Genomic DNA, 288,358 nt, shown 5'->3' with positions numbered 1-288,358 from the left:
CTGGATAACCCCTTTAATTACAACATTCAAATAAACGTGATGCAGCACAGCAAACAGTGACGTTTCAGCCATCTCACACAGTCATTTTAGAGTGGCTATTTTTTCGAGCTTGAAAATTACCACGTGAGGTGGTTGAAACGTGCGGCATCAAATGTTTATTTGAATGTTGGAATAAACTTCACTTTTTTTTATTTTTATTACCCCTGGGATTGCTGTTGAAATCATTGTAACTATTCAGTGTTCTCTTCCAGCTGGCACCTACACTCTAATTAAGCTCCAGTTTGAGCTGCCTACAATCTTGTTGTCCGTCTGTCTATCTATCTATCTATCTATCTATCAATCAGAAATGAGATATAGATTATTGGTGTATCCATAATTTCCTTGACTCCCTGGGGCTTCATCCAACCTTAGCCACCAGCATTGAAATGCTGAATGATCATACTCGAGTTGCACTGCTGCACATACCAAGTGTTTGATGTGTACGGTGCCGCTGCAGTGAGATAGGTCCCACACACATCAGGGTCCCGGTAGCTGGGGGTAAAGGAGTCAGCTGCATCTCATTAACCCCTTAAACATAGCGATCGCGGCGTTTAAGGTACTCAGTCACACAACAAGCATCTGTCACTAAGTGACCAGGACCCCCGGGGGTCCCGATCGCATGTACCGACGGGCGGGGGTAAGCCTCTTACCCCTGTCCTGTCGGTTCGGCGATCTATGCATAGAGTCTGCTCTCAGGCAGGCTCTATGCATAGATTGCTGATAACACTGATCAATGCTATGCTATGGCATAGCACAGATCAGTAAATAAAATCTAATGATTGCATGGTTTACTGTAAGAAAAAAGTGTAAAAAAAAGTATTAAAAAATCCCTTATACTCCCCCCAATAAAAGTTTAATATACCCCCTTGGCCATTATAAAAATAAAATATTTTTAAAAAATAAAATATAAATATTATATATCGTTGCGTGCGAAATTGTCCTATCTATTAAGATATTACATTAATGTTCCCGCACGTTGAACGGCATAAACAACAACAAAAAAAAAGTAAAACCCCACCAGGATTGCTGATTTTTTAAAAATTATATATCGGCAAAAAAAAGCGATTAAAATTTTTCTGTTACATCAATGTCATATTAACCCCTTAAAGACAGAGCGATTTTTGAGTTTTCATTTTTTCCTCCTTGTGCTTAAAAGGCCATAGCAGTTACATTTTTCCACCTAGAAACCCACATGAGCCCTTATTTTTTGCGCCACTAATTGTACTTTGCAATGACAAGCTGAATTTTTTCATAAAAGACACTGTGAAACCAGAAAAAAAACAAATGTGTGGTGAAATTGAAAAAAAAAAACACATTTTGTTTATTTGGGGGGTATTTGTTTTTACGCCATTCGCCCTGGGGTAAAAATGACATGTTATATATGTTCCTTAAGTCGTTACAATTAAAACTATATATAAAGTGTATAACTTTTCTTGTATCTGTTGGCCTGTAAAAAATTCAAACCATTGTTAACAAATATATGTTCCTTAAAATTGCTCCATTCCCATGCTTATAGCGCTTTTATCCTTTGGTCTATGGGGCTGTGTGAGGTGTCATTTTTTGCGCCATGATGTTTACTTTCTATCGGTACCTTGATTGTGCATATACGACTTTTTGATCGCTTTTTATTACTATTTTTCTGGATTTGATGCGACCAAAAATGCGCAATTTCGCATTTTGGGATTTCTTTGCGCTTACGCCGTTTACCGTGCAAGGTCATGAATGTGATTAATTAATAGATTGGTCGAATACGCACGCGGCAATACCAAACATGTTTATTTTTTTTATTTTTATTTATAACCTGGGAAAAGGGGGGTGATTCAGACTTTTATTAGGGGAGGGGGCTTTTTATTGACAACAACACTTTACTTTATTTTTTTACACATATACTAGAAGCCCCCCTGGGGGACTTCTAGTATATACACTCTGATTTCTCATTGAGATCTTTGCTGTATAAATATACAGCAAAGATCAACAAGATCGGCACTCGTTTGCTTTCGGCTGCTGCAGCCGAAAACAAACGAGTGCCGAGCCGGGGACGGCGCCATCTTGGAGAGGTCCCCGGCCGGCATCAGGTACAGAGATTGCTCCTCCGGGACAACGTCCCGGAGGAGCGGTCTCACCCACTAGACACCAGGGAAGTGCTGCAGCCGGTAATTGGAGGCAGCTGTCAACTTTAACAGCTGCCTCCGATTACCTGATTCGCAGGCACTGCATTCGCACCGTGCCCGCTAATAGCTGCGGTCCCGGGCTACATGTGGCACCTGGGATCACGGCGGTTCAGAGCGGGGTCGCCGCGCGGCCCCTGTCTGAAGCCCCTTGTCGTTATGGGGTTAATAAAAATAGAGATCATGGTGCAAAAAATGACACCCCAAGCAGCCCTGTAAGTGGACAAAGGCGGGGAGGAACATTGCATTAATTTGACCCGGACTTTTGTGTATCAAAGGGCTCGGTCTTGAAGAGGTTAATATCTATTCATCCATCTCAAATTCTGTTTGTGTATCTGAGAACCGAAATTTTGCATCACATTTTGGTGTATACTGTTGGATTTCATCAGAATTTTTGAGGTGTTGCAGGTTCAGAATTTTATCTGTCTGCCTATTTATTCCAGGAATGTCATTACTTGTATATATAATAATATAAAATTTAAAATGAGTATGCAAAAGAGGAGTCCGTGGAGCCTCATTGAAGAGTCTCAAAACACAGGACTAGCCAGATATCCCTCCGGGAAGGACCCAGCCAAGTGGCAGCTCCTGTTAGGAAACCACCAAATCCACCATATTAAGTGGCCCTATAAGTCAGTGTAATGACAAGGGATAAACCAAGGCTAGGTAACCATCCACAGACAGCTGTTTCGGGGTGTTGCCCCTCATCAGTGTGGAGCAGGATTCTGGCTAGGTGGGAGCAATGCCTAGTAGAGCCATAAGAGAAACAGATTGCTGAACTCAGGGAGAACAGCCAAATGACAACACTGCCGGCTGCTAATGAAAGCGCTCAATGCAGTGAAGTCCTAGGTGCATTGCCCCCTGGGAAACATGAGTATGCAAAAGAGGAGTCGGTGGAGCCTCATTGAAGAGTCTCAAAACACAGGACTAGCCAGATATCCCTCCGGGAAGGACCCAGCCAAGTGGCAGCTCCTGTTAGGAAACCACCAAATCCACCATATTAAGTGGCCCTATAAGTCAGTGTAATGACAAGGGATAAACCAAGGCTAGGTAACCATCCACAGACAGCTGTTTCGGGGTGTTGCCCCTCATCAGTGTGGAGCAGGATTCTGGCTAGGTGGGAGCAATGCCTAGTAGAGCCATAAGAGAAACAGATTGCTGAACTCAGGGAGAACAGCCAAATGACAACACTGCCGGCTGCTAATGAAAGCGCTCAATGCAGTGAAGTCCTAGGTGCATTGCCCCCTGGGAAACATGAGTATGCAAAAGAGGAGTCCGTGGAGCCTCATTGAAGACACGGATTGCGTAGCATACACGTGATCCCAATGTCGGTCACGTGTAGAGAGAGAATTTCATTCATAAAAAGCTGCTGTAGTACAGACTGGAGGAGAATAGTAAGAATGTAGGCAAATTGACTGTACCGGCTCAGGGGAAGTTAAGGCATCACCGACTTGGATCCTCGCCTTCACTATTGCTGTATATCGCACAACCATAGCACCCCACGAGTACCACAGTCTACGCACCGTACAGGAACCCCTTCAGTGCCAGATGGCCCCTCCAGGCCGTATTCACACAGAGTAACTGATATAAATTCTCCTGGTCATGGTCCATACTCGCAGAAAACATATTACCGTGTCAATGAATGGGGTGAGTTCAGTTGTCCGTACGATCTACAAAAAATAAATAGAAGAGTAAATATAAATTAATATATAAACAATAGGTATAAATACTAGAATTCACATATTTTTTCTCCGACATGGGGGAATCCTCAGGAGCAGAAAACAGGGCAAACCATCATCTGTACATACCCCTACTGACCTTATATTCGACATTTAGGCCACTAGGGGCCAGTGTTTTTAATTCATAAATCCATTGAAGTTCCTTGCGTTTAAGTAATGTAAGTCTGTCCCCCCACGCTTCGGGGGCAGAATCCTATCTATAAGCATGAACTTGAGGTCTCTCTCGGTATGCCCAGATTCAGTAAAATGTTTGGATACAGGAAGGTCTAATCTCTTTTTTCTAATTGTATATCGGTGGTGGTTAATCCGTGTCTTGAAGTCATGTGTGGTTTCACCCACGTATAGCCTATTGCACGGACACCACAAAGTATAGATTACCCAATCTGACTCGCATGTAAGAAAATGTTTGATTTCATATTTTTTGTTAGACAATGGGTGGATGCATCTCACACATGGGTAAGAGCCTTTCTTAGGTGGTGCCAAGTATCGTTGTGTTGTGGCAGTAGGACCAGTGATGTCAGCTTTGACCAATGTATCCCTGAGATTGGATCCACGTCTGTAAGAAAGCAGTGGGGGAACCTGGAATTCAGCAATATTAGGATGTGTGTTCTTAATTACATTCCAATGTTTATTAATAATATTACCGATCTTGGAGGAAAAGTGTGTAAAGGTGGAGATAAAGGGGATACGTTCTACTCCTGTGTCTCTGTTGACCCTTTGTAAGAGTGTTTTTCTCTCCATCAATTTAGTTTTATTACAACACTCCTGTAGTAACCCTGTGGGGTAACCCCTCTCCCTGAATTCATCCACCATAGTGTTCAAAGTGTTGTCCAAGTGCTCATCACACTGTACAATCCTGCGTGCCCTCATCATCTGGCTAGTAGGCAATGCCCTAACCATTTTAGATGGATGGCAGCTGGAAAAATGCAACGTATTGTTACAGTCTGTGGGTTTTTTGTAAAGACTGGTAACTAGCTTATTGTCCCGTACTTCAACATTCACATCCAGGTAATGGATGCGAGTCCGCTCTACATTAGCTGTAAACTTAATCGTGGAGTCTGTGGTATTCAAATAAGAAATGAAAGTGTTAAGCTGTTCCACACTCCCTGTCCATATCATGAAGGCATTGTCTATGTACCTCCACCAGACAAGTGCGTGTCTGAATAGTGGAGATACATAGACGTGCCTTTCTTCCAAGTAAGTCATTACAATATTGGCATAAGTGGGCGCGACATTCGCGCCCATTGTCACGCCCTTCTTCTGCAAGTAGATGTTACCATTGAAAGAAAAATAATTATTCGACAATACCAGTTCAAGTAATCTCATAATGAAATCAGTTTCTTTGGCGGACAACTGTATTAGCGGTAATGAGTCATGCACAGCCCGTAGCCCCATATTTTGCTCAATCGATGTATATAGGCTCACTATATCCAGTGTAACTAGAAATGCATTCTCTGGGATGCTAAGTTCCTGTATTTGGTTGAGAAACTGTGTTGTGTCCTGTAAATAAGATTTAGCACCTACTGCAAGAGGCCTAAGTACTCTATCTAAAAAAATTGATATGTTACTCAGAATTGATCCCCTGCCAGATACAATCGGGCGACCTGGGGGCTGAATCAGTGATTTATGTATCTTCGGCAAAAAATAGAGCATAGGCATCCTGGGGTGTTTAATGGTCATGAATTCAACCAGTTTGTCATCAATGATTTTATGTGTGATAGCCTCCTCAAGTACCGTGTGGATCATACGTGCAATATTATATTTGGGGTCACTGGCCAATAATCTATATACACCCCCATCACCAAGTTGTCTTTCAGCCTCAGTAAGATAGAGTGCCTTGTCCATAACCACGACCGCACCCCCCTTATCGGCGAGTTTGATAACCAGGTCGTGGTCATGGACAAGGGACTGAACAGCCTGTATATCGGCGGTTGTCATATTGGGTCGAATAACATCACATTCATCATATTCGGCTTTAAGAACCTCCAAGTCTCTCCTTACAAGCTGAAAAAAAGTGTCTACGGATGACGTAACAGCAGGAGGATTGAATTCACTTTCCAATCTCAAACCCAATGCATTTAGATTAAATGAGGTACTAGGTGGTGACATAGGTATACGGGGGGCAGAATGGAACCAGGTTTTGAGATTGAGTCTGCGTATGAACCGGATCAAGTCCAGGTCAATCTCAAACCAATCTGGCTTAACACTGGGACAAAAGTTCAGTCCTTTACTCAAGACACGTAATTGAACATCAGATAAAGAAGTAGATGAAATATTTACCACGTTGGTACTTGTCTGTTGCGTGTCCCCATCTTTGGATTGGTTGACTTGTTGCTGGAAATTCTCACAGTTTTGCCTTTTTTGGCTCCTCTTCCTTTTGCGTCCTCCCCTCCTGGATTTCCGCTTTCCACAGTTGTTTGATCTAAAAAAACTTCATCATTTTTGTCCTTGCTGTCACCTGGTGTCTTGGTTGAGTCTCTCCTTCTGTTTTTCCTATGTGCATAGTCCGATTTTTTTTGTCCCCGTTTTTTCTATTAAATTCAATGGACTTTACAATTAAGACACACCCAAAGGCCAATTAGTAACCCCAAACTAGAATAATGTACCAACAGCTGTCATTGCACTAAGGAGAGGCTAGGCTGCTAAATGACATCTGTTATTTTATACTCAAAATAACGGACATCATTTAAAACAGAGCTAAAAAAAACGTTGTGTGAACATAGCCTAAGACATCTGTGATGATATTTTGTGTATAGAATCTATCTATCTATCTATCTATCTATCTATCTATCTATCTATAGGTTGCATGTACATTATAGAATCCTTAGTCTCTGTAAATTATTAATTTGAGTCTCTGTTCCTCCTCATTAGCATGGGAAGCTCATATTAATTACTAATTCAGCATGTGTACTGCCATTCTATATAGTGGCATGGTGATCTTGAGTACTGACAGAAAAGATGGTATTCTTTCCAGTCTGTGGAGCAGCAGTGTGTTTCTATGGGGATTTGCTGCGGTTTCAGACAGTTTCTGACATGGACAGAGGTGTCAGCAAAGAGCACTGTGTCAGACTAGAGAGAATATACCACTTCCTGCAGGACATACTACAGCTGATAAGTATTGGAAGACTTTTTAATAGCAGAAAATTACAAACCTATGGCACTTTCTTGCACTAGTTGATTTGAAGGGAAAAAAGTGAACTACTCCTTTAATTCCAGCTGTGGTTTTACAACAGCTGTTGTTTGCATTCATATATACCTAGTGGGAACAAAGCCTAAAACTAAATGTTTTAGGCTAGGTTTAAATATAGTAACATAAAAGCAAATCATGGCTGTAAAACAAGAGTAAATACATCCATTTATTTTAAATCTAATAATGTGCTTCATTTATGTCCGTAGAAAAACCTAGCCTTACAAAGACATGTTAATAATTGTAAATGATTAATAACCCATTTGTGCTGCAGCTAGTTGTGGCCTTAACCCCTTAAGTACATGTATGCCCTCAGCGTTTGGGCTTTCCCAACGCACGGCTCTGTTACCCCGCTCCCAGCATGATATTGATACATCATGTCTGGCAGGGAAACATTGCATTATGGCCTGTTCACACTTAGCAAATTTGGCGGAATTCCGCAGCAGAGAATCCCTCCTGCCTGTGTCAAACAGTTGGAGGGCTCGTCTGCCTCCGCTTCCTCTGCTCAAAGAATTGAAATGTCAATTCTTTGAGCGGAGAGCCATGGAGAGTGGAGGTACACATGCCCTCCCATAGACACACTGTTTGACAGTGAGGCAGGCAGGATTCTCCGCTGCAGACCTCTCCACCTCAGAAATCCGCCAAATTTGCTCCATGTGAAGAGACCCAGACAGATTTTTGAAGCAAAAGCCAGGAATGGATTTGAAAAAAAAAAAAAAGAAATCTCAGTCTTACCTTTATGACCTGTCCTCTGTTTATAGTCTGTTCCTGGCTTTCAAAGATCTGTCAGATAAATCTCTCTGTGTAAACACACCATAAGCCCTTGTTTTTGTTTTGCTAATTGATTCACCTGACATGCTCTTGTTTTCACTACTTGGTTCCTTCTGGTCACTTCAGAGTTAACTTTGTTTTGCTTTGCTGATTCTGTGACTTGCAGGTCTCCCTGCCAGTCAGTATGTTTTGTTATCAGGTGTCTGTGGTTGGAGATCAGGAGAATGGTCTGATCACGTTCTGGACCAGACTCCTGACCTCCTATATACATCTGCATCGTCTTAACCCTTTGCTGGGTATTTAGTCTAGATACCCCCTCAGCAAGCTAGTTCTCCCTGTGTGTTTTCTGTAGATATCATTTGGCTTTTATGACCTCTGCTTCATTGCTTTGACCATTCTGGTTTTCCGCCAGCGCTGACCTTTTGGCTTGTGACCTGACCATTCTCTGGATTTCATTTTTGTACTTCTGCTTCCCACTTTTTGTGACCTTGGCCAGTTTGACTATCCCTACTTGTTTGTCTGTGTTGACACTTATCTAAGTTAGGGACTGCCACCGCGGTTTTCCACAGCCATCTAGGGCTGATAGTGATGAGAAGGCAGGGACAGTGGGTGGGGACTGTCTGTGTCTTCCCCATGTCTTCCTTGACCGAGTGATACCACTATTCCTTACAGGGTCTCTATGATTAGAGCAATACCAAATTTGTTGACAAATTTGATAAATATGACTTTTTGATCTATTTTATGATTTTTTTTTTAAGGCAATTTTTTAAAATTTATTTATTTTTTTACAGCATGCACCACAAAGGATGTGGCGATAGCAATTGTGTAGAATTTTTTTTTCTTTTTTTTTATGTTTTAAATAACATTTTACATAACTTGGATATGAGAAATGGTTTGATATTTTCAGCCAAAACTAGGAGTGGGACCAACAGTATAAAACTACTATGGAAAGATTTGCACATTTTGGTTATGTTCTCACAACTGAAATGGACTATCATTTAATATCAATAGGTGGCCATCTATTGATAATTAAGGCCCCAAACAATGTTCATGATCATTATTACTCATCATGAATGGATGCCCGTTATTTGGCTCTAAGATCCCATAGTGGAAACATAGGGAGAGATTTATCAAACTGGTGTAAAGTAGAATTGTCTTAGTTGCCCCTAACAACCGATCAGATTGAACCTTTCATTCCTCACAGATTATTTGAAAAATGAGGTGTGGAATCTGATTCTACGTTTCACCAGTTTGAAAATTCTCCTCTATAGCCTTTCTCTGTTTTTGACCCACTCCTTATTTATGTAGAGGTGAGCTGCCTCTACATGAATTCTATGCGCACCAGAGCCTGTCCGTGCACACAAAGTGAAAACTACGCTATCCCATAGCTGGTGGAGGTTTCACTGAAAATTTTCCATCGGAAAAATGTTAAATGCACATGTGCTGCCGAACCCTCCGTTACGCACCCTTCCCGTCCCTTTGGTGCAAGCAGCGTAGAGAGCCCACCTGCGAATAAACTATTAGCAAATTAAATATTTGCGAAAAAATCTATGTGCATATGGAGGGCTTCTGCGCCAGAAAATGCCCTGTGTGCCACACGATAAATGTCCCCCTATGGGTGCACATATCCCCAAAGTGTTCAAATCTTTCATAGAACAATGTAAAATAAAAATATATTTGGTATGTAGATTTAAACAATAACTTGCCAGAGATGCAGGTAAAAGAAAAATGTATAAGCAGCTCACAGTCATATTAAAATGGAGCTAATCTTGTGGTAAGCATTTTTTCCTTTCAGACCCTATTGTAGTCTTAATCGTAAATAACAGTTGGAAAGTTTACAATGAGTACAAACCAATATGTCAACTGCAAACAGTGTATTAAGTTAATTAAGTCAGAGAGCCCTACCAGGGGCGAGATTCATCATCTGACTTTCTGGCTGGCTTTTACAAATAACTAGACTTTTGTTGCTTACTATCCATCTTGGGCATTTTAGACATCTTAAAAGCCTTATTGAGTTTCGAAATAAAACTATGCAGGAGGTGTAAGTAAGCTGCATCTTCTTCCAGTTTAAGGGCCCATGTGATCGTTTTTCTACTGAAAAAATGGTTGAATTTACATTTCCTGACTCCAAGCTACAAAGCAGAATGTCAAGCAATCCATTTGCTCTTTACTAAAACTTGTCATAATGTCCAATTGCTTGATTTATGGACAGTTCTCCTGTCACCTCCTCCGCCTGATTTCTTTCATTTACTGCTGGAGTGCCAAGGCAGGTCATGACATGTACACTAGGTCAGAATAATAATGTTCCTTAAATCACATTGTCTGACAGTAACTTATTTGTCTAATTTAAATAATTAACATGATATGTGGAAACTGCAGGCTATAACCTCAGTGCATTAAGAAGTAGTTGGGAATATTGGTCTGAATAATAAGCACTGGATTTTACTCTAGAGTACACTTATCTATCTTATGGACAGTGCTTATTTTATTTACAGGCTGAGATAAGACTGCATATTATTTCAGCTTGCCATGCAAAATAAAACTGACATCTATTACACACATTGAGCATTTTTCTATAATGCTGTTTTTTACTTTGTATAATACTATAACCAGTTAATAGGTCAGTGTAAATTGGTACTTTCAACCCTGAAAACCACCCTCTCCAACAAAACAAATAATAACACACACCAAAAAATCATGATTAGAGATGAAGGAATAGAGAAATATTCAATAATTCGAAATTTGATTCTAAAAGCTCCCGATATTGGTATATTCAAACGAATATCGAATCCCATTATAGTCTATTGGAGAAAAATACTTGGGACCTAGAAATCAATATTCAACCCTTAGAAGGTCACCAAGTGCACAATGAAACCTCAGCAAATGATGCCAACCCCTCTGGAATGCATGTGGCACAGCAGGGGAAGCATGCCTGGGTGCATCTAACACTTGTGATGAGCGAACATCCCAATTTTCGGTTTGGATCCGAAAAAAAAAACAATCGTGATCAGTTCGAGTACTTTTCGGTCTAGCTGTATGCACTTGCATACGTTTCAGGTGCAGTGTAAAATATGTAATAATGAAAACTAATGATAACTATAAATCAGTAGTAGCAAGATAACAGGTATTATCCCACAACCACAGTATACAGGCGTATACTGGATATATAATTGTTTTTACAATAATAAAATGAAAGAGCCGTTCAACTCCTTTACAGGATGCAGACTGCGCAAATCAGTAGTAGCAAGATAACAGGTATAATCCCGCAATCACAGTATACATCCGTATACTGGATATATAATTGTTTTTTTGCAATAATAAAATGAAAGAGCCGTTCAACTCTTTTACAGGACGCAGGCGGCAAAAATCAGTAGTAGCAAGTTAACAGGTATTATCTCGCAATCACAGTACTCATCAGTAGATGTCTGAACACACTGCCTGTCTCACAACAGCTTCTAAATATATGGCTTTTATACTTTTAGCCCTAACAAGGGCTTTTGGGGGTCCCTTCCTACCTAACTGGAGTACAGTCTGTCCCTCTCTAGCTCCAACCAGCAAGTGACACGAATCTAAAATCCCCTTTCGTATACTCAGGAGGTGACATAGTTTAGCCAGCCAATTACAGTTTTTTTTTTCAAGTCCTGCCTATTCCTAGTGCCTGTCCCTGCCCTCCTGCAAATCGAATTTTTACTGCGTTATCATTTGATATTCGAATAGCGTGAATAGTGTACTTTTCGATCTAATACTCTTCGCTCATCCTTAATTATTATTAACGTCCATCATTATCAAAAGACAGACGCTTTCCATGTAAAAAAAAATGTACTAGGAACATAGCCTAAAAAGCACATGGAGTTTGCTGTGTGGTTTTGATACCAATTCTGATGTGTTTTTTCATGTAGTGTTTTTTCAAGCTTCTATTGGTTTTAATGTGAGCATCCAAGTGGAACTGATCTAAAAAGTGACATATTAGACAGCATACCCTTTCTTTCTGGGAAGAGGATATTTTGCCATAGATCTCCACTTCTCAATATGTTAAAGAAAATTACAATTTTGAAAAATAGGATATAAAGTTGCAAAAAAAAAGTAACTCTTTGAAACTATCTGGATGACTCTTTGAAACTATCTGGATGTTGTCTGCATTAAGTACTTATTAAAGCTATTTTCACACAACACCTTTTTTTGCTGTTTCACAGTTGTATTTATGGATTACTGTCAGTTTGGCTCCAAAATGCAGCTGTTTTATATATTTTTATATCTTTATCTTATATTTTTGGATCAGATTGCACTGTTGTTATATCAAGCACCCCACGGTTTCACATCAGTGGTCTAGCAAGTCAAACCCACCTTATCTCCATCAAGTCCAGTAGTGGCAGAATGTGAATAAGAGGTAATGTATTTTGAAAGAGTTTTAAAGTTAGACTTTGGGACCAGTTTTAGAACCGTCTGAAATAAGTAGAGTAGGTGGAGGGTAATAAAAGACATTGCCACAAATCAAGATAGGATCAGGATGTCCACTTCAAATAACTGCAAATTGTTTTGACTGCATTTTAGTGTTTATTTTTTTTCCCCTTGGCAATTGTGCATTAGCAAAGTATTTTTTTCTTTAGCATTCTATCTCAGCCATTTCTTTTCTTTTTTTTTAATTACCGTATTTTCCAGTGTATAAGGCGACTGGGCGTATAAGACGACCCCTGACTTTTAAGCAGACTGTCAGGGGTTCACCTTATACGCCAGCCCTGTTGCGGTCAGGCAGGGGTTACCTGCAGCTAAAGTAAAAAAAAACTAAACATTTAACTCACCTAGGGCCCGTTCCCAGCCTCTGCAGTGTGACGTACACTACCTGCGCCGGAGACGGAGATCGCCAAACCTCTCCCGGGCAGCCAAGCATCTCATCAGAGAGGCTTGGAGATGCTCAGCTGCTGGGAGAGCTTCGGGAGAATTTGAGAGGCTTCAGGAACTTCTGACGACTCTCTCATTCTCGCGGCAGCTGAGCATCTCCGAACGAAGGTTCGTCTATCTCCGTCTGCGGCGCAGGTAGTGTAAGCCACACTGCCTGCGCCGGGAATGGTACGGGAATAACCAACCAAAATATAATTTATACGCTATGAAGACCCCAAAATATACTAAAACTTAACTTTTATTAGATACTTATAAAACAGAAGGTGTGATTAAACAAAAAGTGATTTAAAATAGCCCGGGGTGTAGGAAGAGGTATTATACAAATAATATTAAATATATATGTCCATATAAACTCAGGATAATTCCAGTATTTTAATAACACCTTCCAACAGATTATTGTAATGGGGGTGGTCTACTGGAGCGAGAAGTCCCCGATCAAGTTAAATGCTCAGCATCGATCGGACACAAATGACCCCGCGCTAAACACACCACTCTTGGAGACCAGCCACATACAAAATAAATTTGTCGTATCCCAAAACAATCTAGATTGAAAGTAAATTAGAAGTGTTGTTACTGACAGCTAGCAGAGCGGATGAATATACAATTAGTGGCGGTGTAAATATATAGCAAAGTGATATGGATATATAGTATTGTACTCACAAATGCGAGTTACAATGTAGCCAAAACATCCAATCACAAAAAGAAACCACCGCCATGCTGTCACTAATACTAATACAGAGTTACAATTAGACCAACAAACGTATATGTCTTTTGTTAGTACAATATAAGTCAGTGGTTAGCCCGGCATAGCCGGCAGAGCTGGGCTGCCACTAACAAATTCACATGGTACGGTAAATATATATATGGTAAATATATATATATCTTACATCCCACCACCACCATCCCACATCCCATATCTTACATCCCACCACCCACCCGACGTTTCACCTCTAAACTGCGGCTTTATCAAGGGAGACTATAATGGGAATGGTACGGGAGGCGCGTGGAGGCCGGGAACGGCGTATAAGACGACCCTCGACTTCTAAGAAGATTTTTCGGGGTTCAAAAATTGTCATATACGCCGGAAAATATGAAATGTGATTTTTTTTGCCATGTTAGTCAATCTTTTCCATTGAAGGATTTTTTGGGGAAATTTATTAGAAAAAAAAAAAAAAATATATATATATATATATATATATATATATATATATATATATATACTAGGGATGAGCGAACCGAACCATTACGAACCAGATTCGTTACGAACTTTGCAAAAAGTTCGGTTCGGTACCGAACTTTCAAAAAGTTTGTGATGAAGTTCGTTAAAATCGCAACGACGTCGCAAAACTGTACTTTAATCAGAGAATAGAACAGGCTACAAGGGATTATTGCTCCTATAATGCTTTGTATCCTGTTATTATGTGAATATCAAGGTGTGTGACGTCACTCCAGGAACAGGAAGTACCTGAGCGTCCATGCTCTTTCTCATTGTGTGTCTAGACTGCAGAGAGAGAGGAGGTGTACGTTAGGCAGAGAGGGAAAACACATAGATTACATATCAAAACAACTGGATAAGTACAGGGAGAGATAGAGAAGAAGTATATATTGTTTGTCAGAGAAGCCGGAGAGAGGAAGATTAAAAAAAAAAATTGCAAGATACAGGGAAAGCTTGATAAGCTCATACATAGTAAAAGAGGCTGAGAGTTAGGTAGAGAGAGGGAGAGATAGCCATCTAATTCAAAAATTGTGATATCTAGAGAGAGATAGGGAGATAGAAAAAAGAAATAGGGAGAGAAAAATGAGAAGAGTCACTCAGGAGTCAGGACACATAGCATTGAACCAGCTACTGTTCCGTGACAGAGAGGAGACGCTAGACGTTTGTTTGTGATCAGCTGTTGTAGGTGACGCTAAGTCAGCGCCTCACAAAAGCTGTCCGTTTGTGCTCTGCTGGTTGCTGTTAACCCCGGCTAGCTGCCCGCAACCAAAAAAGTTTAAAAAAAACGTAAAAAAATAAAATAAAAAATGGTTTGTTTGTTATCAGCTGTTCTAGGTGACGCTAAGTTAGCACCCCACAAAAGCTGTCCGTTTGTGCTCTGCTGGTTGCCGTCAAACCCCTCTAGCCACCCGCAACCAAAAAAGTTAAAAAAAAACCTTAAAAAAAAAAAGAAAAGTTTGTTTGTTTGTTTTTTTGTGATCAGCTGTTCTATTTGAGGCGAAGTCAGCGCCCCACAAAAGCTGTCCGTTTGTGCTCTGCTGTTTGCCATCAAACCCCTCTTGCCACCCGCAACAAAAAAAGTAAAAAATAAAACCTTAAAAAAAATACAAAAAAGTTTGTTTGTTTCTTTGTGATCATCTGTTCTATTTGAGGCAAAGTCAGCGCCCCACAAAAGCTGTTAGTTTGTACTCTGCTGGTTGCCGTCAAACCCCTCCAGCCACCCGCAACCAAAAAAGTTAAAAATAAAAAAAAAAATGTTTTTTTTTGGGATAACCTGTAAATTTCTGCTTTGCTGGATGCCTCCAACCCACAAAGCAATAGTCACTGAAAATTTGTGCCTTCTGCCCAATAGATTATTTCTTTTTCAAAATTTACACCAACCAAAGAACTATGTCCAAGCGTCCTACTTCCAGCACTTCCCAGGCAAGGACTGCAAAGGCAGGCAGTGAGGGTAGGAGAAGTGGCAGCACCAGGCCCGGCGGCAGCCGGGGCAACAGGCGTGGCAGCAGGGTGCAGCTACCCCAGACACCCAGTGGTTCTGTAAGAACCACACAGCCAGCGGTTCTAGATTGGCTTACCCAATCCTCCACCGCCCAAAGCTTCCAAACGAGGTCGGCTGGATCATCCGACACCACCCTTACATGGGAGGGTCAGCGACAGTCCTCTGCCCCGTCCCCTGTTATTACTATGCCACCTTCTGCCAGGGAACTGTTGGCACATCTTGATTTGCCTTTGGATTCTCTACCACTTTTTAGTGATGATGATGATGATGAGGAGGTAGTCCACCAAAGGCAGCAGGTGGAACGTGCAGAGACTGCAGAGGAGGTGGTGGCTGTAAGCCAGGGAGGGGCATCCAGTGCCACACCTGAGATCCTGTCCCAGCCACTGGAAGACAGTAGCAGTGGTGGTGATGATGATGTCGCAGATTGGACGTGGCGCCCCCAAGCACCATTATCCTCAGTGTCATCAGGGGAGAAAAGTGAGGTGCTACCGAAGCAGCAACATCCCACTGCTGCTAGGAATCGAGGCACAAGAGGGAGGGGTAGAAGACAACCTACCAGGCAGAGTCACTTACCTCCAAGCCTTGATCCTGAGAGGGGAATTGATCAACTGCTGCCTCCTCCAGCTGCTCAAGTAGTCTTTTTTTAATTATACTGGGCTGGAATAGATCACCTGCTGCCTCCTCGTCCTCAATTAGCCTCTCCTCTATAATCCTGGCCTGGAATAGATAAACTGCTGCTGCCTCCTCCTCAAGTAGCCTCTCCTCGATAATACTGGCCTGGAAGCAACCAACCGCTGCCTCCTCCTGCTGCGCAAGTAGTCTGTTTTTAATTATACTGGCCTGTAATCGATCAACTGCAGCCTCATCCTCCTCAAGTAGCCTCTCCTCGATTAAACTGGCCTGTAATCAATCAACTGTTGCCTCATTCTCCTCAAGTAGCCTCTCCTCAATAATACTGGCCTGTAATGGATAAACTGCTGCCTCATCCTCCTCAAGTAGCCTCTCCTCGATTATACTGGCCTGGAATTAATCAACTGCTACCTCCTCCTGCTCTTCTAGTAGTCTCTTTTTAATTATACTGGCCTGTAATCGATCACCTGCTGCCTCATCCTCCTCAATTAGCCTCTCCTCGATAATACTGGCCTGGAATCAATCAACTGCTACCTCCTCCTGCTCTTCTAGTAGTCTCTTTTTAATTATACTGGCCTGTAATTGATCAACTGCTGCCTCATCCTCCTCAAGTAGCCTCTCATCGATAATACTGGCCTGGAATCAATCAACTGCTGCCTCCTCCTCCTATAGCCTCTCCTCAATAATACTGGCCTGGAATCGATCAACTGCTGCCTGCTCCTCATCAAGTAGCCTCTCCTTGATAATCCTGGCCTGGAATCGATCAACTGCTGCCTCCTGCTCCTGAAGTAGTCTGGTTTTAATAATACTGGCCTGGAATCGATCAACTGCTGCCTCCTCCTCATATAGCCTCTCCTCGATAATACTGGCCTGGAATCAATCAACTGCTGCCTCCTCCTCCTTAATTAGCCTCTCCTCCATAATACTGGCCTGGAATCAATCAACTGCTGCCTCATCTTCCTCAAGTAGCCTCTCCTCCATAATACTGGCCTGGAATCGATCAACTGCTGCCTCATCCTCCTCAAGTAGCCTCTCCTCAATAATACTGGCCTGGAATCGATCAACTGCTGCCTCATCCTCCTCAAGTAGCCTCTCCTCGATAAGACTGGCCTGGACTCAATCAACTGCTGCCTCCTTCTCCTCAATTAGCCTCTCCTCCATAATACTGGCCTGGAATCAATCAACTGCTGCCTCATCTTCCTCAAGTAGCCTCTCCTCCAAAATACTGGCCTGGAATCGATCAACTGCTGCCTCCTCCTCAAGTAGCCTCTCCTCAATAATACTGGACTGGAATCAATCAACTGCTGCCTCCTCCTGCAGCTCAACTTGTCTCTTCTCAACAATACTGGACTGAGAGGCAAGCAATCTACTGCTGCCTCCTCCTGGTTCTCGACTTGTCTCTTCTCAACAATACTGGCCTGGGTGCAATCAGGTGCTGCAGCATCCTCCTTGTAAACTTTTTTTTCCAATATTTTTTTTCACTATTTTGGCACTTTGATTCACTATATTTTATTAATTTTATTCCTATTATTATTATTATTATTTTTTTTTTTTTTTCTCATTATTTTTGGAAAAAATGTTTTCCACTTTTTTTCATTGTAATATAAACTGCAACAAAACGAAACTATACCCTATCACACTCCCACTATTGTAGCTGCAATTATTTAGCCGTTAGAGCAAGGTTCGTTTTCGGTTCGGACCGATCAGAAATTCACGAAAGTTCGCCGGATCGAACCGAACCGAACTTTTCAAAAGTTCGCTCATTCCTAATATATACCATACCCTTACCACGCTGCAATTTTTAAACTGCCAACGGGCCTTAAAATGCGCTGTCTGTGCCCAGAGTATGCTGCATTTTAAATAAAAATACAAAAAAAAAAAAGAAGGCAAAAAAATAAACTAAACACATTGGCTTAGATGTACTGATGTGTCTGCATCAGAATTTAGTCAAAAATTTGATGCATGGGACTTTTCTCCACATTTATTATACGTTTACATACTTTAAAGACACTTTTCTGCAAAATTTAGTTTTCAGATGCATCAAGTTTTTACTGCATTAATAAATATGGCACATTTGAAGTTTGCCCCTGGATACATTTAGTAAATCTGTGTCAATGTATGTAGTGCACAAAAAAAATGCTTTGGTGCAAAAAAAAAAACCTTGCTTGTGCACAGTGCTGCTCCACATCTTTCGCTTAAAAAACACCAATATTGTACCTGCATGGAGCATAAAGAGCGTCTAGTGGCAGCCCAAGGGGGCTTCTAGTATAAGTGTAAAAGTAAAAAAAAAAGTGTCATTATTAGTAAAAAAGACCCCTCCCCAAATAAAAGTGTGAATCCCCCCCTTTTCCCATGTTATAAAAAAATAAAAATAAATAAACATGTTTGCTATCGCCGCGTGTGTAATCGCCCGAACTATTAATTAATCACATTCCTGATCTCGTACAGTAAGCGGCATAAGCGCAATAAAAACCCAAAGTGCAAAATTGCGCATTTTTGGTAGCATCAAATCTAGAAAAATTGTAATAAAAAGCGATCAAAAAGTCAGATATGCGCAATCAAGGTACCGATAGAAAGAACAGATCATGGCGCAAAAAATTACACCTCACACAGCCCCATAGACCAAAGGATAAAAGCGTTATAAGCCTGGGAATGGAGCAATATATTTGTTTACAATGGTTTGAATTTTTTACAAGCCATCACATAATATAAAAGTTATACATGTAACATATTGTTGTAATCGTAACGACTTGAGGAAAATATATAACATGTAATTTTTACCCCAGGCCGAATGGCGTAAAAAAATACCCTCCAAATAAAAGAAATGCGTTTTTTTTTTTTTTTTTCACCACACATTGAATTTTTTCTGGCTTTGCAGTGTACGTTATCAAAAAATTCAGCATGTCATTGCAAAGTACAATTAGTGGCGCAAAAAATAAGGGCTCATGTGGGTTTCTAGGTGAAAAAATGCAAGTGCTATGGCCTTTTAAGCACAAGGAGAAAAAAAACAAAACGCAAAAAGTGAAATTGGCCCGGTCCTCTAAGGGTTAATGACGGAGCCAATTTTAGTTTTTGCACCTTCATTTTTTTCTCCTCGTGTTTAAAAGGCCATAGTACTTGTATTTTTTCCCCTACAGACCAACATGAGCCCTTAATTTTACTTTGCAATGGCAGACTTAATTTTTGCAGCAAATATTTTATATGCAGCAAAACCAGAAAAAAAATAATATACGTGGTGAAATTGAAAAAAAAATGCAATTCTTTTTATTTCGGGTGCTTAGTTTTTACGCTGTTTGTCCTATGATAAAATTGACATGTTATAAATGTTCCTCAAGTCGGTCCGATTAAAACAATATGTAACTTGCATAACTGTTATATTATTTGAGGGATTTTTTAAAAAATAAAACCTTTTACAGAAAATAAACGTTCCTTTATATTGCTCTATAACCATGCTTATAACACTTTTATCCTTTGGTCTATGCGGCTATAAGAGGTATCATTTTTTGCACCATGATCTGTATGCCATGATTGGTACCTTGATTGTATACACGTGACTTTTTGATTGCTGTTTATTTAAATTTTTCTGGATTTGATGTGACCAAATTTTGCACTTTGGTGGGTTTTTGCACCTACGCAGTTTACCGTGCGAGACCAGGAATTCAATAATTTAATAATTTGGCAATACCAAATATGTTTATTTATTTATTTATATATTTATTTTTTATTATAAAATGGGAAGGGGGGAGTGATTCAGACTTTTTTTTATTAATAAAAAACCCTTTTTTTTTTACTTATACAGTAATCAGAAGTTCCCCTGGGGGACTTCTATTTTAACTACACTGATCTCTCATAGAGATCAGTGTAGTATGCTTTATAAAGCACAGACCAATGAGATCAGTGTTCTATTGGTCTGGTTTGCTGCAGACCAGATCAATAGAATATCGACACTGAGGCCTGGTAAGTTGAAGGGATCCCTCCTCCCCGATCGCATCCCCCACTAGACACCAGGGAAAGGGAGTGCACTACTAGTCATTGCTATTGCCCACATAAACCCCTTTAAAAAATGCACTCTGTCTCCCCACACAATATAATTCTCTACACACAGTATAATGCCCTCAAAGTGCCCCCATACAGTATCAAGTGCCTCAATACATAATTAGTTATCTTATAACAATATTACCACCATACATTACCACCACACGTTACCAATGTTGCCACCACATAATAAATAAAACTGCCACACCATGACCAATATCACTACCACTACAGACCGTATAATAGAGTGCAGTTACATTCAGTGACTCCCAGGTGGGGGTGGGGGGGAGTCTTTTATGATCAGAGTCATTCACTTTTCTGTTTTCTCTCCATCCAGCCCAGGCCATGTTTAAGTCTTCCCTTCGCTACTAATTCTCTCTCCAGATTCTGCCAGATAAACAGGCTCCTTATAGTAGATTGTCCCCTGTGTAAGTCTTGTTTCTTAAGATTTAGTTTGCTCATCTGTAAGCAAACACATCAAAAAGGTTTTTTGTCACTACTTGATGTCAATTCTGCAGTAGCCTTGTGTGAATTACGCTTACTGAGTGGTTTACATTTGGATCCAAGATGGTACAGTGTGGGAATTAAAAATCAACAGAAGATAATCTGAAGTTATGCTTCGTATGCCATTGATCGGTAAAATACTTTTTGACAACAAAATCTGCTGTGTGTAAATCAACTCTTAATGTGCAGTTGCACACTTTTCAGTACAGTTAATATGCTCGAGTCCAGTCATGTGGCATTTTAATACCAATGGCTAAAGAAGTTTGATACAGCCCTAGGGAATCTGAGAAAACATGGATACAGCTTATGGCCAGGTTCAGACTATGTAACTGTGCGGCTGTATTTGCGGCTGTAATTGTGCAGCGGTATTTTTGGTGGTTCATGCGTACGCTGGAAAGTATAGGATATACGGCTGCACAGTGCACACTATGTAAGAATCTACGGCCCGATCGTAAACGGACCCGTAAAAAATGAACAAGACCATTGTTTGCGGCTGGACATGCGGCCGAGGATTGACAGGCGGTCCGTACGGAGTACTTCAAAAATAGCCGGCAATGATGCCGAATGCCGATGCCTCTAATAGTTAATATATTAAATTAATAAAACACATTTTCTTTGTAATTAAGTCCCTTTCGTTGGTCAATAATTTAATTCTAACGAATCCATCATTTTGCAATTAAATATACTGTTAAAATAAATAGATATATAAATAAATGTATATTTATATATATATATTTATTTTTTGACAGTATATTTAATTGCACAATGATAGATTCGTTAGAATTAAATTATTGAACAACGAAACTGAATTTATTTAATCGAAAATGTGTTTTATTAATTAAATATTAATTAGTACAGGAAGCTCCATAAGCCGTTAATTCATATGCCGGCAATAGAGCTTTCTGTACTAATCATCACTTTACTTTAATGAAAACATCAAATGTTTCTTCTAATTATGTTATCACAATAGCATTATTAGAAGAAACATTTAGAATTATATGTGCGCTCAGCTGATTGGCTGATCGGCTCAGCGCACATATAATGAGCCGGTCCGCAGTACAGTCACTTCATTGTGCTGCGGACCAGCGAAGAGGACACATCGGGGTGAGTATAGAGCTCTCCCCACCCCCTCCCCAGCACTGCACCCCTCCCAGCAAGGAAGGGGGGGTCAGTTAACCCCTTCCTTGCTGGGATGGGTGCAGTCTGACATCAGTCTGGCCCCCAAGGGGTTAAGGGGGATGCAATACATCCTCCCTTAACCCCTTGGGGGCCAGACTGTAAGCAGCGATCTGTAAAGATGCTGCATACTGTAAGGAGCACAACACCGCTCACAATGATGGGTGTTGTGCTCCTGTTTGTGTGTTTTTTGTGTGTTTCTCCCTTTTTGTTTTTCAGATATCGGTATCCTGTGGATTACGTCGGATTCCGTGGACTACGTCGATGACCAGCGTTTTTTTAATGTTTTTTTTTTAATAAAATGGTCAATGAGGGGTGTGGGGGTGTTTTTATTTGAATAAAAAAATTTTTTTAACTTGTGTCTTGTCTTTATTTCTTTACTTTATAGACTTAGTAGTGGAAGCCGTCTAATAGATGTTACCAGGCTGCTGTCGTTTGGTTTTTAACCCGGCTTGTCATAAAAATAGGGGGGACCCTATGCGGTTTTTTTTTTAAATAAATAAATAATTAAAAAAAACGCATAGGGTCCCCCCTATTTTTATAACCAGCCGGGTTAAAAACCAAACGACAGCAGCCTGGTAACACCAGGGTCGGAAGAGCCATTGGTTTAGGCCCTCCCCAGCCTAAATCTTACCAGCCTGCTGCCGCCCGGTCCGGGAGCGCCAATTTTGACGCTCCGGGACCACTGGCACCCGGCTCTTCCCAGTACCCCTGGTGGCATTGGGTACTGGGGTTATAATAGGGGGTTAGTGTTAGCCATTTTATACCGGCTAACACTAGGCCCCAACTTAGTAATGGATTCCGTCTATTAGACGGCTTCCACTACTAAGTCTATAAAGTAAAGAAATAAAGACAAGACACAAGTTAAAAAATTTTTTTATTCAAATAAAAACACCCCCACACCCCTCATTGACCATTTTATAAAAAAAAAAAAAACATTTAAAAAAACGCTGGTCATCGACGTAGTCCACGTAATCCGACGTAATCCACAGGATACCGATATCTGAAAAACAAAAAGGGAGAAACACACAAAAAACACACAAACAGGAGCACAACACCCATCATTATGAGCGGTGTTGTGCACCTTACAGTATGCAGCATCTTTACAGATCGCTGCTTACAGTCTGGCCCCCAAGGGGTTAAGGGAGGATGTATTGCATCCCCCTTAACCCCTTGGGGCCAGACTGATGTCAGACTGCACCCATCCCAGCAAGGAAGGGGTTAACTGACCCCCCCTTCCTTGCTGGGAGGGGTGCAGTGCTGGGGAGGGGGTGGGGAGAGCTCTATACTCACCCCGATGTGTCCTCTTCGCTGGTCCGCAGTACAATGAAGTGACTGTACTGCGGACTGGCTCATTATATGTGCGCTGAGCCGATCAGCCAATCAGCTGAGCGCACATATAATTCTAAATGTTTCTTCTAATAATGCTATTGTGATAACATAATTAGAAGAAACATTTGATGTTTTCATTAAAGTAAAGTGATGATTAGTACAGAAAGCTCTATTGCCGGCATATGAATTAACGGCTTATGGAGCTTCCTGTACTAATTAATATTTAATTAATAAAACACATTTTCGATTAAATAAATTCAGTTTCGTTGTTCAATAATTTAATTCTAACGAATCCATCATTGTGCAATTAAATATACTGTCAAAAAATAAATATATATATAAATATACATTTATTTATATATATATTTATTTTAACAGTATATTTAATTGCAAAATGATGGATTAGTTTAAATTTAATTATTGAACAACGAAAGGCACTTTATTACAACGAAAATGTGTTTTATTATTTTAATAGATTAACCATGAGAGACATCGCCATTAGTGCAGAGGATCGCAAACCCCGGTAATAGCAATTCATGTAAACTGTGTTCCCTGCTTTCCCAGATGCATCCAGAGGTGTTTGCATCACTTTCTTAAGATTTTATTTGTTATTTTTAGTTGAACCAGATTTCAAAGTAAATGACCGTATGTTTTGAGCTGCATGTCTATTTTTTCCCACGGCCGTAATTTTGTCCGCACATTTACAGCCGCATAAAAAATACAGCCGCCCAGCTACATAGTGTCAACCTAGCCTATGGTTGTATCCATGTTTTCCCAGTTTCCTTAGGGTTGCATCCAACTTCTATAGCCACCAGTATTCAAATGCTGAATGATCAGACTCAAACATGCTTCAGTTGTGTTTATCTGTTGTAGTGACAAGCAAACTAGAGGGACATATGCCTCTTATGCTAACTTTACATGACTTTCACAAAACATGTTTCACGTATTTTTCAGACAAGCTGTGATATTCTCTCATACTCTGTTCAATCCCCACCCATAATCAAAACTTCTTTATTATCGGTTTTTTTTTACATAAATTGGGCATTTCTCTGGAGCACATCCTAACTCACACCATGAAGTTGCTGAAAATCCTCACTTCCTGGTCCACTCTGTCTCAGCTCCTCAGTCCTCCCACTTCCTTCTGAGACAGAGGTCATATGATCTCTGTCTCTTCTGTGGCCATGCAAGCTTTAACACCTTATCTGTAATCCCGCCCACCACTGACATCACACAGTGATCACCTGGCCAAGAGCGGAGAAACAATAGCCTTCCCTGAGCAGTATAGGAAGAAGGAAACACAGTTTTTTTTAATCTCTCTCTTTCTCTAATCTATTTAGATTAGACTGGGATCATTTGTAAAAGTTTGGGGCTAGCAGCATTGTAGACAAGTGGGAAAGGTATCAAACAATCTGTGGGGGATCGATGAGCAGGGCCGGCCTTAGGGGTGTGCAAGCTGTGCAGCCGCACAGGATGCTGTGCCCTCCCAGCAGGAAGAGGGCGCCACCTGGCAGATCCTGCCATTATTTTAATAATTAGAAACTAATTAGAAACTATTTTCAATGCATAGACAATACTTGCAGCTCCTGTTCACACATGGAGGGAACAAGTGCCAGTCCTCCAATACTGTCAATAATGTGTAATCCTGTGGATGGTTATTTCACTTTATTTATGTACTGATATGTACTTTTTATTCATTGCTTTATTTCATTTTTTATGCTCCCTGCACTTTAGTACTGGTTGTTGTCCAGGTATGTAGCACTTTTTTGCCCCATGTCCCTAATCTTTGTATGTTTTCTTTGTGGGGATTGGTTTATTTGGCATTTGTTATATTATAAATTAAAAATAGTATGATTTTATTCTGATTTGGTTGTGGTCATGATTACATACTTGCAGTTTGTAGGTTATAATGTGTGTATATGTGACTTTATGTATGTGTATATGTGCCTGAATATATGAGTGCTTGTGTGTATGTATGTGTGTCTCTATAGTGTATATGCACTAAAAGAAAATTCTGCACAGGGCCCCAACCACCCTAAGGCTAGCCTTGTCGGTGAGTGCACTTATATGCTTTTTGTGCATTTGTTTTATGGGATCGCTGGAGTTCCTTTAACAAACTATTACATAGTTATTTGTAATGCAAATGGTTAGGAAATAGTTAAACACTGGAGATGTGTAAATTACAGTTTACTATCAACTCAGGAAGCATTATATATATACCGAAATGAAATGCCTGGAAAATATTGAAGTTTACTTGAAGATGTATTGCGTGTGAAGCTTATTGCTTTATTAGATTTATGCACAGCTTAAGGAGACAAACAAAAGCTGGCACTGAATATGATGAATAGGAGAATGTCTGAGAGTAACCTGAAGCCATGCAAAGTTGATGGAGACCTAAAAATGCTAGAGACACTGTCAGAAGGACACTTGACAATTAGCTTAAGAAAGTATCCCTTGTGGTTTTCAAAAGTTCTTTTTGATGGTTACTGATTTACTTTCTCTCAGAATGCCAATTCATCTAAAGATTTATAAGCTTCCAGGTGAACCAAGAATTTTTGCTGCTTTAAAATATGGAAGGAATGGATTTATATAGAAGGAATATATTTATACAACACTTAATAATAACTGCCATTAATGTACAGTCATCTGGAGAATAATTTAACTCACAAATACCTATACTCAGTACGCATCTATGGAAAAGCCCAATACCCAGTAATATAAAACACTGAGATTTTATTTTGCTAGATTACTAAAAAAAAAGTCAATAAAAATAAATACAGCAAAATCATACCAATGAAAAATTTCTAATATAAACAAATAAAATGTGTTATAATAGGTTATAGGCAATATACTCTTGTTGCTGGTTATAGTCAACAAACCCCAAGCACACATGTACAGTATGTACATACATATGTTCCTATTTCTGGACTATATCAAGCAAAGGCGTCCGTCTTGTTATATAGATGGATTAATTATAAAATAATTACCATGATCATTATTAGCGACCGTCTATTAAATGTGACAGACACTTTTGCTTGATGTTTTCCTGAAGTGGGAACATAGCCTAAAATGGTACTGTCATTTACATAAACTTTTGACCTGTTGTCCAGACCTAATATGAAAGCTAAAACAAATAGAGAAACAGATCGCTCATCTCAGGGAGATCAGCCAAACGTTAACCCTGCCGGCTGCTAGTGAAGGTGCTCAATGCAGTGAAATCCTAGGTGCATTGTCCCTAACATTTAAGAGTCTCGAAACACAGGACTAGCCAGATATCCATCCGGGAAAGAACCAGCCAAGGGGTGGCTCTTGTAAGGAAACCACCAAAAGCACCATATCAAGTGACCCTATAAGTTAATGTAATGACAAGGGAAAAACCAAGGCCAAGTATCCAACCACATACACCTATTTTGGGGTGTAACCCCTTTTCAGTGTGGAGCAGAATTCTGGCTAGGTTGGAGCAATGCCTAGTAGAGCCATGAGAGAAAAAGATCGCTGATCTCAGGGAGACCAGCCAAACGATAACAATGCCAGCTACAAGTGAAAGCGCTCAATCTAGTGAAATCCTAGGTGCATTGCCCCCTGGGAAACATGAATATGCAAAAGAAGAGCCCGTGGAGCCTCATCAAAGAGTCTCGAAACACAGGACTAGCCAAATGTCCCTCCGGGAAAGACCCAGCCAAGGGGTGACTCCTGTAAGGAAACCACCAAAACCACCTTATTAAGTGGCCCTATAAGTCAATGTAATGACAAGGGAAAAACCAAGGCCACGTATCCATCTACATACAGCTATTTCGGGGTGTTACCCCTCATCAGTGTGGAGCAGGATTCTGGCTAGGTGGGAGCAATGCCTAGTAGAGCCATAAGAGAAACAGATTGCTGATCTCAGGGAGACCAGCCAAACGATAACAATGCCAGCTGCTAGTGAAAGCGCTCAATGCAGTGAAATCCTAGATGCATTGTCCCCTGGGAAACATGAATATGCAAAAGCTAGAACAAATAGGGCTAATGTAGCTCACACACTTGGGAATGCAATAACATTTTGAAGGATTTCCTACTACCATGGATGCTGTTGTACTTTTTCATTACACACAGGGCTGCTTCTGCCATAAAGCAGAGTGAGGCTTCCGCCTCAGGCGGCAGCTCCTGTAATCCTGCAGGGGGCGGCAGAATCTTCCTTGCCACTGTCATTTTAGGCTGGGTTTACATATATAAGTTGGCATCAGTTGCCTAAAAACTGACCACAACTGATGTCACAACTGATGCCAAAAATGCATCAGTTGTAATCAGTTTTTCTATCCTTCTTTTCATTAAAAACCATCAGTTTCCATCAGTTGTCATCAGTTCCCATCAGTTGTCACAAGTTGCGCTCATCAGTTAACATTGTTTTTTCCCAGTATGTTTTCCTGTCATTTTCAATGGGATTTGCGGGGGAGTGCACGGGGGCTATATACTAATTGCGGGAGCTCACAGGGGGGCTATATACTACAAGGGGAGAGTGCACAGGAGGGCTATATGGGAGGGGGAGAGCGCACAGGGGGGCTATATGGGAGGGGGAGAGCGCACATGGGGGGCTATATACTATTGGGGGAGAGCGCACAGCAGGGCTGTATACTAATTGGGGGAGAGCACACAGGGAAGCTAATATTACTGGGGGGGCAACAGGGGGGCTATATACTACTGGAGGAGAAACAGGGGGGGCAATATACTTCTGGGGGACTATAGGGGAGGGGGAGAGCACACAGGGGGAGAGATGTGTTTATTTTGTGCTACTATTTGCCTGACGGCATGCGTCCTGCCCGGTGAGGCATCCGGCGCTCTATTCGATTGAATTGGTGCGGCGCCGCATCACCGGAGCAGAGGTCCGCCAGGACGCTGCAAGATGCGTCCTAACGAACTGACGGTCCGGCGATGCGGCGGCCACTAGTTCACCGCCGCACATTTTGAACGATCCCATTGAAAACAATGGGATCAGTTCAAAGATGCGTTTCCCTCCGGCGCTTTTCTCCTGCGCCGGAGGGAAACGCCGCTGCACCGCCGGACATATGTAAACCCGGCCTTAGTGAAGTTTAACTTCACTAAAATGACAGTAGCCCCGATCTCCTAACAGTGCTCATTCCCTATCCGGCCCCCTGCCGCCCTCCCCAGGAACTGCTGGGCTACATCTCTGTGATGTGTGACGTCTCCCAGCAGTCTTCCTGAGGATTGGGTACATACCTGGACGGATGGCCACAGCGGCTCTGCACTTGGCCCCTCCTCTTCCCCACTTCTATTAAGTATTATAACTAGGGCAAGGGGGGAGGCTGGTGGCTGAAGGTGCTGATTTTCTGGTGGTTAGGGCTGGGGGGGTGGGTTGACTTCGGGAGGGAGGGGAATCAGGTCAGGGAGTCAGTCAGGTGTAAGCAAAAGTTGTGCTTCGTGTGGGTGAGGGAGCTCAGTCAGAGCCTGTACAGACAGGGCAGTGTACAGATAGGAGTGTGTGCACACTGGAAAGAGAACATCATCCGTCTTTGTGACAGCTCCTCATTCCGGCTGATGTGCAGACTGATAACAGCACTAGAAGCTCATCCAGCACCAGAGCAGCCCTGTATCCTGTCAGTCTGTGCTCCTCCTCCCCTGCCTGTGCTGGACTCCATCCCCTCCTCCACTACTATGCTCAGTGTATATCCCAGTCTGGGGAATAGTGGTGGGAGTGTTATACATGGCAGCACATGTGGATATATATGTACACTGGGGCATAGTGGTGGAGGTGGTATATAGCAGCAAATGTGGATATATATGTACTCTGGGGCCCCCAGTGTACATAAATATCCACATGTGCTACTATATACCACCCCCTCCACTAATATACTACAGTGTACATACAGCATGCATTCACATGTGCTGCCATATGTACCCTATACACTATACTGCCATATACCACACTATACTGTTAAATAGTGTGGAGCAGCAGGCTGCCATGTTGTGCAGACTAGTTAGTAATGAAGCACACAACTTGTCTGGATCCAGCCCTCAGCCTCTCTGCGCTGGAACTTGTACAACAATTTCAGCTTAAATATTATGCCTGGTTCTTTATAAATTAAGAGTCTTATGAGGTATTGCAGCAGCTGAGGTGTAGGATGAGGTTCTGCAGCAGCTGAGATGTAGGATGAGGTTCTGCAGCAGCTGAGGTGTAGTGTGAGGTTCTGTAGCAGCTGAGGTGTATGATGAAGTTCTGCAGCAGCTGAGGTTTATGATGAGGTTCTGCAGCAGCTGAGGTGTGTTATGATGTTCTGCAGCAGCTGAGGTGTATTATGATGTTCTGCAGCAGCTGAGGTGCATTATGAGGTTCTGCAGCAGTTGAGGTGTGTTATGAGGTTCTACATAACATCATAATACACATTGAAAAAATAATAAGTTTACTGATAGCTGCGGTATTCACATGGGGATAGTTTATTGGGGGGGGGGACTTTAATTTTCACCTCAGGCAGCACAAAAGCTTTAATAGGCCCTGATTACACATGCTTAGAAGCCTTCATTTGGGACTGTTGGTTTACTGGCATGCTTCCACCCTTCACTTTGCCATGTAGATCTTGTTCTATGGTTCTCTTGGACCTTGTATGATTTAGGTACTGTATGTTATTATGCCATGTCAAAAGTTCAGATCACACTAGGTCATAGCCTTGTTTAGCTGGGAAAAGCAGTGCATGTCACTCCACAGCCATCCGTCCAATCTGACTACAAAAGTTGGGCTCTATTACAGTCTATGAAATTTTAATCCTGTAACTCAGTGTTCCCCAACTTCAGTCCTCAAGGTCCTCAAGTCATGTTTCAAAGATTTCCTTAGCATTTTAAAGGTGATATAATTATACTCAGTGCATCAGGTATTGCCACAAGTGTTTTTTATATGGGATAGCCTTAAAACATTACCTGCTGGTTGGCCTTAAGGATCAGGGTTGAGGAACAATTTTGTAACCTATTGGATTGGGTGCCCGGCTAGGAAGTGAAGTATGCTGCCTGCTTGTTTCTCTTGGTTATAACTCATGACTACAACTTTTGACAACTTTTGTCAAAAGTTCATTTAAATGGCAGTCAAAATTTGGTAAACATTTGGTAATCTTCTGAATTTATAGCACATTTTGCTGGCTGCTACTTATGGGCTCGTCAGCTATGCCTTATGACTGAACTTGTGTCAGTCATGCTATTAAACAGCATTGAAATAATATAGATGGCAGATGTTTATTCAGTATAAATGCTCTATAGTTGAAGTCAAGCTGCATTAACTTTCCTTTCCACATTTATTTTTCATATCACTACCATCTATAAAAATGGTAGTTCATAAAGCCATAATTAAATGTATGCAATTAAATTAAGACAATTTATATATCTATATAAATAATATACATATAATTCATATATTAAATCTAAACACATGATGAATATTAGTTCATAAATAAAGACATGTGTTAAAAATAAAAGCAACTAATGAAAGTCTGTAGTCTAAATGCATCCATTACTTGGGCCACAGACTAGCATTTATCAAGGAAGAGTACACATGGAAGCTGTAGAGAGCTTGCACGCATTACATTGCTCTGGCAGCTCAGAAGCAATTTTGTTTTAAGCAATTGCCTAATAGTTTTCATATACCACTAGTTTCTTACGCTGATGAAAGAATCCTTTTTTTTTTTTTTTAAATAGAGGTTATCTAAGTTGCAGACATATAATTCTGTAGATATTTCCGACTATTTAATGGACAGTTTCTAAGCCAAACTTAAATATTACATATATTTTTTTTACTTCTGTTACCAACAGCTCCAACTAGAGCCAGATATTTGTCAGGTTGTCAGTTCTGACAAATGGCAGTCTAGCCAGTGTCTTTAGTCCCCAGAGTGTCAGTATAATAATAGGAACTGTACTCACTTACCACTGATTCCCCAACAATGGTTAGAAGGGTAACTGCTGTGGGTTTCCTTTTTAACCTGTTTGGGATTGTGCAAATTTTTTTTTTTTGCACTTTTGTTTTTTTTCCTCCTCGCGTTTAAAAGGCCGTAGCATTTCCTTTTTTTTACCTACAGGCCCACACAAACCCTTATTTTTTGCGCCACTAATTGTACTTTGCAATGTCAGACTTAGGCTATGTTCACACAACGTTTTTTCAGCTCCATTTAAAACGACGTCCGTTATTTTAAGTCTAAAATAACGGACGTCATTTAGCTGTCTGGCCTCCCCTTAGTGCAATGACTGGTCTTTGCACATTATTTTAGTTTGTAATTACTAATTGGCCTTTGGATGTGGCTTAATTGAAAAGTTATTGAATTTAAAAGTAAAAACGAAGAGAGAACATAGAAACATAGAATATTGTCAGCAGAAAAAGACCACTGGGTCCATCTAGTCTGCCCTCTTAGTATTTTCTTTCTTATCATCTTAGGATAGATATATGTTTATCCCAGGCGTGTTTAAATTCTGTTATTGTAGATTTACCAACCACCTCTGCTGGAAGTTTGTTCCCGGTATCTACTACTCTTTCAGTAAAATAATATTTTTTCATGTTGCTTCTGATCTTTCCCCCAATTAATCTCTCACTGTGTCCTCTTGAAAGAAAAACTGTGTGTGAACAACTAATTATAAACATCTGCTGTTTGCAAAAGACGTCTGAAAATAATGATCATGTTCACTATTATGACGTCCGCGGTAAAAACGTCCATTATTCAATGCATTGTGTGCATTAGACGTCCGTCTTCCCATTGACTTCAATGCATTGCCATTGCAGTAAGTAGAGATGAGCGAACCTCGAGCATGCTAGAGTCCATCTGAAACCGATTGTTCGGCATTTGATTAGCGGTGGCTGCTGAAGTTGGATAAAGCTCTAAGGTTGTCTGGAAAACATGGATACAGCCAATGACTATATCCATGTTTTCCACATAGCCTTAGGGCTTTATCCAACTTCAGCAGCCACTGCTGATCAAATGCTGAACGATCGGGTTCGGATGGACTCGAGCATGCTCGAGGTTCGCTCATTAGTCAGTTAAGTCGGACGTTTCTTTAAATATCAGAATTGGCCACCTTTACTCTATTTTTGATGTTGTGTGAACAAAGCCTTATGCTGTGGATCCGGAAAAAAATATTTGTGCAGTGAAATTTAAAGTAAAACGCATTTCTATTAATTGGGGGGTTTGTCCTATGATAAAACTGACTTGTTATGCATGTTCCTCAAGTCAGTACGATTACAATGATATGTAATTTGTGTAACCTTTATTTTATTTGATGGCTTTTGAAAAATTAAAACCTTTTTAAAAGTCTAAATGCTCCTTAAAATCGCTCTATTACCATGCTTATAACGCTTTTATCCTTTGGTCTGTGGGGCTGTTTGAGGTGTCATTTTTTGCGCCATGATCTGTACTTTCTATTGTTAACACACAAAAACACAGAAAAATACAACAGCTCACCGTCACAGCAAGATACAGACCCACCATAGACATGAAAACAATTAAAAGCAGCCCCCCCCCAACTGCCCAAAAAATTCCCACAAAAATAATGAGTCTCTTGGTTACTATTTGCAAACAGCGTAAACTGCCTCACCACGATAAGGTGGACTCATATCGAGGCAGACCCTACACTGTATGTACACTATGGCCTCTCCATGGCGTATAATACGCCTATGCTCTGGGCATGCAAGATCCGTCTAATACCTGCAAAATAATTGCATCACCTGGGTGAGACAGGTGGAGTGCACGACCAAATAGAGGCAGCCACTCCCCCAACTGGAACACAGAAAAAAAAAAGGAAAAAATTGGTCAGCTCTCCTAGAACACTGTTCCCACTAGGCAGGAGCATGTTGCCATGGCTGAAATTGCAAACACACAAAAACACAGAAAAATGCAACAGCTCACCGCAACAGCAAGATACAGACCCACCATAGACATGAAAACAATTAAAAGCAGCCCCCCAACTGCCCAAAAAATTCCCACAAAAATAATGAGTCTCTTGGTTACTATGAGCTGTTGCATTTTTCTGTGTTTTTGTGTGTTTGCAATTTCAGCCATGGCAGCTGGCCAATTTTTTCCTTTTTTTTTTCCTTTTTATTGTTACCTTGCGTCAGGATGGTATTTTTACGGAGCGTTATGCGTCCCTCTGCTCGTGCTGTGCGGCCGAGAAGGCGCTGATATTCTCTTATTCTGTTCTGTGTTTTGTTTCGCTGTGTCTGAACACTGGTTTATTTGCTCTCTTTGGGAGACACACCCTACTTCACCTGCTGAGTTTTGTCTGGCCATGTCAGGGTTAATCTGTGTTCTGGTTCTGCTGTGACTGACAGGTCATCCTGCCAGTGGATCTGTTTTGTTCTCAGGTGTCTGTGCTTGGAGATCAGGGGGATGGTCCAATTACATTCTAGACCAGAATTCTGGCCTCCTATATAACTAACCCAGTCTGTGCACTCATTGCTGGTTATTGACTTAGTCTCTGCCCGCTTGTATCTTCTGTGCATTTGCTATCCCTGATTTTTGCCTTATTCCTTGACCTCCCTTGCTTGCCCCCTGCCCTTGACCATATTGTCTGGACTTTGACTATGTTTATTGGATTGTGATTTTGTACTTTGCTGCCCGATTGTTGTGACCCGGACTGTTGACTATTCTTCATTATGTTTGTCTGTCTGTCTGTCTTGTATTTGTGTTCCACCTAGTCAGTGCAGGGACCGTCGGCAAGTTGCTCGCCGCCATCTGAGGGCGGATTGTGGCAAGTAGGTAGAGGACAGTGGGCGGGGCTGAGCTTAGGGCTCACTGTCTTGTCTTGTCCTGCTGTCCGATTCCCGACACCTTGATTGCGTATAGGCGACTTTTTGATCGCTTTTTATTACAATTTTTCTGGATTTGATGTGACCAATTTAGCACTTTGGCAGATTTTTGCGCCTACATTATTCACCGTGCAAGATCAGGAATGTGATAATTTAATAGTTTGGGCGATTCCAAATATGTTTATTATTATTATTATTATTATTATTATTTTTTTTATAATGGGAAAAGGGGGGTGATTTAAATTTTTATAAGGGGAGGGTTTTTTTTAATTAATGGAAAAACTTTATGATTTTTTTTTCACAGTAATTAGAAGTCTCCTGGGGGAATTCTCTATACATAGCATTGATCTCCCATTGAGATCAATGCTGTGTATATAATAGAACACTGATCCATTAGATTGGTGCTCTGTTAGTCTGATCTGCTGCAGACCAGATCAGCAGAATACTAAGCTGGGATGAGCGTCCTTCCGACGCTGAGGCCCAGTTAAACGGATCGCCCCTCCTCGATCGCATCGACAGATGTGGGTTTTGGTGTGACCATTGAGGGAATCTTTAGATGGGCATGAACCTAATTTAATAAAGGCAGTGAATATCAGGCAATGGGTGTGATTATACAGTAAGGGTATGTTCACACTGAGTAAATGTGCCAGAATTCCTACCTCAGTGTGCCATAGCCTGTCTATGAGAGGGCTTGAGTGCATCTGCCGCTCTTGGCGCAAAGAGTTGACATTGTCTAAGTGAGTCTTGTAATTGCATGCTGTCTGTCTGAGGGCTTAGTACTAGGAAGTTGTAGGACAGCATTGCTTACTTCATACAGGCAGGAATGATCCCAGCTGATGCACATGCTCATAGATGTGTCTGCATGTTCTATTTGAAAGCAACTTTGTGGCTAGGCTGGAATCGCTGCAAAACAGGGAATATTGAGATTAAACTACATATGCATATCTACTGCAATAAGCACCACTGGTGTTTATTTCTATAGGCAACACAAATAAGAAACCATTGAAGAGGTATTTACTGTGTATATTTTGCTGTTTGCAATACAATTAAACATTATGTTTGTCATTAGACAACACCAATAATGCTGTAAGATTGCAATAAAAATATTCTCCATGTTTGCTGTAACTAGAGATGAACAGATTTTTCAGAAGTTCGGTTCGGCAGGTTCCACAAACTTTATGGCAAAGTTTGGGATAATCCGCACAGAACTTTAAATGAACTGCACTAAAACAGCTAATGATTGCAGCTATAATAGTCAGATTATAGAGGATCTTTTGTAAAAACTGTATAAAAAAAATATACAGTACGTTTACTTTGTGGCAAAAGCAAGCTATTGATCACCTTTGTGAACTGACACACAAGGGGACAGGACATGAGCAATTTCAAAGCTATACAGCTCGCACTACTACCCTCACAGTATCCTCTATCTGTCCCTGATACCAAATCAACCTTCTATATAAGGGGTGTCAAAGTCAAATACACAGTGGGCCAAAATTAAAAGATTGGACAAAGTCACGTGCCAACCTTGATAATTATTGAAGCGAAATTCGGCGGTCCTGGCACTGTCAAGAGTAGCTTGCAGTGTTCCTGGCACTGTCAGTGGTGTGCGTCTCCCAGTGCTGTGCACTATGATAATGTACATGATAAATTGCTATGATATGATTAAACCCAAACCCATGTAATAGCTAACCCCCCAATATTGACCCCTGTTGTAGCCAACCCAACCAAAATTGCCCTACATATTAGCCAGCCCTCCCAATACTGCCTTTATTGTAGCCAGCCCCCCAAGTGTCCCATATTGTAGCCAGCCCTCCCCAATAATATCATATAGTAGCCAGCCCTCCCAGTAGTATCATAGTAACCAGCCCTCCCCAATAGTCTCTTTTATAGTAGCCAGACCCACCAATAGTCTCTTATATAGTAGCCAGCCCTCCCAGTAGTCTCATAGTAACCAGCCCTCCCCTGTAGTCTCATATAGTAGCCAGCCCTCCCCTGTAGTCTCATATAGTAGCCAGCCCTCCCAGTAGTATCATAGTAACCAGCCCTCCCCAATAGTCTCTTTTATAGTAGCCAGCCCCACCAATAGTCTTTTATATAGTAGCCAGCCCTCCCAGTAGTCTCATAGTAACCAGCCCTCCCCTGTAGTCTCATATAGTAGCCAGCCCTCCCCTTGTAGTCTCATATAGTAGCCAGCCCTCCCCCATAGTCTCATAGTAACCATCTCTCCCTTGTAGTCTCATATAGTAGCCTGCCCTCCCCCATAGTCTCATATAGTAGCCAGCCCTCCCTGTAGTCTCATAGTAACCAGCCCTCCCCAATAGTCTCTTTTATAGTAGCCAGCCCACCCTGTGGTCTCATATAGTAGCCAGCCCTTCCAGTAGTCTCATAGTAACCAGCTCTCCCCTGTAGTCTCTTTTATAGTAGCCAGCCCCCCCTGTGGTCTCATATAGTAGCCAGCCCTTCCAGTAGTCTCATAGTAGCCAGCCTTCCCCTGTAGTCTCATATAGTAGCCAGCCATCCCCTGTAGTCTCATATAGTAGCCAGCCCTCCCCCATAGTCTCATAGTAACCAGCCCTCCCCTGTAGTCTCATATAGTAGCTAGCCTTTCCCTGTAGTCTCATATAGTAGCCAGCCCTCCCCAGTAGTCCCATATAGTAGCCAGTCCTCCCCATATTCTCTTATAAAGTAGCCAGCCCCCCCATAGTCTCTTATATAGTAGCCAGCCCTCCCTCATAGTCTCTTATATAGTAGCCAGCCCTCCACAAAAGTCTCTTTTATAGTAGCCAGTCCACCCTGTAGTCTCATATAGGAGCCAGCCTTCCCAACAGTGCCCAAATAGTAGCCAGCTCCCCAAGTGTTCCATATAGTAGCCAGCCCTCCCCATAGTCTCTTTTATAGTAGCCAGCCTACCCTGTATTCTTATATAGTAGCCAGCCCTCCCCCATAGTCTCTTTTATAGTAGCAAACCTACCCTGTAGTCTCATATAGTAGCCAGCCCTCCCCCATAGTCTCTTATATAGTAGCCAGCCCTCCCCAGTAATCTCATATAGTAGCCAGCCCTCCCCCATAGTCTCAAATAGTAGCCAGCCCTCCCCCATAGTCTCTTATATAGTAGCCAACCCTCCCCAGTAGTCTCATATAGTAGCTAGGCCTCCCCATAGTCTCATATAGTAGCCAGCCCTCTCCCATAGTCTCTCTTATAGAAGCCATGGTGGGCCAGATGTAATTCAAACTCTGAATTGCCTGGCGGGCCAAAAATAATGGCACCGTGTTTGACATAACTGTTCTATATTATAGACATGGCCGCACATCCAGATTGCTTATGACTGACCATCTGCTTCTCAGCACCATTTACTACTAACATCAGGAGTTAGTTACATTTTGATCAAAAGGCATAAGCCCATACACCACATCAAGGTTACTGATAAATTTTGGGTCCCTAACTTAAAAATGGTGCAGCCCCAAGCGGCCACCACCACCACGACAACAGCTGCACCATGGCAGGGAGCAGCCGAGTTGCCAGCAGCCCCAGTGCTGCCAGACAAAGCCCCCCTGGGTTGTGGGCCACATCACTCATAGACACAGTGCCGCCACAGCAATGGCCGCCATGATGGAGACTGGCTCCATAAAAAAAAGAAGAAGCAGATGGAACATAAAAAACCTCATGCCTTGTACTTTTAACTAGTGACACAGAGTAAGCTGACTGTGACCCTATGTATATTAGGGAATTAAAATCACCTGGATGGGGGAGGAGGGGACAGAACCTACAATATAATTTATATAATTTATGGTCAGACATAAGTATCTATATTTTCTCTCCATTGAGTATATCAACTGTTTAGAATACTCTTTAACCCTTCCTCTCCCTTTCTTTACCTATCTCTCGCTAGCTTCTATAAATATATGTGTTTAGTTCACTGTACAGGAGCTGACTGTCCAGGCCAGCGCCCCAATATATATAGTGAAGGAGAAAGTGTGATGGTACAAGGGGGTGACTTGCAGCTAATGGGTCAGCTGCAAGGATTTATGATTAATCTCTTGCACTCTGGCTTTTTTCTGTATTGTAAAATAATGTGCAGGCACCAGCTTCAACCAGGTTTTAACAAACTTTTTCTAATGTTTGTAACAAATCTAGCTTCAGTAGGTTCTGTTTGTGCACTTCTGGACAGACCATCAGAACCCACCCTACCCCTGGATACAGCCCCCATACTTATCCCACTCTGCCAGACCCGCTCCTTATGCCAGTCCTGCAGCGGAAATCCGGCCAACCGCTCATCTACACAGTCATCTTTAGCGTTGATTTTCTATGGGCATTGGACTCATCTCGGCTTCCTCTGCTTTCTACACACTGAAAGTACAGCTTTATATATAAAAAGTACGATTTGTCCACATAACCTAACAGCTATTTGACAGTGTCAACAGTTTGGAAAGTGAATTAGAGCTGACAGAATCTCTTTAATCCCTTAACGATGGATGACGTAAATGGATGCCGTGCCTGTCCAACACTTAACGATGGATGGCATACATTTACGCCATTGTCTTTAGGGGCTCTATGGAGTGAGCTCAGCTTAAAGAACAGCAATTCATTTTGGTAAATCCTTATAGTGCCGTAGTGTTGTACAAAATGGGCAGGACGAAGTTCAAAGACTAGTTATCACATGACTGTGAAGAAGCCAATCACTGTTGAGGGTGTGTAGAGATTCATCCAATTGAGAAACAGAGAGTCTGTCCCATCAGTAAATGCTGTTAGTGAGGCAAAGTGTGCAAGGGAAGAAACAAGTAGACAAAATGCTGTTGGGATTGGAGTAAATACCTGAATAAAGAATCTGCTTTTTAGACACATAACAATGCTAATGCATATACAATATGAAAAGGATAGTGAATGGACAATGAATACATACATATTAGACGAATATTATTGGTAGAGGAAGAGGAACACATACAGTATATAATGATATATGGCAAAAAGATGTGACATCTTTATATATAATAGGCGACAGGTCACCACCAAACCTTAACTTACAAATAACTTGGATACAGAAGTGTACATATGTGGGCCATGAATATGAATTAGTGCAACCAAGTAAAGAGGATATATTCAGCAGAATAATAGAACATTCTCAATGTATTCATTGAGCTCCTGTGGATTTAAAGTCTTGCCTTCGTAAATCTAATAATCTTCTCTCTTGCAAAGAGTCTGAAACCTCTGCCCACCACTGGGTATTTGTTCAATGAGTGTTATCCTGAAGGGTGCAAAGCAGGAGTTGGTGCACTCAATAGCATGGCGTGACACACTTCGCAAAAGGAAGCCTTTCTCTACATTAGCCCTATGTTTACCTCTAGGATCAGTGATATTAAGATCCTAGCAAAAAAATTCATGTCCAAAAAATATCCTGCATCTTTAATCAAGACCGCACGCAACAAAGCATCAAAACTGAGTCAAAAACATCCAACCTGGCCCAGTCACAAAATTTCTACCTTAACTAAACGGATGTCATAAATGTGGTACCAAGGTCTACAAATGCAGTCTGGGGAACAGTTCAGCATCAAAATCTTCTTGAACTATAGCTTTTCATTTATTTATCTCTTACAGAGTTCATGTGCAGTTCAATATGTGGCCGTACCACTTAGGCCTAAATTAAAATTTGCCCGCTATTTAGGCAATTTTGGGCTTAACCCCTTCAAGACTAAGCCTATTTGGGCCTTAATGACCAGGCTCATTTTTCAAAATCTGACCTGTCTCACTTTATGCACTCATAGCTCAGTGATGCTTTAACGTATGCTAGCGATTCTGAGACTGTTTTTTCGTCACATATGGCACTTTATATTAGTGGCAAAATTTGGTCACTACTTTGTGTGTTTTTTGTGAAAAACATCAAAATATCATGAATAATTTTAAAAAAATAGCATTTTATGAACTTTGAAATTCTCTGCTTCTAAAAAAAGAAAGTTGTATTACATAAATTAGTTACTAAGTCACATTACCAATATGTCCTCTTTATTCTGGCTTCATTTCATAAACATATTTTACTTTTTTAGGGTGTTTCGGGGCTTAGAAATGTATCAGCAAATTACCACATTTTCGTGAAAGTTTCCAAAACTGATTTTTTTAAGGACCAGTTCTTTTTTTAAGTTGATTTAGGAGGCTTGTATACTGGAAACCCTATAAGTGGCCCCATTTTGGAAACTACACACCTTAAAGAATTAATCTAGGGGTATAATGAGCATTTTAACCCTACAGGGGCTGGAGCAAAGTATTCACAATTAGGCCGTAAAAAAATGGAAAATTAAAATTTTCCAATAATATGTACGTTTAGATTAAAGTTTCTCATTTTAAAAAGGAACATGAGAGAAAAAGCACCCCAAAATTTGTAACGCAGGTTCTCATGAGTACAACGGTACCCCATATGTGGGCGTCAACCACTGTATGGGCACACAGCGGGGCTCAGAAGGAAGGGAGCGCCAATTAGCCTTTTCAATGCAGATTTTGCTAAAGAAGTTTCTGAGCGCCAGGTGCGTTTGCAGAGCCCCTGTAGTGCCAGCGGAGTAAAATCTCCCCATAAGTCACCCCATTTTGGAAAGTGCACCCCTCAGAGAATTTATCTTGGGGTGTAATGACCATTTTGACCCCATAGGTATTAGAGGAAAGTATTCAAAAGTAGACAGTAAAAATGAAAAACTCGAATTTTTCCAATAATATGTTCGTTTAGTTTGAAATTTCTCAATTTCACGAGAAACAAGAGAAAAAAATTACCCCAAAATGTATAACGCAGGTTCTCCTAAGTAGAAAGGTACCTCATATGTGGGTGTAAACCACTGTATGGGCACACAGGAGGGCTCAGAAGGGAAGGAGCGCCAATTAGCTTTTTCAATGCAGATTTTGCTGCAGAAGTTTCTGAGCGCCAGGTGCGTTTGCAGAATCCCTGTAGTGCCAGTGGAGTAAAATCTCCCCATAAGTCACCTCATTTTGGAAAGTGCACCCCTCAAAGAATTCATTTTGGGGTGTGGTGACCATTTTGACCCCACAGCTATTAGAGGAAAGTATTCAAAAGTAGACAGTAAAAATAAAAAACACGAATGTCAAAATTTCACAAGGAACAGGAGAAAAAATGTACCCCGAAATCTGTAACGCAGGTTTTCCTGAGTAGAACAGTACCCCATATGTGGGCATAAACCACTGTATGGGCACACAGGAGGGCTCAGAAGGGAAGGAGCGCCAATTTGCTGGAGCAAAACCGCAGCTAGTAACAGTTATTAGAATAGCGCAGTTACTAAAATACAATAAAGAAAATGAGATTACAGGTAACGTGGGGTGGTTCCGGACAGTCTGGGGTGGTTCCGGGTAATCTGTAGGTGGTTAAGGGCAACCTGGGGTGGTTACGGGTAATCTGGGGTGGATACGGACAACCTGGGGTGGTTACGGGTAATCTGGGGTGGATACGGACAACCTGGGGTGGTTACGGTGAACATGGGGTGGTCACAGGGAACCTGGGGTGGTTACGGGCAACGTGGCGTGCATACGGACAACCTGCTGTGGTTACAGACAACCTGGGGTGGTTACAGGCAACCTGGGGTGGTTACAGGCAACCTGGGGTGGTTACAGGCAACCTGGGGTGGTTACAGGCAACCTGACGTGGATACGGACAACCTGGGGTGGTTACAGGCAACCTGACAAGGATACGGACAACCGGCTGTTGTTACAGACAACCTGGGGTGGTCACAGGCAACCTGACGTGGATACGGACAACCGGCTGTGGTCACAGACAACCTGGGGTGGTCACAGGCAACCTGACGTGGATACGGACAACCTTGGGTGGTTACAGGCAACCTGGGGTGGTTACAGGCAACCTGACAAGGATACAGACAACCGGCTGTGGTTAGAGACAACCTGGGGTGGTTACAGGCAACCTGACGTGGATACGGACAACCTGCTGTGGTTACAGACAACCTGGGGTGGTTACAGGCAACCTGGGGTGGTTACAGGCAACGTGGCGTGGATAAGGACAACCTGCTGTGGTTACAGGCAACCTGGGGTGGTTACAGGCAACCTGACAAGGATACGGACAACCGGCTGTGGTTACAGACAACCTGCTGTGGTTACAGGCAATCTAGGGTGGTTACAGGCAACCTGCTGTGGTTACGGTAAACATGAGGTGGTTACGGGCAACGTGGGGTGGTTACAGACAATCTGGGGTGGTTACGGGCAATCTGGGGTGGTTACGGATAAACTGAAGTGCTCATAGGTAATCTGAGGTGGGTACCTGTAATCTGGCGTGGTTACGGGCAATCTGGAGGGGGTCATTGGCAATTTGGGGTGGTCAGTGGCAAGGTGCGGTGGTCAGAGGCAAGGTGCGGTGGTCAGAGGCGACCTGCGGTGGTTGCGTGCAATCTGGGGGGGTTACATGTAATCTGGCATGATTACGGCAACCTGCGGTGGTTAGGGCAACCTGGGGGGGTTACAGACAATCTAGATTTGTTACGGATAAACTGAAGTGCTTATAGGTAATCTGGGGTGGGTACATGTAATTTGGGGTGATTACGGACAATCTAGAGGGGGTCACGGGCAACGTGCGGTGGTTACGGGCAACGTGCGGTGGTTACGGGCAACGTGCGGTGTTTATGGGCAACGTGCAGTGGTTATGTGTAATCTAGGGGGTTACGTGCAATCTGACGTGATTACGGACAACCTGGGGGGGTTACTGGCAACCTGCGGTAGTTACGGGTAATCTGGGGGGGGTTAGGGGTAATTTAGGAGTAAACTGCAATTATTACTATAATAAAAAGTGTGTGTTTTATTATTTTGTATGTTTGTTACTTTTTGTACTTTACACATTCATTTTCACGGTATTACTATGATTACTGTGATATTTTCTATCACAGTAATCATAGTTCAGTGACAGAGACCAAATTGGTCTCTGTCACTTTAAATTTTCAGAGTTTGCTGGTTATGTAGCGCATGCGCACTTCATAACCAGCCAGGACGTCGAGGAGGAAGGAGCTCCAGGATCAGGTAACGTATAAGGGGTAGGGGAGGTGACTGGGGGATGGGGGGTGACTGGGGGGGTGGGGGGCGACTTGGGGGACGGACCCTGACACTTTTTATCCCCTGTCACCAATCATTGATGGTGACAGGGGATAAAAAGTGCATCCCTGCACTGTGAACAGGCGATCGGCGGTATATAGTATATACCGCCGATCGCCTGTTCCGGGACCCCACAGGGGGGTCCCCGATCACTGCCCCATGCTCTCCGCTACCTCCGGTGGCGGAGAGCATAGGGTTTTAATTCATTTTTACATTTCCATCGCTGTGAACAGATATACTCTGTTCACATCGATGGCGGCGGCCATCTTGGATCCGATGGCCGCCAGGGGAAGGGGGGTTAGTGACTGGCTACTAGGAGGGGGGGGGGCTGATCTGGGGTCTGATTCACTTATTTCATCTCCCCCCACCGTGGATTCACGGTGGGGGGAGATGAAAAGCACTGCAGCGCCGGCCCATTAGTGACCGCCGTATCGGCGGTCACTAAGGGGTTAACTGCCGGGATCCGGGCACGGCGCGGATCTCGGCAGTTGCGGCGGGTGCCTGGCTATCACTGACAGCCGGGCCCCGCCGGGGATGACAGGAGTGCAGCTCCTGCGCCCCTGTCATCCCGTGGACGTACCGGCACGTCCATCTGCAGGAACTGTATGCAGATTTGGACGTGCCGGTACGTCCATATGCGGCAAGGGGTTAAAGTGACTCTGTACCCACAATCTGCCCCCCCCCCCAAACCTCTTCGGATGGCTGCTTTTAATCCAAGATCTGTCCTGTGGTCCATTTGGCAGGCAATGCAGTTATAGCACTTTTAAACTGGCAGCCCCGTGCCCTACGGGAGTGGCCTAGATTGTGTATGCATTAGGCTGGCACAACCTCTCTGTCCTTCCTCCCCGCCCTACTCATCTTTAGGAATGCTCCAGGCAGATTGCCTACTATTCTTCAGCTGTGTCAGTCCGGCACATGGGCTGGATCGTTAAGACACCTGTGCAAATGTTCAGCATGGAGAAAATGTTCCAGAGGGTGGGGAGGAGGGACGGAGGGGTGGTGAAAAGTTAGGGCACAGATATTCTAAGCCACGCCTGTAGGGCACGGGTCTGTAAGTTTAAAAGTAGTTTTTTAGGACAATAACTGCATCACCTGACAAATGGACTGCAGGCCAGATCTTGGATTAAAAGCAGCTATCCAAAGGTACAAGTGGTTTGCGGTTCAGATTGTGGTTACAGAGTCACTTTAATAACTAAAGGGTTAAGTAAAGTATAGTGGTACCTTTGGTTAAGAGTAACTTGGTTTAAGAGAGTTTTGCAAGAAGAGCTTACACTTTTTCAAAATTGTAACTTGGTTTAAAAGCTCCCTATACTGGGTGGGAGGGAAAGTCGGGGAGGGGCAAGGTCTGCATAGCATGATCTACAGCACTGTACTCTGACCCAGGAAGTTTTCTTCAACTTCTAAATCATAGCAGATCCACTTCAGGCTGGGGCTTACATCAAGGAACAGGACTGTGGAGGTAATCTCTTCATAGCTGTAACCCCTCTTTATCCCGGACAGAGAGTTCTGCTATACTGTGCCCACATATGATCTGCTCATTCCTCCCTACAGTCTTTGTCAGCCCTTGTGTATTCCATCCTCTCCATTCCTACTATAATGTGCCTTACACTCAGCTATACGCACTGCTGCTATAATGTGCCTGCACTCACACTCAGCTATACACACTACTATATTGTGCCTGCACTTACAATCAGCCATTCACACTGCTGTATAGAAAAGTTCCTGTGATTCTCACTTCCTGATTGGTCCATGCTGAACACATATCCCTTCCCCATTGTGGTCATGTGACCACACAGACCTCTGACAGCAGCCCTGCTTCTCTATTCTAGCCTGTTGTACTACACTACTGCATTATGGGAATCTGCCGCTCCATCCTGTATCTGCAAACTGCTGCTGTTTTTTCATTCTTATGCTCTTACTATACAATATACATGCTGATTTCTATACTGTACAGTAACTTATAATATGACATATGCAGCTTTCTAAATTTTTTATTTTATTTTTTTCATTTGTTTCACCTGTTATTCTGAATATAAAGTCATTATTTTTGGGGTGTGGAACCATTTGTCTGCATTTCAGTAATTTCTTATAGAAAAATTTGCTTTGGTTTTAGTGATTTGGATTACATCATCCCGGAATAAATTATGCTCCTAATCCAAGGCACCACTGTACATATTTTCTTATACACTGAGCTCGAACCTGTTTTCTTTGCTATACCTTTTGATACATACCACTGTACTTTCTATAGTAAGAGACACAATTTTTTCAAGCAGCGTATTATAAAGTATACACTTGTGAAGGGCTGTCACATGTTGTCATGTTGCACTTCTCATACTTTTTCATAGCCCAAAAGTGCACAAACATTTCCCATTCACCACACAGGAATTGGGCCTGTGTCCTTGCAAATAGCAGGGCTGAATTTCAGTGCCTTGCTCCAACATTAAGAATATCCTGTTTTTTCTGTGTATAGCTCCTATAAAGAGCTGTGTGTATCATTCTGCAGTCATATGTTACTTTACACTTTCTGCCCTCTATTTATTATAAACTAACTTTTTGTGTTTAACCGGACATAACTCAAAATTTTGCCCTAAATTCCTAGTTTGCTTACATATATTAATAGTCAATGAATATTCTCCAGCATACTTAAGTTATGTTTCTATATTTACTATCAGTATTGGATTGCACTAACTGTTGTTGCTGTTGTTGTTATTATTATTATTATTATTATTATTATTATTATTTTGTTGTTGCATAGTGTAAACAGACTGTTTAGCATGTAGTTGTAATGCAGCCTACAAGCCACTTTAATAACTTTCACTTCTTGACAAGCCATATTCATTAATCTTACATTTCAGCTACCCATGAATTATAAGCCTTTCCATCTTAGTGAATCGACCACTTGACAGGGTCATGCTAACAATTCAAAATGTGTTCTTTGCTGGTATTTGAAAGCAAAGGTACTGACCTCTCAATCCTTAATTCTAAAGACAAAGGAGATCCAATCATGATTTATCAATGCAGGTGCAAAACACGGGTACAAACAATGTTGCCTCCAGCTCTGACTTAATTGCTGGTGATGTAATTGAAACTTCACGACAGTAAAGCCTTAAGGCTCATGGTAAACAAATACAAGAATGAAATAATTGGATCAATGGCCTAATATAACAGTATAACATAAAAGGATGGCTAGGTAAAGCCCCCATGAGCTAAATATGACAGCAGAAACTCCACAGCAATATTTTTTCTAATTACTAGGGAGTTAGAACTTTATTACATTTATGTTGACATGACTGTAAGGCCTGTCTTTTTATAGGACAATATTTTAAGTGCCTGTTTGAGGTATAATTACATTTGTTATTAATTTATATTATGGGGAATTATGCAAAAAATAGTTATTCTGCCTTTTTTATGTTAACCAGTAACAAGAACAAATATTACATTTATTGTGCAGGTGGTTACTGTCTTTATTGTTCAGGCAAAAGAGCGAGTCTTTAATTTTCTACCTAAAAATAGCACAACCTGGGAGTCTCTGTAAGGTCTGCAATAGAGTTGAGAAGGTTTTTTTTTTTTTCTTTTGCAGTGTTTGATTAGCAGTGCCTGCTAAAGTTGGTTGCAGCCCTAGGTAGTTCTGTAAAACATGGGTACAGCCATAGGCCATGTTTGCCAGAACTCCTTAGTGGTGCGTTCACACCTACAGGATCTGCAGCTGATTTTCTGCAGCAGATTTCATTTAAATAACTGAACACAGCATCAAATCTGCTGCAGATCTGCTGCAGATCCTGTAGGTGTGAACGCACCCTAGGGCTGCTTTTAATTTCAGCTGCCACTGCTAATCAAATGCTGCATGCTTGTGTTCGGCTCAAAGCTTTCTTAACTGTAGTCTGCAACTGTGATAGCACCCCATCAGCCTCTCAGAATTGCATTAGGGGGCACCAATGTGGTAAAAGTGGGAACCACCTACATTTGTTTAACTACCTACAGGATCATGGAGTATAAAGTTTATCAGCTGGAGTTTTGGTACAGTTTCCATGATCTGCTTATGGTTTGATGCAGTGGAGAGAAAAAAAAAGTACCTGGCTAGGTATCCTCAGTGGAGAGAAGTAAAGTACCTGGGTAGGTATCCTGGCGCTGCCAAAAATTCCTTCACAATGAGTGGAGCATAAAACATAAAATGGCTGATTTATTGGATCAGTAAAAATGTACATAAAATAAGCAATTAAGCGTTTCAGGAGTTGCAATCTGATGAAGAGAGAAGGAGGAAAAAAAAGGCAAGAGGCAGCGCCTCGTGTGATACCGTTAGGAATAGTGTCGTGGGCGAAGACTAGTGATTGGAGGCTCACCTTTTCGCCCCTTGGGCTTGATGCATATCACCCCTTGTGTGGGGTACTTGGTGGTTTTGGATGGTGTTGCTGTATTCCTTGCCGGAGCTGCGAGCTAGTCCTAGGATAGGTTCACCGGGATGCTCCCAAAAAGAAAATGGGGCCCGTGGGACGAATGCAAGTAGACGAGAAAAATTACCAAAAGTCCTTTTGGGGACCAGCGCTGCTCCGGAGAATACACAGGCACGATGCAGATGTAAGAAAAGTGGAGTTTATTGTAAAAGCACAGGTATTACGCGTTTCAGAAGCAACAGCTTCCTTCATCAGAAAATGTGCATACAGGTAAGAGACAAACAATGAGGTTTTTAAAGGGTACATGGTTACAAAAAACTGTCAGAAAAAGGCGCCAGGACTGCCCACACAAGTTGCTGGGCGGCGCTATCAGAGACATGTAAACACTCAAATGATTTGGAGTCAGGATCGGTGTTGGTTTAGCAGCATCTATCGATCAATGGGATATATAGAATCACGTACCACGTTGTAAAAGCACAGGTATTACACCTGTGCTTTTACAATAAACTCCACTTTTCTTACATCTGCATCGTGCCTGTGTATTCTCCGGAGCAGCGCTGGTCCCCAAAAGGACTTTTGGTAATTTTTCTCGTCTACTTGCAATCTGATGAAGGGAGATGCAACTCCCGAAACACATAATCGCTTTTTTATGTACATTTTTACTGATTTTATCCAATAAATTAGCCATTTTATGTTTTATACTCACTCATTGTGAAGGAATTTTTGGCAGCGCCAGGATACCTACCCAGGAACTTTTTTCTTCTCTCCACTGCATGAAACCAAGGGTCCCAACACTGGGAGAGTCCTGGATCCTTCGTCCGGCAGCCATCATCCGACGCTACAAACTACCCCAAAGTGGGGTGATACGCACAAAGCCCAAGGGGTTAAAAGGTGAGAGTCCATCTATACTTTTAATTCACACATTTTCATGTAACAGGATTACATGAGGTGCCATCCTCCCAGCTCCTTTTTTCCTCTTGTCTTATTCCTGATTATGGTTTGGGCACAGGTCCTTTGCGTGTGCCATCTCCGTTACACACTACCAGAACTAAACCCTCAAACACATTGACCAGTAATGGTGTTTTAAATTGCTCTATTACCATGCTTATAACGCTTTTATCTTTTGATCTCTGGGGCTGTGTGAGATGTCATTCTTTGCGCCATGACCTGTACTTTCTATCGGCACCTTGCCTGCATACATGCAACTTTTTGATAATTTTTTTATTACAATTTTTCTGGATTTGATGTGCCCAGAAATCTGTAATTTTGCACTTTGGCAGGTTTTTGCACTTACTCTGTTTACGTTACATGATCATGAAGAGGATAATTTAATAATTCGGGCGATTGCGCAGTGATACCAAATATATTTATTTATTAATTTATTTATTTTTATTTATAAAATGGGAAGGGGGGTGATTGAAACTTTTATAAAGGGAGGGAATTTTTTATTAATAAAAAAAAAACATTATTTTTATTTTATTATACTTTTAGTCCCCCTGGGGGACTTTTATTATTACTGCAGTGATCTCTCATACAGATGGGGAACTATATCAAAGGCTTTGCAGAAGTTCATATAGGCGATATTCACAGCAACACCTTCATCCAGCACTTTTGTGACATAATCAAAGAGATCAATGAGATAAGTCTGATATGATCTGCCCGCAGTGAAGCCATGCTGATTTGGATTCACCAAAATGTTGATTTTTGGGTGATCCATTATCTTCTTTTTTTAGAAGTGTTTCCATAATTTTTACTACTACCGATGTTAAGCTAACCGGTCTGTAGTTACTGGGCTCTTCTTTACTACCCTTTTTTGTGGATGGGTATAACATTTGCTGTTCTCCAATCATCAGGAATATCGTTGACATTGCTGTAAATATACAAATTATAGTCAAAAGAGTTCTCCAGGAGTGACCCGACACTTTTAGTGAAATGACCCCAATGCATCTCTGCCACATCTCGGGGTGTCATCTCGGGAGGAAACAAAAATAAAAAAGAATCATTTGTGCAGAATAAGATCTGTAAAGATCTGTACAGTGGCACTCAATCCAGTGGGAGCTGCAATAAATATAAAAGTAGCCATTACAAATCTGTATCTCCCATTAGAAACTATACCAAGAGGGGGCCACGGTATGACAGCAATATGCCACTACAGAACAGCTGCGAGATAGGCATACACTTTGAACATAGTAATGTACTGTACAGTCACTTTGCTCTTAAACCAGGTATGTTTTTTCTATTCTAGTATTTCCTTGTCAGCCTTCTGATGGAGGTTTTCCTGGTGTACAAGGGTCAGTGAGTAGCCGCCTGGCAGTATGTAAATAAATAGCCAGTGTTGGTTTAATACACCCGTCTGGACCTTATTTAGTTACTGCACCCGTTGGCAGTAATTCTCACAGAATTACAGGTCAATTCTCACACACTTTTTTGACTATTATTTGTATATTTGCACTAATGTCAGAGCAGGCTTTGATCTGTGATTTTTGGTAACGTTTTATTGGTTGGTTTAATAGCAGCCAAACCAGGGGATGGAATCATATATTAGGTGTATCCTATAAGGAAAAACGTGTTTGGCAATAATAAAATTTTCCAATACTTTTCTTTTTCAGTATGTATGTTCCTTTTTTCAGGCACACCACTTTTTTCTTCTTTTATATACTGAATTGTAGGCCCATGGATGTTTTGCACCTGCTTGTTTATATTGTGGCTAATATACAGAGCTGTGACACAAAGACAGGTACATGTGCCTGCATTCTTTGACAGTAAGAAGAGATAGAGTTATAACTTTTAATGTTACAGAAACCTAGGCTCAGGGACACATGTAAGTCTATGGAAGCAGGACTTTCACTAGCAGTAAACGGGTGCAAGTCAGTAGACAGCTAAACCAGGCCCCCAGAGAAGAGATCACATGTCCTGTGTCTATAAAGGGAGGGGGAAGAGGCAGCAGCTTGATGTTAGAGTGGACACAGAGAATATGATTTTACACATCCAGAGTGGGTGAGTATGAGAAAAAACAGGGAAAGGCTATGTTCACACAACGTTTTTTTAATCTCCGTTTAAAATGACGTCCTTCATTTTGAGTCTTAAATATTGGACGTTATTTAGCAGCCTGGCCTCCCCTTAGTGCACTGACAGGTGTTTGTACATTATTCTAGTTTGGGGTTACTAATTGGACAAAACTGTGTGTGAACTACTAATAAAAAACGTCCGCTGTTTGCAAAAGACGTCCGAAAATAATGATCATGTTCATTATTTTGACGCCCGTGGCAAATTTCAATACGCTGTGTGCATTGGACGTCTGTCTTCCCATTGACTTCAATGCATTGCATTGCAGTCAGTTAAATCTCGGCAAAAACTGACTTTTTTTAAACATTAAAATCGGCCACCTTTTTAATATTTTTTTTACGTTATGTGAACATAGCCAAAGGGTGCAAGATAGGTTATACATGTATATTAGACATAGGATGATATTGTGAAGCGGGATTGTTTAGAATGTTTTTGTTTCCCAGATAACCCCTTTAACCTATATTTGCTTATTATAGCAGATGATTACTTTCTTATATGTATACTCACTCCATCTAAATTAAAATGTGAAATACTCCATATAATTGGAAGATGTATTATTCATCTGTATGCAGAAGATTCTGTCCTATAATTACTTAATTGCTTAAAAGTGTAGACGATAAAACAATAGCTGTTTGTTGCAATGCAGATTCCTTTCTTTATTTTATTTTTTTTTCCTTTCAAATGAAGACATGCAAAACAGAGCCCAGAGACTCAATTTACCAGAGCGCTGATACAAAGTAATTTTAACAGGTTTCTCACATCACTCTGTAAGAAAACAACCGTATGGGGAGAAAACTTTACACCTGCATCTTAAGGCCATAGGGAACAGTTGGTGATTTTATCAATCTAACATAATTATTTGATCATGGTATGATCAAAGTATATCATGAAGGACTGAACACATATATCCAGGATAGTCAGCTGGGGTTAACAGATGAAACTCTGATGGTGTTCAAAAGTGATTATCTCTAGTAATTTTCATTAGGAGAATCTTTGATCCTCGCCTAGTGCCCCCTTAGGTAGTTGTCAGCCTGATCATAAAAACTCAAAGAAGATCTTAGTTCTTAGTCACACTATGTCCAAGTGGATTTGGCATTTTATCTCCATTCTCATAGTTACATAGCTAAGTTTTCACTTATTATCACGAAATGCAATAAAGAAAATAAGTATGCAAGATGAAAAGGGGTGTATTACAATGATGTTCATTACTAATATTATTATTGCTACTATGCTGTAGTGTATATTTAATCATTTTATATAATGTAATGTATAATAAGTGAATAATAACACCAAACCATGTGAGGCAAACGTCTCATTCGCATGTTTTAAAATGAAGAACTAGGCTTGGGCAATGTAAGCTTGAGTTAAAGCTGTCATTTGATCAGTGATAGACTTGCTGTCTGTGCCATTTTTGTGCTTCACAAAAGTAGTGGGAAGATCATGGGACCAGCTGTATATTACATTGGAATTTATATTATGATGCCTAACTTGAAAAAAAAAAAAAAAAAAAGTTTGCATACCCAAACCGCGTTGAAATCAATGAGGACTCAAATTTATCGACCAAAAATGGCTGTAAAATTAGTGTAGGAAGAGGTAGAGGGCTGAAAAGGGAAAAGGAATAATGCAATAAATAGGTTAGGGAATCTACCAATCCTGGGTGGTGGTAGGACATGTGCCAAGACTGTTCCCAAGTCAGGCTCAGACACCACTACATTAACCCAATAGGCAGCTAGGGAGATGTAAATTCGCTGACCGTGGTCACTGGTCCACATATCAGTAGTAATGTTGACCTCGGCACTGATGGCATTGCACAGAACCCACCTCATCTTCTCTACAACTTGTTGGTGTAGGTGAGGGATGCCACACCTGGAAAAGTAGTGGCAGCTGGGAATGACATACTGTGGGACAGCCTCCACCATCAGTGTCTGTCTCCACCAGCCTAAATGGAAGCATTTTAAAATAAAGTAATTTTCAAATGCCCCAATTTCTCTCCAGAATTTTGAGAATGGAAAGCTGCACGCTTCCCTGCAATGGTGTGAACATGGCTGGTTATGCCGGCGGCATTGCTGCTGGTGTGACATCCTCCCTTCGCGTAGAGATTGGTCAATCTTTCATTGGGGAGGGTGATGAAGAGGCCAAGAGAATAGAAGCAGAAGAGGGAGCAAAGGGAGACTTTTCTGATCCACTGAAGGTCATGCTTAGCATTTAAGTACCGTCTCAGGTTATTAATATTCATGCTGCGCTTGATACCCTGGTGGCCGAGATACTAGCCATAGGCCATCCGTTGTGCTTTTTCACCCTGCTCCCTATTTAGATCTGTTGCTTTGGCTGGGTGACCACCACGTCTTCCTCCAGAATTTTATGGCTTTCAGTCCATGTGGGGTCTAGGACCTCGTCATCATACCTCCCATGATTTTCCAACCACTCCTCTCCACTGCCCTCCATGACTCTCTCCACATTGTTGAAAATCTCAGCAACTGGCAGTTTGGTTTCATTATCGTCAGAGATGTAATGGTCTCTGCTCATTTGCATTACCCTTCCAACATCCTCATCCTCCATCAGAAGTGATTGGGCATCAGTACATTTCAGGTATTCAACTAGGGAAGGTTGATGGCCCACCAAATTGAAAACAGCAAAGCCTTTAAAGTCACTTTCTGCCATGAAATCAGCCAAAGCCTCCAATTGCTGTTAGCTTACCATTTGGTAAGTGGTATTTGGGCCTAGTAAATGACTATATGGTGCCTCCTTGCTCCATAGAAAGGTGTTATATTTTCAACCATACCAGGCAGAGATCTCCCACATCTGCTCCCGACAGCAACAGCAGCAGTTGCTTTACCACTAACAGTACCATGGCCACATCCCTTCCTTCTGGCTTTCTTCCTTTTGTCTTTATAAAAAAATTGCCTAACTGAGGAAACACTTGTATTGTATTTATTAGCCAAGCACTGATGGTCTATCTGGCTTAACACTCATGTTTATTAGCTATGCAGGTATGACCTACCTGGACAAAAACTTGTTTTTGTTAGGCATGCACTGATGGCCTCTGTGGCTAAATACTTGTATGAATTGGACACACACTAATGGCCTATCTGGCCCACCATTTATATATATTATCCACACACTGACTATGTAACCCACAAAATGTTTTAGGTTAGCGACACACTAACCTAACGTACCTAACCTCAGGGAGACTAGTTGAAGAAGAAGACACTGTAGGCTGCAGGCACATGACCCGTGGCTCCATTCATTCTTATGGAGCTGTTGGAAAGAGCCGAGTAAGCCAGAAAGTGCTTACTCTGTTCTTTCCCACTACTTCATAGGAATGAATAGATTTGTGGGTCAGGTGTCGAACCTGTGGCTGTATTCATAACAAAGAAGCCGGGAGCCTAATACGGCGGAGGTACGGAGGTCAGGCTCCCCATGATCTTTTACTTGTCCCCTATCCTGCGGATAGGGGGCAAATTTATTTTGCCTGGACAACCTCTTTAAAGCACTCAAGAAAGTGAAACATTGCCCCCTGGGAAAAATATGCAAAGAGTCTTTGGAGTCATAGTTGAGAGTCTCAAAACAAGGGATTGCCTACAACCAGAACCCTTTCCTTACTCTGTAAAACACCAGAATGTTGGTGGGAGAGGTAACAACCACTATTATATGACAGGATGACATATCCCACCTGGCCAGTGATTGCTAGGCAACATGAACTGCTATATTGTTTACCAATTTGCTGCTCAGCAGTGAGCAGCTTTTCAACAAACTTATTGTTTGTAGGAACTCTGGACCCATACACGAACTTTCGCTGCAAAGTCTGTGATCGAGTCTGCATACTATACCAGTGGATTGACCTAAACCAGTCAGTGTGAGTTTGGTCCAAGCCAGCAAAGTGTGTCTAAGCTAAAGGCGGGCAGCTGTATGCCGTGGTAGCTTGTGCAGTGTTGTGGCAGATTTGTGGGTCTAGGGTCACTTGAAAACATGTCACGGTTGCCTGGAATAGCATTGGAACCCACCCCCGGACAAATGGGCACTACTTTCGAGGTTTAGAATAGCCCAAGTGTAAATCTGGTGTGTAGGTGCGGGTGCAGGAAGAATAGACCAGAGTCCAATAGCATAAGCAGAATAACGTCCGTTTACTTAAAGTCTTCAGTGCAATACAACAATACTTTCGTAACTGTAGGTGCAGGCAAGAGGTAGTAGTTTGAGTTTGTAGACACGAGGAAAGTGGAGTAGTGGAGTGTCTTGACGGCACTGTCCTCCTCGCCTTCTAAGAACTATAACTCTTGTTATTTTTCCATCAACATGGCCATTTGAGGGCTTGTTTTTTTTAGGACCAAATGTACTTTGTAATGGCACCTTTTAATCCACCATAAAATTAATGACGGAGTTGGTGTATATCACTTGTTTTCCATGTCTCTTTTGATACTTTATATCAAGCATGCTGAAACCGTTCTATATAACTCTATGCTGAGTTTTATTTTATGGTCAGACTGGTTGGTTTATTTGTCTGTGAAACTCCTTGTGAAAAAACTTTAATAAAAATTTACAGTTTAAAAAAAAAAAATGAATGAGGGAACCCCCAAAATATAATTTATCGGGTGAATTTAGGACAAAAAATGCAATTTCACTAATTTTGGGGGTTACCGTGTTTACGTAATGCACTTTACGATAAAACTGACACGATATTTTTATTCTATAGCTAAGTCTGAATACAGCGATATGCATGTTTACATAGCTTTTCTAAACTTTTATTATTTTTATTAACAGTAAAAAAAATTTTTTGCAAATATATTTAAAATGGCCGTATTGTGACTCTTTAATTTTTTCATCTACGTAGATTTATGAGGCATTATTTTTTGCGCCATGATCTCTACTTTTATTAGTATCACATTTGTGTAAATTTGGACGTATTGATCAACCACTATTTATTATGTTTTTTATATATAAAATGTAATAAAAACATCAGCAATCCTGCTTTTTATTTACGCTGTTCCCCATGTAAGAATAATATTATTTAATTTTAATAGATAGGACGCATACGCATACGCATATGCATGTTACGGTAAATAACATGTTTATTTATTTTATTGTTTTTATGTGTTTTATTTATAAAATGGTAAGGGGGTGATTTAGACTTTTATTGGGGGAGGGGCTTTGGGGCATTTTTAAAATCATTCATTTATTGATGTTTTTTAGTCGACCACCAGGGGACTATTACACATTATATTTGTCACACTGATCACTGCTATGCCATAGCATAGCAGTGATTATTGTAATCTATGATCTTCTGATAGAGCCTGCCTGTTGCAGACTCTATCAGAACACTTAATATCAGACTGCACGGAGGTAAGCTGTATACCTCCGGCAGCCAGGCAGTGCAATCGGGTCCCGGTGGGTAAGTGACAGGAGCTGACACTTACACTTAAACTCCATGGCAGCCCGCTATTGAGCATAAGGGCCTGGCTGATAATAGCAGCTGGTCCTCCTGTGCTCACTTCATAGTGTGGCCCCCCAACAGGGCGTACATGTACGCCCTTCCGCGTTAAGGCTCAAGTAGCGGGGCATACATGTATGCCCATTGTCGTTAAGGGGTTAAGCTTCTTTTCCCATTAACAAGTTAACCAAGTGTAGAAGACAGTTTAACCCCTTAAGGACGAGCTAATTTTCGTTTTTGCATTTTTGTTTTACTCCTTGTGCTTAAAATGCCATAGCACTTGCATTTTTACACCTACAGACCCACATGAGCCCTTATTTTTTGCGTCACTAATTGTACAGAATTTTTCCATAAAATGTGCTACGAAAACAGAAAAGAATTATATGTGCGGTGAAATAAAAAAAAAAACCAAAACAATTCTTTTTCTTGTGTGGGGGGCTTAGTTTTTACGCCGTGTGTCCTATGGAAAAACTGTTATATATGTTCCTCAAGTCGTTACGATTACAACGATGTGTAACATGCATAACTTTTATTTTATTTGATGGCTTGTAAAAAATTCAAACCATTGTTAACAAATACTGTATATGTTCCTTAAAATCGCTCTATTTCCATGCCCATAGCACTTTTATCCTTTGGTCTATAGGGCTGTTTGAGGTGTCAATTTTTGCGCCATGATGTGTTTTTTCTATGGGTACCTTGATTACGCATATACGACTTTTTGATCGCTTTTTATTACAATTTTTCTGGATTTGATGGGACCAAAAATGCGCAATCTTGAACTTTTAGATTTTTTTGTGCTCACGCCGCTTACGTGCGAGACCAGGAATGTGATAAATTAATACATGTTATTTATTTTTATTTATAAAATGGGAAAAAGGGGGGGGGTGATTCAAACTTTTATTAGTGGAGGGGATTTTTTTTATTAATAAAACGCGTTATTTTATTTTCACTAACAGTAAATAGAAGCCCCCTTGGGGACTTCTATATACACAGCACTGATCTCCCATTGATCATTGCTCTATTATAATGGTCTGCTGCAGACCATCTAAATAGATTGCTGAGCCGGGATCAGCGTCATTCCGACGCTGAGCCCCGGCCGGCTCATTACAATGGATCTCCTCTTCGCGATCGCATCAGGGACAGGGGGCACATATACTATTCAAATGCAGCTGTCAGCTTTGACAGCTGCATTTGAATAGTTAATCAGCCGGCCGCGGCACATACAACCGGGAACCACGGGCTGCAGAGAGGGCTCACGTCGGGAGCCCTCTGTTTACCTTTAACGGCCGCATGATGGGTATACCCGTCATGCGTCGTTAAGGGGGTAAAGCAAAAAATTGAGTACTGTGTCATATATGTCATTTTAAGACTACATATGTGGGTCCCAATACTACTGTTGGAGGTTGGATGTTCTTTAATGTCCCTCCCCCCTCATACTACACAAATAAAAAGAACCTTATTATCACGATATATTTCAGTATACCATACATAATAAGTCCATAATGTTATGCACAATACATCTTTATAGGCTATACAGATTACACTACACATTTTCTAAGAGAAAAATATCAGATCCCTAATAAGTAAAGCCATCAGAGTATAGGTGAATCAGTACAACACAAAACACATTTCCTTATCTCTACTTTTGCTACATATGAATAAAAATGAAACTAAAGAGTGAATATATATCCAATATTTTTAAGCTAAGGTTTTCCTTTTTTATTTATTCCTTTCAGAAAAAGAACTTCATTTTTGAACACAAAATCTTTGAATAACCTGCCACAGAAGTTTATCCTTTCACAGATTTACAACATAGCACTGAGATCAAGCTGACAATAGACAGGACTAACATCCTCTTAGAGATACACGTTATTTTGAAAATGTCAGTCATTTAAAAGTCAAAAATCTTTATTTACCAAAAACGTAGACAGCATTTATCTTGCACTGATTAATGAGAAAAGAGGTGACCTTAGATACAATTGCAGTGATTCAGTTCTCAAACAGCCAACAAATGCATATGTAACCAAATATTCCAGTTTTAACAGTAGAGCAGCCTGTCAGCTACTTCATCTGTCAGCACCTGTTCAGGCCATTAAATGAAGACAGCGGGGCATACTAACGGTATCTCATTGCTGCAGGATATGTACCAAGGTAAAGCATGACAAGGGGATTTAGATGGGAGCCAAGGCCAATCAGTCATTCGCTGCCTTCATTGATAAGAATACCAACATAAAAGAGATAGTTGCCTCTCCCAGAGGTAATATCAATAGCTAACTGTTGCCAAATGAGAACAAGTGAAATACTGAATGATTCTGTTAATTTAATGCAAATGGACAGAGGTCTCATGAACCAGTAATTTTAAGATACATTTCATTATTTGTCGATGAACAAAAGAATTGGATTGTCTATCATCAAAGCCTTGGGATAGGAATCATTACAATCAATGTCAATAACACAATGAAAATGATCTCTGAAATGTTACACAGCCATATATTTCATGATTGAATGCAATTTACAGTTAATTTCAGCTATATAAAACATGATGGTACTTTAGATATGCAAATAAAACATTAAACCATAGATTTTGAATCAGTATTTTGCATGGAATTGTATCCTGATAGAGGGTTCAACTGTTTAAACTGCAAATAGTATTTGAATACAGATTCAATCACAGACGTCAGACCACAGGAAATCTGACAAATCAGATTGATTATATCTACTATGGCTTTTATTAAGAATCTGATATATAAGAATTAGAGATGAGCAAACCGGGTTCGGGTTCGAGTCGATTCGAACCCGAACGTTCGATATTTGATTAGCTGGGGCTGCTGAACTTAAATAAAGCTCTAAGGTTGTCTGTAAAACATGGATACAGCCAATGACTATATCCATGATTTTCACATAGCCTTAGGGCTTTATCCAAGTTCAGCAGCCACCGCTAATCAAATGCCGAAAGTTCGGGTTCGGATCGACTCGAGCATGCTCGAGGTTCGCTCATCTCTAATAAGAATATATAGAAGTCTCCATATATAGTATACTTTAAATAATACTGTTTTATATAAAATAAATTATTTATGAAATGCAGAAAAAAAACCACTATGGGTGGCATTTATTAAGTCCGACGTTTTTTTACGCCGGACTAATAAATGCCCCCGCAGCTCCGGCGCTACGGAGATTTATGTAGAGGCGGACTGCCTCTACATAAATCCCGTGCGCGCCGGTGCGCACCGCCGAAAACCTACGCCAGCTGAGGACTGGAGTAGGTTTTCGGCGTACATTTGGGCGGAACGGATGGTAAATCGCGCGGACTCTGATTCCGCGCCCTCCGTTCCGCCCACTACACGCCCCCTTTCCGCCCCCTGGCGTACTCGGCGGAAAGTGCCGATTTGCGAATATTTTATTTGCAAATCGGTCATTTGCGATTAAAAAAAATATGCAAATCGTCACTTTCCGCCGAAAATCATCCGTTCGCCGGATGATACATGTGGCCCTATGTATGTCTTATTTTTTGCATTAGACACCAAACAGGCAGGAACCTTCGGGGCTGACTGGACAAATTAAACAGCAGGTAACATATAAAAGGTTTTATTAAATAGATGCAACAAGTTTCAGTGTGGATCAGACCCCTTCTTCGGACATTTAAAAAAAAAAATGAAAAGGTAAAAAAACTGGATATGGTCTTTTTTTTTGTTATGTTTGTTTGTTATTTTACAGAGGGTAGGATGTCTACATGGTGGTGCTTACTACCAGGAAAATACTGACATATGGGATACTACCTACCGATAAGGGGAGTACCTACAGATGGGATTGCAGCCAATCTGCATAGAGAGGCTTTACTACTATGTGGAAGCACAGAGGGGACCTACATACTATATTGGGACACAGAACGACCTAACTACTATATGGGGCACAAATGGGCCTAATACTATATGGGGCAAGGAGGGTCTTATGTTATTGGGGGGAGAGAGGAAGCATATACATATATATGTGCTAGAACAAGGAACATTCTCTGCCAGATCCTCCAGAGAACAGTCATGGCCTGGGCAAGATGGAAAAGAAAAGTGAATGATTCTGATCAGAGAAAATGTCCCTATCACTGGATATAAGTGCACTGTAATAATTTGTACAATCTCATGGACCTGTGTAGGACTGTTATCTACCTATCTATGGTCACTATAAAGTGGATACTGGTCTTAGTATAGTATAGAATTTATTCAGTAATAGTATGGTGGTAATGGCAGTAGTCTTGGTGTGGTCGAATATTTGTGCAAAGTGAGCCGTACTGCAGGTTTTACCCCAGCATGCCAGTTTATCTTGCAGGCTTCACACATTGGTAATAACCATTGCAATACAAAGATTGAAAGCTGCAGGTGACCTGGTAGAATCACAGCAATTGTCCAGCAATTACAACTGGTGTTTGTTGCTTCTCCCTTTTAACTGCTGCTTAGTGAGTTGCACTGATAAAGGGGCCAACTAAGGGGCCTATTCCTTGGAGCGATAATTGGCCGAATTGGCCCAATTCATCCGATTATCGCTCCATCGAATAGAGACAAGGATCAGCCGATGATTGTGTCATCTGCTGATCGTTTATTTAGGTGCAAACCTAAAATCATCGGGCAGCACCCGCGCATCGCTATGTGGACCGACGATTCCACAAACAGGATACTTTAATCATGCTGCAGGGCTTCTCCTGCGCTCCCTCTTCTGGTCCTAAGCGCAGCAGCAGCTTTGGAGCGGCCTATCTGAGCTGACAGACCGCTCAGCCAATCACTGGCCGGGACAGCCACGGCCAGTGATTGGCTCAATGGTCTCTCAGCTCAGACAGGCTGCTCCGAAGCTGCTGCTGTGTGCGGGACCTGGAGAAGGAGAAGCCCTGCAGAAGGGTTAGGTAAAGTATGCTGTTTAAACAAGGGCTGCAAGAACATCGGTAACAATGTCCCTTCAGCCCTTGCTAAACAATTATCGGGCCGTGGAATAGGCCCAGTAAACGAGCGCTGATCTAACATTTATCGGGCCCTCATCGGCCCATGGAATAGGACCCTGAGGCTCTGTCTCTTAAGGTCTGCTGGAACCTGCAGCTGGCACTGTGCTCAGTTCATTACAGTTAACAGGTAAGTACAGTTATCACAGCTCTCCCATCTTATGATAAATTAATACTGGGGTTAAACACATCAGAAAATTTTCAATATTTAAAAATCCACAAATAAAACGGTGAATTATAAATATCAGTTCCGGCACATATCATCTTTGAAATTTAAATAATGCAATAAAATACCCAAACAAATCAATCAATAAATACATAATTGTTTTTCCTATACTCAGCCAAAACAACAAGACATAAACCAGTTTTCCCTAAAACTAGGGTATGTGTAAATAAAATAATAATTGAGGGCCTGTTTTATATTTTTTGCAGTGCTAGTCAGGGCAGCCAAATAATAATAAAGTAAATGTAAGGGCGCATATTCTGGTGGCTTAAATGCAAACACAAGCATACACAACAGTTACAACAACACTGCGTGCCCTAAGAGACGTGAAAACATAAATTATATGGATTTTTATTACAATAATTTACAATATATTTTATTTTCATATATACATAAGACTCTTAGGAGGACGCAAGTCTTAAAGGGGTATTCCAGGTTATTTTGATATTAATTCTACTGATTTCTCTTGTAATATAATTAATATATCTCATTGGTTTCTATAATAAATTTTGTCTCTTTCTCTCTATTTTTATGTAAGTCACGTGTTTCTGTGACGTCACCGAACCGGAAGTGTGGGGACTTCCCCGACTCGGCCGGCCTCTTGGTGTTTATGTAGTTAGAAAGCTAGCAGAGCTTTACAAACGGCCTCACTGCACACGGGAGGTCACATGACACCCTGTTCCCGGGCGGCCTGTCAGTGTGAAGGAGGTCGCATCCACCTCCTGTATAATCACTAAAACCCTCCACCCCCTGCCAGTATAATCCTCCCGATGTCTCCCCCGGCCCCCTCCATCCTGTGTATACAGTCCTTTTCAAAGATCTCTCACCCCATCCCCCGGTCTCGGCACCTCTTGCACTCAGCTGACAGGCTCTCTCTCTCTCTCTCGCTGTGTGTGAAGCAGGAGAGATTTCTTTCCTGCTCCGTACACAGTTCCTGGCAGCTGAGTTTTATCGGGGCAATTGACAGGCACTGTGTACGGAGCAGGAAAGAAATCTCTCCTGCTTCACACACAGCGAGAGAGAGAGAGAGAGCCTGTCAGCTGAGTGCAAGAGGTGCCGAGACCGGGGGATGGGGTGAGAGATCTTTGAAAAGGACTGTATACACAGGATGGAGGGGGCCGGGGGAGACATCGGGAGGATTATACTGGCAGGGGGTGGAGGGTTTTAGTGATTATACAGGAGGTGGATGCGACCTCCTTCACACTGACAGGCCGCCCGGGAACAGGGTGTCATGTGACCTCCCGTGTGCAGGGAGGCCGTTTGTAAAGCTCTGCTAGCTTTCTAACTACATAAACACCAAGAGGCCGGCCGAGTCGGGGAAGTCCCCACACTTCCGGTTCGGTGACGTCACAGAAACACGTGACTTACATAAAAATAGAGAGAAAGAGACAAAATTTATTATAGAAACCAATGAGATATATTAATTATATTACAAGAGAAATCAGTAGAATTAATATCAAAATAACCTGGAATACCCCTTTAAGTTATGTCCTTCCCCCATTCACCCAGCTGGATTTACGAAGAGGCACATATAAATCTGGCGGGGTCTGCACCTGCTGCATGGCAGCTGCAGAAATCTACACCTTCCCCTTAGCAGGTCACCATTCTGCCATGATTTGAGCCTGGCTTAAATCATGGTAAATCAGGCGCTGGAGGAGACCCCCTTCCCCCACTCCCACTCATCCAACAAGGGGGGGTTACGGCTGAGTTATGCCACAAAGAAGATAATAATTTGCACCTTCTCCAGGGCATACGCCAGGAGCACAATAATAATGTTCCACTTGGTGCACATTTTGATCAACGTGCCTAAAGCAATCTGCCCAATCAAGACAGCTACAAGCACCCTAAACAATAAACAGGCTCATCCTTTTTTGGGTCAAGGTTTGCAAATTAAACCCAGGAAAGGTAAGTAGCAGCTTTATTCTGCTCCAAATAAATAAATAAATAAATAAACACCCTTGGACAAATTGGAGCTTATTTCCAAATGTACAATGCAGAAAACAAAGTTAGATCTTTTCTGTCATTTTGTACAAAATAAATGTTTTACAAGAATTGAGGTCATTTTTATAATATAACTTTATATGAGTTTTATTTATTTCCCCCTTGAGTTTTCACAATAATCATTATGGAGCAACTGTTTGTTCTTGGTACATTTGCAAAGAAAAATAAATGAGACAACTAAATAATCTTGTAATGCACAATATAGTCTGACTAAGATATTGGTTCATTTAGACTATAAGCTCTTACAAGCAGGGAGCTCTGGACTGTTGACTCATTGCTTCCTTATTTGTTTCAATTACTTGACATTTTATTTGTTTGCTACTTCCTCAGTTGTAAAGCCTTTTAATATATCTTGACATTGTACCCACATATATGCTGATTTTTACTTTGCTAGATCATTGTGAATATATGTAAGGAACCATAGCATGCACCAAATACGTTTGCTCATTGCGTTACAATTCATCAAATAAATAGTACAGTATATACATTTCCAGCCATGTTATATAGTTACTTAAGTTGAGCCCAGTGCTGGCTTATAGGAAAATTCTTCATATGCTCAAACAAATTATAGATTGTTCAAATCAAAGAACATTTCATGAGTTTTGCCTGTAGGCTTATATTCTTTGAGCTTTCATTTAATTTACAGGCCTTTCCTAACCTTAGACATGATGTCACTGTATTTAGTGTAAAAACTACTACTGATTTCACTACATATTCAACTTAACTAGTCATCTGGGTCCAAAATTAATTACACACATACACTAGATTGTAATGCTGAAATGTAATTAAAGTAGTACAGATTCATATTAATTTATTAAGCAAAGTTTGTTAACTGCATCTATAAACCTAGTCCACAAAAATGTACTTAATTTCAAAACCATAAGCCCAGGTCATAACACAATGTTCATTTGACATGTAAAAGCACCTTAAAACGTGTTATGAGCTGGCATTAAATATAATAAAAAACCACAGGCACCCAATCATCAATAAAAAAGTGCAATGTTTCTGAATAGACTTTGCATGTTAAATGTGCTGCTGAATTAAAAGTCACATTGCAATCCAGTGAGGTCACAGTGGTTAAAATCAGTCAGCTATGTGTTGGAATGTTAGTTTTAAAAACTGCTGGTAATTCAAACATCTATTTCAGTAACAAGGAAAAAAGGTTGAAAACTCTTAATAAATCAATGAACAACATGGAGTGAGCAATAAGGGACTGAAAGCTTAGTTTATTTTCACCTTTGATTTACTTGTAGAGTGTATATTTTCAGATGTACTCAAAATTGGATAGACAACAGTTAGAACATAGCTCGTGCTTCACGTTCACGTAATTAATGTTGTCAGTTTTTCTTAATGTTTTTATCTTCAGAGAAGAAAAGGTCACACTTTTAAAAGTTTCACATTGTTTTGATACAAATCAATAAAGTGAAGGTCAAGTCATCCACAAAACATATTTGAATGTTTTATTTATCGAGCTTTGAGCTTACAAATTACACACTTGGGAAGAAAAAATAAATAAATAAAAAATTATCAACCCAAATCATAAGCTTTATAAATTATGAAAATCATGTAAACCTCAGTGGCTGCAAACAAAAATGGATCTTGATGACCACATTAGTATTGAGCGAACCAAAATTCAAAATTCGGGTCCATGCCCGAATCCACATGTTCGGATACATGGACCTATTCACAAACTTTGCCACAAAAGTTCTTTGGGTCTGTAGTTCGGCCAAACAATACAGTTTGTTGAAAGGCTTGGGGGCCTGAAAGTCCATGACTTAGAATCTGGGGGCCACAAGATCTGTGACTTAGCAGCTTGGGGCCAAAACAACCTTGATTAAGGAGCTAAGGGCCACAATATCTGCGACTTAGGAGCCTGAGGTAGTAGTAAGTTGACCTGTTAAACTGTTCGGGTTAAGCAAGAAGAAGTTGAAAGCTGCCCTGAGGAGTCCTGAAAAACATGGATACAACATAGGTTGATAGATACAAGTCTTGGGCCAGTGCATCAGTGCATGTTAAAACAAAAAAAGGAGGATTTCTACAGTTAGGCCATATGCGATTGGCTAGAAGATACAATTCATAGACCAGTTAGGCCATCAGTGTGTGTGTAAAAAAAAAGAGATAATTTCCACAGTAACGCCATATGTGTTTTGTTAATAAATACAAATCTAGGGCCAGTTAGCCCATCAGTGCATGTTAAAGTGCAAGGAAAGGGGGGTTGCCACAGTTTGGCCATACAACCATGGCTAATAGATGGTATTGGGCCAGTTAGACACTCTGTGCATGGAGAATATAAATTTAACAGGATGTTGGCTAACACTGTTTTAAGTAAACCTGATTGGTTTGTGTGACTGTGGGAGGTAGAATACGGCAATCGATGATCTAATTGAGACAGAATCTATGGGAAGATAGCCAATAATACTGACCAATGCTATCAACTGTCCAGTATTGATCAGTATAGGCAATCAAATGATTGCATGTAATAGTCGCCTCCCATTGTCTTCTTTCTTGTTATGGCAGCTCAGCCAAAAAGTTAAAAGCTGAAGCAGGACACTGAGGCTGATTGGCTGGGCGGACATATCAGGAGCACACATCAAGCTCAGTGTTAAAGGCTCTGATGAAGAGAGAAGACATCGAGGGTGAGTAGGAATGCTCCCCCTTCCCTGCACTGCACCCATCCCAATAAGAAAGGGGGTCACTTAACCCCTTTCCTTGCTGGTATGGGTGCAGTGTGAGATCAGTCTGGCCCCCAAGGGGTTTAATGGGGATGCTATACTTCCTCACTTCAATGCATCCTCACTTAACCCCTTGGGTGCCACACTGTAAGCAGCTATCTATAAAAATGCTGAATACTGTAAGGAGGGGGCTTAGTGTTAGTCATTTTATACTGGCTAACACTAGGCCCTGGCTTAGTAATGGTTTTTATCTATCAGACGGCTTCCACTACTAAGTGGACACAAGAGAATTTTTTTTTCAATCAAATAAAAGCAATTCCAGCAACCTTTGTTGACCATTTTATTTTTTTTAAAATCCCCAAAAACTGCAAGTCCTCAACGTAGTCAAATGAACCTGACGTAATCCTCTGCATACTGATATCTGAAAAACAAAAAAGGGAGAAACACAAACAAAAGGCAGGAGCCGAACACCCATCATTTTGACAGGTGTTCTGCTCCTCACAGTATGCAGCATCTTTACAGATAGCTGCTTACACTTTGGAACTCAAGTGGTTAAGTGAGGATGCATTGCATCCCCCTTAACCTTTTGGGTACCATACTAAACAATGTGCCCCCCCAGTTGGTTAATAATGCATTGCATACCCACTTAACCCCCTGGAGGCCATACTGAACAATCTGGCACTCAAGGGGTTAAGTGAGCATGCATTGCATACACACTTAACCCCCTTGCGGGTGAGACTCATTTCACACTGCACCCATATCAGCAAGGGAGGGGGATAAGCGAGGGAGGGAGGGGGAGGTGAAAGCATTCATACTCACATCTGATGTCACTGATGTCACCACCACACAGCACATTGATGATCACCACAACTGATGTCACCACCACACAGCACATTGAAGGCACCATAAATATTGTCCCTTCAACAGTCATTGGTAGTTTTGCTCTTAAAGATTTTCTGCAGCAGCTGCTATTAAGAATATGTTTTAAAGGGAATCTGTCACTCCTGGACAGCATCCCAAACCCACCCTACACTTGGATACAGCCCCCCATACTTACTCCACCCTGCCTGTCCAGATGCCGCTCGTGACGTGGAGAAATCTCTGCCTGATCATCTGCGTGCTCATTATGCAAATGAGCATAGATGAGTATGACATCCATAGGAAATCACTGCTCCAGTATTCCCTGGATCACCACATCCCCCCGCCTCAAGGGATTGACAAAGGCATTTGCTGAAACATGTCAGGGCTGGGGTGCGTGGTGATCACATTGATCGTCTCACTGACGAGATTCAATAGCATTCCAAGATACAGCCGGGAGGAGAGCATGGCAGCATGCATCCTTTTCGTTTAACGAAGTCTAACGAAAATTTTTATTAAAGTATTGTATTGGCCTCCAACAGTTATAGAAATTACCAATAAACACTTATTACGGGAAATGCTTATAAAGGCTTATATACTACTGCATCAAGGATTCACTTCCTGGTTAAAATGGTGATGTCACAACCCGACTCTCAGAGCTGTGCGGACTGTGGCTGCTGGAGTATCCCCTTGCAATCATCCTCTCCAGCAGCCACGGCCCGCATAGCTCAGGGAGTCGTGACATCACTATTTTATCCAGGAAGTGAAGCCTTGATGCAGTAGTAAGTATATATTTCCCATAATAAGTGTTTATTGGTGATTTGTATAACTTTTGGGGGGCAATACAATACTAAAATTTTGCCGGACTCCTCCTTTAATTAAATTCCATTCTTTCACTTAATAAAACTCTGGAAAGTAAGAGTTGGGCATACAGTCGTCTGGTGTTTGGAACACACTGCCGTATACTCCCTAGTAGTCCGGCTGTATCTCGGGATTGCAGCAGGTCTGAACAACTGATGTGATCATTTACTTCTGACCAGTCACAGACACAGCATAGGTTACTTCAAATACAGTAATGCTTTCAATTACTGCTGTAATAGTCACTGATGACTACACTTGATGTTTGGGAGTGGGGGGTTGGGGGCAGGACTAAGGTGGCCCCATTCACAATTTTGCTATGGGGCAAAGCCATTTTGAGTTACATCCCTGAGCATGCTATATGGGTGGAACTGCAATAGTATGATGCAAAACTCAAAATGATAAAGTACTGCAATGAAATAATTCAGTAACACAATCAAACTGCAATGTGTTATTGTTTAGGACGGTTGCTACAGATATGATGGGGAAAAAGGGAATTGTATATATATATATTTATTTTTTTTTTATAGTTTTTTCATATTTATTTATTTACTTTACTTTATCACTTTTCATCTGTTTCCCACTAAAGGTCTTGACTGCTGATTGCAGATATAATACACTACACTACAGATCTGTACTGCAGTTTATTATACCTGACAATGTTACACTGAAGATATAAATGATCAGACTCCTCATTGGCTTCAGCTTAAGGCATCTCTGAGGCCTCCGGTTCCCATGGCTACTATTTGCACCTTGCAATTGCATTGCAAGGTGCCAATGGAGGGCTGTTAGATACTGACCACAAGTGATGAGCGGACCCAGACCACAAAGTTCGGGCACATGCCTAAATCCACGTTTGGGTCCACAGACCTGATCAAGAACTTTGCCGAAAATGTTTATGATCAGGTCTATAGTTCAGACAAACACAGTGACATAGCTATGGTGGTCGCAGCGGTCGCCGCTGCGACCCGGCCCGCCAGCAAGGGGGGCCCGCGGCCCCCCTCCTTGCCACCGCACTGCCTGGCAATCAAGACTGCTTGTGGTCACAAAAGTCAGTGTTGGACGGGCCTCCGGGTGGCTTGTATAAGGGAACAACAAGGAGGGGCAACACAGGGGCATGTATAAGGGGGCGTCTACAAGTGGATGTAACATAAGGTGGGCATGAATAAGGGGACAAGGGGGGGCAACACAGAAGGGGCTATCTATAAGGGGGGGCAACAAAGGGGGCATTTATAAGGGGGCATCTACAAGGGGGAAACATAAAGGGGCATGTATAAGAGGACAACAAGGGGGGCAACACAGCGGGGACCATCTATAAAGGGGACAACATAGGGGGCATTTATGAGGGGGACTACACATATATAAGAGGGAATACACAGAGATGGGAAACATGTAAGGGACAACACGAAGAGGGGGGCATCTATAAGGGGGAATACAGAAAGGAGGGGCTGGGCTGAATACTATAGGGGATACACAGAGGGGACCATCTATAAGGGGGACATCAAAGGGGACATCTGTAAGGGGGACTACACAGAGGGGGGCATCTACTATAGGGGGACTACAAAGAGAGGGGCTATCAAGGAGATGCACATGGGGCCATCTATATGGAAGACTGAACAAGGGGCCATCTACACAGGGGTGGCATGTACTATAAGGGTATAATATAGTGTCAGGGCTACCCACTAAATGAGGGTGTAAAGGGGCCAGTACAGATGTGCAGTTTGTAGAGAGATGAGGATGGTGCCAAAGTGAGGAACCTAATATGTCTGTCTGGCAGATTCTGTGGATTTGTGGCTCAGAGAAGTTCTCATAATGGCCCAGGGCAGAACAAGAAGAAGATGATGAAAAGGGAAGAACTCTAATCATCAAAGACCTCCCCTGTCAGTCACTTGATAGAATTGCACTGTAATATGGAGTACAGGATCTGTATAGAGCTGGGTCTGCCTCTATATGACTGGATGAGGTGATAGTGATCTGTGTACAGTGGATTATTCAGTAGCAGTGGTGATGTTAGTCAGTACGCAATGGTATTAGTAGCAGCGGTGGTGTTAGTCAGTATGTATTGGTAATATTTGATACTTTTAATCTGGTACTGTGTTTTATTTGTTCAGTAACAATATGGTGGTGAAGGTTGTGGTGCGGCGGTAATATTTTCCGCTTATATACTGGTGTTATTGGTAATATTGGTCTCAGTATACAGGATGTGGTCAGTAACAGTATGGTGGTAATATGTATGGTGATAATATTTACTATAGACTCCTAAATAATCTTTTATCTATCTATCTATCTATCTATCTATCTATCTATCTATCTATCTATCTATCTATCGCATCGCTTGGTCGAGGAAGGGGGGCCCAAGTTGAACTCTTGCACGAGGGCCCAAGGGACATAAGCTACGCCCTTGGACAAACAGTAATGTTTGCTAAAGGGCTGCTGCCAGCTCAGCAGCCAATCAGCAAACTTTAGTGATATTGGTGTTGCCTAGCAATCACAGGTGGTGAATATGGCTTTGCACAAACTCTTTTTTTTTTAATGGTGTAAAAACTGCTTAAAATTGCTGTAGTTTGAGATGGTCTCGTTCAGGCTGGTGGAAACAGACAGTTTTTGATGGTGGCTGCTGTCCCATTGTTTGTCATTCCTAGCCACCACTGCTTTTCTAGGCAGGACACATGGATCAGTGATACATTATATCTCCCTAATTGCCCACTGGGTTAATGTAGTGGCAGCTGGGACTGACGCAGGAAGCGGTCTTGGCACATATCCTACCACCACCCAGGATTGATGGATGTCAATTTTTCCCCTCCATTGCCTCCTCCTCCTGCTCAGCTTCTTCCTCTACCACCACCTCATCCGGCCAATGGAGTCCATGCACCACCAATTTCAGCACAGCTCCTCCACATTCAATTTTTGTGTTTCCGAATCCAAACTCTCTGCATTTGATTATCAGCGGCTGAAAAAGTTGGATGCAGCACTAGGGAGTCCTGGAAAATATGTATACACGCTATGGCTGTATCCATTTTATTCCAGGCAGCCTTAGGCCAGCATCCAACTTCTTCAGCCACTGGTAATACAATGCAGAAAACTCATGTTCAGACAAACCTGAGCTGTGCTGGGGGAGAGAATCCTAGAAGGGGTGGAGAGGTTTTTAAACTAGGCATGTGGAGGGAGGACAATGTAGTGTGTAATATAGTGGCGGATAGGTTAGAGAGGGGACAGAACATTGAGGTGGGAGGAGAAGGGTCCTGTGGGGGAGGATAAGACCAGTGGATAGGGAGATCCATATGTTGCGGATGAACAGTGAGGATGATTGTAGCCACAGCACTGTAATAAATCCCATTTCTTATAATGAAGCAGTGAAACTCAATGGTAATATAAAGTGTATGGTTACTAATGCCAGAAGTCTAGCCAGCAAGATGGGGGAGCTGGAGGCCTTGGTTCTGGAGGAGTCCATTGATGTGGTTGGTGTGACTGAGACATGACTCCTCACATGACTGGGCTGTCAATATTCAGGGATCTGCATTGTTCAGAAGGGACCTGGTGCGCAGAAGGGGAGGAGGAGTATGTCTGTATGTCAGAAGTGATATTAAAGTGAGTGTAAAAGATGCAATAGTGGACGATGACTGTGATGATGTGGAAGCATTATGGGTAGAACTACAGAAGGAGGTAAAGAGTGAAAAAATTATTCTTGGTGTAATCTATAGACCCCCCAACATTACTGAGGGGATAGATGGTCAGTTGAATAGACAAATAGAGCGGGCTGCCCGGGAGGGGACAGTAGTGGTAATGGGGGAACTCAACTACCCAGATATAGATTGGGGTCACGGTTCAGCTAAAACCACAAAGGGGAGGGAATTTCTTAACCTCCTGCAGGATAATTTTCTGGGCCAGTTTGTGGAGGAGCCAACTAGAAGTGATGCCTTGTTGGATCTGGTTATTTCTAACAATGCTGAGCTGGTTGGGGATGTCACTGTCCATGAACACCTGGGTAATAGTGACCATAATATAGTGACTTTTAGCTTATAGTGTAGAAAAGAAAAACATGTTGGGAGGACAAAAACTCTTAATTTTAAAAGAGCCAATTTTCCTGGGTTAAGGGCAGAACTTCAGGGCATAGACTGGGAGCAGCTGCTGTCACATACTGATACAACTAATAAATCGGAAATCTTCAAATCCACATTAAATAACTGTACTGCCAAATATATTCCTATGGGTAACAAATATAAACGGTTAAAATCAAATTCCACATGGCTTACAACCAAGGTTCGAGGGGCTATAAATGAGAAAAAAGGGGCATTCAAAAAATATAAATCAGAGGGGTCAGCTGTAGCATTTCAACATTACAAAGAAGTCAACAAAACCTGTAAAAATGTAATAAAAGCAGCAAAAAATCACAATGAAAGGCAGGTAGCTATAGATAGCAAAATAAACCCCCCAAAATTCTTCAAATATATTAATGCAAAAAAACCAAGGTCAGAGCATGTAGGACCCCTAAATAATGGCGAAGGGGAATTAATAACTGGGGATCAGGAGAAAGCTGAGTTACATAATGGGTTCTTCAGCTCTGTATATACAAAAGAAGAGGATGGAGCTGTGGTGGGTGGGGCCAGTACTGAGATGGGTGGGGCCAGTGCTGCTAACACATGTAATGTACTGAACTGGTTTACTATAGATATGGTCCAAGATAAATTAAACAAACTCAATGTAACCAAAGCTCCAGGGCCTGATGGATTACACCCCAGAGTTCTTAGGGAACTCAGTTCTGTAATTTCCCTACCCTTGTATGAAATATTCTGTGATTCTTTGTTTACTGGTATGCCGAGGGACTGGCGTAAGGCAAATGTGGTGCCGATCTTCAAAAAGGGCTCTCGAACTTTCCCAGGTAACTATAGACCTGTAAGCTTAACGTCCATTGTGGGGAAACTATTTGAGGGGCTTATAAGGGACTACATCCAGGAATATGTAGTGGCTAATAGTATTATAAGTGATAACCAGCATGGTTTTACTAAGGACAGAAGCTGTCAAACCAACCTAATATGTTTCTATGAAGAGGTAAGTAGAAGCCTGGACGGCGGCGTGGCTGTGGATATCGTGTACCTGGATTTTGCAAAAGCGTTTGACACAGTTCCTCATGGACGTCTGATGGGTAAGTTAAAGTCTATCGGTTTGGAAAGTTTAATGTGTAACTGGATTGAAAACTGGCTTAATAATCGTACTCAGAGAGTGGTGGTCAATGATTCCTACTCCGAATGGTCCCCGGTAATAAGTGGAGTACCCCAAGGGTCAGTACTGGGCCCTCTTCTGTTTAACTTGTTTATTAATGATATTGAGAATGGAATTAACAGCAATGTTTCTATCTTTGCAGATGACACCAAGCTTTGTAGTACAGTACAGTCTATGGAGGATGTGCAGATGTTACAGGATGACTTAGACACACTGAGTGTTTGGGCGTCCACTTGGCAAATGAGGTTCAATGTGGATGAATGTAAAGTTATGCACCTGGGTACTAATAACCCACATGCATCATATGTTCTGGGGGGAGTTACTCTGGGAGAGTCGCTGATGGAGAAGGATCTGGGAGTACTTGTAGATAATAGACTACAGAACAGCACACAATGTCAGTCAGCTGCTTCTAAGGCCAGCAGGATATTGTCATGCATTAAAACAGGCATTGACTCACGGGACAAGGATATAATATTACCACTTTATAAAGCTTTGGTGCGGCCTCATCTGGAGTATGCTGTCCAGTTTTGGAACCCGATTCATAAAAAGGACACTCTAGAGCTGGAGAGGGTACAAAGACTGGCAACTAAACTAATAAGGGGAATGGAGAATCTTAGTTATGAGGAGAGATTAAAAGAATTACATTTGTTTAGTCTGGAGAGGAGACGTTTAAGGGAAGATATGATTAATTTATTTAAATATATAAATGGCCCCTACAAGAAATATGGGGAAAAGATATTCCAGGTAAAACCCCCTCAAAGGACAAGAGGGCACTGCCTCCGCCTGGAGAAAAAAAGGTTCAATCTCCGGAGGCGACAAGCCTTCTTTACCATGAGAACTGTGAATCTGTGGAACAGTCTACCACAGGATCTGGTCACAGCAAAAACAGTAGAGGGCTTCAAAACCGGCCTAGACAAGTTCTTAGAGCAAAATAATATAAATGCATATGTATAGAACCTATCACCACTCCCCCTTCCCTGTATCCATCCCCTCCTTGGTTGAACTTGATGGACATGTGTCTTTTTTCAACCGTATTAACTATGTAAACATAACATAAATTAAATAGACATGTTGCCTTCTCTTAAAGTGAATGAGAAGAGGGAGGCAAAATTGATGTAAGGGTATACTCTCACAATGTCTTTTTTTAGGTGAAAAAAAGGCTTTTTTTTTTCTAACGACGGCACCCCTTTACGACCCTGGATGTAACTGAAGGGGAGTTCCTCTGAAGGGGAGTTCAGAGGGGAGGCCGCGTGATGACCTTGCTCTGAACTGCCACAATCTATTATTAATAGCCCGAGACTGCAACAGTTAGCGAGTGCCGCCCGGTTGCCGGGCCTGCTAATGAGCCGTTAAAGCTGACAGCTGCATTTAAATGGCTATTTCTCCTGCTCCATGGTGGTCTATTTGATGGATCCATTCAAGATACCCGTCCGGGCCTCAGCACCGTAATGACGCTGATCCCAGCTCGGTAATCAATAGATCTGGTCTGCAGCAGATCAGACCAATAGAGCACTGCTCTATCAGGGCCGTTTTAATACATTGGTGGGCCCAGTGCACAGCCCTCAAGAGTGCCCCCCCCCCCTTCCCTTTCGGCACATTGTATAATGTACTGAATTTGCCCCCACACTGTATCAAGAGCCCCAATACATACAGTAGTTACCTTATAACAATATTTCCACCATACAGTGATTACATATTACATAAAAACTGCACTAAACAAAACAGAAAGATATCACTAATGATACCATTACATAATACCGCCACATCATGACCCCTAACACTACAACCCTATAACAGAGTGCAGTTACATCCAGTGACTCACCGGGGGCGTCTTTTCCGATCAGAGTCTGTCACCTTTTCTTTTTCTCTCCATCCAGCCTGGGCCACCTTGAAATCTTCTCCTGGCTGTGAATCTTCTCTCCACAATCTGCCAGACAAATATTTTAGGCTCCAACACATACAGTAGTTAGGTCCCTTGTACCCCTATTCAGTAGTTACACCCCTCTGTACCCCTACATAGTTACACCCCTCTGTGCCTCCATAGTTTTAAGGTGTCCCTGTAGTATATAGACCCTCATGTGCTCCTCCAGTTATATACAGCCCTCCTGTGTGCTCCCCCATTAGTATATATCCCCCCTTTGCACTCTCCCCAGTAGTATATAGCCCCCCTGTGCTCTCCCACAATAGTATATAGCCCCCCTGTGCTCTCCCCCAATAGTATATAGCCCCCTGTGCTCTCCAATAGTATATAGCCCCCTATGCTCTCCCACAATAGTATATAGCCCCCCTGTGCTCTCCCACAATAGTATTTAGCCCCCCTGTGCTCTCCCCCCAATAGTATATAGCCCCCCTGTGCTCTTCCCCCAATAGTATATAGCCCCCCTGTGCTCTCCCCAATAGTATATAGCCCCCCTGTGCTCTCCCCCATAGTATATAGCCCCTGTGCTCCCCAATAGTATATAGACCCCTGTGCTCCCCAATAGTATATAGACCCCTGTGCTCCCCAAAAGTATATAGACCCCTGTGCTCCCCAATAGTATATAGCTCCCCTGTGCTTCCCAATAGTATATAGCTCTCCTGTGCTCCCCAATAGTATATAGCTCCCCTGTGCTCCCCAATAGTATATAGACCCCTGTGCTCCCCAGTAGTATATAGCTCCCCTGTGCTCCCCCATAGTATATAGCCCCCTGTGCTCCCCCATAGTATATAGCCCCCTGTGCTCCCCAATAGTATATAGCCCCCTGTGCTCCCCAATAGTATATAGTCCCCTGTGCTCCCCAGTAGTATATAGCTCCCTGTGCTCCCCAATAGTATATAGCCCACTGTGCTCCCCAATAGTATATAGCCCCCTGAGCTCCCCAATAGTATATAGCCCCCTGTGCTCTCCCATAGTATATAGCCCCCTGTGCTCCCCCATAGTATATAGCTCCCCTGTGCTCCCCCATAGTATATAGCCCCTTGTGCTCCCCCATAATATATAGCTCCCCTGTGCTCCCCCATAGTATAAAGCCCCCTGTGCTCCCCCATAGTATATAGCTCCCCTGTGCTCCCCCATAGTATATAGCCCCCTGTGCTCCCCAATAGTATATGCGCTCCCCCTCCCATACAACATTGAAAAAAACAAACACTTTTACTCACCTGGGTCCACGCGTTCCTCTTCTCTTCCCTCTTGTGGACGCACTTTCTGTGGTCACAAGAGGCTGCACTCCCCTTACGCTCGCACTGACGCTCCAGTGACGTCGGGCGCTAGAGGGAGAGTGCGGCCTCTTGTGACCGCAGGAAGTGCGGCCACAAGAGTGACTTACAGGGAGGGAGCCAATGGCTCTCTCTCTGTCAGTATCGCTGCTGCTGAAGCGCCTCAGCAGCGGACGGGCGGGGGCAGCGGCGGATGGGGGGGCCCTGCAGGGGGCACCATGGAGGGGTAAGTAGATTACCCATCCATGGCTCTCCCCCCTGAAAGGCTGGTGGCCGGAGCCCTAGCAACGGCCACATAGCAACGGCCGGCCTGCTCGGGGGGGGGGGGGCCCTTTAACCAGTGGGCCCGGTGCACGTGCACCATGTGCCCTCTGGTTAAAGCGGCCCTGTGCTCTATTATATACACAGCATTGATCTCAATGGTAGATCAGGCTTGTGTATATAGAAGTAACCCCAAAGGACCTCTAATTGCTGTGTAAAATAAATAAATAAATATATATATATATATGAAGTTTTTTCATTGATTAAAAATCCTCTTCTCTAGTAAAAATTAAAATCACCTGCTTTTCCTATTTTATAAATAAAAATTAATATAAATAAATAAACATATTTGGTATCGCCACGTTTGTAATAGCCCAAACTATTATATTATCACATTCCTGGTCTCGCATGGTTAATGTCGTAAGCGCAAAAACCCACCAAAGTACAACATTGCTCATTTTTTGACACATCAAATCCAGAAAAAATTGTTATAAAAAAATGACTAAAAAGTTGCATATACACAAACAAGGTACCGTTAGAAAGTACAGATCATGGCGCAAAAAATTACACTTAACATAGCCCCATAGACTAAAGGATAAAAACATGGCCACAGAACAATTTTATGGAGCATTTAGATTTTTAAATAATAATAATTTTTATTTATATAGCTCCAACAGATTCCGCAGCACTTTACAATTCACTTTTTAAAAAGGTTTTAATTTTTTAAAAGCCATGAAATAAAATAAAAGTTATGCAAGTTACATATCATTGTAATTGTATTGACTTGAGGAACATAGATAACATGTCAGTTTTACCATAGGGCGAACACGAAACCCCCCAAATAATTTTTAAAAAGTGTTTTATTTTTCGCAGCATATTTTATGGAAAAATTAAGTCTGCCATCGCAAAGTACAATTAGTGGAGCAAAAAAAAAAGGGCTCTTGTGGTTTTGTAGGTGAAAAAAAGAAAGTGCTTTGGCCTTTTAAACATTATGAGGAAAAAAACTAAAGCGCAAAAATGAAAATTCACGCGGTCCTGAAGGGGTTAATGGATTTAATAATAGCCTTCATAAAACAGGAGGTGCTCTAAAAGTATGTGGACATGTCTCCTGGGATATGTTCGCACACATTGGAGTTTCATTGCAATAAAGGGCGGCTGGATGACTGATATACTGTAACTAATTACTGCAATGAAATTATTATTTTAATTTAATAATGTAGTAACGCAATGAAAATGCATGTGTGAACACAGCCCTAATGATGGAGTTTATGCTCTTCAGTCATGCTCAATTACTTCAGGTGTATAAAATAAAAACACAGACGACCAGAGAGAGAGAGGGTGGGGGGGGGGGGACAGCATTACTTTGAATTCAATGCAGTGCTGCAGAAAAAAAACAGACACTGATTTCATTGCAATCAGCGTCCGTTCTATTTTTGTGTGTGTGTGAATAAAAAAAAAAGACATTGCATGAAGATAGCCTAAAACAGCACTAAGGATGAAAGTAAAAAAACTACTTTCTTCCTCAGCCTCCCCGGCCTTGTGGAAACATAAGAGCGAGATAGATTCTTCTGACCTACTGTAAGTTTTTATCTAATGATGTGGCTTATTTTGCCCATCAAGACACAGCATATTTTTCAGGGTTTTTTTTAAATCTCACCCCATTACATATGCCATAAAGTTTTTTTTTTTCCTGACAAGAATATGTATATTATTAGTGTATTTTTATCATTTTTATTTGCCCATTTTTCTGTCTTTTCAACCTACATCTGGTTTTGGTTGAAAAAATACTAACCTAGATATTCAGTGTGAACATAGCCTGAATTGTTGAATGGTTTTCTCTTTTCTTGCTTCTGCCATTCTCTCACAATTAGCCTATATTTACACACAATAAAATAAAAGCAAAATACAACAGTAAGGCTAGGTTTATACTATGTAAAAATGGCAGCCATATTTCATAACAACGGCCATGAGCAAATAGTGTTCATTATTTTCAAAATAACGGATGTTATTTACACATTGGTATTATGAAAGACGGCTGTCATTTTAACATGTGTGAACCAAACCTAAGGCTATGTTCCTACACAGGAGTAGAATGAAAATACAGAAACTGTGCAAATCTTTTCATTATTATTTTTTTATCTGTTGATTGCAATCCTAATTTTGACTACAAATAGTGACAACATTATTACCAACATGCTGATCAAAATACTATTTGTGAGCATGTGTGTCTATAATAAGTATAAAACAAAGCCTTGTTTTGAATCTAAAAATGTTCTAGAATAAAGTATATGTAAAAATACCAGTCTGTCGACACACTGAAAATGTTTTTTTTTTTTTTTTTGTGCACAAACACATTTTCCATTGACCCCTTCCCGCCAGATCATGTACCCACACGTCCAGTTCTGCATACCGTTTTTGCAAATGGACGTGCCGGTACGTGACAGGCATGACACGGGCACAGGAGCTGTGCCTGTGTCATCTGCGGTGGGACTCGGCAGTCAGTGCTCCCCTGGGCACCTGCCGCAACTGTCGAGATCCGGATCTCCAGATCAGTGAGATCGCACCACCTATAGTGCTACAAGAAGGGAGAATCCTCCCTTCCTTCCCCATCGGGGTTGTGCGGTGAGATCTCAAAGCCCCCATGGTTGCTGTGACATTGAGGAAGCCTCCTGATGTCTTAAGTATGGTGGCTGATCAGGCTCAGCCTAAAGCTGAGTCCGATCAGCTTTGCCTATTATAGGCATATTGCACTGCAGAAATGCAATGCAATTGCCTGTAATCAGGCAATTGCACAGCAAAGTCTCCATGGGGGGACAATAAAATAAAGTGTAAAAAAAACAAACAGTAAAATATAATAAAGTAAAATTCATATATAATCCCATAGCCCCCAATACAATAATAATAAATGTTAAAAAAAAAAAAAGTTCACATATTTAGTATCACCGCGTGCGTAATGATGCTGGCAATGAAATTATTACCCAATTAAACCTGCACGGTGACCGCAGAAAAAAAAAGCATTTTTCACAAAAATGTTCTTGCATATTGGCCAAAATTTACCATTAACCTAAAGTACAATATATCCCATCCCAAAAAAATCTCTGAATCAGAGAAAAAAGGTAGAGCATCACGTAGCTACAACCGCATAAAGTAAGACAGGTTGGATTTATAAAATGGGCTCAGGTCCTGAAAGCCAAAATCAGTCCAGTCCTGAGCGGGTTAACTTTAAGGTTATGTTCACACATTACATAATTTTTAGTCATTACAGGCTAAAGAACGGCCGTTATTTCATAAAGACAATCATTTTTGTACTAATGAAAGCATTTATTATAAAATAACGCCGCTCCCCCCCCCCCCCAAAAAAAAAAAAAAGAAAAAAAAAAAAGAAAGAAATTAGATTCAAAATTAGCTATGTTCCAACAGTAAAAGTAAGGAAACATAACGGTTGCAAAACGGCAGCTATTAGTAATGATTATGATCATGATGCTTTACGGTTTTCTTTTAAATAATTGCTCCTTTATTAGGTTTAACAAATTATTTAATTTAATTTCATATATATATTTTCATTTTTGTCCCTCCAAAGAACTTTCATTGAAATGAACTAATGCCTGTTATTCTAAAGCCCAAAATCAGCTGAAATTTCACAGGGATTCTTACAGGGCAGCTTTTTTAGTCCTTTGCTAGAGTCCTATTAGTCCTATAAGCATTTTAAATGGGAAGCTTTGTGATGCTGCAATCTCTGTTTTTGACGACATTAAAGCGGTTAAACATCTGGGAGCAAGTAAGCAGTTGTCTATCAGTGCCATACATTTATTACTGCACAATTACTGTATTTTCCTGTGTATTTAAGACTACTTTTTAACCCAGGAAAATCTTCTCAAAAGTCAGGGGTCTTCTTATATGGAGTCTTATAGGTTGGAAGAGGGGTGGTCTTATAGAGTAAATCCCAAACTCTATATATTAACTGGAAACGTTTGGAGTCGTCTTATATGCCCAGTCGTCTTATACGCCGGAACATATGGTACTAGATTCGGAAATTATACTCTTAGGGGGACATTTCTTAAGCGTAGCCTTAACAAAAATTTTGACAAAAATAGCCATAATGCAAGTAATTAATTTGCTAATGCCAGTTTTGGGAATAAATTATTTGCATCCCGTCCATTAGCACTGCTTGCGCCAGAGGGTGGGGAGGAAACATAATAGGGCTGCGGCCACTGGCAGAGGGGGTTTGGCCTCTGCGTGCGGTGTATTTAAAATTTTTCCAGCTGAAACATGCCATTGAAGTGGTCTGGTGCGCACAGGATTGATATATTTTGGCTTTCTAGTTACTAAAGTTTATAAGGCATTTCTCTGCACCATAGTCACATTAAGCATTCTTTCACATTTGTATGTGATTTTGTTTCTCACCCTTAGGACCATATCTGCAATAAAATGTGATTTTTGTGCAGGTTTTTAATTTCCAAGTAATTTTCCAAGGTTCATTTTTAAATAACAAATGGGATGTGGATTTCGCCCCTTTTTTTCCATAGATGTGCACAAGATCTGAATTTACATTTAGGGCTCATGCACATGACCATGTTAGAGATTTGTACAATCTGAGGCTATGTTCCCACTTCGGGAACATAGCAGGGGAACACGGGCTAAAAAAGGATAATGATCATTATTAGTGGCCGGCTATATAACAAGAGGGCCACGTTCCCCCGATATGTTCCTGAAGTGGGAACATAGCCTCAAGGTTATACCTGTGCTAACTGATTTCTGGGAGGCATTTTAAGATTTTGGTATGGTATTAGATATAGGATTATATAAGAAAGATATATATACTTTATAAATCATTTAAAGTTAGATTTCTTCAACACAATTTAGAAACACAATTAAAAAAATATTATAAAAAGTGGCATTTTAACATAAAAAGAATATTAAATAAGTACCTTAGAGCTTTATTTGAAGGTCTGTAAATGCAGGACAAAGTCAACTCAGCAGTTTGTCATAACATTATGTATATATATATAGACAATACGGAAAATGTGGCAGATCGAAATTTAAATGAGTACTGTTATTAAAAAAGCATTTCTGTTCAAAAGGAGAAACTTCTTACTCATTAGAAACCTTCCTTTAGTACTGTAATGGCAGCCCCTGCTGTCTGCTTAGGTGAACAGCACTAGGAACACTGTAATTTGGTATTGTTTTTCCACTTTTTTATTATATTTTGGATTGATAGAATGAAATAAGCATTAGGTATGCAATTTTATACTAGAAGAAAATCAGATTTCATGTATACTATGGTCATTTAGGAAAACAACTTGTGTTAATTGTATTTACAGCACAAATAAGTCTAAAATCTACCGATGGCATACTATTAAGTACTGTATAATGTTATTGTATTGTATTGAGTTGAATACTAGGCTTTGTAGCCATATAAGAAGATGAGTTGCAAAGCTACAGTTTGCTAACTACAAGTGTATATGGTTGCTATAAGAATGCTTAAAGGACAAGTGCCATGAAAAACTTTTTCCCAGTAATTGAAGCACATTACAAAGTTATATAACTCTGTAATGTGCTTCAATCACCTATCTGCCTCCCTTCCCTGTCTTTTCCCACCTCCACCCCCCACCAGGAAGTGTCCTGACAGGCTTGCTCAGCTCCCATTGGCTGAACAACTGCAAGCCATCACTTGTCACATCTCACTTGCTTATCTTCCCTCTGACTGACTCCGGCACATAGGCAGCTCCCCTCATACCCTCTCTCCTGCTGCCATGGACTCAGTGAAGGAGTCATGTCACTAGAGAAGATAAGCTGAGCAAGCAGAGTCACCTGACAAGGAGGGGAGGGGGAGGCTGGTGTAACAGGACCTAGAGCAGCCCTCCTGCTGATGACTCATCCCCACAAGAAGGAGCTGCCTAGTGACGGTGACGACAGTAATCAGATCTGTGTAAGTTAGGACACTTCCTGGTGGGGGGTTGAGGGGGGAAAATACAGGGAAGGGGGGCAGATAGGTGATTGAAGCATATTACAGAGTTATATAACTTTGTAATGTGCTTCAATTACTGGGAAAAAGTTTTTCATGGCACTTGTCCTTTAAGAAATAGATTGGATATGCCAATCATTTTATGCAGGGTTAGCTCCAGGTTTTTGCTGGCCCTTGGATGATATAGCCCTAGCAGGCCCCTCATCCACACACTATGCACCATAACTTGAGACACCACTAACGTACACAAACACACATTACTGACTGACACTGACACAGACATTACTGACTGACTGACACACACACTGCTGATGCCGGCTCTGACTTTATGTGTGGTTGCCACTAGTGTTGATCGAACTGTTCTAGAAAAATTTGAGTCGAACATCTCGATTTTCTCGAACTCGAACTGAACCAAACATTTTACTGTTAGTTCAAGTTAGCGTTCAAGTTCAAGTGTGAGCACCCTTCTGCTAGCCGATCAGTGCAGAGCACATAGAAGCGTCAGAAACATCATTGCTGAGGTGTAGGGGTCTCATTGGCTGCTAAAATCACCTGACCATCTTATATAAACCTCAGGTTGATGCATTCTGAATGCCATTCTCAGCTCACTCACTGTGCTGTATAAACTGCTCTCTGACTGTCTGGTTGTTTGCATGCATTAGATTAGTGAGGTAGGTAATTAGTGGGGTGTTTAGCAAGCTTAGTAAAAAGCTTAGAGTAGCATTTTTTCAGCAAGCATGTTTCCTGTCCATGTGGTAACCCACCACAGGTGTTTCTTGTCTTACACCTGTCACAAAAGCCTTATACTCCAAAGTAAGGTGGTGATGAGGTTGTGTATGAGTTTTGCCACCAGATGTCAGTATCCTATGTACAGTATACCTTTATATGTATGTATTGCAAACTGTAGTCACTATAAGGTTAGTGTTTTTTTGTTATCTGATTCTGTGGACCAGTGGAGATGCTTCTTTCCTTTCTGACTATATCTGTTCTCCTCTTTTTGCACACTCTCTTCTCCACCACTTACAGGGACTCTTACACACCTTGCAGGTAGTAGTCACATGGGGAGAGGAAGTGTAGCGTCAGTCAGTCAGTTTCCTCCTGATTCTCTGAGGAGTAGGACACACACAAACCAGCCTTCCCTGCTCAACCTAGCCAGGGCCTGGCTCTGCCAGGTTCCCTGTCTGGGACAGACCAGCTGTGGTATGGATAGACACACGTGTATGGAGAACCCAGAGACTTTCTTTCTACAAGCTATACCTACAGACACTATGCAGTGTTAAGTCACTAAGGGAGGACAAGTCCGAGATCACCCCAGCCCACGCTGAGAACCTCTCTTAACAGTGCAAGGCAGTATCCTAGGACAGAGGAACTGACCCGGATAGAGCAAAGCAACCGTAAAAAGGTCTATGTACTCTATCTCACAGCACAGGTGAAACCGGGACACCCTCAGACACTTAGCTTCGCTCAGGTAACATAGTCTGGGGCTTGTGTTACCCTCGTAGGATTGGTACCCTGACACTAAAGGGCAGAAGGTGGTCTTCTCCTCTTCAGTACTCTTCTCTCAAGTTTCGTCAGAGCACACTACTACCTTGGGTTGAGGCTCTCCTGACTAACTCCTCTATTCTTCCTACAAACTCCTCTACTCTCCTCAATGCTAAGCTACACCAACACTGCTACTCTATCTCAGCTGTGGGTGGCGCTACTGACAGTCCGGGCGAGTCAACTTCCCACTCCGGACCATGATAAGAACCCAAGGGAACCATCACAACCTGGCAGGTTACCGACCATTGGGGATCAGTGTAGCCAGCCACTAAACAAAGCAGGTGTACCACCACACCTGTGTGCTGAGTTAGCACTGGTGTCATGACTGTACCATCACTAGCTCAGCTATATACAAACAACCAGCATAACATTATCCAGGTAGTTGGGCACCACATCTATAGACAACAATAATTAAGTTTGGTATTGCAGTTTGGATCTTGGATTAGCCAATTCATACATAGTGCCTAAAAGTGTATTTTGGTCAGCTCACATAGGTTCACAGCTATTTAAAAGAAATAGTTCACATCTCTTATGGAGGATGTGGAGGTTGAGGAGGATGGGGTAATTACAGTGCATGTCCGACCTCAGAAAGGGAGAGGGTGGTCGCACAATTCTGCTGACTTTACTCCGCCAGCCTTGGTGAGTGGTGGCAGCGGGAACATTGGTACTAGGTTTTCGCCGTCTAAGTGGTCCCAAACCTGCAAATCAGAGGTCTTTTTTGATCAAGCCTCTGATTCTCCGACTGAGGTAATATGTAGTATTTGCCGGCAACTAGAGATGAGCGAACCTGCCGGATTTCTGGTTCGTACAAACCAGAAATCTCGGCATATGACTCCCGCTGTCTGCCGCCTCCTTGCAGCGGGTGGATACAGCGTAAGGAATGCCTAGAAAAATGGGATTCAGCCTATGGCATAGGCTTCCAACCACCGTGACCACTGTGACTTCTGCCTCCTCCTCCACTTCCAAACCAAAGCGGCCCTCTGCTGCCGATGTGCCAGTGCAACATGAGCAAGCACCATATCCAGTCCCAGATATGTCGGCCGCTTCCCACCACCGGCAACACAGCTCACACCTTTTCCTACCACTGGTGTGACCTTCTTGCCGTACAGCAGCCCATCTAGCAGCCAGCCTTCTGTGTTACAGGTGTGGGAGCATAAGAAAAACTTTCACCCCAAGCATTCCAAAGCAAAAAAAAACGTAATGTCGGCATTGCTAGGCTGTTGGCTTTGAAAATGTTGCATTTTCACCTGGTGGACACAGATGGCTTCCACCACGTCATGGCCCTGGCAAGCCCCCAGCGTCAGATGCCTAGCAGGCATTTCTTTGCAATACAAGTTGTCCCTCTCTTGGAGACCGTCAACACACAGGTCAAGAGCTGTGGAGGGCTCTGCGCACTCAGTCAGACCACTGGCTGGGTGCTAAGAACCTGGCACCAGGTAAGGTGGTGTGGGACAACTTCGGCACGACTGGCAGCGTTGCAACGTGATCTGGGCCTCCCTGTCAACAGTCTCATATGTGATGTGGCAACATGCTGGAATTCCACACTCCATATGCTTCAACGATTGTGGCAGCAGCTTAATGCTGTTATACAGTACGAAAAGTCGCAGGGCCTGACTAGCAGTGTTACAGACCTTGGGTTGCTCACCCATAGAAAGTGGAGACAGGTGAAGCATCTGTGCACAATCCTTGCCAGTTTTGAAGAGGCCACCAAAATGGTCAGTTGGGACTATGCCCTTGTCAGCATCACTGTTCTTGTTATATTTTTACTGGAACAAGCATTTGGCACTCTGTGGCAGCAAGAGGAGAAGGCAGACACAGAACTCTACTTACCGGAGGATGTAGAGGACCCAACTGTTTCATAATTGTATAGATCTTCTTTAGGCAGTCGTTCTAGGTTGAGGGCAGATGCAGGACGACAGTACAGCTCCCACAGTAGAGCGCATGAGGCTAGACAGAGCTCTGGTGATGTTTAGAAAGAAGTGGAGAAGGCAGGGGGGAAACCACTGGTACTGATTACCCTTCAGTGATAAGAGGTTGGCTTAGATTACAAGGGGAGGAGGAGGAGGAGGAAGAGGAGAAAGAGGAGGAAGATTGTGTTAGTGCTCCTTTAGGCTTTAGGAGATCCTGGTAGCATCTCACACATGAGTGTTTGGATGCTACATTACTTCCAACATAATCCACACATCAAGGCAATAAAAATGAACGATTACTGGGTGGCAGTAGAATGACAACGCAGCAGCAGTAGAATGACAAATAGCTGCGGCAGCAGAAACAGGCAGTGTGGCAGAACACTACTGAGTGACATTTGGCAATCAATTTTTACCATCTCACCAACGCTGGCACGTCAGGGCAGCATTCAAACACACAGAGACCGCCTTACTCTTGATCCCTTCAATTTCTGGGTGTCCAAACTGGATGAATGGCCTGAGCTTGCTTGACACTCCATAGTTTTATCTTGCCCAGCAGCCAGTGTTATCTTGAAACTCACATTCAGCACAGCAGGCGGGGTGATAACTGACAAATGTATCCATCTATCCACTGACAATGTGGATCGTTTGACATTTATAAAAATCTGTTATATGAAGCAATCCTTCGTACATAGGAGTTGGTTATTTAATGTATACTGAACTAGAGGTGGTAAGTGAACGACGATAGATAGAAGAAGGGAAGATAGAGTTGTTCGCCAATGGTACTACCATCTGATATACTCCAGTCTGCAGAGGCTGCTACCGCTGCACCCCCTAGAATTACGTCACTGCTTGCAAGCTGTCTTCATCTTTTCAGTTATCCATTGAAACAAATGCAGTATTTTATCCTTTTTTCCTGTCTTTCTTAGAACCAAATTTTCTTTTTTAAGTTGTGCCATGTTTCCAGTTTGCTCTTCTGGATGGTAATTCCAGCTTCTTCTATCATATATAAGTATAAAAATTAACCCAAACATCTCCCATTGACTTTAATGGGGTTCAAGTTCGAATAGAACATTGAACCGAAAGCACGTATTGTTCGAGGTTCGATTCAAACATTTTACTGTTCGCTCATCAGTAGTTATAACCCGACCTCCAGCACCCCATCAAGTCAGAACATGAAAGTTCCTGTTTGCCTGATGGTCTGGGGAACACTGATTTAATAATGTATCCTCTTTGAAGTTTCCCTGTTCAGTGCCACCCTGACCATTTGGCTATGCAGGTAGCCGCAGCACAACCATATTTAATTGAGCTGCAGTTTTCCTACACAGTGGATAACCAGTGGACACTATATTAGCACCTTCAATGTCAAGATCAATGATGGCGTAGAGGTTAGATCTCCCATAGTCCTAGAAAGTGCATATACTTTAAATGTGAAATCATTTTATAGGATTTATTAGAATAAGGCCCTTCAGAACTATATGGGATATAGTAGCTTGTGGTTAAAAAAAAAAAAAAGGTAAAAAAGGTAAAAAAAGAGAATGATCACTAACAGAGATGACTAAAGCGAAACGCACTAATTCGCTTCATTTTGCGAAGTGCATTAGCAGCAATTCATTACCAAATTTGCTAAACATGACGGCCGCAAAAATTAGTTTATAGTACTGTCACTGGGCGGGAGAAAGGCATTATCCATAATCCCTTGCACCTGTACAATCACCTGCAAGCCCCTCTGTGATGTCAACACCTCCACCTAGAGGCAGGCAGTCAGCTGTATGTGTAGTGGAGAGTAGGTTGCAGCAGACAGTAGAAATACAAAGAGATAGGGACACAGAGGAGGGTGGATTTTGGGTAGATTGTGGGTGGTTTTCTGTGGGAGCTGTGCAGCCCGTGTCCCGAACAGAAAATTACTGGGTGCAAGTTGTGCATTAGAGCAAGTCGCTGGGTGTACATTATACCAAATCTCTGGGTGTTCATAACACGTAACTGGATGCAGGTTGTGTATTATTCCAAGTCACAGGGTGCTGTTAAGACATTTTGCGTTACAATAACAAAATTTGTTTTTTGTCAATCAATATTATCCCACACACTTTATACAGCCGTATACCGGATATAGAATTGTTTTTACAATAGAAATAAAGGGCTGGTCAATGCCTTCCCTGGACGCACACTGTGCAAATTTGTAGAGGTGAGATAACAGCTATATTACGACCCCACACACACACACACACACACACACTGTATACAGCTGGCACAGGCACAGGCAGGCTCAATGAGCAGATCGCCGATCACCCTGATCAATGCTATGCCTATGGCATTGCATTGTACAGTGTGAGCAATCAAAATAGTGTATGTAAAAGTCCCCTAAAGGGACTTCAAATGTGTAAAAAAAAAAAAAAAAGTTCAAAACACTATTACACTATCCCAAAACCCCTCCCTCAATAAAAGCTGAAATCACCCCCCCTATACCATTATATAAATAAAATATATAAAAATAAATAAATAGATAAACATATAATATACCGTAGCGTGCGTAATTGTCCGATCTATTAAAATATAACAATCGTCATTGCGAACGGCGTACACGAAAAGAGGGAAAAAAGTGCACGGATTACCGATTTTATGTTACATTATATATATAAAAAAATCAATAAAAAGTGATTAAAACATCCGATCTTCACAAATATGGTATTAATAAAAACTAGAGATCATGGTGGAAAAAATGACACCCCATACAGCCCCGTAGGTGAAAAAATAAAACCATTATAAGCGTCACAATAGGCCCATTTTATTAATAATTAATTGCCAAAAAAAAGGGTTTCATAAAAAAATATATATATAACATTAGAGAATCTGTGTAAACCTACATATGGTTGTGTTCGGGCTGACCTACAGAATATTGGTATCATGTCGTTTTACCATATAGTGCATTACGTAGACACAGGAACCCCCCAAAAGTTACCATATTGCATTCTTTTTTACGGTTTCACCTATTTATATCTTCATAAATAATAATTTTGGGATTCCGTCATACATGTTTTGGTAAAATGAAAGACGCCATTAGAAAGTACAACTATTCCTGTAAAAAACAAGCACTTACATGGCTTGTGGATAGAAAACTGAAAGTGCTAGAGCTCTTAGAAGGGGAGGAGGGAAAAACGAAAACACTAAGATCAAAATTTGCGCGTCCACTGGGTCATTTTGGGCCTGGTCCTCAAAGGGTTAAAAATATACGTACGGAATCAGCCTACAATAGAGGCTGTGCTCACACTACTACCAGTCTTGCTACATGCAAGACTCAACCCAGGGGGACTACAGGGCAAGTGGTCAAAATGCAGAAATACCTATATGCAAGACAATCATGAAAGAAAAATAAAGTATTTGTCATTAAACAAGCACCACCTGCCAGTCCCGGTCCTCATGTAGTAGTGGAGAGAAAACTCCACCTGTATCACCACCGCGTCGTGGCTTCGTTAAACATACCAAATAAATTTTCCTCTTACGCCAAAAATTAATAGGATAATCCTGTAGCGAATTCCCATAATCAATTCGGACATATTTTAAAACCTGGGGGACATTTATCAAACTGGTGTAAAGTAAAATTGCCACAGTTGCCCCTAACAGCCAATCAGATTCAACCTTTCATTTTCCAAGGATTCAATGAAGAATGTAAAGTTGAATCTAGTTGCTAGGGGCAATTGAGCCAGTTCTACTTTACACCACTTTGATAAATTCCCCCCCATCTTTAAATGTAATGCCCATGCCAAAATATTTCTAACATACATATATAATGCAAACCTGCTTAATGCCTCGCCAAAGTACTATGTCCAAACCATGCCCCAAGTACAGGATTATCCAGAAACAAATCCCCATAAATATGGTACACAAAGAGGACATTTCCCTCCCTCCTTGTTAACCACAGCCATGGGGTTTCAACCCTGGCTCTTGTGCCAATGAATATTACCATTTGTTTCCCACTTTTCCAGACATTCATGGTAACTAAACAATAACTGTTCTTGGGGTTTTTAAGATATGACAAGGGTACTTAGAGCTCATACAATGGTTCCTAATAGAGTACTTGTTGTGTGACGTTTTAATGGCTCTTGTAGTTTCTTGAGTGGTTTAAAGCTATAGGAAGGGTTCTTGATGGGGTATATATGCCAGAGAATTATGTACTCTAAGGGGGAGATTTATCAAAGGGTGTAAAATTTTGACTGGTGCAAACTACCCACAGCAACCAATCACAGCTCAGCTTTCCTTTCAGCGCTGCCTAAAGCTGAGCTGTGATTGGTTGCTGTGGGTAGTTTGCACCAGTCAAAATTTTACACCCTTTGATAAATCTCCCCCTAAATGTGATATAAGAACCTTCTAAAGCTACTACCAGCAGCTATCTGTTGCTGAAAGGCAGGTTAGCTTTTTGGTTTTTAAAACCCTCTGTAAATGTGCAACTTTATTTCAGCCACCTTTCAGTAATATGAAGCGGGCGGATAATACAAAGTTCAGTGCGGAACTGCCTAGTTAAACACTGAAACTGCATACTTTCAAGTCTACATAGTACCGACCGGCATGAAGATCAGCTGATGGTTTTATGCAGCAGCCCTGGAGTGACATGTAAATGTACTATTGGGATGAGTTTTTTTGGGAGTGACCAAAGCGAGCATGGGAAGGTCACTCCCATACTCCATCAGGGGTATGCCTCTTCCCTGTTCATTTAAGCTGGAGACAGCTTAAAGACCCCATGAGATGCATGCATGGGTTACGTCTTGCATACATATCAACAACGGGTTATTTATTAGAAAAAGTGCATGTCTTGGAAAGAGCCTGAGGGCCAGATTCAGCAAGGTTGTTGAATATATATATATATATATATATATATATATATATATATATATATATATATATATATTATTTATTTTTATTTTTTCCCCCCAAAAAAATAAAGGGAACACTTAAACAGCAAAATATCCACTTAGGAAGCAACGCTGATTGACAATCAATTTCACATGCTGTTGTACAAATGGAATAGATAACAGGTGAAAATTATTGGCAATTAGCAAGACACACTTAATAAAAAAGTGGTTCTGCAGGTGGGGACCACAGACCATTTCTCAGTACCTATGCTTTCTGGCTGATGTTTTGGTCACTTTGGTATGTTGGCGGTGCTCTCACACTTGTGGTAGCATAAGACGGATGAGTGGCTCAGGTAGTGCTTCTCTTCCGGGATGGAACATTAATGTGAGCTGTGGCAAGAAGGTTGGCTGTGTCTGTCAATGCAGTGTCCAGAGGCTGGAGGCGCTACCAGGAGACAGGCCATTATACTAGGAGATGTGTAGGATGCCGCAGGAGGGCAAAAAAACAGCAGCAGGGCCACCACCTCCTCTTTAGTGCAAGGAGGAACAAGAGCAGCACTGCCAGAGCCCTGCAAAATTACCTCCAGCAGGCCACAAATGTGCATGTGTCTGTACAAACAGTTAGAAACCTACTCCACATGAAAATGCCACATAAATACCTCCTGGACCGACCATTTTATAATAAGGTGCGCTGGTGGCTGGCCAGCTGTAGGAAGTCAACTGCTTTTCTCTACGTGACAAAAATATTGCACTAGATTTTGACAAGCCTTATCGACACCATCATTAAACCTTTTAGATACCCTAGACCACTACCAGAAAATAAAATATGAAAACCCTCTTATAGCTTAGACCACTGCAACTATTGACTTTAACCCCTTCATTACTTTTGTTTTAATTGATATAAATTATTTTTTGTTCCATTTTACTTTATGGTATCTAAACCTTTGTATGCTGTGTAGTGCAAAAATATTATATACAATTTTATTGTTTTGATTGCATGTGGGAGAATACCATAAATGGCTAACATAACACAATAAAGAGCCTCTGTTTTACTTTATTTTGCTACTTTGTTTCTGTTTTTATTTATTTCTGGCCTCTCTCTCTACTTAGAAGTAGCATTAATGTTACTTTCTGTATATAATGCAGGCTGCTGTGAATACCTATTGAATTATAAGGGGAAGTATCCTTCTGTAATGGAATTTTTGACAATTGGAATGCCATCAATGTCTCTTAATCTATTTATAGAGTTTAGCATTATTAGATATTAGCTTGCTTACATGAGCTAACTCTTTTTCTACACACATTCAATATCTATAAGTGATGAGCGAGTACTAAAATGCTCGGGTGCTCAGTACTCGAGACGAGTATTTCCCAATACTCGATTGCTCGTTTCGAGTAACGAACCCCATTAAAGTCAATGGGAGACTCGAGCATTTTTGCAGGAGACTTAAGCCTGACACAGCGTGGCAGGGAGAACAGAGGGAACCATTAAAACAGAGGTAGCATAAAATGAACCAGCCAAAAATTCAGCCAGACACAGCATGGCGGAGAGGACAGAGTGAACAAGGTAGAAGCGGTAGCCAGTCAGCCTTCGAAAAATTATACCAGACCTAGCATGGCAGTCAGCACACAGAGAACTATTAAAAGTGAGTGTGGAAGCAAGTGAGCCTCCTAAAAATTAGGCCAGACACTGCATGGCATTGAGCACACAGAGAACCATTAAAAGTGAGTGAGGAAGCAAGTGAGCCCACCCAAAAATTGGAGTGAGTCCAGGGGCTGGGATTTTAAGTGGACACGAACCTAGGTGCTGAAAGCTAACTGGCTAGGCCAGCTGTCAGTCACCATCAAGAATACACCTGATGCCTCTCGACTGGGGGTGGTGAGGCCCTGGCCACGACTAGACAAAAAAAAAAACAGTTGGCTGGTTGGCGGGGGCGCGATCGGTGGGCCCCTGGCAACCAGTCCCGCTCCTCCGCAGACATAGTGTGACGTCAGAGCGTGGCAGTGAGGACACAGAGAACCATTAGAAGTGAGTGAGTAAGTGTAACGCCTGGACTAGTGGATCCACTGGACCGTCACCAGCGATTGCACTGACCTCACCAGGGAGCGGAGTCTAAGGGGCCGCTGGTTTTCACCAGAGCCCGCCGCAAGGCGGGATGGACTTGCTGCGGCAGGCGACCCCCAGGTCGCTACCCCTGGCTTGGTTGCTGGTGACGGCAGGCGAGGCGTGGCAGGAGCAGTAGGCAGGAGATGGTACTGGCAATGGTCTGTAGGTGAGACCGCACGTGACAGACTGAACACAGGAACTAAAGTGTAACGGGGAAGCAGGAACCAGGAACAAGGAGTGGGAACCAGGTAGCGGCCAGGAATCAGGAACAAGGACTAGGGACCAGGTAGCGGACAGGAATAACAGGGAGCTGGGCCAAACGCTATGGGAAGCATGTAGAGGCTCCAACACCTGCAGTGGGGCAGGGCTGGAATTTATAGGGAGTGATTGTGTGCATGACCAATTAGGAGCGCACTGCCCCTTTAAATCTGAGACAGCCGGCGCGCGCGCGCCCGAGGAGGCGGGGACGCGCGCGCCGGCCGGCACAGCGACGGACAGGAGCGTGGGGAGGTGAGGCGCCCCCCGGGGCCGAAGCAACAGCAGCGCCGGGTCCCTGCCTATGGACACCGGCTGCTGCATGGGGAAGAGAGGAGTCGCGGCGGCGGCCCGGAGCACGGGACGCCGCCGCGGCCATGACAGTACCCCCCCCCTTAGGCCTCCCCCTCTTTCTGGCCTGTAGGAACCTCTTGATGAGATCTTGGTCCAGGATGTTAGCCTCGGGTTCCCAGGACCTCTCCTCAGGACCAAATCCTTTCCAGTCCACCAGGAAGAACCGTATCCCTCTGACAGTTTTCATGGCCAGAATGTCTTTGACAATGTAGACGTCGTCAGAGACGGCTTGTGGAGCAGAAAGCGAAGCCTTATCGGAGAACCGGTTGAGGACTACTGGCTTTAAGAGGGAGACATGGAAGGCGTTCGGAATCCGCATCGTAGGAGGTAGGCGGAGTTTGTAGGTGACAGGGTTGAGGCGTTTTAGCACCGAGAAAGGACCGATGAATCGAGGACCCAACTTGTAGCTGGGAATCTTGAGTCGGACATATTTGGCCGAGAGCCAGACTTTGTCCCCAGGGAGAAAATTCAGGGCGGGTCTTTCATGCGGTCAGATGCCTTGAGCAGAGATTGTCGAGTCTGTTCCCAGATTGACTGCAGGTCAGATAACAACTCCTCCACGGCTGGGACTTCAGAGGATGGAGAGAGAGGCAGAGGAGGGCGAGGATGACGTCCATAGACCACATAGAAGGGTGACTTGCCTGTGGAGCTCGAGTCCAGATGATTGTAGGAGAACTCCGCCCATGGAAGCAGACTGGACCAGTTGTCCTGGCGAGCCGAGACGAAATGTCGAAGATAACTGCCAAGGACCTGATTGACCCTCTCCACTTGCCCATTAGTCTGGGGATGATAGGCCGAAGAGAAGTCCAGCTTCACTTGGAATTGAGAGCAGAGAGCACGCCAGAATCTGGAGACAAATTGTGAGCCTCTGTCAGACACTATATGAAGAGGAAGACCATGGAGGCGGAAGATATGCTGAAAGAACAGCTGGGCCAGGCGAGGAGCTGATGGTAATCCAGGAAGAGCCACGAAGTGGGACATCTTGGAAAAGCGGTCAGTTACAACCCAAATGACCGTGTCACCCGCAGATGGAGGTAAATCTGTGACAAAGTCCATGCCTATATGGCACCAGGGGCGGTCTGGGACTGGCAAGGGCTGAAGTAGGCCGGCAGGTTTTTGATGGGAGGACTTGTTTCTGGCACAGATGGTACAAGACGCCACAAAGTCCTTGACATCTTGGAGTAGGCTAGGCCACCAGTAGTGGCGGGAGATCAGTTGCCCGGTCTTTAGAGCTCCCGGATGCCCGGCCACCATAGAGGAATGACCCCATTTCAAGATGCGTTTACGGAGTGCGGGGCGCACATAAGTCTTACCGGGAGGCAATCTCTGCAGAGTAGAAGTAGCAACAGGTACTAGGCGATCGGGAGGAATTATGTGACGAGGAGGTTCCTCTTGCCCCATGACATCGGATGCTCGGGATAACGCATCGGCCTTTATATTCTTCTCGGCTGGACGGAAATGAATGGTGAAGTTGAACCGAGAGAAGAAGAGGGACCACCTGGCCTGCCGGGGATTGAGGCGTTGAGCCGATTGGAGGTAGAGGAGGTTCTTGTGGTCCGTGTAGATGTTAACGGAATGTCTAGCCCCCTCTAGGAGATGACGCCACTCCTCCAGTGCCAACTTAGCCAGGAGTTCACAATCTCCAATAGTATAGTTCCTCTCGGCCGGGGAAAAAGTTTTAGAAAAGAACCCGCAGGTTCTGATCTTGCCTGATGTGTCCCTTTGCGAGAGGACGGCTCCTGCGCCCACAGAAGAAGCATCAACTTCAAGAGAAAACGGCTTGGTGATATCCGGGCGAACTAGAGCAGGAGCGGAGGCAAAGGCAGACTTTAGGCTATTGAAGGCTTGTTCGGCCTCTGGAGGCCAGCGTTTGGGATCCGCCCTCTTCTTTGTGAGAGCCACTATGGGTGCTACCAGGGTAGAGAAGTGAGGGATGAATTGCCGGTAGTAGTTGGCAAATCCAAGGAATCGTTGGATAGCTCTAAGTCCCTCAGGGCGAGGCCATTGGAGAACAGCTGAGAGCTTGGCAGGATCCATCTGTAGGCCCTGGTCGGAGACAATGTACCCAAGAAACGGCAGGCTGCGTTGATGGAAAACGCACTTCTCCAGCTTGGCATATAAACGGTTGGCCCGTAATCTTCGTAGAACCTGCTGTACATGGGACACGTGGGTCTGCTGGTCGTGGGAGAAGACCAGGATGTCGTCAAGATAGACAATGACGCAGACATAGAGAAGGTCGCGGAATATATCATTCACGAATTCCTGGAAGACCGCTGGGGCGTTGCATAGGCCGAATGGCATGACCAGATATTCATAGTGCCCATCCCTGGTGTTGAAAGCGGTCTTCCATTCGTCTCCTTCACGAATTCGGATCAGGTGATACGCTCCCCTCAGATCCAGCTTAGAGAAGATTCTAGCTCCACGGAGACGGTCGAATAGTTCGGGGATAAGCGGAAGAGGAAAGCGGTTCTTGACAGTCACCTTATTTAAGCCCCGGTAGTCTATGCATGGGCGGAGGGAACCGTCCTTCTTCTGCACAAAGAAAAATCCAGCGCCAGCAGGGGACGTGGACTTACGAATGAAGCCCTTCTGTAAGTTCTCCCGGATGTAGGAGGACATGGCTTCCGTCTCGGGCACCGAGAGAGGGTATACTCGACCACGTGGAGGAGAAGTTCCTGGAAGCAGGTCTATAGGGCAATCATAGGGCCGATGAGGTGGTAGAGAGTCCGCCTCCTTGGCCGAAAAAACATCAACGAAGTCATGGTATTCCTGCGGTAGTCCCGATAGAGGCTTGGCGTTAGCAGGTGACCTCGTAGAGCACTTGGGTTGAGGAGGTCTCAGACACCTATTTGGACAGTCCTGGCCCCAGCCGAGAACCTCCCCAGTTCTCCAGTCCAGCTTAGGGGTATGTAGTTGCAGCCAAGGGAGACCCAACAGGATGTTGGAAGAGGAATGGCGCAAAACGTAGAAGGAGATCCTCTCCTGATGTAAGGCGCCCACCTGGAGGACTAGGGGTTCCGTCTGGCAGTACACAGCTTCGGAAAGAATCTCGCCCGTGACCGAAGAGATAGAGCGGGGTTGGGTTAGCTGTATCACGGGTAGCCGCCATCTTTGGACCAACGAAGCAGAAATGAAACTGCCAGAAGCGCCAGAGTCGATAAGGGCAGTAGTCTGGAGAACTTGCCCTGTGGGTGTCTGGATGGAGACTGGCATAGTCAACCTTGGAGAGGTGGCATTCACAGCTAGGGAGGCCTCTCCCACCGGACCTAGGTGCGAGCGTTTCACGGACGCTGAGGACGTTGGGGACATCTCTGCCGGTAGTGATCAGCGCCACCGCAATAGAGACAGAGATTCAGCTCCATTCGACGGGCTCTCTCATCAGCCGTCAGGCGAGCTCGTTCCACCTGCATGGGGACTTCTGGAGACGACTGGGGCATAGGAGCAACGGGACTCTGGAACACCGGTGCCAGCCGAGGATGGCGACGGGGCAGGCTCAGTCTTCGTTCCTGCCGGACCTCCTCCTCTCTCTCGGAAAATCGGTTGTCGACTCTGGTAGCCAGTAGGATAAGATCGTTCAGAGATGTAGGGAGGTCGCGGGCGGAGAGCACGTCTTTCACTCGACTGGATAGTCCCTTCTTGAAGGTGGCTAATAGGGCGGCCTCGTTCCAGTCCAATTCAGCTGCCAGTGTGCGGAACTGGATGGCATAGTCACCAACAGAGGAGCTCCCTTGAGAGAGGTTGAGAAGAGCAGTCTCAGCTGAAGTAGCACGGGCAGGTTCCTCAAAGACGGAGCGAAACTCGGCCAGGAAGGCCCGGAGATTGGCAGCAACAGGATCATCACGGTCCCACAGTGGCGTGGCCCAGGCCAGAGCTCTACCCTCCAATAGGCTGATGATGAAAGCCACTTTAGAGCGCTCGGTGGGAAACTGACTACTTAAAAGTTCAATATGCATTGTGCATTGAGTCAGGAATCCCCTGCACAACTTGGGATCGCCTCCATATTTACTCGGGAGGGCCAATCGAAGTCTCGAGGTGGCTGCAGGTGGAGGTGGGCGCTGGGCTGTAGTATGCTGCTGTAGGGCGGCAGTCAATTGCTGGATTTGCTGCGACTGTTGCTGGATCTGTTGAGCCTGTTGAGCGACCACTCTGGCGACATCACGGAGATCAGGCACCTCACGGGGATCCATGGTTGGAGCCTACTGTAACGCCTGGACTAGTGGATCCACTGGACCGTCACCAGCGATGGCACTGACCTCACCAGGGAGCGGAGTCTAAGGGGCCGCTGGTTTTCACCAGAGCCCGCCGCAAGGCGGGATGGACTTCCTGCGGCAGGCGACCCCCAGGTCGCTACCCCTGGCTTGGTTGCTGGTGACGGCAGGCGAGGCGTGGCAGGAGCAGTAGGCAGGAGATGGTACTGGCAATGGTCTGTAGGTGAGACCGCACGTGACAGACTGAACACAGGAACTAAAGTGTAACGGGGAAGCAGGAACCAGGAACAAGGAGTGGGAACCAGGTAGCGGCCAGGAATCAGGAACAAGGACTAGGGACCAGGTAGCGGACAGGAATAACAGGGAGCTGGGCCAAACGCTATGGGAAGCATGTAGAGGCTCCAACACCTGCAGTGGGGCAGGGCTGGAATTTATAGGGAGTGATTGTGTGCATGACCAATTAGGAGCGCACTGCCCCTTTAAATCTGAGACAGCCGGCGCGCGCGCGCGCCCTAGGAGGCGGGGACGCGCGCGCCGGCCGGCACAGCGACGGACAGGAGCGTGGAGAGGTGAGGCGCCCCCCGGTGCCGAAGCAACAGCAGCGCCGGGTCCCTGCCTATGGACACCGGCTGCTGCATGGGGAAGAGAGGAGTCGCGGCGGCGGCCCGGAGCACGGGCCGCCGCCGCGGCCGTGACAGTAAGCAAGTGAGCCTCCCAAAAATTAGGCGAGACACTGCATGGCATTGAGCACACAGAGAACCATTAAAAGTGAGTGAGGAAGCAAGTGAGCCTCCCAAAATTAGGCCAGACACTGCCTGGCATTGAGCACACATAGAACCTTCAAAAGTGAGGGAGGAAACAAGTGAGCCTCCCCAAGATTAGGCCAGACACTGCATGGCATTCAGCACACAGAGAACCATTAAAAGTGAGTGAGGAAGCAAGTGAGCCTCCCCAAAATTAGGCCAGACACTGTATGGCATTGAGCACACAGAGAACAATTAACCCCTTAGTGACTGCCAATACGGCTTTTTACAGCGGTCACTAAAGGGCCTTATTCTGCTGCCATCAGCTTTTTACGGCGATGGCAGAGAATAAGATAGCAGCGCCGGGAAGGCCCCCACCCTGTCCCCCCAGCTACTGGAGGTAGCTGAGGGGTTGGGGCAGTGTGTTGGGTCGGTCCCGTCCGGCCCCTATACCGGCGATCGCCGCTATTAACGTTATAGCGGCGGCCGCAGGTACTGGGCATTGCCGGCGCTGCCGCTGCCTTTCATCTGCCCCCATCGTGAATCCACGGCGGGGGGAGATGAAATAAGTGTCCTACAGACCTCAGATCAGCCCCCCTAACGCCCCGGTAACTATCCTCCCCTGCCCCGGCGACCATCACTTCCAAGATGGCCGCCGCCATCGCTGTGAACAGACTATGTCTGTTCACAGCGATGGAAAAGTGAAAATAAATCAAAGCCCCATTCTCTCTGCTTCCGGAGGTAGCGGAGAGCATGGGGCAGTGATAAATCGATCAGCGGTATATACTATATACCGCTGATCGCTTGTGCCATGTGCTGCCCGGCACTTTTTATCCCCTGTCACCATAAATAATTGGTGACGGGATAAACAGTGATCTCTAAAAGTCATCTCTGAAAATTTAAAGTGACAGGGACCAATTTGCTCCCTATCACTGAACTATGATTACTGTGATAGAAAATATCACAGTAATCATAGTAATATAGTGAAAATGAATGTGTAAAAGTACAAAAAGTGAAAAACATACAAAAAAAAACCCACACACACTTTTTATTATAGTAATGATTGCAGTTTACTCCCAGATTACCCCTAACCCCCCCAGATGACCCGAAACCCCCGCTGGTTGCCCGTAACCACCCCAGGTTGCACGTAACCACTGCACGTTGCCCGTAACCACCGCATGTTGCCCGCAACCACCGCACGATGCCGATAACACCACATGTTGCCCGTAACCACCGCACATTGCCCGTAACCACCGCACGTTGCCCGTAACCACCGCTCTTTGAACATAACCACCCCAAATTGCCATTGACCCCCTCCAGATTGTCCATAATCACCCCAGATTGCCCCTAACCACCCCAAATTACATGTACCCACCCCAGACGACCTATATGCACTTCAGTTTATCCGTAACAATCCCAGATTGTCTGTAACCAACCCAGGTTGCACATAACCCCCCCCAGGTTGCCCGTAATCACGCCAGATTGCACGTAACCACCACACGTTGTCTCTGACCAACGTGCATGTAACCTCTGACCACGGCTTGTTGCCTCTGACCACCGCACGTAGCCTCTGACCACCGCACGTTGCCTCTGACCACCGCACGTTGCCTCTGACCGCCGCACGTTGCCTCTGACCGCCGCACGTTGCCTCTGACCGCTGCACGTTGCCATTGACCATCGCACATTACCTGTAACTACCCCAAATTGCCAATGACCCCCTCCAGATTGCCCGTAACCATGCCAGATTGCCGTAATAACGCCAGATTACAGGCACCCACCCCAGATTACCTATAAGCACTTCAGTTTATGCGTAACCACCCCACATTGCCCTTAACCACCCCATGTTGCCCCGTAAACACCCCACATTGCCCGTAACCACCCCACGTTGCCTGTTATCACCCCAAGTTGTCCGTTACCACAGCAGGCTGCCTGTAACCACCCCAAATTATCCATAACCACAGCAGGTTGCCTGTAACCACCCCATGTTGCCCGTAACCACCCCACGTTGCCCGTAACCACCACATGTTGCCTGTAAATACCCCAGGTTGCCGTAACCTCAGCAGGTTGCCCGTGACTACCCCATGTTGTCCGTATCCACCCCAGATTACCCATAACCACCCCAGATTGCCCGTAACCACCTCCAGATTACCCGTAACCACCCCACATTGCCTGTAACCACAGCAGGTTGCCCGTGACCACCCCATGTTGCCCGTATCCAACCCAGATTTCCCGTAACCACCCCAGGTTGCCTCTAACCACCTCCAGATTACCCGTAACCACAGCAGGTTGCCTGTAACCACCCCAGGTTGCCGTAACCACAGCAGGTTGCCCGTGACCACCCCATGTTTTCCGTATCCACCCAAGATTACCTGTAACCACCCCAGGTTGCCCGTAGCTACCTCTAGATTACCAGTAACCACTCCACATTGCCTGTAACCACAGCAGGTTGCCTGTAACCACCCCAGGTTGCCGTAACCACAGCAGGCTGCCCATTGACCACCCCATGTTGTCTGTATCCACCCAAGATTACCTGTAACCACCTCAGGTTGCCCGTAACCCCAGATTACCTGTAATCTCATTTTTTTATTTTATTTTATTTTATTAACTATTACTAGCTGTGGTTTTGCTCCAGTAAATTGGCACTTCCTTCCTTCTGAGCCCCGCTGTGTGCCCATACAGTGGTTTATGCCCACATATACGGTTGTACTCAGGGGAACCTGTGTTACATATATTGGGGTTAGTTTCCTCTCCTGTTCCTCGTGAAATTTAGAAATTTCGAACTAAACCAACATAATATTAGAAAAATTTTAGTTTTTCATTTTTACTGGCCAATTTTGAATACTTTCTAATACCTGTGGGATCAAAATGCTCACCACACCCCAAGATGAATTCTTTGAGGGGTGCACTTTCCAAAATGGGGTGACTTTTGGGGGGATTCTATTCTGCTGACACTACAGGGGCACTGCAAATGCACCTGGCGCTCAGAAACTTCTTCAGAAAAATCTGCACTGAAAATGCTAATTTATGCTCCATCCCTTCTGAGCCCGGCTGTGTGCCCATACAGTGGTTTATACCCACATATGAGGTAACTTTTTACTCAGGAGAACCTGGTTTACAAATTTTGGGGTACTTTTTTTCTCTTGTTCCGCGTGAAATTGATAAATTTCAAACTAAATGAACATAATATTGGAAAAATTTGAGTTTTTCATTTTTACTGTCTAATTTTGAATACTTTCCTCTAATACCTGTGGGGTAAAAATGCTCACCACACCCCAAAATTAATTCTTTGAGGGGTTTACTTTCCAAATTGGGGTGACTTATGGTGAGATTTTACTCTGCTGGCACTACAGGGGCACTGCAAACGCACCTGGCGCTCAGAAACTTCTTCAACAAAATCTGCATTGGAAAAGCTTATTGGCGCTCCCTTCCTTCTGAGCCCTGCTGTGTGCCCATACAGTGGTTTACGCCCACATATGAGGTACTGTTGTACTCAAAAGAACCTGCATTACAAATTATGGGGTGCTTTTTCTCTCATGTTCCTTTTGAAAATGAGAAACTTTAATCTAAACGTGTATATTGTTGGAAAAATAAAATTTTCCATTTTTTTTACGGTTTAATTGTGAATACTTTCCTCAAGCCCCTGTAGGGTCAAAATGCTCATTATACCCCAAGATTAATTCTTTATGGTGTGAAGTTTCTAAAATGCGGTCTCTTATGGGGTTTTTAAGGATGCAAGCCTTCTAAATCCATTTAAAAAAAGAACTGGTCCCTTAAAAAAATCAGTTTTGGAAACTTTCACGAAAATGTGATAATTTGCTGGTAAATTTCTAAGTCCCATAACACCCTAAAAAAGTAAAATATGTTTACCAAATTATTCCAGAATAAATAAGACAAATTGGTAATGTGACTTAGTAACTAATTTATGTGCTACGACTTTCTTTTTTTTGAAGCAGAGAATTTCAAAATTCATAAAATGCTATTTTTTTTTATTTTTCATGATTTTTTGATGTTTTTCTCAAAAAACACACAAAGTAGTGACCAAATTTTGCCACTAACATAAAGTGCCATATGTGACGAAAAAACAATCTCAGAATCGCTAGCATACGTTAAAGCAACGTTAAGTTATAAGCTTATAAATTGAGACAGGTCAGATTTTGAAAAATTTTCCTGGTCATTAAGGCCCAAACTAGCTGAAGCGCAAAGGGGTTAAAAGTGAGTGTGGAAGCAAGTGAGCCTCCTAAAAATTAGGCCACACACTGCATGGCATTGAGCACACAGAAAACCATTAAAAGTGAGTGAGGAAGTAAGTGAGCCTCCCAAAAATTAGGCCAGGCACAGCATGGCATTGAGCACACAGAGAACCATTAAAAGTGAGTGAGGAAGCAAGTGAGCCCACCCAAAAATTGGAGTGAGTCCAGGGGCTGGGATTTTTAGTGGACATGAACCTAGGTGCTGACAGCTAACTGGCTAGGCCAGCTGTCAGTCACCATCAAGGGTACACCTGATGCCTCTCGAGTGGGGGTGGTGAGGCCCCGGCCAGGCTAGACAAAAAATAAATAAAAATGAAACAGCTGGCTGGTTGGCGGGGGCGCGATCGGCGGGCTCCCGGCAACCAGTCCCGCTCCTCCGCAGACATAGTGTGATGTCAGAGCAAGGCAGTGAGGACACAGAGATCCATTAGAAGTGAATGAGGAAGCAATAATTAGGCCAGACACAGCATGGTGGAGGAAGACTTGGCTGTTGGCTGAGAATTGAAGGAAGAGGAGGAAGAGGAGGAGGAGAGGAGATACCAAGAATCTTAATGTTGAGCTGCTTTCCCCTGATGGACAGTTGAATTTAGGTGGAATTCAGGCTTTGTTCATTTTTACAAACATCAGCCTGTCAGCACTGTCAGTTGACAGGCGGGTGCGCTTATCAGTGATGATGGCACCAGCTGCACTGAAGACCTGCTCTGACAACACGCTAACGGCAGGGCAGTACAGCACCTCCAAGGTGTAAAGCGCCAGTTTGGGCCACGTATCTAGCTTTGCAACCCAGTAGTTGTAGGTAGGAGAGTGATCAGAAAGGAAGTTGGTATGGTCAGCAAGGTACTCCCTCACCATCTTCCTGAAGGCTTCACCCCCTACTCTGTCTAGACTGGAGACGGTTGACAAAGTCTTACTGGGGTGCCATGAAACTGTCAAAGGCCTTGGAGAGTGTTCCCCTGCCCCTTGACGAGCTGCCTGCTCCACCCCTCCTCTCCCCCGCTCTTTGGCCCACAAAACTACGTCCTCTGGCGCTAGTGGTGTAAGATGGGAAGTACATTCTCAGCTTCTGCACCAGGGCCTGTTGATATTGATTCACTCTCATACTGCTTTCCTCGACAGGAATGAAAGTGAAAAAGTTCAGTTTGTACCCAGGGTACAGGAGGGTGAACATCCAGAAATTTTAGCCCGAGGGTCACGGGAAAGACAGCCTAACATAAAGTCAGCCATGTGTGCCAGGGTCCCAACACGCTCTCCTCACTAGCCTCAATTTCCTCCTCCTCCTCCACCAATTCCTCCTCTTCAGGCCATACACGCTCTACGATTAGGGATTGAGCATGGGCACCCTCTTCAGTGGCGGCAGCAGTCTGCTCCTCTTCCTCTTCTTCTTCATCCTCCTCATCCTCTACTCCGTGGTGAGAAACTGACGTCAGGCTGGTCTGGCTATCTAGCAGCTGCTGTTCTTCCCCTGCCTCCTGAGATGAAGGCAAAGTGTCAGACATCAGGCTGAGCAAGGAGTTTTGAAGCAGACACAGCAGCTGGATGGTGAGGCTGATGATGGCGCCATCGCCGCTGACCATCTGTGTTGACTCCTCAAAGGGGCCCAGTGCTTAACAGATAGCAGACATCCACGTCAACTCCTCATTGTAGATTTGAGGTAGCTAACTGACCTGACTACCGCTTCTTGCCGAGGTTGGCATCTGGCATTCCACAATGGCTCTGCGTTGCTGGTAAACCCTGACTACCATCTGGAAGGTGGAATTCCACCTCGTGGGCACATCACACAGCTGTCTGTGAGCCGGCAGTTGCAAGCGCCTTTGCACTGCCCCAAGGGTGGCAGCATCCATGGTTGACTTGCACAGATGCGCCGCACCTTGGTGAGCAAGTCAGCCAAATTGGGGTAGGTCTTAAGAAACCGCTGCACCACTAGGTTGAACACGTGGGCCAGGCATGGTACATGTGTGAGGCTGCCGAGTTGCAGAGCCGCCACCAGGTTTCGCCCGTTGTCACACACAACCATGCCTGGTTTGAGGCTTCGTGGAGCCAGCCAAAAATCTGACTGCGCCGTGATGCCCTGCAATAGCTCCTGAGCCGTGTGCCTTTTGTCGCTTAAGCTCAGCAATTTCAAAACCGCCTGTTGGCGCTTACCCACCGCACTGCTGATACTACGAGATGGAGGCGACGTGCTCGTGGAGGGTAATAGAGAGGAGGAGGAAGAAGAGGAGGAGAAAGAGGTGTACAACTCATGAGAGACCGCAACCAAGGTAGGCCCCACAATCCTCGGGGTGGGCAGCATATCTGTCTCAGCCTTCACCAAGTTGACCCAATGTGCTGTCAGGGAGATACAGTGTTCCTGCCCACCAGCACTTGTCCACGTGTCCGTGGTTAGGTGGCCCTTGTCACTGAACGTGTTGGTCAGGGCACGGATGATGTTATCCGACACTTGCCGGTGTAGGGCTGGGACGGCACACAGTTAAAAGTAGTGGCGGCTGGGGACAGAGTACCGAGGATAGCCACCATCATGAGGTTCCTAAAAGCCCCTGTCTCTACCAGCTGATAGGGCAGCATCACCAAGCTCAGCAGTTTGCCTATGTGCACATTTAGGGCTTGTGCATGCGGGTGAGTGGCAGTGTATTTGCGCTTCCGTTCAAATGTCTTCTGCAGGGACATATGAACGCTGCATAGTTTGGGCATCGGGACAGATCGACTGCTCTAGTTGCTCAGACTCAGGGAAGGGTCCAGAAAAGAGTTCCTGGGAGCATGGTGGTGGTGGTGGAACTGAATCACTTCTTTCCCTGGAGGGGCCAGGCTGGTGGGAAGGAAACTGAGCTACTGAAGCAAGGGTTTCACTCCCTTGGGTAGCGTGGGTGGACTGCGTGGAAGACTGGGTGGTGGATAAGTTACTGGACACATTATCCGCTATCCACGTGATCACCTGTTCACACTGCCGCAGTTTCAATATTGGTCTACCATGAAACCCTGTGAGTTGGGCAAAGAAGCTGGTGAGTGCACACCTGTGGTGTGCCACTGCTCCCTCCTCAACAGGTGCTGCTGTGTCACCCTGCCCTGAACCACGCCCTCTGCCAACTGCATCGCTTGGAACCCCACGCCCTCGTCCTCGACCCTTACCCCTTGGGTTCACCATTTTATGGACACTGCACAGTCTGAAACTTAGATAGACCTTGCGTATGAAATACAGAAATCAGGAAAAATACTTGTGGTCCCACAACTTTTGGGGGGCTGTGGGATACAATCCGGATAGTGGCAGCACCTATACACACTCTGTGACACCACCTTTACTCTGTGCAAGCAGTTGTAAACTTAGATAGGCCTTGCATATGAAATACAGAAATCAGGAAAAATACTTGTGGTCCCTCTAGTTTTGGGGGGCTGTGGGATACAATCCACTAGTGGCTTCACCCATACACACTCTGTGACACACCCTTTACTCTGTGCAAGCAGTTGTGAACTTAGATAGGCCTTGCGTATGAAATAAGGAAATCAGGAAAAATACTTGTGGTCCCACTAGTTTTGGGGGGCTGTGGGATAAAATCCACTAGTGGTTGCACCTATACACACTCTGTGACAATTCTCTTTCTCTGTGCAAGCAGTTGTGAACTTACAGTAGATAGACCTTGCGTATGAAATACAGAAATCAGGAAAAATACTTGTGGTCCCACAAGTTTTAAGGGGGTGTGGGATACAATCTGGTAGTGGCTGCACCTATACACACTCTGTGACACCACCTTTACTCTGTGCAAGCAGTTGTAAACTTAGATAGGCCTTGCATATGAAATACAGAAATCAGGAAAAATACTTGTGGTCCCTCTAGTTTTGGGGGGCTGTGGGATACAATCCACTAGTGGCTTCACCCATACACACTCTGTGACACACCCTTTACTCTGTGCAAGCAGTTGTGAACTTAGATAGGCCTTGCGTATGAAATAAGGAAATCAGGAAAAATACTTGTGGTCCCACTAGTTTTGGGGGGCTGTGGGATAAAATCCACTAGTGGTTGCACCTATACACACTCTGTGACAATTCTCTTTCTCTGTGCAAGCAGTTGTGAACTTACAGTAGATAGACCTTGCGTATGAAATACAGAAATCAGGAAAAATACTTGTGGTCCCACAAGTTTTAAGGGGGTGTGGGATACAATCTGGTAGTGGCTGCACCTATACACACTCTGTGACACCACCTTTACTCTGTGCAAGCAGTTGTAAACTTAGATAGGCCTTGCATATGAAATACAGAAATCAGGAAAAATACTTGTGGTCCCTCTAGTTTTGGGGGGCTGTGGGATACAATCCACTAGTGGCTTCACCCATACACACTCTGTGACACACCCTTTACTCTGTGCAAGCAGTTGTGAACTTAGATAGGCCTTGCGTATGAAATAAGGAAATCAGGAAAAATACTTGTGGTCCCACTAGTTTTGGGGGGCTGTGGGATAAAATCCACTAGTGGTTGCACCTATACACACTCTGTGACAATTCTCTTTCTCTGTGCAAGCAGTTGTGAACTTACAGTAGATAGACCTTGCGTATGAAATACAGAAATCAGGAAAAATACTTGTGGTCCCACAAGTTTTAAGGGGGTGTGGGATACAATCTGGTAGTGGCTGCACCTATACACACTCTGTGACACCACCTTTACTCTGTGCAAGCAGTTGTAAACTTAGATAGGCCTTGCATATGAAATACAGAAATCAGGATAAATACTTGTGGTCCCACTAGTTTTGGGGGGCTATGGGATACAATCCGGTAGTGGCGGCACCTATACAAACTCTGTGACACCCCCTTTACTCTGTGCAAGCAGTTGTGAACTTAGATAGGCCTTGCGTATGAAATACAGAAATCAGGAAAATACTTGTGGTCCCACTAGTTTTGGGGGGCTGTGGGATACAATCCACTAGTGGCTTCACCTATACACACTCTGTGACCCACCCTTTACTCTGTGCAAGCAGTTGTGAACTTAGATAGGCCTTGCGTATGAAATACAGAAATCAGGAAAATACTTGTGGTCCCACTAGTTTTGGGGGGCCGTGGGATACAATCCGCTAGTGGCTGCACCTATACACACTCTGTGACACACCCTTACAATGAGCAGTGAAGTTCTATGCAGGTGTACTACAATTCTCAGCAATACAATGTAGTACAGCAGCACCACCAGCTACAAAATCATAAAAGACTACTGAGCACTTCTTAGGGGTCTGTATGCAACACCTAATGTCCCCTTTCTGCCAGCAGCCGATCACCACAGTGTGCTGGGGAAATCGTGGTAGCAGCACTGCAAGTTCCAGCCAGCAGTCTGTAGTAATACTATTAAAAAAAGATTTGAAGCCCTTAAAAGGGCTGTTTGTTTGTATTGCTTGTATTCCCTGCCTACTAGAACGCCAAATCCTATACTGACGCTCTCCCTGACCAGCAGCAGCTCTGTCCCTGATATCTTCCAGCACACGTCTGAAGCTAGCACTACCGGACCCGCTTTTTATATGGCAGGGTCATCTGATCTGGCCAACCAATCGCTGCTATCGACATGTACGGGTCCCACGTGATCTCAGGATGTACCAAAGAGTCTCCTGCATGTTTATGATGGAAACGGATGATGAGATTTTCTCGAGTATAGCGAGATGCTCGTCCGAGTAACGAGTACCATCAAGCACCCTAATGCTCGATTGAGTACCAAGCTCGGACGAGCATGCTCGCTCATCACTAATATCTATCTATCTATCTATCTATCCTGCATATTAAGTGTGTATTTTGATCGCTGTTGTTGAAAGTATTTTATGTGTACATTGCTGAATACATCTTATATTTAATACTTTAATCCTTGGTGATGTTCCTATCTTATCATTGGGGATGTATCTGTCATTGTGCTTTGTTTAGGGTGATTGGATTTTAGAAGTATGTTTGCCATTGCCTAATCATCTGATGTGCACTAACAAATACCTTTTGTGTTTAAAACATTTCCTTTGGCTCAACAAACATGAGGACCTTTGTTCCTATTTTCACCACTAGACACTCTTTCATGAGCTGTCAAAACTTTGCAAAAGCATACCTTACTAAATTCATCTTTTAAATATTCTTTTAATAACTTAACTGATACCCTTTTCGCTCCCAAAATCCTCTCTTGTGTCTTATTGACAGTGTGACCTTCCTCCTCACTTGCTCATCCATCATGCATTGAACTTTTCACTCTTCTCCATACTTGTCTCATCCTGGCAGGGGAACCTTTGTCTATATCCCTGTTTACCACTCACAGGGGATTCTGTATCTTTACAACTATGTATCACAAGGCAAAGGATTTGGGAGGCAAAATCACCACTTTAGTTCCCTTTGAAACTTTGTATGGATGGTCACCTTTAGAAACCATCTATCATCTTTGTTTTCGGCATGTTAGCTAATAAGCGTGGTATAACATCTGATCAATAGAAAATGTCTAGCACATCAGCAACATAGAATAACTAATGACTCCATTCTTTAGCTTTTCCCAATGGGCAGTGGTGGGAAAAGCCACAATGTGTAATAATTGCTGAAAAGAAAAATCTCTTAATGTTCTGCTTTAATCTCTATACAGTTCCCTGCAAAGGTATTCATCCCCTTGATGTTTTCCTTGTTTTCTTCAATTAGAACCTGGAAGTGAAACAGAATTCAAGACAGATTTTATATAATGGACTTGACAAAATAGTGCAAATTGTTACAGAGGAGCGAAGAAAAAATACTTTGCCTAAAATTTAAAAAAAAAAAAAAAAAAAATATATGAAAAATGCAAGTGCACATGTATTTGCCCCCTTCCAACAAAGATGGACAAAGATGGCATTAATCAAAGATTCAACAAGACACAAAAGACAACATCAAAGATCCATAGTGAGGATAGAAATATTTGTCCATAGGAACACTATAAGCCATACACATAAAACATAAGAAAACCCATTTGACTCACCCAACAATTAGAAGAAAGTTCTTTGTTCAAAGGAGACTAAAATTGAGAGACTTTTTGTCCCAAAATTTTGTCATGCCAATAAAAACTGTTCCCCCTCTGAAACATAGCGGTGGTAGCATCATGCTGTAGCAATGTTTTTCATTACCAGGACCTGAAAAACTGGTCATGAATTAACCCCTTAAGGTCAAAACCAAATTTTTTTTTTTGCACTTTTGCTTTTTCCACTTTATGTTTAAAAGTCCATAGCACTTGCATTTTTTCACCTAGAGACGTATATGAGCACTTATTTTTTGCGAAACCAATTGTATTTTGCAATGACAGGCATTATTTTTCCATAAAATATGCTGCGAAACCAGGAAAAAATAATTTGCGCTGTCAAATTGAAAAAAAAAAGGAATTTGTTTTGATTTGGGGGAGTTTTGCATTTATGCCGTTCGCCAAATGGTAAAATTGACTTATTATGCATGTTCCTCAAGTTGTTACGATTACAACGATATATAACATGTATAACTTTTATATTATCTCATGGCTTGTAAAAAATCCAAACCATTGTTAACAAATATATGTTCCTTAAAATCGCTCTATTCCCAGGCTTACAGCACTTCTATCCTTTGGTCTATGGGGCTGTATGAGGTGTAATTTTTTGCGCCATGATGCGTTCTTTTTATCGGTACCTTGATTGCATATATATAACTTTTTGATCACTTTGCACTTTGGAATTTTTTTTTTGCGCTTATGCCCTTTACCATGCGAGATCAGTAATGTGATTAATTAATAGTTCGGGCGATAACGCGCGCGGTGATAGCAAACATGTTTGTTTATTTATTTATTTATATTTATAAAATGGGAAAAGGGGGTGATTTGGACTTTTAATGGGGGAGGGGATTTTTATTAATAAAAAAACATTTTTACTTTTATTTTTAATTTAACTAGAAGTCCCCCTGGGGGCACTTGTATATAGACAGCACTGATCTCTCATAGAGATCAATGCTGTGTATATACACAGCAAAGATCGATCAGATCGGTCATAGATTGCTATGGCCTGCTGCAGGTCATAGCAATCTATTGCCGAGCCGGGATCAGCGTCATTCCGACGCTGAGGCCCGGGCTGGCCAGAAGAATGGATCTCCCCCCTGCGGGGGGGGGAGATCCGTCCCACTAGACACCAGGGATGCACAGAGGAAAGCCTCTAAGTGCAGCTGTCAGGTTTGACAGCTGCACTTAGAGGCTTTATTAGCCGGCGCGGCAACGGGACCCGCGCTGGCTAATAGAGGCACTGCCCGGCTGCACATGTCAGCGGGGATCAGCGCCGTTCAGAGCGGGGTCCCGCTCTGAACACCCCACGCGTCACCATGACGTATCAGATACGTCATGGGTCGCTAAGGGGTTAAGGGAAGATGGATAGCAGTAAATATAGGACAATTTCCCTAGAGTTATGGGAACAAAAAGACAGAGAATCTCGCACTCACCGACTTCACTTCCCTAGAGTTATACTGTAGTCATTTAATGGGAAAACATTACATTTCCTTTGGCCTAGTCAAAGCTCAGATCCCTTGGAAGAGCAAATATTTTCCCACGGTACTGAATACCACTATTAAATATAACATTAAACCACTAACAGGTGAAGGTAATAACTTATCTTATGACAAAAAGTGGAATACATTGGGCAACAAGTAAACAATCAATTCTTCAAGTTGATGTGTTGGAAGAAGTAAAAATGGGCAAATTTAAGGACATGAGCGACTTTGACAAGTATTGATAAGTTATGGCTAGACAACTGAGCTAGAGCATTTTTATAAGGGTAGGTCACATAGGATGTTCCAAGTATAAAGTGTCTTGTACCTACTAAATACGGGTACAGGAAAAACAACCAGTGAGCCTGTAACAAGATAATGGATGCCAAAGGCTCATTGATTCATGTTGAAGTAAACGTTGGCCATCAGGTACGATAGTACTGAAGAACTACTGCAAAAAAAAAATTGCTAACAAAAGTTAATGCTTTTTACTGTATAATATAAAGGTGTCAGAATACGTAGAACATTAAAAATTTAAATTTAGACTCTTAAATTCATATGGAGCTTGTGTACCATATGTACCATCTACCCAATCTTTGTGACAGACTAAGGCTATGTTCACACAATGTTTTTTCTTATCAGTTTATAATTTTTAAAATGATGTCCGTCATTTTGAGTCCAAAATTACATCCGTTATTTTGAGGATTGGCCGCCTGTCAAGAATAGCTGCTGGTACATTATTCTAATTATTCCATTAAGCAATTCATAAAACTATTTCATCTTTTGTACACATAAAAATAAGACATCCGTACAAGCCCACAGATATAGATAGATATGGATTATACAAACACTCTAGGAACACTGACATAGACATCTTAGATAATTCAGCACACATTAGGTCAGGAGGTAAAACGAGTCCCATTAAGGAGTGGTGAGAGGTATAAAACATCAAACTGTTAATTATAAGTTCAGTGAAACCTCCCAAAAAGGCCACTTCTTTGAGACGACCCCCCCCCCCCCCCTTCCCGACAATTTTTTTTCTGTGACAGATTTTTTTTTTCTCCATTATTTTCTATGGACAATGCCTCTCCTTTAGAAGACCATCCCCTCTGCAGAATTTGTATATAAAAACCCTATATGAAGACCAGAAACAGGACTAATGTGCCGAAAATTGCTAGCCGACAGCACTGACAGGCACGTTGATAAAGGAGGAGGGAGACAGAGAGAATAAGGAATGATGGAGGGCGGAAGGAGGAGGTGTGGCTAAGCTGGGAGAAGCAAGAATAAGGAGCGTCATAACGTTTAGGTCACAAGCACAACACGATAACCAGCCTCTCACTATAGGAGACAGGACACAGCATCCAGCAACCAGTAAAAGGTTAATAAGAGAAACAAGGGATGTCATTATAGGGACAAGGGATGTCAGGGGGTTCTATTGTGGGAATCAGGGATATCAGGGGGCACCATGATGGGAAACAGGGATGTCAAGGGGTGCCATTATGGGGACCAGAAATGTCAGGGGGTTCCATGATGGTGCCCAGGGATTTCAGGGGCTGCCATGATTGGAACCTGGGATGTCGGGGGTTGCCATCTTGGGCATTAGGGATGTCAAAGGGCACCATGATGGGGACCAGGGATGTCAGAGGGTGCCATAATAGGGAACAGCAATGTCAGGGGGGGGGGGCATGATGGGAACCAGGGATGTCTGGGTGTCATTAAGTGGACCAGAGATGTCAGGGGGTGCCATGTAGAGGCCAGGAATAAGATAATACTGTACTTTATCACAATAGGTCCCCATTTTGTACTAGAGAGCTTCCTGTGCTGCCCATAAACTTGCTGTTTTGGCTCGTTGGAGATCAATACTAGGGATGAGCGAACTGTCTGACTTTTCGCTCAATTACTATGCCTGCGATGACTGCGATCCCGGGTGCATAGTTGCGCTTCTGGGAATCTGCGGGCAAGATCTTTCAGGGAATTCAAGATACATTCCCTGTATTTACAGGGAATGTATCTTGAATTCCCTGGACGATCCCGGCCGCAGATTCCCGGGAGCGCAACTATGCATCCGGGATCGCAGGCATCGCACTGGAGTGAGCGGCTTTCGGACCGAAAGTCCGAAAGTTCCGCTCATCTCTAGTCAATACCACCCAATATTACTGGAGAACAACGGCATGGTAAGCATCACGAGATATCCGTCAGTGTGATGCTAGGACTTTCTGTACTGTACTGCTAAAGCTCTTGCTTTTCTGTGTCAACTGTTTAGATGAACAAAAAAAAAAACCCTGCATACTCCACCAGAGAACCTGCTGCAATATCTTAAAATAAAGAAGACAGCAACCGGTAAGCAGGGTCTATTCCAAATGCATCTAACTAAAGAGCGTTGGATACCTGTGAAATAGTGAAGGGGGTTGGAAACAAACCCAACAGTTTTTTTTTTTTTTTTGCCTTTTAGGTCTGTACAAAGACAGACAAGAACATGAGCTATGGAGAGTTTAAGCAGCAAAAGAAAAATGTCCATTATAACCCAAACCCTGTGTGATAGAATTGCCATGATAAAGAAGAGTGAAGAAGAAAATTCACAGAGGAAACTAGCTGATGTAAAGTCTGACATGAATACTAAGGGAGGCATTTATTAAGTCCGGCGTTTTTTACGCCGGACGTAAAAATGCCCCCGCAGCTCCGGCGCTACGGAGATTTATGTAGAGGTGGACTGCCTCTACATAAATCCCGTGCGCGCCGTTGCGCACCGCCGAAAACCTACGCCAGCTGAGGACTGGAGTAGGTTTTCGGCTTACATTTTGGCGGAACGGATGGTAAATCACGCGGACTCTGAGTCCGCGCCCTCCGTTCCGCCCACTTTCCGCCCCTTCTCCGCCCCCTTTCCGCCCCCTGGCGTACTCGGCGGAAAGTGCCGATTTGCGAATATTTTATTCGCAAATCCGCCATTTTTGAATAAAAAAAGACGCAAATCGGCACTTTCCGCCGAAAATCATCCATTCGCCGGATGATACATGTGGCCCTAAGTGTTTTCTTAGCTTAGTAGCTTAGAGTAGCAACTCATTTGGATGACTTCCTCTCTGATTTTGATGAGACAGTTGAATCTTCTAACCATATTACTCACCTTGCTCAGGCTGGTAATGTGACCATTGAAGTGGAACACACTGATGAAGATGTTGAATGCTTCCACACTGGTGAAAACTTAGATTCTCTGATAGTAATTAGAGGCAGTGATTCTGATCCTAAGGATCCTGAGCTCAATAATGGGGTGTCCTCTGTTCCTCTAGAGCAACCAATAACATTGAACGATGCTCTTCTAAGTGTCGGACAGCATAAATTGCTTGCTAAATGTTTACAAGGTACAAAAGAAGCATTTATTTTAACCTTTTTGGGCAGAACCAATTAAAACATATTCTTCAGTGTATACAGTACTGTAGTGTCATTTTACCTGTGACTCCCCAGTTTGTATAGAAGTAAAACTCCTAGTAACTCATGGTATACTGTACTGGAGAGCCACAGGTAGAGGAGCACTGCAGTTCAGGATTGTAGAATTCTCTCTAAATTGTCACTGTCATTTGGGAAAACTTTTGAGATGTCATAGAAACGTGCCAAAGTTTTGATTGGTCCGGAACTGAGTGTTCACACCTGTACTAATTATGAGAACAAGTGTGGAGAAGACAAGCTACAGCACAGTCCACTGCCACTCTGTTAGAAAAAAAAAATGGACTCATAATGGAAGTCTACAGAGCCCTACTCTTTTTTTATTACACAGAGGAGGGAGAGGACACACTGCAGCGCGGTCTTCTCCCCACTCATTCTCACGATCAGTACAGGTGTGAACACTCAGTCACGGACCAATCAAAACTTTTGACATGTCTTTTTCCCAAATGACAGGTAGACTTTAACATCTTACAGTACTCAGTTGAACACTTTTTGTATGTTTTACTTACGTTTAAAGGTTACAGGTTTGTTCTGATGGCTGTTTGTAAAGTTCTAAAATTGTCATTTTCTTTTGCAGCCAAAGAACCGTCCTCTATGTCAATCAAGTAAGGTGGGAGGGAAGGTTGCATTTGGGCCCGCTATAAAAGAAAATGACGACTTTATAACTTTACAAACAAAGGTATGGACAGTAGTGATGAGCGAATAGTGAGATATTCGAATATTCGATATTCGTACGAATATCCCGCGAATATTCGAATATTCGATCCCATTAAAGTCTATGGGAACAAGTATTCGATTACTGAAAGACATCTATTTGACCATTTGGAGGGTAAAAACGGAAGCTGGGGGACTTGAACGCTTATCGAATATTTATCGAATATGCGCGGGATATTTGTACGAATATCGAATATTCGAATATCTCACTATTCGATCGAATATCTATTTGATCGAACAGTATTCGCTCATCAATAATGGACAGTTGTATCTGCCTATGATCTGAAGCATTACATGTTCCTGTTTTGTTTGTTTGTTTTTATCTCTGTTTGTACCATACAGTTATATAAGCAAGACTAGAGATGAGCGAATCTGCAGTAGGAACAAAGTTAATTGCTTCGTTCCTATCTGTATTCTGCTCATGAGGCTGTGGGGCTCTGAAGTATGCTCCCTTCCATGCTGCTCCTCCTCAGGTGTAAGGAAAAGCCGGACCCAGTCCTGGGAAACTGGGAGAAGTTTTACCGAACTGGATTCAGCTTTTTTTCCAGAACTGGGGGAGGAGCAACATGGAGCAGAGCAGAGACTCAAGAGCAGGCTCTCACGGCACTCACCAATAACTTTTGTGGTTAATTTATTTCTGCATCACACAACACCGGTAACATGCTATATTAGACAAAGAGCAACAGGGGCGCTCCACTAGGCTCCATTGGCCAAAGGAAGAGTGTCAGTCTGAAACAACTGTAGCCTAATGGAGCTCTTTGTCTAATATAGCATGTTACAGGTGTTGTGTGATGCACAAATAAATTAACCACAAAAGTTATTGGTGAGTGGTGAGTTTTTTTTATCTGCACTCATGTAAATTGATGCCTACTGAAATAAAATGGAGCACCACTTACAGGTTAACCGGTATATCCACTTGTGGCTGCAGTGAATCAAGCTAATTGCTCACCTTGCCCTATGGTAGCGTTAGTGCCAGGATTCTACTAACTAATCATGAGCAGGATGCTGCTAGGAACAAAGCAATTAGCTTAGTTCCTACTGTAGATTCACTTATCTCTAAGCAAGAGCATATATGCCCAACTCCTCCCCCATTCAAGAAGAGAACACGGTACCACAGTACAGTACTGTATCTCTTGATTGCTGGGGCCTTCAGTGATAAGATATAGCACTGTATTGTATTTCAGTTGCAGAACTTTCTACATTGTTTTATGCTTTTTGTTTTGCAGTGTATTGATGTTTTACTGTAGTCAGTTCAAAGAATAGTTTTAGGGCTGGGCAACACTTCCTATATGTAGGATGTATGAAAAAGTTCACAAAACAGTCCTGTTTGCTGTATAAGGACTGTCTCATTAAAGGGATTGTCCAGCGAAAATATTTTTCTTTCAAATCAACCGGTTTCATAAAGTTATATAGACTTGTAATTTACTTCTATTCAAATATCTTCAAAGTCTTCCAGTACTTATTAGCTGCTTTATGTCCTACAGGAAATGTTGTTTTATTTTCAGTCTGAGACACTGCTCTCTGCTGACATCTCTGGCCGAGACAGGAACTGTCCAGATCAGGAGAGTTTTTATGTGGGGATTCATAAAAAAACCGAGATAAAGTTCCTGTCTCGGCCATGACATGACTGTGTGCTTTTTCATCATTATTTATGTGTAAATGTATGCTGTACGTGTTCCTGCTTAAATTATACACCTAATTCTGCATTTTCTAAAAATTTGTTCTTTGAGAAGATTACCCCCATAAAAGACCATTTTTTGGCGCAAAATTGGGTGGTCGGCTCTTAGAGGTTTCACTCTTTTTTATTATCCTAGGATATTTATATGTTTATCCCAGGCATGTTTAAATTATGTTATTGTAGATTTACCAACCTCATCTGCTGGAAGTTTGTTCTAAGCATCTACTAGTCTTTCAGTCAAGCAATATTTTCTCACGTTGCTTCTGATCTTTTCCCCAACTAACCTCTCATTATGTCCTCTTGTTCTTCAGTTCTGTTTTTTTTTCTTCTAAAAACACTTCCCTCCTGAACCTTATTTTTTCCTTTAACATTTTTAAAGGTTTCAACCAAGCCCCTCTATCCCTTCTTCCCTTCAAACTATAAAGATTTTAATCCTTAAAGGGGTATTCCTCCCAAAATCTTTTTTTACATTATGTAATATCCCACCCATAACCTTACATATTGGTCAAAACATGTAATTAAGTGCTTTGCACCCCTTTGGTGCTTTTTCTGCTGTCTCATCTCTGATGGATGTAAAGAATTAGATTACTCGTGTCCACTCTGACACTGCTTCTTCCTCCTGGCTCCCACCCTCGGTGTTGGGATCATGTGTCCTCTTTCTCTTCAATGGGCTGGTGATTATAACTAGGGATGAGCGAACCGAACCGTTACGAACCAGATTCGTTACGAACTTTCAAAAAGTTTGTTACGAAGTTCGTTAAAACCGCAACGGCGTCGCAAAACTGTATTGTTTTTACAGAATGGAAGAGGATATAAGGAATTATTACTCCTATAATCCCTTTTATCCTGTTATGTGAATATCAAGGTGTGTGACGTCACTACAGGAACAGGAAGTGCCTGAGCGTCCATGCTCTTTCTCATTGTGTGTCTAGACTGCAGAGAGGGGAGCTCCGTGCTAGTTAGGGAGGGAAAGCACATAGATAGATAGGCAAACAAGTAGATAGCTACAGGGAGGTAGAGAGAGGGAGAGATAGGCAGAGATAGGAAGTAAAAAACTTGTGATATCCAGGCAGAGATAGCGAGATAAAAAAAAAGACAGAGAAAAGTGAGAAGAGTCAGAACCAGCTACCGTTCTGTGACTGAGAGGAGACACTAGTTGTTGCTGCTGTGGTGGGTGCCGTCAACCCCCGTATAGCTGCAACCAAAAAACTTCATAAAAAAAAACTTTAAAAAAAACTCAAGAAAAAAAAAAGTCTGTTTGTTTGTTTGTTTGTGATACCCTGTACATTGCTGCTTTGTTGGGTGCTGTCAACCCCGTATAGCTGCAACCCACAAAGTTGTTAAAAAAAAACTAAAAAAACTAAAAAAAGGTTGTTTGTTTGTTCGTTTGTGATAACCTGTACATTGCTGCTTTGTTGGCTGCTGTCAACGCCGTAAAGCTGCAACCCACAAAGTTGTTAAAAAAACCCCTAAAAAACAAAAAATGTTTGTTTGTTCGTTTGTGATAACCTGTACATTGCTGCTTTGTTGGGTGCTGTCAACCCTGTGTAGCTGCAACCCACAAAGTTGTTAAAAAAAAAACCAAAAAAGTAAAAAAAAAAATGGTTGTTTGTTTGTTCGTTTGTGATAACCTGTACATTGCTGCTTTGCTGGGTGCTGTCAATCCCGTATAGCTGACTGCAACCACAAAAGTTCTTAAAAAAGTTCATTAAAAAAAAGTTTTTAAAAAAGTAGAAAAAAAGATTGTCACTGAAAGTTTGTGCCTTGCGGCCAGTAGCTTCTTTCATTTTCCCCCAACAAAAGAACCATGTCCAAGCGTCCTACATCCAGCACTTCACAGGCAGGGACTGCAATAGGCGGTGAGGCTAGGAGAAGTGGCAGCACCAGGCCCGGTGGCAGCCGGGGCAACAGGCGTGGCAGCAGGTTGCAGCTACCCCAGACACCCAGTGGTTCTGTAAGAACCACACAGCCAGCGGTTATAGATTGGCTTACCCAATCCTCCACTTCCACCGGCCAAAGCTCCCAAACGAGGTTGGCTGGATCATCCGACACCACCCTTATATGGGACGGTCAGCGAGAGTCCTCTGCCCCGTCCCCTGTTATTACTATGCCACTCACCTTTGGGGCACCTTCTGCCAGGGAATTGTTGGCAAATCTTCATCTGCCTTTGGATTCTCTACCACTTTTTAGTGATGATGAGGAGGAGGAGGAGGTAGTCCCCCAAAGGCAGCAGGTGGAACGTGCAGAGACTGCAGAGGAGGTGTTGGCTGTAAGCCAGGGAGGGGCATCCAGTGCCACACCTGAGATCCTGTCCAAACCAATGGAGGACAGTAGCAGTGGTGATGATGATGTCGCTGATCGGACATGGCACCCCCAAGCACCATTATCCTCAGAGTCATCAGGGGAGGAAATTGAGGTGCTACCTAGACAGCAACATCCCACTGTTGCAAGGAAGCGAGGCACAAGAGGGAGGGGTAGAAGACAATCTACCAGGCAGAGTCCATTACCTCCAAGCCTTGGTCCTGAGAGGGGACCCTTAGGCAATGGTGGCAGTGAACAACCAGCAAGACCCCCCGTGGCTGGCAGCACACCACGGTCCTCTGTCGTCAGGCAGTTCTTTCGGCTGGGGACAGAAAAGCACATCGCTCTGTGTCTGCTGTGCAATGAGAGGGTCAGTCGTGGCAGGAGTGATAATCTTGGGACAACATCCATGAGGAAGCACATGGAAAGGCAACCCCAACAGGCCTGGAAAAACCGTGACCCCAATACCACCTCCTGTCAGGATGCACCATACACTGCAGATCCCATCATGCATCCTCTCACTGAAACTCAGGGCTCATCAGCCTCAGTTGCCAGCAGCAGCACAGTCTCCCTGCCATCTACACCCCTAATAAGGGAACAGCAATCCCTGACTGAGTCCATGGCCAAACGTCAGGTGTACTCCAGCAGCCATCCCATGGCACAGAAACTGACCGGACACCTGGTTAAACTGCTGGTGCTTCAGTCCCTGCCTTTTAATGTTGTGGACTTCCAGCCTTTCAGGGATTTTGTGGCGTGTGCGCACCCCAGATGGCGAGTCCCCAGCCGCCACTACTTCTCTGGCAAAGCTGTCCCATCACTGCACAGTTATGTGAAGAGAAAGGTTGGCGACTCATTGGGACTCTCGGTGTCCAAGACCGTTTACCTGAGTACCTGAGTGCTCATGTCTGGTCCTCTAATTATGGGCAAGGGCAGTACATGTCCGTTACTGCCCATTGGGTCAACATCCTCCCAGGAGACCATCATGAAGTCAGCCCATTCTTGCCACTCTCACCTCCACGGTGCTTTAGGGGGCCAGCAGCGGCTAGCACAAGTTCTGCCTCCACCACCACTGCAGTCCAACCTGCCCCGGTGTCTTACCACCGATGTCAGGCCCAGCGCTCTCAGGCTGTCCTCCATTTGGTTAGCCTGGGTGAACGAAGCCACAATGGGCAGGGGCTCCTCCGGACCATCAGGCAGGAGATAGCTGAATGGCTGACCCCACGTCGACTAACGATGGGAAGTGTCGTAGCGGACAATGGGAGGAACATTGTCTCTGCAGTTCAGCGGGGAGGGCTGACTCATACACCTTGTATGGCACATGTGATCATCCTCATAGTGCACAGGTTTCTCCGATCATTTCATGCACTACATGACCTTCTGAGGATGTCACGTAGAGTGTGCAAACATTTCAGCCACTCCTACGCTGCAAGGAACAACCTGCTCAGAATCCAGAGACAGCGCGGTATGCCCCAACATCGGCTAATCTGCAACGTGCCAACCGGCTGGAAATCTGCCCTCCATATGCCCGTCCGCCTGTACAAGCAAAGGTCAGCCGTAACAGACTACCTCATGGGGCAATCAGGCAGCTTCACGCCACACTGCGAAGTAACACACTGGCAGTTAATGCGGGAAGTCTGCCAATTTTTGATCCCTTTTGAGGATGCGACTCTCTTTGTGAGCAGGCAGGACTATGGGATCAACGACATCATCCCACTCCTCCATGTTCTGGAAAGTGCGCTGACCAACATCATCAGCGAGGATTCCCAGGCCACAACTCCAAGGCTGAACATTGCCTTGAGCCCAGAGCTGGATGAAGTGCAGATGGAGGTTGAGGAGGAGGAAGATGTCTACACCCAGCCATTCCACACACGGCCACCTGGCTTCTCTGCCTCTCCATCACAGGAGAAGATGGAGGATGAGGTGGTAGAAGAAGAGCAGGAAGACCCCAGCAGACCCTGGAACTATACCGAGGACAGTGGAGAGGAGAGGCGGTCATTGTCCTTGGTGCAGATGGCAAGGTGTCTGCGGAATGATAGCCGGATTGTGGACATCCGCCAGAGGGACCAATACTGGCTGGCCACCCTGTTGGACCCTCGCTTCCGCCGCAAAATGGCAGAATTCTTCCCGCCATCACAGAGGGAGGCTACACTGTTGTACTACAGGGACATGCTCACCAGTCAGTTGGTCTCAACTCACCTGCAAGACCAGCCAGGTTCCCAGACAACATCCTCTGGGGGGGAACCAGCGCGCTCCACTCCCACCACCACCAGTGGAGGCGTCAGAAGTCGCTACAGCCTGCAAGCCCTCATGAGCGATTTCATGCAGCCAGCTGGTGAAGAAAGGACACAGCACCGGACTCATGGCGTGGACCAGCATGACCTCAGCCACCAGGTCACAGCCTACCTTGATTCCACCCTGCCCCAAAGTGTCACCGACCCCATGCAGTACTGGGCAGAAAAACTGGAGATTTGGCCTCAACTGGCAGAGTTTGCCTTGGCTCTGCTGTCCTGCCCAGCCAGTAGTGTGGCGTCAGAGAGGGTATTTAGTGCGGCGGGTAACATTGTAACACTGCAAAGAATGAGGCTCTCTTGCCACAGTGTGGAGATGCTGACGTTTGTGAAGATAAATCGTGCCTGGATTACATCGGATTATACCACCCCCCTGCCTGATGTGAATGACTAAGTCATCAGTCACCCGTCTTGCATGGCAATCCGTATGTCCAAGAAATTGTTGTTAATATCCTAAATATGTGCCCAACGTAAAAATCCTTAATTTAACTTATTAAGTAATGTTCCCCCCTTAGACCCCAAGTTTTTTTTTTTAAATCACCTTAAAAATTCCCAACTTAATTCGGATACATTTGAAAAAACATATCCCCATTTCCAAATTTGATGCCCATGGTGTGTTTGCCATTTAACATCTCCACACCAGATTAATGCCTCACACCAGTGCACCGTCCAACCCATACCCCAAGAACAGTAGCAACCCTAAAATAATCCCCACGACTATGCTTCAAAAAGTGTGGATTTCACCTTTTGTGAACTATAGCCGTGGGGTACTATCCCTGGCACCCGTGCCAAGGAACACTACTCACCGTTTTGTGAGCGGGTACTAACAGTTCTTGAGGTATTTTGTGAATATCATGAAAGTAGTGAAATTTTGCACCGCAAATCCCGATGGGGTTCTTCTGTGTGCAAATTATTTAAAGCCTCTCATGCAGTCACGCATGGAATAAGGCTGTCTAATGGGTATATATCACGGAGGCTGCTGTCCTTCAACTGTGATATAAAAAACCACCACAGTTAGTTAGAGCAACAAAAAGTTGCTGAAAGGCAGGTTAACTTGCCTTATTTACAGGTGCCTTTACAATGGGAGGCTTTTTTGTGGTTCCCTGCTGGCTAAAATCCACAGCGCATAGTTGGCTGATTTTATGCCACCTTCAGTACTATGGGGCAGGGCGCAAATACCCAGTTCAGCGCAGAACTGCGTATGTCCGGCCGGCACCCTAGTACTGAATGCCATTTGGTCAACGGTATAAAAATGCCCTTTGGGTTTTACTCAGCAGACCCGCAGCCACATGTGAAGGTACCCATAGGGTGAGGTTTTTTGGGAGTGACAAAAGCGAGGGTGAAAGGTCACTCCCATACCCCATCAGGGGTTTTTCCCCTACCCCCTTTAAAAGATAAGTCCAGGCAATCGATAACTTTCTGTACCCTTACTTGACCCAGAAAATTATAAATTGACCGAACTTATCATTTAAGCCAGCTGTTGACAGCACTTAAAAAACACAAAAGCATACATCCATTGGATTGGACGCTTCACTTGGTTAGGACATCAAACTGGTGTTAAAAAAAAAAAATAAATAAAAAAATATATATATATATATATATATATGTATCGCCAACAGCCATAGGCCCAGATTTAACAGGTTTGACACCAGAGTAGTTGCGTCAATTTGTCAATTTAATGAAAATTGGACACGTATTTTTGGATAATGGAACTGGGGTAAAGCCTTCTTGAATCTGTGCCTTTTTAAATGTCCTTTCTTCACCTCATGGATTCTGTGGGTGAGATTCTCTGTCTATTTTACCGTATCCATATCCTGCTAGACTAGGTGTAATGTTAGAGGGTTTTTTTTAACGTTGACTGTCCTGTGCTGAACTCTACATCAACATGTTGTCATGTTTAAAGAATGATTTTTACAAACGTGCATATCCTTAGCTTCACACTTCAGTTGTCTGTACTAGGTCCTTCTGGGTCCAAAAGAATACTACTCCTACTAATGCCCCCACCGTCAATTGTCTATTTCGAAACATACTGGGTGGAATCAAGAGCTGCGGAAGCTGCCATCTCAACTTGTCTGTTTTTAACAATACTGGCCTGAGAGCCATCAACTGCTGCCTTCTTCTGCTCCTCAACTGGTCTGTTTTTAATAATACTGACATTGAATCAATCAACTGCTGCCTCCTCCTCCTCAATTAGCCTCTCCTCGATAATACTGGGCTTAAATCAATCAACTGCTGCCTCATCCTCCTCAATTAGCCTCTCCTCGATAATACTGGCCTGGAATCAATCAACTGCTGCCTCATCCTCAAGTAGCCTATCCTCGATAATACTGGCCTTAACTCAATCAACTGCTGCCTCATCCTCCTCAATTAGCCTCTCCTCGATAATACTGGCCTGGAATCAATCAACTGCTGCTTCGTCCTCCTCCTCAAGTAGCCTCTCCTCGATAATACTGGCCTGGAATCAATCAACTGCTGCCTCCTCCTCCTCAAGTAGCCTCTCCTCGATAATACTGGCCTTGAATCAATCAACTGCTGCCTCATCCTCCTCAATTAGCCTCTCCTCGATAATACTGGCCTGGAATCAATCAACTGCTGCCTCATCCTCCTCAAGTAGCCTCTCCTCGATAATACTGGCCTTGAATCAATCAACTGCTGCCTCATCCTCCTCAATTAGCCTCTCCTCGATAATACTGGCCTGGAATCAATCAACTGCTGCCTCATCCTCCTCAATTAGCCTCTCCTCGATAATACTGGCCTGGAATCAATCAACTGCTGCCTCACTGCTGCCTCCTCCTCAAGTAGCCTCTCCTCGATAATACTGGCCTGGAATCAATCAACTGCTGCTTCCTCCTCCTCAAGTAGCCTCTCCTTGATAATACTGGCCTGGAATCAATCAACTGCTGCTTCCTCCTTCTCCTCAAGTAGCTTCTCCTCGATAATACTGGCCTTGAATCAATCAACTGCTGCCGCCTCCTCAAGTAGCCTCTCCTCGATAATACTGGCCTTGAATAAATCAACTGCTGCCTCTTCCTCCTCAAGTAGCCTCTCCTCGATATTACTGGCCTTGAATCAATCAACAGTTTCCTCAACCTCCTCAATTAGCCTCTCCTCGATAATACTGGCCTTGAGTCAATCAAATGCTGCCTCATCCTCCTCAATTAGCCTCTCCTCGATAATACTGGCCTGGAATCAATCAACTGCTGCTTCCTCCTCCTCCTCAAGTAGCTTCTCCTCGATAATACTGGCCTTGAATCGATCAACTGCTGCCTCCTCCTCAAGTAGCGTCTCCTCGATAATACTGGCCTTGAATCAATCAACTTCTGCCTCATTCTCCTCAATTAGCCTCTCCTCGATAATACTAGCCTGAAATCAATCAACTGCTGCTTTCTCCTCCTCCTCCTCAAGTAGCCTCTCCTCGATAATACTGGCCTAGAATCAATCAACTGCTGCTTCCCCCTCCTCCTCAAGTAGCCTCTCCTCGATAATACTGGCCTGGAATCAATCAACTGCTGCTTCCTCCTCCTCCTCAAGTAGCTTCTCCTCGATAATACTGGCCTTGAATCGATCAACTGCTGCCACCTCCTCAAGTAGCCTCTCCTCGATAATACTGGCCTTGAATAAATCAACTGCTGCCTCATCCTCCTCAATTAGCCTCTCCTCGATAATACTGGCCTGGAATCAATCAACTGCTGCTTTCTCCTCCTCAAGTAGCCTCTCCTCGATAATACTGGCCTGGAATCAATCAACTGCTGCCTCTTCCTCCTCAAGTAGCCTCTCCTCGATAATACTGGCCTTGAATCAATTAACTGCTGCCTCATCCTTCTCAATTAGCCTCTCCTCGATAATACTGGCCTTGAATCAATCAACTGCTGCCTCCTCCTCAATTAGCCTCTCCTCGATAATACTGGCCTTGAATGAATCAACTGCTGCCTCATCCTCCTTAAGTATCCTCTCCTCGATAATACTGGCCTCGAATCGATCAACTGCTGCCTCCTCCTCAAGTAGCCTCTCCTCGATAATACTGGCCTTGAATCAATCAATTGCTGCCTCATCCTCCTCAAGTAGCCTCTCCTCGATAATACTGGCCTCGAATCGATCAACTGCTGCCTCCTCCTCAAGTAGCCTCTCCTCAATAATACTGGACTGGAATCAATCAACTGCTGCCTCCTCCTGCTGCTCAACTTGTCTCTTCTCAACAATTCTGGCCTGAGAGGAGAGCAATCTACTGCTGCCTCCTCCTGTTCCTCGACTTGTCTCTTCTCCACAATACTGGCCTGAGAGGCGAGCAATCTACTGCTGCCTCCTCCTGCTGCTCAACTTGTCTCTTCTCAACAATACTGGCCTGAGAGGCGAGCAATCTACTGCTGCCTCCTCCTGTTCCTCGACTTGTCTCTTCTCAGCAATACTGGCCTGAGAGGCAAGCAATCAACTGCTGCCTCCTCCTGCTGCTCAACTTGTCTCTTCTCAACAATACTGGCCTGAGAGGCGAGCAATCTACTGCTGCCTCCTCCTGTTCCTTGACTTGTCTCTTCTCAACAATACTGGCCTGAGAGGCGAGCAATCAACTGCTGCCTCCTTCTGCTGCTCAACTTGTCTCTTCTCAACAATACTGGCCTGGGTTCAATCAAGTGCTGCCTCCTTGTAAACTTTTTTTTCCAATATTTTTAATATAGTATTATTATTTTTTTCTCTCATTATTTTTGCACTTTTTTTCTTCCCCACTTTTTTCATTGTAATATCAACTGTAAATAAAAGAAACTATACCCTATCACACTCCCACTATTGTAGCTGCAATTATTCAGCCGTTAGAGCAAGGTTAGTTTTCGGTTCGGTTCGGACCAATCCGAACTTCACCAAGTTCCGAACCGAACTTTTGAAAAGTTCGCTCATCCCTAATTATAACCTTGCCCACTGAAGTAACAAAGGACATGTCTGCCTCCAGTGAGCAATGTGATTTTGTTACTACATGTTCTCCGTCTCCATTCCCCCCTCCCTCCTCCTGCCACCGATCACAGTGCAGCTCTCTGTCTCCACTCCCTGAATGAGTAATGGCAGGAGGTGTTGCATGAGTATAGTACCAGGAGGTGTTGCATGAGTTTAATGCCAGAAGGTGTTGCATGAGTATAATGCCAGGTTGTGTTGCATGAGTATACTGGCAGGAGATGTTGCATAAGTATAATGGCAGGTGGTGTTGCATGATTATAGTGCCAGGAGTTGTTGCATGGGTATAATGCCAGGAGGTGTTGCATGAGTATAAAGGCAGGTGGTGTTGCATGAGTATAGTGCCAGATGGTGTTGCATGAGTATATGCCAGGAGGTGTTGCATGAGTATAATACCAGGAGGTGATGCCAGGAGGTGTTGCATGAATATACCAAGAAGTGTTGCCATGAGGTGTTGCATGAGAAAAATGCCTAGAGGTGTTGAATATAATACCTATCATATAATATATTTTATAATGATTACACTAATTACTATTGTCAGGAATTGATCTGCTGTGTCAGGGTTGCTCTCTTTCAGCTGCACAGTAAACAGAGGCCTCTGTTTAGTGTGCAACATAGTCATTACAGCAGTGGGCAGGAAAGGAAGCTAAGAGGGTGGGTACAGTATGTGAACAGACCAATCAGGGAGAAGCAATGCATGATGGGAAATGTAGTATATAGATACAGCTTTTGGAAAAACTTGTAGCTGAGGAAGGGTGGCAGCTAGAAAGACAGGAGACAGAGGCAGATTATAATGAGGGCAATCTGGCAACCGCCCGGGGCCCAGGGCTCCAGGGGGCCCAGGGAGATTGCCCCCATTATAATCTCAGTCCGCTGCTGCCTGCTGCCGCCGCCCACCATCGCCAGCCATCTGATGGGTGAGTGCATCAACAGCACCCCGCCACCCCCCCCGTCAGTCCGCGGCGGCGGCTGCCATTTCGGACCTCTCACCAGGTCAGTCACTACCTAAACATCATAGGAGCCGGATGGCCCCTATGACTGCTGCTGACTGAGACAAACGATTCAGCAGGTAAACAGGGGAAGGGGGAGCTGGACATGTGGCAAACAGGGAAAGGGGGAGCTGGACATGTGGCAAACAGGGGAAGGGGGAGCTGGACATGTGGCAAACAGGGGAAGGGGGATCTGAACATGTGGCAAACAGAGAAAGGGGGAGCTGGACAAGTGGCAAACAGGGGGACCTGGACATGTGGCAAACAGGGGAAGGGGGACCTTGACATGTGGCAAACAAGGGGAGATGGACATGTGGCAAACAGGGGGAGCTGGACATGTGGCAAACAGGGGAAGGGGGAGATGGACATGTGGCAAACAGGGGAAGGGGGGGCTGGACATGTGGCAAACGGGAAGGGGGACCGGGACATGTGGCAAACAGGGGGACCTGGACATGTGGCAAACAGGGGAAGGAGGAGCTGGACATGTGGAAAACAGTGTGGGACAGGTGGAAAACTGGGGGAGCTGGACATGTGGAAAGCTTGCTTCCACATGGCCCTCCTAAATGATATCACTGCACTCCATTCTTTTTCCCAATTAGCGTGACTGAGCTTTCCCCTGTCCCAGGGTTGAATCATTGCTCTCTGTACTGCTCCCCTGAGCAATCACTGCCTTCCATCCTGCCCCCAAGTCACGTTCTTGCCCTGTCACCCGCCATCCCCCCCCCCCCAAGTCCTGCAATCCCACTGTCCAGCCAAATGAGTATGTCATTACCTAAAGCTGCATTTTATTATGATGGAAATCATTGTAAAGATGGCTATAGACATTCTTACAAATAAAATTTGGTATGTTTAAGTCTATGTTTAGTTGAGTTTATTTTTTTAGGGAGGCAAAATGGGGGTGGAGGATGTGGGGGCGGGGTGGAGCATTTGGAGGCGGGGCATGGGGGTGGAGCATTTGGGTGGGGGTGGAGCATGTGGGGGCAGGGTAGGGGTGGAGTGTGTGGAGCGGGGCAGGGGTGGAGCGTGTGGGGGCGGGTAAGGGGCCATGCATTGTAAACTGCCCGGGACCCATGGGATCCTTAATACACCCCTGACAGGAGACATCTCAAAATACCAGCAAGACCAGCTAGGTTTGGGAGCATAACATTTTTTAGCTTGTGGGGAGAATACCCCAGAATACTAAGACTTTTCTTTGCCAGAGCAGATACCAGTGTTTGGAGGAGAGTGCGTGTTGATAGATTAGTGTTTGACTGTCTTGTGGATTACATTGTAATGGCACTTGGTAGGGGTGTGTCCAGCTAGGTATATCCTTTTTGCAGCATGTCTGATATGCCTACACCATATGACCGGCACCCATTGAATACCTGCTATACATGTGAGCATCACCCCTGGTTTTTCATGCTATACCAGCCTTCAGTGGAGTGTGAGTTCTGTCAGAGTGACAATAAAATAGTATACACTACAGCATTGTGTTTGTGTGCTGTTTTCATTAGCTATATTGAGATTTCTTTTTCTGGATTGTTGTGGGCTCTGTCCTAAGAGGCAGTGGCACTATTTGGTCCCGGGCTAGTCTAGACCGGTAGATTTGATAAACATTAAACTTAGTTGTATTACATAAAAGGCATGGTCTGGGATGCTGACAGGTGATTGGGCTACAGTCTTTTTGTGCTAGCAATCAGTGCGCTTTCTGATGCCCCTCAGGTTCTCCATGGCAAGTAAATAGGCAACATGGCATGCAGGGCATAGACTGTAATGGTACTGAGTATCAAAGCAGATTTGCTGCAAACCTTGCAGCATTAAATCAGCTGAAAACTCACTATGTGTGAACACACCCTTAAGCTGCTATCTAAGCTATCTATCACTGGGACTGCTCCTGTAAGATATTTGCTTGGACCAAGTTTCGGCCCTTAGAATTTGATGGGGGCCTTACTTAAGCATAAACACACACTGATTCCCAGCTATTATCACTATGTGATAAAATCCATCAAACCCCCCCCCCCCCCCATCGCCGAAGCGTATACTTCACCTGTTCCTCGCTCCGGCTTGCTTGGGGCTCCCGGCGTCTTCACGTCCCGCTCAACCAATCAGCCTAGCGGAAGAAACACGGAGCGTGGAAAAGGTGATCTATACGCTCTGGTTGTGGAGGGTTAACAGGGCGGGCTGATGACATACTCGCAGCTGGATGTCCATCCCCCTGTGAGTTTGTCTGCCCATAGAGTGTATAGGGCAGGGATCTGCAGCGGTGTTTGTACCCTAAAACAAAGTTTGTCAAGAAACTTGATAGAGCAACATAACAAACAGTTTGATAAAATATTGAATATCTGAAAAGGCAGTAGAGCGCTGGTCCCTTTTAAATAAATTTCAATCCTACTGGATCTACAAGATCCAGAGCCTTATACCCGAAAGGCTTAACCCCTTGAGGTCAAAGCCAATTTTCGTTTTTGCACTTTTGCTTTTTACACTTTATGTTTAAAAGTCCATAGGGCTTGCATTTTTTCACCTAGAGACCCACATGAGCCCTTAATTCTTTGCGAAACCAATTGTACTTTGCAATGACAGGCATTATTTTTCCATAACATATGCTGCGAAACCGGAAAAAAATCATTTGTGCTGTCAAATTGAAAAAAAAAAAAAGGAATTTGTTTTGATTTCGGGGAGTTTTGCATTTACGTCGTTCGCCCTATGGTAAAATTGACTTATTATGCATGTTCCACAAGTCGTTATGATTACAATGATATGTAACATGTATAACTTTTATATTATCTGATGGCTTGTAAAAAATTCAAACCATTGTTAACAAATATATGTTCCTTAAAATCGCTCCGTTCCCAGTCTTATAGCTCTTTTATCCTTTGGTCTATGGGGTTGTGTGAGGTGTCATTTTTTGCGCCATGACATGTACTTTCTATCGGTACCTTGATTTCGCATATGCGAATTTTTGATAACTTTTTATTACATTTTTTCTGGATTTGATGCGACCAAAAATGCACAATTTTGCACTCTGGAATTTTTTCGCGCTTACGCCATTTACCGCGAGATCAGGAATGTGATTAATTAATAGTTCGGGGGATTACACGCGCGGCGATACAAAATATGTTTATTTATTTGTTTATTTATTTATAAAATGGGAAAAGGGGGGTGATTTGGACATTTAATAGGGGAGGGGATTTTTTATTAATAAAAAAACATTTTTACTTTTTTCTTTTTACTGTAACTAGAAGTCCCCCTGGGGGACTTGTATATACACAGCACTGATCTCTCAAAGAACAGATCGGTCATAGATTGCTATCGCCTGCTGCAGGCCATAGCAATCTATTGCCGAGCCGGGATCAGCGTCATTCCGACGCTGAGGCCCGGCACGGGCAGAAGAACGGATCTCCCCCCGTGATCGCATCGCGGGGGGGAGATCCGTCCCACTAGACACCAGGGATGCACGAATCAAAGCCTCTAAATGCAGCTGTCAGGTTTGAAAGCTGCACTTAGAGGCTTAATTAGCCGGCGCGGCAACGGGACCTGCGCCGGCTAATAGAGGCACTGCCCGGTTGCACATGTCAGCCGAGATAAGCGCCGATCAAAGCGGGGTCCTGGCGGGACCCCGCTCTGAACACCCCCCACGGCACCATGACGTATCAGATACGTCATGGGTCGCTAAGGGGTTAATGAATGTATTGAACATGTGTAGAATCAACCTAAAGTATTCCACATCTGAGTATAAGGTATTGGGTGGTGTTTAGTGATGAGCGAGCATGCTCGTCCAACCTTGGTACTCGTTCGAGTATTAGGGTACTCGTTACTCGGGCAAGCATCTTGCGATACTCGAGAAAATGGCATTATCCTTTTTCTGTAAGTTTGGGCGCAATTTCTTAGCCAATCAACATGCAGGAGACTCTTTGGTACATCCTGTGATCACGTGGGACCCATACATGTCGATAGCAGCGATTGGTTGCCCAGATCAGATAACCCTGGCATATAAAAATCTGGGCCGGCGGCAGAGCTGCTACTGGTCAGAGAGAGTGTTAGGGAGGGAATTACCATTCCAGTAGGCAGGGATACTATAGAAAGAACCCAACAGCCCTTGTAAGGGCTTAAAATCAAGCACACTGTTCTGATCGGCTGCTGGCAAAAAGGGGACAGCAGGTGTTGCATACAGACCCCAAATAAGTCCTCAATACTATTATATTTTTTGTGGCTGGTGCTGCTGCTGCTGTACATTGTATTGCTGTGATTTGTAGTACAGCTGCATAGAATCTTACTGCTCTTTGTCCTGTGTAACAGGTGGCATACACCGTATACCACCACTTACACACAGACTATACGACAACCTCCAAAAACTAGTGTGACCAGTACATTTTCTTATTTCTTCATTTCTTAGTGCAGCCACATCCAAGCTCACTGCTAACTAATTGCCCTGAATAAGAGGGTGGCATACACTATATAGCTGCACGTAGCCACAGATTGTATGCGACCACCTCCAAAAACTAGTGTGACCAGTATATTTTCTTATTTTTTATTTCTTAGTGCAGCCACATCCAAGCTCACTGCTAATTGCCCTGTGTAAGAGGGTGGAGTACTGTACGCTATATAGCTGCACTTAGCCTCAGGTTGTATACAACAACCTCCAAAAACTATTATAGCCAATATGCGGTTCAGGGAAGAAACAGAGTGCTGCACCTCACACCTATGGCTGATACTAGTGCCGCTAGGCTAAATAAAAAACACATCAGAATTTTGTGTATGAATTGATCAAGCCATACTGCCCCATGTACCTCGTGCCGGTATCTGATACACATGGGTCCCTACACTAAGTCCACACCGTGCCAGTCAGTGGCCACCAACCCCGCAGGCGTGCACAGCCAGGGAACGGGGGCCATGGGACGGCCCTGCGACCCCCATGCCACAGGACCAGACCCAAAAACACCACACCAGAACCCGGCCAGCACCGCCGGCGGAGAAGGTCGCCCCCAAGCAGCACAAGTCTGGATAAGATATTACACTCACCATAGCTGCAGCAAACAGAATGGGAAAAAACAGGAGGGATTAAAACCATGTGCACTCAGGTGTCTCCTGCTAATTGCGGTCATGTGGGTCTCACCAGGAGGAGTGCAAAACACGGAGAAAAGAGAGAAACAAAATGCGGTTCAGGGAAGAAACAGAGTGCTGCACCTCACACCTATGGCTGATACTAGTGCCGCTAGGCTAAATAAAAAACACATCAGAATTTTGTGTATGAATTGATCAAGCCATACTGCCCCATGTACCTCGTGCCGGTATCTGATACACATGGGTCCCTACACTAAGTCCACACCGTGCCAGTCAGTGGCCACCAACCCCGCAGGCGTGCACAGCCAGGGAACGGGGGCCATGGGACGGCCCTGCGACCCCCATGCCACAGGACCAGACCCAAAAACACCACACCAGAACCCGGCCAGCACCGCCAGCGGAGAAGGTCGCCCCCAAGCAGCACAAGTCTGGATAAGATATTACACTCACCATAGCTGCAGCAAACAGAATGGGAAAAAACAGGAGGGATTAAAACCATGTGCACTCAGGTGTCTCCTGCTAATTGCGGTCATGTGGGTCTCACCAGGAGGAGTGCAAAACACGGAGAAAAGAGAGAAACAAAATGCGGTTCAGGGAAGAAACAGAGTGCTGCACCTCACACCTATGGCTGATACTAGTGCCGCTAGGCTAAATAAAAAACACATCAGAATTTTGTGTATGAATTGATCAAGCCATACTGCCCCATGTACCTCGTGCCGGTATCTGATACACATGGGTCCCTACACTAAGTCCACACCGTGCCAGTCAGTGGCCACCAACCCCGCAGGCGTGCACAGCCAGGGAACGGGGGCCATGGGACGGCCCTGCGACCCCCATGCCACAGGACCAGACCCAAAAACACCACACCAGAACCCGGCCAGCACCGCCGGCGGAGAAGGTCGCCCCCAAGCAGCACAAGTCTGGACAAGCCACAGATTGTATACAACAACCTCCAAAAACTAGTGTGACCATTATATTTTCTTAATTCTTCATTTCTTAGTGCATTCATATCCAAGCTCACTGCTAACTGTCCTGTGTAAGAGGTGGCATACACACAGACTATATACGTCAAACTCCAAAAACTAGTGTGACCAGTATCTTTTGTCATCTGCAGCCAGTCTACAGGGTTGTTTATTTCTCAGTGCAGCCATATCCAACCTTTACTGCTCATTGTCCTGTGTAAAAGGATGGCATATATCATATAGCACCACTTACACACAGACTCTATACTACTACCTCCAAAAGTAGTCTGAGTAATATATTTTCTTGGCTTGCTGTAATCTGTAGTGCAGCTATCTCAGTCTTGACTTTGCAGTGTCCATAAAATGGTGAACCCCAGGGGTAGGGTCGAGGACAAGGGTGTGGGGTTCCAAGCGATGCAGTGGGCAGAGGCCTTGGTTCTGGGCAGGGTTACACAGCAGCACCCATTGAGGAGGGAGCAGTGGCACACATTCTCTCCCACAGCTTTTTCTCGCAACTTACGGGCCTCAGGGTGCACGGCTATTGAAATCACAGCAGTGTGAACAGGTGATCACGTGGATAGCATATAATGTGTCCAGTAACTTATCCACCACCCAGTCTTCCACGTAGTCCACCCACGGTAGCCAAGGGAGTGGAACCCTTGCTCCAGCAGTTCAGCCTCCTTCTCCACAGCCTGGCCCCTCCAGGGAAAGGAGGAGGGATTCAGATCCACCACCATGCTCCCAGGAACTCTTTTTTGGACCCTTTCCTGAGTCTGAGCAACTGGAGCAGTCAATCTGTCCCGATGTCCAAACTATGCAGCTCACGCAGTCAGTGGGTGATGAGAGTGGGGAGTTGCAAGCGACGTTTGAAGAGGTGTCTGATGATGACGAAGAGACCCAGTTGTTAGACAGTCACATTGTTATAATGGATGTAACTCAAAATGGGGAGAGTGAGGAATTGGAGGAAGAGCTGGTGGATGAGGATGAGGTGACTGACCCGAGTTGGGTGGATAAGCCTAGTGAAGACAGTGCTCCTTAGGGGAAGCAATTTCTGCCACAGGACTGATTGGCAGATGAAAAGGGGTAGGCAGAGGGAGAAGCAGGGCCAGAGGAAGTAGATCAGCAACAGTTTCACAGAGTCAAACTCCCGTGACCAGGCCTAGATGATTGCAAGTCTGGAGGTTCTTAAAAGAAAGTGCGGATGACCGACGGACTGTAGTGTGCAACGTGTGCTATGCCAGGATCAGCAGGGGAGCCACCACTACCAGCCCAACCACTACCAGCATGCGCAGGCATATGAGTGCTAAACACCCCACTCAGTGGAACCAAGGCCATTTGGTTACTGCAAGTCACACCCCTGCTTCTTCCCCTGTGTCACGTGCTGGCTCTGTCAGTCCCACCGCCCAGGCCACAGGCACGAGCGCCTCCCGCCCTACACCCACTCCTTCCCCTCCACTATACTCCACACCCTCCAGCAAGGTGTCCAAGCGCAGCGTTCAACTCTCCCTACAACAGACATTTGAACGGAAGTGCAAATACACTGCCACTCACCCACATGCACAAGCCCTAAATGTGCACTCAGCAAACTGCTGAGCCTAGAGATGCTGCCCTATCGGCTGGTAGAGATAGAGGCTTGTAGGAACCTCATGGCGGTGGTTGTCCCTCGGAACTCTGTCCCCAGCCGCCACTATTTTTCAGTGTGTGCCGTCCCAGCCCTACACCAGCACGTGTCAAATAATATCATCCGTGCCCTGACCAACGCGGTCAGGGACAAGGTCCACCTCCCTGACGGCACAGTGGCTCAACTTGGTGGAGGCTGGGACAGAGTCTGACCCTGGTTCCGTTCATGTGCTGCCCACACTGAGGATTGCGTGGCCTACCTCGGTCGGGGTTTATCATGATTTTTATACCTCTTTCTCCTCCTCCTCTTCTTCCTCCTCCTCTCTATTACCCTCCATGAGCACGTCACCTCCATCTGTGTGCATTTCCACAAGTAAACCACATATGCTGCCACCCTTAGGGCAGTGCAAAGGAGCTTTCAACTGCCAGCTCATCGACTGCTGTGTGACATGCCCACACAGTAGAATTCCACCTTCCACATGGTAGCCAGGGTTTACCAGCAATGCAGAGCCATTGTGGAATGCCAGATGTCAACCTCGGCAAGAAGCGGTACTCAGGTCAGTCAGCTTCCTTAAATCTTCAAGTGGACGTGGATGTCTGCTATTTGTCAGGTACTGGGCCCCTTTGAGGAGTAAACACAAATGGTCAGCGGCGATGCCGCCATCATCAGCCTCACCATCCCGCTGTTGTGTCTGCTTCAAACCTCCCTGCACAGCCTGAAATCTAAGACTTTGCCTTCGTCTCAGGAGATGCAGGAACAACATCCGCCACTGGGTAGCCAGACCACCCTCACATCTCTTTCTCAGCACGACGTAGAGGAGGAGGAAGAGGAGGAGGAGCAGACTGCTGCCGCGACTAAAGAGGGGACCCATGCTCAATCCTTAGTTGTTGAGCGTGTATGGCCTGAAGAGGAGGAATTGGTGGAGAAGGAGGAGGAAATTGAAAATCAGCCTATTGAGGAAAGTGAATTCTTGCATGTTGGGACCCTGGCGCACATGGCTGACTTTATGTTAGGCTGTCTCTCCCGTGACCCTCGCAGTATGAGAGTGAATCAATATCAACAAGCCCTGGTGCAGAAGCTGAAAATTTACTTCCCATCTGACACCACTAGCGCCAGAGGATGTAGTTTTGTGGGCAAAAAAGCGGGGGAGAGGAGGGGTGGAGCAGGCAGCTTGTCAAGGGGCAGGGGAACACTCTTTAAGGCCTTTGACAGTTTCATGGCACCCCAGCAAGACTACGTCACCCGTCACCAGTCTGGACAGAGTAGGCGGGAGGCCTTCAGAAAGATGGTGAGGGAGTACCTTGCTGACCATACCAACGTCCTTCCTGATCACTCTGCTACCTACAACTACTGGGTTGCAAAGCTGGATACATGGCCCGAACTGGAGTTTTAGGCCTTGGAGGTGCTGGGCTTCCCTGCCGCTAGCGTGTTGTCAGAGCGGGTCTTCAGTGCCGCTGGTGGCATCATCACTTATAAGCGGACCCGCCTTTCAACTGACAACGCTGACAGGCTGACTTTTATAAAAATGAACAAAGCCTTGATTTCACTTGAATTCAATTGTCCATCCGGGGGAAGCAGCTCAACATGAGGATTCCTCCTATATACTCTGCTCTGCTCAATTCTCAGCCAACATCCAAGTCTTCTTCCGCCATGCTGTGTCTGGCATAATTTTTGTGAGGCTCACCTGCTACCGCTTCTACCTGGGTCACTCTGTCATCACTGCCAAGTGGTGTCTGGCATAATTTTTGGGAGGCTCACCTACTACCGCTTCTACCTGGGTCACTAAGTCCTCACTGCCATGCTGTGTCTAGCATAGTTTTTGGGAGGCTCACTTGCTACCTCACTTTTAATGGTTCTCTGTGTCTGGCATGTTTTTTTGGAGGATCACATGCTACCGCATCTACCTTGGTCACTCTGTCCTCACTGCCATGCTGTGTCTGGCATAATTTTTAACAGGCTCGCCTGCTACCGCTTCAACCTGGGTCACTCAGACATCATTGCCATGCAGTGGCTGGCATAATTTTTGGGAGACTCACCTGCTACCGCTTCTACCTTGGTCATTCTGTCCTCACTGCCATGCTGTGTCTGGCATACTTTTTGGGAGGATCACCTGATACCACTTCTACCTGGGTCACTCTGTCCTCACCACTATGCTGTGTTTTGCATAATTTTTGGGAGCCTCACCTGCTACCGCTTCTACCTGGGTCACTCTGTCATCATCACCATGCTATGTCTGGCATAATTTTTGGGGGGCTCACTTGCTAACTCACTTTTAATGGTTCCCTGTGTTCTCACCGCCATGCTGTGTCAGGCTAAGTTGTTTGGGTGGTTCATATGCTACCTCTGTTTTAACCCCTTAATGACACATGACTTCTATACCCGTCATGTGTCCGTTAAGGGGGATCAGAGAGGGATCCCGGCCCGCTGATCCCGGTCGGGCCGCAGACCATTTTAATAGAGCACCGATCTGATGGATCAGTGCTCTATTATATACACATCATTGATTTCAATGAGAGATCAGTGCTGTGTATATAAAAGTCCCCCGGGAAGGCTTCTAATTACTGTATGTGAAAAAAAATAAAGTGTTTTTATAAAAAAAAAAAAAAAAACTCTTCCCAAATAAAAGTTTGAATCACCCCTCTTTTCCCATTTTATAAATAAAAATAAATAAATAAATAAACATATTTGGTATTGCCGCCTGCATAATCACCTGAATTATTTATTATTACATTCCTGATCTCGCACGGTAAACGGCGTAACCCGCCAAAGTGCAAAATTGCACATTTTTTTTACATTAAATCCAGAAAAAAATTAAATAAAAACTGATCAAAAAGTCACATATACGCAATCAAGATACCATAAGAAAGAACAGATTGGGGCGCAAAAAAATGACACCTCACACATCCCCATAGACCAAACAATAAAAGCGTTATTAGGATGGGAATAGAGCAATTTTGAACACATTTAGTTTTCTTTAAAAGGTTTAAATTTTGTAAAAGCCATCAAATAATATAAAAGCTATAAAGTTACATATCGTTGTAATCGTACTGACTTGAGGAACATAGATAACATGTCAGTTTTTCCATAGGGCGAATAACGTAACTATAAAACCCCTCAAAATAAAAGGAATTGCACCTTTTTTTTTTTTCAAATTTCACTGCACATATAATTTTTTTTCTGTTTTTCAGCATATTTTATAGAAAAATTAAGTCTGTATTTGCAAAGTATAATTGGTGTCGCAAAAAATTAGGGCTCATGTGGGTCTGTAAGAGGAAATATGCAAGCACAGTGGCCTTTTAAACATGAGGAGGAAAAAATGAAAGCGCAAAAATGAAAACTGGGTCCGTTCTTAATGGTTCCCTGTGTTCTTACGCCATGCTGTGTCAGGCTAAGTTTTGGGGTGGTTCATATGCTTCCTCTGTTTTAATAGTTCCCTGTGTTCTCACCACAATGCTGTGTCAGGCTAAATTTTGGGCTGGTTCACATGCTACCTCTGTTTGAATGGTTCACTGTGTTCTCACTGCCATGCTGTGTCAGGCTAAATTTAGGAGTGGTTGATATGCTAACTCAGTTTTAATAGTTCAGTGTGTGATCACTGCCATGCTGTTGCCCAGAATTTGGCATAATGGTGCAATTAGGCAGCCTTAGAGGCATCCATGCATGCTGCCCCTGCTGTTTCCTGTCCATTTCCGTGGTGTTTACATCATTTTCTGAGGTTGACAGGTTTTCACACAACCTTCCCTGTGCCAAGCTTGGGTCCCATGCAAAAATGCTTGAGTTTCCTATTGACTTCAATGGGGTTTGTTACTCAAAACGAGCACCCGAGTATCGGGAAATATTTGTCTCGAGTAACAAGCACCCGAGCATTTTAGTACTCGCTCATCACTAGTGGTGTTCACACTGTTCTCTGTGTGCTATTCATATAATGTGGAGCTGTTGCTACATTAGGCTTTGTACACACAATGTCAAAAATAGAGAAAAGACGTCCGATTTTGAAATTTAAAATAACGCCTGTTATTGCCACGATTTAACTGACTGCTATGGCTATGCATTGAAGTCAATGGAAAGAAGGATGTCCAATGAACACAATGTATTGAATAACGGATGTTTTTACCTCGGACGTCATAATAATGAACATGATCAATGTTTTTGGATGTTTTTTTGCAAACTGTGGACGTTTTTATTAGTTGTTCGCGAAAAGTTTTTATTTTTTCACCATTCTTTCTCTATTTTTACTATTAAATTCAATGGACATTTCAATTAAGCCACACCCACACCCAAGGACAATTAGTAAACCCAAACTAGAATAATGTACAAAGACCAGTCATTGCACTCAAGATCAGTGAAAAATTCCAATGAAGTACTCAATCATCCTGTGTTTACAGACTCGCAACCGAGGCTCGACGGATTCTTTTTTTGTATAAATTTGGGGGCATCAGTGGAGACTCTTGATTGAGTACTTTATTGGAATTTTTTTACTGATCTCCTTCAGTGATTACTGTGTTTTGTTGGTTGAGTTGTCATTGCCCCAACTAGCCAGAATCCTGCTCCACACTGACGAGGGGCAAATACCCCGAAACGGCTGTCTGTGGTGGATGGATGCCTGCCTTGGCAAGCCTTTGTCATGATCGCAATACTTGCACCTTGAGTTAGACATTGACAAAAAGGGGCCACCCTGTTGTTTCCCTATTTATGCTCCAATACTCGCAACTGAGTGGGACTTGAGGGGCTACCCATCAGGGTGGTGTGGTGCTCTCCCCATCATAGAGGCAACCCTGGCAAAAGGCTACAGATATCTGGCTATCCTGTGGTTAAAGCATGTACTTGATAGAAGCGGCCCCAGTGTGAGGCAGTTCAGATAGGAATGCTGACGGGAATGCCAAGGTTACAGACACACTGTAAATGGGGATCACGCTAGCGTTTATTATTGCTTATGAACCTTCCTTATATTGTGCAAATTTTCTCTTTAATATGTTAGTATTTCTCTACATTTTATTTTATTTATTGCCTGTATGATATTTATATATTTTATATTTCGCCTAACAACCTTTCAAATGGTGACCTTTGCCCTCCGGAAGTAATTCTTTGTTAGTTTGTGGACAAAATATTTAAAGAGCTGAGAGTCAGTGTTTGTTATGCTTGAGAAAGGCCCCTATCGTATTGTAAGGGCCAAAACGCTTTGCTTTTTACTTCGGCAAGGCTTAATATCTACTACAGTGAGAACAAGCTTTTTTTATCTGGATATTTACCTGTCACCTGCACTTGAGATCATTCTCTTCATTTGTATGCACCACAAGGCGTGTAGTGTCCCTGGAGCTGCAGCGGTGACGTTCCTATTACATGCGTACAATAATGTTGTCCCTATTGTTTAGCACAACCATCCCAGGTGAGTGGCTACTTGCTTACCCACCCTGTGTCCCTGTGCCATTTGTATAATACTGCACCAGAAGGCGCCCCGGTGCCGGTTTTTTTTTTGAGTGTAGCTTTTTGGTAGAACATTAAAAGATGTATATTTGACTGTGACTTTTGCATTTATGCAGAAATAAAGAAACCTTGGTCATAATCAATTGTTTATCTTTAAGTTTCCATTGAATCACTGAAACATTTGCTATGACAATACAGTGCTATGGACAGATCTTGAGAACGTGATGAGGACAATGAGTTAAAGGACACCAGCCCCCCCCCCCCATTTAAGTAACATACACTACAAAGTTATATATAATGTTCATAAGCTGCCTGGATCCGTTCCGCCTTTCTCTTCCAGCTCCCACCACCCCTCACCCCCCCGAACTGAAATAAAGATATACACACCAATGTCGACCACATCCTCTTCTTCTGGCGTAATTTTCTGTTGATGTCATCTTGAGCCCCGAGGCAAGTCTGGTCTTCCTCCTTTTCAGCATCTTCTACTTGAATGAATGGGAGAGAAAAGGCTACTGGTGCACATGCTCACCAACAACCTTTTTATTGGCTGGACTGCATCACATGGCTTCCAGCTTGCTCAGCCCTGTTTGTTGTTTAATAATAAGCCTTAAAACAACTCTGTACCCACCATCTGACCCTCTCAAACCGCTTGTACTGTCAGATATCTGCTTTTACTACAAGATGTGTCCTGAGGTCCATTCGGCAGGTGATGCAGTTATTGTCCTAAAAAACAACTTTAAAACTTGCAGCCCTGTGACAAATTGGCATGGCTAGGATTGTGACACCCCACCATCCCTCCTCCGCGCACTCTTCATTATAAGAAATGCCCCTAAAACAATTTCTCTTATTCATCACCTGTGTGAACACTGCACTTGAACTGGATCGTTAAGGTGCCTGCAGGTGCAGACAGGTGTTCAGACAGGTGATGAATAGGAAAAATTCTGCCTGGGGCATTCCTAATGAAGAGGAAGATGGGAAGGAGGGATGGTGGGGTGTCGCAATCCTAGGGCATGGGTACTCTAGGCCACGACAATTTGACACAGGGCTGCAAGTTTAAAATTTGTTTTTTAGGACAATAACTGCATCACCTGCCGAATGAAACCCAGAACAGATCTTGGAGTAAAAGCAGATATCTGACGGTATAAACGGTTTGAGAGGGTAAGATTGTGGGTACAGAGTCGCTTGAAAATGTAGTTCTTTACTGCAGCTCCTATTTCCCTTGTCTTGCTTTCTCCTTTGTAAGGCCTCTTTACTGTATCTTTGTTCTAAAACAGTCATTAAAAAAAGGAAAAAAAAGGAATTAGCACTGCAAGCCTACCATGTGGTTTAGTAGCATTTCACATGTTTTATTAATGCAGCCATAGATAGTATTGTAGAAGACATTTATATTCAATAAATGCTAAATTTACAAGTTAGAAGTGTGAACTATTCCTTGGGGATCAAATATCACTTTTACCATTTTCCCCAAATTTTTAGTTGCTGTATCAATTCCTCAGGAAATGTAAGTGGTTGAACTGAATTCCTGAGGAGGATGTAGTCTGAAATTCACTGTTAATAGACATCTCTTTATTCAAACACATTGCAAAGAGAGAGCCCTGTTTATGGCAGTGTTTTTACTTTGCCTACTCTCATGAATACAAAATGAATAATGCACAAAGGCAGAAGGTTTCACTTTTTCTGGTGGGAATACTTCAGAAAAAAGCATGTCTTTGAGAGTAAAAGGAAACCTTTTGTAGGCTGCAAAGTGTTGCAAATGGTAGGTTGAGTTTATAGTTCCCTTCCATGCAATTCTGTCAGGTCCCTCTGTTTTGAAGCAGCCAAGATATGACCTTGAGTGGGAAAGGTCAGAAAGAGGTCATGCGGAATGGTCTGCTTCAAGCTTCTCAATAGCTTGACTCCTATTTACAACACCTTTTGACAGCGTTAAGTAGATATCTTTCTAACTGTTCAGTCAGCAAAACAAACTGAACAGAAGACCGTGAGGTGTAAAGAATTGCGTATGTTGCTCTTTTCACAGAATAATAGAGAAAACGTTCCATTATTCTACCAGTTCCAACTAAGCATAAAGAAACACTTTTGGTGGTGTAAGGCTCAGGTTTGTTAAAAAGAATAACATCTAAAGAAATACATTATTTAAATCTATGACATCTAAAAACTATGATTGTACACCTACATGATGGATAGATACGAGAGAGAGAGAGAGAGAGAGAGAGAGAGAGAGAGAGAGAGAGAGAGAGAGAGAGAGAGAGAGAATAAAAGAAACATCCATTATTCTGTTTGTTCACCCTATAGTCTTTACATTAAGTACAGTATCACAATAAGAGATGATGGCTCATAGAATCATTTCTGTTAAGGACATGACTACTACTAACACATAATGTATAAGCTTAAAAACACACACATTATATTTGATTTAAATGTTTTCAATACAATATATCAATGAATATTGAAGAATATTCTTAATATATTCATAAATTATATATTAAATATTCCTTTGGTATTATGAATATTTCACATTAAAGACCCTTGCATTTTCCTTATAAGGGGGTTATCTATGGAATGTTTTATTTTTACAATTCTGCTTAGGAAGGTGGTAAATAGATAAAACCCTATACTTACCTTTTTGTCTCCCCTCTACTCAGTATCATAAAGCTCTGATCCTAACTACTCAGGATTTCAAGTTTCAAGGTCTGGATATCACTGTGACCACTGGTTGGTTGAGTAGGCAAGTCCCCATTCCAATCCTAATCTCAGAATGGGGAAGCAAGGCAAGCATAGGGTTTGTTTTTCTAAGTACAAATGTTCTAAGCAGAACCGTACAATTTAATTTCACAGATAACATCTTTAACCTCTTTATGGCCAAGTGAATATTGTTTTTGCATTTTTTCTTTTTTTGCAGGGCCAATTGTATATTTTAATGAGGCCCTACATTTGACCATACATACAATAAAGTATAATGTGGAAAAAAAACAATTATTGGTGTCACATAAAAAAATGTAACTGTTCAACTTTTGCAGATTTTCGAGGAAGTCATAAATAATGGTAATACATTTAAGGTCTCTTTTGGACTTTGTCCCGCACTCCTTAGGTAAACTATGGTTGCTACATACCTGTTCTTGAATTTATACTTTGAGGCCCAGATTTGTCACTCTATCTGAAACCCACACTATTATTTCCACAGCAACCAAATACAACTTTGGCTTTATATCTCAAGGAGCTCTGGTACAATTGAACTTGAACTATGATTGGTTGCTGAAGGGAAAACCACACTGTGTCAGTTTTAGTAAGATTAAAAAGTCTGGGCCTTTGTGTTTCACCTGAAATTTGAACTTCACACTCATTCTTTTTAGCAAAACAACAACCGCAACAAATCTTCTATGATTTTCTTTAACCCCTTAAGGACCGGGTCTGAAATGGCCTTAAGGACCGGAGCAAATTTGATGAATATGACCAGTGTCACTTTATTCATTAATAACTTTGGGATGCTTTTACCTATCCGGCTGATTCTGAGATTGTTTTCTCGTGACATATTGTACTTCACATTTCTTGTAAATTGGAGTCGATACTTATAACGAATCTTTATGAAAAAAACCAAAATAACTTGAAAAATTGTGAAAAAATGCATTTTTCCAACTTTGAAACTTTTCTGCTTATACAGAAAATGGTTATTCCACATAAATTATATATTAAATAGCATTAGCAACATGTCTACTTTATGATGGTGGAATTTATTAAACTATATTTCATTTTTTTTAGACAATAGAAAGCGTAAAACATTAGCAGCAAATTTCCAAATTTTCTGTAAAATTTCAAAATCAGATATTTTTAGGGATCTGTTCAGGTTAACTATGCAAGTGTATTTGAGGGGACTGTATGTTAGCCCCACAAAGCACCCCATTTCAGAAACTTCACCCCCAAAAATCTGCAAAAGCACATCCAGATAGTTTTTTTAATCCTTAAGGGGAGTCACAGAAATAAAAGCTAAGTGTGTAAGAAATTTGAAAATTTTAATTTTCTGTGCAAAGCTTTTAGTGTAATCCAATAATTTTCATAATTATAAACCTATTACCAGAGAAATGCACCCTAATATTTATTGCCCCGTTTCTGCAGTTTATAGAAATACCCCATATGTGGCCCTAATGCATTGTTTGACGGAACCACAAGCCTCAGATACAAAGGAGCACCTAGTGAATTTCAATTTCTCCGTTATATTTGGTCATTTCTGACTGTACCACTTCAGGTTGGCAGAGGCTCTGGGGTGCCAAAACCTAAAAAACACCCCTAATGGGACACCATTTCGAAAACTACACTCCTCAAGAAATGTAACAAGGGGTGCGGTGAGCATCTGGACCCCACAGGTGCTTTACAGATTTTCCGAACAATATGGCGTGAAAAAAGACAAAAGTATTTTTTACACTAAACGTTGTTCTAGCCTTCAATTTTTCATTTTCACAAAGGGATAAAAGAAAAAAACAAAACGAAACATGTAGCGCAGTTTCTCCCGAGTACGGAAATACCCCACATGTGGACATAAAGTGCCAATCGGGAGCAGGACGAGCCTCCAAAGGGAAGGAGCGCCAATTGGCTTTTGGAAGCTGGATTTCACTGGAATGGATTTCAAGGGCCACATCGCATTTACAGAGCCCTCGTGCTGCCAAGACACTGGAAACCCCCCACAAGTGACCCCATTCTGGAAACTACACCCCTCAAGGAATCTAACAAGGGGTGCAGTGAGCATATGGACCCCACTGGTGACGGGCACAAATGTGGAAAAATGTGACGTGACAATGAAATTTTTCATTTTTTCACTTTCACGGCACAAATGTGCCCATCATCAAGGGATCCATATCCTCACTGTACCCCTTGTTAGATTCCTTGAGGGGTGTAGTTTCCAGAATAGGGTCACTTGTTGGGGGTTTCCACTGTCTTGGCAGCACGATGGCGCTGTAAATGCGACATGGCGTTCATCATCCATTCTAGCCAAATCCAACCTCCAAAATCCAAATGGCGCTCCTTCCCTTCGGAGGCTTGCCCTGCGCCCACATGGTGCTTTATGTCCACATGTGGGGTATTTACGGACTTGGGGGAAATTGCTCTACACATTTTTTTTTCTCTTTTAACTCCTTGTGAAAATGATAAATTCAAGGCTAGACCAACATTATAGTGTAAAAAATGTAATATTTCATTTTCACGCCACATTGTTCCACATTTGTGCCCATCACCAGTGGGGTCAATATGCCTTATCCCTTGTTATATTCCTTGAGGGGTGTAGTTTCCATAATGGGGTCACTTGTGGGGGGTTTCAACTGTCTTGGCAACACAGGGGCCTTTTAAATGCAACATGGCCCCTCGAAATCCAATCCAGCCTCAAAAAAAAAACAAATCCATTCTAGCCAAATCCAACCTCCAAAATCCAAATGGCGCTCCTTCCCTTTGGAGGCTTACCCTGCACCCGCATGGCGCTTTATGTCCACATGTGGGGTATTTCCATACTCAGGGGAAATTGCTCTACACATTATGTGTTTTGTTTTTAACTTTTAGCCTCTTGTGAAAATGAAAAAATCAAGACAAGATTAATGATTTAGAGTAAAAATTTGAAAAAAAATTACACTAAATGTTGGTCTAGCCTTGATTTTTTTTTCCTTTTCCACAAGGGGTTTAAAAAGAAAATAAACGCAAAGCGTTTAGGTTAATTTCCCCAGAGTACAAAAATACCCCACATGTGGACATAATGTGCCATATGGGCACAGGGCAAGTCACCAAAGGGACAGAGCGCCATTTAGAGGCTGGAAAGGAGGATGGAGGCCATGTCGCAATTACAAAGCTCCTGTGCTGCCAGGACAGTAGAAACCCCCCACAAGTGACCCCATTCTGGAAATACACCCCATAAGGAATCTAACAAGGGGTGCAGTGAGCATATGGACCCCACTGGTAACAGGCACATATGTAGAACATGTGCCGTGAAAATAAAAAATACCATTGTTTTCATTTTCACGTACCAAATGTGGCCGTCATCAGGGGGCCATATCCTCACTGCCCCCTTGTTAGATTCCTTATGGGGTGTAGTTTCCAGAATGCGGTCACTTGTGGGGGGTTTCTACTGTCCTGAACGCACAGAGGCTTTGTAATTGCATCATAGCATTCTCTAATGGGAATGGCGGCCATAACTATTTAGCTGGGGAAAAGGGACAATTCAAATTTATTTGGGAGTATTAGGCCAATTAATAGTTTATAAGGTTGAAAATGACAGGTGTCCATCAAATTCAACCTGTGTTGATCCAGAGGAAGGCAAAAAAAAACCTCGTAAGGCAGACAACAGTAGCCTCATCACAGGGAAAAATTCCTTCCTGACTCCATAATGGCAATCAGAATAATCCCTGAACCAACATGACCCCTGAAATAGGAATAAGGGACAGAATTTAGAAAATGTAGATCTCCAATGACGTGTGGTGCGCCTTGAAGTGATCCAGTATGCAGAGGCCAGGGTGATCAGGACAGGTGTCACACTGGAAAATTGTGTCCTTCCTGATCTTCCTGTTACGCCATACTCTGCACTTCTTCTGGGGTCTTCTGTTTTCCAGTGTGGGGGATGTCCCCTGGAAAATGTTGCCCCGGTGCGAAACGGGGTCCTTCATATCCAGAAGCGCTGGGTCCGCTCCATGGCTGCTAAAAATTGGGGCTCTATTACTGCTTCTGATATTTTCGGATCGTGCCGCAAGCTACAGTAGCTTGGGCAGCGAGGGGCCAGAAGAGGGGGTGCTGGTATAAAAGTTATCCCCGTACAGGTGGTAACCTTTATCCAGCAGTGGGAAGATCAGTTCCCGAACGATCTTCCCACTAACTCGGAGGAGGGGGGGAGCATCTGGGCGCTGGATTCGGGTGTCCTTTCTATCATACACTCTAAGGGTACGTGCACACTGCGGAATGGCAAAGGATAACCCTTTGTGCATTCCGCAGCTGGCACCCACCGGCAGACTGATGCGGGCGCGCGTCTCCGTCCGTGTCATAGACTCCATTCTATGCACGGGCGGATTCCGCTCTCCGTCCAATGTGTTCATTCTTTGGACGGACGATGGAATCCGCCCATGCATAGGATGGAGTGTATGACATGTGCGGAGACACACGCCTGCATCAGTCCGCCGGCAGGTGCCAGCTGCGGAATGCACAAAGGGTTATCCTTCACCATTCCGCAGTGTGCACGTACCCTAAATCTGTAAGTGTACCCTGAGGTACTCTCACAGAGTTTGTAGAATTTCACGCCATACCGTCATCTCTTATTGGGATGGTACTGGTGGAAAAGACGTGTCAGGGGGGCAGCGTACGCTACGCTACCCCCAGACACGTCACTGGATGATGAAGATGAATGGAGGAAAGAAAGATCCCCCCATTCATCCTCACTGGCTGTTTCGGTGTCAGGGGCAATAATATCGTATGCGTCCAACACTAAAAACGCCCTGGGGGCCATTTTTATAAAGGGATTGGTATATGGGGTATATAGTGGTGTAGTGTAAAACTTTATTCAATGTAGTGTAGTGTAATGTAGTGTTTTTACGGTTTTTTAACATTCAGTATAAAAAAAAAACCTACACCAAAAATGGTGTCGCTGATAAATGCCGCACTTATGTGCGCCACTTATCAGCAGACCGTGGCAGTAGGTTATAGAAAAAAACACCCTACGCCAAAAAGGAGGAATTGCTGATTAGCAGCACACTTACTTGCGATGCAGATCAACACTCAGCGGCGTAAGGGTGCGGAAAATACAAAAAAAAAAATTTTTTACTACATGCTGAACATCCCTCTAGCTGCTGATAAGTGTATTACACTTTTCAGCCGCTAGAGGGCAGTAGAGCGCCGAAAAAAAGTCGAAGACATCCGAGGGGCCGACTGAAAAGGCCGAAGACCCGAACGGAAGAAGATGACGTCACGGAACCCGGAAGACACCGATCGGGACCCCGGGATCCGGTGAGTATGGCCAAATACCTGCTCTGGACCCCTCAGCTACCTAGCTGAGGGGTCCAGAGCAGGTAGTTATCACTTTTGGGGACTTTGATCGCTGTGACGGTCACGGCGATCGGGACGTGGCACCGTGGCCACCATTACTTTTAACAGTAATGGCGGTCAGTGCCGTCCTCGGACAGCACCGGCCGCCATTATTTTCCCGGTCATCGGGTCACTGATGGCCCGGAAAGGTTCCGATTGCCGCTATTGGCTGATCTGAACTGATCAGCCAATAGCAGCGATCGTTGGCATGGGGGGGTTAACAACCCCCCATGCCGACAGGTAGAGATGGCCTGCAGTGTATTTCTGCAGGCCATCTCTCCCGCGCATCGGTACGTCATAGGTCCTTAAGTGACAGTGATCCATGACGTACCGGTACGTCATGGATCCTTAAGAGGTTAAAATCTATGGAAACAATTGCCCTTAATTCACACAGTGCATAAAGTAGGGGCCATTGTTCATAGCAGGTATAAAATTAACATTCAGAACATTTATTGGCGGACGTTATTTAGCAAACCCCCAGTACTTTAATTTAAGTGGTTCACACACAGGTTTTTTTTTTTTTTTTAACGTCTTTTTAAGAAAATTCAATGGACCTTAAAAATAGCCACCCCCAAAACGGTGTTGACTATCATTCAACCTAAACATAGATAATGTACCCACAGCAGTCACTGCAATGAATGCCACCAAAGTATGTCAAATAACGGCCAATATTTGGGACTCGAAAAACCTGGCACTGAAAATCGATGTGTGAACATAGCCTAAAGTAAATTAAATGAGTAAGAGAGTAAGATAACTTGATGCTTATATGAATTTTTACTTTTATATTTATTGATATATAGGGTTTTTTTTACTGTTTGTTTACATTTGGCACTTAAGGTGAGGAGTGGAAATTGGATATACATACACTTGAAATGGATGCACCCTTAAGGGTATAAACCCACACACCGTATACGCAGTAGATACGCAACAAATATGCGGCAGATTTGTTGGTACAGATTTGATGCTGTGTTCTGTTATTTAGATCTAATCTGCTGCGAGTTTGCTGCGAGTTTGCTGCGTATCGCAGCAGTAAAAACGCTGCATATACGGTGTGTGGGTTTATACCCTAAAAGTGCTTTTTTTATTGGCTGTCTTTTCTCATGCACATAGAGAAGAATTACACCAACACCTCATACAGGGTCAAAGCAGATCTCGTTTATTCAAAGATGGCAGCCAGTATATATATATCCTACTAAAGCTCCTGTCAGTACTTCATTAGCTGAGGTACATAAAGAGTGACTTGCATGGCACTAATGTTTACTTAGTTTCTAAGTGTTTAGAAGGCCAAAGCCATATTGTAATGACTTATACAAAATATGACATCTTTTTACCACACTTGCATATACACTTTTGGTGTATGGCTATGTTCACACATAATATTTCACTCAGTATTTTGCTCAGTTTTTTTAACCAAAATCAGGAGTGGGTTTGAAACACTGAAACCGTGCAACTCTTTCAATTATAATTTTTCGCTGCTGGTTCCACTCCTGCTTTTGGCTACAAATACGACCAAAAATAATTATCAAAATAGGACATGTGAACTATGCCTTGATTTACCTTTTATAGAGTGATTTAGGTATGTGGCCATAGTAGCACTCATCATAGTATTAATCATTACATTAGCTGTGCCTGTTCTTTTTTGTTTTTATTCCCCATTTGGTCATTTCCAATATCTCATGATTTTACAAATAAACTAAGACATGGGAGACATGGAAACTTATAATTTAAAGAAAACAAAATCAAAACACAATCTTTTCAAGTCTCCTATCCACCAATAATGTCAATGAATACTTCTTAAGCAGGGTATATAATCAAAATAGTAGCAGAATTCGATGTACTGATATACTGGTAATTCTATGTACTGGTATGTTTACACAAGACGTCAAAATAGTGAAAATGACAATTATTTACGGACATCTTTTAAAGATAACTGAGGTTATTTTTGTAAATGATTGTATGCTCGATGTTAAATAATATTGTTATTTCAGAGTCATTATTGTGTTTCAATAACGCTTATATTCAGGATTAACATGGACATACTATATTATTTTTCCTATTGTAAGTGAAGCATAGAATATTTCTATACTGTAATAGATAAATGCCTTATTAAAATATTCTTATCAGTTCTGTATAATCTATGCGGTGATTAAACTAACTAATTAAATCCTATTTGCAAGCTTGAGTTTTATAGAAAATTGCATATTAGCTTTTTATCAATCCGACTGAATAAATGTTAACCATTTCCAGTTAAAAGCTTTCCTTTTAGATCCACTCAAGTGAAAACAACATTAAGACTAGCACATACACTGGTAACATTCAGAAGATTAATGGACTCAGGCCTGCACAAAGACTTTGAGATGTGTATTAGCATTATAGATTTTAATTTGAAATGATGTCCGTATTTTCTTGGTTGCATTGTAGAGCAAAGGCTGCCATCTGCTTATAATAATGAGTCTGACATTCCACGTAAATCTGATTTGCTGCTTCTTTTACTAAGATAATGGTCTGGGTATTGATCTAACTTTAGGTGCAGTTGCTGCCATTTTGTTTATGGTAAAGGAAATTATTTGGTGTGAAATGTACAAATTTTATTCTTTTGTAGTAAACCACAGACTAATTCAGTGCTTTAGAATGGATATTTTTAATGCTGCAGCCAGTACTGAATTTCTCTGAGAGTTTTTACTACTTTTCACCTATATAGCAGTATGTTTGCTTTGGTATGTTACTAATTTATATTTCCAAATACAAGTTTATCACTGCACCAAAAAAGTGATAAATCTAGGTATTTTGACCTGACATTCTTACAATATGAACCATGATATATTTTATTTTAGTATTATAACTTGTATTTGTTACTGCTAATCAATGATACAGCATAATAGATCTTGCATTATAATAAAGATTATTAAAAGCATACAAGTTTCTATAAATATTTTTTTCTATCGAACTGTGCTTACCCCCACAACTCCCTTGCTGTTGTTGCTATCTTTGCTGGTCCTCTGCAGCACTGTACTTGCTCTAGGTCAGTCTGAATATAGTGATATGCAGTTTATATAGCTTTTCTAATGTTTTACTATTTTTTTACCGTGAAATTTTTTTTTGCAAATAGGTATGATTACAATGACAATGGCATATTTATTAAAACTTTTTACATTTTTTTTTATTTTACACTTTTTATGTCTCCCTAGGGGACTTTAACATTTTTACATTAGATCAGAAACACTAATCATTTCTATGCCATAGCATAGCATTGAACAGTGTTATCTGCGATCAATGCAAGGAGCCTGCCTGTGGCAGACTTTATACACTGATCTTCGATCTGACTTCTGGAAGGAAGGTAAGGGACCTCCGGCAGCCAGTTACAATGATTAGAACCCCCGCAGTCACACTGCAGGGGTCCTGGTCAGACAGTAACAGGAGCTCAGCTCAAATGAAGTGAGCTCAGCTCCTGAGCTCACTTCATACCACCGCCAGACACACTGGCGCATCAGTATGTCATGGGTCCTTAAATGACAGGCTCCAATACCGTACCGGTATGTCATGGATCTTTAAGGTGTTTAAATGGGTAGTTCACAATTTTTTATTTTAAATAACTGGTGCCAGAAAGTGCCAGAAATTTGTAGTTTACTTCTTTTAAAAAATCTCACATACTTATTAGGTGCTTCAAGTCCTGTGGAAAGTGGTATTCTTTCCATTCTGAAGAGCTGGATTAGTTTTCTATGGGGGTTTGCTACTGCTCTAGACACTTCCTGACATGGACAGAGGTGGCGGCAGAGAGAAATTTGTCAGATTGGAGAGAATACACCACTTCCTGCAGAACATACAGCAGCTAATCACATTATGACCTTCAATCTTACTTTTCTATTATGTTTTCCTGCTGTTAGGTAATCAGTAATTTATATTCTGGACGTATGGAATGTATAGGTGAAAGTACTTGAAATACATATAGGATATGGAATAGATCTGTCAGGTCTTACAGAGACATAGGTTAGCCTATGAGCCTGACAATGAAAATTTTTCTTTACCGATATATTTTTAGTCTTGCTCCTCCTCCACACAGCATGATTGACAGCTTTTCCTGTGTACATTTGTATAAAGAAGGAACTGTCAATCACTTTGTGTGGGAGAAGCAGGACTCAAGAGCTTTCACCTGACAACAGTTAAGAAAGTATTGCTATTGAATAATGCCATGGCATGTCATTAGAAAAAGCCATAACATAATGATTTGTAGACTCTGACCTCTGGGATTCCCAGTGGTCCAGAAAATAAAGGGACCAAGCACCTTTTGCTTTTTTTCTTGCATCATAGTAGTCAGTGTTGACAGAGAAATTTAAATGAGTTATCCAGTGTCAGACAACATTTAATATCTTGCAACTGTTGTGTAGATAATGATAAAGAGCCTATGCTTTCCTGTCCATGCTCCCCCATGTCCTCCTGTGGTGTTATCAGTTCCCCCCGCTGACTGCAACAACTGCCACTTCCGAGATAATCTTGTATCAGGAGTGAAACCTTGCTCCCCCGGTGTTCTCGTGTGGATGAACTGCTTTCCCGTCTCAGTCAGTGATTGACTGAGCGGGTTGTCACTCCCAAGATTAGTCCAACTCGGAAATCTAGGCAACGTAGTCTGTGGAGGACAGTGGTGACACCACAGGAGGACATCGGGAGAGCGCGGACAGGTAAGCATAGGCTCTTATTGTTTTCTACACATTAGCAGACACTCCCTGATCATGAAGTGATGACTTTTCTGAATCATACAGTAATCTAGAGAGAATTCTTGTCTGTGTTATTATTAGGTGCAAAATGATATAATGTTCCCCATTGCTATGTTTTATGTATATTTGAACAATATGTATAACTTAAAATAGCAATTCACACCCTAAGGTAGATTTAACCAAATAACATAATGCTCATGTGAATTTCTAAAACAGTGCAGAAACCATGTCCCCACATAGAGGAGAAATAACTGTCACTGTTTTAGATGTGTAGCGATTAGAGGCATAAAGTACAAGCAAACCAGAGTATTAAAGTTCGCTATACATCTAATAGACCGTTTACAGTGTTATTTTTCTTATATCTTTTGCTTATTTATGTGAGTCCAGAGTTATTGTCTGTTTCAGCTACAGTGCCCCAATATGCTTCCTAGTAGAGATGGGCGAATCGCTCAGCTAAACAAAGTGAAGCACTGCTTTTGATCAGTGCTCCGCTCATCAAGTCAGCTGGATGTCAGCGCTGCTTCGCTGCCTGCCACTCCTCCCAGGATGCCGTGAAAAACTGGATCCAAACCTGGGAAACTTATCCCAGTTTCCAAGGATTGGATCCAGCATTTCCCTGTCACCCAACTTGAGCAGAGCCATGATCAAACGAAGCACTTCATTTAGATGAGCAATTTGCTCATCTCTACTTCCTAGGCAACAGACAAACATATAACAATGTTTTCTTTATCTATTTATGTTTCTAATGTCCTCCAGTTTATAAGTACAACCAAAGCATGTGTTAGGCTATTTTTTCATCTTGTCTTCCTCATATGTTTAGGATGTACACAGGGAAAGCTTCCAACCTATACACGAATGATCTCCATAGGGGTCCATCAGACAGAAACTAAAAGAGTTTCATTTTGACCTCCATCTGGACAGTATATGTCAGTATACAGCAAAACAAAAAGGAAGGGATAGCTTGAGACTAAAATATTCTACCCACAAAAATCCAGTAAAAATTGCTTGTCACCGTATATAATTTGAGTGATGGCTTTAATTTAACATATATTTCTAAAGGTTTTCCTGGTAAACACATTTAATTGACAAGAGGCAATATGTAAAATTATGGCCTCAAATTTGGTATGTAAGTCCATTTGGTAGCTGGGAAGGTTTTCATAACAATGCTGATCTTTCCAGACATTTATAGAATTCAATTGCCATTGTTATCTGTTTTCAGCCATTTTCACATCCTGTCTGGCATCCAAACTCCTAAACCATTTGACCCAAATTTAGCATGTAAGTATATTGGGTGTCTGAGAAGTATTTCATAAAGGTCCTGACTTTGCCAGATGTATACAGCATTGACATTGTTACCCCTCTCTGTACTCCCTTAGGGACGCCATAATGTTCCAGGTATGTCATGGGTTTTAAGGGGTTAAACCACACACAGAAGAGAGGCCAAAGTTTTTGTACAACTCCTAGCCTACTTGCTAACCCTTGTTCTTTGATATAAGCCAATATAACAGCCTGCCTTTTATACATATCAAAGTTCCTGAACCCTTTGACCCAAAATTTGGCATGTATTAGGTGTCCAAGAATGTTTTTTGTAAAGGTCCTAACCTCGCTGGAAGAATAAAGCACTGTGGTCCTCAGTTATCAAGGATTACCACACAGTGCCCTCTTTAGGCATCCAAATGCCTGAACTATTTAGCACTCATATTTGGCACATAAGTGCTTTGAGTGAACACACACAGACACTCATTTTTTACTCAGATGGTGCTTGGTACTTTTTCTATATTTTTTTTTTCTAATTTTGCTGAAACATAACATATAAAGGATTAAATACAAAAATAAAATCAATAAAATTAAAACTCCTATAACTGCCTAGTTGGGAGTTATAATGGACAAAAGTTAAAAATTTTATTACTATGGAGGAAAAAATATAGATCTGTGCTACAACCACATTGTCTTCAACACATTTTTTCAAATTCATGGAAGCATCCCTGTTGACTTTTAACTTTAGCTCAAGGAGCTTAAAGGGGTTATCCAGTGCTACAAAAACATAGCTACTTTCGCAAAATGCAAAAATGAAAATTAGCCCGGTCCAGAAGGGGTTAACACCATCATTATGTAGATGGGACGTTTTAATCACTTTTTAATACTTTTTTAATATATAATGTAACAAAAAAGTAATCCTGGCGCTATTTTCCCTCCTTTTGTTTTTTCTGTCCGCAATGACTATTGTTATATTTTAATAGATTGGACAATTACGCACGCTACGGTATATAATATGTTTATTTATTTATTTTTACATTTTTTATTTACATAATAGAAAATGGGGGTGATTTTAACTTTTATTGGAGAATGGGGTACTTATAAAAACTTTTTTTTACTTTTTTTTCCGCATTTTAAGTCCCTTTGGGGGACTTTTATATGCATTTCTTAGGTTGCATACACTGTACAATGCTATGCCATAGGCATAGCATTGATCAGTGTTATAGGCGTTCTGCCACAGGCAGGCTCAATGAGCAGAAAGCCGATCGGACCACACAGAAGAAGAGAAGAGACCTCCGGCAGTCCGACCCCCTCAGTCACACTGTAGGGGTCCCAATCGGTAAGTTTAAGGGGTTAATGACATGCTGCAGCACAATCGCTGCAGCCTGTCACTAATGGTGAGGGCAGGGCTGCTCACTGCAGCCGGCTCCCACCTACTTTCAAGCGCGCTCTGCTCTGGAGCACGTTCCATTGCAAAGGACTTACCGGCACGCCCAGGGTCGTCTGGGGACAGGCACCCAATGCGTACCGGTACATAGGCATAATATAGGAAATATTAAGGTAGATCTGTTACTATTATAATCAATATGTAATTTAATTTAATTTATTTATGTAATTTTGTGTTTTAACCTAATTCTTAGCATTTTGTATTTTATTAAATAACCCCTGCTATTTATACATTTGAGGACTACCTTTAATTCCTACACTCACTGCTTTGAGGACAAAACACATTGTTGTTATTTCTTTGCCGATTGGCCATTTGTCGACTTGTAGGACATTGCAGTTTTGTTAACCTTGGCCCACTATGGGAATAGTAAACCTACACCCCATTTTTGTTGATATCTTTTGAAGTTAATATTTTGTGGTCACAATTTAACTACATAGAATTTAGGGAAATGTAAAGTAGAGGCCTTGGTTGACAATAATTATAAGTGCCTCATTTAAGCCATTAGGTACTCATGTGTTCTAACATTTGTCATATAGATGTACAAAACTTGTCCTTTAAAGCGACTCTGTACCCACAATCTGACCCCCCAAACTGCTTGTACCAACAGGTATCTGCTTTTACTCCAAGATCTGTCCTGGGGTCTGTTCGGCACGTGATGCAGTTACTGCCCTAAAAAAAAAAAAAGAAACTTTTACACTTGCAGCCCTGTGTCAAATTGGCATGGCCTAGAGTACTCATGACCTAGGGTTGCGACGCCCCTCCGTACCCCCTCCCCGCCCTCCTCATCATTAGTAATACTCAGGCAGAATTTTTCCTATTCATCACCTGTCTGAACACTGCACAGGTGCCTTAACGATCCAGCCCATGTGCAGTATTGTGTGCCCAGCACATGTGTGTGTGTGTGACCTTCCACATAACATGTGTGTGTGTGGGGGGGGGGGGGCAGCTCAGGCACTAGGAATAGACAGGACTTTAAAAAAAAAAACCTCTAACTGTGTTTGGCTGGCTAAACTATGCAAACTCCTTAATATAAGAATAGTGGATTTCAGATTCGTGTCACTTGCTGGTTGGAGCTAGAGAGGGACAGACTGTATACCAGAGAGAGAAAGCTTTTAGGTGGAGCTAGGTAGGGAAGAGAGGGAGAGACCCCCAAAAGCCTTTGTTAGGGCTAAAAGTATAAAAACCATATATTTAGAAGCTGTTGTGAGACAGGCAGTGTGTTCAGACATCTACTAATAGTGTATACGGCTGTATACTGTGATTGCGGGATAATACCTGTTATCTTGCTACTACTGATTTGTACAGTCTGCATCCTGTAAAGGAGTTGAACGGCTCTTTCATTTTAATATTGTAAAAAACAATTATATATCCGGTATATGGCTGTATACTGTGATTGCAGGATAATACCTGTTATCTTGCTACTACTAATTTGCGCAGTCTGCATCCTGTAAAGAAGTGGAACAGCTCTTTATTTTATAATTGTAAAAAACAATTATATATCCGGTATACAGCTGTACTGTTATCTTGCTACTACTCATTTGTAGTTATTGTTAATTTTCGTTATTACGTATTTTACACTGCACCTGACCTGATACTTCAGAAGAGCATACCGCTAAACCGAAATGCACGCTTCTACTTTAGGTTTGTAATTTGTTCTTGAATGTTCAGCGAACACAAACTGATCACAAACATTTTTTTTTGTTTGCGTTCGGGATCCAAACTAAAAATTGGGATGTTCGCTCATCACTAGTGTTAGATGAACCCACGCTTGCTTCCCCTGCTGTGCCACATGCATTCCAGAGGTGTTGGCATAATTTCCTAAGGTTTCATTGTGCACTTGGTGACCTTCTAGTGGTCAAATATTGATTTCCAGGTCCCAAGTATTTTTCTCCCATAGACTATAATGGGATTCGATATTCCTTTCAAATATACGAATATCGGGAGATATTCGAGTCGAATTTCGAATTATCGAATATTTCAATATTCGCTCATCTCTAAAATGTAATAGTTTTTAAAACTATCTAATTCTTAAAATATACCTGTTATTGTACCTAGATTGAAACTTCCATATGCAAACACTGCTGATGCCAGAAGTTTGGTTTGCAATGGAAATATCCTATCACAGACGTGTTCCATGCTTGTGTTTCATTCTAATTTATTAGGAACTCACTGAGGCATGGGATGATTCTACGCGAATCCAAAACTCCAGCATCAGCTGCACCTATGCTAAAGTTTCAACCTCAGCCCAATGACAGTTATACTTGAACCCCTTAGCCACACATTATGTACCGGGTACATCTTGGCGCTGCTAGGGGGTTCAGATAGGGGTGACACCGTGACCCGTTCTGAACCCAGCGGTTCCCAGATGCTATCAGCCCACAGCTATTAGCCGACATGGCCTGTTGCCATGCCCAGCTAATTAAACAGTGGCATTTAAAAGGCTATAAATAAGCCTTTCCTGTTGTGCTGTATCAGGATCATCCCCCTCGTGCGCATGATGCGATCGTGGAGGGACGATACCTGCTTCGGCCCGGGTCGGGCTTTGTGCAGCAATAGCACTGATCCCAGCTCGGCACTCGAATAGTATGGGCTCCAGCAGTCCATAGTAATTGAGCACTGATCTCATAGTTCAATGCAGTACATATTTTTTTTAACACTTTTTTTTTCATTTACATTTTTTTTTTTTTTTTTTACAGTTAAATATGCAATTATTGCTAAGTCATAGCAAAGCATTGATCAGTACTATCGTCAATCTTCTCATAGAGCCTGACTGAGGGCAGACTATATCAGTAGATGGACGATCCGACAGGACAAAGGTAAGGAGAACACCTTCACTTGCAGTGCAAATGATCGGGACCCAATCCTGTCACTGACTTCCTTAAACGCCGCAATCACTATGCATCATTGTACATTGAGTTTTTGGCAATACTCCCTATACATGCAGTTTAACACACTTAATAGACTTTTTTAAATTATTATTTTAAAAATCCTGATTTAAAGCATTACTAATCAGGAAAAATATAGTAGTAAGACAAGTTCAAAGCAAATACACATTTCATTGATTGATTTTTCGACTCCTTGATTCTTATTAAAATAGTTTGGTACCAAATGCAACCAAATATCCCTTATTGCCTGTTTGATTTGGCGCCATACAATAGCTAGTACTTGATCTTGATACTGTGTCATTTATTTGTTTGGGAGTAAATTAAATAGCAACACTTTAAGAGATAATTGACTCAAGATGGGCTGCATGAAATTGTAAAATGGAAAGATTGAACCTTTCAATTCATATGGGTTTGATTTGTATGTGATGAAAGTTGATTTCCTACACTATTTAGTTCAGCAAACCAACTAGAAAAAATACACACAACAGTAGACAGGTCTGCATGTCCTGAAATGTGATCTGTCCTCCCTATAAAACCATGGTCATTATATTTCAGTTCATAAAAGCCAACAAGATGTTAACCGAGGGGTGAACTTTTCAGTGTGGGGTCATCTATTGTTGATTTCAGCCACATGTTTAAACTTGGAGTTTGTCTTCATTCTTTATTTAACAATGATAGATGTTAGCAAACAGGGACCTCATGTGCCACCACTGTAAATGTCAAAAGTTAGAATATTTTTCTTTCTAGCCGTGTAAGCCAATACAGCAAATACATTTATCCATTGCATATTGGGGAGAGCACACTTTTTTGTTGATGCGTCAATGACACGAATTGTGACTACTGCTTCATTTCTTGTGAGACAATGGAAGGAACTGACACTCTCTATTCAGGTTGTCAAGCAAAGCAAGACATATGTGATGTCCTTAGTGGTTATTTTTTAAGATGCTGAATCAATGAGATTATTATCAGTGCAATTACATTACTTATGTAAACAGATGCTACATTTAGACAACCAGTTAACAAGTTACAAGAGTGCTTGTTTTACCCCCAGGGATAATGAGTGAAAGGTACTTATTTATCTTTAAATATATAGGAAATTAATAGGAAAGCAATTCAATTAATTATCTAATTATTTAATTGAAATAGTTATATTGAGAGCAGTTTGAATTGTACTCTTTACATTGCCATTTCTACAAATATGGACAGGCAACATTTATTGCTTCATGTTTATTGCTGCAAATGAATGGTAACACTTCAACAATGCACATAATTATTGTTACTAAAATGAAAATAAGTATTATTATTATTATCAACATCAATTCATTATCAATTATTGTTATTATACTGGATTTTGCACATTGCCATTTTAGGTATATGTTGGATTAAAACAATAGCTAGATAGATGACAGACTCTTAGAACACATTAATAAATTGGAAGATTGCTGTGCAGAAAAAAGTAGCATAGACCCATTGAAATGTTCTTTTAGCAGAATGGACACTCTTTAAAGCTTTCACATACCATGTGGGAGCGCGGCTCAGTTGACACTGCATTTGCAATCCATAAAGAGCCTCTGTAACAGTTAAAAGGGGTTATCCAGCGCTACAAAAACATGGCCACTTTTCCCCCTACTGTTGTCTCCAGTTCAGGTGTGGTTTGCAATTAAGCTTCATTTACTTCAATGGAACTGAGTTTCAAAACCCCACCCAAACTGGAGACAACATTAGGGGGAAAGTGGCCATGTTTTTGTATCGCTGGATAACCCCTTTTAAGCTTAGCACTGCCAAATGAACCTGCCAGACCACTGCACCAATATATATGAATGCAGCCTGACAGATCCAGATAACTTTAATGCAATCTGTCAAGTTTTCTGCTAGTCCCTGATGGTGTGTGGTGAACTTTATACCTTTTTTTTTCCTGAAGAGTACATTTTTGCAATATTATCCAGCAAGTCTTAAAGTGGTTGTTCATTCTAAATGGTCCTTGTGTGATGCTGCCAGACATTGCCGGGATAAACAGCAACATACAAACAGCTTTGTAACTGTCCACTTTCACTGCAACAAATAAACACTCAGTGGCTTTTCCAAGACTTGATTTTTCCATCTAACTATTGCAGGATGTTCATACCTACTTTAGCATGTACTCTAGCTTTGACACATTCTCTTACCACCAAGTGATTTTCTCTGCCCCCAGCTGTGCAAGTCCCGGGTTTGTGATTCTGCTGACTGTGTCTAGGCAGCAGTGCAGTCTCATGCCAGATGATAAGGCTCATCATATCTCTGGCATCTAAGCACAGTGTCATATCTAGGTTGGGCACTACACCCCTGTTTGCTGATATTTTTACTTCCTTTGTCAGCTTTTGAGTTGAGTCAAGAGGACCCTTAGTGGACACTAAATAGGGGCTTACTGAGCCTCTGTCACAACTCTCACGGTTGGTGGCCAGGATTCCTTGGAGTTGATTTCCTGGGCAGCTATACAGATATTTTTTTCTTCTTTTCCCACTAGCTCTATGACTTCACATACAGTGCTACATCCTGAACAGAGACTTACTAGACAAACATAGTTTTGCAATTTCCTATGTTTTTTTAACCTTGCAGCCGTCATATGAACTAGTCTTGTAGTGCACCTTTTTCTACCTTTCTTTAGCAAACTTCAGATTTCAAAGGTCCTGTAAAGCAATGGAGAACTGTTTTATAGATTCACTGTTCTCTTGTGTTCTAGTCTCAAACTTCTTTCTCGAGCCTAAGAATGTTATGGTCTCTCTGTGAAGAAATTCTAGCCAGCCAATAATAGCATCCATGGTATTCGTGCTGGCCATTACTGACCACAAATGCAATATAGGATGATCAGGAGAGATGGTTTATTTAAAACAACTTTTTATTGAACAAACAGGAACAAAATTACAATGATATACTAGGAAGTACAGTTTAGCTACTCAATTTACTCCTCCTCAACCTCATAGAATACTATAGCAGCCAACCACACCCCCTACAAGCCTGCAGCATTGGTCCTGGTCCTTTTTACTTAACATAAGAATGGGAATTTAGTGGGTTTTTTTTTTTTTTTTTTTAATGGCCAAAGTTACAGTATGGGGGCACCTCAAATGAATGGAAGCACTATCAATGTGAAGAGGCAGTAAGTGACCACAGTCAATGAGAAGAGGCACTATGGGGCATTATTCATGTGAATAAGGAACTAAAGGGGTACCTTTTCTGTGTGTAGGCGCTAAGGAGACTCTTAGTTTAAAGAAGGCACTAAGGGGGAAATTATTTCTGGATTGGGACGGTTAGTAATTATAACTATGTAGGGACATGAAGGTGGCTTTTTTTGTGGGGGGGCACTACTATTATGAGGAAGGCACTAAGGGGCACTACTACTACTGTATGTACGGGCAGTAAGGGGGGCACTTTTACTGAGAGTAGAGGACCAAGTAAGTTGTATTATTGTGTAGGGCACCCTTTGGAGCTTTGTCTGTTAGACACTGATATTTGGGAGATAACTTTAGTTATAAGGACACTAGGAGTGGCAGAAAGTATTGAGGTAATATTGCAGTATTATGGTACTGTTGAAAAGGAACAGCAGGAAGGGAGGTTTGTGCAGAAGGTGAAGAGTAGTCAGGAGGGTGCCACTGAAAAAAAGGAAAATCCAGAAATGTATAGGTGGAAAACTCTGCAGATACAGACTATGGCTGGAAAAAGTTGTCATAGGATTCTAGGCCAGAAAAAAAAGAAAGTGAATAATTGAAATCTGTGAAATCTGAGAAGACTACACTTGTTGTAACTGTAATGTAATTAGTTACAGTGGTACCTTGGTTTAAGAGTAACTTGGCTTAAGAGCGTTTTGGAAGAAGCATTGCTTTGGTTTAAGAGCTCTCTGTACTGGGTGGGAGGGCGAGTGGGGGAGGGACATGGTCTGCACTGGGTGGTCTACTGACCCAGGAAGTCTCCTTCACCTTCCAAATCATAGCAGATCCACTTCAGGCTGGGGCTTGCATTAGGGTACAGGACTGGCGAGGTAATCTTTTCATAGCTTTACTCCACTCTCCCCGGTCAGAGAGTACTGTTATACTGTGCCCACATATGTCCTGCTCATTCATTCATGCTCCTTGCAGTCTCTGTCAGTCTTTGTGTTTCCCATTCTCTCCATTCCTGCTATAATGTGCCTGCACTCACACTCAGCTATACACACTGCTGTATAGAAAAGTTTCATTCACTGTTCCTGATTGGTCCATACAGAACACACTCCCCTCCTTCATTGCTGTCATATGACCACACAGACCTCTGACAGCAGCCCTGCTTCTCTATTCTAGCCTGTTGTACTACACTACTGCATTATGGGGATCTGCAGTTCAATCCTGTATCTACAAACTGCTGCTGTTTTTCAGGTTTATGCACTTACTATACATTATACTTCACATGCTGATGGCTATACTGTACAGTAACTGATAATATCACATATTCAGCTGTATCTCATTGTTTGTTTCATCTGTTTTACATGTTATTCAGAATAAAAAAAAAATCATTATTTTGGGGTGTCGAACCAATTGTCTGCATATCAGTGATTTCTTTTGGGGAAAATGTGTTTTGGTTTAAGAGTGGATTTGGTTTACAAGCAAAGTCTAGGAACAAATTATGCTCGTAATCCAAGGCACCACTGCCTTGCTGTGCTGCTCCTCCCCAGATGCTGGGAAAAGATGGATCCTGTTCTGGGAAACTTCTCCCAGTTTCCCAGGACTAGATCCATCTTTTTCCCAGCATTTGGGGAGGAGCGGCAGGGAGCAGAGCACCCTTCAAAACCCTGCAGCTCAATGAGTGGAATACAGATAGGAACGGAGCATCTCACTTTGTTCCTACTGTAAATTTGCTCATCCCTAATTAAAATGCATATGTGCAGCTGTAAACATGTGTTACCCATGCACATATAATAATCAGCTAAATAAGTAATATTTTTATCCATATCTATTTAAGTTCTTAGATTACAACTTTACCAATTGTATTTTCAATGTCTAAACTAAAAGCACAATACATATACCACTACACTACATGGTCTCTTGTTTTAAGTCATTTTATGTTAAGCACACCCAGGATTTTTATAAGTAGTGTAAATGTAGATGTGCTAACCTATTGTTTGTCTTTTTAAAAATAAATACAATGGTATAGGACAGCAATTCACTCTTTTATGTAAGGAAAGTTTCTTTTTCCTGACACTGTTTTGTATTCTGTATGGCTATAGAAGCATCCCTCCTTCTTGAGTATTTCAATTAAAAACAATGGACTCTAGAAGCATAGAGCATATCACTTTAACAGAATTGTACTATAGCAATATCTTTTCAAATTGATGGGAAGTAGCTCCACTTGAGGAGGATATGGCTGGCTTGTTAGTTCCTGACAGCAAACTGTGTTTGGTACATGGAGCATTTAGGATCAGTGTAAACCTTTTGTCTAGAACCATGCTGTTGTATTCTTCAACCATCTTCTGTTGTCTATGGCTGAGCAAGTACCTTCACATATCTAACAGAGCAGAAAGAGGCTCCCCTGTTGTATGATTTCTCACATTTAATTACCTGATTTTTTTTTTATCCTGGGGTCAGAATGCAAAAGAGAATCACACCATGCTCCATGTAGTCTTGCAATAGCATTGTTTGTTTCTAATAGAGCCACTGGTGTCAGGCACAATAGTCATATCTTTTGTTTCCATTGGATTTTAGACCATTCAAATAAGGTAGAATGTTCCTGGTCTGTGGATTTTCAAAAGAATCTGATCTCTACCCTGTCATCCACATCACCGCAAAATGTAAATCTTCATTTACACTCATGATGACTTTTAGTGTTCCTAAGATACAAAACTTTCCTAAAACTATTTTAAAATGTGATCTTTTAACCACTAATATCATTTTGTCATGGAACACAGATACACAATACTAATTGAAAATGAAAACTATATGGACACTTGACCAACTTATTACATCGCTTTAAGTTATTTTATTGTAGAACAAATACAACAACAAAAATAGCAATAGGCACAAAGCCTTACAGTGACATACGAAATGCTTTAATAGAACAAAGAAAACCTCTGTATGCTTTAATACAAAATTGGAAGAGCACAGAAATAAAGCATGGGCCCATAGACGTTCATGATTGGCATATCACAGCAATTTGAAACTTGCACAAGACCATAATACAGCTATGTGAGTCCTTTCACCTGAAATACTAAGAAAAAATGAATGCATTTTTTTTATTTAAAACAGCATTTCAAAAAGTGAGAAGGTAAAAATTAAATTCACATTTTTTTACCTGTCAAACTGGAGGTAACTGTGTGTTTTGTTATTTTGCAAAACAGAACTGTGTTATTTCTTCCTCTCTATAAGGCCCAAATTGTCATTGTGTCCCCATAAGGAGAACTGTATTGTAAAAAGTTGGGGGCCCCTGTTACAAATTGTGTACTTGTGCTCAGGATCATCAATGTATACCTCTTTATTGAGTTTAGTTCTTAAATGTTGTACCACATCACTACATACCAGGTACAGTATGCTGTAATGCTATAGTACTGTTTGAGTCTGGGTTTACATAAAGTGAAAAATTATTGATTTGGCCATTATTGTAACTTCATTAATATCATGTAAATGGTGACTGGGAAGTTTTTCCTATTAGGTAATAGCAGGGATTGCAGAGAAATGGAGATTTTATATCAATGTCACAACGAATAATTAAACCAAGCTTCAAAATGATATTACTGGTTGTGACAGTATAACAACTGGTATTAAAAAAATAAAGCCTTGTTCCTGCAATGTGCAAAAAAGAGATATTAACATTAAATACTAAAAAATATAAGTATCATGTAACCAAACTAGTCGACTCCAGCACATGCAAATGACAAAAGTGCAATCTTTTCATGGAAAGAACATCTGTTCACGTTATTTGAATTTGATGAGCGGTGAAGAGTTTTAGCACAGGTAGTATAAGCACAGGATCTAACAACTAGTGCTGAATGAGATAAAGGATTCGTTTAACCCTACTGTAAAGGGATTGTTTTTAAGTGGCTTAAATAAAAAATCCTAAGCCACCTTTGTTGTTCAAAGCCACAGACCTTTTAAAATAGAGCTAGCAAGGTTTTAGCCATTTGGTATTTCCTTCTCAAAGACTTTGTATTTTACTTTAATCTTAACTCCTTATCACCAGCATCTAAATAGAGAAATCACATGGGCTAAACTTAGGTCATTTGCTTTGGGACTACATACATGGGAATTAGAAAATAACTTGCTCACTTGCCAGTTGCCTTTTGCAAGTCAACTAATTAGGTGATTAAGTAATTAGAAGGATATGTGCATATCAATAGGCTTGACTCAGTTATTGAAATCAAAGGAGATAAGGACAAGATACTTTTTATTCTCTTACATTGAAAAGGTAATTAATCCATTTACTTTGTCCTGGCCGTGCTTTTCTATAGTGTGGTAGAAAATGAAGGAAGATAGACTTTCAGAAAGCCTTTGAAACATGCTAGTATGACAAATGGTCCTTTCTTTGGCACATTATACAAAAGAGGATAATTTTAACCATTGTGGATAAATTGTAGACAAGAAATCATCAAAACTGGAATAAATGTACTAAAGCCTAGGAATGTAGATTATCTGTACACACAGTAATTGAAATTCCCATGAAATTGAATCTAGAATTTCATAGCTTAAGTGAATGACTCATTTCTACTTCATTCAGATGTGAAAATGTTTCCCAAGGTCTAGTTTATTATCAAATATAGCATGCCAGATTTCCATTCCTTGTCATGCTGGGTATCTTGCCACCTGCACTTGTGGAAAAGTTGGAATAAAGAAGAAATATATAAAAGGTTCTAAGTCAAATTGTAATTTCATTTAAAGTAAATAAATAAAGGTCAGACAGAAAAAAAATGATTGTGATACACCCATTCTTAGGGATAGTTGTTTTATTTAATAGATCTAGGATAATATTGTTAACATCATGTAGTAGTTGCCCTATTTATTCAAATTCATTTTTGCAATACTGTAGATACCTTTCAACACACTATGAGACCTGTTAAGGTGCATTTACATGTAGAACATCATTTCAGCATATCTGTGTTCAGACCCCAACTGATCAGTAGAACAAATGGAAAAGCAATGTGCTGCTGCATGCTCCCCACTTTGTGTCTATGAAACCTGGGAGATCCTATATACTTTAATAGGTGGCCCATCCAGGTCAAGTGGCACAGATCAGAGCTCATTTTTGTGATTGGTTGAGTTCTGAACACTATGCGATATCAAAAGTTTTTTATTTCTTCCTTTTTTTTACAGGAACACTTGAAAAGTAGACTATATAATTTTTCAATTTCATTTAGGCTAGATGGATTCTGCATACCTGGCTGCATATTCCAGGTATTCATATACCCAAAGCCAGAGATATGGCTTCCAGGAAACACAGTAACAGCTATCAGGGCCATTATGTATGGATTTTTACAATAATAGAATAATTGAAACTGCTGAAAATAATTTGTACATAAACAATACAGCAGGTGAAAGCAATAAGGGGTGAAATGTAGAAAAAACATCTAAGTTTAAATTTAATTGTTTGATGAAAGACTGAAAGCAGGTAAACTAACCTTACAGAGAGGGGGGAAATAAGTGCTTTGTGTCCATAAAATCAGATATCTAAAAATTTGCAAATAGAGCCTTTACCTCTGGTAACAACAGATTCATATACTTGGGAAATATGAATGAATCTTTTAAATACTTACCTAGCAATTACTTTAACTTTACATAATAGTTTCCTATGTGGTATGGGAATATTTTGGATGCTAAAAAATAACAAAGCAAGTTGGGGTGACAAAGGGATATGATATGTAAATCTGATATGTAAATGATATGTAAATCTGCTGTTAGCTCTCTCCTGTGTGCTCACCTGTTGCTGATTAAGAAAGGCTCCACAATGGAGCTGAAACGTTGCACTATTTTGTAAAGGCTTTATCTGATGAATTAAACACTGTTTGATTCATTGGACTCTTTGGAGTGCTGCAAGATTTTGAGATTTGACTTTATGTGTGAATAACAGTTTTGAGCCTAGGTGATGCCAAGGTATTGTATCTCCAATTCAAAGAGAAACAACTACACGAAATCAGTTGACCTAATGGAGTACGGAATAGTAATACTTGTACGATCGCGGAGGGGAGATCCCTTCTACTGAGCCGGCCGGGGTCAGCGCTGCACTGACGCTGATCTCGGCTTGGCAATCGATGTGTATGGTCTGCTGCAGACTAGAGTATTACAGCAATGATCTAATCGATCATTGCTGTCTTAGGTATACTGCAGTGATCTCTATGGGAGATCACTAAAGTAATACTAAAAGTCCCCCAGGGGGACTAAAAGTTAAAGTATAAAGTAAAAAAAGTGTTTTTATTAATAAAAAAAAAAAAACTCCCCTAATAAAAGTTTGAATCACCCCCCTTTTCCCATTTTATAAATAAAAATAAACAAACATATTTAGTATCGTCGCGTGCGTAATCGACCAAACTATTAAATTATCAAATTCCTGATCTCCACCAATGTGCAAAATTGTGCATTTTTTGCCACATCAAATCCAGAAAAATTGTAATAAAAAGTGATCAAAAAGTTGCATATACTCAATTAAGGTGCTGATAGAAATAACAGATCATGATGCAAAAAATGACACCTCACACAGCCCCATAGACGATAGGATAAAAGCATTCTAAGGCTGGGAATAAAGCAATTTTAAAGTTTGTTAAAGTTGGAAGTTTGCACCAGTCTAAATTTTACACCCTTTGATAAATCCCCCCCATTTTATGCGTCCGGGATCCCTTGCGGCGCCGCAAAGAACTGACATGTGAGTTTTCTGCGGCCGCTATTCAGTGAATAGCGGCTGTAGAAAACCATGTCAGTGCACACTATTGAGCAAGCGGCTGCGGCCGCACGCTCAATAGTGTGTAGTGGAGAGTTCTTATGTGGGTGCGCACGGATATGCCCGCATTAGAACCCTGCGGCAGGAAAGATCCTCCGGCCGGTACTGCTGAGCCACTGAACGGCCAGTCACTTACGCCATGTGAACATGGCCATAGGATCACAGCAAATTTTGTGCAGAGAATTCTGCTGTGAAATTAGCTAATACATTACCTACCCATGCTCCTACTTGCTGCTCTGGCTCCTGACTTCCTTGTGTCTCTGACACAATCAGTGCGCTGCCCATTCACAGCCACTGATTGACTCAGCCGGATGTCACAGAGCCTGAGCGGAAAGCAGGAGCATGTGCAGTTAACATATTAGCTGGGCAAGGCTTATATGTACTTTAAAGAGGATGTACCACCACAGCATAAATATTGACGTATGCATACCCTCCTGACGGCGCTGCTCTCTAGAATCGGACGCTGTGGAGCATTTTCAAATCCGTTGCTCGGTTGCTGAGAAATCGGCCAAAATATAAATATGCTAATTAGCAGTGCTGAAGCACAGGAGGCCGGCCCGGCATCTGTGATTCAAGCTCCTCTCCTCCCCCTCCGTAAGCGCCGGCCGCACAGCCCTGCCTCCTGTCTTCTGCCCGGTGGCTTAGCATAGGAGGCGTGCCAGCATTTACAGAGCCCATCACAGAGGGGGAGGAGAGGAGCTCGAATCACAGACGCCGGGTCGGCCTCCTGTGCTTCAGCACTGCTAATTAGCATATTTATATTTCGGCCGATTTCTCAGCAACCAAGCAACGGATTTGAAAAAGCTGCACAGCATCGGATTCTAGAGAGCAGCACCGTCAGGAGGGTATGCATATGTTTATATTTCTGCTGTTGTGGTACATCCTCTTTAAGAATGAAAAATCCACTGCGAGTATGTAAGCCTGTAGAAAAGACAGGACACAGGAGTGCAGCAGATTTCGCTGTGGAACTCGCAGCGGAATCCTGTTTGTGTGAAAATGGCCTTAAAGGCTATAGTGTTTGCATTTTTTCACCTACATACCCACATGAGCCTTTATTTTTTGCAACACCGATTGTAGTTTCCAATGACATACTTAATTTTTCCATAAAATATGCTTTAAAACTGAAAAAAAAAATTGCGCCCTGAAATTGAAAAAAAATATTTTTCCATTTCGGGAGGTTTCGGGTTTTGCCATTCACCCTATGGTAAAACTGACATGTTATCTATGTTCTCAAGTCAGTACAATTAAAATAATAGACAACTTATGTAAATTTTATTTTATTTGATGGCTTTGAAACCTTTCTTTAAAAAAAAAACAAAATGTTTTTGAAAATGCTCTATTCCCATCCTTATAACACTTTAATTTTTTTGTTTATGGGGCTGTGTGATGTGTAATTTTTTGCTTACATATATGCGACTTTGGAAACAACTTTTTATTACATTTTTTTCTTGATTTGATGTGCCAAAAAAATCGCCAATTTTGCACTTTTGCGTTTACAATGTTTACTATGGAAGATCAAGGGTGTGATAATGTAATAATTGAGGTGATAACACACAGCGATACCAAATATGGTTATTTATTTATTTGCATTTATAAAATGGGAAATGGGGGGTAATGCAAACTTTTATTAGGGTAGGGGAATTTTTTATTAATGGAAAAACTTTATTTATTTATTTTACACTGTAAGGCTATGTTTACACAACGTTTTTTCAGCTCCGTTTAAAATGACGTTGGTCATTTTGAGTGTAAAATAACGGACGTTATTTAGTTGCCTTACCTCCCCTTAGTGCACTGACGGTTATGGTTATTAATTGGCCGTTCGATGGGGCTTAATTGAAAAGTCCATGGAATTTAATAGCAAAAATGGAGACAGAACGGTGACAAAAGGAAAACTGTGTGTGAACTACAAATAAAAAACGTCCGCTGTTTGCAAAAGATGTCCGAAAATAATGTTCATTATTTTGACGTCCGCGGCAAAAACGTCAGTTTTTCAATCAGTCAGTCAGTTAAATCTCGTCAAAAACTGACTTTTTTTAAAATATGAAAATCGGACGCCTTTTCAATATTTTTGACGTTGTGTTAACATAGCCTAATTTGAAGTTACCCTGGGGGACTTCTAATACAACTGCACTGATCTCTCATAGAGATCAATGCAGTATATAGATACTGAGATTACAAAGCCAGCTCACCATTCCTCTTGCTCCGGTGCATGGATCTGCACATGTTTGTGCATGTCAGTCCAATATAGTAAACTGATGATCCAGCAATCCGGTAAAAAAAGTATCTTTATTCCAATTCCAAGTTAAAATACAAGCGATTCACACCATGATGCAGCTCACAGCGACAACAAGTTTTGAGCGCATGCCCGTTCTTGATCACTGATAACATTTGCACTAAATATTTAAAGTGTCACTGCCATTTATTTATTTTTTTTACTTAAATATTAGATCAATTGATTCTAAACCTTTTTCCAATATATTTTATTTATTTTCATTGTTTTACCTTGAAAATTCTCTTTATACACTTCTACACCAGGGGCAATGTTTCCTTGTTTTAACCTTCACTGTTCCAACTGTAAAAATCTCAACTGATTTAGAATGGAAAAAAAAAACAGTAGAGATTTTTTTAGTCCCTCTCTTCTGCTCGTTCTTGAGTAAGGCTGTCATTTCATTGATAGCCTACAGAAGAATGCTTTCATCTACAAGTCTGTGAACTGTGCAGGCGAAATCCGCCTGACCATAGAATGGAGTCTATGATACGGGCGGAGATGAGAGCAGGAGCGCGTGGGGGCGCGACAAAAACTTCTCAGTGCAGATTTCTCAATGTGACCCTATTAAAGCAACTCAGTCAGCCAGCGGGTCACTATGAATAAAGATCTGTCGGTTGCTGACCGCTTGGATGACATGCCTATCAGGTTGGAAGGGATGGCTGGCCTTATTGATTAAATATCTCAGCACCTAGATTCTATAACCACCCAGTCTACTGAACCACCTACTGCTCCTGCTGCCTTCACCGCCCCTGGTTTCCCCATTCACACTGTCCAGCAGAAAACATGTATGCTTTTGTCGGATTATTTTGTAGGGAAACACCTTTCACACCTTTTGCCAATCCTGTCATCTGTTTTTTTAAATTTTACTATTTATCAATGAAGGCAGAGAAAGTTGGAGTGATTGTGTCCCTCCTCAAGGGTTCCCAATCACTCCAATCAGGGTCTCCGGAATTGTTTTCAGTGGACAGATTTTTTTTGGCTTTAGGTCATGTCTATTATTTTTAAAACCTGGTGGCACTGGCAGAAGCACATGTCTTTTCCATACGGCAGGCACGTCGCTCCGATAAGGACTACTGCTCTGTGTTTTGGCAGTGGTGCACCATTACTGGATGGGCCGATTCATCCCTTAAGGCATTGTTTAGACAGGGCTTGTCAGATGCTGTTAAGGATGCTCTGGTTAGCCATCCAACCCCAGACTCCCTGAATGACTTATGGCCCTGGCTGTGAGTGTAGACAGAAGAATTATAGAAAGATGTAGGGAAAAACAATCTTATTCATTCTAGGCTGTTTTTTTCTTTTTTCTCCTGTCTTTTACAAACCCTATCTCTTCTCCTCCCCCAACCATCACTAAAGAACCCACGCAGCTTGGAGTGATAGACACCAGGACCAGGCGGGAGTACCACAGACAAAATGGACTCTGCTTTTACTGTGGTGATAGTGAACACTACAATGACCCCCGCAGAAAGGTCATCAGGGTCCAGGTTACAACCAGGAAAGTGGTTTTAACGTACATTATCCCTCTGATGAACCTTCCAATGATAAATCTGTGTGTTTATCAGGGGCAGATTAACTTTACCATAGGCCCCGGGCTGTTCACCAAGCCTGGGCCCCTCCACCCCGCTGGCAGTACATAATACGGGATGGATAATGTCATGATGCCCTGATTTGTGCAAAATCGTAAAAAAAGTAGCGATTGTTTGCAAATCATGGCAGAACTGTAGCCAGGAGACAATACACCACAAAAGTATAAGTCTTATTTGGTGGCCATAGGCCCCCCAGAAACTCAGGACCCCACATTACCGCCCGAAAAGGACCTATTTTAATCCGCTACTGGCGTATATGTAATGTGGGAGTTGGCACTGTGTCTGATACAGATCCCTCCTGGATAACCCCTATATATATCTCGGGATAAACAAAAGGTTTGGACAAAAAGAATCCATTAATGTTTTTTGTAAATGACAGCTCTAAACTAAGGGTCGAGGATCTTACTCCCTTACTTTTGACAAAAATCGTATGTCACTTAAAAAAAAGATAAGTTAAAAGTTATAGAGCTTTTTATCCTATACTCTCTCTTCTCATGCTTGATCTTAATTACATGCAGTAGATTTGGGGCATATTCAGTTTTCCTAAAAAAAAAAGAAAAACATTAAAGATTGTCTAATGTCTGCCTCCAGCTTGAGATGTGTCAAACAAGAACAGTTAAAGATAAAGGCGAAACTTTTCTTTAACATGTCTGCATATCTGTTATGTCAATGTTGAGTACCCTTCCTTTCCTCTACCTTTTCTTTTACCCCCCTATTTCTTTTATTTTGTGTGTTTTTCAGGTACCAAGTTAAAATGTGCACATTGTCTTAATGCATCACACTGTAAATACGTTTGACAAGTAAGAAAATGATGTTATTCACGCATTGAAAACCACAATAGAAAGATGCTGAAGATCAATCATATTTTCTTAGTAGGGATGACAAGCCACCAAAAACATTGTTGTGTGAAAGTGCCTGCTAGAGTGATCAAGCTTCAGGCAGAAGTTGATACTGGCAAGGCAGAAGCTCACCTGTAGACGTGTCTGTGAAGTGCTGAGAAATCTGGAATACATACAGAAATATCTTCAAAGACACAAAAGTGCATTATCCCATCAATGTTCAACATTCAGAATCCTAGCTGAAAAAACAAAGAGAAATAGAAAAGACCAAAAGACAGAACTTTGAAACGGCTCACAATACAGGTCTTCACACATAAATTGTCATCCCTTGCTGATTGTATCCTTTCACATTTTCAGCTTTTCAAATGCTGACAAATAATTGATTATACATTTACATGGTATGGCATCAGTGTTTATCTGGATAGAGATATTTATGTTTACAAATGTGGTGATCCATATAATGTACTTTCAATGCTGTTGGCCCGATCTTCCTTCATACCAAGGAATTAGACTTGGGTACATAAATTGAAAGAACTTAGCCCCCTGAAGGTCCATTGAAGCATGGCGCCTGGGGCATTGAGATGCTGTCCACCTCAGAGAAGACTACCACATCAAGGATGACAGAGAAACTAATTATTATAAAACAAGCTTTTTTATTAGTGCATAATGCATTTTGCGGTTACCCTCTTCATCAGATCTGTATACTTTGTTCACATACAGCAGATTTTTATAACCAGAGAAGTGCGGGAATTTTTTAAATTCAAACCAAGGAAGTGTTCTCATTGGACGATGTTAGTATGTACCATAGTATTTATATATATATATATATATATATATATATATATATATATATATAATACAAGATAAAAGTGCAAAATAAAAGGCATAAATCATGCTTTAAGTGTCACTGTAATTTTAACTTTCAAAATCAACATCAACAGTAGATGTGATTCAAAGCAAGTTTGCAGTTTACATTTATTAATTACTTATTTTTTTAGTTATCATGGAAAACACAGCACGTCCTGTTTTCTGACTCTGGTTTTGTCTCAAAAAACTGAAAACAGTCAGAAAACAGGAAGTCCCGTGTTTCCCAGGCTATCTGAGCGCTCACAGAGAGAAGGCAGTCATGTGACTTATGGACACATTGAGCTGTGACTCTGTACTGGCCGGAATTCCTGTGATTAGTCTGTTTTTGTCACCAGCACAAGTCAGAAATTCTGCCTTCAGGACACTGGACCTGGATCTCTGGGAAGTTCAGCTTTGTTTTACAGCATGATAACAACAACAACAACAACAACAACAACAAAAACAAATGAATATATATTGGAAACTTGCTTTATATCACACTTACTGTTGATTTAGATTTTAAAAGTTGTAACGACAGTGACACTTTAATAAGAATTGCTACTAAAAAATTTGTACCAAATGTAATTTCTGGAATGTGTGAGTGGAAATAAAAACATTACACCAAAGGCTATGTTCACACAACGTAAGTTCAGTATAATTCACGACTGTTGTTGTCGATTTGCAACACGGCTGTGATTAATAATGAACTTACACTGTGCCACAGCTAGAGGAAATCCTGGCCGGAGAGTATACACATAGTTTCCACAGCATGCTCCTTCATGACAGCACCATGAATGGAGGATGCTCCGGTCATCCCTATAGGGACAGGAACACAGAACACAAGTTTAAAAGGCCCCTCCCTAGGCACACCCCCAAGTGCTTCCTGTCCCTACAGAGAGGACAGCAACTTCGTTCCTACTGAGGAATCTTACCAGTGCGGTCTGCGGCGGCTGGGTCCCTTTAAGCCGCCTGGTGAGTGGCTCGATCGGGGTCTGCAGGGCTTCCTTTCTCCCTTGCCAATCTGTGCTCAGTGCCCCTCTGGGCAGAGGCCTCCCGAGTATCCAAGCCTCCGCTGCTCCGGAGAGGCAGGAGTCTCCAGGTGAGATCACACGTGTTCCGGTGGAGCGGCCATCTTGGTGACGTCACCGGAAGTGACGCAGCGGCTTGTCCACGACACTTCCGGAATCGGCGTCCGGCGCGGTGGCACGTGCGGGAGAACTCCATAAAGTTCAGCTGCAAGGTCTGCTCTGTCTCTCCCCCTGCAGCTATGGAGAAAGTCCGCAATCAAGAGCCCGGGATGCTGGCAGTGAGTAGGGTACCTACCCAAAAGAATATGACTTATGTGGACTTAGCCTGGGGGTAATTAGGTCTCCTCCTCTGGTTCTTTTTTAGGGAGAGCTGGAGACCCCAAGGAGAGAGTCAGCCAGGAAAAGATTATTGTGCAACATCGCCTTAGAGTTATCTTATAACAAACAACTATGTACCTCCTGTATCTCTAATGTGTTAAGAGATGAGAAACAGTCCCTTATGGAGGACATCAGATCTATTGTAAAGGAGGAGATGGGGGTGGTTAATCCCTCTAGTTCTGGCTCTAAACCTAAAAAAGATCCTGTTCCTAGGAAGAGGATTAGACAGATCTCTACTTCCTCGTCCAGCTCTGATAAAGCGGTACATGTGACCTCTGATATAGAGCTGGAGGAAGGAGAGAAGCCTGACAATGATGGTGAGAAGGTTAAGAATGTTTCTCATACTCCTGTGGCTGTTAAAAAATACTTCTCTGACATTGAAACCCTAATTAAAGCGGTTAGGGAAACCATGAACTTAGAAGAGACTGCTCAGGAAAGTTCAGTGGTGGATGAAATGTTTGGGGGCCTGAAGGCGAAAAAACATACGTTTTTTCCCATTAATGCAAACCTAAAGGATTTGGTGTTGGAGGAATGGGAACAAACTAAGAAAACATTTTCTGTCTCTAAAGAGATAAAGAATCGCCTTATGTTTGATAAAACAGAAACAAATGTCTGGGATGAAATCCCCAAGATTGATGTCTAAGTAGCCAAGGTAGCCAAAAGGACCTCTATCCCCTTTGAGGACTCCAGTCAGTTAAGAGACCCAATAAATAGGAAGGGTGACTCCTTATTTAAAAAAAATTGGGAAGCCACCTCCTATACAACTAAAACAAATATTGCAGCCACATCAATAGCTAGGACCATGTCAGTCTGGTTAAACCAGCTTGAGGTCCTATAATCCAACAAATTTTGGGCACTCTGCCTTTATTAAAAATGTCCACCGGGTTTTTGGCCGACGCCTCGGCCGAGTCCATTCGGTCAACTGCAAAGATAGCTACCTTATCAAATTCAGTCCGAAGGACCCTCTGGTTAAGGTCATGGTCTGGAGACACATGGTCCAAAAACAAGCTATGCTCTATCCCCTTTAAAGGAGAGTATATGTTTGGTGCGGAGTTAGACAAAATCCTGGATAAGGCAGCAGATAAAAAGAAGGATTTACCAGACGAATCCAAAGGGAAGTAACAACCCTTTTGGAAAACCCCGCTTTTCCTCTAAAGACTATAAGGGGAAGGGAAAAACGGGAAGGTGGAGTTACCCCAAAGGGGGAGGTAGAGGAAGATGATTCCTTCACAACCCCAATGCAAATCAGTCCACCTCCACAAAACAATGACGGATTCCTGGTCAGGGGAAGGCTTCTCCAGTTTGCCCAGGACTGGCAGAACATCACCTCAAACCCCTGGGCCCTGAGCATTGTTCAGGTTGGCTACAAGATAGAATTCAGCAGCCTTCCTCCAACCAGGTTTCTCATTACAGATGCGGGATCTATAAACCAAAACAATCTAATCCTCAAGGGGGTAAAGGATATGATTGCCCTAGGGGCGGTGATGCCAGTTCCAGTCCCAGAGGAGAGGCAGGGCTATTACTCCAGCCTCTTTTTAGTAAAAAAAAGAATGGAACGTACAAAACAATAATCAACTTAAAGTTTCTGAACAAATGGATTGTCTACCGCCGTTTCAAGATGGAAACGATAAAGACGATCATTTCCCTGATCCCGCCGGGCTTATACTTCCCTCTTTTTTTAGCGCTCCAGCTAATCACAAGGAAAGAAAATTTCATTGTCTAGACGTGAGAAGGGTCATAATACACTACCTTGATACAACCAGATCATGAAGAATTGATGATAATTTATTTGTACAATACCAGGGTAAGAATAAGGGGAAGAAAGTATCCAAGGATACAATAGCCAGGTGGATAAAACAAGCAATAGCAGAGGGCTATAGGGCGCAAAACAAACCCGCTCCTCCTGGCATCAAAGCTCACTCAACACGTGGGGTCTCCTCTTCCTGGGCAGAAAAAGCGGACGCATCACCTGACCAAATATGCAAAGCGGCTACGTGGTCAAGCATAAATACATTTATTAAACATTACTGACTGAATGTCGCGGCAAATCAGGACTGTGCATTTGGCAGGAAAGTCCTACAAGCAGTTATCCCTCCCTGAGACTACTAATATGGTAGGTCTCCATTCATGGTGCTGTCATGAAGGAGCATGCTGTGGAAATACAAAATTACTCTCACAGGTAATTCACTTTCCACGAATCCTTCATGCCAGCACCACATTAATTCCCGCCCGATGGATGGGTTGAAGGAAATTGGGTGCACCTCTACTTATAATTTAGAATCACTAGGGGTTTGCCTAGGGAGGGGCCTTTTAAACTTGTCTGTGTTCCTGTCCCTATAGAGATGACCGAAGCATCCTCCATTCATGTGCTGTCATGAAGGATTTGTGGAAAGTGAATTACCGGTGAGAGTAATTTTGTATATACACACCATCCAGGATCGCTAGCGGCGCCGCAAAAAAACGACATGTCAGTGCACACAATGGAGCATGAGACTTCGGCCGCACGTTCCATTGTGTGCAGCGGGGAATTTTGATGCGGGTGCACATGGGTGCGCCCGCATCCGAATTCATTAGTAGTAAAGATCATCCGACTGGTACTGCAATAGCGGCCGGGATGATCATCAGAAACACCGGCGTTCTGTGATCCGGCTGGGTCACAGAACGGCTGGTGTTTTACTACGTGGGAACATAACCTAAATCAAGATTAGCTACAATCATGGTTGAATGGTTCTTTAGTGCCGAGGTAAGTATCTGGTCTGGGCCACTCAGGGTTGTGGGTTCTAGTAAGCTGCCACTTGTATATCCTTTCTGTAGCAACAAAATCCCCTGTTATATCACTTCCTAGGATTACTGCAACATTTCCGTTATAAAGCATGGAGGAAATGTATCCTTAGTAGTTTTATTAGTTGTGATTGCTTCAAATCACAGAAAAGCTATAAAAAGGAAAAGATGTGAATTCACAGAAAAGAAGGTAAGTATCCCCTCTTTTTTACGAAGGATCTTGAGTTCAAGTCCACTGTGAGGTATTTATATGTTGGGGTTTTATGTAAATGCATTTAAAAAGATATTATTATAAAAGATGGCAGCTGGTAGTATAGGTAATTATCCCTGACAGGGAACTGCGAATGGAGATCTTGATAAATATAAAATGGCAAGGTGTACATACTGTAGCTGGTGTAGGGATCCTGGCTAGTAACATGCTTTCTTTCGCTTGTAGAAGGGGCAGAATGCGGGGATGAGAAGCTCCTGTGTGAGTAAAGTCTGACCAAGTAGTATCGGTGGTGTAATGGCTTATAGGGCATTATAATAGGTGGTAATGAATGCGAATTGGGCATCTGAACTAGATAGGTGTAAGGTTATATTGACATTATTTAGGGTGGATTTGGTTGAAAATCCATAAATAGGGGATAGAAAGCAATGAATAATAAGTATGCCTCTAGGGTCATGAGCCTCGATGTGTAATGGATATAATATAGATCTCGTTATAGGAAAATGGACTTAATGGTGCGTTTACACAGAGAGATTTAGCTGTCAGATTTTTGAAGCCAAAGCCAAGAATAGATTTGAAAAGAGGATAGATCCCAGTCTTTCCTTTATGACCTGTTCCCTGTTTATAGTCTGTTCCTGGCTTTGGCTTCCAAGATCTGTCAGATAAATCTCTCTGTGTAAACGCAGCATTAGGCTATGTTCACACTAAGTAAAACAATGGCCGTTGTTTTCAACGGCCATTATTTTGAGGCCAAAACACCGGCCGTAGTTTCACGACCGTACGGGCTAGTCGTGAAACTACGGCCATTGTTTAATTTTGATTCCTAGCATGTTTATAAGCGGGATGAAACAGGTCATTTACTTTAAATACTGCGTCCAGCCCTAGAAACCACTCAGATTTTTTTTTACATCAAAATAAAGTTTAATTCGGCAGATATAAGTTTTACGTTCGCGGCCGCATTGAAATCCACGGCTGTAGTTGAAATATTTCCGGCCGGAAATAATTGACGTGTTCATTTTTCACAGGGCCGTATAAACAACGCCCGGAATCTTATACGTAGTGTGAATTCAACGGCCGTAGTTACATTGCATTGCAGTCATTATAGGGAACCTCAAAACAACGGCCGTAGTTTTGCTGCGCGGACTACGGGCATTGTTTTACGTAGTGTGAACATAGCCTTAGGAGATTTTAGGACATTATGTTATTTTTGTTGCCTCATTTAGGCCATTAAGCAAGGATTGGATACTTTCCTCTGCACCACCAATTCCTAATTGAAATCAACCCTTCAATAAGCTCTAAATGAAAATAAAAACCAACCACCTTTCTGTGGATTGCAGCAATCAAAACTAATAAAACTAATACGGATAAATTTCCTCCATGCTTTAAAACTGAAATGTGGCAGTAATCCTTGGAAGTAATATAACAGTGAACATTGTTGCCAAAGAAAAGAAATAAGAGTGGCAGCTTGCTTGAGCCCATGACCCTGAGGTGCCCAGACCAGATACTTACCTCTGCACTTAAGAACCATTGAGAAAATCCAGCTCATAAAATCTATAATTATAGCTAATATTCATTTAAGTCCAATGATTTTATTTCCACTCATACATAAATTTCATTTGGTACTAATTTTTTAATAGTAACTCTTATTAACCCCTTCATGACCAAGGTCATTGATACACTGATGTCCAGGTCACAATGAAGCAGTGTCACCTCCTCACTTTTTAAGAGCCATAATGCTTTATTTTATCCAACTGTAGGGCTGGTTGAGGGCTTATTTTTTTAGCCACGATCTCTAGTTTTTATTAGTATAATATTGGTGTAAAAGAATTTTTTTCACACTTTTTTCTTTTATGATATATAATATTAAGAAATCAGCAATTCAAGGAGATATTCAAGGACAAGGAGATAATTTAAGCTTTTACTGGGGGTTTATTTTATAACGAGTTTTTAAAATATTTTTAGTATTCTTTCTCCCTTTTTTTAACAGTTTCATATGCAATCATTAGATTGCCTATACTGGTCTATGCTTTGCCATAGTGTAGCATAAATCAGTACTATGCGCCATCTGTACATAGAGTCTGCCTGAGAGCAGACTCTATGCACAGAACGTTAATCTGACATGATGGAGGTAAGTAGCTTACCCCCGCCTGTCAGTTCAAGTGACCGCGAGCTCCGCAGCTATGCTGCAGAAGTCCTGAACCGTCAGTGACAGGTGCTCATCCTGTCACTGACTCCTTTAACCCCTTAAGGACAGAGCCTGAAATGGCCTTAAGGACCGGAGCAAATTTTATGAATTTGACCAGTGTCACTTTATTCATTAATAACTTCGGGATGCTTTTACCTATCCGGCTGATTCTGAGATTGTTTTCTCGTGACATATTGTACTTCACATTTCTTGTAAATTGGAGTCGATACTTATAACGAATCTTTATGAAAAAACCCAAAATAGCGTGAAAAATTGTGAAAAAATGCATTTTTCCAACTTTAAAACTTTTCTGCTTATACAGAAAATGGTTATACCACATAAATTATATATTAAATAGCATTAGCAACATGTCTACTTTATGTTGGCGGCATTTATTAAACTATATTTCATTTTTTTTAGACAATAGGAAGCTTAAAACATTAGCAGCAAATTTCCAAATTTTCAGTAAAATTTCAAAATCAGATATTTTTAGGGAACTGTTCAGGTTTAAAGTGTATTTGAGGGGACTGTGTGTTAGAAAGCCTCACGAAGCACCCCATTTCAGAAACTGCACCCCCTAAACTCTGCAAAAGCACATCCAGAAAGTTTTTTAACCCTTTAGGGGAGTCACAGAAATAAAAGCTAAGTGTGTAAGAAATTTGAAAATTTTAATTTTCTGTGCAGAGATTTTATTGTAATCCAATATTTTTCATAATTATAAACCTATTACCAGAGAAATGCACCCCAATATTGATTGCCCCATTTCTGCAGTTTATAGAAATACCCCATATGTGGCCCTATTGCGCTATTTGACGCAACCACAAGCCTCAGATATAAGGGAGCGCCTAGTGAATTTCAATGGCTCCGTTATTTTTGGTCATTTTTGACTGTACCACTTCAGGTTGGCAGAGGCTCTGGGGTGCCAAAACCTAAAAAACACCCCTAAAGGGACAACATTTAGAAAACTACACCCCTCAAGGAATGTAACAAGGGGTGCGGTGAGCATCTGGACCCCACAGGTGCTTCACAGATTTTCCAAACAATATGGCTTGAAAAAAGACTAAAGTATTTTTTACACTAAAATGTTGTTCTAGCCTTCAATTTTTCATTTTCACAAAGGGATAAAAGGAAAAAAAAAACACAAAACATGTAGCACAGTTTCTCCCGAGTACGGAAATACCCCACATGTGGACATAAAGTGCCAAGCGGGCGCAGGACGAGCCTCCAAAGGGAAGGAGCGCCAATTGGCTTTTGGAAGCTGGATTTCACTGGAATGGATTTCAAGGGCCATGTCGCATTTACAGAGCCCTCGTGCTGCCAAGACACTGGAAACCCCCCACAAGTGACCCCATTCTGGAAACTACACCCCTCAAGGAATCTAACAAGGGGTGCAGTGAGCATATGGACCCCACTGGTGACGGGCACAAATGTGGAAAAATGTGACGTGAAAGTGAAAATTTTCATTTTTTCACTTTCATGGCACAAATGTGCCCGTCATCCAGGGGTCCATATCCTCACTGCACCCCTTGTTAGATTCCTTGAGGGGTGTAGTTTCCAGAATGGGGTCACTTGTGGGGGGTTTACAGTGTTTTGGCAGCACAAGGGCTCTGTAAATGCGACATGGCGTTCATCATCCATTCTAGCCAAATCCAACCTCTAAAATCCAAATGGCGCTCCTTCCCTTCGGAGGCTTGCCCTGCACCCACATGGCGCTTTATGTCCACATGTGGGGTATTTACGGACTCGGGGGAAATTGCTCTACACATTTTGTGTGTTTTTTTCTCTTTTAACCCCTTGTGAAAATGATAAATTCAAGGCTAGACCAACATTATAGTGTAAAAAATTTAATATTTCATTTTCACGCCACATTGTTCCACATTTGTGCCCGTCACCAGTGGGGTCCATATGCTGACTACACCTCTTGTTACATTCCTTGAGGGGTGTAGTTTCCATAATAGGGTCACTTGTGGGGGGTTTAACTGTCTTGGCAACACAGGGGCCTTTTGAATGCAACATGGCCCCTCGAAATCCATTCCATCCAAATCCAGCCTTCAAAAACCAAATGGCGCACCTTCCCTTTGGAGGCTTACCCTGCACCCGCATGGCGCTTTATGTCCACATGTGGGGTATTTCCGTACTCAGGGGAAATTGCTCTACACATTGTGTTTTTTTTTATCTTTTAACCCCTTGTGAAAATGAAAAAATCAAGACAAGATCAATGATTTAGAGTAAAAATTTTAAAAAAATTACACTAAATGTTGGTCTAGCCTTGATTTTTTTCCATTTCCACAAGGGGTTAAAAAAGAAAATGAACACAAAACGTGTAGGGTAATTTCCCCTGAGTACGAAAATACCCCACATGTGGACATAATTTGCCATATGGGCACAGGGCAAGTCACCAAAAGGACAGAGCGCCATTTAGAGGCTGGAATGGGGGATGGAGGCCATGTCGCAATTACAAAGCTCCTGTGCTGCCAGAACAGTAGAAACCCCCGACAAGTGACCCCATTCTGGAAACTACACCCCATAAGGAATCTAACAAGGGGTGCAGTGAGCATATGGACCCCACTAGTGATGGGCACATGTGTAGGACATGTGCCGTGAAAATAAAAAATACCATTTTTTTCATTTTCACGTCCCAAATGTGGCCGTCACCAGGGGGCCATATACCCGCTGCCCCACTTGTTACATTCCTTATGGGGTGTAGTTTCCAGAATGGGGTCACTTGTGGGGGGTTTCTACTGTCCTGGCCGCACAGAGGCTTTGTAATTGCATCATGGCCTCCTCTAATGGGAATGGCAGCCATACCTATTTAGCTGGGGAAAAGGGACTATTCTAATTTATTTGGGGGGATTAGGCCAATTATTAGTTTATAAGGTTGGAAATGACAGGTGTCCATCAAATTCAACCTGTGTTGATCCAGAGGAAGGCAAAAAACCCTCGTAAGGCAGACGACAGTAGCCTCATCACAGGGGAAAAATTCCTTCCCGACTCCATAATGGCGATCAGAATAACCCCTGGATCAACGTGACCCCTGAAATAGGAATAAGGGACAGAATTTAGATAATGTAGAACTCCAATGACGTGTGGTGCGCCTTGGAGCGATCCAGTATGCAGAGGCCGGGGGGATCAGGACAGGTGTCACACTGGTAAATGGTGTCCTTCCTGATCCCCCTGTTACCCCACACTCTGCACTTCTTCTGGGGTCTCCCTTTCTCCAGTGTGGGGGACGTCACCTGGAAAATGTTGTCCTGGTGCGATACGGGGTCCTTCATATCCAGAAGCGCTGGGTCCGCTCCATGGCTGCTAAATATTAGGGCTCTATTACTACTTCTGATATGTTCGGATCGTGCCGCAAGCTACAGTAGCTCGGGCAGCGAGGGACCGGAAGAGGGGGTGCTGGTATAAAGGTTATCCCCGTACGGGTGGTGGTGACCTTTATCCAGCAGTGGGAAGATCAGTTCCCGGACGATGTCCCCACTAACTCCGAGGATGGGGGGGGGGGAGTGGGCATCTGGGGGCTGGATTCGAGTGTCCCTTCCTTCATACACTCTAAGGGTACGTGCACACTGCGGAATCGCGAAGGATAACCCTTTGTGCATTCCGCAGTTGGCACCCGCCGGCGGACTGATGCAGGCGCACGTCTCCGTCCGTGTCGTAGACTCCATTCTATGCACGGGCGGATTCCGCTCTGCGTCCAACGTGTTGATGGAATGACGGATAATGGAATCCGCCCATGCATAGGATAGAGTCTATGACACAGGCGGAGACGCGCCCCTGCATCAGTCCGCCGGCGGGTGCCAGCTGCGGAATGCACGAAGGGTTATCCTTCGCCATTCCGCAGTGTGCACGTACCCTAAATCTGTAAGTGTACCCTGAGGTACTCTCACAGAGTTTGTAGAATTTCACGCCATACCGTCATCTCTTATTGGGACGGTACTGGCGGAAAAGACGTGTCTGGGGGGCAGCGTACGCTACGCTACTCCCAGACACGTCACTGGATGATGAGGAGGATGAGGATGAATGGAGGAAAGAAGGACCCCCCCCAATTCATCCTCACTGGCTGTTTCGGTGTCGGAGGCAATAATAATGTATGCGTCCGACACCGAAAACACCCTGGGGGCCATCTTTATATGGGGATTGGTATATGGGGTATGTAGTGGTGTAGTGTAAAACTTTATTCAATGTAGTGTGGTGTAATGTAGTGTTTTTTTACGTGTTTTTTACAGTAAGTATACAAAAAAAACCTACGCCAAAAATGGTGTTGCTGATGAATGCCGCACTTATGTTCGGCACTTATAAGCAGACCGTGGCAGTAGGATATAAAAAAAAAACACCCTACGCCAAAAAGGAGGAGTTGCTGATTAGCAGCGCACTTTCGTGCGATGCTGATCAACACTCAGCGGCGATAGGGTGCGGAAAATAGAAAAAAAAAAAATTGGGAAAAAAATTTTTTTTTTTACTACATTCTGAACATCCCTGTAGTGGCTGATACGTGTATTACACTTATCAGCCGCTAGGGGGCAGCAGAGCGCAAGATCCGAAAATAGACGACGCTGGAGCCGGAAAAATACGAAAATAGACGACGCTGGAGCCGGAAAGAGACGATCGGGACTCACGGAAGAAGCCGAAGTCCCAACAAGAGGAAGTGGACGCCGGGAACCCGGAAGACGCCGATCAGGACCCCGGGACAGGTGAGTAATGTACAAATACCTGCTCCGGACCCCTCAGCTACCTAGCTGAGGGGTCCGGAGCAGGTATTTATTACTTGTGGGGACTTTGATCGCCGTGAACGGCCGGCCGGCTGGCCGGCCGTTCACGGCGATCGGGACGGTGGTACCGTGACCACCATTACTTTTTACAGTAATGGCGGTCGGTGCCGTCCTCGGACAGCACCGACCGCCATTTTTTTCCGGGTCATCGGGCCACCGATGGCCCGGAAAGGTTCCGATCGCCGCTATGGGCTTATCAGCCAATAGCGGCGATCGTCGGCATGGGGGGGGTTAACAACCCTCCATGCCGACAGGGAGAGATGGCCTGCTATGTATTATAGCAGGCTATCTCCCCCGATCGGGACCCGGCCGGCCGCGGCGCCCGTTTAAAGGGATGACGTACCGGCACGTCATGGGTCCTTAAGTGACAGTGATCCATGACGTGCCGGTACGTCATGGGTCCTTAAGAGGTTAAACACTGCAATTACTATGCATGCTGTGTTTGCCTGACTGCGCCTGCCTGTCCTTATGCCCGACTCCAGTGACACTGATATGTGTGGGACCATCATTAAATTTTTTAAATGTATTTTTTGCAGAAATCAATATTTTTTGCAGAATCAAAATACTAAATACAAAATAGGTTTGATTAGGCCAAAATGCCTCTTTATGTAATCAAAACGCTATTTTCCAGCCTCTCCCTTACTTCTTATCTGTGCATTATGAGGAAAAGCTGTCTTCATTACAAAGGAGCAAACTAAAGACGGGTTTGCTGAGTCCATTAAAACCTATGAAGGGTTCGGGGGGGATGAGTGACTAGGGAGAGCGGAAAAGCATCTGTACAGTTTGGAGACTGTATAGGCACTTAAAACACTTGATTCACATTCAGAAAGGTCAGTGCTTATCTGGGAACTTGGTGAGAGAAGATTGCAGGATGTAGTGTTTTGCAGGGCTGCCTTTTCTCCTCTTCATGCTCCCTCAACCCTGACCCTTTCCATAGAGCATAATAGACACAGAAATCCTGCTTCTTCTGAAGTGAGGGGGGAGGTAGGAAAACAGTTTTTTGAGTACAGAAAGAAACTATTTTGCCTAATAAAACCTATTATAGAGTTTCTTAAAATTGCTTTGACATTTATTGATTTCTTAAAAATTACATTTAACTGACAGTTACGCTTTAACTAGTGATGCGCAGACCCGGACTGTATTTCATGTTCAGGTATTTCAGTGCCAAAATCTGCATTCAAGCCCAACATTCATCAGATCAATTTTGTCAGAAAGCCGCTGAGCAGCCAGTCAGTAAATTCTTGCACAGCAATCCCAGCCATGCCTAGGTGAGATATTTGACGGTATAACAGTGGCAGTCATGCATTCTGCCGCCATTCTGCTGTTGGATAGAGTAGGGAGAGGGTGCTGCTGGTAGAGACAGACAGGAAAAATTTTATTAAATGACAGGGAAATTTTACTAAATGCCGTTTTCATGGCACAAATTTGCCATGGGGCTAGTTCATCTTTGTAGTAGGAGCTTTGGGGCCATTACATCTGTGAGTCAGTCACTAACTGCTGTGACTAATATATACAAGTGGTGCTACAGTTAGACCACCAGTGCAAAAATAAATATGCTTAGAGGACAAGGTATAGGACAAAAATGTAAAAGTATAAAGAAATCTGTACTCTTAATATTGCTGCCCATATAAATTAAAACATTTTTTCAATTACATCTTCTGAATTAATTCTCTCTTTGTCTATGTCTCGTATATTATCTAAAAAGGTTTCCCTTATTTTCTATTTGCTTAATTAAATATTGACCTAACCTGGTAATCTTATATTATTATTATTATTATTATTATTTAAAACATATATCCATTGTGTAAACTCAATCAAGAAATGTATTATTTTCTTTAAATTATTGGTAATAATGTATATTAGCTCAACTAAGCAACCAGCTAGTTCAAAGTATGCTATAGTATAGTAAAGAATACCACCAGCCTTCAAAGCAAATGTCATGCTGGCAGAAAATACATTTACAGCTTATAAAACAAAGTGATACAATTTATTTGCACAAGTAGATGAAAGGTAAATATTTAAATATCTAAAAGAAATTTCCTTTCAGTCTCAGTAATCATTTGAAACCATTATTTGTATATCCCTGGGCAGAATAATGTGTTCACAAAAATGCTTTATCCAATATTGACACTTTTACAGTACATTAATTTCCATATATTTGTTATTTTAAATAAAACTATATATCTTAAAATTGTGATTTTTAACCCCATGACGGCTACCCTACGCTAATTAATAGGCTACAGAGCTTGTTCTTGTGCCTGCAGCCAGTTAATTAATGTGGTTCAATTTGACAGCCCTGTTCACACCTGCCAATAGAGATGTCAGCAGGATCAGGCTGTTATACTTACAGCCTGATCCTTGTGACAGAGGAATGAAAAAAATTGAGTTACTCTGTTAGGCTATGTTCACACAACATTAAAAATACAGAAAAGGCGGCCAATTTTGCTATTTAAAATAATGTCCGTTTTTGCCACAATTTAACTGACTGCAATGCAATGTATTGCAGCGGACGTCAAAATAATGTTCATGTTCATTATTTTCAGACGTCTTTTGCAAACACTTTTTTTTTAAGTTGTTCACTCACCATTTTTCTTTTGTTACCATTCTTTCTCCATTTTTACTATTAAAGTCAATAGATTTTTCAATAAATACACACTTAAAGGCCAATTAAGTAACCCTAAACTTTGTTTGTATTAACTAAACTATAGTGCCAAACGTATTGGCACCCCAGCAATTCTGTCAGATAATACTCAATTTCTTCCAGAAAATGATTGCAATCACAAATGCTTTGGTATTAATCTCTTCATTTAATTTTTCTTCAATGGAAAACCACAAAAATAATGGTCAAAAAGCCAAATTGGATATAATTCCACACCAAACATAAAAAAGGGGGTGGACAAAAGTATTGGCACCCTTAGAAAAGGCTAATTTGTGTAATTAACAGCACCTGTTACTTACCTGTGGCACATAACAGGTGGTGGTAATAACTAAATCACACTTGCAGACAGTTAAAATGGATTGAAGTTGACTCAACCTCTGTCGTGTGTACTTGTGTGTACCACATTGAGGACTTGAGAAGCAAAATTTGTGAGGAAGCATGAGCAATCTCTGTGTCTACTGTGTGCATTGTCATCAAGAAGTTTAAAGCCCATGGCACTGTGGCTAACCTCCCTAAATGTGGACGGAAAAGAAAAATCGATGAGAGATTTCAACGAAAGATTGTGCGGATGGTGGCTAAAGAACCTCGACTAACATCCAAACAAGTTCTAGCTGCCCTTCAGTCCGAGGGTACAGCAGTGTCAACCATACTATTGTCAGCCTCTGAATGAAAAGGAAAAACCCCACTTCTGACCAAGGCTGGAGTTTGCCAAAACTTACCTGAGAAAGCCAAAAACTTTTTAGAAGAATGTTCTCTGGTCAGATGAGACAAAAGTAGAGCTTTTTGGGAAAAGGCATCAACATAGAGTTTGCAGGAAAAAAAGAGGCCTTCAGAGAAAAGAACACAGTCCCTACAGTCAAACATGGCAGAGGTTTCCTGATGTTTTGTGGTTGCTTTGCTGTCTCTCGCACTTGACTGCTTGACCGTGTGCATGGAATTATGAAGTCTGAAGACTACAAACAAATTTTGCAGCATAATGTAGGCCCCAATGTGAGAAAACTGGGTTTCCCTCAGTCCAGACCTGAATCCCATAGAACACTTGTGGAGAGATCTCAGAATGGCAGTTTGGAGAAGGCACCCTTTAAATCTTAGGGACCTGGAGCAATTTGCCAAATAAGAATGGTGTAAATAACTCATTGATGGTTACCGGAAGCGGTTGTTTGCAGTTATTTTGTCTAAAGGTTGTGCTACCAAGTATTAGGCTGAAGGTGCCAATACTTTTGTCCGGCCAATTTTGGAATTTTGTGTAAAATGATCAATGATTTGACTTTTTTTTTTCATTCTCTTTTGTGTTTTTTTATTGCAAGCAAAATAAATGAAGATATTATTACCAAAGCATTTGTGATTGCAATCATTTTCTGGAAGAAATTGAGTATTATCTGATGGACTTGCAGGGGTGCCAATACTTTTGGCCAGCACTGTATATTAAAAAAAACGCATTCAGCTTGTGAAAATTCTATTTTGAATAGGTTTTCAATAGTCCTACCTGAACTGGTTAGGAAAAAAAAAAAGATTGCATCATCCCTATCTATTTAATGTAGTATCTGCAGTCTATCCATTTTAGATTGTTGTATCACTGACTAGAGGTGGGCGAATTGCTCATCTAAACAAAGGAAATCAGAGGTAAAACTCATTAAGCCGCTGGCCTTTGGTCGCAGCTCTGCTCCCTGCCACTCTCTGCAGGAAATCGGGAAAAACTGAATCCAATCCCTGGAAACTTCTCCAAATTTCCCAGCATTGGATCCAGCTTTTCCCCAGCATTGGAGGTGAAGTAGCAGGGAGCGGAGCAGTGCTGAAAGGCTGATGGCATGTTGAGTGAAGCGTTGATCAAACAAAGCCCTTGGCATTGTGTAGATGAGCTCATTCCTATCACCCGGCCGAGTGTCAGGTCTCTGAGAAGATCATCCGGCCGTTACAGCAGTACCGGTCGGATGATCTTCACTCTTGATGAATTGGGATGCGGGCACATCCATGCACGTCCGCATTCCAATTCGCCGCTGCACACAACGGAGCATGTGGCTAGAGCCGCACGCTCCATGGTGCGAACTGAAAGGTTTCCTGCGGCCGCTATTCAGTAAATAGCGGCCGCAGAAAACTGCCATGTCAGCTCCGCTAGGGATCCTGGCCAGGATTCCCTTTGCCTGCAGCACTGCATAAGTTCCATAGTAATAAAGGCATTGTTGCAAATCGGCAACAACATCCGTGATTACTACAAAACTTACGTAGTGTGAACCTAGCTATAGGCTGTATGCATCTTAGCTTACACTTAATATATTCATTAGGACAGGGCACTTGAGACAGGGCACAGAGAATGTGTACTGTGCAGTACTAGGGACTCCCATCCTATCAACAATTAAAAAACAATTGGAGCACATCTAAATCTAAAGTAGGAACCCGAAATTAATCTGACAGATTTGTCAAAGGAAGTTTTCTCATGTCTAATACAAGCAACAACAACATAATATTCTACTTAAAGTAAGAATATTTGACAGGAGGTGAGGATACTTTTCCCCAGGTTTGTGTTTTGCCCATTTAGTGCCCATGAACCAAGTTTGAAATTCACTGTATACGCAAACCAATCAAACACACTGCCTGAACCAAAGAAGATAATAGCAAGTGTCGGGAGAGGAGTAGTGGTGGAGTCATGTCACAGGTGAGGTTTTTATTTTGGTAATTTTGATAAGGGGAACAAGGAGCATAATAATACATGGGAGCTGCACAGAGGGGCCTAACACTGCATAGAGGGATACACAGAGGGACCTTATACTAGACAGTGGCTTCACAGAAGGGCCTAATATTATACAGGCAGAAAGGGGGTCCCTAAAGCCTAATACTATATGGGGGCTGCACAGAGGGGCCTTATACTATGTAGTGCCTATAATAACATATGGAAGCTGCACAAAGAGGCCTATTACTAAATGGGTCTGCACAGATGTACTAATGCTGCACTAATATAATATGGGTTATGCACATGTGCTTACTATTTTATGGGGGCTATACAGAGGAGCCTAGTACTATATAGGAGCTGCACAGAAGGGAGCCTAATACTATAGAATGAGCTGCACAGAGGGGCCTAATACTGTATGGAAACAACACAAAGGGGCATAAAAGTATATGGGGGCTACACAGAGAGGCATAAAACTATACAAGGCAAGCACAGAGGGAGCCTAATACTATATAGGGCTGTAGATTAATTTCTACAGAAATGTGTTTTGAGGTCACAAGAACCCCTTCCTCAAGCTACAGAGTATAGGTAAAAGACCACCTTATGTCCCAGAAAATCCTCTTTAACTACTATCTTATGTACTAGTTAACTTTACAGCAGTGTGACTTTCACAGGATAGTCTGCTAGCCTAAAGTTGGGATTTCAGAATTGGGATGGATTTTTCGTTCTGTACTTTTTGTTTTGTTTTTTTGACGGTAAACATACATTGTTGTGCACAATTTCCTCTATGTACACATAGTAATAGATTTAATTTAATAAATGTGAGCTAATCTAAATATGTAATAGCTATACTTCCCACAGTGGGATGCTAAGCATATTCTGTGTTCTTTACATTCATAGCTGAGCCACATGCAAAATAAAAGGTCTCTTTCACAGTTGTAAGTCTTTAGCATTGCAACCACTGGAAGTCACAGTATTTTCTGAATGAAATAAATGGCTCATTTTTAATTTCTATAAGACTTGTGTAAATCTCCTCTCAGTCTTGGACCATTAGAATTCTGAGGGCAATACGCATATATTAAATTTAACTGTATCTCCTTTGTGCACCAAACGTCACTCCTTATGCTACTGATATGAAGTTTAGAAGCTTAAATAAAGTGTAAGCTTCCTGCTGGGCCAACAGCCTGGGCGGTCAAATGAAATAGTCTTTTTGTTGGAAATTCTTGTTCTAATTAACAGCATGATATAGCTGGTAAATGTAGAAGGCTTAAGAGCAGAGCTTAAGGGCAATAAAAAAAAAAAAAATAATGCGAGCCTAGAGCATAGACACTCTAGGCCACACCAATTTGACACAGGGCTGCAGGTTTAAAAGTTGTTTTTTATGACAATAACTGCATCACCTGCCAGACAGACCCCAGGACATATCTTGGATTAAAAGCAGCTAGCTGAAGGTACATGCGGTTTGGGGGTGTCAGATTGTGGATACAGAGTCGCTTTGACTAAACTTTCTAATTGACTTAGCAGACCTCCCTGACACAACTGTTGCATTAGGATCCTGTTGACTCTGGCTACATCTGTATGTTTCTCAAAGACAACATTTCCTTTCTTGTTACCATAGCCATGAGTTTTTAGTCACTGGCAGTGGTGACAAGGAATAGTAGCATTCATGTTCCATTTTTACAGACACGCATGGTGACTGGCTGATTAATGTTCTTTGAATTTTTACAATATTACCAGGATAGTTAGATATTCCTTTATGGTTAAATAAAGAGTACTTATTGTAGAAGATTTAAAAGGTTTTCATGGTTTCTTGAGTGGTATAAGGCTAAAGAAAGTTTGCATATGAAAAGACAAAAGGAAACATAGTGGCGCTGCATGTGCTGGCGGATTAACCCTGTGAGATGTGTATGCGCAAATTACATAAATGCACACTCACCTGTTCAGTTTGTACGTACTGGGAACAACTCTAATGTAGGCTTGTAGGTGTATAAGGGGGGCTGCTGGCTGTGAGATTGGGACTAAAATCCAGCTAACCTTGCAACAATGGTGGATTCCTTGCTGAACAAACCTACGACTTCAGGCACTGTCATGCCACTTCAATCAAGAGGCAGAGATTGTTGGCATTATTGCCAACTGGATGTACATAATAAATCTGGTTGGCAAGGCTTTAAAAATTGTTTCGTCATGGGTATACATCATGGAGGATTTGTTGCTGAAAGGCAGGTTGCCTTGCGTGTTTTAGTGTACATTTACACGTGAATGGTTGAGGTAGCTAAATAAATTAAGAGGGAGCCAAATAAGTTATTTATATGGGGGATAGTGGCAATACTGGTGCCTCAATAGATAGGACAGGGCCCTGATGGGAAAGGGGAGATCCACTGGTAATGGAAGGGGTTGAATACTTTATTGTGCAGCGGTTTGAAGGGGTTTGAAGGGGATTTGAATGTGTTTTGTAATATTTTCATGTTTTTCAAAGAAGAACAGTGTAGATTTACATAAATCAACTATCCAATAAACAAACTAAGCAGGAACTCCACTGAGCAGGAACACTGAGAATCAGCACCCACTGACTAATAATAGCAACTGTTTCCACAACACAACACTGAGTGATAACAGGATTTTTTTTCCAATCACCCCACTGATTGATAATAGGAAATATCACAACACCCAGTAACTTGGTATAATGCACACCCAGAACCCGGTTACTTGGTATAATGCACACCCAGTGACTTGGTATAATGCACATTCAGCAACCAGTGACTTAGTATAATGCAATGCGCACCCAGAGAATTGGTATATTGCACACCAAGCTATTTGGTATTACGCAGAGCCAGAGAGTTAGTATAATGCACACCCAGCTACTTGGTATAATGCACAGTCAGCACCCAGTGACTTGGTATAATGCACACTTAGAGAGTTGGCATAATGCACTTCCAGCTACTTGACATAATGCGCAGCCGGCTACTTAGTATAATGCTCATCCAGCACCCAGTGAGTTGGTATACTGCACACCCAGAGACTTGGTATGATGCACACTCAGGGACTTGGTATAATGCACAGCCAGCACCCAGTGACTTGGTATAATTCACTTCCCGAGAATTGGTATAAACACACCCAGTAACTTGGTATAATGCACAACCAGCACCAAGTGAATTGGTATAATGCACACCCAGAGACTGCAATCAGAGTAGAAGCGCATTTTTAACACATTAAACCTAAAAAAAACTAATCTGCCATGAGTGGCAGGAAAACTTTTCTTAAACCTTTCCAAAATATAACATGTTGTCAACATGGCACACTTTAACCGTTTGAGAACCAGGTCCAAAATAACCCAGTGGACCGCGCAAATTTTGATCTTAGTGTTTTCGTTTTTTCCTCCTCCCCTTCTAAGAGCTCTAGCACTTTCAGTTTTCTATCTACAGGGCCATGTAAGTTTTTTACAGGAATAGTTGTACTTTGTAATGGCGTCTCTCATTTTACCATAACATGTATGACGGAATCCCCAAATTATTATTTATGAAGATATAAATTGGTGAAATCGTAAAAAAAAAGAATATGGTAACTTTTAAAGGGGTTCCTGTGTCTACGTAATTCACTATACGGTAAAAGTGACAAGATACCATTATTCTATAGGTCAGCCAGAACACAACCATATGCAGATTTACACACATTCTCTAATGTTATATATATATATTTTTTTTATGAAATCCTTTTTTTTTGGCAATCAATTATTAATGAAATGGGCCTATTGTGACGCTTATAACGGTTTAATTTTTTTAACTACGGGGCTGTATGGGGTGTAATTTTTTCCGCCATGATCTCTAGTTTTTATTAATACCATATTTGTGAAGATCGGACGTTTTGATCCCTTTTTATTAATTTTTTAAATATATAATGTAACATCAAATCGGTAATCCGCAAACTTTTTTCCCTCTTTTTGTATACACCGTTTGCTGTTCGCAATGACTTGTTATATTTTAATAGATCGGACAATTACACACGCTACGGTATATTATATGTTTATTTATTTATATATGTTTTATTTATACAATAGGAAAGCGGGGTAATTTAAACTTTTATTGGGAGAGGGGCTTTGGAGTAGAGTATTACCTTTTTTTTTTTTTACACATTTTAAGTCCCTTTGGGGGACTTTTACATATATTAGTTTGATTTATACACTGATCATTGCTATGCCATAGGCATAGCATTGATCAGTGTGATAGGCGATCTGCTCATTGAGCCTGCCTGTGTAGGCTCAGTGAGCAGATCGCCGATCGGACCGCACGGATGAAGGTGAGAGACCTCCAGCAGTACGTTTTAATGATCGGGACCCCCGCTTTCATACTGAGGGGGTCCCGATCAGTAAGTGACAGGGGACTGCCCCTGTCACTTACACTTAAACGCGGCGGCCACACCGCGATCACAGCGTTTAAGGAGTTAATGACACGCTGAAGCGCGTTCGCTGCAGCCTGTCTTTAACGGTGAGGTGCCGGCTGCTCACTGCAGCCGGCCCCCACCTCCTATGAAGCCGGAGCGCGCTTCATAGCAGGAGAAACACCCTGGAAGTACAGTTACGCCCAGGGTCGTCTGGTGACAGACTTCCATGGCGTAACTGTACGTCAACGGTTGTCTAGAGGTTAAACCTTTCCCAACTGGGTCTACATAACATAAACAATAACTGTCACTGGGTGTATAACAGAGGCTCTCTATCTGTCTGTGGGAAAGGTGTAGACAGCTTGAATCCAGGGATACAGCATATTACCAAGGCTGTGTCCATTTTTTCCAGGTTGTCCAGGCTGTCTCCACCATCCCTACTTGCATACAGACAGCGGGATTCAAAAGCCGATGGTTCAAGTTTGTACGAACCCAAACCTCAGCCAGCTCGCTCATCTCTAGTGAAATCTTGGTCGCAGAGCCCCGATGGTAGCCATGGAAACCGGAAGCCTCAAGCTTCCAGTTTCCTGGCTACGGAGGCTGGCGGGGGGAGGGAGGAAAGCCTGGGCATGCCCGTGAGCTCTGCCCCCTCCCCTCTCTCCCTTTCTGCTGTCACAAGATAGTAACAGTGGCAGGGGGCAAAGGAGAGGGGGCAGACACAGGGACAACAGTTTATGGGATCATTATGATCCCATAAGCTGATATTCTAAAACAACCTGGGCATTGAGGCATCAATGACCCCAGGTCATGAAAGGGTTAAAAAAGGAAACAGAGTGGATTTATAGGTCGATAACTGTGGCCCCGATGGGCCTTAATGAACAGTTGGACTTCGCCTGTTTCTTGTGAAATTCCCTGTACCTCCTTTAGAACAGCTGTATCTGTTTCTTGTAAAATCTCCAGTATTCCTTCTTTTATAGTGGGTGGTCCTCTGATGTAGACATTGTGAGAGATAAGAATACCCCTGTGTGATATACGTAATTTCAAACGGGCATTTATCACTCATGCATTTAATTTTGTATATATGATGAACTAATTGCCGAAATAAATAGACTGTATACAATATTCACTGTGTATATAAATGTTGTCTTACAATTTTAAACCATCAGGGTAGGATTTTATGCACAAGGCAGGGACCAACATACTCTATAATGCCCTGTTGCAATGTTTGTAGGTAAACTACCCCTGCTTGCACAGGGTGGAGCAGGGCACTCTCCCTAATAAGGGCAACCCCTACCCCGATCTACCCTTTGGTACACCCCTAATACACTCTAAGTCACCAACGCAGGTCCCTTACCTCTTACGCATTTCCTCCGGGTTGCCGGAATCCTCAGGGAGGTGGGGGTGCAAGGAGGAGAGGGCAACAATTACATGTGGGCTTAACTGTGAAAAGAGGGGAAACAAATAGAATACATAATAAATACCATCATAAACAGAGAAGCAATCATCCGTCCATTAGGGGTCCATTACATACCGGCTGCTGCAGTGGCAGAACTCCGTGTTGTGCTCTGTGCTGTCTTGCACAGACTGTGTCTGGGAGCAGTGGCTACAGACATTCTAAGTCCTGGTCCGGGGGAAAGCTAAACATATCCGCCGCGCAATTCCGCCTCTGTGTGATGTCACATCCAGTGATTCGGCACATCACGTTAGTCAGCTGATCGCCGTGGAGTTGCCTTGGTTACACTGTAAACAGAGACAAAGTGCTGCCAGGCTATGTTTTACTACTGTAGAAAGGTCATGATGGCTTGTTCTCTGGTCATCGCAATTAAAAACACATAGACATTACTTTATACAGACTAAGATATATTACAACATTTATATATACAGTGCATATTGTATACAGCGTATTTATATTCGCAATTAGTTCATCATATATACAAAATTAGATGCATGAGTGATAATTGTCTGTTTGAAAGGACCTACATCACACAGTGGTATTCTTATCTCTCACAATGTCTACATCAGAGGACCACACACTATAAAATAAGGAATACTAGAGAATACTAGGCTCTCTCCTCTGATGTCACCACTGACCTCTCTGACCTCTGAATAGTCCTTTGAATAGCTCCCCTGCTGTGTAATCCTTTGTTCTCTGCTCTCTGCTGCCCACTAATCTTGCCCCTCCTTCTCTCCCCCCCCCCTCTCCATAGGTCAGACAGGATCCAACTGATAAACTGTGGAGATTTCCTGATAATGAGCAGTGGATGACAGAAAGGAAAGGAGGGGGGGGGGGCTGGGAAAAGGATTTTTAAATGCAGATAATGGCATATTTGCCTAATAAACCCAATTACAAAGTTTCTTAAAATCGCCTGGACTATTGATTTCTGCAAAAAAAAAAATTAACGACAGTGACACTGGGGTCACAGTTGTCATCCTATAAATCCACCCTGTTTCCTTCTTTAATATTAATCTATGTCCCTCAAGTGCTTGTCCACTCGTCTATGGAACTCACATATTGTCTTACCAATGTATTTCAAGCCACTTTATGTTGCTTTATATATGACTCCTCGTGACCGGCAATTAACGAAGTCCCTTATTTGGTAAATATGTCCCGTGACATTAAAGTTAAATGTCTGTGTGCGCTCAATATGTTTACATGCCACACAGCCATGCAGAGGTAGCACCCTGGCTTTTAGCGAACCAGCCATGTGCCCCTGGTCTCAGGTGAGACAAAATGGCTCTTTACCAAATAGTCCTTCAAACTTCTTCCCTTCCTGTAGGTAATCTGAGGAGTTAATCCTATCTTATCCCTGATATCAGAATCTAATCTTAGTACCCCCCAGTGTTTTTGTAAAATCTTCTTTACTAGGTGGGCTCCTGAATCAAAAGTACATATTATGCGGGTTATGTTGTCCTCTCTATGGCTACTCTGCCATAGTAAAAGAGAATTTGTGGATGTTGGTTTGCGATGTGCTAATGTTCCCTATGTTGTCACGTGTAATCAAGAATGCCAATCTTGTCATAGGTGAATTTGAGACCCACCTAATTGTGATTGAGGGTCTCAATGAATTTTACAATATTAAATAATAAAACTTATACACAGACAAATATCATCATTAACTCCACTATACAAGGGAAAAATAATTCTGCCACACCATGACCACTACCATTATCACCACATATTGACAGTTGCTTTTCATTTGGTGTGATTTAGTAAGTTAGCTGCCAATAAACAAATCGCATCCAGCAGTGCATCAGAACATGTTCAATTTTGTCAGTCTCAGTTTAGACTATTTAGACTGGTACTCATACCTTTTGATCCAACATTGGAACGAGAAACTGAAGGTGAACTGTGATAAATGTGTAGAAAAATTGAATGATTGGACACATCTTTTATTTTGGCACAAACAAATTAATGCCAAGAATAAAAAAGATGTGCTGAAACTATGTGCTTTTAATACTGAAAATGTAAACATTCTTCATGTGGATAGTGTTAAATTTGTTCTATGCCCTAGCTTAAAATCTATTATTGTCTGATCATATACATATTCCATAACACATAAAATAACATATGTCCTAAATGTTATAGACTAAGTACAATCATTATGCTAATTATTGGCAATCAGTTGTCTCGTATAGTTCTCTATCACTTTATAAATGTTTGCATTTTAAAATGTTCATATTATTTGAGTAGACTAGATCTACTATGATGAGCTTTAACCATGTGTTCAGTAAAGATCACAAATATATTTCTGTCCAGATACATATCCAGTGAGGTTGTCCCCCCCCCCCCCCCCCGTATTATTGTGGTAAGCAAAAATGTAATAACATTTTCACATAGTCAATATTTAATTCTGTAAATGCATTGGGTACTAGAGTTGTAATCTACAATATTAACCACATGGTGATTTATGATGAAGGCTAAACAGGGAAGTGGAACAGAGCACTTGGGAGGTCCTCAGGTGACAATAAAAATGTTATAAATTTCATTGCCTTGCCTAAGAAAAGTATTTATATCCTACATTACGAATAGCTTTTTATAAATTTTAATGATCCTTGTTATTAATGGCACTGTCATCATTACTGCATTGTGAGGCTAGAGCCTTTCCCTTTCATTTTCCCCTAGCAAAGGTCTCACTTAAAATGCCGTTATTATAAGGTTGGCAAAAGTTTGCAGGCTCATAAGCCTATCTTTGTTAGACTGGATTTAAGCAAGAAGTTTGGATAACATTGCTTTACCAAGATCTTAGATCAGACTAATTGGATAGCAAAAACATAATTTAACATCAGGATATTTTAATAATGTTATATAAGAACTTTTCAGAACAGGATAGTGACAGCCACGGTATTAGATCCACCGCAGTATTACTATTTTAAGGGGTTCTGTTTCATTTTTATTAGCATTTTGCAAAAAATAGCTATAGCTGTCTTCTACACCGCCACACACTGTAAAATAAATTTAGAAAGTTTTACTGCAATTTATTGGTTATGAAACTAATGTTGCCCATATCAACCATATCAGAGTGTAACTTCCATTGTTCTGCTTAGGAAACACTACGGTATCATTCCTGTCAATAAAAAAAACTTATACACAGACCAATATCATCATTAACTCCACTATACAAGGGACAAATAATTCTGCCACACCATGACCACTACCATTATCACCACATATTGACAGGATAATACCAATATACTGACACTGAATAAGAGCCAATGTATACAGACTAGAGAAGAGCGAATAGTATTCAATTGAAGAGCTATTCGATCGAATACTGCCCTACTGAAAGATTCAAGTTCGATCGAATATGTGATCGAATATCGAATCTAAATTAACTTTAATAAAACAGCTAAACAATTTTTTAGCTATTTTAATAAAGTTTATGCTTCCTGGGAAAGCAGGGAAGCAGTATTTTACAGGGCACAGTATTACCGGCAATTAGCAATTGCAGGCAATAATGCAGATTCCTGTAATAGTTAATATTTAATTAATAAAACAAAGTTTCGTTCTAAAAAAGTTATTTTCGTTGTTCAATAGCTTAATTAAAATGAATCCATGCTTTTGCAACTAAATATACTGTTAATAAAAAAATAAATATATAAAAGAATAAGTATATATATCTACAGTATATTTAATTGCAAAAGTATGTATTCATTTTAATTAAGCTATTGAACAAAGAAAATAACTTTATTAGAACGAAAATGTGTTTTACTAATTAAATATTAACTATTACAGGAAGTTGTATTATTGCCGGCAATACCTATTGCCGGTAATAAAACTCGATGTACTAATTAATACTTTAATTAAAACAGCAAATGTTTCTTCAAATGATGCTATTTTTTTTATCACAATAGCAACATTAGAAGAAACATTTTGATTTATATGTCCGCTCAGCTGATTGGCTGAGCGGACATATAAAGAGCCGATCCCGACACACTGAGCTCAGTGTGCCGGGGACCAGCGAAGAGAGACCATAGAAGAAAGAAGAGAGAAGATAGAAAACATCGGAGGGTAAGTAGAAAGCTCTCCCCTCCCCTGAACTACACCCATCCCAGTCTGGCCCCCAAGGGGTTAAGTGGGGACCCTTACTTAACCCCCTGGGGACCAGATTGTTCAGTATGGCACCCAAAGGATTAAGGGGGATGCAATGCATCCTCCCTTAAACCTTGGGTGCCACACTGTAAGCAGCGATCTGTAAAGATGCTGCATTCTGTAAGGTGCACAGGACCGCTCACAATGATGGGTGTTGTGCTCCTGTTTGTGTGTTTTTTTGTGTGTTTCTCCCTTTTTGTTTTTCAGATATCGTTTTCCTGTTGATTACGGCGGATTCGATGTACTACGTCGATGACCAGCGGTTGTTGGGATTTTTTTTTTTTTTATAAAATGGTCAACAAGGAGTGTTAGGGTGTTTTTATTTGAATAAAAAATATTTTTCACTTGTGTCTTGTCTTTATTTCTTTACTATATAGACTTAGTGAGTCTGTACTAAGTCAGTCCATTACTAAGTCGGGGCTTAGTGTTAGCCGGTATAAATTGGCTGAACACTACCCCCCATTTTTATCCCAGTACCCAGTGGCAGATTATAATGTGGGCGGTTTGGGCGGCCACCCAGGGCCCGAGGCTCCGGGGGGGCCCATGCCACGCCGCCCACATTATAATGCACTCTTGTGACCGCAAGCATTGTTTCGCTTGCGGTCACAAGAGTCTCCGGCTGCCTCCGGCTGATGCACGGCTGCCGGGGTGTCCCGTCCTCTCCCCGGCAGCGCTCACATCACACAGCTCCCTGTACACCTGGGGCCCTGACTTCCGGTACTGGGAGCTCACGTACCGGAAGTCAGGGCCCAGGCGGCACTAGGAGCTGTGTGATGCGCGCGCTGCCGGGGAGAGGACGGGACACCCCCGGCAGCCGCGCATCAGCCGAAGACTGCAGAAGGAGAGGATCGACGGGGGAACGCAGGGTAGGTGAGTTGTATTTTGTTATTTTTGTGTTATTTACTGACTGGGGGCATCTATAAAGGGGAGAGGAGGGGGACCATCTATAAAGGGGAGAAGAGGGGGGCACCATTTATAAAGGGGGGAAAGAGGGGACCATCTATAAAGGGAGGGGGGAGAGGGGGACCATCTGCCCCCCCTTATAGATGGTCCCCCTCTCCCCCTCCCTTTAGAGATGTCACCCTCTTTCCCCCCTTTATAGATGGTCCCCCTCTCCCCCCTCCCTTTATATAAGGGGGGGCAGAGGGGGACCATCAATAAGGGAGGGGGAGAGGGGGACCATCTATAAGGGAGGGGGGAGAGGGGGACCATCTATAAGGGAGGGGCAGAGGGGGACCATCTATAAGGGGGGGGCAGAGGGGGGCAATCTATAAGGGAGGGGGGAGAGGGGGGCAATCTATAAGGGAGGGGGGAGAGGGGGGCAATCTGTAAGGGAGGGGGGAGAGGGGGGCAATCTATAAGGGAGGGGGGAGAGGGGGGCATCTATAAGGGGGGAAAGAGGGGGACCATCTATAAAGGGGGGAAAGAGGGGGACCATCTATAAAGGGAGGGGGGAGGGGGACCATCTATAAAGGGAGGGGGAGAGGGGGACCATCTATAAAGGGAGGGGGGAGAGGGTGACCATCTATAAAGGGAGGGGGGAGGGGGACCATCTATAAAGGGAGGGGGGAGAGGGGGACCATCTATAAAGGGAGGGGGGAGAGGGGGACCATCTATAAAGGGAGGGGGGAGAGGGGGACCATCTATAAAGGGGGGAAAGAGGGTGACATCTCTAAAGGGAGGGGGGAGAGGGGGACCATCTATAAGGGAGGGGGGGAGAGGGGGACCATCTATAAGGGAGGGGGGAGAGGGGGACCATCTATAAGGGGGGGCAGAGGGGGACCATCAATAAGGGAGGGGGGAGAGGGGGACCATCTATAAGGGGGGGCAGAGGGGGACCATCAATAAGGGAGGGGGGAGAGGGGGACCATCTATAAGGGAGGGGGGAGAGGGGGGAGAGGGGGACCATCTATAAAGGGGGGAAAGAGGGGGACCATCTAAAAGAGAGGGGGGAGAGGGGGACCATCTATAAGGGGGGAAAGAGGGGGACCATCTATAAGGGGGGAAAGAGGGGGACCATCTATAAAGGGGGAAAGAGGGGGACCATCTATAGGGGGGAAAGAGGGGGACCATCTATAGAGGGGGAAAGAGGGGGACCATCTATAAGGGGGGAAAGAGGGGGACCATCTATAAGGGGGGAAAGAGGGGACCATCTATAAGGGAGGGGCAGAGGGGGACCATCTATAAAGGGGGGGATTAGCAACCTCCTCTCCTGAAATCCTCTGTGCTGCTGGGACCTCCCCTATAGATCAGCACCCTCCTCTCCTGACATCCTCTGTGCTGCTGGTCGCTGCAACCTCCCCTATAAGACCAGCACCCTCCTCTCCTGACATCCTCTGTGCTGCTCGGACCTCTCCTATAAGATCAGCACCCTCCTCTCCTGACATCCTCTGTGCTGCTGTGACCTCCCCTATAGATCAGCACCCTCTTCTCCTGACATCCTCTGTGCTGCTCGGACCTCTCCTATAAGATCAGCACCCTCCTCTCCTGACATCCTCTGTGCTGCTGTGACCTCTCCTATAAGATCAGCACCCTCCTCTCCTGACATCCTCTGTGCTGCTGTGACCTTGGGGCAACATCAGGGGACCAGGTGAGGTGGCAATATGTTTATTGGGGGCAGTGGAGGTGGGGTGGGCAATGCTTACTGGGGTAGCAGCAAGGGACCAAACATTATGTTTATTGGGGCCAGCAGGGAGGGGAGGCAGGCAGTGTTTATTGGGAACAGTGGGGGGGGGGCGCAGTAGCAGATTATAATGTGGGGGGGGCAGGTTGGGTGGACAGCCCGGGGCCCAGGGTACATTTAATCCGCCACTGCCAGTACCCAATGCCACCAGGGGTACTGGGAAGAGCTGGGTGCCAGTGGTCCCAGAGCGTCAAAATTGGCGCTCCTGGACTGGGCGGCAGCAGGCTGGTAACATTAAGGCTGGGGAGGGCCAAAAACAATGGCCCTTCCCAGCCTGGTGTTACTAGGCTGCTGTTGCTTGCTTTTTAACCCGGCTGGTTGGGAAAATAGGGGGAACTCTACACTTTTAAAAAAAAAAAAAAATAGTAAAAAAATCGCATAGGGTTCCCCCTATTTTCATCTGCACCTTACAAAATACAGCATCTTTACAGATCGTTGCTTACAGTGTGGCACCCAAGGGGTTAAGGGAGGATGCACTGCATCCCCCTTAACCCTGTGGGTGCCATACTGAACAATCTGGCCCCCAGGGGGTTAAGTAAGGGTCCCCACTTAACCCCTTGGGGGCCAGACTGATGTCAGACTGCACCCATACCAGCAAAGAAGGGGTTAAGTGACCCCCCCTTCCTTGCTGTTATGGGTGTAGTGCGGGGGGAGAGCTTTCTACTCACCCTCCGATGTTTTCTATCTTCTCTCTTCTTTCTTTTATCTTCTCTCTTCGCCGGTCCCTGGCACACTGAGCTCAGTGTGATGGGAACGGCTATTTATATGTATAAATCAAAATGTTTCTTCTAATGTTGGTGATATAAAATTAGCATCATTAAGTAAAGTATTAATTAGTACATTGAGTTGTATTACCAGCAATAGGTATTGCCGGCAATAATAAAGCTTCCTGTAGTAGTTAATATTTAATTAATAAAACACATTTTCGTTCTCATACAGTTATTTTCTTTGTTCAATAGCTTCATTAAAACGAATACATACTTTTGCAATTAAATATACTGTAAATAAATAAATAAATATTTTTGTTTAAGAGTAACTTAGTTTAAGAGCGTTTTAGTTTAAGAGCTCACAGTTTTTCAAAATTGGCACTTGGTTTAAGAGCATTGCTTTGGTTTAAGAGCTCCCTGTACTGGGTGGGAAGAAGAGTGGAGGATGGGCATGGTCTGCATAGCGGGATCCCCAGCCCTGTACTCTGACCCAGAAAGTCTCCCTTACCTTCCAAATCATGGCAGATCCACTTCAGGCTGGGGCTTACATCAGGGACTGTGGGGGGTAATCTCTCCAGAGCTGTAACCCCTATATCCTCGGACAGAGAGTGCTGCATGTGCCCACATCGGTCCTGTCATTTCTTCATGCTCCCTGCAGTCTCTGTCAGCCTTTGTGTTTCCCATCCTCTCCATTACTGTACAGTTACTTATAATATCACATATTCAGCTGTTTCTGAATGTTTGTTTCATCTGTTTTACATGTTATTCAGAATAATAAATCATTATTTTGGGGGTGTGGAACCAATTGTCTGCATATCAGTGATTTCTTATAGGAAAATGTGCTTCGGTTTAAGAGTGGATTTGGTTTACAAGCATGGCTCCGGAACGAATTATGTGCGTAATCCAAGGCACCACTGTATTTATTTATACATTTATTTTTTTATTAACAGTATATTTAATTGCAAAAGCATGGATTTGTTTTATTTAAGCTATTTAACAATGAAAATAACTTTTTTTGAACAAAACTTTGTTTTATTAATTAAATATTAACTATTACATAAATAGCCATTATTGTCGGGGATCGCTAACCCCGGTAATACCGTGCCCTGTAATACTGATTCCCTGCTTTCCCAGATGCATTTTAGAGGTGTTTGCATCACTTTCTAAAGATGTCTTGGACTTGATGACCTGACCTCCGATTTGTCAAATCAAGATTTCCAGGTCCCAAGGATTTTTCTCCCATAGACTATAATGGAATTTGATATTCAATCGAATAGTCAAATATTGGGAGCTATTCAAATCGAATCAAATATTTCACTATTCGCTCATCTCTAATACAGACCAATATGCCAACTATACAGTGTCTGGGCAGTGGTGATCCTAGCTCTATACAGGCTCTGCAGACAGTATAAGAGATTACTCTGTAGTTACATACAGTGACTAACAGTGGGCATCCTCTTTGAGTTATTATTTTTCCTTTCCTTTTTTTATTTGACTCAGCCAGCCATGAAGACTTCTTCCAAACCCGACTCCACAAAATCTACTAGACAAACATCTTACAACATACCAGCATGTTCTCCACATTTTACCCAACCCTAGTGCCACAAAGAATGCCTCTCTTGGTGCTCTGCATTGTATAGTTATGAGTAGGCAAGTTTGTTAGGCAGGAGGTTAGGTCCAGTAGGTAGATTACCTCCTTTAAGAAGATGCCCCCATTAGGTAGAACCTCCCCCTTAGCTAGAAACCCACAAGTGGATAATCCCCCTTTACCTAATTAGGCAAATGCCTCCATTAGGTAGATAGCCACCCCCTGCATTAAATTAATGTCTTCAGTAAATAAATAATACCCCTATAAGATAAATTTCCCCAGTAGATAGGTAACCCCCCTAATAAGATAGAAGCCCTCTGTGGGTAGGTAAACCCCCCCAATTAGGTAGTTTCCCAAGTAAGTAGGTAATCCCTCTATTAGGTAGATACCCCCAGTAGGTAGATAACCCCCTATTAGACAGCTCCAACATCAAAAGGGTAATTTAAAAAAATACCACTCACTTTTTCTCCACAACCACGCTGCGATCAGGCCTTCTTCCTCCATTATTCTGGGCCCAGTCATCTGGAGTGGCACAGTATCACTGCCACAGCAGAAGCCCTGTGCCACTGGAGACATCACTGGATTCCCTGCTCCGCTGTGTACATTTCATACCATGCTTTGCTATTGGTGTAGAATGTTAGGGAATGTATTTACTGTACAGGAGCAGGAACTCCTGTTTACAAACACTTTACCATGTACTTAACCCCTAGACGACCCAGGGCGTATAGTTACGCCATGGAAGTCTGTCCCCAGACGACCTAGGGCGTAACTGTACGCCCTGGGTGTTTCTCCCGCTATGAAGCGTGCTCCGGAGCGGAGCGTGCTTCATAGCAGGTGGGGGCCGGCTGCAATCAGCAGCTGGGACCTCACCGGTAATGACACGCTGCAGCGATCGCGCTGCCGCGTGTCATTAACTCCTTAAACGCCGCAATCGCGGCGCGACCGCGGAGTTTAAGTGTAAGTGACAGGGGGAGTCCCCTGTCACTTACCGATCGGGACCCCCGCAGTGTGACTGCGGGGGTCCCGATCGGTAAAACGGGCCGCCGGAGCTCTCTCACCTGCCTCCGCGCGGTCCGATCGGCGCTTTGGTCACTGAGCCTGCACAGGCTCAATGAGGAGATCGCCGATAACACTGATCAATGCTGTGCCTATGGCATAGCATTCATCAGTGTAAAAATCCAAGTAGTGAATGTAAAAGTCCCCCAAAGGGACTTCAAATGTGTAAAAAAAAAAAGTTAAAAACACTAACACACTACCCCAAAACCCCTCCCCCAATAAAAGTTGAAATCACCCCCCTTTCCCATTATATAAATAAAACATATAAAAATAAATAAATAGATAAACATATAATATACCGTAGCGTGCGTAATTGTCCGATCTATTGAAATATAACAAGCATCATTGCGAACGGTAAACGGCGTACACGAAAAGAGGGAAAAAAGTGCGCGGATTACCGATTTTATGTTACATTATATATATAAAAAAATTAATAAAAAGTGATCAACACGTCCGATCTTCACAAATATGGTATTAATAACAATTAGAGATCATGGCGGAAAAAATGACACCCCATACAGCCCCGTAGGTGAAAAAATAAAACCGTTGTAAGCGTCACAATAGGCCCATTTTATTTATAATTAATTGCCAAAAAAAAGGATTTCATTTAAAAAAAATATATAACATTAGAGAATCTGCGTAAACCTGCATATGGTTGTGTTCGTACTGACCTATAGAGTAATGGTATCATGTCGCTTTTACCATATAGTGCATTACGTAGACACAGGAACCCCCCAAACGTTACCATATTGCATTCTTTTTTGCGATTTCACCAATTTATATCTTCATAAATAATATATTTGGGATTCCGTCATACATGTTATGGTAAAATGAATGACGCCATTACAAAGTACAACTATTCCTGTAACAAATAAGCCCTTACATGGCCTGTAGATAAAAAACTGAAAGTGCTGGAGCTCTTAGAAGGGGAGGAGGGAAAAACGGAAACACTAAGATCAAAATTTGCGCGGTCCACTGGGTCATTTTGGACCTGGTTTTCAAAGGGTTAACATTCAAAGTTTTGTACATCTAAGAACTTTTCCCTTGGGCAACCACTTCATTGAGCCCTCATACACTACACTATATGGACCCCATTGCAACCTAAAATTTTAACTTCTTTCTGCAAAATCTTTTTCATTAATGGGATTCATAGAGACATGCTGTATGGAGTAAGCCAATGAGCTAAGTCAAAATGGTAAGACAGTAGCTGGGAAGGTCTATGATGTTGTATACGTTCCAGCCAGGTTCTTCACATATAGTAGATGAAGAGGAGTCAGATACATGTTACCGAGGTATCTTGCCTCGGTAGAGTAAGAGACGATAATTTAGCTGTGTTAGCTGCAGTAAATGAATGACATTTGATTTCTAGTTAGCATAGCTATTGGCAATTAGCTGATCCGGGATGGTTCTTACTGGGAGTAGTCAAAGTGTTGGGTGAGTGACCACAGTTTATCGACCTTTGTATAGCCAGATAGTCAGCTGGATAGGGGGTGTAGCTGCTACATACAGATAAATTGTTTGTCTGCTAAGCTGCACACCTGTGGAACCTGTGTCTCCTGCATGTTTTGTTGTTTGTTAAAGTGATAGTGAGAGAACTAACACTGTATAGGTAATGCTCAGACGAGCAGATGTTTAATTTTATTATTTCTGCTATTTTGTACCGATTTTCATCCACCTCGACTGCTGCAATAAAAATACAGAGGGAACCGTCATGGGACTGCAACCCTCTTTATGTGTGTATGAATGGACTGTGCTCAAGATCCCAGGGCTGTTCAAATATGGTGGAGGATGCAGTTATTTTCTTAAAGTGGTAGTACTCTTAAAGAGACAGTATCTGAAATATCCAAAGGGAAGTTGCAACTATGGATAAACTGCTAAAGCAGCTTGATAGAATCTCACCAAGCGGACCTTTTGAGTTGCATCAATTTACCACAAGTGGTTACCATTAGCGGTTATTAATGGAAAAAGGGAGAACTGATTCCTAAACTATTCTATTCTCTGATTAGAGTCTTGGTCTTTAGGGGCCTTCGCCAATCGGCCCAGGCTGTCATGATGATGTCTTCTGGTCACGACTCTACGCAGCATCTGTCAGACACAAATCTTAAGCACTACGCTCCTATAACACCTCTTACCAACCTCTATACAAGCTGTCCATCCACAGTTCCCCAAATGGTAATAATGCCAACTTATGTAGTCCAAGCAGTATTAGTTCCCTTAACAGTAGCCATTAATAGTGCCCCATACAGAAGTTACCTATAATAGTTCACCCACACAGTAATTATCCCTAATAGTGCCTCCACACAATAGTTGCCCCATTATTTCCCCCATGCTATTGGTAATCATATGATAGTGTCCAAAATAGCAGTTATTTCCATATAATAGACAATCCCTCTCAATATTGTCCCATATCAGTGCCCTCCTCCAGTGCACAGGCACACTGACACAGGACCCTGGAGCGCTGAGCTTGCTTGCATGGTTGCGCCCTCTGTGCATCCAATACACAGTAAATGGCCCCCTGTGTAGTCCCCTTTAGTAGATGGCCCCCTTCTGTGTAGTCCCCCTATTATAGATGGCCCCCTCCTTTTTTGAACTCACAAAGGAGACCAGGATGCAACTAGATGCTCCTATCACGCTGGAGGAATTGTGAGAAGCATTGGAGGCGACGGCGAGGGGTAAGGCCTCAGGTCCGGATGCAATCCCCGTAGAAGTGTATGCTCAATATGCTGACCAACTTCTGCCCACCTTCCTGAAAGTCCTAGAAGTATCCCTGGAGTAGGGCAAGCTCCCAGATTGTTGTCATGATGCCAATATGGTGCTCATCTTGAAGCCGGACAAAGATCCACTTGATTGCGGCTCATATCGCCCGATTTCGTTGGTGAACTCCGACTACAAGTTGCTCACTAAAGTGCTGGTGCTTCACCTTAACAAAATTGTCCCACACCTCATCCACAGCGACCAATCAGGTTTTGTGCCGGGAAGAAGCACATCTGATAATTTGCGTCGGGCACAGATAATTGCACAACTTGGGTGCTCCCTTGGGCGGGATTGGGCCTTGGTCTCGCTGGACGCGGCCAAGGCCTTTGATTCAGTCGAGTGGCCATTCTTATTAGAGGTGCTACCAGGGGCGGATTAACTTTACCATAGGCCCCGGGCTGTTCACCAAGCCTGGGCCCCCCACCCCACTGTAACTATGGCAGCACTAGCCTGGCGTTTATAGTACAGGATAGATAATGTCATGATGTCCTGATTTGTGCAAAATTGCCATTAAAAAACATTGATTTTTTGCAAATTATGGCGGAAGTGTAGCCAGGAGACAGTACACCATTGAAAGTATAAGTCTTTTTGGGTGGTCATGGGCCCCACAGGAGCTCAGGGCCCCAGGCTGCCGCCCAAAACGCCCCTATTATAATCCACTACTGGGTGCTACGGCGGTTCCGATTTGGTACCACCTTTATTTCCTGGATCTACATATTATACCACCATCCTAAGGCATCCATTGCATTAAATGCATTGCTTTCCCCGTCCTTTTGGCTGGGGCGAGGGATGAGACAGGGGTGTCCCCTGTCTCCCCTGCTATTTATACTTACTATAGAGCCCCTGGCTGCCCTGCTCCGCAGAGATGGTGATCTCTCTGGTGTCCCACACTCCCTTGGTGAGGAGCGAGTCAGCCTCTATGCTGACGATCTCTTGCTGACATTATCGGATCCGGACAGATCTTTACCGAGAGCAATGTCTATTATAAATGACTACGGTCGCTACTCCGGTCTGATCATTAATTGGTCCAAATCCGCAATCATGTATTTTAGTCCTGATAGGGCGGATCTGACGGGATCAACGGTGGCTGGTCTGAAGGTGGTGAGCACATTTAAATACTTGGGCATACAGGTCTGTAAAACGACCTTGGAAACTATAACCCTGAATGTGGATCCACTTTTGACCCATTTCAGAGATAAATTCTGGACCTGGGGCTCGCTGCCGCTCTCCGTTGCGGGACTGTAACGCCCGGAGTAGTGGATCCACTGGACCAGCACCAGCGATGGCACGAACCTCACCAGGGAGCGGAGTCTAAGGGGCCGCTGGTTTTCACCAGAGCCCGCCGCAAGGCGGGATGGACTTGCTGCGGCAGGCGACCCCCAGGTCGCTACCCCTGGCTTGGTTGCTGGTGTCGGCAGGCGAGGCGTGGCAGGAGATGGCACAGGCAATAGTCTGCAGATGAGAGAGCACGGGACAGGCTGGACACGGGAACAGGTGGAGTGACAGGGGAACAGGAACCAGGAACAGGGACTTGGGACCAGGTAACGGACAGGACTCAGGAACAGGGACTTGGGACCAGGTAACGGACAGGACACAGGAACAACAGGGAGCTGGGCCAAACGCTATGGGAAGCATGTAGAGGCTCCAACACAGGGAACAGGGCAAGCTGGGATTTATAGGGGAGTGATTAGGTGCAACTACCAATTAGGAGCGCACTGCCCCTTTAAATCTGAGACAGCCGGTGCGCGCGCGCCCTAGGAGGCGGGGACGCGCGCGCCGGCCGGCACAGCGGGAGACAGGAGCGTGGAGAGGTGAGGCGCCCCCCGGGGCCGAGGTGATAGCAGCGCCGGGTCCCCGACTATGGACACCGGCTGCTGCATGGGGCAGGAAGCGGTCACGGCGGCGGCCCGGAACGCGGGACGCCGCCGCGGCTGGGACAGTACCCCCCCCCTTTGGCCTCCCCCTCTTTCTTGCCGGCAGATGGCACAGGAAGCCACAAAGTCTTTGACATCTTGAAACAAACTGGACCACCAGTAGTGGCGAGAGATCCGTTGGCCGGTCTTACGGACTCCAGGGTGCCCGGCCTCCAACGAGGAATGACCCCACTTCAAAATACCTCTTCGAAGCGCAGGGTGAACATGAGTCTTTCCGGGGGGTACTCTCCGAAGCGAGGAGGTGACGACTGGTGCTAGGCGATCAGGCGGTAAAACATGGCAAGGGACTGTGGGTCTGTGGACGAGGACCTTCTGTAAGTTCTCCCGGTGGTGAGAGGACCCGACCTTAGTCTTGGGTACGGAGAGAGGGTACACCTCGGCAGAGAAGGCATCCGCCGAGTCTTGGTCTTCTGCCGGTAGGTCGGATAGAGGCTTGGCTGGGACAGGAAACGACATAGTACACTTGGTCTGAGGTGACCTGAGACACTGGTTGGAACAGTCCTGACCCCAACTGAGAATCTTCCCGGTTCTCCAGTCCAGTTGAGGGGCATGTTCTTGCAGCCACGGGAGTCCCAGGAGGACCGCGGGGGAAGAATGGGGCAGGACGTAGAAGGATATCTCTTCTTGATGTAAAGGACCCACCTGGAAGACTAAAGGTGCGGTCTGGTAGTACACACGGTCGGTAAGAATTTCGCCTGTGACCGAGGAGATAGTCAGGGGCCTGACTAGTCGGGTCACGGGTAGCCGCCATCTTTGGACCAATGTTGCCGCAATAAAACTGCCTGCTGACCCAGAATCGAGGAAGGCAGTAGTCTGATGATTTCGTCCTGAGAGAGTCCGGATGGAAACTGGCATAGACAGACTTGGAATGGTGGCATTCACACCTAGGGACACCTGTCCCACCGGACCTAGGTGCGAGCATTTTCCGGATGTTTGGGGACGTAGGGGACATCCCAGCCGGAAGTGATCGGAACCACCGCAATAGAGACAGAGATTCTGCTCCAGGCGCCGGATTCTTTCATCAGGCGTCAGGTGAGCCCGTTCCACCTGCATAGGAATCTCAGGAGAGGGTTGGGACATCGAAAGGTCAGGATTCTGGAAAACCGGCGCCAGCTGGGAATGGCGACGGGAACGGGTTAGTAAATGTTCATGCCGAACCTCCTCCTCCCTCTCCGAAAAACGAGTATCAACTCGGGTGGCCAGTAGAATGAGTTCGTTCAGGGAGGTAGGCAGGTCTCGGGCAGCGAGCACGTCTCTCACACGACTAGACAGGCCCTTCTTGAAGGTGGCCAATAGGGCGGCCTCGTTCCAGTCCAATTCGGCTGCCAGGGTGCGGAACTGGATGGCGTAGTCACCAACAGAGGAGCTGCCTTGAGAGAGGTTGAGGAGAGCAGTCTCGGCTGAAGAAGCACGGGCAGGTTCCTCAAAGATGGAGCGAAACTCGAATAGGAAGGCCCGGAGATTGGCAGCAACTGGATCATCACGGTCCCACAGTGGCGTGGCCCAGGCCAGGGCTCTACCTTCTAATAGGCTGATGATGAAAGCCACTTTAGAGCGCTCGGTGGAAAACTGACTACTCAAAAGTTCAATGTGCATGGTGCACTGAGTCAAGAATCCTCTGCACAACTTAGAGTCCCCAGAGTACTTGCTTGGGAGGGCCAGTCGGAGTGAAGAAGAAGCGTCAGGAGGTGGTGTGCGCTGGGCAGTAGTCTGCTGCTGTAAGGCGGCAGTGAGTTGCTGGATCTGCTGTGACTGTTTCTGGATTTGTTGCGCCTGCTGAGTGACCACTCTGGCGACGTCACGGAGATCGGGCACCTCGCCGGAATCCATGGTTGGAGCCTACTGTAACGCCCGGAGTAGTGGATCCACTGGACCAGCACCAGCGATGGCACGAACCTCACCAGGGAGCGGAGTCTAAGGGGCCGCTGGTTTTCACCAGAGCCCGCCGCAAGGCGGGATGGACTTGCTGCGGCAGGCGACCCCCAGGTCGCTACCCCTGGCTTGGTTGCTGGTGTCGGCAGGCGAGGCGTGGCAGGAGATGGCACAGGCAATAGTCTGCAGATGAGAGAGCACGGGACAGGCTGGACACGGGAACAGGTGGAGTGACAGGGGAACAGGAACCAGGAACAGGGACTTGGGACCAGGTAACGGACAGGACTCAGGAACAGGGACTTGGGACCAGGTAACGGACAGGACACAGGAACAACAGGGAGCTGGGCCAAACGCTATGGGAAGCATGTAGAGGCTCCAACACAGGGAACAGGGCAAGCTGGGATTTATAGGGGAGTGATTAGGTGCAACTACCAATTAGGAGCGCACTGCCCCTTTAAATCTGAGACAGCCGGCGCGCGCGCGCCCTAGGAGGCGGGGACGCGCGCGCCGGCCGGCACAGCGGGAGACAGGAGCGTGGAGAGGTGAGGCGCCCCCCGGGGCCGAGGTGATAGCAGCGCCGGGTCCCCGACTATGGACACCGGCTGCTGCATGGGGCAGGAAGCGGTCGCGGCGGCGGCCCGGAACGCGGGACGCCGCCGCGGCTGTGACAGGGACGGATTAATCTAGTAAAAATGGTTTCCTAAATGTCTATACGTTCTACAGCATGTATTTGTTCCTTTACCCCAACTTTTCTTTAAGTCTCTCAATTCTGCAATAATTTCCTCTATTTGGGGTTCCTCTCGCTCTAAAGTCCAGTTAGCCAAGCTTCAAAGACCAAAGGACTTAGCTGGTATAGGCTTGCCAGATATTTCATTGTATTACCTTGCAGGCCAGCTTAAGTATCTCGCACAATGGACCCAGGTGGATCCCCCTACCTCCCCCGAAGTGATGCTCCTTGATTCTTACCCACTCCCCTCACTATGGTCACTCCTCACGGCTGACGTCCTTCCAAGAGCACATTATCTTCCCGCACACAAGACAGCTCGTAAGGTCTGGTCTCTTGCTGGGACGACCCTTAACTATGTGGACATTCCAGCCGAGTCCAGACTCTGGCAAAACCCATTATAAACACATTTATATGACTTGCCTGATTGTCAGTTTTGGTCGAGGCTAGGAGTTAATACCTTAGCGGATGTTTTTGTAGATGATGTAATGGTCTCCTTCGACCATCTGCGTGACAAGTATGACATTCCACACTCTCAATTTTACCGCTTTCTACAACTTAGACATGCACTGAATGCCCAGTTTGTCCCACCTAGAGCTTGCATATCATCCTATCCACTCATTGGCATTATAAGATCTCAGGGCCCAGGAGGCCTGGTCTCCTTGCTATATGACCATCTTATCCGCTCAAAAGCCCATAGCCACCCTCTCCCCTCTGTGGAGCTTTAGATAACATATATCCCCTCCCTCACTGAGGAGGATTGTGAGGAATTACTAGAATCTCACTTGCATGTTTCCCCTGCAGTGAACAATAAAATGACACAACTCTACTTCATACATCAATGCTATCTCACACCGCTCAGACTATGTAGAATGGGTAGAATACCTGAACCTTCTCACCTACCTGCAGATTTCTGGCACATGGTTTGGGCTTGTCCCCGTCTGCACGATTTCTGGAGGGGGGTGGTGGAGCTGCTTTCGGAAGTGGTTCAGGTGCCCGTCCCGTTGGATCCTGCAATCTGTCTCCTTGGGCTTTTGGACGAGGAGACCTGGCCTTATCACATTCATATTTGTGTAAGAGAATCACTTTTCATGGCCCGTAAGAGTATAGCTCTAAAGTGGATAGATAAATGACCTCCTAGGCTTAGGGCATGGATATCATTAGTGAATATGGTGGCGGAGTATGAGAGAGTGGTGTTCACTCACAGAAAGTGTCCTAAAAAATTTGAAAACGTTTGGGGGTTGTGGAGTAATTCTCCACTTACTGTGACCTCGGATCACGAAGTGAGGACTTAAAGGATTTTTATATGTTTTTCGTGACTGGATGTAGGTCCATGTTGGACCGTAAAGTTCGACTCTGATTCTCCTGATGATTTGCATAATATGATACTGTACAGCTTTTGTACCATTCCATTTATTGTTTTTTTGACATATACATGTGATCATAGTGAATTCTTTTAATAAACTGAGTTTAAATAAAATAATAATAATTGTGATTCTAAAGATAAAAAAAACGGCATTACCATCATTAGGAGCATATACATTGTATATACTTAGGGTCCCACATGGCGTCTCTAGAACAAGGTTGTGGATCCGCCCCACAGCATCAAGGGACGAGTTCAGAACCTTACAGGGGAGGTTCCTGTGTAGCAGCGTGATCACCCCCTCCTTCCTGTCCATCGAAGGAGAACCATACGACGATGTCCACCTTTAATTTTTTAAGATGACGTAATACCATTAAGCGCTTATTCGGGGAGCGCAACCCCTTAATGTTGCATGATATAATACGCATGAAGATATAAAAGATTTATACCTTGGCATTGCCATTTGTGACTTACTATACGCATGGTGTCAGTCATTGCCTTGTAGCTGGTCCTGGGCCCGCACATGGGAGATGCATATACCAACACTAACTTAACAAAAAAAAACATAACAAAACATCATTATAACCAAGTGAAATAACAGCGCCATCAGGTGGCGGAATGGCCAGTGCAGGACTTCTGGCCAAGTAATGAGGCACTCACGACTTCCTTTTTTCAGGGGGAGAAGCGATCCTCCGGGACCAAGTACCCTCATGGTCATAGGGCTAACTTGGGGGAATAAGGGAGAACAGAGAAGGAGGGGGGTGGAGGGTGGAGGGGGGGTGGGGAGGGAGGGGGGAGCCAAGGAGGGCGGAAGATGGGTGGGGGTAGGAGAGGGAGGCCAGGGGAGGGGGAAGGGGGTTGTAATGCATGCTGGGAGACTAGTGAAAGAGGTAAAGCCTCACTGCATGCTGTAGTGTGGGTCATCAAAAAAGAAAATAAAAGAAAAATTATAAGCGAAACATAGCCTAAAAAAAGGAGGATTTGTCATTATTAATCCGAGTCTAAACCAGACCCATTTGTCACATTAAACTTGCAAGAACTATCAGTCCACTCAACATATCATGGTGCCTCTACATTTTCCGGTCATCGCCCATCGTGGGAGGGATGAAGTGTTCATGATGGCGCGGTGCCTTCCTCCAGTCTGAACAGGTAGCACTGCTTGCGACGTTTCATGTTCGGGCTTACAAGGAAGATGTCTGCAGGTGATTCCTGAATCATGCCCTCCTGAGAGGGGGATGAGGCCAAGGCAGGACATAAGATAGGACATTGGGCTGCCTCTTCTGCAGAGTTGTACGATTGCAGGCTGCTGTCACTGTGTATGATCTTCAAGGTTACAGGATATTGCAGGTGGAACTTTATCCCTTTTTTGTACAGTGCAGAGCAAACAGAGCTGAACGTTCTGCGTTTGCGTGTGGCCTCTGCTGAATAATCTGTGAACAAGATCACGTTAGCATCAGTGAGCAGTAAGGGAGTATTCCTAGCTCTGAAGGCTTTAAGGATGTCCTCCTTGTCATTGAAATCCAAGTATCGCATGATGACTTGTCGCGGGCGGGCTCTCATGGCGCCGGTGTCATCATCCAGATTTGCGATACCTTGGCCTTCTCTGTGCGCTCGCTCTACTCTCTTAGGAAAGGGGAAAAGCATTCGTCAGTGTAGACTCACATATATGTTTGAGTTGCTGTGGCTTGATGGACTCCGGGAGTCCAATAAGTCGCAGGTTATTGCGACGCACCCGATTTTCCTGATACTCAAGGCGATCTTTAAGCGAGGTGGTTTCTCTTGTGAGGTAGCGCACCTGGGCGACCGTAGATGAGAAGACGTTTTTTAGCCTGGTGTACTCTATGTTCAACTTCATCTAAGCGAACTGCATGCTTTTGCACCTCTATTTGTAGGGCTTGCAGTGAAGCCCCTATAGCAGTGACTAAAGTTTCTCTCAGATCCGGCGCCAGGTGGTCAGCAACTGCTATGGCCAGGTGTTTGTAATTAATAGGGATCATGGAGGCTTGTGGCGCAGCTTTTAATTCATGCTGAATAGAGATTTGAGAGTACTGCGACAGCAAGACGTACCTATCTGGTCTGGCAAGCTCGCCGAGCCCTCAAAAGCCGCTTCATCTGGTCTGGTCAGTGTGAGAGCAGCTGTACATGTGGCGTTCGCTATTTTGTGAGCAGGAGAGGTCGTTTCCGCATTGCTGGAGGCCGGACCGGCAGGAACTGATCCATGGGTAGGTGGTCTAGAGCAGGTAAGGGGTCTCCCAGCTGTGTTTCCCCCAGAATTCAGCCAGTAGTTTCGCTGTAAATGCGGGTATAGTGGGGAGATCCATAGGAGCTGCGTCCCACACGTCCTCACATCCCTGCGCCAGAATCGGAAGTCTTTTTTTTATTTTCAATTTCACCACACATATAATTTTTCTTTCTGGTTTCACAGCATGCTTTATGCAAATATAAACCCTGTCATTGCAAAGTACAATTAGTGGTTCAAAAAAGTAAGGGCTCATGTGGGTCTCTAGGTGAAAAAATACACACGCTATGGCCTTTAAGCATAAGGAGGAAAAAACGAAAGAGCAAAAAAATAAAAATTGTCTCTGTCCTTAGAGGGTTAAATGTATGAGCCATTCACTGAAGTCCTTACTGCCCCAAGAATTGAATATATTAGCCACACACTGATGGCCAAACTGTGGCAACTTTATTTTTGTTAACATGTATTGATGTCCTAACTGGCCCAACACTTTTATCTATTAGCCATGCACTGATCGCCTAAGTGCAGCACCCCTCTATTTTTTTTAACATGCACTGAAATTCTAACTGGCCCAAGACATGTATCTATTAGCTATGCACTGAGCCACAGGATTAAGTGGCTAACTAACACGCTTTCTGGCTATGCAGCTCCTAAGTCACTGACGTTCTCCCCCCCACCACCACCACACTTCTAAGAAGTTTAGGTGCCCCCCCCCCCCCCAAGTTCTGGCTGTTCTGGCCTCCCAGTTCCTAATTCACTGAAGTCACGGGCATTCTTGCCACCCACCTCCTAATTCACTGATGTTTATGACATGGACGTTCTTGTCTCCCCTGCTCCAAATTCACAGATGTTCAGGCTCCCCTGGCTCCTGAGCACAGAATACTGTAAAGTTTGTGCCCTAAAAGTTAAACTTTCCGGCATATCTTTCCCCACCTGCAGCAGCAACCTCTCCCTATACTAATCAGCGCAGGATGGCAGCAGGACATGTAACCGCCGCTATTATACAGCTGAATCACATGTCCATCCTGTTAAATCACAGCCATGCCCAAACTGGGAATCTCTGTGATGGAACCTACAGTGCCCACAGCACTACAGTTTGCTGATTAGGTGCTCAGCAGCCTTTCAAAAAACTTTATTAAAACACCAAACCCGAACACAAATTTCTGCAACAAAATTTGGGTCCATGTCCCCTCATCACCAGTAATGAAAGTTAGAGAGAAGAGTCTATGTCTACTGAAATGCTATTCTTACGATCTTCTCTAAGTTCATGATGCCCTTTTTATCTATATATATCTGTTACACAATCTTAAAGCGACTCTGTACCCACAATCTGACCCCCCCCCAAAACCACTTGTACCTTTGGATAGCTGCTTTTAATCCAAGATCTGTCTTGGGGTCTGTTTCACAGGTGGTGCAGTTATTGCCCTTAAAAAACAACTTTTAAACTCGCAGCCCCGTGCCCAAGGGGTGTGGCTTAGAATATCTGTGCCCTAACTTTGCACCACCCCTCCGTCCCTCCTCCCCACCTTCCTTATCATCAGGAATGCCACTGGAACATTTTCTCCTGTCTGAACATTGCACAGGTGCCTTAACGATCCAGCACATGTGCTTGGTTGACATAGGTGGGGAATAGGAGACAATCTGCCTGGAGCATTCCTAATGATAAAGAGGGTGGGGAGGAGGGACGGAGAGGGTGTGCCAACCTATTGCATACACAATCTACGCCACGCCCGTTGGGCACGGAGCTGCAAGTTTAAAAGTTGTTTTTTAGGACAATAACTGCATCACCTGCCGAACAGACCCCATTACAGTTCTCAAATTAAAAGCAGCTATCGGAAGGTACAAGCGGTTTGGGAGGGGGGGGGGGGCTGTCAGATTGTGGGTACAGAGTAGCTTTAACTAGGTGTCTAATTTTTTTTTAATCCATTTATTCTAGCTGTATATAGAGCCTCTTCTTTGAAAGCACAGCCTCCTTTTTTCAGCATTTTTTTTAAAATAGTTTTACCATATTTAAATGTACCAGTCATAACCTTTGATGTGCATAGACAGTGAGTACTAAGATTATTTGATGTATACAGATGTAGCATTCCTACATTAGTCTTTCTTCAATGTATAATAAAAGCACTTTCAATTAGTTGTAAGTAAGTAGTTTTATGCAATAACGACACCTCAAATTACTCAATTTCGATGTTCTAACATTAAATAGACTTACAACAAAAATAAAGTACGACACTAGACCTACAAGCTAATATCTTTATCTGAAATGAGATCAATATGAAGCAATGCTCTACGGTGTTGCCTGTGGCTTGATCAGCACCTGCTTCCGAAAAGACATTGATTGTCTAGGATGTCTTCTAAAGATGCAGATGATGATCATTTCAAATATGTTTTGCATTGATTTAAGCAAAACAAAGTACTAAAAGGTCTAGAGTAAAAGACATTTATATAGATTAAGGTCAACATTGTGTCATTTTAGGTCAACTTGAGGTTGCATAAATGTAGGCTAATGTATATATTCTGTGTTAAAATTCTGAAACTGAATGGCCAAATTCATGGACAATTTATATCTTGCACATGCATTTAGAGGTGTGTCATGTACTATTTACTTAAGAATGTTTTCATATCGTGTAGAATCATCTTTTCTTGTATTAATCTTCCAGTAAGAAATAATCTAAATTCAATCATATCATTTCCAGAATGATTATTCTAATAACACACAGAATATAGCACAGTACATTAATCATACTGGAATTATACCCTGTGAAGTGAAGAAATAAATGCAGTGCAAATACAATGTAATACATGCAAGGTGTGTGTGTGTGTGTGTGTGTGTGTGTGTGTGTGTGTGTTAGCAAAATCTTGCTATCTAGCAAGATTTATTTATTTAATACTTGTGGAAAATAAAAAAACAGAAAATGAAAAAAAAAACATACTTGACCCCCTGCCACCGCTGTAATGATATTTTTTTTTTGCAAACAGAAGGATTGACTAGCTGCAGTTACTGCATCTCTGCATAATAGAATGGAACCATACTGCTTGAAAGACAACTAATAAAACAAGTGTACAAGATGCTTTCATCTTAAAGAGGATGTACCATCAGGTATATCCTCTTTAATATGACCCATGGATAGCACAGCACCATTACGGGGAAGCCGGTGTCGTGGTCCGTTTTTTGAACCGCGGCCTCGTTTTTTGAACCCTCCTCTCTATGACGTGGCCCCTTTAAAATCAATGGAGCATAGAGGGGTGGAGGATTCCTCCACTGGGGGTGGGGTGGCCCACTTCCTCTGCTTCAACCCCAGGCCGGTACCAGTGCATAGAATGGCGCCGTACACAGGAACCGGGCCGCGGTTCAAATAAAAAAATTGACCACTGCACCGGCTTCCCCGTGATGGCGCTGTACTATCCGTGGGTCATATTAAAGAGGATGTACCTGATGGTACATCCTCTTTAACTTTGGGTTTGTCTATGTATGTATGACTTGAGATTCAGTGACTTTAGATTCTGGGAATTTAGAAGCGTCACTTGCAACCTTTTATTACTTTCTCTATAGCTAACTGTTTTCTTTTCTGTAATAGCCCTATTAGAATATAACAAAAAGAGAAAGCTTGAAACCATGGCAAGAACTCACATCCAAAAATGTTTTACCATTTTTAATAGACTCACAGACTACAGGTTAAAAACACAGCTGTGTACAGACATGTTTAAAAAGGGGTAACCGTGATACCTGCCACCCTAGTGCTGATAAAACCACTATACAATGAAATATGGAAACACTCATCAAACTGCATGGTTGTAAACATAAAGACATGTTCAAATAGTGGTAGCATAAGACTTTTTGGTATCAGTACAAGTCACGACACCCAATATATGATATTCCCTAGTAGTGGAATGTATAGAAGTACCCTATACAGCAAGAAGTGGCAATCCCAGGACCTAACTTTACCCCACAAGTTCTGTTAGTATCCTGCTAACTTCATTAGGGTTGCCTTTTTTGGTTATCCCTACTAGAATAATGTGCTCCAAAGAGGTGAGCGAGTACTAAAATGCTCGGATGCTCGATACTCAAGACGAATATTTCCTGATGCTTGGGTGCTCGTTTCGAGTAACGAACCCCATTGAAGTCAATGGGAAACTCAAGCATTTTTGCAGGGGACCAAAGCTCTGCACAGGAAAGGTTGCCTAAAAACCTGGAAACCTCAGAATATGATAGAAACAACACGGAAATGAACAGAATACAGCAGGGGCAGCATACATGAATGCCTCTTTGGCTGGCTAATCACAACATAACTCTAAATTATGGGCAACACCCAGGTGGTGGCCCTCAATACAATTTTGCTGACCTAGACCAAGATGGGCAAGGCACATGTGCTGGCACATGTTAGGAAAGCACCCAACAAGGTGCAACTGGGAGGACTTCTGGTGTAGTCTATGGAGTCTGTCTGTACCAGGTACCAGGTGCTGTTTGATTTAGAGCACCCGTTACACTGCACACTGCACAGCCAGGATAGGTGTAGCTGCACTACAAATCCCAGCAAGCCAAGGTACAGCAGCAGCAAAAATGAGTACTGAGAGGACTCTGGGCAATTTCTTAGGGGTCTATGTGGACCATGTGCTGTCCTCTTTCTGGCACCAGCCGCTCGGCACAGTCTGCACCCAAGATGGCGGTAGCTGCACTACAAGTCCCAGCCAACACCCACGAGGAGGCCAAAAGAAATGTAGTAGTAGACCTTAGAAGGACTGTTGGGTTCTTTGTGGATGTTTCCTGCCTAACAGACACTATTTTCCCCATCCTAACACTCCCCCTGACAGACAGCAGCTCTCTCCCTAAGCTCATCCAGCCTGCGTCTGAAGCGGGACCTGATTCTTATATGCCCAGGTCATCTGAGCTGGCCAGCCAATGACTGCTATCGACATGTAGGGTTCCCACGTGATGTTAGGAGGTCCCAAAGATTCTCCTGCATGATGATTGGATAAGAAAAATACGCCAAACATGCAGGAAGAGGAAGATGCCATTGTCTAGAGTATCACAAGATGCTCGTCCGAGTAACGAGCACCATCAAGTACCCTAATACTTGAATGAGTACCAAGCTCGGACGAGCATGCTTGCTCATCTCTAGTGCTCCATGATTGGCAATGCAGTTTAATGTACATCTTGTCTATCCTTATGGTATTTGCACCCATTTGAAGACAAGCTGTTTTTGTTATTATTTGGACTTAGTAAAATAAAATCCATTTATTTTGAACTCCGCTGTGTCTGTAATCCCTGTGACGGAGTTCACCCCCCACTAAAGTTACTGTGTTTACTGTGCAAATTAGAAGCATATCGAGCCAGTGGTGAATAGATAATGCAAGACAGGGGCTGGTACCAAGCAATTGGGTATGAGGTACAATGCATGATAGGAGATGTAGTTTCCCAGACAGATGCCATAATGTAAAACTGGGATCATTTATAAAAAATTTTAATTTGGCAGCAGTGGAGACAAGTGGGAAAGGTGTCAAACAATCAGTGGGGATCAGTGAGTGCACCCAAATGCCTTTTGTGCATTTACATTTTTTTACGGATGGCTGAAGTTCTCTTTTAGTGAGTGTTTGCCAATGGCAGAAGCCCTTCTTATTTTATAAGTTATGTTTTATTATAATATTTATGCCTAATGCACTGTATTTGTAAATATTCCCCTATGCTGCTATTATATTGCATATGAGGTATAGGTGTTTGATATGTACTGTATATGTATTTGATAGATAATTTTGCACTTACTGCTATTAGTATCTAAGGCATCTTAGACTTATTCCTCAGCCAGTCTCCAAGGACAGCTTATTTCAAGGGTGTTAACTTACAATATACTGAAGTTGAGGCTGGGCCTAACATGGTATCTGTGTTACATATTTAAGTGTATGTTTATGGATTGATGGCAGCTATTTTAAAGGTACTCTACAGATAAAAGACTGTAACACATTGTACCTGATGTTGGGTAAAGTCATTGTTGAACCATAATAACTTGTCTCCTTATTACCTGATTTCTACTGCACCCCAACAATACCAGGGCTTTCCTGTGATCACCTCAGACAACGATATAAGGGAGTTGGCCCTGTGGGAAACACAAAATCAATCAATATCTCCAACACCTAGGTGCAACACTCCCCCCCCCCCCCCCTTTAACCTCAGGAGAGAAACATTACTGCTTTAACATACTCTCTCCTTATTTACAGGATTAACTTCACCCAGGAGAGCTGTGGACAGTGGTGGATGACTAATGAACAATGACAATGATTGTATCCCAGTGATCCACCACTGTCCACAGCTCTCCTGGGTGAAGGTAACCCTGTTAGGATGAGTAAGGTGGATGGTTTTAATACCGTGTCTTACAGCAGAATAAGTGTCATTAACAGGCCAACTGATATAACCTGGAAGGTGATTCACAGGGTTAAGTTCACCCAGGAGAGTTGTGGTCAATTATTCATTGTGCATCAGTCATCCACTGATGTCCACTACTCACCTGGGTGAAGTTAATCCTGTAAAGCACCTGTCAGATGTCTTTCAGCAGAATAAGTATAATTGTCAATGACACTTATTCTGCTGCCAGATAAGGTTTTACAACTTCACCCAGGAGAGCAGTGGACAGTGTATACTGCCACACAAAGTGACAGGACAGAAGCCATTTTACAGCTACATAGCTTAAACTACTACTACACTATTCTTTATCTTCCCCTGATACCTAATCAGCCTTCTATAACCTTCTCTAACCCTGCCTCTCCATTCTTCTACTTATCTCTCTCAAGCTAGTGTAAATATATGTTTTCAGTACACTGTCAGTGTACTGAATGTGTTTTTAGTCAGTGTCTGAATGTGTTAGTCAGTCAGTTAGTGTCTGTGTTGGTAATTTGTGTGTTTGTGTATGTTAGTTGTGTCTCAAGTGATTGTGCATAGTGGATGGATGATGGGCCCGCTGAGGCTTTCTCGCCCAAGGGCCCACAAAAACTTGGAGCCCTGGTTCAGGTGGAGTATTACTGCAGCAAGACACTGCCACTGACATCTAGTGAATGCCTGCTACAGTAAGGACATCTAGAGGATATCTGCTCCAGTAAGAAGAGGAATGGGAGTTTAGACAGCGCACAAAGCAATTTGTCGCTCAATTTTTAAAGTACCCAAAGAGTGGCGCAGTTGTAAGTACTTAAAGAAATTCTTGTGGACCAAAGACATCTTTTAATGTTTGTACCCCTTTCTGAATCAACTCTCCATAGCTGAAATTGGGTATATTCTGTTTGATCACCTTGAGGGGCAACTTCCAGAAACAGGTGGTTAACATGAGATACTGGTTTGACATTAACTTCCATATTTTCAATGCTGCCGTTATTATACTTTGACCTGTATAAGGGAATCATATTCAGTGGTACTGACGGCCAGCACATATTTTAGTCTGTATAAGGAAATCGATTTTGTACACACATGGACTACTATTACTTTGCAGCTTATACAATCAGGTGTATGATTTAGGGTCTTTACATAGTGTCACATTGAATGAGATTGGCAGCCATTGCACTGTAGCCTGAGCGAGATTTTCCTGTATACATAGATACCGATCGCCATGTTCTTGTAGCCTGGTTACTTTTACCTCTAGTCACAACTCCCTCTAGTGCCATTGCGCATGCGCGGCTATTCTAAGATGGCGCCTGTTTTTTAGATACATATGCGGCCGCCATGTTTTTGTAGCCTGTATACTCTTTGCTTCCAGCGATAGCCTCTTGACGCTACTGCGCATGCGCAGTCATTCCAAGATGGCGCCGACTATTCTGAGACGCCGGATTCTCCTGCACATGGTATATTTCATCAAATTTATAATTGCTCTCACATGTTGTACAGATATATTTAGTATGCCCCTCACCTTACTGCCGCCCACATCCCTGAGGAAGCCGCTAGACGGCGGAACGCGTGTGGTGACTCCTTGTCCCATCTGACCCCCATTTTATATCTTGCTGGACTGTATATGGTGACCTTTTCTCACTTTTTCTTTTATGTATAGTATTTGTGGCTACATTTTTTTGCTTTACCAGGTCTCTGTCTAGGTAAAGATGTTGGATTTCTGTTATTTTACATACAGTCCAGGGTCAGAGTGGAAGAGAAGTCCTGGCTGGAACGCCAGCAGGACTCATGGTGACATTTTAACTGTTTTTACTGTAGAGCAGTATTTGGGTTTTTTTCTCCCTCATGTACTACTCCTGTATATTTGTATTTATATGATATTTTGTATCTATGATACAGGACCAAAGTCGCTCTTAAAGGGACGGGACCCAAGTAGCTCTTAAAGGGACAGGACCCAAGTCGCTCTTAAAGGGACCCAAGTCACTCTTAAAGGGGCCTAAGTCACTCTTAAAGGGACCCATGTCGCTCTTAAAAGGACTGGACCCAAGTCACTCTTAAGGGGACGGAACCAAAGTCGCTCTTAAAAGGGACCCAAGTCACTCTTGAAGGGACCAAAGTCGCTCTTGATGGGACCCAAATCGCTCTAAAAGGGACCCATGTCGCTCTTAAAGGGACGGGACCCAAGTCACTCTAAACCCCTTAAGGTGTAAGCCAATTTTCGTTTTTGCACTTCTGCTTTTTTCACTTTATATTTAAAAGACCATAGCACTTGCATTTATTCACAGAGAAACCCATATGAGCCCTTATATTTTGCAAAACCAATTTTACTTTGCAGTGACAGGCATTATTTTTCCATAAAATATTCTGCGAACCCAGAAAAAAATATTTTGCGCTGTCAAATTGAAAAAAACAAAACAAAACGGAGTTTGTTTGGATTTCGGGGAGTTTTGCATAAACGCCATTTGCCCTGGGGTAAAACTGACTACGATTACGACGATAATGACGAAGGAGGAGCTTGTCCTCCGAAAAGTCCGCCGTGAGGTTTGATGGTTTGGACTGAGAGGAGAGCACGTATCAGCCTGTGAGCACCTTACTACCTTGTCCTGTACGAGTAACCGAAATAAACAGTTAAAGTTTACTTGCTAAGCCAGCACTCGTGTGAGTATATGTTCTCGTGACTACGGAGAGCTAACACAGAGGAACTGCTACACAAGGTATTTCTCGTACGCTGTACACATCTTGGTGTATATGATTACAACGATATGTAACGTATAACTTTTATTTTATCTGATGGCTTTTAAAAAATTTGAACCATTGTCAACAAATATATGTTCCTTAACCCTTTGAGGACCAGGCCCAAAATGACCCAGTGGACCGCGCAAATTTTGATCTTAGTGTTTCCGTTTTTCCCTCCTCCCCTTCTAAGAGCTCTAGCACTTTTAGTTTTTTATCTACAAGGCCATGTAAGGGCTTATTTGTTACAGGAATAGTTGTACTTTGTAATGGCGTCATTCATTTTACCATAACATGTATGATGGAATTCCAAATATATTATTTATGAAGATATAAATTGGTGAAATTGCAAAAAAGAATGCAATATGGTAACGTTTAGGGGGTTCCTGTGTCTACGTAATACACTATATGGTAAAAGCGACATGATACTATTATTCTATAGGTCAGTCCGAACACAACCATATGCAGGTTTACACAGATTCTCTAATGTTATATATTTTTTTAAATGAAATCCTTTTTTTTGGCAATTAATTATAAATAAAATGGGCCTATTGTGACACTTATAACGGTTTTATTTTTTCACCTACGGGGCTGTATGGGGTGTCGTTTTTTCCGCCATGATCTCTAGTTTTTATCCTCTTAAGGACATAGGACGTACCGGTACGTCCTATGTCCTCACTTGCACTTCAAAGCGGGGCCGCGCGGCGGCCCCGCTTTGAAGTGCCGCGATCCCGGGTGCCGCGTGTAGCCCGGGACCGCCGCTATTAGCGGGCACGGTCTGATCGCCGTGCCCGCTAATTAGCTAATCGGAGGCAGCTGTCAAAGTTGACAGCTGCCTCCGATTACCGGAGGCAACGTTTCCCTGGTGTCTAGTGGGGGAGATCGCTCCTCTGGGACCTTGTCCCGGAGGAGCGATCTCCGTTACTGATGCCGGCCGGGGGCGCGTCCAAGATGGCGCCGTCCTCGGCTCGGCACTCGTTCGTTTTCGGCTGCAGCAGCCGAAAGCAAACGAGTGCCGATCTCATGGATCTCTGCAGCATATCTATGCTGCAGAGATCTCAATGAGAGATCACAGTGTATATACTAGAAGTCCCCTAGGGGGGCTTCTAGTATATGTGTAAAAAAAAAAAAAAAAGTGTTGTTTATAGTAAAAAGCCCCCTCCCCTAATAAAAGTCTGAATCACCCCCCTTTTCCCAGGTTTTAAATAAAAGTAAACAAATAAATAAATAAATAAACATGTTTGCTATCGCCGCGTGCGTAATCGCCCGAACTATTAATTAATCACATTCCTGATCTCGTACGGTAAACGGCGTCAGCGCAAAAAAATCCCAAAGTGCAAAATTGCGCATTTTTGGTCGCATCAAATCCAGAAAAAATGTAATAAAAAGCGATCAAAAAGACGTATATGGGCAATCAAGGTACCGATAGAAAGATCACATCATGGCGCAAAAAATGACACCTCGCACAGCCCCATAGACCAAAGGATAAAAGCGCTATAAGCCTGGGAATGGAGCGATTTTAAGGAACGTATATTGGTTAACAACGGTTTGAATTTTTTACAGGCCATCAGATACAATATAAGTTATACATGTTATATATCGTTTTAATCGTAACGACTTGAGGAACATGCATAACAAGTCAGTTTTACCCCAGGGTGAATGGCGTAAAAACACATTTCCCCCAAATAAAAGAAATGCGTTTTTTTTTTCAATTTCACCACACTTCGAATTTTTTTCTGGTTTCGCAGTGTACTTTATGCAAAAATTCAGCCTGTAATTGCAAAGTACAATTAGTGACGCAAAAAATAAGGGGTCATGTGGGTTTCTAGATGGAAAAATGCAAGTGCTATGACCTTTTAAACACAAGGAGGAAAAACCGAAAACGTAAAAACGAAAATGGGCCATGTCCTTAAAGGGTTATTAATACCATATTTGTGAAGATCGGACGTTTTGATCACTTTTTATTATTTTTTTTTTATATATAATGTAACATAAAATCGGTAATCCGCGCACTTTTTTCCCTCTTTTCGTGTACGCCGTTTACCGATCGCAATGACGCTTGTTATAGTTTAATATATCGGACAATTACGCACGCTACGGTATATTATATGTTTATTTGTTTATTGATTTTTATATGTTTTATTTATATAATGGGAAAGGGGGGTGATTTCAACTTTTATTGGGGGAGGGGTTTTGGGGTAGTGTATTGGTGTTTTTAACTTTTTTTTTTTTTTTTACACATTTGAAGTCCCTTTGGGGGACTTTTACATACATTAGTTTGATTTCTACACTGATGAATGCTATGCCATAGGCATAGCATTGATCAGTGTTATCGGCGATCTGCTCATTGAGCCTGCCTGTGCAGGCTCAGTGTAGCAGATCGCCGATCGGACCGCACGGAGGCAGGTAAGAGACCTCCGGCAGGCCGTTTTACCGATCGGGACCCCCGCAGTCACACTGCGGGGGTCTCGATCGGTAAGTGACAGGGGACTCCCCCTGTCACTTACACTTAAACGCCGCGGTCGCGCCGCGGCGTTTAAGGAGTTAATGACACGCGGCAGCGCGATCGCTGCAGCGTGTCATTACCGGTGAGGTCCCGGCTGCTGATTGCAGTCGGCCCCCACCTGCTATGAAGCGCGCTCTGCTCCGGAGCACGCTTCATAGCGGGAGAAACACCCAGGGCGTACAGTTACGCCCTAGGTCGTCTGGGGACAGACTTCCATGGCGTAACTATACGCCCTGGGTCGTCTAGGGGTTAAAATCGCTCTATTCCCATGCTAATAGCGCTTTTATGCTTTGGTCTATGGGGCTGTGTGAGGTATTATTTTTTGCGCCATGATCTTTACTTTCAATCGGTTCCTCGATTGCACATATGCGACTTTTTGAACACTTTTTATTTAAAAAAATTCTGGATTTGATGCGACCAAAAATGCGCAATTTTGCACTTTGGAATTTTTTTTGTGCTTACGCTGTTTACCGTGCGAGATGAATGTGATAATTTAATAGTTCGGGCGATTATATGCGTGGTGATACTAAATATGTTTATTTATTTGTTTATTTATTTATTTATTTATTTATATTTATAAAATGGGAAAAGGAGGGTGATTTGGACTTTTATTAGGGGAGGGGATTTTTTATTAATAAAAACACTTTTTTTTTTACTTTTTTTTTACAATAACTAGAAGTCCCCCTGGGGGACTTGTATATACACAGCACAGATCTCTCATAGAGATCAATGCTGTGTATATTGTAGAAAGGTGAATGGTAAGATACTGGAGGGGGTGTACATCTCACCCAGACTGCTAGCTGGGATGAGATGGTAAACTCCGGGAAAGATGTGGTTCAGCAGAGATATTCTGCTGAGCTGTTGTTTATTATTTCCGGGCCTGGATTTTACTGGAATGGCGGGTAGGTTTGGTAGTGGGACCTGCCATTCCCTCCCCACTCCAGTCCACACCTTGCGCACAGGTGTAAGCAGGTGCTAATCGCTCCAGCTCATAAAAGGTAGCTCAGAGGGCTGAATGTTGCTGAGAGCCTGGAAGCCACTGACCTGTGTCAGATACTACTGCTGTTTGTTCCTGTTTGGTTGAGTCAGGTGAGACCTCTGTTTAGTTAGAGCCCAGCCGGGCAGGTGTTTATTTTGTATCCTGTTTTTGCACAGTGCTGCTACATTTGCTTTTGTCTGAAACTTTATATGCCACAATAAAGCCAAGTTGGACATTTTATGTTAAATTGGCATAAGGACTGCATTATTCTCGCTACCCCCTACTAAAGACCCCCACAATTGGTGCTTCGGATGCGGGCAACAGTGGTTGCTAGGGGCAACGGTGAAAGAAAAAGTTGGCTGGTTTGCTAATGTCCTGGGTAAAAGCAGCATCCGAGTTGCAAGCAGAGTCTCCAAGCATGGAGGAGCTGATAAAGCAATTGGTTCAAACAAACCTGCAGCAACATTCAGCCCTCTGAGCTACCTTTTATGAGCTGGAGCGATTAGCACCTGCTTACACCTGTGCGCAAGGTGTGGACTGGAGTGGGGAGGGAATGGCAGGTCCCACTACCAAACCTACCCGCCATTCCAGTAAAATCCAGGCCCGGAAATAATAAACAACAGCTCAGCAGAATATCTCTGCTGAACCACATCTTTCCCGGAGTTTACCATCTCATCCCAGCTAGCAGTCTGGGTGAGATGTACACCCCCTCCAGTATCTTACCATTCACCTTTCTACAATATACACAGCAAAGATCCATTAGATTGGTGATCCATTGCACTGGCCTGCTGCAGGCAAGGGCAATGTATTGCAGAGCCGGGATCAGCGTCATTGTGACGTTGAGGCCCGGCACGGGCAGAAGAACGGATCTCCCCCCTGCGATCGCATCGCGGGGGGGAGATCCGTCCCACTAGACACCAGGGACGTGACGTCTGAAGCATTTCAATGCAGCTGTCAGGTTTGACAGCTGCATTGAAGTGCTTAATTAGCCGGCGCGGCAACGGGACCCATTTTCCGGCTAATAGAGGCGGCTCCCCGGCGGGACCCCTCTCTAAACTCCCCCCGCTGCACCATGACGTACCAGGTACGTCATGGGTCGCTAAGGGGTTAAAGTGACGGGATGCAAGTCGCACTTAAAGGGACCAAAGTTGCTCTTTAAGGAACCCAAGTCGCTCTTAAAGGGGCCTAAGTCTCTCTTAAAGGGACCCAAGTCTCTCTTAAAGGGACAGTACCCAAGTCGCTCTTAAAGGGACCCAGGTCGCTCTTAAAGGTACCAGAGTCACTCGTAAAGGGACCCAAATTGCTCTTAAAGTGACCCATGTCGCTCTTAAAGGGACGGGACCCAAGTCGCTCTTAAAGGGACCCAATTCGCTCTTAAAGGGACCCAAGTCGCTCTTAAAGGGACCCAAGTCACTCTTAAAGGGACCCAAGTCGCTCTTAAAGGGACCTGAGTCGCTCTTAAAGGGGCCTAAGTCACTCTTAAAGGGACCCATGTGGCTCTTTAAGGGACGGGACCCAAGTCACTCTTAAAGTGATGGTACCCAAGTCACTCTTAAAAGGATGTGACCCATTTCACTCAAAAAAGGGACGGGACCCATGTTGCTCTTAAAGGGACAGGACCCATGTTGCTCTTAAAGGGACAGGACCCAAGGTTTAAGTTTTTCTTAAAAGGAAGTCTCTGTTAAAGGGGTGCTCTTTACAAGCACTATGTATTTCCCTGGAAATGCAAATCTAATTGTTATTATAGTTGTAGGACAGTGCTGCTGCCTGTAATATGGAAAGCAGAGATGCTACTTCATCTCATGTCAGTTACCATTCTGTATATTTATTACTGAGATAAACTTCCAACAGAATCTTGGCTCATTTAAGCCCTGCAGCACTGAAGACACACCCTTCTGTAGGTTGACAATCTGTAGTGTGTATGAATTTCAGAACTACAACTCCTAACATGTACCTGTGTGGTGGGGTTTGTAGTCATACAACAGATATAAGATTCAGGTAACTTACAGACACTGCAGTGGTTGTAGATACCACTTGATGTAAAATGGTGGGGTCTCCAGCCATAATCCGGACCTGTCTAGGTGCATACAGTATGGCTTCTTCACTTTACCCAGTATTTTCAAGTGATGAAAATGGTAGCCTCAATTTTTAATGAGTTTTGATCTCAGAACAGCAAGGCAACAGTGCTAACCACTAAACCACCATACTGCTGATAAGCATGTCCACTATATAACTATTGTATTTGAAGGATGTAGACAAGTATTCGTTAGCCTAGACCTGGCTCACAAACAGATTCCTCCAACCAACAGGCCCAACCAATTCAAGGATATCAAATAACGCATAAAAAAACACATCCAAAAACATATAAAAATCGCATCTTGCTACCACTACATGTAAATAAAGAGGTAAAGCATTCAGATAGTAAAATCACTAAAAAATTTAATTTAATACTAAAAATGCATACAATGCGTTTCAGCTCACCTTTTTTTTATTATGGAGCCTTCATCAGGTAAAGAACAACAGAAAAACACAAAGACACCATCTTGAACTGTTTTTTTTCTAATTAGAACGTCCATCCCCATTGGGTGGGGTCACCTGTAGAGTCACACTCAGCTCTCTAACATACAATAGATAATAGACACAGCACTAACCACTGAGACAGACCTTTCTTTGCCTATGGGTAAAATAGGCAGGGCTAGATTCAGAGAGGAGTGGGCGGAGCAAAAGGCTTGCAAAGCTGTTATGTCAACATAGCTGAACCCTGTGACCTGTAAATAAATAAACACAAATCCAAAAAGTAGCAACAGAGGATGTGCAGGGACACAGGGGCATAAAAAAGTTGGAGGAAACAATTTGGGAAAAGGGACAGATTAAAAATGGTTTTCCATTCCAATATGAAAAATTGGCTGGACAAACTCTTTAAGTGTATGTATACTAATGCCAGAAGCCTCGCTAATAAAAGTGAGGAATTAGAACAGAGGAATAGTGTTTGAAGAAGAATACGACATAGTGGGGATAAGCGAGACATGGCCGGATGATAGCTGGCGGTTCATCTGCAGGGATATAGCCAGTTTATAAATTACTGTACAAATAGGTAAGGAAGAGAAGTTTGTTTACATGTAAGTTCCTCCCTTAAGACCATTCTGTGTGAGGGCATATATGTGATGAAAGTCTTTTTGGTTGATGTGGAGTCTCTTTGGGTGGAAATAGAAAACAAATAGTTGAACAAGTGATGACAGAGCAAAGTCATTATAACTTATATAACTACCCCAATAATAAAAAACAGAAAGTTGCAGAAACAGCAAAGAAAACAGGTATAGGCTATGTTCATACAACGTAAAAGTGAGGCCATTGTTGCCATCGGCAACAACGGCCGTACTTTGTACGGTGTGGAACACTGCCTATTCTTCTATGGAATCCCGGCCGGAGCGTATACACATAGTATACGCTCCGGCCGGGATCCCATGCGGTGCGGAACGGCCGGTCTCTTACGTAAAATGAACATAGCCTTAAACAGTTAGAACACATTTACCATTCACAAATGATGCAGAAGCCAAGCATTAATGTTTTTAATGCTTAAAGTGACTCTGTACCCACAATATGTCATTGCCAAACCCCTTGTACCGTCAGATAGCTGCTGTTAATCTAGAATCTGTCCTGGGGTCTGTTTGGCAAATGATGATGATGTTATTGTCCTAAAAAATTGGCGTGGCCTACAGTATGCATGCCCTAGGATTGTGCCAATACCTCCATCCCTACTTCCCGCCTTCTTCATTATTAGGAATGCCCCTGGGCAGGATTTTTCCCATTCCTCACCAGTCTGAACAGTGCACAGATGCCTTAATGATCCTGCTCATGTGAAGTGTTCACACAGGTGATGAATAGGAGAAATTGTTGTAGGGGCATTCCTAATGATGGAGGTCGGGGAGGGGTGTCGCAATCCTAGGGCATGGGTACTCTAGGCCACGCCAATTTGACACAGGGCTGCAAGTTTAAAAGCAGTTTTTTAGGACAATAACTGCATCACCTGCTGAATGGACCCCAGGACAGATCATGAATTAAAAGCGACTATCCAAAGGTACAAGCGGTTTGGGGGGGGGGGGGGGGGGGGGGGACAGAGTGTGGGTACAGAGTCGCTTTAAACCCCTTTTCCGCCAATTACACTTTTCAGCTCCTCACAGGTGACACCAGAGGCTGGAGCAAATCTTACATGCATGATAGTTTAATCCCCTTCCTTACTTCTTCAGATATATACCCACATACACTATATGACCATTCCCTAGTAGTCACCGCCGTGCAACTATCTACCTCCAAGAGACTGAACTTGTCATCTTAATAAGACCCTGTTAGGTGTTGCATCATATATTACATATATTGTTTCACCTTTACAAGAATATTTTGAAAAATAAATAAATAAATACTACACCAGAAGTTTAACCCAGTAACCTACTAATTTCCTTAGGCACCTAAGTAAAGAAGGAGAGGGGCAAAGCCATAGTGGGACTGCTACCCAGATCTGTAAACTGAAGACCAGCCACAAAAAGAAGCCGAGAGATCATTTAAATGCCAAATTGGCCAAAAAAAATTTTATTGTACACAAAAAAAAATCAATGTCCATGGTGATAAAGGGGGGACATTAATGTCATCCCTTATTAAGAAGAGAAGAGAAAAACTTTTGCTCACATTATTACGTCTGTAGATGGTCGCTTGTTCAACTTCTCTTAGGACATAGCAAGTGCTTTCAGTGACTTCTATAAAGCCTTATACTGTCTCTCACTGCCCACAACTTCCACGCCATCTAGCGAAAGAGTGATTCTTTTGATTTTAGATACGCTTCTGCTCCCGAATATGGGGGAGACGGAGAGGGAGGAACCACTGATGCAGCCATGCTCAATGCAAGAGGTGAAGGAAACTTTGTTCTCATTTGCTAAAAGGAAGAGCCCTGGCTATCTATGGCCTATTATAGGAAATGTAGTGACATTTTACTCCCACACCTGACGCGAACATGCAACCACCTTCACATTGTGGTGTTCCCCAAAGAGGGTAAGGATGCATCATCTTGCTCAAACTACAGGCCCACTTCATTGACAAATCTGAACCTGAGAATTTGCGCGAAACTTCTAATTAAGCGAATCAACAACCTTCTTTCTGGCCTCTTGCATATGGACCTGCCTGGGTTTGTTAAGGGCAAAGACAGCAGACATAACGTTCATAGGGTCATTCTGGCCATACATTATGCCCACCCCTGGTCTTTTTGGGCACAGATACCGAGAAGGCCTTGGATAGAGTAACCTGGGACTTCATGTCTGCCACCCTTAAGAAATTCATGACTCTTTTATTTCAGATATCCTATCCCTTTATTCACATCCCACAGCTTAAGTTAAAGTAAATGGTATATTATCCAATCCCTTTTTTTATACAAAATGGTACCCGGCAAGGCTGCCCTCTATCGCCTACCACTTTTGCAGAGTTTGCAACAGAATGTGAATATCCAGGGTTTACAAGTGGGTACGCAAATCCACCTAGTTGCAGCCTTCCCCGATGACCATCTTCTTTTAATTACCAACCACAGTCATGCACTTCCCCATGTTCAGTCCAAACTAACTGAATTTGGCACATTATCAAACTTTAAAGTTATTATTCTAAATCTTAAATCCTAAATATCACCCTCCCGAAGTGCCAGGTTGCCTAAGAATCTTTTCCGCATTCACCTGTGCTCTATCAAATATATAGGGGTCCAAATCCCGCTTACCTTGTCATCTTTGTATGACCTCAACAATAAATCTTATTATCTAAGATCTTGCAGCTTCTTGCTTCAAACCATTTCCCCTGCATGTCCTGGATGGGACGGAAAAATCTCCTCCAGACATACGCAATGCCTATTATTTTATACCTTATTATTATGGTTAGAAATGAGTGAAGTAGCCAGAAATTTATTTTGTGTCAAACTCATTAAGATTCCTGAATCGAATCTTAATGAATTTCATTAAAACACCCAAAACTATAGTAGCTACAATACTGGGACTATTAGAGAAGGGCAAATTTGTTAAAGCATGTTGTTGTAAAAATGTTAAAAATCAGATAATCACAATTTAAAAATTTTGTCAATCAGCCAGTCAATTATCCAATTTCCGACATGGACAGCAGTGGACTTTTTTCCCCCAGGACAGGAGAGGAGTGTGACCACTGATTATGTAAGGTGCACACTCAGTTCAGTAGTGAAACCCAACTTGTATAACACAGTAGGAATGGAGTGTGGGCACTGATTATAAAGTGCACGCTCAGTTCACTGATGTCAGTAAATTGGTATAACTCAATAAGACTTTACAGGACTTTACAGTGCCCAGTGAGTGAAAAATATGAACTGTGTCTTCACTGGTCCCAGTAAATTCCTATAGGCACCCAGTCACTTAGTAAACTGGACAGTTGGTTGACAGCTACAACAAACAATCACCCACAATTAGCCATCCTATCATCTCTTCTCTGTCCCTAAATCACTCTGTTAGTCTCTCCCTGCTCTGCTCTAACTGGCTGCTGTGACCCTGCTCTCTCCTCCACACAAAGCTGACTGGCTATCTCTGTAAACTAACCACATTATATAGAGGGTGAGGAGGAGTTGCTGACATCACAGAGGGGCCTGCAGCTGAGTATACGGGTGCTAGGGATTATGGTTAATTCCTTTCTCCGGCCCAGTGACGCTCCAGGCAGCATGTGCGTCTGCCATTTTTTTTGTGAATTTTCTTAACAAAACTGCATTAATTCACTTCGCAGAACGAGGCGAATAGACATTAATTTGCAGCAAAACTTGATTCACCAGATTCACTTCGCTCATCTCTAATTATGGTCCCTATGGACTTGCCTAAATCCTTCTTTTTAGGACTTAAAACGACTATTCCAAAACTTTCTTTGGAAAGAGAGGAGGCCTAAACTTGTACATAAAATATACAGAAAAAATTCATAGGTGGTTAAGGACTACCAGACATGGAGATGTACTACCACACCTTGAACACGCAGAGATAGGTGGACATAGTAACAGTGGGTAGCCTTTTAATGGGCTCAAATTTGGAAATGGCTGCTCTGGGAGATGATTGTTTATGTCTCCCTTTGGGGGGGGTGTTCATCTGGCGGCAAAGAGGGGCATGTCTGGCTACAAGTGGGGGCATCTTTACTATTTACTATAAGTCTGCACCATTTACCTACCCCCTTATACAACTCCTCCACACACACAAAAAAGACTAAAAGACACAGTAATACACTCACACAGACATGTGCACTGTAACACACAGTAGCACATGCACACAGATAAACATGTGCCATAACATACAAAGTAACACACTCAAACACTTAGTGACTGACTCACAGACAACTGGAACTGCAGTTTGCCTGTAACAAGTATACACTGCCGTTCCGCCTCTGGCCACTAGGTGTGCTGTATAAGGAAACAAGCAGAACATAATGTAAACAAACAGTTAAAGATGTAAACAATAGAGATGAGCGAACCGTTTCAGGTTCGAGTCCATCCGAACCCGAACAATCGACATTTGATTAGCGGGGGCTACCAAACTTGGATAAAGCTCTAACGTTGTCTGGAAAACATGGATACAGCCAATGACTATATCCATCTTTTACACATAGCCTTAGGGCTTTATCCAACTTCAGCAGCCACCGCTAATCAAATGCCGAAAGTTCGGGTTCGGATGGACACGAGCATGCTCGAGGTTCGCTCATCTCTAGTAAACAAAGATGTATCATGACAGGAGAAACTGATACAGGAGAAAAAAGTATATAGGGTGGTATGTCTAGGCTTTGGCAATACAGTTGTATGTTTTAAGACTAGGTTAATAGTCTTGAAAACCTCTTTAACTATTTCTGACCTAATGCAAGATAACAAGGTATCTGCAGGGGATGTAGTCCAGTCTTTGGTGGCGCATCAGAAGCTAAACTTTTTACAGGCACTTTTGGTTTGCCAAATGTGCACTGCCTTCCTGTACACTTATAAGGTGAAAAGAGTTCTGAACTGGTTATAGAGGGCCTGCCTCACCAGAGCTACGACTAAGCTACATTTATCCTTTTGTAGTGTGTGGCTTATGGAAGAAATGGTGTCTTCTACTCCGTTCTTTCTCCAATTATGGAAAGCAAGCTGGGGGTTACCCTGTCTCTCACAAATCGCTAAGAAATATATGTAGAATGGAAGAACTCACAAGTTGGGAAGAAAATACAATGTGTTCCAAATTAATATGCAAAAAATGTTTAGGAGTGATAAGGTAAGAATTTTTTTTGTTTGTCAGTTAAACTCATTGATGGTGATGTGTGTAAGGGCTCTTAATATCACTGAAAGCAATTGCAGACACATGTGCTAATTAGTTTAGCAGGTGTGTCCAATTAAAGACAATACTACTTAAGGTTGTCCCACATTTTTAAGCAGCCTAAATTTTGAGCCAAAATGGGAAAGAAAAAGGATCTGTTGGCTGCTGAGAAGCAACAAATTGTGGGAGTGTTTAGGTCAAGGCATGACTACAATCAACATTGCCAAGACACTTCATCGTGATCATCGCGCAATCAAGAAGTATGTAGCTGATTCACAGCACACACGTGTGGGTGCTGATAAGGAAAAATTGAGGACTCTTTCCAACAGGCAATTACGTCAGGTTAAAAGAGCAGCTGCAAAAATGCCTTGTCAAAGAAGCAGACACGTTTTTGAGGCTGCTGTTCCTTCAGAGGTTTGCAGCTGTGTGTAAGCCATCCTGTCGACCTCCTCTATCCACTGCACACAACCAGAAACGGCTCCAGTGGGCCAAACAATACATGAAGACTGACTTAAAAACTGTTTTGTTCAACACGAGTGCCGTGCAACGCTTGATGGTCCAGATGGATGAAGTGGAGTATGGCTAATTGATGGACACCCCATGAAAACATGGCTACGGTGCCAACAAGGTGGAGGTGGAGTAATGTTTTGGGCTTGAATCATGGGGAGAGAGATTGTCGGCCCCTTTAGGATCCCTGAAAGGGTAAAGATGAACTGAATAATGTATGTGGAGTTTCTCAAACAGCACTTCCTGCCATGGTTCAAGAAGAAGAACCGTGCATTCCGCAGCAGGACCACTTTCATGCATGATAATGTACTGTCTCCTGCTGAAAATAACACATATGCCTCTCTGGCTACTATGGGCATAAAAGGGGACAAACTTATAGTGAAGCCCTCATGCTCCCCTGACCTCAACCTCATTGAGAACCTCTGGAGCATCATCAAAAGGAGTGTTTATGATGGAGGGAGGCAGTTCACATCTAAGCAACAGCTCTGGGAGGGTATACTGTCCACATGCAAAATAATTGAAGCAGAAACCATCCAAAAACTGACAAATTCAGTGGATGAGAGATTACAGAAGCTCCTTTCAAACAAGGGGTCCTATGTGCAAATGTAACATCACCTAGAAATAAAAATTTGACTTGAAAACTGTTTGATTTCTGTTTGTAATAATCACTAATGCTTATAATGTCAAAAATGACAATTCTTTTGTTCTTAATAAAAATAAAAAGGTTGAAAACTCTGCTGTGCACGATAATTTAGAACATGCATTTTGAGGGTGTTTTTTTTCGGGTGGCCAGTTTACTTAACATTAGTAAACAAGCAGCTGCTGCCAAGACTAATGTGTACAGTTTGGGGCACATGTACTGTATAGAAGGACATGACTGAACTGAATTATCAGTAAGTCATGTGGGTATTGGGAGAACGGGAGGGGGGGTTTAGGAGGCATTGTTTCAATGTCATTCATAATGAGTTTGAATGTCTAATACGAGGCAATTATTGGTTTCATGGACTGATTATAGAGATGAGTGAATTGCCCAACTAAACAAAGCACTTCATTTGATCGGCAATTAGCCTTCTGCCTTTCAACTCTGTTCTGTTCCGTTCCCTGCTGATCCACCCCGGGTATCAGGAAGAGCTGGATCCAGTGCTGGTAAACTGGGAGAAGTTTCCCAGGACTGGATACAGCTTTTTCCGGCACCTGGGGAGGAGCAAGACTGAGTTGGAAGGCAGTCGGCTGAAAAGCCTCTTGCTTCTTTTCATTTAGACAGGAGATTTGCTCATCTCTAGTTGATTACTGTCCCATGTGAAAGGCCCAGTGCATAGCCAACAAGCCTGCAAATGGCTGTTTGCATTTAATGTGTAGGCTTCAAATTATTGCTAGCAGCAAATCTCATGTAAAATGGATATGTGTGGTGGATTATGATAGAAGTGAACGGACACACATTTTTATAGTTAAGAGGTCCTCCTATCGAGTTGCCTGCCTGTGTAAAAGGACCTTAATTTCTAACTTAAAGTCCATGCTTATTCTGGGCTCAGGACTCCAATAGGCAGTATCACTCTGTGATTAGAGTCTTCCCTGCATCAGTGTGCATACAGAGCCTTCAGTAACTGGTCTCCTATGCCGAGAATAAGCAGAGATTTTAATATAAAAATACAAATGATACTAAATCTTTTAGCAAATCAATATGAGGGACAGTTATATGGCACAATGGCCATATTATGGGAAAAAGGCACCAGATGCCATATGCTGTATCCATGTTTTCCAGGACTCCAACTTCTTCAGCCACCAGTATTCAAGAATGACCAGTATGCAGAATGACCGGACTTGATTATGTTTGAGTTGCGTTCATCTCTAATTTACACCTTTTGCTGACCACAGTGTTGTTTATAGTCACATTCAATATATTATTGATTTTTTTTTGTTATTGAACAGAAAATTGAATCATCAGATGAGGCTTTTATTATCCATCATTTATGGTCTGCTTGTGATGTTCACATGCCCAGTCTGACTGGTCTGTGACTATATAGCCCCATACATATAAATTTGTGAAGCCTTGTTTTCTCTGATATCTTTCTGTAATAGCCAACATTATGTTTTTTTGGAGGAAACTGTACAACCGTAGTTCTTCTGTGGGATCGGATTAGAAAGGTGAGCCTTTGCTTCTAATGTGTATCAATAAGCATTGGGTGTCCATGACCCTGATGCTGATTCAATTCTTGTTCTTTGGCATGCTTCTGGTATATACTGATTACAGCCTACTCTGAACATTCCAGACCTGATACAGTATTTCTGATATGTTTTGACCCAGACATCATGCTATTCTGGACCATGTAAAAGTCACTGAGATCTTTAAGCTTGTCCATTTTAACTCTTTCCAATACATAATCTTAGAAAACTGACTTTTCATTTGATGCCTAGCAAATCCTATCCCTTGACGTGTGTCACTGTAATAAATTGATGTTATTCACTTCACCTGTTTTTTAGTTCACTTGTCAGTGGTTTTAATGTTGTGGCTGACCAGTATTTGATCACTATTCACCATTATCACAGTATTAAAAAATGACAATATTTTTTTAATCATAAAAAGCTGGTGAATCTTGCATAATGTCTTGATTTTTCATATCTAACATTCATGACATCAGTAGATTTATTTTCAGTACAATAAACAACACTGCAGCAGGAAAATAATAGATACAATCCTAATATTGTTCATTTTCCACCATTCTTTTTATTCTAAGAAAACACAGGAAGCTTAGCTTCAATAGGTATATTGGCACATGGAGATAATGACATTTTTACAGCTTCTGTGCTCTGTTTGCAGAAATAAATCCTGTGTGTTTGACATGGAAATCATATATTCACTTCAGTCCACAGTTAGCGGCTCAAACTAATCAGTGCAGAATGTTCTTGGTAGACTGCAGGAAGAGGTTTCAACCCGCAGGGAGTCTCAAGATGAATGTATAACTGCTCCCTTTTCTGAGGTCTCACTTACAGCATTGAGGTTAAGATAGCAGCTTACAGTGTAATAATGCATGCTGTTTTGATCCCCATTCTTAGAGAACTGAACTCTTAGAAAAGAGTCTGTTGTGATAAAGGACTATTCAGCTTGTGGTTATGGCCTGCTGAGATGCAAAGGACTCAGCAAGAATAAGCCTACTGCACCCCCTACAGTTCAGTTGGAAACAATGTTTCTATTATATAACAAGTGATTAGCTGAAAAAAATAATAATAGGGGGAAAATAAGGTTAAATCCTTTCTTTTATCCCAAAAGCTTTAGAAATGTGCTATCTACAATACAAGATGCAATGGACCTGTTGGTTACCCAGTATGTAAATACAATGAATTTTCCAAACACATATACAGCTATACGTAATCATGCAAATGCAACATGTGGTGCATTATAAACCAAACTTTGGGCACCCTCACGCATACTGTATGGCAGCGGATTTCATCCTGTGAGTTTCGCAGTGAGATCCGCTGCAATACTGATTATAGCTAAAGCCTATGAAATGCCAATCTTGAGTCCATGGACTTGTGAAACCTGAAATCTCTTTCTGCTGTGATGTAAAAAAAAAAAGTCCCAGCACAGCCAGTGATTGGCTGAGTGAAATGTCACTTAGCAGAGGACCCGGAACTGCACTGGAGGACATTGGGGGAGGTCAGACAGGTAAGAATAGCTGCTTTATTATTTGTTTTTAATATCTCAGCAGCAACATATCTTAGGTTTTACAAGTGTATGGACTCCATTCTTATAGAAAAGAGTGCCTTAGAATTTAAAGGGAAACTATCAGCAGGTTAGATGACCCTGGATCTGGGACAGGTAAGTTGCTAACCGTTTTATTACCTGGAGTCCAGCCATCTACAAGTGTCTTTAGGGTGGCCAGGAGAGGATGAAGAACCTTGGTGTCCATGAGTTCTTCAGGGGTGGCCTAAGAAGGATGAGGAGCCATTGCATCCATTAGAGCTTATAGGCTGGCCCATAAGGATAAGGAGTATATGCATCCATGGCAGATGGATCCCTTCCAATGGTTCCATTTCCATCATACTGGGAGGCAACAAGGAGCATAGACACTACTGTGAGACTCCATGCTACCAGGGTGCAGCAGTGTCACTGAGGTTTGTATGGTCCCCCTTTCAAGAACCTTAGCTGCTGATCCTCATGTAGGCTTGGAAGAAGACAGTCACCTCTTCTGCACCAGCACCATCGCCTTCTACTTCACCCCTTGTCCTTTTGCAAATTGTTTAGAGAGAAGAAGGAGCAGGTGTGAGACATCATATGATGGCTGGAGCACCCAAACCCGGATAAAACATGTCCTGAGCAAAGGAATGCTACAGTCCGGTAGTTTAACAAAGTTAAAGGATAGGGCTTTTTCATAGAGATCTATATGGCTATACCCTGTTTGTTGGCAGGAGCTAAATAAAATGAAAACCCAAGTTTTTGCATAAACTGGAACCCAGTGAGGAGGTGGAGTAAATCCCTATGCAAAGCCTACATGGATGGTGGTCTGCAGCAATCATCTGGCCAAGTGTGCAAACAAAGCCTTCCTCTGCCAGTGTGAGGGCTGCTCATCCATTCAGCGGCTGAGGCAGGACCCCGTTATGGCCGCTGACCGCAGCCCTGACATGTTCCCTCTCTAACCAGGAAGCAGCCAGGGACCCAGGGGGACAGAGTGGCAGAGCATGCCATTAATTTTGGAGCCAGGGAGGTAAGAGCACGTTATTTCTTTCAGCCTCACCTTCCCCATTACTTTTACAAAAAATTGCCCTGCCCGGAGTTATTCTGTTTAAGTTGTGCCATGTTGGCGACATGTTATGTTTTTTTTTTTTTTTTTTTTTAAGTGCCTAATCAATACACCATGTATGTGGCAGGAAAACTGACTATTATTATGGGAGGGGGGGTTGTTAGTTTTGTTGGGGTTTCAGGTTTTAAAAAATGCTACTACTATGATTTCTATGGCTGTTTTTTTTTTAAAAAAGGATTATGCTTGGTGACTATTTTATGCAGAGACTCTAATGAATGCTACATGCTATGTGCTAGAGCAGCGTTCCTCAAACTTTTTCAACTGGAACCTCCCCCAACAGTGCAAGAGGATGCCTGGGCCTCACCAGACTGACCAAGAGGATACTGGGGGCTCACTATTTGTGGTGAAAATAAAAACTATACTTTAGTGTACCCTTAATTTGTATCCTAAATTCTGTACAACATTAAAATAAGTGCAAAATGAGTCAATTATGTTCTTAAACCAGCCTCTGCCGTATTCCCCCTACCACCCAATATCCCCAAGCACTTCAGCCACCGGCCGCCGCGGCTGACAGTGAGGTAGAAACTAGTAGTGTTTTTGAGAGTTGGTGCTTTAAAGAGAAGAGGAGTTTCCAGTGGGGCCCTGTCCATTGCTCTGCCGGAAACAAGTGTGTAAAAGGAAGAGATAAGTGATCCTCATACTCACGGATGCCTAGTTTTGACTCTGAACTGCCTATGCCCCCTAGTTGCGAGGTACCCATCCTAGGTGGGTAATAGGAGCCCCAGTGATTGGTTATCTGAGTGTAGCAGGTTGCCAAGATTCCCAGTTGCCCTGTGTTGTGAAATAGGATATGTAGACCTTTTCCTTGGTAGCTTTGTCCTACTGGGGTCAGATCCTCTTGTTTCAGTAGACTTTCCTGTACATGTTAGAAGGATTCCTGGTGTGGTAAAGGGTTATCCTAGGTGGCTTCCCTCCCCTAAGTGAAGCTTAGCACTGCACAGTGAACGTAGTTGCTGAACATAGCAACTATGTTCACCGTGCAGTGCTAAGCTTCACTTAGGGGAGAGAAGCCACCTAGGATTATCCTTGCCCACGCCAGGAACCCTTCTAAAATGTACAGAGAAGTCTACTGAAACAAGAGGAACTGACCCCAGTGGGACAAAGATACCTGAAAAAAAGGTCTACCTATCCTATTGCGAAGCACAGGACAACTGGGAAGTCTTGACAGAAAGATAGGATAGGTTAGAAAGAGCAAGCACTGGTGACTGGTCAGCACACAAACACGTGATATAAAACAGTTAACTCTTGTTTTCAGCTGTGCATAGAAGACACTAACAACGGTGGCTACACCTAGTGGGGAAAACAAGGTACTACATCTCCCTCTTGCTAACCTGAAAGAATGATTTACTCAGGTGCTCTTGACAGCACCCGTGGTGGGACACCACACTTCTACATCATGTGGGTATCAGCTCTGTTTCATCTTTAGCTCTGCTACATCCCGGATTAATCATGGAGAAGCACTGCATGATGGAAATGTTCTCCGTCCGGTGCTATCTTGGATCTAGAGCGGCTTTTAGAAAAACTTGTAAATTAGGAATGGTGGCAGCTAGAAACACGGAAAAATTGCTCAAAACTCTTAGGGGGACTTTACCTCTGAGGTGGAATACTCCTTTAACTTTACCCAGGAAAGTAGTGGAGAGCCTGTATTGACACACAAAGTGACAGGACAGGAGCCATTCCAGAGCTACAGAGCTTACAGTACCACCCTCACACTATCCTTTATCTGTCCCTAACACCTAATTAACCTTCTGTATCCCTCTCTAACCCTGCCTCTATCTATCTGTCCCTGATACTTAATCAACCTTTTATAACCCTCTATAAGGTATGGTTAATCCCTTGCAACCATGCTGTAATGTAATGGACGATGTGTGGCCACCATTTTGGATCGAGTTCATATGAACTTCACTCACAATTTGAGGCACTAAATTTACCAACTTCCTAAAATAAAACTTAATTTTAATGATTTCAAATAAAAAACAAACACCTTTAGGCTATGTTCTCACTATGTAAGAGACCGGCCGTTCTGTGACCCCGGCCGGGTCACGGAACGGACGGTCTCTGGCCGGATCATCTTGGCCGATACTTATGTACCGGCCGATGATCTTTCCGGCCGCAGAGCTCTAATGCAGGCGCATCAGCGCGCCCCCGCATCAGAACTTCCCATAGCACATAGTGAAGCCGCTCGCTTCACTGTGTCCACTGACAGGGCTTTCTGCTGCCAGAATTCACTGAATTCTGTTTTGTTCCGGCGCCGCATGGGATCCCGGCCAGAGCGTGTACGATGTGTGTACGCTCCGGCCGGGATCCCATTCAACACAAAGCTGTGTCACACACCGCAAAACTACGGCCGTAGTTCTGCGTCGAGAACTACGGCCGTAGTTTTACGTTGTGTGAACATAGCCATAAAAAGAAAAGGCACATTCAAGGAGGTAATAGGAACAAAACTAAAACACTGTTTTCGAGGTTAAAAATAATCTCATGGGGACGTGAAAAAAAGTCCCTCTTGCAATACACACAAGGTTGTGGTCCCTTAAACCAATTATTACTAGTATTACCTTGTGCTCATTTCTAGTTGAGTTAAACAACAGACAGTGATCTGAAGTACCAAGGCAAGCCCTTGAGATGTTATGACAAGACTTTAAACAGGAAGATAAAATGCTTGATAGTTTTTTTATTAAATTTTTTAGAAGCAGAGTAATCAAAGCAGTAGTTCTGGCATTGGGCTTTGTACAGAGTTCAACAGGTGTAGTTTGAACATTTCTGCATGCAGAGATACAAGTTATTAGAGGTAAGTAAACCGAACCCGTCGAACCTGTGAGAGAAAGAGAAAGAGAGAGAGAGAGAGAGAGAGAGAGAGATTATAGCTTTAGGCAGAAAGGGAAGCAGGACTGCTGTCAATCATTGTGTCAGTTAACCCACTGAAGCACTTGCAGGTTATATCAGTTCCTTGTGTTTAGGGTGAGGCACTGTGCTAATTGGGTCACTGTTCCCAACAACATTTTTGCTGGCTATCTTGGGTGAATTTACACTGAAGCACTTTGCATATTACAACCATTCATTGTTTTGGATATATCTTGGCACCATCATATCATAAGTTCCTTTTTACCAAATAAAGTCATTTCTAGCTATCTTTGCTGCTGCCACCTCCAACTGTCTGTCCTTGGCCTCTTTGGGTTGAAGAGAGTGCTACTGCTACTCCTACTACCTCCAGGTCTGGGTGCTAGGCCTCTAAGGATCAAGAATAATACTCCTGCTGTTTCTGCCACCTCCAGGTCTCTGTGCTAGGCCCCTTTGGGTCTAAAAAAATCCCAATGCTGGTGCTGCCACTTCCAGCCGTCTGTTCTAGGCAACTCTGGGTAAAATAGATTGCCCACCATGGTTCTGCCACTTTGCAGTGTCTCTTTCTTTCCTGGAAGAAAGCATAATTTTATGCTGGTAATCCACCAAAGCCCACTGCTGTCTATGGAGAAAATTTAGGTAGATGCCACTGACCTACCAACGTCCACTGCTGACCAGGGATAAAATGTAATTTTACACGGCTGATCCACCAACGTTCACTGCTGTCCTGGGAGAAAATGTAAGTATACACTGCTGATTTACTAACATCCACTGCTGTCCTGGGAAAAAATGTAAGTATACATTGCTGATTCACTAACATCCACTGCTGTCCTGAGAGAAAATGTAAGAATACAAGCAGGACAGGTTTCGTCCCCAGCCTTTCTCGACTGCCTCAGTTTAAAAAGGCTGATGCCGAAACGCATCCTGCATAAATTGTAAATAGATATGTGATGTCTGAGAATAAATTACTGAAGCATATCGGGTGAGTGCCAGATTCTTCTATTTACTGCTATGTAATGGCATTTTAGCAGCTGCCCTCTCATTCCAATGCATTTGTCTGGCATAAACCTTTCTCATTATGCCTATATCTGCACAAACCTGTCTGTACTCTATTATAAATATCATAAGGCATTAAGGGGTTAATGTATAATAACATGTATAATTTTACACAACAACGGGAATAAATGAAGGGTCTAGTAAAGTCTGTTCATGTATTTTTCTGCTAACTGCAGCTTGATAATCGAAAGTGGCGCATGCTACCATTTATTTGGTATCTGGTAACTGGTATCTTTTCTCTGGCCAAAATCTGTTTTCAGCAATTTAAAATTACTTACTGCATCACAAAATGCTACTTTTGTGCTTACTAATTGTAGGCTTTCATTTAAAAAAAATTAGCAATTAATTGATTTATGTTGGGTAATCCGTTTTTTTTTTTTTACAGAGAAATGTTGAGTTTCAAATGTTCTGACACACATTTTGGCTCAAGTTCCAAAACATTGGTGCAAACACGGTAAAAAGCTATTTTTTATTTTTTTATATGAAATTGTTAGAAGTGGAGCTGTACAAAATGTTGGTTCAGCCATTGGTGAAAGTATTGTTAGGGCAAGAAATCAGAGTAACAGCAGTGATCAGGCTAGAAGAGTTGATTATAGTGGTTTAAAATTTCTTCATGTATAATAATGTGAGAGATCCCTGGAACTAAAAAGGTAAATTATTTGTTTACTTCAGTGCCAGAAACAATGGCTTCTAAGGGTGCCTTCACACACACCGGATCTGCAGCGGATTTCACACTGTGAATTCACAGAGAAATCCACTGCGGAACAATTGGCAGTTCTTTCCTATTAGAATACATACTCGCAGCGGGATTGACACACCGCCGCAGTTACTAATTGGCTGAGCAGGACATCCAGCCGGGAACCCCTGAAGCAAGCAGGAGCGTGGAACAGGTGATGTATGCTCGGGCCGGTGGGGGTTATCTTACATACTCACAGCGGGATGTCAATCTGCTGCAAGTTTGTATTCTCATAGGAAAGAACTGCAATATATCCGCAGCGGATTTCGCTGCGAATTTGCAGCATGAAATTTGCTGCAGATCTGGTGTTTGTGAAGGCACCCTAATACTGATTCTATGACTATATTCAATATTTAAACACCTCCACATCTCTTCTTTGTAATGATGGGTTCTAGCTATAGTTACAGTTATCTGTTAGCTTTTTTCCCTGTTCATTTACATAAGGGCTAGCAATAAAATGTATGCAAGTTCAATAAAAAAATAAAATAATCAGCATTATAACTATGGAATCAATTCAAAACATACAAATAAGTTACATTGTGAGCCCTAATGTGGACAGGGACCAATTTGAGTAATGTAAAGCAATGCCGAATACGCGATTTTGAATTAACGGAATAATTATGATTAGTACTAAGAGTGATTATTGTTATTTTAATTATTTGAATACAACATTTATTGTATTTATCTTCAATATCAACATTATTATTATTAATATGTTCCATACATACATTTTATTTTTAGCTCTTTATATTGTGAGTATAAAAGATAAGAAAAAAAAGACAAAAATAGCTCTAGATATTTGTAATCAAAGCATCAAGCTTTTGGTCATTGACGCTGGTTTATAGTACAAGAATCTTAATGGCATTTTATTAGTCATAAACTCGTGAATTGCTGGAATGCATTTGCCTTTGAGCTTGTTTTCAGCTTACCATATCTTATTACAGGACAGACAGGGCTATAATGAAAATAAAATTTATGAGGGTGCATACTTATTTTTCTGTTGAACAGATATAAGAGATGCCGTATTTTATTATCTGTCACCATATTGTTTGGAAAGCTTGCCATATAATGTTTAAAAAAAAAATTTACTGTTTAATCTTTTGTTGTTGTTAATAGAAGTATTGATGCAGTCCCCCCTTAAAGGCATTATTTTATTGTTTGGTCATTGAATACTGCAAGTCAAGAGCAAATGTGATATTGGTCTAACATAATTTATACTAGTATGACACAAAGAAAGGGTTATGATGGTTAACTTTTAGGGCAGTGAAATGTCATAGGCCTTAGCAGGGCCTTATTAGCAATAACTCAAGTCCACTGAAGGGATATGACATTCAAAACTGATGAGCATTAATCTCCAGGGCCTAGTCTGATCCAGCCACACTCAGGCCACTTGGTAACCTGAGTGACCCAGGAGTCAAACCATGATAACCCTCTTCAATTTAAAGAGCTGCTTTTCCCGTCTGTCTAAGTTCTGACTCTGCACAATAAATTTCCCAAAGAGCATAAAGAGCCATCTAGTGTATATCAAATCAATATCATTGTGGCTTGTAGGGATATCTGAAGCTACAGTTCACAAAATAAACTAGGCTAGGGGCTGGATTTCTGCCCTCGGCAATCAATCATACTCTCTGGGTCATAGATTTTAGTGTAAATTAACACAGCAGAAACAATCATGTTCCCTAGATGATGATATAATACACTATTTCTCTTTTTGTCCATTTCTTTCTGCTACCGACTAAAAGAAGACAATTAATGCTAAAAGAGAAACATTGTATACCAGTATTTATATATGTATGTCCACAATGTCGCACTGAATTACATTTCTGACAATTAGGTTTCAATAGGAAAAATACACAAATTGGTACTGGTTAAAAGAATAACTACGATAGACAGAATAATTCATGGTAATTGGAAAGCCTAATTTTCCTAGCTGGGAAAAATTACAGTATTTCTGCTCTGAGGACAGAGGCAGCTAATAATGAAGTTATTACCTCTATATTTAGAGTAATACAGTCAGCAAGTTAATGTTTAGGTGCATAACTAATTCTGTGATGTATTTTAATATTATGGCATTACCAGGAGTGCTACTGCCATGAAGCCATCTGAGTTATGGCCTCAGGCAGTGCTCTTGCTGTTAAAAGGGGGGCAGCGGGAACAGTAGCTACACCTTGTGAACTGGGGTCCACTTGGTCACTATGTGCTCTTTCAGGATTTTTAACTGTGATTGCTTATAAGGAGTAGAGGTGAGTGAACCGGTTCGGCCAGTATGGGATCCAGTTCAGATTTTTCCAAAAGTCTGAGTCCGGTCGGATTCGGATTTTTGGAAGTCTGCTCCGAATTTTTTTTTCTTGCTTTCTCAAATAGCAGCCGCAATTTTAGAAAGCAGGAAGTGTTCTGGGAAGGAAAAAAGCTTTCCCATGATGCCCGGAATACATCCAATCAGCAGGGATGTTGCACTAGCCCACCCCCTGTGTGACGTCGGTATTGCTTTAAGAGGAGTAATTACATGACCGCACAATGCAGTCTGCACAGAGAAAGGAAGGAGACTCTTAGGGCCCTATTCCACAGTAACGATAATCGGCCGGATCGGCCCCATTTAGCCCGATTCGGCCGATTATCGTTCGGTGAAATACAGAGAACAATCAGCCGATGATCGTGTCATCGGCTAATCGTTCATTTAGGGCCAGACCTAAAATCATCGTTCCCCCACCGCGCATCGCTACGGTTAAATAGCGGTGCGCGGCGGGCGACCAACGATTTGAAAAAAAGCAGCATCATACATTACCTGTCCAGGCTTCTTCTCCGCGCTGTCTTCATCCCCGGGTCCCCCACGCTCTATCTTCTGAATGGCCGGTCAGCTGACGGAGCGCTCAGCCAATCAAAGGCCGGGACCGCCGCGGCCTGTGATTGGCTGAGTGTGGCCTGTCAGCTGACCGGCCATTCAGAAGATAGAGCGTGGGGGACCCGGGGATGAAGACAGCGCGGAGAAGAAGCCTGGACAGGTAATGTATGATGCTGCTTTGGGGGAAGAGACGGAGTGGAGGACAAGCCCTGCAGACAGGTAATGTACCTGTAATGTACCTGGATTTTGCTAAAGCGTTTGACACAGTTCCTCATGGACATCTGATGGGTAAGTTAAAGTCTATCGGTTTGGAAAATGTAATGTGTAACTGGATTGAAAATTGGCTTAATAATCGTACCCAGCGAGTGGTGGTCAATGATTCCTACTCCGAATGGTCCCCAGTAATAAGTGGTGTACCCCAAGGGTCAGTACTGGGCCCTCTTCTGTTTAACTTGTTTATTAATGATATTGAGAATGGAATTAACAGCAATGTTTCTATCTTTGCAGATTACACCAAGCTTTTTAGTACAGTACAGTCTATGGAGGATGTGCAGATGTTACAGGATGACTTAGACACACTGAGTATTTGGGTGTCCACTTGGCAAATGAGGTTCAATGTGGATAAATGTAAAGGTATGCACCTGGGTACTAATAACCCGCATGCATCATATGTCCTGGGGGGAGTTACACTGGGAGAGTCGCTGATGGAGAAGGATGTGGGTGTACTTGTAGATAATAGACTACAGAACAGTACACAATGTCAGTCAGCTGCTTCTAAGGCCAGCAGCATATTGTCATGCATTAAAACAGGCATGGACTCACGGGACAGGGATATAATATTACCGCTTTATAAAGCTTTGGTGCGGCCTCATCTGGAGTATGCTGTCCAGTTTTGGAACCCGATTGATAAAAAGGATGTTCTAGGGCTGGAGAGGGTACAAAGACGGGCAACTAAACTAATAAGGGGAATAGAGCATCTTAGTTATGAGGAGAGATTAAAAGAATTAAATTAGTTTAGTCTGGAGATGAGACATTTAAGGGGAGATATGATTAACTTATTTAAATATATAAATGGCCCCTACAAGAAATATGGGGAAAAGATGTTCCAGGTAAAACCCCCTCAAAGGACAAGAGGGCATTGCCTCCGCCTGGAGAAAAAAAGGTTCAATCTCCGCAGGCGACAAGCCTTCTTTACCATGAGAACTGTGAATCTGTGGAACAGTCTACCACAGGATCTGGTCACAGCAAAAACAGTAGAGGGCTTCAAAACAGGGCTAGACAAGTTCTTAGAGCAAAATAATATAAATGCATATGTATAGAACCTATCACCCCTCCCCCTTCCCTGTATCCATCCCCTCCTTGGTTGAACTTGATGGACATGTGTCTTTTATCAACCGTATTAACTATGTAACTATTGCTGCAAGGGCTGCAAGGACATCGGTAACGATGTCCTTGCAGCCCTCGCTCAACGATCATCGGGCCTTGGAATAGGCCCAGTAAACGAGCGGCGATCTAGCAGATCGACGCTCGTTTACATCGTTGATCGGGCCCTCCTCAGCTCGTGGAATAGGACAATTAGCAGTGCACAGAGCTTGTCAGTGATATTGTACAAAAGCACAGACAAAAAGAATATTAGGAAAGCGAAGAGGAGAAACATATAGTGATTGAGAGAAAAATAGAGAGGGCGATAGATAGGTAGATAGATTAGGCACAGGAGAGCAAAGGGTGCACAGAACAAAAACGTGCTGTACAGATATACAAGTACTATACTGTCACCCTTGCGACAGTATATATGACATAGGTGTTTTCCTGAGGCACAAATATATACCTTGTGCATGTGTGTAAAATAAAACTTAAAAAAAAAGTGCTATACAGATATACAAGTACTATAGTTGGATCCTTGGAAGAGTGTATATGACATAGGTGTTTTCCTGAGGCACAAATATATACCTCGTGCTTGTGTGTATAATAAAACCTTTTTCCTGCATAGACCCTGTAATGGTGAATTTCCTGCATAGACCCTGTAATGGTGAATATTGAAGTCTAAAAAAAAATGTACTTTGAGAAATTGAAAAGATAATGATGTTACTGACATGTAGAGCCCTAAATTCAACCAAATACACTACCCCCGTATCATATAGATGCTTTAAACTATGAAATCTGAACAAATCCGAAATTCTTTTTAAAAAAATTCCGGAAGACCGGTCGGAACAAGCTTTTGAAAAGTTTGCTCATCTCTAATAAGCAGCGCTCACACTTAAATAATGCATACGCACCTGCCTCCACCCTACCTAGCACACCTAAGGGCGACGACACGTCAGCCACAATATACCCTTGATGGCTGACATCACTCCCCGGATGCATGCCGTACTGGAGCCAGGAGGGAGAGAGATCAGTGTGTCGGCACTGCAACAGGCAACAGGCACCTTCTCTGAATAACAGTGAGGACCAGAGCTCCGTGGGAAGATGCTGCTAGGGGGCTGCACAGCGGAAGAGGGGATATTATACAGGGGCAATGCTATAGACAGGGGCCTATATATGGGGGGGGGGGCTACACAGAGAAACCTATTCTATATGCTGGAGGCCAAACAGAGGGGCTTTTTCTCTATGGAGAATTCTATGGAGAGGGACCTATTCTTTGTGGGGAATGCTATACAGAGCAGCCTATTCTATTTGGGAGATGCTACTCAGAGGGGCCTATTGTACATGGAAGATGCTGAACAAAGGGGCCTATTCTATATGTGGGATGCTAGATAGAGGAAATTATTCTATATGGAGGATTCTACACAAAGGGGCCTATTCTATACGGAGAACGCTACAGAGAGGGGCTTATTCTACATGGGGAATGCTATACAGAGCAGCCTACTCTATATGGGAGATGCTACACAGAGGGGCCTATTGTATATGGAGGATGCCTCACAGATGAGCCTATTCTACATGGAAGATGCTTAAAGGGGTTTTCCACCCAAGGGCTGAAAAATCAATGCTCCAAAACTTAGCTGTTTTTACTCACCAAGTCCCCCAAAGTATTTTGAGCCATCTCTAATCTTTCTAGTTGCCGCTATTCTCAAGTTTCACGTTTTCCAAAAAGCTGTTCTATATCCAAGATAGCGCCGGCCAGGAAACTGCATTTCCCATCATGCAGTGCTTCTTCCTGGTTGTTCAGTTCCCATACGTGCCCCTTAGCTTTTTTTTCTGCCCACTGCTCATTACCATCATTACCATACGAGACTGTGCAGGCAGTGTCAGCTGCCGGTCTATGCAGGGGGAAGAAGGGAGAGACTGTTGGTTGTGTTCATGGGGAATAACTGTCAGCGGTGTGCTGGGGTGATTTCTGTGTTAGCTGCTGGACTACGCAAGGGAGAGAGAAGAGAGAGAAAGGAGAGACACTGTCAGCTGTGTTGGGGCGGGGACCCTGATTTGGCCCCTATACCCACCTTTCCCCAACCCCCATGGCATACAGCTAATTGTGCCTGCACAGTCACCCGGCCCACTCCTGTGCTGTGATCACCCCCACACACACAGCCAATGGTGCCTGCTCCCATGCTGTGACACCCCTCCTCCCCACACACACAGCTGACAGTGCCCGCTTCTGTGCCGGCCCGCTCCCATGCTGTGATGCCCCCCCCCCCCCCATTGGCACACAGCTGACCATGGTAGGTGGGACTGCCAGGGTGATATCCCAGTCTGAGGGCTGTATTCCGGGTTAGCTTTGATGGTGTAGTGGCAGCTCTGTGGGTGTAAGGTCACTTGGATAGCCTGGAGTGGCGTTGATACCCACCCCCGGTCATGCAGGCACTGCTTCTGCAGGTTTAAATGGCCCAAATGTAACCTGGTGTGTAGGTGCAGAATATTAGGCAGAGTCCAGCAGCTTAACCAGAATAACGTCCATTTACTTAAAATCTTCAGTGCAGTACAACAATAAGGCTTCAGTAACTGCAGGAAGAGGTAGAAGAAGTAGTAACTGTAGAAGTGAGAGAAGATGAGCATCTGGAGGGCCCTGTCCAATATAGCTGTGTACTCTATGTGTGTGAAGAACAAAAGAAGAGAAAGATACTCATACTCACAAATAGATCCCTTACTTGATCTGACCACCTTGTACCCTATAGTGTTGGGATACCCCTCCTGCTAGGGTAGTACGAGGTCCCAGGTCCCTGCGCTGGGTAGCACAGACCTTCCAGAATTTCCTAGAATAGCTGTGCATTACAGTAGGATATGTAGGCAAGTTGCAGCTAGCTCAGGTACGCTGCCCTGTGTCTTGTTGAGAGTATCCCTGGCATGGACAATGTACTCCTCAGAGGACGTCCTTTCTTCACTGCATTCTAGCGGTGGTTTATAACTCTCACTGTCTCTCTACAACACTCCTGACAAAAGACACCCACAAGGGTCCTGGCCAAAGCCAGGCCCTGACTTTACTGCAGCAGGAACTGTGGCTTTAGTGTGGCTCCCTCTACTGACTGACCTAAAGACCCCCACATCAGTAACTAAACTTCCTATTATAGGGGCCAAACTAAACCTCCTAGTTATTAGTGGGGCTGTCTGTGCTAAAAAGAAAACAAAGAAGATAGGACAGAAAAAGGAGGTAAACAAAACATCAGGAAAACAAACATGTGAAAACCAACAGTTAGTTAACCCAATACTTCCTTTAGCCATGCTCAATACATACAGTAAGTACAACATCGACACCTAGTGGGGAAAACACACAGGATATCTTGACTTCACCCCACTGTAAAAACCTGAGTGAGTTACTTTGCCCAGGTGCAATAAAATTTTGTGGCGCACATGTGCTGGCCCATTCTGGTGCACAAACACACATAGCCAGCTGCGCCCGCTCCTGTTAGCCATCAGCTTCTTTGTTGTGACCCCCCTACACACACAGCCAACAGTGTCCGCTCCTGTGCTGTGACCGCTATCACACACATACATAGCCAATGGGGCCTGCTCTTGTTAGCATCCCGTCCCGCTCCTGTGCTGTGACCCAAACACACAGCCGACAGTGCCCGCTCCTGTTAGTTGAGGGAGACTGTACCTGGCCTCCCTTTCTTCAGTGGGCAGGGTTATAATAGCTAACCCAGCCCACTGAAGAAAAGAAGGACACATTATCCCGACACTCAGTTTTATCCCGACACTCAGTTTTTGCGTCCAGAGAGGGTGATTTGGGAGAAATATCTCCAAAACAGCTAATTAAGTAATTACTATGATGATGAGCGAATAGGGAAATATTCGAATATTCATACAAATATCTCCCCGATATTCGAATATTCGATCGAATATTTGATCCCATTAAAGTCTATGGGACCAAGTATTCGTTTACTGAAAAACATCTATTCGACCACTTGGAGGGAAAAAAACAAAGTAGGCGGATCTGCTCCACAGAGGGGCTATATTCTATACAGGGACTGCTGCACAGGGGGCCTATACTTTACAGAGAAAAAGAAGGGGCCCACACTTAATATAGGCACAGAGGGATCTAATACTGCATAGGAGTAGAGAGGAGGCCTATACTATATGGGAGCACAGACAGGGCATATGGGACACAGAGGGGGGCCATACTACTATACGGGGGCACAGAGGAGATCTTACTACTGTATGTGCTGGAGCATGGAACCTAAAATGTCTCTCTTGCACATAAACAAACAGGCAAGGAGACCCCCTGCAGCTGCTATGATGCAGCTGTGACACTAAACCTTGCTGCTGGCAGAGGTTTACAGTAAAATTTGTAAAATAAGCTCCTTTAACCCTAGAATGCATACCTAGGGCCTCGCAGGCCCGCTCTGTTAATTGTTTTCTATTTACTGCAAGATTATTTTAGTTAGAATTCTGAAACTCTAGGTATTCCTCAGGTATATAGTTGTTAGTCATTTCCAGTTGTTCATATTTTTTTATGTTACAGGCATTTCGGTATAACAACTCTTTTTTGTGAATACCCCATATTCACATACCTGGCGCCTTTTAGGCCCGTACTAGGTTTACATGTGATTCTACGTCTTTTTGTCTTTACTGTTGCCCCCATTAGATACATCTGGAATCTTTTTTATCAAGAACTGTACTAAGCATTACCATTCTAGTGAAAATGTGACAGTGGATGAGCAACTTCTTGCATTTAGGGGAAGTTGCAAATTCATTTAGTATATACCCAGCAAATCTGCTAAATATGGTATTAAAATTTTCTGGATGTGTGATGCTGTAAGCTATTATGGAATGAATGGTCTGATTTACTGTGGCAAAGATCTTGACGCTCCAGTCCAGAAGGACCTATGTTCTGACATAGTAAAAACACTTGCTAAACCAATTTTTCATTCTGGAAAAAACATAACAATGGACAACTACTTCAGCAATCTAGAACTGGCCAATTTTTTGCTTCAGAAACAAATTACACTTGTTGGTACAATAAAGCAAAACCGCTGAGAAATTCCTCTAATCATGAAGCACAATCAACATCCACAACTTTATGATAGTGTATTTGGCTTCTGCAATCAAGCGACAATGGTGTCTTATAAAGCTAAGAAAAAAAATCGGTGATATTACTCAGTATAATGCACCATAATGCAAGTATAGACACCAATAACAGGAAACTGAAACCCAAAATAATCTTGCATTATAATAAAACCAAAAGAGGAGTTGACAAGATGGATGAAATGATTGGAGAGTATATGTGCAAGAGGCAGACAAAACGTTGGCCTATAGTTCTTTTTTATAATATGCTAGATGTGTCAGCCCTCAATACCTATATTGTTTATAGTGAGACTCCAGAATTCCATGCCAACAGAAAAGACAAGAGACGTCTGTATTTGACGGAACTTTGCTATGAACTTTTAGGCTATGTTCACACTACGTAAGAGACCGGCCGTTCCGTGACCCCAGCCGGGTCACGGAGCGGCCGGTCTCTGGCCGGATCATCTCTGGCCGGATTATCTTTCGGCCGCAGAGCTCTGATGCGAGCGCATCAGCGCGCGCCCGCATCAAAGCTTCCCATAGCGCACAGTGAAGCAAATGTCCGGAACCGCTCGCTTCACTCTGTGAACTGACAGGTCTTCACTGAATTCCGGCCACAGAAAACTGACATGTCAGTTGTTTGCGGCGCCGCATGGGATTCCGGCCGGACCGCATACGATGTGTATACGCTCCGGCCGGGATCCCATAGAACAACAGCCATTGTTCCACCGCTGTAAAAGTACGGCCGTTGTTGCCATCGTAGTTTTTCATAGTGTGAACATAGCCTTAATGCCTACCATGATGGAGAGAAGCAGCACAAAATGCTTGCCAAGGCAAACAACAAAAGCTATGATCAGATGTGGTATACGTTTTCAGGAACATCCAGAGCCAAGAGATAAAAAAAAGAAAGCGATGTTACATTTGTCCAGCAAAGAAGGACAGGAAATAGGAGCGTGTCTGTACTACTTGTGGACAAAATGTCTGCAAGGATCATTCTTCCGAACAGATCACGTGTGAAAGATGTTGCGGTCATTAGTAAATTTGAAAAGGAAACTTTGAAAAGAGATATTCCTGCAGCATGTTTACTGCAACTTTTATATAAAAAAAAAACTTTTAGATAAAAAAAAAACATTATTACAAAGCGTTATATCGAATGTGTATATAAGCCCGTTCAGTTACTTTTTTGTTGTTTTTTTGCACATAATAATGTTTTGAATTATTCACATCTTAGGATGAATTGCTACTAGCGCTGGTGTCTGCCAGGAGGGGATCCGTAATGGATCTGATCTCTTGGTAACTCCAGTTAAGGCTGCCTGGATTCTACCAGCCTTAGCTGGGGTCACCAGGAGGTCAGATCCATTACAGATCCCCTCCTGGCAGACAGCAGCGCTAGTGGGAATGCATCTTTACTTTGCAATTTTCAAATAAACTTTGAAAAGTATTTTTATTTGAGTTATTCCATGTTATTTGCATACGGGCCTAAAAGGCCCCAGGTATGTGAAAGTGTAGATTTTTATGGTCATGCATTCTAGGATTAAGAAATCTCCCCTCCCTTACCTCCACTTTGACAAGCTTTCAGCTTCCAGGTTTGCAGCACATCTTTGGGACAGAAAGTGACCTGCTCCCTGCCTGCCCAATACATGTCTCTTACCTTTAGACCAGATCACTGCACCCTGCTGTGCACGCCTCTTAGTAAACCCGGCCGGCCCTACCCAACACATCTACACCTTCTTCCAGCATGCCTCCTTCAAGCCGTGCTTCCTCCCCGCATTGCCACACCACCTTGCCCGCCCATTAGGTAGGTGTACGCCAGGGAGAAAAGGCAAATCTGAGCCTTCTCCCTGGTGGACGCCAGGGAAGCAATAATGATAAATGTCCCACTTTTTTCATATCAGTATGGAGGTCCTATTTAATCACGATATTATTTGGTGTTACTAGGCTTCCATCAGACACAAATTGTGCCTAAAAAAGTTTTAAAAATATGCCTATTGTGAGTCCACCTAGCAGAATTTTCTGTTTGTTTAGGGGGCTTGTAATCCTAAGCATAAGACAATAATAATAATATTTTTTTTTCTCATCTCACAATCAAAGAACAGGCATTGGACAGAAAACACTGGACCTTTTTAAACCATACTTTATGGCTGGCTGGCGTTGGGCCCAAAATGCTTTCTAGAATTATGTCCTTATACTCCAGTTCCACAGCCAGAGCTAGAGCCAATGGTATACTATCTTTCCCAATTACTATTGGAAATGGAATAAGACAGGGTTGCCTACTGTTGTATACATTAGTTATGGAACACTTGGCAATAGCATTATGATCCAAACCAGACATTCTCACCCTTCTCCTTACAATCTTTAAAGACCCATCGGGAAGCAATGGGAAATAGTAAAAAAAACTTTGTTACTTATCTCTCATCTCATTTTAAAAACGTGCACTCCAAAGTGTCTCAAATCTATTGACGCCAAAAAGGCACTCAACAGAGTACACTGGACCTTTTTAAAACAAACTTTATGGCAGGTAGGAGTTGGGCCCAAAATGCTTTCTAGAATTATGTCCTTATATTCCAGTCCCACAGCCAGAGCTAGAGCCAATTACTATTGGAAATGGAACAAGACATGGTTGCTCGACATGGTTGCTCACTGTGTCCGCTATTGTATACATTTGTTATGAAACACTTGGCAATAGCAATACGATCAAACCCAGACACTCATCGACTCAATCTACACTTAAAACAATATAAACTTGCACTCTACATGGCTGATCTTCCATTGTATGTTACTGATCCTCACATTACTGTCCCTTCAATCATATTACAATTAGAAACATTTGATAAAGGGAGCAACAGAGGTCAACTGTTCCAAAACAGAAGCTCTAAATATATCCCTCCCAACAGCACTGAATCAAACCGTACAATCTTATTTTGTATTCAAATGGGAAAATACAGCCATTAAATATCTTGGCACCCAAATCCCTTTGGATCGTACCTAACTATGAATCCCTTCTACAAAAAATAAAAATCCCTCTAAGAATATAATCTTAAACTCCATTCTTGGTTTGGTCATATGAATACGGTAACAATGGACATTATCCCATGGCTGCTATATATTTTCCAAGTACTCCCAATCCTGGTCCCTTAACACCTTTTTTAACCAACTCAATAAGCTATTTAACAAGTTTATTGGAGGTACGACACACTCGATATTTGGTTTAAAAACTTTATCTTTCTAAATTTCAAGGGGAGTGGGCCTACCTAATATCAAAGCCTACTGAGAGCAGCAGTATTTTCTAGAGTAGTTTTCTGGCATATATCCAAAGACAATAAACAATGGATTACAGTTTTAGATTTATGTCTTTCGTCTCTAACCTCCTTTTTGGTCTCTAACCTCTCTATCCGGGGAGGCGTTTATAATGGCTGGACTATTTTTAATTACGCTTACAAACTCTCCATCGAAGCCATCCCCCTCCTTTCATGTATGTATAGCATACTCACCTTACATATACATACTGAACCTCTCTGCTTTGTGGTCACTAGGGAAGGGTGTTAGAGACTCTGTATGACACGGATGAGTGGAGAAAAAAGTTTTCTACTTACTCACAAACGTCTTGGTAACATGTAATGCTTAGGTGAAAAATTATAAAATTCTAACCAGATGTTACACATTTATTGGAACCACTTAGGCTTCCAGAATTTCTGACAAAAAGTTTTCGATCTGTAGAAAACTCTCTCTTGATTGACATTTCCGATTACGAATCAGATCAGTCTAGTCTCCATAGAGACCAGCCTTCATCACCTTGGTCAAAAATAATTATTATGCCACTTTTTGATATCCGGCTGCATGGTGTTTTGAAAATCCTCTATTCCCCGATTTCTTAATGAATGGATAACAGAGGTTAATTATGTGTATGGAGGAAATGGTGGCAGGGGACGCCGATCGTAATCCTAATGACAAATTCGACCAAACTAAATTGGTATGCTTATTATTCTGTAACTGCCCAGAGATGACCACCTGGTCATCACCCCCCCCCCCTTTCCATAATGCTATCAGCAACTTTTCTTTGCTTTCTTTATAGATACCTATATTCTCCAGATAGTTCCCTCATCACCCGCTACTTCATCACCCTCTATTTCCTCTTTTCTTATTTGTTCCTTCTATACCTCGCTTCAACTTTCACTATATTAGGTAGGGAAATTAACCTAACATTTTTGATTGTACGTAATTATTGTTGATATGCATTTTGAGTCACATGACGACTACTTTAAATCTAAGGGGTAATAAGAAAAAAATAATTTAGTAAAAAATTAATGTCAATAACAGTGCAACCCATTTCCTCATTGACAAAAAACTAACCACTAGTTATGAGCGAATATTGTTAGATCGAATATTCGATGGAATAGTAAGGTATTCAATCGCATCGAATATTATCGAATAGTTTGCCAAGTATTCGATAAAGATTCAATCATTCTAATCCCCCTTCTTCCCAGTTTTTTTAGCCAATCAACATGCAGGGAGGCTGCCACAGCCCCGTGGTGTACGTAGCATTGTGAATAACGAGAATAGCAATGATTGGATGGCATAGTCACATGACCCAATAACAAGTGCTTTGTGCTCCTGATACATGCTAGATCTAAAAAAAATTGTAGTACGTGTGTTCATCCAGTGCTACGTGCTGCTACGTCATACATAAATACACAGGGTGATACAAGCAGGCTGCTGTACTACTTAAAGGCACTCTGTTTACTACGTGCTACGTGCTACATAATACAACGGTCCAGCTTTACCTATAAAATAGTCATACACCCTTTAATAACCAGGTAATTCACCTGTATAACATCGACTTGTGACTATTACCTGCGATTTTGGGGTGTTAGATGCTTCCCCTGCTGTCCCAGTTGCATTCCAGTGGTGTTGGCATTTCCTGAGGTGTCATTGTGGACTTGGTGACCTCCAAGTGGTCGAATAAATGTTTTTCAATAAACGAATACTTGTTCCCATAGACTTTAATGGGACCGAATATTCGAATATCGGGGAAATATTTGAACGAATATCAAATATTCAAATATCTCACTATTCGCTCATCACTATTAACCACATCTCTTTTTATGGAATATTAGAGAAATAGACATTGTATTGTTTTGCTGGCCAAAAAAACACAAGAAGTTATTTTCATACAGCAATTGGCATTTTTTCTTCTCAATGTAACTGAACATTTTTGTTACAATTTTATAGAAGGGGTTCAACATTTCTATGATTACAAAGCCTGTAAGGGGTTCAACATTTCTATGATTACAAAGCCTGTATATAATAGCTAACACCATTGTTCTTCTACACAAATTGTTTAGCACAATGTTAAACATATGTAATGAAAAAACATATCGTAAACGTAATGATACTTCCTTTAGTATCACAATCCCTATTCTCTGAGGCAGAAGAGACACTGCCACATGTACACAAAGGAAACAGAATGCTTTGAAAAGCAGAATAATTGGCATGCTTGCCAATACTGATATATTATGTACTGAAGGTCATAAACAACAAGCAAATATTCTAAAAAGCAATAACTCATTTGCTTTTTAAAGAATCATAAAAAGCAGCTTAACTTAATTAAACTGTATACCATGAGAAAATCATTTCTAATTATTTTAAGTAATATTCAGATCAATTCATAGTAATCTCATTATCTTTCATGTTTGGGGTCCGAATTAGATTACTTTCATGTTTGTTTAAGTTCCTTTGCTTCTTAGAGCCCTTTTAGGATGTTGGCTTTAAAGAAAGATTGAGCATGTTTTATAATAATAAAAGCCCTTTGAGGAGAAAGTGGGATATGCAAATAGCATGTGCTGCAAATGGTACTAGTGCTACTAGAAAATAAATGTCTTTATTCTTGATTATAGTACATAATGCATAAGGAAAGTCAGACAAATTACACTCACATATACAGTAAGATTACAATTATTTTATTTTTATGTATTTTGAAATATTTATTCAGATTTGAATATGTACACACCCATGCACAGACTCTTTCTCTTTTTCAGGAATGACAATCAGGATAACTGCTAGGTCAAGGGACACTCAGGTACTGAGTCTCTATCGCAGGCAAGGAGGGAGGGGAAAAGACAGAATTTTATGGAAGGTGAAGTCTCAGCCCCCGGACTGATTGGGCCCTGGGACTCCAACCTCCTGAAAAGAACCAAAGCTGACTAGCAGCTGCACCTGCCAGTCAACATAACAGTAACCAGGCACGGCTGAACGCCCAACCAGGAAGCAGTGCGGCCCCGACGCAGTAGCTAAGGACCAGACCGGCAGTGTCGGGAGCCAAGCGTGAAGCGCAGCCTATGACAGACCACAATCAAGTAGTTGGGAGATATTGTTGAAAAACAAGTGAGAGTCACTCAGGTCTTGGGACTTTACAAAGTATACCTTTAGAAATCTTAGTCCAAACCAAAGGTAACAGCATCCAGTAGGAGACATAAATTAAAAAAAAGTCTTTATTTCATTGTGGCAGCAACAATTTTAGCAATGTTTCAACCCAGCATAGTGTCAGACATAGTATTTATACAAGAGAAAGCCAATGGGAATACATATGACATCACAAAAGCTTAACCCATCACAGTCTTATATGCCCCAAACAAAGTGCATATAATCTTTATTTACATACAGTAAAAAATACCAAATAGTTAATAAACACAGATTTATGCAGTATACAAACAGGTGATTGTTGTATCCAGGATGGAAAGAAGAATGCACATAATTATTCTATGAATTTAATTCAGTCAATACCTACTATGTGCTGAACTAGACGTGAAGTTGTGCGGTTATTGGCCAATCACAGAGCGATATGGATTACTATTAGCGGTCGCTTTGCGCTATTCTGTGGTAATAGATGACAGCACTCTTATATCGACCTACCACACATAGATAGGTATAGACACAATCAAATCCATAGAATAATTATACATTTCTCTTTCCATCTTGGATACAACAATCACCTTGATGTATACTGCATAAGGGCCAGTTAACAAGGAGTAAAATTGCATGAATTCCGCAGCGGAGCTCTCCCCCGTGGAATCCCGCCTGCCGTCTGTGTCAGTGGGAGGGCTTGCACGCCTCCGCTTAGGATGCTCTCCACTCAAAGAATTGACATGTCAGTCATTATGATTACAATATGTAACATGTATAACTTTTATATTATGTGATGGCTTGTAAAAAATTCAAACCATTGTTAACAAATATATGTTCTTTAAAATCGCTCCATTCCCAGGCTTATAATGCTTTTATCCTTTGGTCTATGGGGCTGTGTGAGGTGTCATTTTTTGTGCCATGATGTGTTCTCTCTATGGGTAACTTAATTGCGCATATGCGACTTTTTGATCACTTTTATTACAATTTTTCTGGATTTGATGTGACCAAAAATGCGCAATTTTGCATTTTTTGGGGATTTTTTTTGCGCTTACGCCATTTACCGTACAAGATCGGGAATGTGATTAATAAATAGTTTGGGCGATTATGCATGCGGTGATACCAAACATGTTTATTTATTTATTATTATTATTTATAACATGGTAAAAGGGTGGCGATTCAAACTTTTATTAGGGGAGGGAGCTTTTTATTAATAACAACACTTTTATTTTTACTTTTATACTTATACTAGAAGCCCCCCTGGGAGACTTCTAGTATAAGCACTCTGATCTCTCATTGAGATCTATCCTGTATACTAATACAGAATAGATCAATAAGATAGGCACTTTGCTTCTGGCTGCTGCAGCCGGAAGCAATCGAGTGCCGAGCCGGGATCAGTGACATTACGGCGCTGAGCCCAGCGGCAGCAGGATGTGTGGATCGCTCCTCCGGGACAACGATCCACCCCACTAGACACCAGGGCTGGCTGCATTCAAGTAATCGGATGCAGCTGTCAACTTTGACAGCTGCATCCGATTACTTTATTAGCGGGCACGGCGATCGCTAATAGCTGCGGTCCCGGGCTACATGCAGCACCCGGGACCACGGCGGTTCAGAGCGCGACCCCGCTCTGAACACACGTAGGCGGCCCTGTACGTACAAGTACGTCCAGGGTCTCCTAAGGGTTAAAACAGAGGTAGCATATGATGAACCAACCCAAAATTTAGCCTGACACAGCATGGCTGTGAGAACACAGGGAACCATTCAAACACAGGTAGTAGAGATGAGAGAACTTTTGAAAAGTTTGGTTCGAACCGAACCTAAAACGAACCTTGATATAATTGAATAATTGCAGGTACAATAGTGGGAGTGTGATAGGGTATAGGTGCATTTAGTTGCAGTTGCTATTACAATGAAAAAAGTGGAAAAAATTAAAGTGCAAAAATAGTGAAAAAAAATTTGCCAAGGTGTAAGTGATTTAACGGGACATAGGACACAAGTTCCTTGGACCCAGTAGGGTGGAAAACAGACATTTGACAGTGGAACCAGCAACAGTAATAGTACTGTATTGGACCCAGTGTGGAGGAGGATCAGGAGGTAGAACTTGATTGCAAACAGCCCAGTATGGTTGAAAAGAGACTATTGGAGGAGGCGGCACCAATTGATTGCACCAAGCCCAGTATGATTGGGAACAGACTATTTGAGGAGGAGGAGGCAGTACCTGATTACACCCAGGCCAGTATGATTGCGAATAGACTATTCATGTAGGAGGATGGTCAGCCTTGGAGTGGTGGCCTGGGATTCCTCGCTGATGATGTTGGTTACCGCACTTTCCAGAATACGGATGAGTGGGATTATGTCCTTGATGCCTGCTCACAGAGTCGTGTCCTCAAAAGGCATCAACAATTGGCACGACATGTTTGAAAAAACCTATGCACTATGAGGTTTATCACATGTGCCATAAAAGGTGTATGATGCAGCCCTCCCTGCTAAACTGCAGAGAAAAGGTTTCTCCCTTTGTGGGCTACAACACTTCCCACCGTTAGTTGACCTTAGTCATTCATATATCTCCTACCTGATGGTCTGGAGCTCCTGCCCACTGTGGCTTCGTTCACCCAGGCTCACAAAATGGAGGACAGCATGAGAGCACCGGGCCTGACATTGATGGAGAGACACCGGAGCAGGTTGGACTGCAGTGAAAACGGTGGATGGTTGCAAGCTGGTGGAGGCAGAACTTGTGCAGAACTGGCTCCCTAAAGCACCGAAGAGATGACAGTGGCAAGAATGGGCTAACTTTCTGGTGGTCTTCTGGGGGAATGTTGACCCAATAGGCAGTAAGAGACATGTACTGCCCTTGCTCATAATTAAAGGACCAGACATAAGCACTGGGGTACCCAGTCTTGGACACTAAGATACCTAATGAGTCGCCATTTTTCTACACAACTGTGCAGTGATGGGACAGCTGATGGGACAGCTGATGGGACAGCTGATGGACTTTTTTTTGGACTTTTTTTTGTTTCTGGGACAGTGATGGGACTTTTTTTGTTTCTCAGGCAGTGATGGGACTTTTTTTGGACTTTTTTTATTTCTGTGACAGTAATGGGACTTTTTTTTTTTTTTTACTTTTTTTTTGTTTCTGCGACAGTGATGGGACTTTTTTTGTTTCTTAGAGAGTGATGGGATTTCTTTTTTTGGACTTTTTTTTTTTAAAACTTTTTGTTGTTGCTGCTAAGCGGGGTTCTTCTATTTTTTTAACCTGATTGCAAAGATATGAACTGATTATCGAATAAATTCGATAAGCTTGAACACTGAAGTTGCTTTCATGTGTCTTGGTTAATACTCACAGACAGCTGTCACATTACATTTTTGATTAGGCAGCACCCAGGTATATCTGAGGAGACTAATTTAAGGTCTCACTCTAACAGGATACAAGTGATTATAGGAGTAATAATCCCTTTTTCAAAGTTCGTAACAAAACTGGTTCGTAACGGTTTGGTTCGCTCATCCCTAACAGGTAGCATATGAACCACCTAAAAACGTAGCCTGACACAGCATGACGGTGAGGACACAGGGAACCATTAAAAGAGAGGTAGCATATGAACTACCTCAAAATTTAGCCTGACACAGCATGGCGGTGAGGACACAGGGAACCATTAAAAGTGAGGTAGCAAGTGAGCCTCCCAAAAATTAGGCCTGACACAGCATGGGAGTGAGGACAAAGAGTTCCATTAAAGCAGAGGTAGCATTTGAATCAACCCAAAATTTAGCCTGAAACAGCATGGTGGTGAGAACACATGGAACCATTCAAACACCGTTAGCATATAGACCACTCAAAAACTTAGCCTGACACCACAGACCCAGACCAAGATGGACAATACAATTATCTAATAAAAATAGCCAGATTATGGCTAGATTTAGCCTCACACCCTTTGGAGGTAGCGATGAAGAATTGCAATATAGTCTTCTTAAGAGGCCACTTTTAATCCTTTAGGGCTGGGTACACACTACGTATATTTCAGTCAGTATTGTGGTCCTCATATTGCAACCAAAACCAGGAGTGGATTAAAAACACAGAAATGATCTGTTCACACAATGTTGAAATTGAGTGGATGGCCGCCATATAACGGTAAATAACTGCCATTATTTCAATACAACAGCCGTTGTTTTAAAATAACAGCAAATATTTGCCATTAAATGGCAGCCATCCACTCAATTTTAACATTGTGTGAACAGATCCTTTCTGTGTTTTAAATCCACTCCTGGTTTTGGTTGCAATATGAGGACCACAATACTGACTGAAATATACGTAGTGTGAACCCAGCCCCAAAGAGTCTCTAAGAGAGGGCAAATGCGGTAGCCTGTTTATTATGAAACTAGTTTGACCAGTATATTTTCTTATTTCTTCATTTGTGACTGCAGTCTCATCAAAGATCACTGCTAATTCCCCTGTGAAAGATGGTGGTATATAATATATAATAGTGATAATAATAAAATAGTACTGAGGACTTCTTAGGGGTCTGTATGCAACACCTGCTGTCCCCTTTTTGCCAGCAGTCAATCACCACAGTGTGCTGCTAAAATCTTGGTAGCTGCACTGCATGTCCCAGCAAGCAGTCTGAAATCTGACTTTGAGCATAGTGGAGGTGAAGAGGTGGGTATAGGACAGGAGGCGCTCGTGCCTGGGGCCTGGGCGGAGGGGACTGACAGAGCCAGCATGTGACACAGGGGAAGGAGCACTAACGAAGTGAACGGCCTTGGTTTCAATGAGTGCTGGTAGTGGTTAGCCTGGTAGTAGTGGCTCCCCTGCTGATCTGTGACTCCGTAAAAAAACAGTTGCTGATCTACTTGCTCTGGCCCAGCTTCTCCCTCTGCCCACCCCTCTTCCTCTTCCAACCTGTCCTGTGGCTGAACTTGACTCCCCCTAGGAAGGACTGTCACTAGGCTTATCCACCCAGCTAGGGTCAGTCTCCTTATCCTCTTCCACCACCAGCCCTTCCTCTAATTCTGAATACCTCCTTTCCCTGGAGGGGCCAGGCTGTGGGGAAGGAGGCTGACCTTCTGGAGCAAGGGTTCCTCTCCCTTGGCTAGCGTGGGTGGACTGCGTTGAAGACTGGGTGATGGATAAGTTACTGGGCATATTATCCGCTATCCACATCAGCAACTGTTCACACTGCTGCGGTTTCAATAGTGGTGTACCCTGAGACCCCATAAGTTGCAAGAAGAAGCTAGGGATTGAATGTCTGCGGTGTGCCACTGCTCACTCCTCAATGGGTGCTGCTGTGACACCCTGTCCATAATCACAGCCTCTGCCCACTGCATCATTTGGAACCCCACGTCGTATAGAGTCGTATAAAGTCTCTGTGTAAGTGCTGCTATATTGTGTATAGCAGCACTTACACAGGGCAATTAGCAGTGAGCTTAGATATGCCCACAGTAAGAAATAAGAAAATTTACTGGTGGTCAGGTCCCACTAGTTTTTGGGAGGCTGTAGTATACAATCTGCTGGTGGCTGCACCTTTAAAATCTGTGACACCCCCTTTACACTGCACAAGCAGAAGTGGACTTAGATATGGCTTGAGTAAGAAAGACAGAAATCTGGAAATATACTAGTGGTCCCACTAGTTTTTCGGGGGCTGTGGGATACAATCTGTTGGTGGCTGCACCTATACACTCTGTGACACCCCCTTTAAACTGTGCAAGCAGTAGTAAACTTAGATATGGCTTGAGTAAGAAAGACAGAAATCTGGAAATATACTGGTGGTCCCACTAGTTTTTGGGGGGCTGTGGGATACAATCTGGTGGTGGCTGCACCAATACACTCTGTAGCACCCCCTTACAATGAGCAGTGAAGTTCCATGCAGGTGTACTACAGATAACAGCAATACAATGTACTACAGCAGCACCACCAGCCACAAAATCATAAAAGAGTACTGAGCACTTATTAGGGGTCTGTATGCAACTCCTAATGTCCCCTTTCTGCCAGCAGCCGATCACCACAGTGTGCTGCTGAAATCGTGGTAGCGCACTGCATGTCCCAGCCAGCAGTCTGAGTACCATTGAGTACCCTAATACTCGAACGATTACCAAGTTTGGATGAGCATGTTCGCTCATCACTAATCCTTATCCTTGGGTTGCAGATTTGGCTTTATTATAAACACAACAATGGAGTACTCATTTACGAGTCTTCACTGACTGTCCCCTACAAAATTTGAATATGCAAAGAAGGGGTCCGTGGAGCCTCAAAACACGGGAATAGCCAGATATCCCTCTCGCCAGAGAAGGAAGCCCCTTGCCAAGGGGTGCCTCCTAGTGGGGAGAGCACCAAACCACCCTGATACATAGTCCCTCAGGTCCTCACTCTGTTGCGAGCTTTGGGACCTAAATAGGGAAACGCCAGGGTGGCCCCTGTAAGGCAAAGTCTAACTCTGTGGTGAGTATATCGACATAAGACAAGGGTTACCAAGGCGAGACATCCATCCACAGACTGCAGTTTCGGGGTATTTGCCCCTCATCAGTGTGGAGTAGGATTCTATCTACGGGGGTCAATGAAAAATAGATCAACAAAACACAACAATCACTAAACTCAGGGAGAACAGCAAAAAAAATCCAATGGAGTACTCATTTTCGAGTCTCCACTAATTGTCCCCTACAAAATTTTAATATGCAAAGAAGGGGCCCGTGGAGCCTCAGTTGCGAGTCTCAAAACATGGGAATAGCCAGATATCCCTCTGCGTATCAGGGTGGTTTGGTGCTCTCCCCACTAGGAGGCACCCCTTGGCAACGGGCTTCCTTCTCTGGAGAGAGGGATATCTTATTATAGATTTTTATCAGAATATCTGAAGATCATTGTGGAGAGAAGAGAGAATTTTTGGACCAAGCCATCCCACAAACAGTCTTATGGCTGCAATTAAAATTTGACAAAATAGTCTGACAATTTATCATTCCTTCACCTCAAAAAAACAAAAAAGAAAACAATACCATGATCTTGCCCTAGTCCTTGAGATCGGGTATGTACTGTGTTTTTCCAGTACGTTTAACATATGCATTTTTAAATGGTTACATTTAACGTACACTAAAAAACTGGGGGAAAACCAATGGATTGCACACAATCCAAATGGATTGCACACAAATGCACCTATTTTTGCTTTTGTTTTTTTATCTCTCCCCCCTAAAACGTATACATTAAATTGACTGCAAAAACGCAGTGTGAACCCAGCCTAAGGAGATGTACAGAATATGTTATACTGTATGTTCTATCTGGATGGAGGTGATGTGAACTACAGCTATCAAAAACTAGAGATGAGTGAATAATCTTCGGAAAATCATTTAGAAAGGTTTCGCTCAGTTGTCACTATAGGGAGTAAGCAGTAATGCATATAGCATAGACGATTCCACTTTTCTTTTGCACCAGTTTTGATTTATCTCCCCCGCTGTAGCCAATAATTTATTTTGCTCCCATTATACGACTGTCTATGCAGTCTATTATGCATGTCTATGCATGTCTATTAACAGGCAGTTTTTAAACAATTTTTCCTTCTGTATTTCATCCCAACATCCAAAATAATATAGAAGCAAAGGAGGCAAGGAATTTGTATTTCTTAATCTTGACCATACTGTCACTTCTTGGCCTTTTATTATTATTATTGAAAGAGTACTCCAGCAAAGAACTAAGCAGTACTTAACAGCTGCTGTATGTCCTGTAGGAAGTGGTGGCAGCAGAGAGCACTGTGTCAGACTGAAAAGAAAACACCACTTCCTACAGGACATACAGCAGTTGATAAGTACTGTAATACTTGAAATTTTTTAGATTCAAGTAAATTACAAATCTATATAACTTTCTGAAATCAGTGGATTTGAAAAAAAAAAACATTTTCGCTGGAGTACCCCTTTAAAACAGACCTTCGACCCTCTTGCCTTTTCCACTGATTTCAGCATCCAGACTAGAGATGAGCGAACCGGGTTCGGCTTCGAGTTCATCTGAACCCGAACGATCGGCATTTGATTAGCGGGGGCTGCTGAACTTGGATAAAGCTCTAAGGTTGTCTAGAAAACATGGATACAGCCAATGACTATATCCAGGTTTTCCACATAGCCTTAGGGCTTTATCCAACTTCAGCAGCCACCGCTAATCAAATGACGAAAGTTCGGGTTCGGATCGACACATGCCGCCCTCCTCACAGCCCAGCTCAGAAATAACTACTCATCCAGTCGGTGACTGAAGTGGGAGACCTCTAAAGTTACTGACAGGAAGCTGGGAGAAAGACTTACAATAAATGGTGGCACTGCAGCTGAGGGGGTACAGGGACAGCTAAGTATAACGTTATTATTTTTTTACCACCACGCCCTGCCCTAGAATTTTACTTTTCCCCTGAGTTTTCCTTTAATCCCATAATGATGGAGGGCGAGTATACTTGTCATGCTACCGTTAATGGGAGGCAAAGAGGGCTTAAGGTGTGGGCACTTTCTGCAGGACTGCAAGTATTAGCCAGCAGTGTCACACATGCTGATCCCGACTTAGCAATCCATAGATCTGGGTTGCAGCAGTCCAGAGCAATACAGCACTGAACTCATGAATCAGTGCTGTGTAATGTATACTGCATCTCTATGAGACGTGTGCAGTTGTATTAGAAGTCCCTAAGGGGGACTTCAAATTACTGCATATGTATATAAAAAAAGTGTTCTTATTAATAAAAAAAATCCCCTCCTCTTATAAAAGTTTGAATCAGCCCCCTTCTTCCATGTATAAATAAAGATAATAAGACAAACTATTAAATTATCTCATTCCTGATCTTGCATGGTAAATGGCATAGGTGCAAAAAAATGCCAAAATGCTAAATTTCTGATTTTATTTTTGTCACATCAAATCCAGAAAAATTGTAATAAAAGTGATAAAAAAATGCATATATGCAAGCAAGGTACCAATAGAAAGTACAGGTCATGGTGCAAAAAATGACACCTCACACAGCCCCACAGACCAAAACTTAATAGCGTTATAAGGATCAGAATAAAACAATTTAAAGAGCTTTTATTTTTATATAAGTTTTAATCTTTTAAAAGCCATGAAATAGGATAAAAGTTACATATCATTGTAATCGAACCGACATGAGGAACATAGGTAACATGTCAGTTATACCATAGGGCAAACAGTGTAAACTTGAAACCCCTGAAAATAAAAAGAATGGCACTTTTATTTTCAAATTTCACTACACAAATAATTTTTTTCTAGTTTTGCAGCACATTTTATGGAAAATTATGTCTGTTATTGCACAGTATATTCGGTGTTGCAAAAAATAAGGGCTCATGTGGGTCTGTAGGTGAAAAAATTTTAACACTGTGGCCTTTTAAACAAAAGGAGGATAAAATGAAAGTGCAAAAATGAAAATGTCTTAGTCCTTAAGGGCTTAAAGGAGAATTCCAGTGGACCTATATGCTTTTTGTGCATTTTATTTATTACTAGAAAATGTACCCGGCGCTGCCCGGGTATAAAGTGTCAGTGTGTATAGGGGGTCCTGTATACCTGTAGTATAGAGTTGGTGGAGGTGCTGTATACCTGGAGTATAGAGTTGGTGGAGGTCTTGTATACCTGAAGTATATAGTTCGGGGGTCCTGTATACCTGTAGTGTATAGTTTGGGGTTCTGTATACCTGTAGTATAGAGTTGGTGAAAGTGCTGTGGCAGTGTTATTCAGTCACAGTGTGGCCGTATTGGTAAGGTCTGGTATGGCAGTGTTATCCAGTCACAGTATGGCGGTATTGGTCAGGTCTGGTATGGAGTTGTTATCCAGTCACAGTGTGGCAGTATTGGTCAGGTCTGGTATGGCAGTGTTATCCAGTCACAGTATGGCGGTATTGGTAAGGTCTGGTGTGGCGGTGTTATCCAGTCACAATGTGGCGGTATTGGTCAGGTCTGGTGTGGCGGTGTTATCCAGTCACAGTATGGCGGTATTGGTCAGGTCTGGTGGGGCAGTGTTATCCAGTCACAATGTGCCGGTATTGGTCAGGTCTGGTATGGCGGTGTTATCCAGTCACAGTATGGCGGTATTGGTCAGGTCTGGTAGGGCAGTGTTATCCAGTCACAGTATGGCGGTATTGGTCAGGTCTGATATGACAGTGTTATCCAGTCACAGTATGGGGGTATTGGTCAGGTCTGGTGTGGCAGTGTTATCCAGTCACAGTATAGCGATATTGGTCAGGTCTGATATGACAGTGTTATCCAGTCACAGTATGGCGGTATTGGTCAGGTCTGGTATGGCAGTGTTATCCAGTCACAGTATGGCGGTATTGGTCAGGTCTGGTATGGCAGTGTTATCCAGTCAAAATGTGGCGGTATTGGTCAGATCTGGTATGATGGTGTTATCCAGTCACAGTATGGTGGTATTGGTCAGGTCTGGTGTGGCGGTGTTATCCAGTCACAGTATGGTGGTATTGGTCAGGTCTGGTATGGCAGTGTTATCCATTCACAGTATGGCGGTATTGGTCAGGTCTGGTATGGCAGTGTTATCCAGTCACAATGTAGAGGTATTGGTCAGGTCTGGTATGGCGGTCTTATTTGGTATGGTATGACAGTGTTATCCAGTCACAGTATGGCGGTATTGGTCAGGTCTGGTATGGCAGTGTTATCCAGTCACAGTATGGTGGTATTGGTCAGGTCTGGTGTGGGGGTGTTATCCAGTCACAGTATGGCGGTATTGGTCAGGTCTGATATGACAGTGTTATCCAGTCACAGTATGGCAGTATTGGTCAGGTCTGGTGTGGCAGTGTTATCCAGTCACAATATGGCGGAATTAGTCAGGTCTGGTATAGCGATGTTATCCAGTCACAGTATGGCGGTATTGGTCAGGTCTGGTGGGGCAGTGTTATCCAGTCACAATGTGCCGGTATTGGTCAGGTCTGGTATGGCGGTGTTATCCAGTCACAGTATCGTGGTATTGGTCAGGTCTGGTGGGGCAGTGTTATCCAGTCACAGTATGGCGGTATTGGTCAGGTCTGATATGACAGTGTTATCCAGTCACAGTATGGGGGTATTGGTCAGGTCTGGTGGGACAGTGTTATCCAGTCACAGTATGGCGGTATTGGTCAGGTCTGATATGACAGTGTTATCCAGTCACAGTATGGCGGTATTGGTCAGGTCTGGTATGGCAGTGTTATCCAGTCACAGTATGACGGTATTGGTCAGGTATGGTGTGGCAGTGTTATCCAGTCACAGTATGGCGGTATTGGTCAGGTCTGGTATGGCAGTGTTATCCAGTCACAATGTGGCGGTATTGGTCAGGTCTGGTATGGCGGTGTTATCCAGTCACAGTATGGCGGTATTGGTCAGGTCTGGTGTGGCGGTGTTATCCAGTCACAGTATGGTGGTATTGGTCAGGTCTGGTATGGCAGTGTTATCCATTCACAGTATGGCGGTATTGGTCAGGTCTGGTATGGCAGTGTTATCCAGTCACAATGTGGAGGTATTGGTCAGGTCTGGTATGGCGGTCCTATTTGGTATGGTATGACAGTGTTATCCAGTCACAGTATGGCGGTATTGGTCAGGTCTGGTATGGCAGTGTTATCCAGTCACAGTATGGTGGTATTGGTCAGGTCTGGTGTGGCGGTGTTATCCAGTCACAGTATGGCGGTATTGGTCAGGTCTGATATGACAGTGTTATCCAGTCACAGTATGGCGGTATTGGTCAGGTCTGGTGTGGCAGTGTTATCCAGTCACAATATTGCGGTATTGGTCAGGTCTGGTATAGCGGTGTTATCCAGTCACAGTATGGCGGTATTGGTCAGGTCTGGTATGGAGTTGTTATCCAGTCACAGTATGGCGGTATTGGTCAGGTCTGGTATGGTGGTGTTATCCAGTCACAGTATGGCGGTATTGGTCAGGTCTGGTATGGCAGTGTTATCCAGTCACAATGTGGCGGTATTGGTCAGGTCTGGTATGGCGGTGTTATCCAGTCACAGTATGGTGGTATTGGTCAGGTCTGGTGTAGCAGTGTTATCCATTCACAGTATGGCGGTATTGGTCAGGTCTGGTATGGCAGTGTTATCCAGTCACAATGTGGCGGTATTGGTCAGGTCTGGTATGGCGGTGTTATCCAGTCACAGTATGGCGGTATTGGTCAGGTCTGGTGTGGCAGTGTTATCCATTCACAGTATGGCGGTATTGGTCAGGTCTGGTATGGAGTTGTTTTCCAGTCACAGTGTGGCGGTATTGGTCAGGTCTGGTATGGAGTTGTTATCCAGTCACAGTATGGCGGTATTGGTCAGGTCTGGTATGGCGGTGTTATCCAGTCACAGTGTGGCGGTATTGGTCAGGTCTGGTGTGGCAATGTTATCCAGTCACAGTATGGCGGTATTGGTCAGATCTGGTGTGGTGGTGTTATCCAGTCACTGTATGGTGGTATTGGTCAGGTCTGGGGTGGTGGTTTTGGTCAGGTCTGGTGTGGCGGTGTTAAATGTGACGTGTGGAGCTATTACCTACCAGTCCTGATGCTAATTGGTGTGTAAGGATGAGGCACCTTCAGGTTTAGTGCTTAGGGCAGCAGCAGCTGGTAATACTGCCCTGTATACCTGTATAGATGGAGTAGGAGGTCCTGTATACATGTACTGTATAGATGGAGTAGGGGGGCCTGTATACATGTGCTGTATAGATAGAGTAGGGGGTCCTTTATACATGTACTGTATAGATGGAGTAGGGGGTCTTGTATACATGTACTGTATAGATGGAGTAGGGGGTCCTTTATACATGTACTGTATAAATGTAGTAGGGGGCCCTGTATACCTGTAGTGCCCTGTATATACCTGTACTGTATAGATGGAGTTGGGGGTCCTGTATACATGTACTGTATAGATGGAGTAGGGGGTTCTGTATATACATGTACTGTATAGATGGAGTAGGGGGTCCTGTATACCTGTAGTTCCCTGTATATACCTGTACTGTATAGATGGAGTAGGGGGTCCTGTATACATGTACTGTATAGATGGAGTAGGGGGTCCTGTATACATGTACTGTATAGTTGGAGTAGGGGGTCCTGTATACCTGTACTGTATAGATGGAGTAGGGGGTCCTGTATACATGTCCTGTATAGATGGAGTAGGGGGTCCTGTATACATGTACTGTATAGATGGACTAGGGGGCCCTGTATACATGTACTGTATAGATGGAGTAGGGGGTCCTGTATACATGTACTGTATAGATGGACTAGGGGGCCCTGTATACATGTACTGTATAGATGGAGTAGGGGGTCCTGTGTACCTGTACTGTATAGATGGAGTGGGGGGTCCTGTATGCATGTACTGTATAGATGGAGTAGGGGGTTCTATATATACATGTACTGTATAGATGGAGTAGGGGGTCCTGTATATACATGTACTGTATATATGGAGTAGGGGGTCCTGTATATACATGTACTGTATAGATGGAGTAGGGGGTCCTGTATACATGTACTGTATAGATGGAGTAGGGGGTCCTGTATACATGTACTGTATAGATGGAGTAGCGGGTCTACCAGTTATTACTGTGGATGTTGTGAGGCAGCTTCCCTAGCAACCACTGCTCCCTGTAAAAATGAAAGCAGTAATCCTATTGGTTGCTAAGGCTCCCAACTGCCGTTTTCTCTGGGCAGCTGCAGCTAATTTTATCACCTGTGTGCAGTGTGGAGATTTTCCAATTCATCTCTATGGGGCGCCGCTCTTTCCCCTCCCCCTCCCCTCCTGTACATCTGGCGGGGACGGGACCTTGGCAATAACCTTCCTGGTGACCCAATGTGTGTGCCAAATTTGTGGTCAAACGGTTCAGGCGTTTGGAAGTCTATATGGGACAGACAGACAGACAGACTTTCATTTTTATAATATAGATAGGATCGCTGTAGTTCACCATTAAGTACAATGGTTCACTTCCCCTCCCATATCTTATCCTGCTTGGGGCTTAGCTTCCAGCTGACTGTCAATAAAACTGGAATATGGAAAAGAAGGAGAGCTAGGAGGTATTCAAATTTGCAACAGTTCTTGGGCTTGGGAATCCCTTTTTGAACAGGGAAATAAATGTATTTTTGTATGTTATAGAAGCACAGACAGATATATGAAAGGTATTGTGTGTCTCCTTGACCTAACAACTTTTCTACACGTTTCAACAGTTTAGAATGTGAATTGCAACTGACAGATTCAATTTTAAGGAAAAAATATGGAGGCTGCCAGACAGGGGCGTAGCTAGGATTCATGGGGCCCCATAGCAAAAAACTCAATGGGGCCCCCCCTTCCCTACACACTAATATATATATGTGTAAATTCAAGAAATTGCAGCACTTCCATAAAGTGAAAAAAATCTTAGGGGGACATTTATTAAGTCCGGCGTTTTCTGCGCCGGACTTAAAAATGCCCCCGCATCTCCGGCACTACGGAGATTTATGTAGAGGCGGACTGCCTCTACATAAATCCCGTGCGAGCCGGTGCGCATGGCCGAAAACCTACACCAGCTGAGGACTGGTACATCAACCAGTGCAACGTTTTTGTCTTATCCAGAGTCCTTTCTCAAGGGCTCTGGATGAGACAGAAACGTTGCACTGGCTGATATATTTTTTTGAATAAACACTAAGATTTTTTTCACTTTATGGAAGTGCTGCAATTTCTACATACTTGATGATGTGGCCAAAAAAGAAGTTCTCTTGTGGCCAGAGGCAGAATCCTATAGTTATATATATAGGTGCAGGATCAGACCTTTTGCTTAACCCTTTATTTACTGCAGTGTGTAAGTGACCCAGTGTTCTCTTACATGCTGCAACACAATAAAAGGGTTAATACAGAAGACAATTAGCTCTCTCCTTCACTACTCCTGCACTGATAACCCCTGACCTCTGCAGGAACTCAGAGAACAGAGGTCAGAGGTTATCAGAGTAGTAAGGCAGAGAGCTAATTGTCTTCTTTATTAACCCTTTTTTTGTTTTGCAGCATGTTAGAGAACACTGGGTCACTTACACACTGCAGTAAATAAGGGGTTAAGCAAAAGGACACAGGAGGCTCTTATCTTCCCTGGGCCCCCTCCCTCCACGGGCCCCATAGCAACCGCCTTCCCTGCCTCTATGGTAGCTACGCCACTGCTGCCAGACACTCTTCTAAGCTACCAGAAATGGTTTGAAATTTCCTGCTATTCATCGACCTCTCTGCTGCTGCTCTGTACAAACAGAGGAAATATAGTACTGGAGCAAAACTTCTATTCCTCTATAAATTAAAACGGACACATCACTTGAATACACAGAAAATCTAGAGTGATAATCAAGGCCTAATTATTACTTTTAATCTGACAATTAGGTAAGTACACTAGGTAAATTTACAAATTTACAAATTAACATTTGTAGGTAGAAATAAATTAATATAATTAAATATTTAATAATAATTACAATAATTAAATATGGCACATATTTTATCTATCTATCTATCTATCTATCTATCAATAGTCTATATTAAGCTGCACTTCCTAGACAATTTCGGGTGCCAGTGAAAAATGTCCTGATCACAGACTAGATACATTTCAGCTGAACAAATATTTTCTGGCACTCCAGTTAGTGAATGTGAAAAAAGATTTATTGTACCATATTCACACATGTACAGCACAGCAAGACAGGTTACGAAGCGACGTTTCGGCAGTCTATTACCGCCATTTTCAAGCATAACCACAGTGACATCAACTCCAAATTAAATACTGTACACACAAAGGAGGACATGTATCATCGGGCGTACAGGGGTTTTTCGGCGGAAAGTGCCGATTTGCGCATTATTTTATTCGCAAATGGCCGATTTGCGAATAAAATATTCGCAAATTGGCACTTTCCACCGGGTACACCAGGGGGCAGGGAGGGGGTGTGAAGGGGGCGGAACCGTGGGCGCGGACTCAGAGTCCACACGATTCACCATCCGTTCCGCCAAAAGATACGCCGAAAACGTACTCCAGTCCTCAACTCAGGTTTTCGGCTGTGCGCACCGGAGCGCACAGGATTTATGTAGAGGCAGTCCGCGGGACATTTATAAGTCCGGCGTAAAAAAAAGCCGGACTTAATAAATGTCCCCCAAAGTGTAGACGGCACTGTGCTGCAATAGCTCTAGTGGGTGCACAGCCCTATAGGAGTTAGACTCAGACTCTTGCTGAATTCCAAACAACATAGCGATGAGGCGGCACTCCAGATATAGTGAATAAAGCAAGTGAATTTATTCACCCATTATTTGCAATACAACGTTTCAGTTTCTCAATGAAGCCTTTTTCAAGCAATGTGTTGCTTAAAAAAGGTTTAATTGAGAAACTGAAACATTGTATTGCACATAATGGGTGAATAAATTCACTTGCTTTATTCACTATATCTGGAGTGCCACCTCATTGCTACGTTGTTTGTTTCCAAATTAAATACATGTGTTCTAATTAACAATCCACTACAATAGGTTCACACACAAATCAGTCAGTTCAAGTTCTAGTAATGTTTCCATGTAAGTACACCTATTAGGGTGTGAAAAATGTCCAAAAGTTCATTCTTAACTTTCAAAGTGTTATGATATGCTATATTCGTAAATAAAAGTGAAGTACATTCATTGTTTCCGTGCAGTTAAGTGTATTTGTACATATTAAACATCTTTTCTGGAATATGATAGGGTACATTCACTGTAGTACTACACCTTGGAGCAAGGAAGTAGTTTCCCGGTGCAAGGTGCAACCTAAATAGGTGTGGTATACTTGGAGACATTGTCCCCGGCGTGGGCCGCTCCCACTCATAAGACGTTGTTCACACATATCTGTCATGACCCGTACGGGAATCCAAACCTGGACTAAAATTGTAGCCCCAAAGACGTAGTTAAGGAGATGACTTGGTAGAGTTTCGCTGTCGTCAGGTAAGTATCCCAGCGACTTGGTACTCCATTCATAAGTCAAAAGACCTCTCCAAGTCGTGGCTTCAAGATTGTAAGCTTCAAAACCGCGAAGTGTAAACAGTGTGCAAGTGGACTTCCTTGCTCCATGTTTCTACTAGTGATATGTCCCCTCCTGTTCCATAAGGATCCAATCAGAAAGGATAATTTCAGTTAGTAATACTCAATTCTAATGGTGCGTTTACCCTGACAGATTTATCTTACAGATCTTTGAAGCCAAAACCTGGAACAGACTCTAAACAGGGATCAGGTCATAAAGTAAAGACTTTTCAAATCCATTCCTGGCTTTGGCTTCCAAAATCTGTCAGATAAATCTTTCTGTGTAAACGCACCCTAATACAGCTATACAGTGGGGGAAAAAAGTATTTAGTCAGTCACCAATAGTGCAAGTTCTCCCACTTAAAAAGATGAGAGGCGTCTGTAATTTACATCATAGGTAGACCTCAACTATGAGAGACAAAATGAGAAAACAAATCCCGAAAATCACATTGTCTGATTTTGTAAGAATTTATTTGCAAATTATGGTGAAAAATAAGTATTTGATCACCTACAAACAATCAAGATTTCGGGCTCTCACAGACCTGTAACTTCTTCTTTAAGAATCTCCTCTTTCCTCCACTCATTACCTGTAGTAATGGCTCCAAACTCCACTATAGTAAAGGCCAAAGAGCTGTCAAAGGACACCAGAAACAAAATTGTAGTCCTGCACCAGGCTGGGAAGACTGAATCTGCAATAGGCAACCAGCTTGGAGTGAAGAAATCAACTGTGGGAGCAATAATTAGAAAATGGAAGAAATACAAGACCACTGATAATCTCCCTCGATCTGGGGCTCCACGCAAAATCTCACCCCGTGGGGTCAAAATGATCACAAGAACGGTGAGCAAAAATCCTAGAACCACGCGGGGGGACCTAGTGAATGAACTGCAGAGAGCTGGGACCAATGTAACAAAGCCTACCATCAGTAACACACTACACCGCCAGGGACTCAGATCCTGCAGTGCCAGACGTGTCCCACTGCTTAAGCCAGTACATGTCCGGGCACGTCTGAAGTTTGCTAGAGAGCATTTGGATGATCCAGAAGAGTATTGGGAGAATGTCCTATGGGCTGATGAAACCAAAGTGGAACTGTTTGGTAGAAACACAACTTGTCATGTGTGGAGGAAAAAGAATACTGAGTTGCATCCATCAAACACCATACCTACTGTAAAGCATGGGGGTGGAAACATCATGCTTTGGGGCTGTTTCTCTGCAAAGGGGCCAGGACGACTGATACGGGTACATGAAAGAATGAATGGGGCCATGTATCGTGAGATTTTGAGTGCAAACCTCCTTCCATCAGCAAGGGCATTGAAGATGAAACGTGGCTGGGTCTTTCAACATGACAATGATTCAAAGCACACCGCCAGGGCAACGAAGAAGTGGCTTCGTGAGAAGCATTTCAAGGTCCTGGAGTGGCCTAGCCTATAGAACCCTATAGAAAACCTTTGGAGGGAGTTGAAAGTCCGTGTTGCCAAGCGACAACCCCAAAACATCACTACTCTAGAGGAGATCTGCATGGAGGAATGGGCCAACATACCAACAACAGTGTGTGCCAACCTTGTGAAGACTTACAGAAAACGTTTGACCTCTGTCATTGCTAACAAAGGATATATAACAAAGTATTGAGATGAATTTTTTTACCGACCAAATACTTATTTTCCACCATAATTTGCAAATAAATTCTTACAAAATCAGACAATGTGGTTTTCTGAATTTGTTTTCTCATTTTGTCTCATATAGTTGAGGTCTACATATGTTGTCAATTACAGGCCTCTCTCATCTTTTTAAGTAGTAGAACTTGCACTATTGGTGACTGACTAAATACTTTTTTTCCCCACTGTATTATGAAGTTGGTACCAAATCATCACAGATTACGATACTCACACGACTATGGAAGAAGTGGACATAGGTATTTATCTCTGGATGTATTTGGATGTTTTATATTCTACATTAAGTCAGTTTTCACCTAGAGCTTCAGTTTTAAAAATCCACTCTAGTTCTTTTTTCTTTAGAACTAATTGTTGATCTCCTCCTCTTTTTAGTGGCCCCACTCTGTCAACCACCATAAAATGCAGGTCCTTCTCGTTGTGGCCCCACTCAGAAAAATGCTTCAAAACAGGTAGGTCTAATTTTTCTTTCCTAATTGAATATCTATGTTGATTTATTCTTGTCTTTGGATCCCATGTTGTTTCTCCAAATAAGTTTTGCCGCATGAAAACCATAGAGCGTGTATAACATATTCTGAAACACACGTAAGGTATTGTTTAATCTTAAATGTTTTGCCTGTTATAGGATGTTTCAATTCAGTTCCCTTATGCATTAACTTACAGTTTATGCAATTAAGGCATGGATATGATCCTGTTTTTGCTGTAGTGATGTAAGTTTGTGTGGGATGCATGCTTTTACGGACTTCTGCTCTCACCAGCATGTCCTTAAGGTTGCTGCCCCTTCTGTATGACATCAATGGTGGGTTTTGAAACTCCTTAATATTACGGTATCCCTTTTTAACAATGTACCAAAATTTATTAATAATGGTACCCACTTTAGGTGAGAAATGAGAATATGTAGATACAAACGGCATCTGTTCCAATCTGTAATTTTTAGGTTTGTCTTGTAGTAGTGTCTGTCCATTCCCCTGATTTCTTTTTCCCAATCTATCAGTAATTTATTTTGATACCCTCTTTCCCTAAATTGGGACGAAATTTTAGTTAGGGCTATATCCAGGTTTCGTGGATCATCCACAATCCTTCTAGCCCGCAACATCTGACTTCTGGGTAGTGATCTAATTGTTCTGTTAGGATGACAACTTCTAAAGGAGAGGTCTTTTGACTTGTCTGAAAGGAGCACCGAGTCGCTGGGATACTTACCTGACGACAGCGGAACTCTGGCAAGTCATCTTCTTAACTACCTCTTTGGGGCTACAATTTTAGTCCAGGCCTAGATTCCCATATGGGTCATGACAGATATGTGTGAACAATGTTTTATGAGTGGGAGCGGCCCACGCTGGGGAGAAAGTCTCCAAGTATACCACACCTATTTAGGTTGCACCTTGCAACTGATACCAGGAAACTTCTTCCTTGCTCCAACGTGTAGTACTATAGTGAATGTACCCTATTGTATCCCATAAAAGATGTTTTGATATGTAACAATTGATTTTCAAGCTATCATTTCACAAATACACTTAACTGCATGGAAACATGAACGGACTTCACTTTTATTTATGCATATTGTAACACGTCGAAAGTTATGAATGAACTTTTGGACATTTTACACACCCTAATGGGTGTATTTACATGGACAAGTTACCAGAACTTGAATTTATTGATTTGTGTGTGAACCTATTGTGTGTGGATTGTTAATTAAAACACATGTATTTAATTTGGAGTTGATGTCACTGTTATGCTTGAAAATAGCGGTAATGTACTGCCGAAACGTTGCATCGTAACCTGTCTTGCTGTGCTGTACATGTGTGAATATGGTACAATAAATCTTTTTTCACGTTCACTAACTGGAGTGCCAGCTATCTGTTCAGCTGGTATCTATCTATCTATCTATCTAGAGCAAGAAAGGCCTGCAGCACTCCTCAATGTATAGGAAGGTGGGTGCCAAGCGGTCAGCACAAGGGACCAACAGTGCGTGGTATATAAACGGGTAGAAAACTGCAGCACTCGAAGTACAGTCAAGAAAACGTGATTGTTTATTCCACCCAAAACTTGCGACGTTTCGCTCCCTCACTGCTTGAAAAAGCTCCCAGTGAGGGAGTGAAACGTCGCAAGTTTTGGGTGGAATAAACATCACGTTTTCTTGACTGTACTTCGAGTGCTGCGGTTTTCTACCCGTTTATCTATCTATCTATCTATCCCTAACTAGATTTATCCCTCTTACACTTAGTATAACACCGGCAGTTCTGTTACATGGCCATGTCACAGAACGGCTGGTGTCAGTGAAGATCACCCTGGATGAACTTAATTTCTTTAGGATTGGGATGCGGACAATTAACCATAGCAGGCAATGCAAAGTGAGGCCAGAGCTGTTCTCTACATTGCCTGCTCTGTCAGTCTTGTGCGAACACTATTCAATGAATCCAATGTATACACTCCAGCCAGGATTCCATATTAATTAATGTAATTGGCAATTTTATTAAATAACGGCCGTGGTTGCAAAAACTACAAACAATGTTTAATGAAATTATACGTAGTGTGAACCAAAAATACCCCCCACTTAATGAACCAGAAAAAAAATCTCAGGATCCCTTCCTCCATTTTGGTCTGCGCCTAGTTTGTACCCTGAACACCACCTTGTAAAAGAAACTCCTTTCCATCTTTCCCAACCCTCTTATACAGCCTTCACATTTTTCCCACTGCTGACACTTAAAGTCCTTTATGATAAAGCCAGTGATGTAGCTATGCTGGTTACAGCGGTCACCACAGCAACTGGGCTCGTACTCTAGGGGGCACCTGCTAGGCCCCCTCACCACTTCTTGTCACTTTGGAGTTCTCCTGAATAAGCTGTGACAATGATTTGGGAGAACTGCAGTGAGCAAAGCAGCAGGCTGTTCTCTCCCAATTTAATTGTATCAATCAACAATCACTAAAAAGTGAATAGAGTGCCGGCAAGAGCCAGGGAGCACTGTGCTTCTGGGAAGAAAGGATATGCAAAATAGCTCTCACAACTCTTGAGCAAAGAGATGTCCCTTCAAGTCAAGTCTTAGTCAGTGCAGGGACACTGCATACTCCCCCACTAAAAATAATATTTATGGTGTGGATCCCTTCCTTGTCATTTTGAATGAGAAGACATACTCGCAGCGGAATTAACATGGAGCCTATAACTGGAGGTTGGCACAGGCAATAGCTCAGGAGAGGGTAAAGCAAGTACATAGAAGAGTTGGTACTTGCTGGGATCTCAAATCTTGATCTGAGCAGAACTTCGCCTATAGTGGACAGTCTTCTGCTCACTGGAGTACTAGGAAGCACTTCTTGTTGCTGAGGAACTGGCTGTGGAAATTGCCCATCACTAGTGCATATTTTAAGTCTTTTACAGTACACAGCTTGAGGAGTCCTTCCAGACTTTTGGATCTCATACATGCCTGCTGATGGGTATGGAATAGCAACAACTGTGTATGATTCCACTTCCCATAATGGATCCAACTTTCCTAAATGCAGGAAAGGGGGCGCAGTCCCGGGGAGAGGTGCTGCAGCGGCAGCCTGGGCGGGTATAGGTGCTCACCGGGGGGTGGAAGTGGGGAGCTGAGGCCGCTCAGTGAGGTACCAGGGTATGCCACCAGTGCCCCCCAATCTGTAGGCACCCTGACTGAACATGGTGCTGCAGTAAAGCTAAAGCAGACTGGAGCTGACTGTCCTACACTAGGTAGGACGTCCGAAAATAATGATCATGTTCACTATTTTGACGCCCGGGGGAAAAACCGCCGTTATTCAATACGCTGTGTGCATTGGACGTCTGTCTTCCTATTGACTTCAATGCATTGCATTGCAGTCAGTTAAATCTCTGCAAAAAAGGACGTTATTTTAAATATGAAAATCGTCCGCCTTTTTAATATTTTTGATGTTGTGTGAACAAAGACTTACTCTGTATGTATGATTTATTAAGTCACGGACTACACTATACACCTGCTATCTCATACTTTGAATACATAGCTACAGTCTCAGCTCATGTCTTGTCTAGACAATACTTTTCAGTGCTATACAAATTAATAATATGCCAGAATTATCCTATGCTTAATACAGCTGTGCTCTGTATTCACTCTGAAAATTAAATTTAGTCTACTGGGCCACTGACAGCTGGGCCTTGCACACATTTAATGGATTTGATATGGGTCTGCAGTTTGTGCCTGCAAGCAAAAAAATGATTATTATTTTCATAAAATAGAGACATTTTTGTTTAAGCTTAAAATTAAAATGTTCCGTTTATATTCAGAATCTTCCAGAAAGATGCAAGAAGAAGCATTTCTCACTGTATTGGATTAGAAGAAATATATACCATTTTCAAAGACTGGTAACATAACAGCATTGTATTACTGCATAAATTTAAATAATACAGCAATTTACTTTGCAATATAGGCACATGACTTAGGAAGGATTTTGCTAGATGTTGCTTGTTTTATCTAATGAAGTAGTTAAGCTTAAAAAAAAAACCTCAATAAGCAGCACCGAAATGAATAGTTTGTAATGTTTTATATAAGGGTAAGCTTCAGAATTTCCCACCTTACGCCGACTTTATGTGCTTCTCTTTAGTTGGGCATTATCATTGCTAATAAATAATGGTAAATCAGCAGGGGAACTGATATACTACATCTTTGCAATTTACTTAATTATTTAGTTAGTTATTTATTTGTTTATTTATTTATTGTTTTAATATTAAATACAATGCTGTACATTTTGCTACTAGGTGTCTGACTGGAAAACTGTAGTTCAGGCTCTGTCAATAATGCCATTTGGAAGTGATGCCAGTTGTTCCTCTGCTCTGCACAACCTGGCCTAGTGAAGATGACAGCATACATAAGGCTAGCATTATCTATACATTTACTAAGGTTTTTTATTTCCTATGTGTCATCACAGGTACACTTCTAAGTTTATAATCTCACTTGTTGTGTTCACTGTTGTCTTGCATGATGCCATTAATGGCTTTTTGATACCCTGCCAAAAACCCCTTGGCTGCCACTTTCCATAGTGCTGGCAAGCACTGTGGTGTGAGTGTGGAGCTGCTGTGGGAGAAGTCCGTAGGCTAGAGAGAAGAAGAAGAGAATCAGAGAGCCAGAATAGTACTGTACCCAATGCCATTGCCATAAGACAAGCTGGTGTGCTTGTAGACAATTTGTGAAACTTCAGGAACAATTGCTGGTTTGGTTTGGGATATAAGAACCCCAGGCCAGTGTAAGGATGACCAGTGGTGAGACACTGAAGGCTCCAAGGCTTACTGAAGCCTTGTTGATCTCAATCTAGCTGTGTAAGTGAACTGTTGGGCAAAGAAGCACAACAGTAAGGCAAATGTGTAATTGGAGAATTATCATTTTAATTTTTCACCTACAGCGGTGTATGAGGTGTCATGTTTTGCACCATGATCCCTAGTTTTTATTAAGCATGAAAAAACAATCCCAGCGCAGAAGATACATGATTTAAACAAGAGAAAATGCATTTATATTGGGAAAAAAATACTTTTATTGTTTCACAAAGATAAAAAAAAACCAAATCATGGGTCTATGGAGTACAACACAATTAAAACACTGACATGACACAGAAACTCCACATTCAACAAAAGAAAGAGGACCCCGGATCAAAAGACCCTAAATGCAGTAATGGAAATATTGCAGTATTCCCCCACTGGAACCAAA

The sequence above is a fragment of the Dendropsophus ebraccatus genome, chromosome 2, assembly GCF_027789765.1.
Source record: "Dendropsophus ebraccatus isolate aDenEbr1 chromosome 2, aDenEbr1.pat, whole genome shotgun sequence".
Classification (NCBI taxonomy): domain Eukaryota; kingdom Metazoa; phylum Chordata; class Amphibia; order Anura; family Hylidae; genus Dendropsophus; species Dendropsophus ebraccatus.
The sequence above is the reverse complement of the archived record's forward strand: the minus strand, read 5'-3'. Positions refer to the sequence as shown.